The sequence below is a fragment of the Carassius gibelio genome, chromosome B11 (assembly GCF_023724105.1).
Source record: "Carassius gibelio isolate Cgi1373 ecotype wild population from Czech Republic chromosome B11, carGib1.2-hapl.c, whole genome shotgun sequence".
Taxonomy (NCBI): domain Eukaryota; kingdom Metazoa; phylum Chordata; class Actinopteri; order Cypriniformes; family Cyprinidae; genus Carassius; species Carassius gibelio.
In genome coordinates, this window is record NC_068406.1 from 4,442,343 (window position 1) to 4,679,371 (window position 237,029).

Below are 237,029 nucleotides of genomic sequence, written 5' to 3' on the forward strand. Positions count from 1 at the left end.
TTTGGAATCAGGTTTGTAGAGTGTGTCCACCTCTGTGTGTGGGTCCATGCACATGCTGAATCAGGTAAAAAGAATTTAAAACAGTTATCATTTCTTTCGTAGTTTTGTTTTCTGGATCATCTATGTGAATATTAAAATCCCATGCAATAGCAAAATAGTCAAACTCTGAGGAAATCATTGATAACATTTCTGAACTCTTCAAAACAGGCTGGAGAGTATTTTGGAGGCCTGTAAATAATGATAAACAGAATGTGTGGAGCACCTTTCGACACAATCACTAGATATTCAAAAGATAAGTACTGACCAAATGACACTTGCTTGCATTGATAGATATCTTTAAATAGAGCAGCTACACCTCCTACTGTGATTCACTAATGATGAACAACTTTACTTCCAAGATCGATACAGTTAGAGATAATATTGTAACCATGCAGCCTTCAGCTAAAGTACTGGATCAGATGGTGTGCTATAGATAACACGTGGAACAATTCCATTCATTCTCTACTATTGTTACAAACACGCCAGGTTCCACCTCCACACAATCACAGCACACACCCTCACCTGAGTATTAGATCACCTCCACCTGTTCCTCATCACCCACTCATCAACGCTGCACCACAAAAGCCACACACACCCAGTCTTTGTCTGGTCACGTTCGCGACCTAATCATTCCTGTATGCTTACTATAAGGACTAACTCCTGTTCTACTCTCTCCAGACCCAGTTCCCCAAAGTGTGCGTGTGTGTGGTTCACCGTCCCTCCTAGTGTTGCACGGTGCACAGATACTTCAAAAGTATCGTGATTCTCGGAAATTAAAAATGTCACGATTCCTAAATTTATTAGTATCGATACTTCAAAGAATGACTGCGTTCCAGATTTGTAAGAGATGTATTTCATGTTGGTGTGTGCAACGCACGCTTCCAGTGCCTCCCTAGGGACGTCTGTGTTTTTTTTTCTCCTCATGCAAGCAGCAAAAAAGCACTACAGCGATTTGTTTGGTCAGACAGTTCATATATAATATTGACATTAATCGGCGATTAAACGTGGAGTTATGTTCTGTATGTTAAATATGAAAACGAGCGTATCTGCACAGCACCTATAACTGCGCTTTGTATCTGCTGATTGCTGATCGAGATTTACATGCTTGGCTCAATGACCCTGTATACTCATTCATTTAGTTCATAAACGAGATGTATCAGTTCATTCAACTCAATAAGTTACAATATCTGAGATATTGCTGTTAAACTTTATTTGTTTCATTTTGTTTTTTACTTGAATGCCATTGCTTAAATTGAAAATCTTTTGACATTTAATCTTCTGAGTTCAGAAACATTGTGTAATATAATGGCTGTTCATATTTTTATTCAAAGTTCAGAATCAAGATAAATGTATTACTCTTATGTTTCTTATGATAACTGAGATAATGCTGCTAAATTTATTCTTTCTTTACCTTGAATGTCATTGCTTTATTTTTTATATTTTTATATTTCATATTTTGTTCAAATGTTTAATATATATGCTGTTCATATGTTCATTCATTAGTGTGTTATATGATTAGAATGTTGTCCCGGTTTTAAAATAAAGCACAGCAATGATATTTGAGTGTATTTTCCCTTTTCAGGAAAAGTATCGAAAAAGTATCGAAATTGCAATTCTTGACTAGGTATCGAATCGAAACAATAATTTTGGTATCGTGACAACACTAGTCCCTCCAAGAAGTCACTGCCTTACCTGCACGGATCCAAACTCCTTGTCACTCCTCACTACCTGCTCCTCTGCTTGTGTCTTTAATAATAAACATCTTCATCTGTTACTCCTCAGCTTCCGAGTGATCCGTAACAGATGACCGGACCATCACCGGCAGGCCGTTAAGCAAGAACTACATATGTCATTGTGTGGGTCCCATCTCCCTACAAACTGGACTTCTGCATCATGAGGAGATACATCTGCTGGTTCTGGAGGAATCCACCGCTGACGTTATTCTAGGGCGTCCATGGCTGGAGCAGCACAACCCCGTGATTTCTTGGAAAACGGGCGAGATCCTGAAGTGGGGTGAAGCCTGTTTTCAATCATGCATCTCCGGTTGTCCTATTCCAATTGAACACCCCCCTGAACCACTACCAGTCTACTCCACCTCTATCGAAAGCCCTGTCGAGAACCAATCCATCACCATTCCTCAGTGCTACACCCCCTTCAGCGACGTCTTCTGCCCTAAGCGGGCCTCCAAGCTGCTTCCACACCGGCCGTGGGACTGTGCAATCGATCTGCTGCCGGGTGAACCAGTGCCAAAGGGAAGGATATACCCCCTATCCATTCCCGAGGAGAAGGTCATGGAGGACTACATCAAGGAGGCGCTGGCCCAAGGGTATATTCATCCATCTACCTCCCCTGCTGCTTCCAGCTTCTTCTTTGTGGCTAAAAAGGATGGAGGTTTGAGACCATGCATTGATTACAGAGCACTAAATAAAATCACTCTTAAAATCGGGAATCGGGAATTGCTAGCCATTAAACTTGCCCTGGAGGAATGGAGACATTGGCTAGAGGGAGCCAAACACCCATTTCAAGTTCTCACTGACCACAAGAACCTTGAATACCTTCGAGCAACCAAGAGACTCAACCCCAGACAGGCCCGCTGGATGTTATTCTTCACCCGCTTCCAGTTTACCATCTCTTACTGCCAAGGGGTAAAAAATGTGAAGGCCGATGCTCTGTCCAGATGTTACGCTCCCGAAGAGAGATCAGAAAATCCGGAACCCATCCTCCCGGACGATATCATCGTCGTTCAATCACCTGGTCAGCTGAGACTCTTCCTCCAGCCGAACCTCCTAATAACACCCTGCCGGGTTGCCAGAGGTGGGTAGTAACGAGTTACATTTACTTCGTTACATTTACTTGAGTAATTTTTCGGGGTAACTAATACTTTTCGGAGTATATTTAAAGATGGGTACTTTATACTCTTACTTGAGTAATTTTTTTGGGAAAAATCTGTACTTTTACTTCGTTACTGTGGCCGACGCCCCTCTCGTTACTTTATCTTAAAGCAATAAATGTTATAAATGCTTCAGTTTATTCCAAACGCGCCGTCTACTTTTCTCTGGGCAATGAGCGATGCCCATTCGCGAATGATTCATTCTTTTGAGTCAATTCTGTTCAAAGGCTTGATCATACCAAATGGCAAACGAGTGAATTGGTTCATGAATCAGTTTGAATGAGTCGTTCAGCTCCCTGCCTCACGAGCTGAGCGTCTGAAGCGGTTCACTCAGAGTTATAACGTTTAAGAATATCAGCAGCGCTGAAAACGGGGCTATGGAACTGCACTGAATTGAAAGCAAATCTACAAAAGCTATTATTTGCTTGCGATGGAGATCCTTATTAGATGAACACCACGTGTGCTGTCTACTGTTTAACAGGTAATAACTTGGGCTACATTCGATTACAGTACACGATACCACTGTGACATTAGTTTGTTGTACGTGTGTGGCTTATAACAGAGGGGAGTCAAGTTGAATGCAGCTTCCAAAAGACAAAAAAATAGCCGATTAAGATTTTATTAATTTTAATACAATCACACCGGTGCGAGTACGTTCAACAAGTCATATCAGCTGCTAAATTCAGATCTGTGATCGCTTGCTGGCGCTGAGCCAGAGACAGACGCGTTTTTACAGCGCTGCGCATTATAACCAATCACACAAGATTCTGTTGAGCTTTTGAATGCAATGGCCAATCAGAGGTGTTCAGATGAGTCATCGCTAAAATGCCGGTGCTTCCTTCACTCGCTCACTGAATGGAGACCTCTTTCTGGCGAATTCTCTCGTCAGAAACAACAAAGTGCAGATGTGTGTACGAATCTATAATTAAGATATTGATTTCACAGTGTTAACAGTGTCAGCGATTTTAATGGGAGTTTCTGAGAGTGATTGAAATCTAGACATTCAGTGAAAATTATCTTTAATCATGTAGATGTTATTTGCTCTCTTTCTGAACAATGAAAGATTAGTAGCAATATTTATATCACATTAACTTTCAATGTTAAATTCACATTTAATATAAAGTCAGTCGTATTAAAAATATGTTATGGCATGACACCTATATTTGTTACTTAAGTAAACAGACAGAGTTTTATAATAAATTACATACATTGGAGTAAAGGCTGATGAAATTTATACATTTATACACACACACATACATTACATACATTTTATCTATTTATCTAAATAAAAATAGGCTCCGTATATATGACCCAAAGTAACTAGTAACTAACTACTTGAGTAGATTTTTTATCCGATACTCTTTTACTCTTACTCAAGTAACTATTCAAGACTAGCACTTTTACTTTTACTTGAGTAAATATTTCTAGAATTACTTTTACTTTTACTTGAGTAAAGTTTTTGGGTACTCTACCCACCTCTGCGGGTTGCCCACTGGGACACCTTTACATCCCCATTAACTACTGGTTCCGGAAGAGCGAGAGGGTCTGAGACGCAGCTCATCACCAACTACAGCGGGCACTTCACAAACGCAGGACGAGAGCCGACCTTCGCCGGTCCGAGGCTCCCCACTACCAACCCGGTCAGAAGGTCTGGTTGTCCACCCGGGACATCTGCCTGCGTCTACACTGCCGCAAGCTCAGTCCCAGATTCATTGGCCCGTTCACCATCACCCAGCAGATAAATCCGATCACGTATAAACTCCAGCTCCCTCCTGAGTACCGGATTCACCCCACATCCCATGTGTCACTCCTTAAACCTCACCATCCTTCTGTTTCTCCCTCCACAGAACCTGGCGAAACGGAAGCCCCCCCCTCCTCTCCTCCTAGATGACGGCGCAGCCTATACAATCAAGGACATCCTGGACTCCCGGCGGCGTGGTGGGCAGCTGGAATATCTAGTGGACTGGGAAGGATACGGTCCAGAGGAACAATCCTGGGTCCCACGCAACGACATCTTGGATCCCACCTTACTGGATACCTTCCATTCCATTCATCCCAATCGACCAGCTCCCAGGGGAAGAGGATGCCCACCACGTCGTCGAGGTCCCTCAGGAGCGGGCCGTGGGGACGGGGGTACTGTTACAAACACGCCAGGTTCCACCTCCACACAATCACAGTGCACACCCTCTCCTGAGTAATAGATCACCTCCACCTGTTTCTCATCACCCACTCATCAACGCTGCACCACAAAAGCCACACAAACGCACCCAGTCTTTGTCCGGTCACGTTCGCGACAAGATCATTCCTGTATGCTTACCATAAGGACTAACTCCTCTTCTACTCTCTCCAGAGATTCTCTCCGAAAGACCCAGTTCCCCGAAGTGTGCGTGTGTGTGGTTCACTGTCCCTCCAAGAAGCCACTGCCTTACCTGCACGGATCCAAACTCCTTGTCACTCCTCACTACCTGCTCCTCTGCTTGTGTCTTTAATAATAAACATCTTCATCTGTTACTCCTCAGCTTCCCGAGTGATCCGTAACAACTATAGGAGAGGAAGAATTGTTTAAATTCAAATCATCTAAATTAACAACATGTATGTTAGACCCTATTCCATCTAATGCCGCGTTTCCACCGAAATTACCCGGAACATTTGTACCAGGAACTTTTTTTCCCCAGGAACTGTTTCCCCCCAGACCTGTTGCTTTCTGTGTTTCCACCGCGGGGGGAAAAGTACCGGGAAGATTAGGCAAATAGACTGGTGACGTAGGTCTGCGCGCGTTTCTCAATACAAAGTACTGCTGATTAAAAAAAAAAAAAAAAAAAGTGCGCTGATTTTGGACGTGCATCCTTGGTGCATTTCCTTACTGTATATTTACAATAAAATGAAATAGGATATATCAAATACCACTGCCTCCTTTGGTTTTCATTTAAGCAGAATAACAGCTGCAGAAATGTACTTAGTTCAGGGATATGTGTATATGCAGCCATTGAAACGAAATGTTATATAAATTTGCCTTTTTTATTTTCATTTTAACATATAGATAAATTGAATACAGAACAAAGAAAACCTGTTAGGTTTACCCCGCAGGTGAATTATATTTTATGTTTAACCACTAAAGACACATCAGAGCCAGCGGCCCATATCAGAAGATCTATCCGAGATGAGGCTGCTCTCTGTGGATACATGAGGACTGAGCTCCCACTGATCGAGTGGAGCTCACCGTCTCCGAGATCGGCGAAACACTTTTTTAAATAGGCGCTGTCTTTATAAATAAACAACAGATTTGAGTTTTAAACAACTACATTCTCGCCTGAAATACTTTTAAAATAACATTTCATGACACAATAACAGTAATATTTTGAAAATGATCCGAAAAAATGGTGGTTGAACTCAACCAATCAGCATGTTTAGCGCCAAAGTCCCGCCCCCGAAAGTTCCGGAATTTTGAAAAAGTACCACCTCGCCAGCAGGGACTTTCTGAGGGGCATTTTTTTACCCGGAACTTTATTAAGTTCCTGGTTCCTGTGGTGGAAACACACCAAGTACCAGGCCAAAGTCCCTAGTTCCTGGGTAAAGTTCCTGCGGTGGAAACGCAGCTTAAGCTCCTAAAATAGGTACTTCCAGAAGTCATAGATCCTCTTCTGACTATTATTAATTACTCATTGTCATTAAGATATGTCCCCAAAACCTTCAAACTAGCTGTTATTAAGCCTCTCATCAAAAAACCACAACTTGACCCCAAAGAACTAGTTAATTACAGACTGATCTCGATCTCACTTTTCTGTCTAAGATAGTAGAAAAGGTAGTATCCTCACAATTATATTCTTTCTTAGATAAAAATTGTATTAGTTAGGATTTCCAGTGAGGATGTACGGTCAGGATTTATATCATATCATAGACTGCATTTACACTTGCCATTAACATGCGACCTATGTGTGTTAGCGTGTCCTGCTCCAGAGGTAGTCGAGGATACATCGTGATCGGATTTCAGTCTAATGTAAACACATAATCCAGCCATAGTGTCTGCATTCGCATGTCAATGTCACACAAAACCCTGCCACCTCTCTCCTGAACTGTCACTGTCACAAGAAAGATGGAGAACACACATGTGGAGCACTAGTGAGAATCCTACACATCTTTGATTTGTAAAATGCTTTTTGAAAGAAAATCCACCACTTCAGATTAACTTTGTACCAGGACATTCTCTGCAGACTTATTGAAATATTATGCTGGAAAGACCGATCCAATTGGTTATCCAGATAGAGAAGTCAGCAGATGTTGCCAAGTGTAAATGTGCCATGTTCTGATTGATCAAGTGTAAACAGCATTTTTTTTTTTTTTTAATATTTTTGTAAAAAGAAATGCATATATTTATGTAGTGTGAATTCTGATCTTTGAAAAATTAAAAGGATGAACAACTTTGTAAATTATGTAATTTTTTTTTTTTTTTTACTGAACTGTAACATAAATTTGTCCTATGTTGACATTGCAAAAATTAAGGGGAAAACAACTCTTAATAATACATAAATGGCATTAGAGAGATTTATCTTCATTGTTAGATACTTATTTTCATATTGTGGTATTTTCAATATGAAATTATACTTAACATAATTTTTTCCCCTATGATTTATTGGACAATTACAAGACAAACTTTGACAACAAAACAAACTTTTCTGTCATCTGTTCAAAACTGCTGAAAATTAAAACCATTTCAAGTTGAGTGATATTTATATCTACCCTATTGTAATACTCAACTGTTTTTTAAGATATTTTGAGATAATAACAAATATGTGGTTATTTTATGTCACACCATACATTATATGTCACACTAAAGGACACAAATGATAGTTATTAAAGTATTTTTATTTAATTTTGAACATGCCTTAGGATAAATAAAGTTGAATGTTGATACAAACAATATCAACGTTTTTTCTTTTAAATAAAAAATTATAATTTATCAACAAAATTTAGTTTCTTAGTCAATCAGTATGTTACTGAAACTCTTTTAGCCCCCTACTGCATGTGTGGCACAGCTTTATCCTTCCTCCTAGAAACTTCACCAAATTGTTCTCTCAGTGTAGTCCAGCAGGTAACGTGCCAATCCCAGACTCACCCATAAAACTATGTGATTGGTCACTCATAGAGCATGTTTCCACTGCTCCAGACTCCATTGTCTGTGTGCTTTACTCCACGCATGGAATTGTGCTTGATGATATAAGGCTTGCATGTAGCTGCTCGGCCATGGAAACCCATTCCACGAAGCTCCCGCCACACTATTTTTGTGCTGATATTAATGGAGGTAGAAGTTTGGAATTCTTCAGCTTTGGAATCAACAAAGCATTGGTGACTTTTACATACCATTCACTTCAGCACTCTGTGACCCACTCGGTTTCTCTAGGTCTAGGTTTCTCTCAATCATGAGCTCATGAATCAGTATATCATGTACACAAATTCGGGCACTGGTATAGACAGTATGGACCCTACCTCACTGCACGCTGGTGACTTCATTTCCGGTGTCAGACTGTTTTGGAAATTTTGGAATTTTGGAAACTAACTAAACTAAACTAACTAAAAAACTATTGCATGGTTTAATTGGTCTGTTTTGCAACATTTCAGCTAAATATTAATTAAAAATGTTGGTAAGAATGCTACTGTACCTTATACTGTATATATTTTTGAAATATAATTAATAAAGGTTTCATTTAATAATACTTTTTTTTCTTTCTCTATCTATGCATACTATAAGAGGGAATATAGCAATTTCATGATTTCACGCTGTCTCAGGATGGTAATGTACTTTAGTTAATGCAGTTTTGGGCACCAGACAAAAGTTCTTATAAACTGGTTTTGGATAACAGACGATGGATTTTATCTGACTTGTTCATAACCATTACCACAAACCAATGACTGTTCATCAATATTATATAGGTTCATTAGCTAAGCCATTACTGGCTAGCAGTAATTGTGGCCCACATATCAATCTTAATTTTAATTTCAAGTCAACATTTATACATTAATTGCTTTTGAGTTTTTGAGTTTGAGTTTTTTTTTACATCTCCATATATAGTCAGTACGCAACTTCATTTAATCTGGGTGTGTGGCACAGCTAAATTTATTTATCAAATGGATGAAATATATCAAGCTATGACTTCAACACATTTTATTATTGCACACACATCCATTACATTACTGTGATAATGCAGTACAATATATAGTATATATACAGTGACCTTCAAATTTTGATGAAATATTTTTTCTTCCTTCAGTAAAAAAAAAAAAAAACGTCATTAAAATAACCTTTTCAGCAATGAGAAATAAAGGGGAGTCGATACTTCTGAAGGCACTATATATTTATAGTGTGTGCAACATTTCAACCCAAAAACTGATATCTGCTCACTAAAACACCACCAGCTGCAACATGAAGCAAATCTGATAAACATCACACCTCTGTCAGCAATCCATCTATGGGTTCATCCTGTTTTCACACAGAATAACCTTACATTATGGCAAGCGAATATGAACACACAGACGGAAGATGAACATGTAAATATTTTCATCTTAACAGACTGAGCAGTCATGTTTGTGTACTGTAACAAAGAAATCACGAATTAAATGTCTAAATAAATGAACTCGTATGGCTATTATAACATACAGTTTCTGCAAGACTTTATAATTTTTGAATGTTGCAGTTGCAGACATTCATCCTGTTCAGTCTATGAGTCACAAAACATTTCCATCTTCTTGCAGTCGCTTGCTTTCTTCCTCCATTTCATGCAGACCATATAGTGTCTTTCACATCAAGTACAAAAATATATTTCTATTGACAAAAGCAAATGTCAGTAAATATTAGTTATCTGCAGACAGATCTGTGGGGTGTACAAAGTTACTAACGGTTTAGTTGAGTTAATCATATAAGCATTTAATATCACATCACACATGGGAGTAGATGCCTTACAATATCTAAACACAGAATGATGTTTAATATGCTGTTTCTGCTTTTCTCATTTAAAATCAAATACTTGAAGACAGAAGAACCATTCGTTTTTCTGCCTTACAAACATTTGAAAGAGGACTGAAAAAATACTCTCGTAACCAAGACTAGTTCATGTTCAGGCGCATACACTAGTATAGAGGTGAAGCGTGTCATTCCTACTCTTTCGTCCATCTTGAACTCTACTGGACACGTCAGAAGCTGAAACAAACAGAACCCAGTTTTGAAAGCATCACGGGGTTTCACTCTTCAGCAAGTCAGACTACCAATGTGACTCTGAACGTGAAACCGGCAGGAAAGTATCTTAGTGACAGACAAATGACACACTTCACCTCTGAAAATTGAAAGACAGAAAAAACACGCTCTGGTTAATGGACAGGCATCTCATCCATAGTTGTAGGTGAAGTTGTAAGTGCTGGGCTCTTTGGGCACAGGGGGTGGAGCCTCAGGGATGGTGATATTCTCCAGATCAAGGAGGCGGAGCTTCATTTCCATGCTCATTAATGTGTCAAGGTCACTTCGTGTGAGATCGCTTCCCAACTCCTTCCCCAAGAGTGCAGACAGCCCATCTGTCCAGATGCAATACTGATCCACACAAACAAACAGCACAGAGGTCAGTCATCTTTCCACAAATCATCAGTGACCGTCTCAGCTATAGAGTCAAAACAGGGCCAAATGTACTTGCAAGTTTTGCAACAAAAATGAAACTATTGAGAAAACATAAATGAGCTTATTGCCAACAAAAATGAAGAATTGCAAAAGAAATGAAACCGAGCAAAAGCAATGATTTTTACCTGACCATATCTACTAATTTATTTGCAACATTGCTTTTACATTTCAGTCAGGTGTGAGCTTGCGATACTGTTTGATCCCTTTGCGTTTCAAGTTTCAGTGTGTCTCACGATCTGGCATTGTTTTGACATGTTGGTGGAGTCAAGGGACTGGGGCGTGTACAACAGGCCTGGGCATCAGTGATGCGCGGGTCAGTGTATAAACAACCCGCACCCGACCGACGTTTTCTACTAACCCACCCGCAACTCAGACCACGAAAAATAAAAATAAAATATTGTACCAGACCCGATTCCTGACCCGCATTTTTTAAAAAGAAGTAAATGCGTCGCCCATTTATATTAATTTAATTACTTAAATAGGCTATAGCCTACAGGATAATAAGCGTTATGACTGCACACATAAGGCTTGTCACAAAGAATTGGTTAAAGTAATGATTATGAATGTGTCTGAATAAGCAAGGAGACATTTAATTGTTTAGTAATAAACTGGTGTTTTCTGTGTCGCTGCTATGAAGTTGTTGAAGCAGACTTTAGTTTAAAAGTAGACATTTCAAGGTTTCTGTAATATATTGCATATATTTCTTTTTAAACCCACCGCCTAAAAGATTTAAGACTATACCTGACCCAAAAGATCACCCAAAGTTTCTACAGATTTTTTCTTAGCTATTTCAGAATCTGGAAAAATTACTGGGACTAGTTACTTGTTACTGCAGTCGACCGATATGAATGTGTGTGATGTACGGCATGATAAATGCTCGTCACTTCTGCTGCCAAAACTTTGTCAGCCTGTGGGTCATTTGGTTTATTGAAAAATGATTGCACTGATCTGCATGTTCCTTGATGATGTGCTTTTTCTGTGGTTCTCACATGCACCATGTCTCTTCACGTCGTATTCTCCACCATGTCCCATAGAAAAACTGCTTTTGCATAAAATGCAAAAAAGCTCTCTCTGCTTCGCCATCTACAGGTCTTAACCAAGAGTATGTTGCGGTCCATTCGCTATTAAAAGTGCATCTACTCTTTTTCGTGGCCACACTGGCCATGACTGCTTAACCTGACCTAACAGCGCGCACGCACTCCTATTTGAGATTGTTGACAATGTTGAGGAGACATTCGTGCACCAGTCAACAGTTTGATTGACGTACGACTCAGCCTATCAACTAACGCTTTTATTGCTCTCCTCTGAACTATTTGACATAAGTTAACAGTGTGCCTATGGACGTATCCATGTATTTATTAGGCAGGGTCGAATGAAAAAGCGGGACAGATGCTCAATTTGCATGAGGCGGGACAAAGGGTAAAATTGCTGTACAGTACAACGCAAAGTGGGACAGGTGGTCACTCTATTCGCGCCAGTTATTCAGCCAATAAAGTGTAGGCCTATGCATTTCAAAATTGTGTCTAGTTCTATATAAATTACAAAGGTTTAATTGGCATCTTTATTTCAAACGACCCGACCGACCACGACCCGAATATCATAAAAAATGTTTTTGGATGACTCGTAACCGCGGGTAACCACTGGGACCTGCTCATTTTGGATCAACCCGCGCATCACTGTTGGGCATGCCTCCCTGGAAGTGTATCATCAGCCAGAGAAGCAGATCACAGCTGATTAAGGCACCATAACTGAGCAAAGGCATGCGGGTGGATCGTTTCCTATTATTCACTAACATTAAAACATGCATGGTTTTTGTTTTATAGCATTAAAATGTGTATTGTTTCATTTTGTTAACAAAATGTGTATAAACAGTGTTTAATATCTCTTCACCTATGGGAGGACGCCAGCGCACAGAAGTGTTCTTGGTATACATTTCGGGTCGTAACGATATACCGGTATGATGATATACCGCGATATAAACATGTACGATTATCATACCGTGTACATTTGCTTATCTACGGTATTGAGAGAAAATAACAAACACAGAATCTCACCTGCGCCTAGGCAACAACGTTCCACCTAAGGGGCCGTTCACATATCGCGCCTAAAACACGTGGAAAACGTTAGACAAGCTGCTTTCTGATTTTTTCCCAAAGCCTTCTGGAACTTGTGTTCTTGAGGCGTCTGCCGTTGCTAAGCAACAATGACCCGCTCTCTCCATGAAGATGCGGAAATTTCAGCAATGGATAAATGAATTTGCAGCACTAAAAATTGCTTGCAGTAGCTCTGCTACTTAATTTATTTAAAAAATGGCAATTCATATACAGCTATGATCAGCTGTTCCTTCATCTTGGCTGAGCTTTCAATGTTGTTACGGGAAAGGTGAGGAAGATACATGACCTGCAGTGCGCTTGCGGCATTATGAAAAGTTTAGATGTTTTTAACTCGATGCAGTGCAGAGGCACCTGGAAAAAATGAGTGTGTTTGCTACATATGAAATAACTAACTTGAGCGCGCAATAGACGCGATATGTGAAAGGCCTCTAACTGTTCTATTGATCCACCCACACGTACAGCGGAGACAACATCAGAGACAGAGGCCGTTATCTCTAATCTCAATCCCACGTCAAAATATTAGTTAAAATTGGCACTAGTAGGCCTATGGGAATACTTTTTGTATAGAAAAGACGAATGCTTATTTGTCCTTAAAGGTAGACACAGTTCGCAAAAACTGTGGTCGGAAAGCAGCTGCAAAATGAGGAAAACGCATCGAACATGTTTACCTATTCAGAACATCATCATCCCGTGCAATTTAAGGTTAATGCATTATGATTTCTGTGATGCACAGAGTGAAGCACAGAATCCAGTCATGACAATGAATTTACAGTAGCTAGCTAATTATTATTTTATTTTATTATTAATGATAAATATAAGTTGTATATAATTTATTTATAACTAATAAATAGTCAATGGTAACATTTTCTTGTTTTTGATTAATGAAATTTGAATAAAAACATGGTTTCAAATAATTGTCGATAAGAGATTGATCGATTAAAGCTGCAGTTGGTAACTTTTGACGCTCTAGCGGTTAATAAACCGAACTGCTTGCGTCCTGCGGAAGAACATTGTAGCCGGAACTACTTCTCTCTGTTTATGTCTATGAAGAATCACAAAGGTACTGGGTTACTCCGCCGCGGTACCCCCGAAGCAATCTAAAATAATTCGAATATAAACACTTATTATAGGTGCACCCTAGTGATTCAGGACAGGCTAAAAACACAGTTTGGAAAATGGATTCATGGTGTACTCGCTTATTATATACATTTTTCTACATTTTGAACACAAACAAAGTTACGGACCGCAGCTCTGATTGGTTATTTTTTACCGGGAGTGATGGAGCAAATGGCAATAGGACACTGGGAGGAGCCAGAGGAGCTTGATTTTTTTCACAGATTATCTGTCTCATATTCTACTGTCAGGACATAATGACAGGTTTAATAAATATGTAAAAAATATATTTTTACAAAAGTTACCTACTGCAGCTTTAAGGCTGATAAAGGTTAACTGATGTACAGTAATGTTGGGCTGCGTACGGCTCATGCGCAGAACACGTGCGAGCGGCTGTGAGTTACGTTGACCGTATCATCATTCATTCACAGTGTACTAATTAAGCTTTTAATGAGATTTAAACTTTAAAAGTACATTAAAATAGAAACAACACAAAAGTTCTTCAACATGAAAAGCAATAGAAATGTAGTAAAGTCATTTAATCAGATAACTGCACTGTGCAGACTATTAATTCCTACAACTTGTTAATTCGTTTCTACGACTTATTAATTTGTGGCAATTGTCCATGTTTTGTTAATTTTGTTCCCTAAATAACCCATGATTTAACTGAAATAAGGGAGCAAATTAATAAATTGAACGAATTATTAATTCAGGAAATCTTTAATTTCCCTTCCCATGTTTAGGCTACCACACACAGTAAGAGATGCGATTAAAAGTGAAAGATAATAAAACAAACCTGCGAAATTAGAAGATTTAAGAAAAGAAACTGGTAAACCAGAACAAATTAAGCCACATTAATGAAGGCTATATCTCGAACGGCAGAGGCATGGTCATCTAACATTTTCCTAACCCTGTGTTTTTTTCTCCGCTGTTTCGATCGCGTCGGAGCCTGGAGCACGCGTATATTCAGGCGATTCAAACTTACATTGCAGTCTGTTCATTATCAAAATAAAGTACAGTCAACTAAACATTTAAAAGGTTACACTGGTCAGTTTAAATAGACCGTATACCGGTCCTCTGTGCTGTTCCAAGGATGTTTTTGATCATATGAATAGGATCATCTTTTCTGTGTATGTGCGAATGTGTAAGTATTTTACATTATAAATAATAGTTTAAAATTCAGATGCATTGCGAATATGGAAACATTTGGATCTGTCATGACTTGATGCACTGTATGCTGGATTTTTTTAAAACAAATAGGTTAGGCCTACCGGAACGCAAAAAATCTAAATCTGACATTTTCTAGAACAGAATCCAGCAGGATCATGTGAGCAACAGTGTTTTGCTGCAGCAGCGCCGATGGATGCGGTTCACTTAATGCATAGCGCAGTCACACGCGCGCCACAGTTATATTTGGGATCATTTTATTTTAAATGCCATATTGTCAGTTGAAAACATTGCAATTGTGTTTTAAAATACAACAACGAGCACCAGAAAACCATTTAAAGAAGCGCGTTCAGCGGTCTCCGTGCGGGATAAAAAAGTCAACAAAGTAAATTGATCTCAAATGTATGGCGCTCTCTCTTCATTTTATAAAATAATCCTAATCACATCTATTCATTTTATAATCCTTCTACTAGCATTTTATTCAGACTAAAACCCCCTTTAATTCAAGTGAGAAAGCATTTTGTTTGTGTGTGTGTATGTGTGTGTGTGTGTGTGTGTGTGTGTATGTGTGTGTGTGTGGCTTTTGCACATCCTGTCATGCCAGTGAGTGCTGCCTGCAATAGATCCATTTTGCAGCATTATGGTTAACGATTAATAGATAAATTGATTGTTAATTTAAACGACAATCGATTATGGAATTAATCGATATTTTGCATCCCTACTTTCAAACATTTGTTCAACCCCCCCCCCCTTCTTAATTTAAATCCCTAATTGTTTAATACCGTATACCGTGAAACGTATAACCGCGATATTTTCTGAGACGATTATCATAACGTGAAAATCTCATACCGTTACAACCCTATTTACATTAGTTCAGAGTTACTAAGAAACTAACAGTCAGCAAAGCAGACAGGAGTGCGTGAGTGTTTGCTTAATAATTCGTTTCTGCATCTACTGTTTAAATTGTTACTTGCTGCTAAGAAGGTTTATCTCGTTCTAAAATAAATATTTCTACTGTTATTTTTTCGTTGTCATTTGTATTTTTGATCGCACTTTATTTATAATAGCCATGCTATTGATTGCTTCCACTGTCCTCATTTGTAAGTCGGTTTGGATAAAAGTGTTTGCTAAATAAATAAATGTAAATGTAATTTACTCATAAGAGTGAATAAATGACAGAATTTTCATTTTTGTCTGAACTATCAACTAATGATGAAATATCATCTAAACAATGAATGAATTAACTCAACTAGACACAAGCACAAATCAGCTGTAACCAAGGAAACACACGAACAACAGAAAGAAACATGAGAAGTGATTACAACAATGAAGCAAAATAAAACCTAAGAAACCACGGAAGTTTTCAAATTAAGAGTCCTTGGAAAACAACACAACAGATCATATGTGGTTACTACTATCTGTACGAAAAATTTGTAATATTTTTAGTTGATTTACAGCCCTAAATAACTGCATAAAGAGTTTAGTGAATAACAAACAGTCCATGAACTTCTTAATTTCTAAAAGAACTGTAATTTAAGTGCTGTTTTTGAGACTTGCCTCATATTTGTTGGGTGCCACAAAGTTGAGAGCCTCGTCAGGATCATAGAGGATGGAAAATGCCAACTCCAACACTTCCTACAAACACAGCACCATTCAAACACGTCAGTCATACATACTGTACATAACATAGAAACAGAATATAGGATGTGTGATACTCTGTATGGGTTGGGTTTTGTGCATTCTGTTTCATTGCAGTTTTGCCGACAGTACTGCTTTAAAAAGTGAACCAAACTAAACAAGTCCTTTAGAGGAGTAAAATTTTGAGAGGAACCAGACTCAGCCAAAGGAACATGTTTAAATAAATATGCATGCAATATTACAATATTAACATGTTTGGTTCATAAATGCATTATTCAATAATAATGATGAAGTCAGTGATTAATTGTTTATATGAGGGACACAGGCAGACAGGTTTCAAAAAAAGATCAGTGTCACGTCAGATCTTTGTCTCTCTATATCAGTTCTGCTCAATAGTGCGCTGGAGAAGATGAAGTAAGTGGCTTTACCTTGTTCTGCTTGAGTGCGCTCTTCTCCTTCATGTGCGGACAGTCTTTCCCCGTCAGCACTGCTTTAATGTCCGACACAGGAACTGTGGGTCGGAGACAGTAAGTCTGAATACACTGTGCAACACGTGATGTGAATAATATTCAGTGGTTTTATGTCACATAAATGCGCTCACTCTTATCGGTAAGCAGTTCAAACGGCACTTCACCCTGCGGAGACTCGTCCAGATCTCCGTAGTGCAGGACCTTGTGATTTAACGACAGGCGGCAGAACCAGAACTTCTCTGTGAGAGGAACCAAAGATCATTAGGAAACTCGCATTATAGAAGAATAGTGGGCAGATGCAAGCTTTCGGCACCTTGTCTCCGTCTGTTGCCCAGTTTACGAAAGCAGCTTCCCTCACACAGACGATTGAGTCGCTGCTGTTTGATCAGCTCCAGAATCTCTGGCTGGATCCGCTCTCGCAGCTCACTGATAATCAAGAGGAAACACATTGAGAACAGCTGATCCACAAGCTCCGATAAACTCACACGAGCTCCTCCTCAGTACTTTTGACTTGTTTTCCACTGCAGATGTCTAAAAAGATTCTTAAATCAAGATCCATTTACCTGAGAAGCAAAATGATAAGAAGATAAGTCGTGTTTTCCGTGAAACTGGTCAAAATTAAGTGGGTTTTTATTAAATCAAGAACAAATATCTACCAGTGGTCTCAGAAAAATAGCCTTAACTCAGTAAAGTCATTTTCATAACCCACTGACAGATATTTGTTCTTGTTTTAAGAATAACCTCACTTCATTTTGTTACATTTCTCAGAAAACATGACATCTCTAATATCTCGATTTAAGCAGTCTTTGAAGGTTACGTTGGAAATGTAATCGGTTACAGATTACAAGTTACCGTATTTAAAATGTATTCCATATTGTAAATATTTCAGTTACTTCATTAATGTAACTGATAACATTTGATTAATTTTGTATTTATTTTCTAACTTTCTAACAAATGTTTTCAACTGTTAATACTTTTCAAATATTTAAACCAGGCAGGGTTAACTTTGTAGTAGTAGTACTTAACACTAAACTCAAGATTATAGCATTTTAATTTTAAAGGAAAGCCACAATGATGATGATTTTAAAATTTTCAGCACTGAAACACAAACATTCATTCCTCAAGTTTTCCAGGTGATATGATCTTTTAGAAATCATTACAATTTATATACCTCACAAGAAACATTTCTGATTATTATTAATGTTGAAAACAATTTTGCTGTGGAAATGGTGATACACTATTTTTCAGGATTGTTTGATAAATATAAATTTGAATGAATAGAATTTATTTGCATTTATCAAATATATTTGTTAATGCATTTATTAAATTAAAATCATTTTAAATTTCTTTACTCACTTTTTATCAATTTCATGCACGATGAATAAAATTATTAAAGGCCATGTTGCAGGTTAACCACCACTTTCAATTAATGGGTACATAAATCACTCAAGATATGTATATCATTTTTAAAATGTCACAAAAATGGTCTTAAAGACCTATTTTTTAAGTTTTTGGTATTACAGGTTTTTTATGCAACTCGGTGATGACGTCATGTTGGGGAGAAGTGGAGGAAACTCTGTCTAGTATGATGCTGCGTTCCAGGCAACCAGTAACCCGTGTTTTTCCAACCTTAAACCCGTGAAAGTGCACTGGAACGGCAATCAAACCCGTGACTTCCCACCCGTGAACTCTTGTCTCGTACTAGATCGATGTACTACGAGTACCGAGGTCACACAGCACGCGAAACAACGATGACAGCCCCTACGAAAAATACTGCCTGCTGATGCAGTGTTTATGCAAGTGGTACATGTTGAAAAAAACGATTTTAGGTCAATGTAACGTTGCAATAAAATGAATAATCTAGTAACAATTCCTTGTGCCTGGAACGGTACAAAGTCGTTAGTAGTGGTGTGAAATAGTGATTACGAGCTCAAAAACCTGCCTGGAACGCAGCATCAGAACTAACGTTATAGAGACTGACTGTGATGAGGAAGAGGTGGCAAGAAACATGTGTGATGGCCCGCAGCCGTGTAATTTCGATCGAGCCAGCCGTGAGAGGGCAAATGAGGAATTGCCAAGAACAGCAGTGCACAATAATGACACACACACACACACATGTCTTTGTCTTTGTCATCTAGAAATAGAAGGCATCATGCTAGCTATATGGACGTTTCTAAGCGTTTATCTCTTCCCCCGGTGAAAATGTTTAAGCAAACGTAGCCGCGTGTGTGTCGCTGTGTTTGACAGAAGCTTGTGTGGCTGCCATCCCATGGAAACTGCGCTGAAAAGCTTGTGCTGTAGGGAAGTGAGTGTGTTTGGGTCACTGTTGGTTGATATCTATCTATCTATCTATCTATCTATCTATCTATCTATCTATCTATCTATCTATCTGTCTGTCTGTCTGTCTATATATGTAGTCTATCTATCTATATAAATCTATGTAGTTATCTATAATCTATCTGAATACTCCCGTCTACTCGTCTCTCTCTAGTCAATCTCAATGCTCTCAAGGCGGCTTTGGTAAATTCTCTCCCCAACGTGATGCAATGCATTGTGGGGGAAAGGAGACCGCTGCAAGATAGTACCTACTTTTTCGCATTATATTCCGTTTTGTGATACCCAACAACATAAAATACAATGGATAACAGTTTAAATGTTTATTTCCAGCAAGCAAATTGCACAAATTTGTTAAAAAATGTACCTTGCAACACGGCCTTTAACTTCTCTCTTTTAAATCTTATACAAATGTTAGAGTGGTATCATTGTTTCCACAAAAAAACAACAACAGTTTTTAACGGACAATAATGATAAATGTTTCTTGAGCAGCAAATCAGCATATTAGAATGATTTCTGAATGATTGTATGACACGGAAACTTGATTTATAAATGTTTCTTTTGATGAATGTTGCATTCCCAAATGCAAATTACCATCCCCCTGAAAAATCCTGAAAGCCGTATTTATATGGAAAAACACATCCCTGACAACTAGATGACTGACTGATTAGGAGATCCGTGATCTTGAATACAGCTTACTGATGCTTTTGCTCTTCACTCACATTATTGGAGGCGACTGGAAGTCGTCCTGACTCATTCTCTCTGACTGACGCAGACGCAGGATCTCTGAGTAGCTTAGACTGCGCAGTTTGACCCGCAGCTGCTCCAGAGATGGTGGTTTCATGGCCAGAGCTCTAGTGATTTGCTCCCGCACCACCGTCATCACCTAAAATACACACACAGAGTGATTGCTGGCACAAACACACACAAAAAACCCTCTGTCCACTAGCAGACACTCTCACGAACACACACCTTGTTGAAATCTTCTGCAGTGGCTCTCATTTCTTTCCATGTCTTATTGAGAAGCTGTATGCAGACGCAGAAAAACTCTTCCCAAGCACGCTCGTGGGTAAAAAACATGGGATGGAAGTCATTGCATCCTTCATTTGCTGCAGAGACAAGACACGTTTCTTTTCATTTCCAAAAAACATCACAATACAGTACATCACAGAAACACACACATTACAGAAACATTTGTCCCAGTGAAACTTGAAAGTCGATATTTGATGGCATTAAACCTTTTGCCTGTTTCACACAGAAAGTTTATTTCCAGTCTGCTTCATCACAGCTGCCTGTGTATTTTTAAGTGATTCTGAAAAGCTTAACTAACTTGTTCAGGCGTTTGATTAGGGTGGGAGCTGAACCCTGCAGGACAGTGGGTCTTTATGAGCGTGGTTGAAGCCCTCTGGATTAGGGGGCTACGATATAAATAGTCTTAAAACTCATCTTTTTAGCTGTGCATTTGTTGAATGAGCACTGTGCAATGTCCGAACTGATTGCACTATATTTTCACTGTTTTATTATTATTATTATTATTATTATTTATGTAAAATCATTTTCTAACTGTTTTTAAATATATTAATCATTTTAAAAGTTTTAAAATTGCTTGTTTTATTTTTGTTATCATTTTTCTTCATGATTATTTTACTTTCTTTTATGTAAAGCACTTTGAATTACCATTGTGTACGAAATGTGCTATAAATAAACTTGCCTTGCCTTGCCTTATGAAATTGTAATTGTTGTTTTAACAATGTGCAATTTTACGTTATCGAGTATATCGCAAAAACCAAACAAAACACACAGAGTACACACTTAAATTACATGATGAAGAGTAGTAAGTTAGACTAATGCGCACGAGCATTTACAATCCGTTCTTTCACTGCATGATCTAGTCTATTAAAATGCATTTAGAATGATCACAAAATTCAAGATATGAGGGCAGAAAGTGTATGTATTTATATAATTTCATATAGTTAAAGAATATCAGACGAAAAGTGGTGTTTTTTAAAAAAAAATCAGCATTATTGCAAATATAACATTGACTTTATATAACAGGGAGATAATTGGTTAGCTGAAATTTGGCAACAAGGCCACACCCCAAACGATCACCTGACTTCCTGAAACCACCATATATCGGGAACCTCATACAGTACTGTTTGTCTCTTTCTTTCAGACTGATGGACTGTACATTCCTGGACCATGAGCATCCACTCCCAGGCTTGTCTCAGGAGGTCTCTGAGCAGATCCCGGGCTCTGTGCTCTCCGTCAGTGTGATCCGCGGGTCAGAATCGCCATCATAGTTTGTGTGGTGGACGCAGAACTACACTCTATACTCACACCTGCGTGTTCTGTGATGAAGCTCATGCGAGAAACTCCTGCCCTCATAACCCTACAACACCAGCAGACTGCCTCTACACTCCTATCAAGAACCTGATATAGTTGACAGTAGGGCTGCACGATTCTGGATAAATGATTCTCCTACGATTCTTTTTTTATTATTATTACTATTATCATTATCAGAAGTATATAAGTTAAAACTTTTATTTTGTAAGGATTCTTTAAATTGATAAAGTGTCACAAAGACATTTATAACAAAATATTTCTAATTCACAGAAATTTTGTTCTTCTGAACTCTCTGTCAAAGAAACTTGAAAAATCTACTCATCTGTTTCAACATTAATAATAATAATAAATGTTTTTTGAAAAACAAATCAGAATATTAAAATAATTTCTGAAGTAATGATCATCAAAGAAATAAATTACAGTTAAAAATACATTCAAGTAGAAAGCAGTTATTTTAAATTGTAAAAAATATTTCAAAACTTTACTGTTTTTGCTGTACTTTGGATCAAATAAATGCAGGTTTGGTGAGCAGAAGAGACTTTAAAAAACATTACACATCTTGACTGGTAGTGTACAGTATAATATAATACATTTAAAACCCCTGTTTTTATTTTAGAGTGATGAAAAAGTTGTTTAAATCACTGATTCAACGACTCACTTATAAACCTACTTCACTTGTTTCATTACTGGATGAATCAGCGTTTTTGAACGTTTCTCTTGAATGAAAATTGAATTCATTGACAAATAAACTTTTAAGACACTTGTCGCCAACTAGTGGTGAAACAATGCCATCAACACGAACGTTATTTGAAGTGCAGTGCTTTCAAAAGGGGATTTGCTCTATTTTGATCGCTATAATATAGACATCAGTGTTTATATCTGAACTATAAACTTTATCCCAGTATTTCTGTGATAATATAAATGACTGTAAGACAGAAATATTACTGTGTAGTTGAAAAGACCGTTTGTGAAGATGTTTTTTTTAACCAAACATGTTAACTGCTCTCTCTGTGTCAGCGGCAGTGCGCGCACGGATTTGAATGATCTGGTAAGACTTTGTCAAAGGTTTAACAGACTCTGGGAATGGAGATTGAGAGGGTGTCTGAATCAAGATCGCGATCTTTTTACGATTAATCGTACAGCTCTAGTTGACAGGCTACTAACAGAAGCGCATCATCACAACCACAGAATACCGATACCACTAATGCCTTCAAGTCTTGCCTATCCATCAAGAATCCAGAGTCTTTTGGGAAGGTGTCATTACTTCACTGTATGCCACATTCGATTGCAAAAGCAGCCCTAGGATTTTAGACTCTCTTTCCGCAGCTACAATGGATTCTTACCAACAACCACAGACTCCTTTACTTCTTACCTTACTGTTGCACCTTCATCTGCACCACCATAATTAGGATTTTCTCACTAATCTTCTCACTAATCTCCGAACTCTGCCTTCCATTATCAGAGTAGAAACCTCAGAGCCTCACACTTCCTCTTAGCAAGACAGATGTACAAAGAGTGAGCTACACGGACTTCTTGGCCACCTTAATGTGCCTCTGACAAAAGTGAAAAAGTGAAAGTGACATGACATACAGCCAAGTATGGTGACCCATACTCGGAATTTCATGCTCTGCATTTAACTCATCCAAAGTGCACACACACAGCAGTGAACATACACAAACCATGAACACACACCTGGAGCCATTTATGCTGCGCCGCCCGGGGAGCAGTTGGGAGTTGGGTGCCTTGCTCAAGTCGTGGTATTGCCAGCCCAAGACTAGAACCCACAACCCTAGAATTAGGAGTCAAACTCTCTAACCAACAGGCCACGACTTCCCTCGTCACAACAACACCTCTCATCATGGAACAACATTTATTTTCCATAATCACTACATCTCTCATCCCGGCTGCATTCAACTATACACTGATGCTGAACACCCTCAATGGGCTTCAGGAGTTAATATGGCAAGCGCTGGGTTAAAGCCGAACAGCCTCCAGAGTTCAGTTCCCTCAGTCCACAGTCAAGAGCAGTCTCCATAGCATGATGAAATATATCCCATAGTCATAGCAGCCATCCTTTATGGGATGGTCAGAATCTACTCATCTGCTCAGACTATGCAGCAGAAGTTGAAATATAAACAAGGGATGATCATGTTTGGCAGTAATGCAATTAATGCATAGGCTCACTTAATCTCTGCTCAACCACAATTCCTTCTCCGAGCAACTCATACCAGGACTCCCCAATCTTGTAGCCGACTCTTCATCTCATTTCCCATTCCAGAAATTTAGACTTGGCTCCAGAATAAAAATTCAACCCACTCTCCACCCGGTCTCACCACAGATCAGAAACCAAACATGCATCTCAAGGAGAAATTCTTAAAGTCTCTGTCTGGAACTGTCTCAAAGCTTACCATTCCTTCTATCAGTTTCCTTTCCCATCAACCGACCCACCGTCCATTCACAACTTAATATCTTACACTCATTCCTTTCCTAAGATCCACATGTGCATTTCTAAACCTACTTGTCAGGGATCAACTTCTCTTATGAACAGCCACTGGCTATGATTACCCAGCTTTCTCTCATTCTCACACATTCATAGTAATAAAGGCTTACGAAAGCTATCCAATGCGTTGTGATTGGCCGAATAACTCAAGCTTGTGACAGAAATGTTACGCCCCTTAACATATTGTGATGCCCTGTCCAGCCAGAGCGATGAGACATAAACATAAAACCCATTATACATGTGATATAAACATGATTCCTAGTTGTGTCCTCTTTTGGAAGGCCAAACAAAGTAGATCCACTTTCACGGTGAAACACACAGTTTCTAAACGACATGGCGGTGGCGGCAACAGCAGTACTACAACAAGAATAAAAGGTAGGCCGTCTTCTTTTGGGCGGCGTTATGCAAATCTTCCCACAGAGTGACATAGAGATGTTGGGGGTGTTAGAATGAGCTGTTTTAGGGGGTGTGGACAAGTCTTAAATTTTATAAAGAATATCTCTTTGGATTTGAGACTTTACTCTTTGCAACTTTACAGATCTTCTTTATGCACCAAGAGCTTGTAACACTCCAAAGAGAAAGGAAAAAAGTAAATCTCATCACACGACCCCTTTAAGCAATATCAGTGTATTGTTTTTTTTCTACAATTTTGGAGTGAAAAAGTTGAAAGCAGACATGAGCTCTCAGATAACTTTGACCAAGGTATCAGATCTTAATTAGCCTGTTAAGGTTATAGCTTGTTTAACTAATCTTGTCCCAACAATCAGCAGCCAGACAGCAACATAGTGTTGGCCCAGATTCGGCCCACATCTGGCCCACGTGAAATCCATGCGGGCCAGATGTGGGCCGGATCTGGGCCAAAATTCCTCTAAGCAGTTGCCGCCCACAAAACAGTAGAAGGCTATAACAAGATAGCAATTTGTTAAAAGTGTTTTCAGATACCAATTTCCTCTGTTCGCAAAGTAAATAAGAAATGGCAGTTAACAGGAACAGTGGAGGTCAAGATAAGGTCAGAAGACCAATAGGATTGCAAGAAAAGCCAAAACCTCTGTTTGACTGCAAAGGACCTCCAGGGAGATTTGGCAGACTCTGGAGTTATGGTACACTGTTCAATTGTTTAGAAAAGCCTGCACAAATATTGCCTTCATGGAAGAGTCATCAGAAGAAAAACTCTCCTGTGTCCTCACCACAAAATTCAGCATTTCTGAATTTTGTAAAAGAACATTCACACGAGTATCACACGAGTATAGAATTTTGGAAAGAAGTCCTGTGGGCCGATGAGGTTAAAATAGAACTCTGTGGCCACAATGTGCAAAGGTATGGTTGCAGAGCAAAGGCACAGAATTTCATGAAAAGAACACCAGTCCAACTGTTTTGACATGGGGGTGGAGTACATGTTATCTTTAAGATATAAGCACAATCAGAAAAATATTGTCTATTTATCGTTATCAATAAAACCATAGAAAATATCGAAATACATTTCTTGTCAATATTGCATACCCTACTCTGGATTACAGCAATAATGTATGTAGGATGAGTGAATGATGAGAGAATAATAATGATCCTTTTCAGGTGTAAATCACTCTGGATCTCTTCTAAAGCTGCCCTAATTGAGCCTCCGAACAAACCCCAACACGTTCATCAGTGAACTGAGGAATCGAAGATTTTGCAGAATACTCACGCAGTTCTCCAACCTGTAGAATATCACACAGCAGACGCGTCAGCTCAATGGCAGAGCGGCCAAATGGACACTCATGTTTATCTTCTCGACTGCAGTTTTCTAGAACAATCTGCAAAACAATACCACTGTATGTATAGACCACTGACATGTGGATCATTTTTATGCTATTTTGCTTTTTTATTATTATGTTTTTTAACAATACAAAAGGTGAAAGAGGACATAGGAAACAGAAGGGAGGAGAGGAAGGGGAAAGTGAAACAAAAGACAAAGCGCATGAGCAGCACCACACCACATGTTCCACTGAAAAAAAGGATAAATAATCAATTAACTTTTGTTCCCATCATAATGTATTATTATTATTATTGTAGTGTTATTAATATAGCTGACCCTGTTTTACATAATTACTTTTACTCAACATTAATAATGAGGACACTGTAATTGACAAAATAAAAATAAAACAAAAGAGATGAGAGTGTGTGTGTTCTTACTCTGATATATGTGTCCTGATGCACTTTGGCAAGGTAAAGCATGTTGTCTAGTGCCAACATTCCCGGGGGTGTCTGAGTGAAATCCATAGCAGGATTCACAGGATTCTGTGAACAAATCACAATACACATATCAGCACATGGCTATCACAAACCATTATCAAACCATCGCATCAGCACTTCAACATCACTAATCATCATCAATCCATCGCATCACAAACACGTCATTATGTGACTGTCAGTAATCAGTAATCCTTCTCCCTGCATGTCATGTGCAGGGCTCTGTATATTACACATTTTCAGGGTTTAAATGAAGTCTAGCGACAGCTATACTCCATAATTATTGCAGGTTTGCACACAAACGTGTCATTACTTGACTGTCAGTAACCATCATCTAACCATTACATCACACATATCATCACATGACTATCACCAATCATCATCACCAATCATATCGCAATGCTGCACTCTGTACTCACACACTTGGACAATAACAACACATTGTCGCAGATGTTGTTTGTTGACTTCAGCTCAGCATTTAACACTGTCATTCCCTCCAAGCTGACCACAAAACTCAACACCTCCTCCTGCAACTGGATTATGGACTTTCTGACCAGCAGACCTCAGCATGTTCGGTCAAGCCACACCTGCTCCACCACCATCACATTCAACACCGGCGTACCCCAGGGCTGTGTGCTGAGCCCATTCCTGCAAGCCCTGTGCATGGTTCTGACTCCATCATCAAGTTTGCAGACGACACCACGGTGATTGGCCCCATCAGAGACAACGTTGAGACTGTCTACAGGGAAGAGGTACAGCACCTGGCCACATGGTGTGCTGACATCAACCTGCTAAACAAAGACACACCAGCAAGACAAAAAAGCTCATTGGTGACTTCAGGAAGAAGGAAGGAAGCATGCATGATCCCATCCACATTAATGGCATGGTTGTTGAACGTGTCTCCAGCTCCATCTCGGAGGACCTGTCCTGGACCAAACACCTCCAGCCTGGTCTCCAGCCTGGTCAAGAAGGCTCACCAGCGCCTCTTCTTCCTCAGGACACTGAAGAAGAACCAGCTGTCTTCATCCATCCTGGTGAACTTTATCCGGTGTGCGATTGAGAGCATCCTGACGAGTTGCATCACAGTCCGGTATGGGAACTGCTCAGTTGCTGAAGGCAAGGCACTGCAGAGGGTGGTAAAAACCACCCAACGTATCACAGAGACACCACTTTCTGCAATTGAGGAAATCCGGAGAAAACACTGTATACGTCGAGCTCGCAGCATTCTTAAGGACTCTTCTCACCCTGACCACGAACTGATTAACCTCCTGCCCTCCGGGAGGTGCTTCAGGAGCCTCCGGACAAGGACCACAAGATTCAGGAACACTGAACACACACTCCTCACCCCTCCTCATCACTAAATCTGGTTTACAAACAAAAAACAGATCACTTGTTATTACTTGTACTACTGTCTGCTAATCCAGAATACTGAATAATCCTTTTGCACACTGGAATATTTTTCTATGCACTTTACTTTACTGTCCATTGCACTAGTGTAAATGATGTTCATATGTTCATAGTTTCTGCTTATAGTGTACAATACACTTATTATATATTCCATCTGTATAGTATGTTCATAGTACACATATCTGTATATCATGCTGATAGTATTTTAAAATCTGTAAATTATGTCCATAGCCTCATCTGACACTGTATATTCTGTACTTACTGCTTATTGCACTTCCGGTTAGATGCTAACTGCATTTCATTGCCTTTTACCTTACATGTGCAATGGCAATAACGTTGAATCTAATCTCATCTCATCTCATCTCATCTCATCTCATCTCATCTCATCTCATCTAATATAATATATTTATCATTTAAAGAAGAAACCAATCCGATGAATAGTTGACATTTGAGGCTTAATAATAATATAGAAAATAATATAGACTGTTTTCAGATTGTTTATTTTCATAATTTCAAAATACGGCATGCAGTTGCATGAAACAATGGTATAAACATCATTCAATGTAAACTGTGATAATCATAATTAATAATCGAAGTTTCAAGGTAATAGTCGACAATTGTGATTTTTGCCATAATCGTGCAGCACTAATCAAACCATCACACACATCAGCACATCTCCATCATTGATCACCATGAAAGCATTAAACACATCATCACATCACTATCACCAAATATCAATCCATCATATCACATCAGCACATCACCACCACCGATCATCATTAAATCACACACATCAGCACATTACTATCACTGAATCATAATTTAAATTGTTTTTATCACAGATTATAACATGAGCAGACACACATCACTTACAGTAAAGCCCAGCATCTTGTAGTCTTTAGTGTAGATGGCTTTCCTCTTTTCTGTTCCACTGGGATCATTGTCTCCATCAAATGCGATTCGTCTGAGTTCAAAGATGATATCTCTTTGTGTCTAAATATTAAAGATATAGCAAGAATATTAAAGATGCAAGCAGCGATGAAAAGGCTCTCACACCCGGTGGCTTTAATGTTGGGCAAAATGTATTTAAAGTGATAAATATAAGAGGAATGTCTCAGTCATTTATATGCGCCAAACTTCCTACTGCCAGTTGGTGGCGCTATGACAGTTACTGAATGTTTGTATGTAGATGTCTTCCGACCAGGACTTAGAAAGGCTTTCGAAAGGCTTTCGAAATAAGCCAAGAGGAGACTTTTGTTAAAGTAAGTACATTTTGTTCCTGCATTTCATCCGCCTGCACAACTTCTGCATACCACAGTCAGCGGAAGTGAGAATAAGGTGCTTATTACATTTATAATATGAATATTTGTCATACAAAAATGCATGGATTCACTACAGGAGGCTTTTATTCACCCCCTGGAGCCATGTGAGGGCTTACCCCCATTGAAAGCCTTGGAGGGGCAAGGACAATTTGTAATATAACCCTGACTGGATTCTTCTGAAAGAAGAAAGTCGCATACAGTACACCTAAGATGCTTTAAGGTTGAGTAAAACACAGGGCTAATTGTAATTTTTGGGTGAACTAACCCTTTTAATGTCGTTGTTTTATCTTTGTTTTATGTGGCCGGCTGCATTGACTCCATGCAAAAAAAAAACAAAACAAAAAAAACACCAAACAAAAAAAATGATCTATTGATGTTTCACTCTGCAAATAATTTCTGTCAACACAATAAATGCATTTATTAAATTGAACCATACATTGTGTTTCTCTCTCTAAATTAAAGCAATTGTCGTTCACTTGCCTGGTCATTTGGGTCCATTTTGGTCATCATGCGTTCTTCCAGAAGGTTGAAGGTCAAAACCTGAAGCACGTACAGCTGATGTGCCATTTCAGCTTTTACCGGTCGATTCCCTCGGATGATGTGCTAGAAGGCAAGTTTAAAAAGACAGACCATCAATGTGTTTCCTAAAACAACACTCACTATCACACTGCTCCTGAAGAACTATAAAATGGAGAAAGAAAGCAGATCTGATCTGTATACCATCAAAAGGTGCTCATTGAGAAAAATAAAAATGTTACAATTTACTAAAAAGCATGCAGTGAAACAATAGCCATGAAAAGTTCAGGCCATAATTTTAGCTTCTGACCGAGTTTACGCATCACACATAACATTTACAGGAGGAGAGCATTTAAATGAATCATGCAAGGTGATTTACAAAGGCTTCCTCTGGTCAATTTACTGTTATTTGTGTCATTATTTAACAGCCAAAAAACCTGTCTTGACCTATTCTGCAACAGTATTGTTAGTGAGTCACCTGCATTTGACTATCATCAACACGTTCTTTAAATTGCTCATTGTCAGTAGATCAGTACTTTCCACTCTCATCCACACACATAATATTGGGGATTATAGCACTTTCACGCTAATATATCGCTCTGTTTAGTTAATCTTATTACATAGTCAACTATCGGGTTAGGATTAGCATTAGTGCTAGCTGCTTGTAATCATGCATTATTTACTATTACTGCTATATAAATTACAGGATATTTTAAACTAAAGTGTTTTCAATTAGTGCACTGTTCAATTGATTTTACAAAAGAATTGCAACAACTGCAAAATAAATAAATAAATAAATAAATAAATAAATATTGTGATTGGCCAAATTTTGACACTGGTGTAAGGCAAAGCAATTATCATCACTTGTGATATATATTGTGATTAATAGAGACTGTTATGATTTGTCTGTCTGTTATGGTGTTTGATCTCCATAATGACAATAACTAAACTAATAAACAATCATATTCATTGAAAGGATGAGCAGAATATGAAAAAAATGCATGCACAGAATTCCCCATTGCTTCATTAGACCTTTCCGTCTGCTGTTGGCTGGATTTGTCACAGGTGAAATCACATCTGATGTGCTCTGAATCTGCAGTTCTTTATTAGCAGAAACATTTAGCAACTCTGTCTGAAAGTGTTTAGCAAGTAATAGAATACCAGTAACAAAGGCAATCTGATGGCATTATACATGGATTTACACTTACATTGAGTATGATGCCACGGAGGTGTTTCTGAGCCAGTGTACTCGCCATCTCCTGCCATTAAATACACACACACACACACACACACACCCATCAGCTGGTCTGTGAATGTCTGAACCAGACTATCACCACAAACACACAGCACAGACAGAACCACGGCAACAAATACACAACAAACTATGGAGTTTTGAGAGCGTCCTACAAATTAATTGATGAAGAAAGTCACATTGTTTCATTCCTGAATGAACCTCATTATACATTTTCCCTCACAGATTCACTGAATGCTACACATCTTGTGTTACTTTTACATGTTAGATCTGCTACACTTGTGAACGATGGTCTGGGAACACATCGCTCAGGTTTGTGTCATTCCTGATATGACTGGACTTGGTTTGTGTGTGTGTTCACCTGGCGTCTGTCCTCTGGGGTTTTGAGGAACAGGGCGTTGATGAGGGCAATGGCATACGTCTGGATCTCCTGATTGGACCTGCAGGGATGGTTGTACACACACACACACACACACAGTTAGAGGTATCTTGCTCTTGAATTCCAACACTTCTGGACTCTAGACCATATGTCACTTTCTCACAGCTCGAGCTCAGGAGACGAGAGGGCCACGTTCAACCGGCATCACCACCACCATTGCTGGAGGTACAATACAATTTTGAGTGATGAGCTCTTAAGTGAAATTATTAAAAGGGTCATGAAATAAGAGAATATAAATATTATATTGATATTTATCCATAGGATGTTACCCTACAACTCCTCAGTTAAAATATAAATGATTGCTTTCTACCCTTCTGAAACGCCTAGATTTGAAATCAAATACTTAACAAGCGTCATTGTTGTATGTTATCAAGCAGGAGTGTTCTGAACAAACTCTTATAGGCAGGGACATGACGAAGAAAGACAGAGGCGTAATGAAAGAAACAAAAAGGCAACCAGGAATACAGAGAGCAAGAACAACAGCAACCTTTCCATACCACAACTGACAAAGCAACAAGGGAAACACAAGGGCTATAGGAGCCCGACGGATATATTGTTTTGCCGATATTATCAGCCGATATGAGCCTGTCGCCGATATATCGGTATAAAATTAATGAGTACATGAGAAAATGAGTACATGAATTAGTCCGGGATATTGGTTTGTTTGAACTCAGAGGGAGTGTAAGCCACATTAAAAAAGTGAACAGCTTAAGTCATTTGTGGATTTATGCGTATTGGAGACGCGAACCATTTAAAACGATTCAGTTCGATTTGGTGAACTGGTTCAAAAAGATCCGGTTACATCGAATGATTTGTTCTCAAACCGGATATCACTGCTTTGATTCGAACTCTCTCTCACAACAGACACAGAAGAGAAGACAATGCTGAATAAAGTCGTAATGTTTGCAATTTTTTTACCAAAATGTATTTTCGAAATATTCTAAAAATATTCTAAAATATTCTAACTGACCTTCTGATGTCACATGGACTACTTTGATGATGTTTTTCTTCTCTTTCTGGACATGGACAGTAGACCGTACACACAGCTTCAATGGAGGGACTGAGAGCTCTCGGACTAAATCTAAAATATCTTAAACTGTGTTCAGAAGATGAACGGAGGTCTCACTGGTTTGGAACAACATGAGGGTGAGTCATTAATGATATAATTTTTGGGTGAACTACCCCTTTAAGTATTATTTTTATATGCTCGCAATATCAACAAAACTTAAAAACAAAGCAAATAACAATAAAGAAGAATACAATGCGACGCAGCTTAATCCAGCGGAGGATCTCATTCTGATTTGTCTTTTATTTTTTACTTATATTAGTGCTATTGTGACATAAACTTGTACACCTTCATTTATTAAACTTTTCACCAAACTATAATGCCAGACTAAAAAATGTGAAATCAACTGCAACATTTTTAAAACAGATGCAACCTTTCATTGCATCTAAATGTTGTAGGACTCATCTGCATTTTAGCTTGCATTATCCAGTGATTTATAAATGGTCGTACTGATGAGCAAAACATTTTTTTTACTTCTTATTTTTTAATGCTACATTTGTAATTTGAGGAATGTCATTTCATTGACTTTAGTAACTTTAGATGTTTTTCTGTCAGTGGATGTAAAGAAAATGCACCTCCAAAATCTTTGCATGGCCTTCCTAGCATTATAAATGCATGGCTGAAGTTTATTTTTAATGACACTCCTGAGCAGTTTCACCACTCACTGTTTACTGAATTATCATTACACATGCTGCCACTTTTCAAACATCTGTTATTGAAAGATACAGCAGTGCCATGCATTTTGTGCTCAGAGGACATGCAGTACATCTAACACTATTAACCCTTAAGGCGCCAGGGTTTTTTGGAAAAAATGTTGTATTTTGACATCAAGATTTCAAAAGATTGTGTCTTAAAAGGGCTTAAAGATAGAGATCTACTGTCAATTAGAAAAATGTTTGGCATGATCGAAAGTTTATGAGGGGTGTAAATATACTCATCTAATTTGCATATTGTGACGTCACCAGGGGCGGCCATCTTGTATTTCATAATTTTCAGGAAATATTAGGTATTGAATTGATGTTTGAACATATCTGCATGTTTTTGTGTGTGTGTCTTTTTAATCCTCATTCCAAATTATCAGAAAAGAGGAAGCCAACAGTAAATCTGGAGAAAGTATTAAATTATTACTATATTACTACACTATATAATAGTAAAACACATTAGCCTACATATTTTCATCTACAAAATTTTATTTTATATAGTGAATGTGATGCTCTATTGAGCAAAGTGTAGAAATGATCGCATGTTTGTGCTTCGTGAACACCCTTGCCTTGCACAGCTGCACCATTGCGCTGCAAAGATGTACTGCGAGAAGAGCGATCATTAGACGGCTGATCGTCATTTCCAAAAGGCAAATATTCCCCTTCAGAGTCAGAATTGGCGAACAACATTTGTAACACATCCTTGCGGTACAACCTCATATTAGCCATCTGGCGATTTTCTCTCATAAATCTCACCATTTACACTCACGCTATGAAATGAATTGCTTCCGCATCAATGACATGAGAGCTCACTTGCTCTGCTATTTCCTCGAACACTTTGAACAGAAACATGATGTTGGTCTAGAGTCAAAGTACTAAATGTCTGCCATCTAGTGGAAGGGAATACAAATGAGATATCACATCATATGAGGAACTACAGTCTATTTTATTAAAGGGTAACTAAACCCCTGGTCAGAGCATGACTCCACCCACTGGCAATATTTGAAAAATGCTAAAAATTGGGCAGAGCACAGCAGAGATAGAGGGGACGAACCCCGAGGGTGGGGCTGAGTGCGTGGGGCGTGAACATGAGACCCACAGTGACGGATTGATTGACAGCTGCTGTCAGAGTCGCTAAAATGGAGAGTGACTGTTGTGACGCAAGTAGCTTTGCAACAGAGCATTCATTTGAAGTAGAGGACTTTTCTCCCCACCTTCACCTGAAGTGAAGGATGTCGAGGTGTCCACCTCCATTGCGTTGGAGAAACAACCCCAAGTAAAATGCAGTTTGCACACTGCAGCTCTAGGCGGGAACTCGCGGTCTTCCAGGCTAAGTGCATGCAACCACTGGCGCCTGATTGTAAAGTCTGCTGGAAAACAGCAGTGCTGTCGCAACCAGCAAAACTACACCTACGTACCATCCTGACCACTGTACAGATAAATCTACACCAACTTGAAGCTGTCTTAACTGATGCAATACTAGGCTACTAACTAACTATGCTTCTAACAATACTAACTTTACACTAATAACTAATTGACTACATAGGCTACACAAAATAATCTAAATAACTATATAAATGCTATGCTAAATAGATGCTATAATAGTCTATCATTTTCAATACTGGAAATTCCAACTCCTGACTCACTGCAGTGATTTTGACAGAACAAGATGGTTTTATACTGACAGGGGGCGTGGTGAGCTGGAAACTGCTTACATCACCTGCCACCGCAAACATCCAATAGGAAAAATCAACTGCAGTAGCCACCGTTCAACCTGAAGAGGGCAGCACTCAGACGTTTTTACACCATATATTGTAGAATTAAAACACTTTATACTCAAATGTCAAAAAAGTTACTTGAATCAATGAACAGCACTTATAAAGCCCCATTCTTACAGATCCTTGACTAAAAAAAGTTGGTTTAGTTACTCTTTAAGTATGACGTCTTGTCACAATTTTGCGACTTTGGTGCTTAGAGGGTTAAGACACCAAGAGCATTATTGTATGTGTGTTGCTAATAAAATCGGTAGATACCAACACATGAGAAGTAATAAAAGCACTTTTAAAACAATATGCTAAGAGTTCAGCAACTAAGCAAGCTGAAACATCTCGGGCTCTCACAGCGCTTGTCATCTCATGTATCAAAACACACGATACTAACATTGAGAAACTAATCTGAAAGTCTGAAACTGCATTTCATGAGCCCTTTAACGGTCCTGTGATGTTTTCCTCTAGGTGTCCAGTCGCACACGTGGCCCTGTCCTCCTGTCACTACGTGAGTGTGTGTGTGTGTGTGTGTGCGTGCAAGAGAGCATGTGACCTGCGCTGCGGTGAGTGTGTGCGTGTGTGTGTGCGTGTATGTGCTCACACTTGCAGGTGTGCGATGAGCTGTGCCACAGTGGTCTCCTGAACCACCCGCTGGTACAGGCTGTGGCTGTTCAGCACCATGCTCTCCAGGATGGCCAGTGAGCGCTGCAGAATGGACACATCCACCATGGGCTGGTTCACGTATCCTGAGATCTGTCACACACCACACCTCAATCCCATCATCATTCACAGACAATCCAACTGAACACTGACCACAAATTCATTTGATCAAAATACATAACAAAAAAATATATATTATTCATGTAAAACAGCTGTTTTCTATGCGAATATCAGCTTAATTTTAAATTGTGATTAATCTCATCCAAATTTAAGTTTCAACTGTGAACATTTGCACTCCCCTACTTTACATATTCTGCGCAAATGTAGAGATGTTTATTTTGTATTTTATAATTTTACATTCCTGTTTTTCCTCTCTCTGCTCTTATTGTATAGCTTTTATTTGTCTTATGTTAAAATGGCTTATCTCATTATTCTATTATTTATTTTAGTTTTTCTTTTGCACTAATTTACCAAGACAGATTCCTTGTGCATGTATTCATACAGTACTTGGCAATAAACGTGACTCTGATTCTGATTATATATCTGTGCGTACTGTATGTTTATTATGTATATATAAATACACACACATACAGTATATATTTTGAAAATATTTAAATATATAAATATATTTAATATCTAATCATAACATATTTATCTGAAATATAAACATGCATTTGTGTGTATTTATATATACATATTAAATATACACAGATAAATTATGTTAACAATAACATATATTTTTTTATGCTATGAATCGCAATTTATTTCTGTGATGCTCCGCTGTATTTTCAGCATCATTCCTCCAGGCTTCAGTGTCACATGATCTTCAGAAATCAGAATAATATGATGATGTACTGCTCGAGAAACATTTCTGATTATTATCAATGTAAAAAAAAATTCATGAAAACTGTGATACATTTTATTTTTCATGATTCACATATGAATAGAAAGTTTAAAAGAAGATCATTTATTTGAAATAGAAATCTAACTGTAACATTATAAATGTATTTACTGGTACATTTGATCGATTTAGTGCATCCTTGCTGAATAAAGTGTTAGTGGCTACAACAATTATTGTACTGATCCCAAATTTAAATGGCAGTGTATGTGCAAATGATTAGATGAACGGACTTATTAATTAGATTATTATTAATTCTTAATTAATCAGATACAGTGATCGTGAACTTTAACTACAGCAGCAGCACTTATCCCTGAACCCGCATTATGCATCAGACAATCATCTAGAAGATACTTTTTCCAATGCAAAAGGTCAATTAAAACGCTGGATGCATTCAGTTAAATCCTAGAATAATGCATGCATTGAAGAAACACACATAGAAGACAAGTTTACGATTTTCAGAGATGGAATTCCAGTAAAAGTCAATATTTTTTTGTTTTGTAATCAAAGCGGTTGAGAAAGGCTACTTTAGAAAGAGACAGAGCTGTTAAATGTGTTTCACACTTGCCTGTTTGATGAAGGACACAGAAATCAGATCCCAGGACACGATGCCATGATCCATGAGCTCCAGAAACGCTGTGAGAGTGAAGGCCAACATCTCCCCAAAACTGCAGATATAAATGACAGATCAGTCTGCAGCAGCATCCCAACACACGGACTGCTACAGATACGCCACGGGTCCCACATTTCCACTAATAATTACAAGCTAAATTTGAAACAATAAAGAATGTATTTATCTCTTCAAATAGATTCATAAGCAAGTAATGATGCTGAAAATTCAGCTTTGATTCACAGAAATAAATGACATTTTATAATAAATTCACACAGAAAACCCATGATTGTGGAGGACTCGTACTGTGTGCCGCTCTCCACCAGCCGTGCGAGAGTCGCCAGGCCTTCCATGTTGATGAACTCGGTGGCGAAGGTGGGGTCAGCGGAGAGTTTGGCCAGCTCTTTCAGAGCCTCCAGACGCGCGTCAATCCCATGAGACTGGATGCGCTCCAGCAGCTGTCGAGCCGCCCGCATCTAACACCACAAGACACCACACACCGGTTAGGCTACAGCGAGTCTACACACTGATCCTCGTCTCCAGACTCAGACTTACAGGAGAGATGGCCAGTCTGAGGATGGTGCCGTTTTTAATCTCACCGCGGCTCTGAAACACACAGACAAACAGCTGCAACACCTCACTAGAGCTTTGTGTGTGTGTGTACAGTATATGAACACAAGAGGAGTAACATGAGGATCTCTGTGAGCGAGCGTCTGACCTGTTCGGTGATGTAGAGCTGCGGTCCGTCAGCGTAACGCAGGGCGAACTGCTCTGAACCCGACAGAGACCATCTACAACAAACACACCATCCACACTGACAGCTTTCCAATGATGACAGAAGAATTAGGGATGTAACGATTCGATTCATGATTTTATTTTATTTTTTTACAAAATTATATTAAAGACAAATTATGAATCAAATTTGTCATTTTATTATTGCTTGGACATTTATTTGTGAAATTGAAATATAACTATAATAATATACCAATATAATAATATACCAATAACTTTTGATGGTTCTGATTTCTCTTTTGATAAAAGCATCTACTAAATAACAAAATTTTAATCGAATGTTAATGCAAATAACAAAACTAAAAAGAAAATTTGAAACAAGCCCCAAATCAAATAAATAAGACAAATAAAGTAAATCTCTTCATATAAACAAAACAAGGTTTTGTCTGTGCTCTTTCCATTTAAAATTAGCATTTTAATCACGGTCCAAACAAAGATGCTGCATGCATGAGCAGTTTTACATTTAAATTAGTTTCAAAATTCTGAAGCAAAAACGGAATGGTTTCAGTTTTGTAAAAATATCTGCATGAAACATGTTCAGTGTCAGATTCACTCTCTGCCAGCAGGTGGCGCTTAAAGCGTTTCCTTGGTTACCGCTGTAAACAAAGCAGGCTGCACTTATTAACTTTAATATGCTTCATACAAAATAAATAGCATCTAAACTTGTCTAAAGACAGTAAGTTCCCCTCAGACACACACTGATATAAACTCCTACCCTACATGAATCATGATTTGTTCAGCATCTCAACCGATCTGAATCATCACATATTTGAATCAATTTTGAACCGCCTCGCGGTTAATCAATACATCCCTAAAATAATCTTAAACCCTTGAGAGGAAATCATCTCTAAAGATGTGAAAAGTCTTAAACAGCACGTTATAGGACAGAGTTAGACGATTTATTTAAACACATTCAATCATTAAGAAATTACAGCCCTGTTAAGTATATTTATTGTTTAAATTGACATCACAATTAGCATTCATAGGCTTGGATTTATTTTTATATTAACAATTATTATTAAGCAACAAGCTTGATGATTTTGCATAAACCACATAACAGTGTTTGGAAAATCATTGGAAGCCACAGAATGAAAAAAAAAAAAAAAAGAAAACTCCTTTGTGACATTTATCTCAAAAATCGGACTTTACTGTATTCCAGTATTGGTTTATATCATTCACAACATATATGTATTTTCTTTTCTTTCTTGGAATTGTATGAATAATATGTCCTAAACGACAGTGATAACTAAATTAGCAATATTTTAATATTTTTTTTTTTTGTATCACTGATATGCCTATTATTTATAAATCTCAGATTAATTATTTATAAACTCAACTATTAACTCATAAATGTCAGAATAGTCAGTTGAAATGTCAATGACTTTTTTATTGTTTATTTTGTCAGAATTCATTGTATATCTTGCAATTCTGAGATATATCTCTGATATAAAAAAATAAAAAGGGTTAATTTCTTTTGATCTCATAATTTTATAATGAGGAAAAAAAGTCTCAAATGCCTAATTTCTTCTGGGATGAATGGGTGTTCATATCCCTGTGATTTCGGAAGTAAAATGAAGAGAACGCTTCACATACTTGCACATCTATCTAATGCTTTACTGTACCATGAACAGGACGTTTTTACACTGATTCATTCATTTGATACGAATCGTCTGATCTGATTTGTGTTCAACAAGTTACAAATAAACAGAGAAAATTATCTTTGCATAGAGTTAAGCTTCATTCATTTACTGTATTATAAACGTATTAATTACATAAAGAATAACTGACGATGGGCCGTTGAATTGTTAGAAAAATAATGCAAACCCATGTGCATTACTTCTAATAATTCAATTAGAAGTCAGAAGTCAGAATAATTCAAAGCAGAGTCAATTATTCTGCTTATACTATGGTCACCACACCTCAAGACATCGAGCAGAAGATATATTTAAAGGGATTCGTCTGGTTTTTGTACTTAAATCACTATTGTGAGTAGGGATATTTCTTCTGCATCTCATCCCCTTTTCCTTGTACCAAAACATAATTTTAAAGCTGGTCAAGGAGGCTTGAGACGTTGATAGCACTCTAATGCAGTTATTAATGAAGTTTTTAGAGAGAAAGAAAGAGAGAGAGAGAGAGAGAGAAACTGCATCACTGTTATTACTGCTTTACTGTGCGAAGTGATATGGAAGTGTAATGCGGTCAGGAGAGCTGCCTGGAACTACTTTCGCCGTGCGTTTCCCATGAAATAATTACACATGACCTCAAAACGTTCGTCAGCCAATCAGATTCAAGCATTCAAAGGCCCGTAGTATAATAAAATATATATCACACCTTAAAATGTGATAACCTGCAAAACGTTCTAGCTGATTTAACCCGAACTGACCCCAGTTGATGTTATAATATATAAAATATAAACCATTACTGAGACACACGATAATCTCATGAATATGCAAATCTAGTCCCTGAGTGATGTCACAGATGATGGAGGCAGAATGAGTGAAATAACACTAGAGTTATTATAAAGAGCTGAGGTCAGGCTTCAGGTTGTTCAGATGGATGTCAGGGTGTTTAGAGACAGACTTACCCATCACACACTTCCCTAATGATGGACGCCAGCGGCTTCTTCTGCAACAAACCACACACACACACACACATTACACACTGAATCTCCAACGGCACATAGCTTCTACATACTACAGCAACCACAGTTACTATTTTTTTTACCTATAAACTCCCACAAATAAATGTCCTTCACTATCTTCAAGTCATTTATTCTATACGAGTATCTGCGAGAGTAATAGTACATTGATGTAAAATATCACCATGACACATTTTCGGGAAATGGTTCCACAGTTCAACAGCATATGTGTGTTAGTAACCCTCGCCCATGTGTGGTGAACAGTACCTGGTCAAATTCAATGAGCTGAGCGTTTGCACCGGGCCACTCGATGGCCACCTTCACGATGTCTGATGGAGGCGGCATGACAGGCATCGGCCCTGACGGCGAAAACATATGACATTCTTCATCACAACATATTTACACGTCACGAGAGCTGCACGAGACTGAGAGGAGAGGATGATGTTTTCTAGTAGCTGCGGCTCTCTGCTCTCCCATTGGTAGTCAGCGCATCACTTCCCTGCTCATTTGCATATCTGTCACTTCTCCAGCGGTCAGACACTGAATGGCGTCCGGTGGCTTTGTGTCTGTGAATCGCTGTCAGTGTGAACGGCGCTCGTATCAGTATGCCACACACTCGCTCCAGAAGTCAATGAATGTGACGTGTTTTCTTGCAGAAATGCAAACAGATTTCCAGTTCTAGCAAGGATGAAGTCTGTCTTTATTTAAACACTTTTTGGTCATGAGTTGACAAAATGAAATGTAATTTTTTCATTGCAAGTGTAAAAATTCTGGTGAGAAAAAAAGATTATAATTACAGAAAGAGCAATTGTATTTAAGCTCAATATTGTTCTGAAACAGGGGCGGACTGGCCATCTGGACGTTCTGGAGAAGTCGGCCTGCTGGTTCATCTTAAAGGAAAAGTATTGGATAAAGTGACACTGACAGCTGACAAAAGGGGTGCCATGCAATGCAATCTATTTTTGCTTATAAGAAACCGAAACTGCCATATACAGCACACAATGTCTTTAGTACGGTCCACTGGATCATTTTAGACTCGGATGATCAATTGTAAAATATTTGAAATGTAAGTCACGTAAAGCCTGCTTTCAGTTTAATGTTTTCTCCAACCAGGAGAGGTCGCTGTATTATTTTCAATATAGGATTACGTGCACTCTAATGAAAACATACACTTACATTAGCAAATAATAAATGAAAAACTGACCATAAAAACAGCATTTTTTCAGGCAAGATGGTAAACAGATTATCTCTTAACCAAGTTCAAGGGGATATTTATATGCTGGAGTGTTCAGAAATCTGTTATTTAAATCGTCATAACACTACTACACACAAACAACAGGGACGCCAGGGTGGCACTTGCCTCAAATTTATAATGCATTGTCAACAAAAGATTTTTTGCCAAATTCATGACAGAAATGTTTGCACTGAAATATGTTCTTATGGTTTCTGCAGGTCTTTAAAAAGGTCTTAATTATAAGAGGTCTTAAATTGCAGAATGCAATGATTTGACTGAATAAACTTGAGCGCTGCATGTTTCAGAGTCAGGTGCACTGCTTTGTTCTGCCGTTCTGAAAGTGACACCTGCTGGCAGAGAACGAATTCGCTATTTCAATAAGCCCTCTGCTATTTTTGCAACATATTTTTAAATGTGAACCAGTGGTTCAACAGAAAGCCAATGCATTATAAAAATCTAAACAATTAAGACACTAAGATATATTCATGTAATTTAATATAATAATTGTCTTATAATAGCCTAATTATTTAAATTAGTATAATAATTGATACTTTTGATTGATTGCCATTTCTTAAAAATTGTTTAAAGGCTGAAATGTGAAGTGCAGGTCTTAAAAGGTCTTTAAAGCTCTTAAATTAAATATTCAATAAAAATATTGAATTTATGGTGCGATTTGAAATAACTATTTATTTATTTATTTATTTTACAATATGCCCTTTTTAACTGTCCTCTTATGTTGTTTTGAGAATGTTCTGTAATAAAAAATATGACCTCTGTACATTTGTTTGTTGCAAATTTACAGACAATGCCATTAAGACGTTTATTTGTTGGAGTGATACTGCTGTCAAATGACAACAAAGTTTTCCTTCTGAATTAGCTTAACCTGCACAAGTTTGATTGTTAATAAAATCTTTCAAAACTAATTAAACAAATTATACTTTTTAGGTTTATGCTTTTTGCCATAATATACATTTTGCATTCTGCTCTTTTTCTACAGATTTCAAGTATTTTAGTTCATACAATAATACTTTTATTTCAGTCCCCTACTGAAAAACTAAAATGAAATAAAAATAAACCCATCACATAATTTTGTAATGGTTTTACTGGTTATAATGAAATGGTATTGGTTTTAATGGAAACTGTAATGGTGTCTGTTGGTCTCTACTGGTAATTGGTCTCCTTCTGTTGGTGACTTTTGTTAAAACCATTAAATACTAATGTAATATGTCCCCAAAACACACTATATGTTAATTAATTGATCTAATAGTTAAAAGTTGATGGTTTTTAGTGGTATTTGTAATGGAAATCATTAGGATTTCTGTGATGGGTTCTATTGTTTTTGTCAGCAGGGGCACCATGGGTTTTGTGATGATATTTGCCATAAATGAGACAGAATTGCTGTAATATTATGAGATAGTAGCGTCTGTTTATAGTTGTGGTGGGCCGTTTTTCCCTCCCAGTCTGTCCCTGTTCTTAAATATGTTGATTTAATGTTTTACAGTGCTTTATCTGCCAAGGAAAGTATGCATATCAGTTTGCATATGGTTTATGAATCTCTTGAGCCAGTTTAATTGTCAGACCCTAGTGAAGTAATTGCAGGGATTCTCAGACAGTAATGTTTGACTGTCAGACAGTTTAATGCTATTATACCAAATAGTCACTAAAACAGATTCTGAGTTGGAATTTCTGTCATAAGCTGGGTTTCCATCACCCTGCTTTTATGCGAAATATTGCCTTAATTCTCAAATAAATAAATAAATAAATAAAACATTCGCTTGAGGTGGTGCGAATAATGGAAGATAGAAATGCGTTTTGCGAATAAATACCTTCAAGCACATCAAAAAAGGTGATGTGACTGCGCTATGTGATGGTAAATCCTGACTAACCATTGGACCGAGCTTGTTCCACAGCATCTGAAATGTTGTTATATGGTCATTTGGAAATGCACGAGCAAAGTCTGTCACAATTGCCTCCCAAAGACTGCGCGTTCCCGAGCAGCAGCATCCACCTCCGACAGCAATAAGCGCGTTCACTGCGTCTCGTCTGCTCGATCTAAAGATGCAAGTGATTTATTAGGTATATAGGAAAATTATTATATCCAGGAGCTTCTCCTACTTTTCTTAGTGGTGTATAGTGTCATTCTTTCAGGAAGTGACGATTTTGTTCTCTTTGGTTAATTTGTTCGTAAATGTTTTGCGCGATATTCCAATTTTGCGCACAAGTTAAATTCTTAACTTTAGATGGAACTATAGATGTCTCGCCTAACGTCACAAACAGCCTGACTAGTACAGTCAGTCAGTGTGTGTGTGTGTGTGTGTGTGTTTCTCATTTATTTCTTCTTGTAGAGCTGTATCTGAGAGCGCCGGTGTTTGTTACAGTCATGTTCTAGATTCAACACACATGCGTTTAAACGACACACAATGACACTCAAAGACACTGACGTGACATGGCATACATGAACGTTACTTTACGTGTTCAGGTCGGATAAAGGGCGTCGATACATGCCAAATAAAACCGCACCACTTTTGGTCGCGATTACACGCGTTTAACTCCGCAATCATCGCAAAATGCATCGATCACAAAACGTCAAGCTGAGAAATCCGCACAAAATCGTCTGCAGAAATGCACGCAGATGGCGCACATATAAACGAGACACCTGAGTGTGTTTATCGTGTTTATGATGTGATGTGTGGTTTCCATCAGAGCGATGTTCTTACCCCAAACCGAGCGATAAAACAGCGATGTTGTGCTCGATGTCTGTTCAGATGGAGGCTGATGGGCGGAGTTTACGCCATCACATCTTCTTCTTCATCACCAGCACCACCACACTCTTCATCACTCTGATGAGCTCATTCACCTGTTATAATAAAGCTGATTGGAGATCCGCGCTATATAATACAGTACAAGAGAATCAGAGATCTGTCAACCGTTAACTGTAAGCGAATGATTCAGCCCTCCGTCTGATCCCGCCCACACCTCACACCAGCCAATCAGCACTCGAGCTGCAGTGATCGACGCGGTCAAGCCCCGCCCTATGAGTCACTGCAGCAGCAGCATCACTCCTGGACCAGATCTAGTTAACTACTGCTTGACTGCTCGAGACAGGTGGGTGCAAACGTTTACTTACACAGAATTAAGTATCAGCTATCATGTTAATGATGAAAGTAATTCAATCATTGTATAAAGCGTTTAATCAAGTGTTTTATAATGCAGATGGGCAGTCCATCAGTGAAAGAATAAGAATCAGTTATTAACCACAGCAGAGGAGACATCTCTCTTATAGGAGGTAAAATGGCATTTTGGGTGCAGGTCTGAGGAGAAACTTTTACTTGTACGTTTAATGTAATACGTAGTCATGATACGTATACATGAAGTTTGGTTCATTTGGGTCTGTAGGATGACATCATGACAGTCCAGCAGTTTTCTGAGCGTGACAAAACATGTTCTCCTAATGCTCTCTAGATCTTCATCGTTCTTATAGCCTTTATTCCTGCAAGTGGTTGTTATGGATACAGCTTCAGCATTTCTCCGTTGTCATAGAAACCAATGAATATAACATAAGACTGGGCACCCGTGTCCTCCAGCATCCTCTCAACTCCACAGAGGATAATACATCAACGTCTGATTAGAACATTTCTATTCATGATTTCTCTTGGAGTTGAACCCATGAGCTCGGAATTGCAAGCAGCACACACTCTTAAAACACTGAACGTCAGAATTTCAGCTGCGCATTAAGATAATTTCTTATTAAACTTCAGGGTCTTTGAATTGTTATGAACATTACGTTCATTAAAAGTTGTTGAATATATTTCTGGACGTATGTTAATGCAAGCTAGCAAAACAATAAAAACAATCCAAATAAAAAACAAACTTAAAATAAATATTTTATTTGTTCACATGCATGTCATATAACCATTAATCAACTTCTGGAAACGGTGAACATGAAATTGTGTTGTTCATGTGAAATTATTAAAATGGTAGCATAAAATTTAAGGGAACTTCAAGTAAATATTTTTGATAAAATAGGTTTGGGAAAAACATTTAATAATCTTAAGAGTAAAGATGATCATTCAATCATCATTTATTCAGCATCACATCATTCCAAACCTTTGCCGATCTTCAGTGGGACACAAAACAAAAAACGTAATCAAGCTCTAAAATGATACGAGACGGATGCATTTCCATCATCACCAATGTCCTGCATTCACTAAGTGTGTAGTTCAGACTGCAAGCCAAAGCAGAAGTGAAATGCGGTTGAAATTGGTTGAAGGTTGTGGAGTGATTCAGTGGTTGTTGAAAAGCTGTGATGGTCTCAGAAGTTCAGGGAGATGTTAGAAGCTCATTCTACCAGAGCGGAGCAGAGACGGTGAAGGTTTTGGAAACACCGTGAAGGAACAAGGCGTCACTCGTTTATTGACCTTAGCTGGCTCATATACTTAAAGGAATGTATTGAGGTGGTGTTCTTGCAGTGGAAGTCCAGAAAGTCAGCATCAAAATCTAAAATCTGAAGCCAGTGGAGTGAGTTTAGTGTTTAGTCCATGTTGGCCAATTGAGGACCATACATGTTTCCACATTCTGGATCAGAGGTTCAAGTTGTATTCACGCCTCGTCATACTGTAATTACAGTAATTTCAAGATAATGTGATGCTCGACACAGAGCTGTCCGCATCCTCAGATTTGGAATTGTGTTTCTATGGTAACACTATCATCACCAAAGGCTTGCAGAACTCGTAATTGCAACTTTAAAGTTGGGAATGTTCTGACAACTTGGACCTAGACCTCGTTAACACTAGTCCATTTTCGTTTTAAAATGCATAACCTTTGCTATGGCTATGCCTATCGTTTACACCACTCTGGTGTTTTCCACGTTCAAAAACAGAGACTTTTGAAAGCTCTGGGGTTACATTTCAGTGTAAATGGACCAAAATGACTAGCAACCAACTTCTTGTTTACACTTTTACATGCATGTCCAGTGTGCACGAATGGTCACGTGACATGTATTTTCCGTAATGTAGTGTAGATGGAGATCGTTTCAGAAATGCAGCTGAAATGCCAGTGTAAACGCAGATCATTTTAATTCGAAAATGCCATTTTAAATGAAAACACACTAGTGTGAACAGGGCCCTAGTCTCACATAACCAGACCTTCAGACTGACGGCTGAAGGTCTGGATTCCATGGCAGCTTTCATTGGCCAAGGCCTACTGACATGTCAAATAACCAATCACAGTTAGTTTCATTCATGGTCACATTTCGGGGTGTGGAAATCTTGCCACAATAACAGATCAGTGTGTCAAACTCTTGGACATATTATAGAGATTCTATGCCGTGAACTTTTGAAAATCCAGCATTTAGTTGATCCTGATAAGCACTTATTGTCACGGTTGTAAACACAACGGGTTTCTTTTTTCGTGAGGGGGTTTGGCTTCATGGCATCTGTTTCCTGGCGGAACACAAAAAAAAACGCGACACACACGTCTACCGGAATTCCTGTATAATTCAAACAATCCGTTGACGACTTCAAAACTCTGTCCCTGGATGTGATGTTGGAGGTGAAGACCAACTTGGACTATGTCTCCAAGATACCACCTGTTTACAACAGATACATTTACATGCTACTTAGCCATTGATGGTGCCATAGAAATGCATAATTCAGAGTCTGAGGAGTAGAATGTCACGTCATCTCGAAATTACAGCAATTACAGCATGGTATGAACACTCTTTAGTAATGCTAGTTGGCTAACATAGCATTTCAGTAGTCCAGTCTTGAAAAGACCGACCTGTACTGCCTTATTCTGACAGGAATCCCATGTACCCTTATGATCATGCACCAGAGAAGCTGTGTTTATGGTGAACAGGAGGGGACCAAACATTGATCCTTGAGGCACCCCATGTGACTCTGACATTCGTCTTCTTCAGTTGATCTGCCAGTGAGCAGGACATCATGATAACAGCCAATGCTTCTTTTTGTTTGTCCATTTGAAAGGGTTTCAGTTACTGCAGATTTCCTCAAACCTTCACTACACGTCCACACCATGAGCCTAGCGTAATGATGTTTGCTTCCTGAACTCTGAATTTTCAAAAACTGCACAGGAAACATCTTCAGATGCAAAATCCAGCTGTCAATTCGTGACCTTCTCATCAACATCAGGTTCAAGTTACATATGAGACCAAGTCCAGAAGTGGTGGTGTTTAAAGCTTTATTAACTATACTATTTAACTAACAGAATATAGTGTAGCTCACCCATGTTCCTCAGACACAGCAGGTGTTGTTACAATTCAAACATATATAGCAGAGATGTGCTACTCCGGTACAACCATGGAGCAGTAGATGTCAATGAATTCATGAACACATGATGTATGTATAACAGCAATTTTCAGTTTCATAAGAGAGATTCGGGGTGAACTTGACAATAATACAGAAAACAATCACCTTATTACTGAGGTACTGTAAGGAGAAACATCCCGTTTAGCCGAAATCACATATGTAAGACCAAAATAAATGAAAAAACATGAATAAATAATGATGTTTGATGTCCAAGTCTTGAGTTTTACATGAAATCTTTGAGATAATTTGTTCTTTCATGTAATCCAAGAGCTCATAAACAGCACATTTTCACATCTGGAATGACAATATGGACAACACGAGAGGATATTAAAGGAGGAAACATACAAACAAAATACATAACCTGATTATAAATGCCTAACACTTAAAAAAAAGAAAAAAATATTAGCGATTTCCATAAGAAGGCCATGAGGTGGTGATGAACTGGAGGATGTTAACTAAAACGATGAAAAGCCCATGCGTCATGCTTCTACAGACAAACGTTTGGTCATGGTGATTACATTATGAACAGGAAGCCTGAACAATTTTACCAATAAAAATGCATTTTTTATTTTTTAAATAGGAATCTGATTGACAGCTCATTATATATACACATATATAATGAACACATACATATAAAATTAACCATGAACAAACAGGAGTCTGTCATGACACAGAAAAGCCACTGCGATCTGAAGCTTTATGATCTATGGACCACAAACAGCAGATGACATGCAGATTTCTGCTGGTGTCAAAATCCACTAGAATATCAAACTTTATACTGTAATATTAAACATCTCCATTATGGACAGGGACATCAAAAAGATCTTCATCAACTTATTCTCAACAGAAACGAACAACGACAGGCGAAACGAGGGACAGGTCTAGTCAGAGGTGTGTTGTACAGGACAGGCCAATGAAAGCAAACACACAAACCCTCTGCAGGTCTACCAGCCGCTGTTGTCCCAAGAGTCCTCAGCCGCTTTGGGCGTGCTCTTCTTGTCCTTGTCATCTCCAGCTTTCTCCCAGTCATTGTCCCAGGTGTCCCAGCCGTCTGCACCACTATTCTTGTTGTTGGACTGGGCTTCTGAGCTCCTCTCTACAGAGTCACCGCTGAGAGCAGAGTTACTACCAAACGTTTCCCAGAAGTCACGCTTAGGCCCCTGGTTCTGATATCCTTCCTCGTAAGCAGAACTGAAATCAAACAAGCAAAACAAACAAAAGTGACTTTTTTATTATTATATATTTTTTATTGATTGACAAGTGCATGAAATGCTTTCAGAAATCTAATCACAATCCAACAGAAACAAGATCCCCAAAAGAAACAGAAGAGCACTGACACCTCATTAAGTCTGATTGTCCTGAAGCACACACGAGACATGTTAAAGAGTGAAACAGAATATTTAACTTGGAAATTTATTTTGGGTGACCTGACTGGATGATAAATGATTCTTGACATTATTTTCAGCATCATTACTCCATTCTTCAGTGTCACATGAGCTTCAAAAATCATGAAAATATAATGATTTGCTGCTCAAGAATCAGTGTTGAAAACAGGTAAGCTGCTGAATATTTTTGTAGAAACTGTGATACATTTTATTTTTCAGGTTTCTGAATATAATCTATATCTCAAATTTCCAGTTGCATTATAAACACACACACACACACGCGACACATATATAAATAGGGCTGTCAGTTTAACACGTTTACTCTATTAATTAGTTGTGAAAAAATAACACACAATTAAAATATTTTATCTCCGAACAACACAGCAGTGTTTAGTTTCTGAATGAATCTGTGGTTTTGAACAAATCGTGTGAACCAATGATTCAAAGAGCCATTCATAAAGTCAGCCATTTACTAGGGGTGGGCGGATCGATCTAAATATCGATAGTATCAATGCCAACACTGGTATTGGTATCGGATCGATACAATTGTAATTGAATTTATATTATAATTTAAATATCTCTCATCTACGTTCATTATACTTTGCTCGTGTCTTCTACCTCTACAATCCTGAGCAAACGCTGCTTTCACATCCGGACCCCCTCCTGCTGCTCTGCTGTGATTCGTTGTTGTCGTCACGTGATTTTATTTATAGCCTATTTTATTTTAAAAGGCTGTAAAGAATTCATTCTACAGTGCCTAATAACTAATAATTTTGTTGACTTCTTTAATAAAAAATATTGCCTAAATAATTGATCATTCATTCACCTCAGAAATAATACTGACCCTATATGTATTTGGTATCAAATTTTGCAGTATCGCCTACCACTACCATTTACTTCATTTCTGAATGAATCAGCTGTTTGAACAAATCAAATGAAAGACTCAAAAGACATTTACTGCCACCTGCTGCCACTTTCAGTTTATTATTTAGAGTATTATATTTCATTTAAAAAAAGAAAAGGAAGAAACCTTTAAACGGATAGTTAGCCCAAAAAAAATGTATGTCATCATTTACTCAAACCTGAATGACTTACTTAATTTGTGGCACATAAAAGAAGGAATTTTGAAGACTGTTGTTAAAGCTGTTTTGGTTCTCAACGACTTCAATTGCATGAGTAAAAAAAACAAAAAAAAACATATTATATCGTTTATATTGGGCCATGGTAGCCTAAATTTTTATGGTGTGGCCATAATATCTAATTAATACTTTCTCATTTAACACAAAAATAGCATTAAATCTTTTTTGCAGCCAAATATAATTTGCAATTAATTAAACAATATATATTATTAATTAGATTTTAAAAAATTCATTGAATGACAGTCCTAAAAAAAAAAAAAGGTTTTCAAACTCCTCCTAGGCTGTTTGTCTGATCTCCAATCAAACACCACAGCCATACGGTCACGTTAAATATGCTTACGCCCCTTCTCTGGGGCAAATTATAGATTTCTCAGACACGCAAACAAACATGGCTGCCAACATCCAATCAAATTTCAGCAGGTTATAATGTCAAATCTGAATAGCCAACCGTTATGAAACATGGCAGACACTTACAAGTTGGCTCGATTAAGCGGTGTATTCAATTTGATAAAATCAGTCAGGAGGTGGTGCTTTAACACTTATTTGGTAATAACTTGGTAATAACTAGTTAAGATCAAATTCATGTTTATTCTGATTACTGTTGATGATAACCATTCTTGTGTGAAAACTTTGCCACCATTTCCAGGTTCTGAAAAACCTCATTTTAATAACTTACAAACCTAACAAAATGGGGTACCACCCTTCTCCTTACAAAAACCGTTTTACTGTTGCAGAGATGCAGACTGATGCGACGCGTTTGTGAGTGTGGAGCATAATTACTAACTCAAGTTTCAAGAACTTCTGATACTATATCAACAGCATTCAGAAATGAAGGTTTTAACGCCAACGTTGTACCCTGGATAACAAATCTTTATAGATCTCATAGATTTAATCTGTGTCAATTATTTCATAGATTGATCTGTAGTGAATTAATTGCAGAAATGTCATAGAAGTTTAATAGTCAAACCTTGCAAAGGAATCTGTAATATTCACAAACACCTTTCCTTTATATATCCTAATAATACTGAAAACATTTGTCAAGTTGCCAGACAGGACCAAATGTGCCCATGTCCAGTTAAAATGGAGAGACAGTATTATTTGTCTGTTATACACTGATTACATTTGAAGGAAGCTGTGACCTGAGAATCACTGCTCGCAGATGTAGTTAAAAATGGAAAATATCATGTTTTTACAGTCAGTTTGCTTGCTGAATAAAAGTTGTTGTTTTTTTTTAGATGCTAGCTGTATCTTACTTTTCCCCATCAATGTACAAAAATCATGGAAGTAATAATATCATATGATCTCACATAATGTTCTTCAAATAATTCATGTTACTGAATAAATCTGTAGTTACCCATCATCAGCGGCCTCTTGTTTCCCACCGAAGAAAGACGTCATGTCCTTCCATCCTTTAGCTCCTGCACCCTGAACCTGCACAAACACACAGCGCCTCAACACCACGGAGCCCAGCGATCAACCACAGAACCACAGAAGACCCCTTCACCCGCCTCGAGATGCAACACACCGGGAGACAGAAACTACAGAAGGACAAGTGACTTCATGGATTTAATCTCACTTGAGATCCCAGTGCTGCTGCGCTTCAGTTTAACATCACGAGCGTGTGTCATTAGTCTGGAGCAGCAGCGGATGTGTTCTCATTGGTGACTCGTGCTGCCAAAATGAGTCGGAATGTGCACGGCCTAACTTTGAGCTACAGGCAAAAGATGTCAGTTTTGATCGAATTTGAGGTTTTCACAAACCTGAGTTCCTCTTCTAGCAATCCCAAAGCTCCACATACTCATAAAACACCTCAAATGATCTTTATTTTCTGAGGAGTAGCTTTTCCTCTGCTCACTGATGCTGCTTCTCACCACAAGTTGTAGGTCTATTGTTGGAAAGCGCAGCTTTGTGAATATTCATATTGATTTCTCAATGAGATGAGTACAAACCAGTGAAATATCAAACCCATGCTGATGAAAACAAAACTGACGAAGCGCAGGAGTAAGATGCACCTTTCAAAGAGCGAGCGATCTCCCTATAAAGTACATTACTGAGAAATGCCTCGGCTAGATTCACACAAACATAATCTGTTAAGTCTTACATGAACGTTTAATTATTGGTTGGGGGAAATCTAATGTGCAACATTATAGCAGATTCATCCATTACAGTAAGTCTTAACATAGATCTGTCTCAATGTTAATCAGACATTTAAAGAAAAGACTCGCTGTTATTGAGTAAACTTCTGTTTATTTGCATCTTTGCTCGGTTTCTTTGATGATTTAACTTCAGAAAACAATGCAAACTTGATTATTCTCAAAATCTATTCTGCCGACTCCTTCGCCATTTTTCATCCGATTCCAACAAGTCATACATCACTGAAGATATTTTAATGGAGAATGTGAAAATGAATCGAAATCGTTCTTGAAGATCTGCTCATTCCGACTCATTTTGCCAGCACGGGTCACTTTTGTGTTTCGTTCAACTCATTCATTCTCAGTGTGATCAGACCAATGGATCATTTACTTTGCTTTGGTGTGAAAGGGCCTTCAAGTTATTTTGTTAAAAAGCAGTGATGTATTACTGTAAACATGACATGATTTTATTTTTAAAGACCCCATGATACAGTTTGCTTTATTTCTCGCATTTCCTATTAAACAGTACATTTGGAGAAAACACAATGTACATAACATAAAAAAATGTTTTATTCCAGAAGAGAGACTGTGTACTTCTGAAAAGTGTTTCTCTGCTAGCACTAGGAGCACAGAGAGCTGTGATCTGGATTGTTTGAGTTTAAAACCAGCCCAGCTTCTACAGCTTTTATCACGGCCAGAAATATATCATGTTTTTAATCACTTATCTTTGCTTAAAAATCCAAAGTCATCTGGATTGTCATGGGGTCCTTAATACAAGCGTCCTCGGCTACGGACTGATCTACAGAGTCTTCTCATGATCACACAAGCTCTTTTACGTCTAAATCACCGTACTCACCACCGTGATCACAATGGCAGCAGAAGAAGAGAAAGAGGAGTGAGTTGAGACACAGAAAGAGCACAAGCGTTTCTCTCTGCTCGCGATCAGCTGACGTGTGTCACTGCATCACATCAGATGATCGCGAGCAGCCGGGAGCCTCGTACCTTTGTGGCCAGACCTGTGATGCTGACGGCCATTTCATCAAACAACTTTCCCTCCTTCACCTACATGAGTCAGAGCAGTGTTAGAGGATGACATCTGTAGAGAGTTCATTCAGTGAGATCCACGGCTGGTGCGGACCCTCACACACACACACACACTTCAGATAAACCGCTGTACAACTCTTGAGAGTTTGTGACTGTAGTGCCGTGACAGAATGAGACTAACACTGCTGATTATAGGACTACTCACGGTGAGCAGTCACTGGCACATCTTACCCTCACAGCAAGCATTTTAAGAAAGATACATAATTTTTTTTAGGAATTCATAACTTTAATCTTAAGACAACATTTATTATACAGAGGCAACTCCTCACACGCATGATAGACTCTACCATCCACAGGTTTGCCATCAGTAAGATTTATTTTTAAAAGCAATTCAGCAAGACTGCATTCAGTTGATCAAAAATTATGCTACAAAAATATTTATATTCCAAGTTTTTTAAACATTCTATTAAAGGAACCACAGACAGACAGCACAACTGTAAATCATCTTATTATTCTGATTTCTGAAGATCATGTGACACTGAAGACTGGAGGAATGATGCTGGAAATACAGCTCTGAATTAAACAGATATTCACATAGAAAACATTTATGAATTATCTATGTTTCATCAACTAAATGCAGTCTTGGTGAAAAGAGACTTCTCCCCTAAACTTCTGAACGTTGGCATGCATATTTTTAAAAAGTGTACTTGTATACAAAATGAGTTTTATCTTAATGTGGAAAATGTACTTCCTGCATCTCTAGTTTACTGGCAGCGCTGACTGACTCTTAACTAGACTAGTTACACGCTAGTAACAAACACGCTGGTTACCTTCTCCTGGGTGGGCTTGATAACACTGTCGTTTAACGTCTGTCCCAGTTCAGTGGCCTGAGAGAGAAACACACGGTGAACACACACACTCACAACATGCTGTATTTCACACACAGATAACACCTGATGAAAACATGAGTCACATCACATGCATGACAGACCATCAACACTGTGTGGGGGGCGGGGCATGATCTGTCACATGACCTTCAAATGGACAGCGATCAGAGTTTTTATCAGCTGCAGTGAATGGCGGGAATCAAGAGAAGTCATGAAATGCATGCTGAAGACAAGCCGCATCTCGAGCATCTGACTCCGTGTTCTCACACACACAGAACACACACATTCGTGCAGCATGCGGTCAGGGTTACCGGCTCAGGCGGTGGTTTATAGCCCCGTAACTTCATCCACAGCAGCAGCGGCGGCAGAGACAGAATAAAGCAGCGTATATAAACTACAGACGGGACTACAGAGGTCTCACTGCTGGACTTCAGGGAACACTTCAGCCAAAAATACAAACTTGTGCTTCCCCTCGAGATTGTTTCTTCATCAGGTTTGGAGAAATGTGTCATTGCATCACCGTCTCATCAACGGATGCTGTGCGGTGAATGGGTGCCGTCAGAATGAGAGTCTGATAAAAACATCACAATAATACACAGCACTCCAGTCCATCAGTGAACATCTGGAGAAGACCAAAGATGAAACTAATCCAGCATCAAGACGTTTTTAACTTCAAACCATGACCTCTGGCTAAAATTAGCCCATTACCCATCATAACACTTCCTCCAATGCAGTGTTAATTTCGTTGACTAAATATTTTCGTCATTATTTTCGTCACAAATATATTTTTGCGGACGAAAACGAAACGAAAACTAAAATAGAAGGCACTGATGGAGACTAAAACTATGACTAAATTGATTGACATTATAGTCAACGAATAAAGGACGAGACGAAAATAGACTGTGACGAAAATCAAATCAGCAGATGGGAGAGATGCGAGGAATGAACAAAAGAACCGGCAAAACGGAACAGGCCAGACTGCATGAGAGAAGAGAACCAATCCGAGCCTGACTTATTGAGACGTGAAGCGAAGGTTTTCAGTTTTTAAATGAGCTCCCGGGAAGACGGCATTCGAAGAGGTGATGTCTAAAACAGCGACAAAATGTCCACAGCTCACTTCACGTTTGACGACGAACAAAACAAAACAAAGCGTAAAGCACGCAGAGCGCTCATTCGTGGCAACACAACCAATCTGAAAAGACATTTACAGACGAGCCACCTGGACATTTTCTCAAATGTAATTTCACAACGATGTTTTATTGAGCTAAGCAAAATTGGAAGACTGCAGTGTTGTAGCATTAAATATTACGAACTGAAAAGTACTGTAAAATAGCCCCTTCTTCGAGTTAGATGAGAGCACAATACTAATACGTAATATCATGATAAATACATTTGATTAATACTAATGTTTAGTATATTTTATAATGTTCTACTTGTTGACAATATCACAAATATTTCTATATTAGTCATGTGAAATGTGAATGTTCACATCCTATCATTATACATACAAATCTAGCAATATTTTAGTATTTAAAACATACACTATTGCTAGACAAATGAATACCTTATAAAATCTTGTTACTTTTTTATCCACCCAACTTATTAAACATTTACTTTAAATGTATGCACTTATTGTTCAGCTCAGCTGTAAGCTTTAAGGTCCTGGACCTAACGTTATTTTTCTTTTATTGATGGTCAATTGGCAGCTAGTTATCGTTTACATTATCATGACAGTGTTTGTTGCTGCATAAAAGCTTTTGAATCGAAATAAAGACACAGTTGTGTTGAAATAAAGTTGAATTTGTGTTTTATATATTTTGGTTAAGTTTGTTTCCTATACCAGCTGTAAAAAAAATTGTCTAGTAAATCTGTTATTGATTTTAGTCTTATTTTAGTCGACTAAAATACCAAGCAATTTTAGTCGACTAAAATAAGACTAAAATTAAAACAAATCAGATGACTAAAACTTGACTAAAACTAAAAAGAATTATAGTCAAAAGACGAAGACTAAAACTAAATTAAAATTTCGTGTCAAAATTAACACTGCTCCAATGACAGCATTTTATGAGCTGTTTGGACTCATTCTGACGGCACCCATTCACTGCAGAGCATCCACTGATGACCAAGTGATGGAATACTGAATTTCTCCAAATCTGAAGTGAAGAAACAAACACATCCTAATCTCGGATGACCTGAGGGTGAGCACATTTTCATTTCTGAGTGAACTGTACCTTTACCATGGTCTTCTGTGAGCAGCGTTCCTCACATCACATTATCACCACTTTTCATTCAGATTATGATGGTTTAGTTCAGTATTATTAAGAGGTGCAGCCCATGTGTGCCTGCATTCACACACACTAGTTCTTCAGCATCTCACAATCAGTGTGTGTGTGTGTGTGTGCACATGTTTATATTAATATGATTAAATAATCAGTATCAGTTTGTTAAAGTGAAGCTGGATAAAATAGCAAACCTGCCAACCTTGGAAAAAAATTATAGAGTACCATCAGACGGGACGGGGATGGGACACAAGGTTTGGGGGACTACATTATTACCTAAAGCTCCTTTATGGCTAATCTATAGTGGTGTTATGGCTAATTCTATACAATATAGAATATATAAATGTCTTTCTGTGATAAGAAGCCGATACAGATCACAAAATTTAGTCATTTCTACACTTGACTGTCGTTGTGGTATAAAAACACGTTATAATATTTTCTTTTGTTGGAGAGAAAGTTTAAAAATCTCTTGTCATTTAAAGTCATCTCAAAGGAAGATGTTTGGTGTGTGTTGCGATGTAATGTTGACAATTGTACCAGTGTACTTTGAGGTCAACATGCATATCTGCTACACAAAATGCCTACAGACTGGCAGGTCTGAAATGGGTTCATTGATATTTTAAGCCTGTCCTCGTAGAAATCAGACTCGAGTGATCAGACTTCACACTGATGAGACGTACCTTCAGAGTTGCTTGGCTGGCCAGTTTTGTGGTCTGTTAAGGACAGAAGAGGAGAAAGTGTCTTTATAATCACAATCCCTAGCAGCTGACACACATTCATCACAATCGATCATTAAACCGTTCAGCCTGAAGAGTGTGCGGTGTAGTGAACACACAGCGATGCTCCTGACTCAAAATGAGGCAGACATTGTACCCACCCTTTAACTGGCGCTAACAAACACCTCTAATAATTACATCATTGAAGAAAATTATAATTATCAAATTACATTTTACAAAAACAAACCTATTGAACATTAAATAAAGCATGCATGCCTTGATGGGGAGTAAAGCAGGGCTCCAAACAAAATAAATTGAGTAAGAAAAAAAACAAAGGAGCCAAAATATTTTTTTAGGTGCTACAGAATAAACACATTTTATTTATTTTTACACTTTAGCATTTCAATCATATTGTGATGTGTTTATGTCTCATCTTGTAGATGACCTGGGAGCTAAGGTATGGAAGCATATGGGTAGCATTATTCAATTTGGGATGTAATATGCAAAATGACAATGCAATATGTAAAATGGCAATGCATTTCTGTATTTACATTTACATTTTCCAATACATTTGTGCAACGTTTGGTGCAAAATGAAAATGAAAATTAAATTAAATAATTTTCATTTGCCATTTCCTACACCAGTTTTAATATGTAAAATGAATATTAATTTTAACGCTTTATAATTTGCAAAATTAAAATGAAAATGTATTACAGAAATGATTAGATATGTATAACATGTTCAAGCAAAAACTGTGGCAAAATGATCATTTAAATGCTATTTTTCTTAAATGCATTAACACTCACAGTCAAGACACTTACGATTGCATTTTCATTCAATGTCCCGCAATGAATGTAGCAAAATTCAATGTGCACATTGAAAATGCATTCCTAGCCGATCACATCTCCACCCCCTCCCGCCCTGTCAATCACTGCGTGAACAAGGCGGGGCTTACAGAAGGTCAAGAGACTCAAATCTCAAGAAGAGGATACAAGTGAGAGAACATGGACAAGACAGATGGTCCGTGTACGTTTTGATCATTTTGGTTTATGGCTTCAATATTTCATTCACACTTGTAGGCGGAGCTGAAACGCTGCTTTCATCTGATTGGTCGAATCGCTCCGCCTTCACCTCGGTCTTTTTATTCTTTCAGGCAGAATAAGAGTCGGTGCGAGTGAAGCACTGAAATGTCTGAAACTACACTCACTGTTAATTAGCATAATATTTGAATCAAATGTAGCTGGGCACATAATTTGTGCTGTCGAGACCTGCAAATTATTTCTAGGTTGTAGTATATGAATATTGTCCCACTGAAAAATACAGTGCAAATAGTTCTGTCCCTTTGGATAACAGTGAAGTGGAAATTAAAATCAATAATAGAGTTCCATGTCTGTAACATTTACCACTCTCATCTTTTAAGTCATAAGGCACTAGGTATGTGTGTGTGTGACATTAATAAATAATTGTAAAAATGAATATAGTTAAATTTCTAAATAAAAATTGTAAAATTAGCTCTATGCTGCTCAGTACTCATGCTGCTAAGTGCTCCTGTAGCCTACCCCAGAGCGCCCTCTCGCGGCTGTAGACGGTAATGTTTTCTCTTGGTCCTAAATAAATGCGACTTATAGTCCAGTGCAATTTATATATGTTTTTTTCCTCGTCATGACGTATTTTTGGACTGATGCAACTTATACCGAAAAATACAGTTAACTTTAATATTATTATTTATTATGAAGAGTAATTGACAGACTAGAACTTACATTTTTCACCCAATTCAGCTCAGATCTTCAGACTCATCTGACTCGTGTTGCTTGTATAACTGGCCAGACTTACCTTCCATAAAAATCCTATTTAATTTTATTTCATAAATTTAACTATATTTATTTCCACTTCACTGTTATCCAAGGAGACAGAACTATTTGCACTGTATTTATCAGTGGGACAATATTCATACAATAATTTAACGGGGTCTCTTGCAGGTCTCAGCAGCACAAATTATGTGCCCAGCTACATCTGATTCAAATATTATGCTAATTAACAGTGAGTGGTGCTTTCAGACATTACAGTGCTTCACTCGCACTGACTCTTATTCTGCCTGAAAGAATGAAAAGACATAGCTGAAAGCGGAGCGATTCGACCAATCAGATGAAAGCAGCGTTTCAGCTCCGCCCACAAGTGCGAATGAAATATTGAAGCCATAAACCGAAATCATCAAAACGTACACGGGTCAACTATCTTGTCCATTTTCTCTCACTTGAGTCTCTTGACCTTCTGTAAGCCCCGCCTTGTTCACGCAGTGATTGACATTAAATTAATATTCATTTTACATATTAAAACTGGTGTATGAAATGGCAAATTAAACTTATGTAATTTAATTTTCATTTTCATTTTGCACCAAACGTTGCACAAATGTATTGGAAAATGTAAATGTAAATACAGAAATGCATTGTCATTTTGCATATTACATCCCAAATTGAATAATGCTACCCATATGCTTCCATACTAAGGTTCCCTTAAAGTGGTACTAAATGTCTTTTCATACTTGAAATATACAGTCACGCATGGTTTATTACACAGAATCTGAACCAATGTCATGGACTATAAGCATCACTTGGCCAGTGACTAAAGTTTGTGCTCCTCCTCAATGCATTCTGGAAATCAGTCTGTTCTTCTTAATTAGTTAAATCTAATTTCATAGGAGTTGAATCATGTAGACAAATATTAAAATGCAATAGCGCATATAGTAACATGCTTCTCTTTATAGTTATTTTTCTAGCTGACTGATGAGCTTATAGACACCAAATGTTTATTCTAAGTTAAATGTAGACTATTATTACGTTGCAATAAGTAAGTTGTACTGTAGGCCCTACCTTTTGATGTTAATTTAAGTTCATTCTGTGCTACAGTAGTAAAGAGAGAGATTAAATGAGTTACTTGCCGCTTGAACTGAGGCGCGTAAGTGACTGCATCTGCCGCAAAGAGTGCCCAAACTGTGTTCATTGTTTGTATTTCATTATGAATTTTTTATAATTTTAAAGCCGATACTTTGTTTATTAAAAAGTAACAAATTTTTTTGCGATTACTGGGTGGCAAGTGTGCTTCAAATAATGAAGTTCACTCAACTTTGATGCACATTTTCTCAGTTTAATACGTTAACATAGCAAATGATGCGATCGCAAAACAATCAAGAAAAAAAGCATTACAAGAAAATTTTTAAGTTATAACGTAAACACATAGGCCTTATCGCCAGTGGTGACCTCATTAAAAACTTCTCGCAATTTAACATTTTTGGTTTCAATTTAACATTTTGGTCGTTTTAGTTGCAGTTTGGAGCCCTGTAAAAGATGGGCTTATTTTTTAAAAGAGAGATTTAAGACAAATAAAAAATGGAAAGGTGTCCTTTTATTATCGCTTGGACAAAATGCTGCACAAAACTGAAATATGTCAAATAAAATGTTTGAAATTTTATAACACAAATAGAAAATACATAGGTTTTAACTGTGCTCTTTCAGTTTAAAATTGGAGGAATCTGTGCATTGTAATCACGATCCAAACAAAGATTCTGCACACATGCAGCATGACCAGTTTTAAATCTACATTAATTTCTACAAGACTGTATGATTTCAAAATATGAAGCAAAAACAGAACGGTCAGACTGTAGTTTTACTACATAAAACATCTCTGAATGAAACCAAAACAGCAGACAGGCTGAAAGAGAAGCAGATTTACTCTCTGCCAGCAGGTGGCGCTGGTGGAGCAGCAGCAATACACTGTTTCCTTGATTACCGCTGTAAACAAAGAAGCACTTACGAACACTACTTTAATTCTGCATTATACATACACGAAGGCAACCCCCCCCCCATTTTATACATTAATGTAAACCCTTCCCCCAGTTGTTTCGCAATTTGTTTAACATCTCAACCAATTTGTGCAGGTTCTGATCACACAATATGAGTGTCATTTGAGCTTCAAAACAGAAATTATGATACTGTATAAAGAAATGTGAATGTGTGTAAAAATATCAGTATTTCTTCAAATGTGCACACTTTTGGACTAAAAGCCCTAATGGATGCTGTTCAGTGATGCTTGCACGTGACTGCCTGAGTTTCGCTACGACACAAAATTTGAGAATGCCGCCTCATAAAAACCCGTCTGTAAACCATTTGACAGACACAACACAATATTAACACCAGCTTCGGTGTCTCACTGCTCCATAAAACATATTCAGGGCACAAATATTCCTGATCTAGCAACTCAATGCGGCTGCTGTCGTCCTTTACTAGCAGGTTTAGTGGTGTGCTGAACATTAGGGGAACAGTTGTTCTGTGTGTGTTTGCAGCAATGTACTTACACTGTCTTTAGCCACCGATGCAAACTTACTGGCTCCAACGGTAAAGCTGCTCCAGCCCTGAAACACACGACACAGACAACGGTGAGGACGAATGACGGACCGACCTTAGTTATATCAACGCTGCTGCTGCTGTTTTACCGAGTAGATGGAAGACATAGCGTTGTTCATGAAGTCTTCATCTTTCTTGGGCGGGTTAGGAGTGTTTCCAAATCCCACATATCGATTCTCCTGCGCGCCGGACGCTCCGGCACTGAAACACCACAAAATCACAACAATATTCACACATACCGTATTTTCCGGACTAAAAGTCGCACTTTTTCTCATAGTTTGGCTGGTCCTGTGACTTATAGTCAGGTGCGACTTATTTATCAAAATTAATTTGACATGAACCAAGAGAAATGAACTAAGAGAAAACATTACCGTCTCCAGCCGCCAGAGGGCGCTCTATGCTGCTCACTGCTCCTGTAGTCTACACTGAAGACATAGAGCGCCCTCTCGTGGCTGGAGACGGTAATGTTTTCTCTTGGTTCTTGGTTCTAAATGAATGCAACTTATAGTCCAGTGCGACTTATAGTCCGAAAAATACGGTAATACCACAGGTTACAGCGGTTCACACACATGAAATAATATGGTCGTACAAACGTGTGATGTGGACACTAGCTGGGGTGACGGGCCATATCTATTCCCATCTAGCGCTAACTGTTTATTTGACTGTCAACATAAAAGCTTTTGAGTCATGTGACTGCAATAAAGCTGCTTGGTTATCGGTAAAAAAAAAATCATTATCACAACCATTGTAGTCACGGTTGGGATGATTGATCAGCGGTCTCTAAAAAGAACAATCTCAAAAAAAAAAAAAAGATCTCTACTGATGCTGATGCTGTGAGAGGTTTGGCTCGACATGTAGTGACACCGTCTCAGTCTCTGTCCGGCGCGGGTGAAATAATTCTAATGCTGAAAGTGAGGTACAATTCATATTTCTTCATTAAATAACATATAAAGTAATTTGAAAAAGTTTCTGTGAGATAACAGTGTGAGTGAATCAGGAATTGAAGTTTATAAACTGCATTTTTTCGTTTACGTTTTTGCCGGTGTTTAAACCATTCAAGGCTTGCACAGGATTGCTTGTAATACAGATTTAAATGCCAAAGAAAAGGCTTCTTTTAGAATGTTTGTGATAACGTAGAAAGAGTAGCTTAAATGTTTTGCTTTAGCAACTCAATATATAAATGCAGAAGTAAACGCACAAGCAAAAAAGCATTGAATAACTGATGAAAGACTATTACTTCATGGTGTAAAAAATAATTGCAATGTTGAAAAATTATTTTAAGTAACAAAAGCCGGCTCCGTGATTAACACTAAATCTCCATCACCTGCTTTCAGATGGAGGGACATTTAATAGACAGAGCCGTAGATCACGGAGAAGCTATGCAATATTGGGTTTTCTGCAACCGGCCCATGGTCTAAAGTCTGAACCACTTATGTCAGATGAATATTCAGACCATGTCTTTCCTACTTTTCTGGATCTTGACAGTGTAATTACTTGGTAGTCAATGGGACAATCACAAGCCTCCTGGTTTTCTTCCAAAATATCTTAAATTGTGATCCAAAGATGAACGAAGCTTTTACTGGTTTGGAACAGCATGGGGGTAAGCGATTCAAGACAAAGTGTAACTCTTTAAACTATCGTATGGCTTCAGAAGTAACACAGAATAATACGCACAATCTCAGACATGGATTGGCCCTCTCTGACCGATATCGATCCGACAAAAAAATGGCAGTATCAGAGCCGATACCTGATACGAATATCAAAACAGCACATCCCAATTGCTTTTATAACAATGTTTCATGGGTGAAAAATCATGCATTTGTCAATCTTTTAAAACAAGCTTTCTGTTTTAAACATGTTGGTTAGTTTGACCCACATTATATTTTTAAACCAGAATTTATTTATTGAATGTGATGCACGTGTTTCGAAAAGATTCAGGGTCGAAATGATGCCCATTAGTTTCCATGCGATTCACCAAGAATCAACACTTAGGGAGACTTTTAACCCTCAATTTCTCATGTTTTGTCTGTATTTTAATTTTTTTATGCAAAATGATGAACAGGTTTGATGACTTCTGTTATTTCCATGAGTAGAAATCTTAATATTTAAGCATATAATGATATTCTAGGCAACTGTGTGCTTCTACTTCTATAGCAATGGTTTGGACTGGACCCTAGCCTATTCTGTATAAGCGAAGGTTAAACAAGAAATGGCTGATTGAGTCAGTGTGGAAGAACTTGACTGGTCTGAAGAAACCTGTGCTGTGACTTTAAATACAGACCTTAAGCCAAAAACACTAGTACATATGGGTAAAAGTCATTTTAGACACTTTCAAAACTGTAGATGCAAATACGATTTTAAACACATTAATTATGTTTCCATCTTTGTTGCCACAGTTTTGGAAGCGTCTTTTTCTGTCCAAAAGAAGGAGATGTCCCAATACTTTTGTCCACCAGTGTATGAACTAAGTCAGTGGTGTTTGGTGACAAGTCTAGTCCTTCTTTCTTCAAACATCTGAATGTAATGACGGATGAGTGAAACACAAACTCACTTCTGATAGGAGTTGACATCATCCGTCAGCCAGTCCTCAAACGTCTTATCAGAGGAGTGAGTGTGGTTTTGTCCCGCACTGGACCTACAACGACAGCATCACACGTCAGCATCATCATCATCATCATTCATGGTGTATCTTCAGATGCAGGGACTGACGGCTGGTACCGGTGGGTGGCGCTCAGGCCGCTCTTGGCCTGTGGAGGAGTCCAGTTCCTGGCAGGAGAGTTCTCCATCGTCCACTCCTTCCCTTCGGCCAGCGTCGCCACCTTCAACACACAACACCACACTACTGCAGAATACTGTCATGTGTGCAAGCAGTCAAACAGATCTTCAACACACAACAATCACAACTTCAGTCCAGTCTTATACCCGTACAATATCTTAAAGCCTAAAGTTCATCTTGAAAAAGGAAGTTGTTATCAAGTGTCTAAAAGGTACTACAGCATTGTATGTGTTGCACGATACTTCCTGTACTAAAAAGGTTTTGTGATACTCTGCTTTTAAATAAAGTACCATTCTGCATTTTACAAGTAACGTTACTTTAAGAAAGTGTTTTAATAAGAGCTGTATTTCCTGGGTTGTATTGCTTAAACTCACTGACAATTTAAGAGTGAATAATAAACATGCATGAATGAGAAAATACAGAATGGGATGCTTTCTGTACGTGGAGTCTATCTGGAAGCGGTTTATATCCCTGACGACTGGCTTTTTTCCTCAGAATTGACTCGCTATTGCGGAGTTAAGTGAAGTTATAAAGTCCAATCTATGAACTTGCATTTGTGAGAAAAAAAAAATCATAATAGTGAAATAAATGAATGTTGCGTAAAATGTAAACAGTAAATATTTGATGGCATAAATGTAGGGCTAATACAATACTTCCCCAATGAACGGCGTATGTGATTCTTATATAGACCTATTTTTTATTTATTTAAATGTATGCTTTAAAAGTAGAGTAATCATAGCAGTTTTCATCGATGTGACGCAAGTGACGTCTAACTCCAAATTGGTTTTTCAGGAGTTATTGTGCTTCAGTGGTCAGATACAGCGGAGGATGTTCACTAGGGGTGTGCCGGTTTCAGAATTGGTGATGACGGTTATGACGTAAGTCAAATGTGACGGTTCATAACATAACCGTCGGGTGGGGGGGGGGGGTGGCGGATAACGTGTTTCATTTTGTTTCATATTGTCTCGCCCCCATGCTAGTGGATCTGCCGTAGAGTCAATTGGTTGATCTTGGAGATAGCGGGTTAACTCCGTGTCAGCACGCGCTCTGATCGGTAAAGGGGCAGAGATTTCAGACCTCCGTTTATTAAGGAGATCTGTCACAAAACTCATCATCCGCGCCAAAGTTTTTTGAGCAAATTTCAAAGCCACCCCCGCCCGCCATCCGCTGATTGTTTTGCGGTCTATGCTTTGCTGATGCGAGCCGCAAAAAAAAAAAAAAAAAAGCCATTGTCTGTTCTGGAAAGGATGCAGCAAAGATATTTAATGCTAGAGTATGAGGCATAGGCCTACGCTGAGTTTCATTTACAATGAGATGCGCTCTAGTTCACAGTGCAGTGCAAGTGAACGCGGCGCGCTGGTGCTTCCATGTCACGGTTATCATTGTCTGCTATATTTGCTTTTTATTTATTAAAATACATGCAATTGGTTGATGAAACATCTATTAAAATTAAGATAAAATTTGTTCAAAACGAAATTCGTTTTTAAGAAAGGTTTTCTACAAAGCAAAATTTAATGAAGTGGTAAATATCATGTCTGACGATTTACAAAACTTCATTAAGTGGTAAAAACCATGTCTCCCGATATATTGCGCATCTGATGATCCTATCTAAAAAATGAAAATAATTTTTAATAAAAAATTTTGTAAAAAATATTTTAGTGACACGGTTTTGGCGGTTATAGAGTTCTAATGACGGTGTTCAACTATAACCGCCGGTCTCACGGTTATATACTAACCGTCACACCCCTAATGTTCACATTCAAAACTCAGCATTTTCCGATCACATGTTTATCGTCAGTAATAACTTCAATTTAAATTAGTTAATTAAAGTTTTAAAGGGGTGCTTCTTTTTTTTTCTAGGCTTGATTGTGTTTATGGGGTGCAGTCTAAGATATGTAAAAAAAAAAAAAAAAATCACATAATTGACCTTTATTCCACTTCTATCCCTTCTTCCTATTAACAAGCTGATAATTTCCTGTTTAGGAAGCCCCTCCCTCAGAAATAGGCGATGGGCTCTGATTGGTTAGTCTACAGGCCCCACCCCTCAGCGGTTGTATTGCAGACACGGCGTTGTTAATATCTCTTATCAGTTTGAGCCGCTTGAGAAGCAGAGGATATCACTGAAGAGCATCATGCAGAAACTAATGGTAGACCTATGTTTTTAGTTTGTTGTTGTCTCATACTTTTAGATACGCTTGAGCCACTAATGTCACAAAGACTGTTTTATCAATGTCCTTACTACGTTTTTGGGTTTGGGGAAGAAATAAAAACTGGGATTAGAGTTAGTTTTTCCACTGATGACTCAAGGAAACAGTCACCAGATCAATGGATGATGGGAGTAATCAGGTCACCTCACCTTGTCTCTGAAGAGCGCAGCGGCTTTGCTGTTGTATTTGTCCTGCAGGCTCCAGTTCGGGTCAAAGTCGTCCTGCAGCTCCAGGAACATACGAAACTTGCTGTTTCCTCCCATCTTCATCTTCTCCAGCTCCAAGTCCTTCCACTTGTCCATCGAAACAGACCGTACAAAGCTATGAAGAGAACAAATGAACCACTCACAAATGAATGCATCACACTTGAGATTTTCAGATGTTCTTCAGATAAAACGGAGTCTGACCTGAGGTGGACGCCGAGGCCTCTGTGTTTGCCCGAGCACTCCAGACAGATCCAGATGCCATACGTCACGCTGACCCACTGCGGGTTAAAGGCGCCGCACTCGAAACACACCTGACACACAAACACATGCTTTAAACACACCGCACCAGAGAGAGAGAGGATGAGGAGCTGATGAAGACGCTCACATTGTTCTCGTCTTCAGACCGGACCTCCTTCAGCACACGTCTGGTTCTGGGACTCGCCATCCGCCCTGAAACACACGAGGGACAACAGCACATGCTTTTATTCAGTTAACAGATAACAACTGAGTTTGTTCTAGTAGATGAAGCTAAAGTTGGGACGTTTTGTAAAAATGCAATAAAATCAAGAGTCTGTGATTTTGTTCATTCTCTTGAAATTTTATTGAATTGACAAAAGTACTAAAAAAACATTTCCAAACTTTTGACCAATGTACTTGTACATTTTGTAAATATGAACACATTTTGATGACTGCAACACACTACAGAAGCGCATTTAACACTGTGTCACATCAGCTTTCCTTAATAATTACAATGTTTCATTGTTTGGGAATTAAGGATATTAATTGTTTAAGCTTTGCAAGCAATATTTTTGTCCAGTATCTCTTGAAAATAAAGTCTTTAGATGCTCATCAATAGTGGTCAACCGATATATTGCCAAGGCCGATATATCGGTCAATATTTTCTTTTTTGTTTTTTTCGGCTTGACCAATGTATTCAAAGCGGGACTTTTATTTTGACTGCGCTGAGAGCTCTTGTTCGTTTTTAACAGTTCTAATATGGATAGAAGTAGGGCTGTAGCTATCAAATATTTTAGTAATCGAGTATTCTACCAAAAATTCCATCGATTAATCGATTTTTTTTTTTTTAGCTTAATTAAAGTGTAATATTAATTATGCAAGAGAAAATAAGACTCCCAGGTCTCTTAAAATGAACAGCTAAGTTTCCTTTTTTTTAAATGCATAGATTGCAATGCATACATCAAAAATAAACATTTAATTATTACCCATTGTATCTGTCTGTACTTGTACTGTGAACAATGACAATAAAGTTGACAGATAAATTAAGTGCATTTAAAAGCCATTCAGTTTTAAATAAAGCATTTTCTGAGATGCACATAAAACATTAATTTAATTTATCTTTTAATTATTGAAAATTAACTTTTTGGTAAACAAAGGGGATTTACTATTAAAAATAGTAAAAGTAAAACCTTAGTAAAACCTTAAAAAAAAAAAAAGTTTGATTTTCTTTTTTTTTTTTTAGTATATACATTCTGCTGAAGAATAGTCTTTAACCGGACTTTTATTTTGACGGGTTGACGTACCTTTACAGTTTTGTGTATGTGATGTGACGCTAGTTTTTAGTGGTGGGCGATACTGCAAAAGTAGCGGTAGAAGACACGAGCAAAATATAATGAACGTAGATGAGAGATATTTAAATTTAAATATCGATTCAATTACAATTGTTTCGATCCGATACCAATACCAGTGTTGGCATCGATACTATCGATATTTAGATTGATCCGCCCACCCCTACTAGTTTTACTCAAATCAAACGGTCAAATGCTCATGAAGTGACTGTCAGAGCAGTTCTGGAGATGTTGTTCATGTGCTCACGTCTTATTTAGTGAGACAGCAGAAGCTGAAATCACCAGAGTGTCACGCGTGTTTCAGTGTGTTAATAGAGGAAGACGTGCTTCTGTTCCATTCATTAACAGAGACACGCAGAACATGCAGGATTCATATTTAAATAGAATGTTCCAGCTTAATATTTACAGATATTAGTCCATATCGTGATTTGATGTAAGTGCAATGATCTATTTTTGATTAATTAATTCAAAATTGGGCAAATTCCGTGCCATTCAGCGTTAAACTGTAAATTCCGTTTTTATGACTGGATTTTGCGATTCCCTCCGCGTTTTCTGCATCGCGGAAATCATAGGGCCCTAGCTGTGGTATGCCAGCTCTATCTTGCACTGGACACACGCCACGACGTTCTCTTTACGTTTGCCCTTGCACTCAAATCAAAACACTGCTGACTCCTTGTAGTTTGCGATTTCGGACACAGCGCTTGTGTCTCCTTCCTCTATCTGGGTGACGTAAAGGTGTTGTGTCACATTTCTAAAAATCATTGCGAAAGAATCTGACGTGAGATTTAAAATAAAATAAAAGAGGCTTTTTTTTTCATTTTTTGAAATTGAGTTACTCGATTAACTCGATATTTATATAATTTAAATAAATCTTTGAATTACAAATGAAAATGAGTTTTCATAAGTCATGCAAACGTAGTTGATTCCAGCTGGGAGATCTTGTGAAGTGTGTATCCAGCACAAAGTCCGTGTGATCGAATGCTTTAAACTTTAAACGCATGATTTTCAGAACCTGGCAGCATCGCTACATAGAATTGATGTAAAGCTTTCTCCTTGAGTAACAGATATTCAAGTCTCATTTCCTAATGCAGCAGCAGAATGTGATAAATGACAGTGGATTTCTGAATTACTCCTGAGCCCGTGTGGCGATATTTAACACTGCAGTATGATGGTTTCTTATGCAATGACATCTGAGGGCTCAAAGGTCAAACACATTCAACTGAGGTTTCCTGCCTTGCCCTACATGTACTGTGAATTCTTTGGAGTCTTTTCACAATATTATGTATGGTCCTTGGTGAAAGACATACATTTTTTGTTATTTTGCATTGCTAAATTTTTTATTTGTTTGGCAGTACTCTCATGAAATTTGGCAGAAATTGATGAGTCATGATCCAGCATTGTTTGCAAAGACTGAGATGCTCCATTTGTACCCAATAGGGCTGTGTGATTAATCACTTGTGATTGTCTTGCACATCTCATCAGTAAAGCCAGTTCTGTGATTAGTAGTAACTCTCCATCACCTGTTTTCAGATGGAGCAGCATTTACTACACAGAGCCGTAGTTCACTGAGAAGCTAGACGATACCGCGTTCATAATCGAATGGGATTCAACTGCATAATAGATTAATATTCACTAAGTAATACACTGTTTTGTAGAGGGGAGTCAAAATGGCAATTTTCACCTGAGATTTAGAGCCAAATTACAGGATGATAAAAATTACTTAAAGATTGCAGCATCATAATGTTACTTTTACACACAGTTTGTTAGGATCATTAGTGAAATCTGTTGACTTCAGCGGTCTCCGTTGCATTATGTGCTAATGGTGACCATTCAAAATTGGGGAAAGAGCACATTTCAAGTTTTTACCTTGAGAAAATTAAGACTCTTATGTTAAGTCTTACAAACAAACACAGCGCATTGGGATTGCTTGCGAGACACTGTTGACGTTATAGCTGCTCGAAGGCAGAGAGCTAGGGTGGAAACTATAGCAATGCAGCACTGTCAATCAAACCCCGAGGCCCGCCCCTGTGCAATGTGACATCACACTGCATGAGAAGAATCACAACCGCAGGCCTAGCGAGACTGACTCGGTTTAAAGAGGATTGAAAATGAAGAACGGGTGGATTATATCATTGTAGGGCAGTTGTGTTCACACACTGCCAATACACATTTAGTGAATTAAGTGAATTTTGCATAATTGGTTCCCCTTAACAAAGTTATGACATGGTACGTTATATTTAAGGTGTCTAGGATTAACATACAAATACATATAAATCCAATAACATCTATTGGTGAAGGCTACACTCAAATGTTCCACTGACAGAGTTACAGTGATTGTTGCACTAAATTCAAAGTTCAAATGTTACAAATTATGTTACAATAATCTATCTGTAATACTGGTAGCACTGATATAACAAACTATGATATAAGTTTAACCTGTTAAATGTCACCGTCCCGTATACGGGACGCCTAAATTTACTTCAATATATTACAATTATATCCTAATCTAATCATGACAAACTATATATCGTTGGAAAGGTCTAAGACTCCTAAATGGATATTTGACCACGTTTTGTTGTAAAAAATTATGAAGGAACAGTAAAAGATTAATTTATAAGAAGAGTGCACCTCAAAACATATACATCATAACATGAGTTCTAACCTTTGTCACAAAAAATCTACTCCGCTTCCTTTTTCCCTATCACATGTTTTAGTAATCATCATAAATTATATATCATTTGAAAGCTTATATACTCCAAATTCATCTTATGAAAACCATTTTGAAATGGGACACCGGGTTACCATGGAAATCTTACTTTAAAATCTTTTAGCGTGGTCCTCCCCCTTAGTGGGAGGGGTCATATTCCAAATAAATTACGGTCTTTTAGAATCAAAACTTTTCATAATCTTGACAAAATACATATCGTTGGAAAGGTCTGAGTCTCAAGATTCCATATTTGGTGGTTATTTTGTCATAGACATAATATTGAAAGAGAAATTGATACATTTGTGACAAACAAATGCATCCAAAAAATTCAATGCAGTTTCAATGGCCCCCGGTGGCTTTTTGTGGTATAACGCCTGAACAAAATTGCATATGAACCTACATTTTTTTTATATCAACTTCAAATTTGGAACACAACTTATTTAGACATATGGCTTTAATTTTATAGCAATTTTGGATTAAAACATATTTTATAAAATATTTATTTTATATAAAATATAATAAAAATAAAATAATAAATGTATTTACAGTAAATTTAAACTTCTATAACTGTTTTATGCTTTCATTTTTTTAAATGATTTCACTTCTGCAATAATCTGCAGATTGTCTTCTTTAAAAAGAGACCAACCTTTGGTATGTATTCAAAAGCGTTTATGAATTATAACAATTTAAGTGTGAATAGTGTACTTTCACGTGTATGTTCAAAAATGGGGGTGACAATTAAAAGGTTAAAAAAAAGTAAAAATTCTGAAATACGTTGATGGTTGTATTATTTATTTTCTCTTTTATCTCAGCATACTTCAAGTGTTGTACAAGGTTTATATATATATATATATATATATATATATATATATATATATATATATATATATATATATATATATATTAATAGTATTAATAGTAATCCTAGAATGTGATCATACAGATTTTAAAATAGTTGGGCCTCATGTGATATATAACTTGATGTCTGCAGAAATATGTTCATTCAGTATTATCCCACCAGTCACAACTGTGGCCGACCATAAAACTGTTTTTCCCCCACACAGTTTTACAAAATAATAATAATAATAATAATAATAATAATTCAGAAATTAATTCTATTTCAAAGAGCTACCAGTGAAATATAATTTGGATATTTTCGTGTCTATGAAAAATAAATGGGATAAAACGGGTTAATGTCCTTATAGCAGAAGAGAAACATAACCACCTTTCTCCAGAGATGATTCCTCTGAGATACTGAATGTTGTGTGTGATGTGTATATTATGAACATGTTTCTGTGTGGATCTCAGGGACTGACAGAAGCCCAGGATCACTGAAGTCCTGTGATCGTGATCATAACGTCAATCACAGAAGAAGTCATCTTAATGGAGAAATGAAACACCGCCTGCTCTCGACTGACAGCCACTGACTGATGTGTCAATAACACGATCAGATGAACGTGATCGATCATCGAGCTGTTAACGCGATGTTGACGCGTCTGTCTTACCTGCGGGGTTTGTCTTCGGCTCGTTTGATGATTATGAGGATGATGATGATGATGGTGGTCTCTCTTTACGCAGATCTCATTTACTCATGAAAAGTCACGTCAAGCGATTTCCATCCGAGTCGAAGCGTTTAGATCGATGGTTGATCTCTAACGTTTACCGCGTTAAATCACCGGTTGATCCGACTCGCCTGACCATTGATCACTGCTGCGCTGGCAGACAGCGGCATTCTGGGACATCCGCGCTGCGTCACGCCTGCGTCATCGGCGTACGTCATGCGTCGTGACGCCAGGCCCTGCCGGAAATGAAGCGGCGTAGCAAAAAAAAAAAAAAAAGAGAGAAAGAGCAAGAGAGAGAGAGAGAGAGAAGCGCAGCAGCAAACCAGAGGATCGAGCGATCATGCAGCACATCCCACAGGTAAAAACAGACATAAAAAAGAACACTATTAATTATTATATGTATTTTGTTTTCCCTTTGCCTTATAGCTACAATAGGCAAGAAAATAATAACAATATTTAATGTATTAACCAGCAGGGGTCAGGGATGTGCTGTTGTGGGCCATTTGACCCTAGGCCTGGTCCATTTACCATTTACCATTTGTTCATCTTACTCAATCCTATTCCATTATCATTTATAGCACAATTGTTTATACTCTTATTTATTTCCATTTTTTTAATCTGTCTGTTGTTGTCTCTGTGTACTGGAAGCTTATGTCACTAGAACTCAGCACTCCCACATCTGGACAAAAAGGACTCATACGTCAGAATGCTCTTCATAAATTTCAGTTCAGCATTCAACGCATTCATCCCTCAACAGCAATGGCAGCAACAGATCCAGCACCATCACACTGAACACTGGGGCCCCCCAAGGATGTGTGCTTAGCCCCCTCCTCTTCACTCTGCACACCGTCACACAACTCCAACCTCTTCATCAAGTTTGCGGATGACCAGGGGCGGTTCTAGAGCCGGGGCCACAGGGGCCCTGTCCCCTGCTGAAATCTGATTGGCCCCTGATTGGCCCCCGTTCCATCAATCGTTGATGAGAAGAGCAACCGGAGAATTCTTCACAACGATCACAGATGCAATTCCACCCCCAAACAATTGCCGGCACTCGCGGCAGTAACGTGTCGATGCAACTTGGGAGAAGAAGCAGAGGTCTTGGCTTTATATTATATTTGCCTGAAACTTTGGCTGTGAATGGCTTTGGCTTGAGCGATACCAGAACATTCTCAGACGTTATGCCAGTAGGGGGGAGAAAGAATCTATCTATCTATCCAACTTGAAGACAATTCTTGGTGAGTCACAAATCCTCCTGTTGGTTGTCATTAAAATATGAAAGGGTATTTAGCTGCTGCTTTCACTTATTTTAGGTTTGTTAACTAAATTGTGGAAGGAGCACTAGAAGTACTGTCGAAGTCAAACAATAAACTTGTTAACCCTGTGACGTGTACGATCACACAGGTGTGATTAGAGCTTTCAGTGCGTCACGTCATCAACTGCTGAATTTAAATCCGCTTTCGCGCTTTAGCTGGTGCAGAGACAGATCGGACGTGCTGAGCCCTTGTCATATTACCACAAATATTCAGAGTTTTCAAACTTATAATGCTTATTTTAGGTTTAAGACATTTAAATAAACGTAAGTACTAGCAAAATCATACATTTACAGTTTGTAAAATACAGCCTGATGTCTATGAAAATGGCAATGATGATCCTTACAAATATAATCTGACTTAATGTGTTTATTGATATCATATACAGATTGTGTAGGTAACTAAAGTTTACTCTGTCCTTCTCCGAGTTTACCGGAGACCTACTTCAACATATTTCGGGAGTTGAGGATGATTGTGTGTGTTGTAAATCCCACAGCTCAGATTCAGCGCTAACCAACATGGTGGTATAGATCAACTAACACGGTTGATATGAAAGTGTTTAAGCTACCAAATATATTGACTTGCACATATTTCAGAATCGGAATATCAGATAGCTATATCATAATATAGTGAGCATGTTTGCAAATATTTTGAATAAAACAGGAAAAACTAAATAAAAGCTTTCCATGTTTCATACAGATCTATTTTGGCTGGAGTATTCTGTCTCTAGAGACTCTTTTTTTGCTACCCTTGTCGCCACTTTTCGCTCCCAAATCCCCCAGTGTCCATATTCAGGTCAGAACCAGGGTTCTGTAATTGGGAAAAAAGCACTGTGCAGAAATGGTGGCTTTAGAGATCGTTGCAAATCAGAACATCGCTGAAGTGCTGTGTTTGCTTGAACACAGCACAAATTAGTCATTGAAAAAAAATAATCTCCATGATTAGGGTTTAGTTTCAATAAACAAAGAAGGGGGGGGGGGGGGTTAGAGAGAACCAGATATATATCAAATATCAAAACTATTGCTCAGGTGCTGCTCTTAACAGCTGTTCAAAACATTTCTCAGCCTAGACACAGGGAATCTGAAGGCTCGGATAACCCAGGCAATTTCTTAGCCATCTTGGTTGCAATTGCACAGCACGATTTATTAATTGAGAAATGCATGAATGCACATGGGAATGCAAAATACACCAGTAAGAACATTCAAAATGAAATGTTTGTGTGTGTGTGTGTGTGTGATGCATTGTGTCCTTTATGCACAGTATAAATGAAAATCATTAATAACTTTACTGGCTCATAATTCTTTATTAGAGTGTCTGAAAAAGGAATGACTGCCGAAATGTATTTGCACCGTACTGAATAAATTATTTTGTGTGCTTGAATGCACCCTGTACTTGGCCCCTGAATGTAACATGTGGCCCCTTAATGGCCCCTGTTACAGAAAAATCCTAGAACCGCCACTGCGGAGGACACGACTGTGGTGGGTCTCATTAGCAACAAAGATGAGACAAACTACAGGAGCGAGGTGAGCCGCCTGTCCGGGTGGTGCAGTGACAACACTCTCTCTCTGAATGTGGAGAAGACGAAGGAGATTGTTGTAGACTTCAGGAGAGCACATACTCAGCACGTTCCTCTGACCATCAATGGTGCGACTGTGGAGAGAGTGAGCAGCACCAAGTTCCTGGGTGTGCACATCTCAGAGGACCTCTCCTGGACTGAAAACACCGCAGCACTGGCCAAGAAATCACAACAGCGTCTCTACTTCCTCCGCAAACTGAGAAGAGCCAGAGCCCCGCCCCCCATCATGTACACCTTCTACAGAGGCACCATCGAGAGCATCCTGTCGAGCTGCATCACTGTGTGGTATGGCGCCTGCCGAAAGACTCTGCAACGCATAGTGAGAGCAGCTGAGAAGATCATTGGTGTCTCTCTCTCCTCCCTCCAGCACATTTACGGAACCCGTCTCACTCACAAAGCCCTCTGCATCACAGGTGAATCCCACCCTCCCATCACACAGCTTCTTCAGTCTGCTGCCATCAGGTCGGAGACTGCAGAGTCTCCAGGCCAGGACCAGCAGACTGAAGGACAGCTTCATCCACCAGGCTGTCAGGAAGCTGATCTCGCTCCTGACCTTTCAGGGTTGGAGCTAAACTCTGCAGGACATTGGCACTCCTGGACCGTCACTTATTACCAGTGGGATAAGTTATTTTGCACTACAATCATTTTATCTCCACTGTTTGTTAACATCACTGGTTTGCATCTGCCATGTGATGCTTTATTTAACTTTTTCTTTTCCTTCCCCTTATTTGTATTGTTGTATTTTATATTTAATCTGTATCTATCTGTAATTTTATTCTCTGTTATTAGTATGCACCATATGTTATCATATACCATATGTTATGAGAATTCAAACATGTTATCTGTATGCACCAAGGGTTTGAGAGTAATGCAATTTTAATTCTCTGTATGTATGTGCTGTACGTGTGGAAGAACTAACAATAAAGCAGACTTGACTTGATAACAAGAGCTTGCAAATAAGGCAACATTCTTATACAATTATAAATTATAAGGATATGAACTGATAATGTACATAAAAACAAACGTTTATGGAAGGAGCATAGCACCAAATGTTGGCCTCAGTCACACAACCAAGGGGGTGGGCACCTCAAAACACAATACAACACATCATCATTCATATTAATAATAATAATAATCAGTATATTATGAGTGAGACTTTCCACAATTTCAGTGTGCAAAGTTCTGTAATACAAAAAGGCTTGGTTCTACTCTGCTTTTACATTTAAAAAAAATGATGTTAAGTGAAAGTTTAATAATATTACCGTCTCAAGTCTATTGTTTCTGTGATTTAGAAAATTCCGAGATATAAAACAGCCCAAAGGGAGATTGAGCGCCCTCTTGAGGAAGAGACTATATAGCACATGACATCATCATCTATCCTCAAAGGCATGTATGGGACAGACTGGCTTGTTAGTAGTTATGAATCAAGGCCATGGCATTACAGTCCCAGAAGTATCTATGCATACAGCAATGCAGACATTTAATGGACCTTGATTTATTGCATGCATAAGGTACAAGCATGGATGGACCCAGGGGCACCGCTATGGTTTCTGGGCCCCATCAGTAAAAATCACATTCCATGGGGAAGATACATCGGACCCCTTCTCTGATCAGGATACTTTCAATGGTAGGATAGAAACTTCATTAAAAAAAATTCATTGGTTTCCAAAATTAACTGAAGTCTGGTTTTGGAATGACATGAGGGTGAGTAAATGATGACACAAGAATATCAGCGAATACAGACTGAACTAAATAGAAAGGCTGTGACTTGACTCCAAAATAACTTGGCGTCAATGCAAAAAATATTCCTTATTATATATAAAATAAAATATAAAACATATTGCAACATAAAATGACATTTTAATAAAATGTAGACTTTTACAAACAGCCAAGAACAACATACAACGCAATCGCTCGGTTAATTACAGTGAGTTAACAGTGATGGGTTTTCTGCTGGGACTATCTCCACGATTAAAGACATTATTAGAGCAGTATGGAGGGGGGGGGGGGTCTGGCCAGAAACGTTTCCTCTGCGGTAAAGACTGACTGTTTGCCGTCAGAAGCATCCTGGCACTACACTAGTAACGCCGATGACATGGGTTTGATTCTCAGGGAACACACGAATCCCTGAATACAGGTGGCTTTGAATGAAAGCATCTACAAATGAGGGATGGGAGCAGGCAGCACACATTAATCAACATGATACAGATCTGTTAAGACATACGGTTATCTCTGATGACCTGGGAGGAAGATTGGGCTTTCAGCAGCACAGCAATCCATAATAAGAAAACATGATGGTGTAAAACAGAGACTGACAGCAATATAAGACATGAAGTCAACTACATAAACTCCCCACAAACAAACATGCCGCATTACAACCTATTTCATTCAATTCAGCAGCTTTATTATATCACCATATTACATCTATACAGTTAGATGTTAATGTATGATTAAACTAAAAACAAATTATATCCACACAGATTAATAAACAAAATCATTTTATTTCAAATGAATCTGAAAAGTGGGGAATGGCTTCTCTGATTCTAATGGCAGTTTTGTTTTGTGTCATGATTCTGATCACTAATCAGTGCGTGTTAGGGGCCATTTATCGGGTTCAGCTATTTTGTCTGGTGGAAACATACTGAGGGGCAGTGAAATCAGCACACTGATGCTGGACACACACACACACACACGGACACACACACACACCAGAAATGAAATGCAGCGTCATAGCACCTGCAAATGATAATGTTCCACTGACCCTCACTCAATATACTGTTAAGGCAGAGAAATATGACACTTAATCCATGACACTCATCCTATACAACACTGAAAACACTCACTCACAGACGCACACGATTAAAAACACAGACAGGTATGGTGACTGTTCAGTCCTTAAGTATGAGGTGCAATAGAGCTGGGGGAAGAAATCGATTCTGAGATTCTTTCTTCTGAGATTGTGATTCTTTCTCGAGTCGAATCTTAGTTTTGAACAGCAGATGGCGCTGCATGATTTAGAAACAGCCGTACTCTGCTTGTTTCCAAATCCTTACACGCATTTGAAGCTAAAATAATCATTCATTAAATTTGAAAAGGTTGAAGCGGATTACAAAGGTGTTCACAATGGGCTGTTTTCATTAATCTGGCATCATAACAGCACTCCGAGACTCAGCCGAACGCACAAGCACTCTTCAGCATGAGAATTCAAGTGTGTGGACAAAAACTAGAGTAGAGCGCCATCTGCTGTTAAAAAAATAGAAGCTCAGAACCGATTCCAGAGAGAATAGCGATGCATTCGGAAAACTCAGAATCGATTCTGCATCAATTTATCACCACAGTCCTATGGTGGAAAAATACTCTTCATGGTCCAGGCTAGGTTTGTGACCTCAAACTGAATAAAGCACTCATTCGGTAAAGAATGGATGTTCCAAAGCATTCAGCGCAGAGATTCGTTTCAACGGGTCAAACGTCAGCATTTCCTGTTCAGACAGAAGAAGAGGAGAGTCAACACAACGGTGTTCATTTAGTTTGTTTAGTTATTAAGTGTAGAACCCAGTCAAAACAAACATTCAAATTATTTCTATTTAGTATCACTAGAGGTCATATTAACTGAATACTGAAGGCTGTCCATCACTTTGAGAGATTACACTGAGGGTGAGCTGTTGTGACTTGTAACTGTAATTCTCACACCTGTCCAGTTGGTGGCAGCAGGGGTCTACAGCGATCTATCACGCCACATTAAAGAGCGTCAAAACAATATTTATTGCTTGAATTTCCTAATAATATGGACATAATTTGAAATCAGAGACTGAATTTTTCGTATCAAAAGTAACAATGCACAAAGCTTAGCCTACTGTGATTAGCTGGATGGGGCGCACTATATGTACTGTGCATTCATCAACAGAAAACAGAATCGACTGGGATTTAAGAATCGACATTGGTTCATAAAAATGAGAATCTATTAAAATCGAGAAATCTAGAATTATTATATATATCTATATAGCATATTTTGTGGTTTTTAGTGGCATCTGCGGTCACTGTTCCTTTATAAATAAATGCATTAGTCTACCTTATTATTAAAAATGAAAATGTGAATAAAAATGACGGGTAATAATAGATTATGACAGATTTTTATGTCCCTGTCTGTCAAAATGATGGACAATGTTAAAGTCTAACACAACCTCTTATACTACTATAGTTTTTGACGATTATATTTTGATATTTTAATCTTAATTTCAATGTTTTAGTCATTTAGTTTTTATTATTTGTAGTTAATTAATATAGTTACAATCAAACTGGAAACTAGCTGACATATTTATATTTATATATATATATATATCGTTTTTTTTTTCCAGTTCAGTTCTACTTCATTTATTTTAAATAATAAAAAAATGTTTATGGACGATGTTAATATTATTATTAACCCAGATTCAAAAGAGATTTTAAGTAAGAATCTGAGAATATATTCGATTTCTTTGACCCATAATAATAATCTAGCTTTTAAGGGCCGTTTCATAGTCAACGCATCTGTACGCATACGTGTCCCCGAGGCTACGCATCGTTACGCTTCGGCCGCCATTATGCGTCTGTGCGTAGCCAAATGTGTCGTCCTAGTTTTTGATACGCGACGAGCCGATTCACCAAATACTATGCGTTGTCGGTGGGGGCGACATTGCAAGTATTGACTATGGAAAAAGACGTTTCTCGCGTTGACTATGAAACGGCCCTAACAGTTTTATAGATCCTTGTTTTTTTTACTCTGGTAAAATTGTAGCTGTATGTGAAGTGACAGTGAATGTAAACGCACCAATAAGAGCTCCGCCCCCTTCTCGCTGATCTCAGGAACGCAGTCTGTGATTGGCTGAGGGGTTTGAGGGCTGAAGTTCTGCCGGGACAGAGTGACATCAGTGGGCCACTCGTCCTCAGCCGGCAGGCCGATCACCCTGTCAGTCGACACCAGTGTTAATCACACAAAGAAACGAAATACACACTCACTGGACAAGAGTCTCTATGAGCTTTATGTCGACTCAGAGGTTCAGGCTCATAAAGTGCTCGGACACATCATGTAGAGATGATGATGTGCCGAGACATGTACTGTGCTGCTCTCTCAAACGTGAGCGTGTGTGTGTTTTTACGTACGCAAAGATCTTGCCCAGTTGGTCCACCTCTGAATCTCCACAGAAGAGAGGTCTGAAAGACGAGACGTCACATTACAATCATTAATGAACAGTTAATCAACAATGAGCCAATCAACAGACCTGATGGGAATATAGAGCCATTAATCAATGGTTAATAACAGCTTTCGTTCTGAGAAGATGAGACACATTGAAAGCTGCTCAGAAACATGTTATACTGCTGAGTAGTATATAATCTGCCATTGTATATTACAAATATTGTTGGCTTTCTGATGAATGTTATAGCTATGGATAAAAGCGTCTGATAAATGTAAATGTATCTGTACATACTCAAAATAAATCATGCATTTCAGATTCTTTTACTTATTTAACAGGATAACGCAAAACCCTAACTACAAGTTTTAAATATTCAAGACACGTTTTATTTAATATACTGAAATTGGTTTGCAGTACTATACTAATATACAAGAATTACAGGTCGACTCATACTGAATTTAGCTGATACAATGATAATATATTTAAATTAATCAATAACCTAATCTATATATTGAATGCTCTAAATAAGTGAATATGAATAATGAATTTGCTTCATTAATCAAGTGAATTCTTATGAAAAGGTTCATCGTTTACTGGACGCCGGTAAAGCAGCATCTCTAAGAGCTTTTAAAAAAAAAGAAAAGCCTAATTTTGATGAGCACTAATAGGACACTCAGTAGTAATTGACAGCCGCCTGGAAGATGCGTTCAGCCTCATTAACTCTAAAGTGCACACACAGTCGCTGTCGGACTCACTTGCGTCTGAACATCTCAGCGAAGATGCAGCCGGTGCTCCAGATGTCCAGCGGCGTGGCGTACGAGGTCTGGAGCAGCACCTCAGGAGAGCGATACCACAGCGTCACCACCTGAGCGGCGAGAGAGGACAGCATCAGATGTGTTTCACTGCGGCACGATCGGCGCTCAGGACTCCAGAGCAAGCATTTCATCTCACCACCGGTGTGAGCGCCATGTGGCAGCTGTAGATGCGCGCCAGCCCGAAGTCAGCCAGCTTCACCTGCCCTCTGCTGGTCACCAGGATGTTCTCCGGCTTCAGGTCCCGGTGGAGAACTCGGTTCGAGTGCAGGAACGCCAGACCACACAGCAGCTGCTGCATCAGATCCTGCAGCACACGCATACGCAATGCTTCTGTGTAATTAATATTAATCACTGCAGCATGTATGTATCAGAGGGTTAGGGTTTGGTTGAAATGTCAGTGTACTTACAGTGAACTTGGTAGCAAGGTAACGAATTGGGTTTAGGTTAGGGGTAGGTTCAAGATTAGTGTTTAGTACTATGTGCATGTTTAACAAGAACGCTGAAATAAAAGTATTCATCTTTTTATTTTTCTTAACACCCCTACAGTCCAGTGCAATGCTTAGTTCAATAATGACTTAAAAAATATGTTTTTGTGGTAAAAACACGTCTTTATGGAGTCATGTCTGAACCAAGGACAATCGAGGCCATAGTTAGCTCAAGATGCTTTTGGGAAACGCACCCCTGGACAGTAACAACATTACATCCAGTAAATATTTGACACCACAAGGCTGGAAAGAAGAGGTTTGGAGCATCTAAACTAGTGGAGGGAAGTCTTGTCTCAGTCTGAAAACTCTTTTGAAAGCGTGAACTTCCTTTACTGTGTATTTAACTAATTAAATCACTGAACCGCAAACAAACATTTGAACTATATCTATGCCAGTGTGTTACTACATGAAGCTTCAGATGAAGTCGGACACAATAAACATCTGGATCGGTATGGGATTCCTTTTTCCTCTTCACACAGTGTTCGCCGCTCTGTCAAACGACTCAGATGCACAGAGCGGTGAACATGTTGGTGATCTTACTCTGATGCGGTCGATGGGCAGTCCGGGTGCCGGCACTTTCTCCAGATACGTCCTGAGATCCTGATCCACGTGTTCAAACACCAGAGTCACTTTAGTTTCCTGGTCTGTTCTCAGTGTGGCACACACGTCCATCAGCCTGGACACACACAAATCAAACGTGCCTGTTTGTATGCAGACAATAAGAATTTATTTTATATTTAAGGTATACCCCCCCCCCCCCCCAAAAAAAACATTTAGGTTATAATATTATAAATCTGGTTGGTTTGTATTGGTGATGTAATATCCAATGACCTGTCACTCAAGCGGCCACGCCCATAATTATGCAGAACTTTAAGGTTTAATATAGTTTAAACGGATGAGTTATAAAAAAATGATGCGCCCTCAGTTGTCATGAAGGCCAAAATTTGCTATATAGACCAAAACTAACATTTAACGGGAGTCTATGGGACGGACTCCCTTTTGGAGCCAGTGGCCCGTCGATGAATTACAGTTTTAGTCGCTTCTGTGCTGGTTTCACGAGAGAGAGAGAGCATTGAGCTGGAAAGAGTCCTACTCGCCTACATGATCAAATAATGATGAAGGAATAAGGTACCATTCAGTACTCGTCTGAGGAAATAAATACAATATCATCCACTCTGGATTTATTGTTTTAAACAATTAACATCACAGTAATTTGACTGAAGCCATAGTAAAATGTGAATCCGAATGTGGTTCCTGTTAAAGTTGGTGTGTGTGTGTGTGTGTGTGTGTGTGTGTGTGTGTGTGTGTGTGTGTGTGTGTGTGTGTTTCGGTACCTGACGATGTTGGGATGGTCGAACTGCTCGAGTCGTTTGAGCAGAGCCACCTCTCGCACCGTGGACACCGGGAGGCCGTCCTGATTGGTCTGCACTCTCACACTCTTCAGAGCCACAAACTGCCCGCTGTCTCGATCTCGAGCCTTGTAGACGGTCCCGTACGCCCCACCGCCGATCTCCGCCACCGGCTCGTACTGCACCGCGCTCTCCTGCGCCATCACCTGCAGCAAACCGCCGGACCGCACATAACACCCCGTGACACGCTGCTCAACTGCTGTACGACACACTTCAACTGGACACGCTTTTCTTAAACTGGAGTCTGGGGAACCCCAACAAAGTTGATCCAATAATCAATTACATTATTGTGTTTCATTATGCTTTCTAAACACTGTTTTGAAAATGTCTGTGATTCTATAGAGAGAAAACAACAACAACAACGTGTTACACACATTACATGCACTTACTATTATAATAATAATAAATGATGCTTTATTGCATGCAAGTAACCCTTAATAGTAAGTAACCCACCTGAAGTTAATTTTACTCAGTACTAAATATATAATTACACTGTAACAAGGACACCAAAGTGTAACCAAAGTTTACACTTCATATAAAAAGTTGAAACATTTTAATGTTTATAAAGTTTTTTTTTTTTTTTTTTTTTTTTTGAGAGGGTATAGAATGAGAATAGAGCTGCCATTGTATTTGAGGAAAGAGATCAGTCAGTGGCTTTCTATAAAGTTTGCTAACAGTATAAGTGACCATTGTCCCGGACAGCTGGCTGGATACTTGTTTAACTGTCCAAAAAACATGCATTTATCATGGTGTTTTATATTAGTGAATCTTTCAAGAAAAAAACCCCGGCATACTGTCAGCACTGCTGTCTGAAGTACTGTGGTAAAGTTGAGCTGGGCCTGTAACAGTCGCAGGATGAGAGTGATGATGAGTCTCATCCGTTACAATATGACTTCTATAAGTCAATAACACGTCATCAGATCACATCCGCCGAGCTCGCGCGTCAACACTCGTGAACACGACATCAAACGAAACGCTATTGCGTGTAACAAACACTCAATGAGAGACACTCACCACGTTTCTCCTCGCGTGTAGAGCTAGTAAAACTAGTTTAGAAGAGTCAAGCGTCCATCTCCTCTACTCCCGTCAGTTTCTTCCGGTGCCGTGCTGTGTCCTGTAGTGTGTGTTGTTGAGTGGCGTGCTCAGCTGATATCTCATGAGTTTATTTCATCAAAGAGTGTGTTTGAAACTCTGGCCTGTTCTCAGTCTGTCTCCATTCACTTCCTGTCTGATCTCAGGGCGGAGCGAGTCAAGCGACAGGATCAGACCCTCACAACCAATCCCCTCACCTCTTTAAGCGTTAAACTTACCTCACTAACACACTTTAACCATTAACCTTAACTGAAGAACTATTTAACATAACTCAAACTCTAACTATTAAATAACTCCCTTTATAAACGTGCACAAAAGACTTTAGCAATAAACAGTTTATTCACATTTTAGACATAAAAATACTTGCACATACATCCAGTTCTTTATTTTTTTTCTCTACCCTGCATATGTAATATTTTTGTACTTTATCTTGGCTCGGAATTAAAATATATATTCCTTTACATTAAGATGAGTCATAAAATTAATGAAACTTTTATCATTTTAAGAGTAAGGAGTTGAATGAATGTAAATCTACTAACAGGGATACTCCATCCGACCCAAAAATATGTCATGCCATTACAAATCTAGAAGATTTTTTGTTCTTCTTGTAAACACAGATGAAGATATTTTTATGAGACCTGTCCCTTTGTTGAAAGCCTGTGTATCCAAAACACTGACATGTCAGAAAATTCATAAGGACATAGCAGCTTAACGTAATTCATATGAATCAAATGTTCAGTCCAATAATTAATGTAGGCTTTTATTCACATATAAACACTGATCAATGAACATACATACAGCTCATTGAATATAGTCAACAACATCTCAGAGAAGTCAGGAGACTTGGATTGAACTGCTTGATCCATCTCTTTAGTACTGGATCACTTTTATAAACTTTTTGGAGTATCAGGGTTTTGTTTGTATGGACTTTCAATGGAAAGACAGAAATCTCTCATATTCCATTACAAATGTTTTAATTTGTGTTTCAGAAACGAATGAAGGTCCCTTGAGTTTTGAAGGATGAGTGAACAATGACAGAATTGTCACTTTTGAGTGAGCTGTCCCTTTAAGAGGCACTTCAGTGTCACAACTACATATGCAATGTATGTCACAAGTAAAAAATGCAAAGTAAACAAAATGGTTGGCTGAATACACCAGCAATGAGCTTGAAATATAACATGTGATATACGAAATACCCTATTTATTCATTATTTAATACACTGTAATGATTAGAAAATCAGTTGTTTATTAAATAAAGGAGACCGTCTAATATAATTTTCTGTATTTTTATTCACACCTTGACCAGTGCAAAAAAAACTTGATTTGTACAATCAAAAAAAGCCTACTTTAATTAGTTTTCTCACAAAATTTAATGCAGCATTCATAATTTGGAAAATATATGCATATTAATTTATCAATAGACCAGCAACATGAATGGGTGCATGCACCCAATGACCAGGGTGCACTTAATATATTATATTAAAGAAAAAGTCATCCAACAAAATAAAAATAAATCAAATCCACCATTCCTCTTTTAAAAAGGGACCAACCCATGGTCTGATTAGCGTCAGCATCATGTCCAGACAAACCACCTGCCACCTGCAGAAAATCCCAACAGTAAAGCAAGGACTAGACTTGAACCCAAATGAATATTTCTCATAAAACCTGACGACATCTGTCCATCAAGGGTTCCCTGTTCAGCCTGACAGAGCGAGAGAGGATCTGCAAAAAAAGAATGCCAGAAAATCCCCAAATCCAGGCAGGTAATTCTTATCACATCATACCCAAAAAGACTTCAGCTGTAATCGTTGTCAAAGGTGCTTCAACAAGGTACTGAGTTTAGGGTCTGGATACAAATGCAATGTCATATTTTATTTATTTATGTATTTATTGCAAAGAAAAATCTGTTTTCTGCATTCTCGTTATGTGATCGTGTGGTAACACTATGAAGTAAGATTAGAAAACAAATCCATGTGTGTAAAATTACACATCAGGAAACAGAAACACGTTCTAAAAGAAAGAGAAATCAATGCAAATGTAGCCCATGAAACAGTGAATTATGTTAGGACTGCATACACCAGTGCAAAATATTTAAAACCTCTGTGATAAAGCCCCTGAATGAAACACATGCAAAAACTCAAATCTCTAGAGACCGTAGAGCACATATCACAGAAAAAAAAAAAACAGTGATGATTTTACATCTGGTTGAATTAAAAGAGCATATCAGTGCCTTGAGGAACTACTGGTGGGGTTTAGTTTTGACAGGCCAAATAAGGTTATGATTGCAAAGCTAAAACTTGACTTCCCCAGAGTGAAATCCACCCATTGGCTCAGGGCTGAAATCAGTTGTGTGTGACTGCAGTCATTCTGAAATACTCAAACAGCTTGTTTCATCAGTTCCACAAGAACAATCACTTACCATGACAAGAAGCAAAAAGAAAAACAGGGTAGGTCTTCACATTACATGGATCTTGGAGTATTTCACAGCTGGCTTGTAAACCACAACAATAAGGCAGGATTCAGAATAAGTAGACTGTTCGATTAAGGTTAGGGATACTAGAATAAGTTGACATGTAGTTTCAAAGTTACTTCAAAGTATACTTTCGAAATAGCATGTTACCAAAAATAGATACATCAATTAAAACAAATCTCAAAGTAACACCAGTTTAGACCGTGGAGACGGGGAGCAGAGTAACGGTCACTATCCTCTCACAGGTGAATCCAGGCAAGATTGATGAGCCAAGACCAATACCTAGAGAACCACCAGCCCACAAAACAGGCTGGTTTTGGTGCAGTAAAAGCAGTGAAAATGTTTCCCTGTGTTAACTAAATCTTTGAAAAGCAAGACTGAAGAAGCATCTTGTACATTTACACCTCATGGGTGCATGCTTTCTGTTGGCTTTTGCCTAAAGGATGTTGTACTAGAACTGCCTGCATCTTTTTAAAGTTGTTTTATGATGTTTTAGCACTTCAATGACTGGAAATGAATGATCCTTAATCTTTCAACATGGTTATTTAAAAAGTCTGTGAAAGTGATTTTGTGCATCTTCGGGTTGGCACTTTAATGCAGCTTTCACTTGCAGAAAGTGAGCTTCTAGAGGGCACATAAGTAGTTACTTTAGGTACAGGGATGCAGAGCAAGCAATGTGGTCTGAGAAAGACATCTTATCACCAATCACAACTTTTTGAAGGAGTTAGGGTTAATGTGCTGAACTATATGGTGAAATTGTGATGAAGTGATGGGTTTGTTAAAACTACAAGCAATTATCTTTTGGCAAGGTTGAGTTGAAGGTTATGGTACTTCATCCGAGATGTGAGCAACTATTGTTGGATCATCAGGATGGAATGAGAGGTAGAGTTGAGTGTCATCAGCATATGTGATATGAAAAGCCATGATTCTGAATGACAGAACCTAATGATGCCATGTAGACAGAGAAGAGAAGTGGTCCAAGTACTGAGCCCTGAGGCACCCCAGTAGTTAGATGTTGACCATGGCCAATAGATACAACATACAACACAGGATGCATGCTGTGCTTAACAAAGTAATTATTAGTGGCCAAGCAACAATATTCTTTAAGGTTTCCATAAATGTACATGACAAATAAAACCAATATAGACTGTAAAAAAAAGTTACATCTTTCTTCTATCTAGACTCATAATGAGCAACATTATTCTTTATCATGTTGTTTCTGGCCTTCAGTCACTCACCATGTCCTGTTCTGTGTGTGTGTTTTTTTTTTTTTGTGTGCAATTTATTCACCAGAATTGTGCTGATATTTATTTTAAGTTCATTTGTTAAGTAACATAGGCTATTGAAGATTCAGTGAAACAGTGAAAGCTGATTTTCTTTGTAAAGTGTAGAAAGTCTCTAAGAGTAACTTCACTTGGAGGAAGAATGTTTTATTGGCTTATCTTTGCTCAGTAGGAGCCATAAATGGAGAAGAGCTTAATCTAAATGTGAGACAGATGCAAGCTGAGTGTGAAAGTGCTGACATGTGTCATAATACATGAGCAGCAGAAGCTCTGTAAGCACCGCCTTCTCTACAGAATTGGTGTCAATGTTGATTTGGTGTCACCTTGATCTCTGAAGACTGCAGTGCTCACTGTTTCACTGAGGATCAGATCATCTGGACCGGGATCATGGCCTACCAGTTAAAACTGGCTGAAAAACTACTCATACTCAATGACCGGGGTCAAGGAGTGCTGATCAGGATGAACCACATTAAAAAGGTGGGTTGCACGTTATATTACAGTATGTGTACTTACATGTACTTATAGTGTACTTACAGTGTATTTATCTAACAAAGTTCTGGTAATACAAGGAAACTACATTGGGGTAGGGTTAGGTTTAGGGGTATTATTTATGCATTGTATTTTGTCATGTTTTGTCATGTTTTCTGAAGAAAGTATGCTCTAGCTCAGTTTTGTAGAGAAAGAGGAAGTCCACAGAGGAAATTAACAGGACCTATCATTTCTTTCTGTAAACCACATCTTCCTCATATACTGTACATGTACATTTACATTTAGTCATTTTGCAGAGACCAAGTTTTTGTGTGGGACATTCCGCCTACTTTTCTTCAGTGACTGTGAATCGTACTTAAGCTAAACTTAAGGCTAAATGTTATGCAGGCCTCTACACAAGGTTAAACATCATTTGTATCTATGCTTGATATCCACAGTAAAATTGGGCACTTCAGAATGTCTCATGTCAGGTAAAGTGCAAGCAAGGCCAGAAAATCTGTTAAAAATCATGTAATGTTTCATGATCATGTTCTGATCAAGGCATCCTTCATCATTCATCTCTGAGGGGCAAGAAGGTTTTCGGATGGTTTGGCATTCTGGGCTTTTATGTTATGTTATTCATGTGTATGTGTTTTTTATAATTTTCTTTAGTTATGCGCAGACCCAAAGCGAAGACCATCATACTTTACTGAAAAAATCATGGAATCTGCCATGAAATATATCAACAAAAAATTCCCCAACGTTGACATCAGGGGTGGCAGTGTGAGTATTCACAAATAAAAAGTCGTTCATTGATGTCTTTGTATTTGGCTCAAATCTTTTTTCAATATGTTTCTGCAGCAACATCTGAGCAGCATACAGAAGCAGAAGTCAGCCATATTGGAGAGCTTACACAGTCATTACGAGTCCTTCATAGATGTCATGGAGTTCAGGGTAAGCATGTCAACAGGTTAAACTCCTTGTAAAGTTGGCATATTCATTTGGTGGCCGTTTTAGTAATATTGTTAGGCAGGAGTTTCTAGTCATGCAAGTACACCTTAATCTACATAAAATGGGAAAAGACCAATTTTTAAAGACTCACAGAAGGATAAAAGACTACATTTTTACAGCTGTTTGCAAAGAAAAGAATCAGTAACATCATGTCAAATGAGCAACCCTAGTGAAAAAAATAAATATACCTATTTGTATTTAAAATAAAGTTATTTTAAGATAAGTATACTAAAAATAGATTTACATGTCTACACTCTAAAAACTGCTGGGTTGAAAACAACCCAATTTGGGTTATTTTGACAACCCAGCACTGGGTCAAAAAGGGACGAACCCAACGCTGGGTTATTTTTACTTTTACGTTTAACCCAATAACTACATTGCAGGGTTTCAAAAACCAGAGCGGGTATTTTTTATCACTGTGTTTTAGAAGGAAATCTACTGTATTTAGTAAATGCTCGATTTCATTTTCGCATGTAATGCTTGATGAGGAAGTGTTTGTGAGCTCAGCGCTGCTTTGCAGCCGTTACTGGAGAAACCTCTTCCTCGCTCACTCTTAAAGCGTATTTCTGGCAGAAAATGAACTTGCGGAGTGCCGCCACCGATTGAGTGTAAGGATGTGGGAAAAATGCTAAAATGAACCCAAATTGAACTAGGCATTAAACCTACAAATCTCGTTCATTTTAAATATCACTTTTACGAAAAAAATAATAACTATCATAAGGTGAATATTAAAAACAAGAGAAAAGTCAAAAAGTAACATGTAACAAGAAATGCAGAAAAGTATGGCATTAACAAAAACAGAGTTCATAAATAAAGCATTGAACATTTGTTGAATATGACTTAAGATCAAATCGGACTTTGTTCAATTTTATATACTTTATAAAAATATATGAAAACACTATTATACAATAAATGTACAATTAGTTAAGTTCTTTACCAACTATTCTGGCATGATAGTACACAAATACACAACTGTCATGTCCACTGTCTGATCACCCCGTTCTTGTGTGTGTGTGTGTGTGTGTGTTTCTGTATATGTCTGCATTTCGTGCGCACATGGTGTTTTGTTTTGGTTTTGATCGCTCGTCTTGCACCTATCTTTGGCGTTCCTCCCTCCCCCTCATTATCACAGTTTCCGTTTCTAATGGTTTGACCTCGCTCACCTGAATTCAATGTCTGTTCATCTCTTGCTCTATTTATTCCCGTCTGTCGCGCCTATCGGTGCCAGATCGTTGTTCGGCAACAATCCCCGTGTATCCACTTTGTCTGATCCTGTCAAGCCGTGTTCTGTCGTGCCTCTGTTTGCTGCTATTGGTTTGGTTTGTTTTGTTTTTCTTTTTCCCCCCTCCCTCATTTCCTAGACCGGGCACCGGCATTTCCCAGAAGAGTTTTTGCACGGTCGCTGGCTCGCTCGTGGCTTCCTCCCCTCTCCGCTATCATCGCGGCCGCGCCGTTGAGCGCCCCCTGCCGGGTGTTTTTGCAAGGACATTTGAAGTCTCTTTTTCTGTTGGACATTTTTCCTAATTTCCCGGCCTGTTTTTGTTCATTGGAGGAAGTTTTTTCTTTTGAGGTTTTTGAATAAATTGGTCCTGCACCGTAACCTGCATCTGTGTCCAGTTGTGTTCCTGACAGAACGATCTGGCCAAGATGGACACAGCAGGTACAGACTCTGTCAGAACCGCAGTCACCCAGCAGGGTGTTCTTTTGGGCCAACACGAAGCCAGACTCACGAATACCACAAGGGAGATGGAGTTCTTAGCCAACCAAGTGGCTGAGTTGACCAACCGGATCCAAGAGCTGCAACGAGAGACTCCTCAGGGTGGTGCAGTTCACCATCTTTCTCACCATGAGCCTGAGCCCCGATGCAATAACCCACCACCCTATGATGGGGACCCCAATTCCTGCCGGGCCTTCTTGTCCCAGTGTTCTGTGGTGTTTGCCTTGCAGCCACGCACATACGCACTTGAGATGTCCAAAGTGGCTTTTGTTTTGACTCTTCTGACCGGCAAGGCCAGAGACTGGGGAACCTCCGTCTGGGAGACCAAAGCTCCCTGTTGTGCTTCTTTTAAAGATTTCCGCCAGGAGATGGAGAGACTGTTCGACCGCTCTGCAAGAGGTCAGGAAGCGGCTGACCAGCTAGCACGGCTCCGTCAGGCGGGTCGCTCAGTGACGGACTATGCCATTCATTTTAAGACTCTTGCAGCGACCTGCGACTGGAATGAGGGGGCCTGTCGAGCTATGTTCCGTGCTGGGCTAGAGGATGACATCCAGGATGAGCTGGCCACTCAGGACCTGCCACGTGACTTTGACGATCTGGTTAACATGGCGTTGCGCATCGAGGGTCGCCTTCACCGCCGTCGTCAGCGCCTGGCAGTTCGTGCACCCTGGAGGACTGAGGAGTCGTCATCTGTCTCCCCCACAGAAACCACTGAGCCTGAGCCTATGCAGGTGGGGCGCCTTCGGCTCACTCCTCAACAAAAGCAGCAACGCCTCGCCCTAGGACTATGTCTGTATTGCGGCAAATCAGGTCACTTCGCAGTGGGCTGTCCACTAAAAGTCAAGGCTCACCAGTAAAGAGGGGGATCCTGGTGAGCGCTACCCCTTTATTACATCCCCCCTCCTCTCGCACTCTCCTTCCTGTCTCTATTCAGTTTGGTGGTGTCCTTAACTCCTGTACAGCACTGGTTGACTCGGGAGCTGAGGGCAACTTTATGGACCTCTCTCTAGCCACCGGTTGGGGAATTCCTTCCATTCCTCTTCCCAAACCTATTCCTGCCCGTTCATTGAATGGCACTTTAATAACCACTGTCTCATATGCCACTCCCCCTGTTAATCTTATAGTCTCGGGCAATCACCGGGAGGTGACCACGCTGTACCTTCTTGAATCCCCGAGTGCTCCCATAGTTCTGGGGCACCCGTGGTTGGTGCAACATGGCCCTCACGTGGATTGGTCCAACAACTCTGTCCTGTCTTGGAGTAAGTTTTGTCTTGCGTCTTGTCTGGGTGCTGCCTCTTTTCCTGTGTCTGTGTGTCCTGTCTTGCAGGTGGAGGCTGCTGATTTGAAGGGGGTCCCGGTGGAGTACCACGACCTGTGCCAGGTGTTTAGTAAGTCCCGGGCCACCTCCTTACCTCCACATCGCCCTTATGACTGTGCCATCGAGCTCCTCCCAGGCACTTCTCCGCCCAAGGGTCACTTGTTTTCCCTTTCAGGCCCTGAAAGAGAGGCCATGGACAAATATATTAATGAATCCCTCAAAGCCGGCCTCATCCGACCCTCTTCATCTCCTGCAGGTGCTGGGTTCTTCTTTGTCAAGAAGAAGGACGGCTCCTTGCGTCCTTGTATAGATTATCGAGGCCTGAATGACATCACTATTAAAAACAGGTACCCCTTGCCTCTAATGTCATCTGCCTTTGAGTTATTGCAGGGAGCCAAGGTCTTCACCAAGCTAGACCTTCGGAATGCCTATCACCTTATTCGCATACGTGAGGGGGATGAGTGGAAGACAGCTTTCAACACACCTACGGGACACTTTGAGTACCGGGTCCTACCATTCGGTCTGACCAATGCCCCAGCTGTCTTCCAGGCCCTGGTTAATGACGTGTTGAGAGACATGGTGAATCGCTTTGTCTTCGTGTATCTTGATGATATCTTGATATTCTCCCCATCTCTGCAGGTACACACTCAGCATGTTCGCCAGGTGTTACAACGGCTGCTGGAGAACCAGCTCTATGTTAAGGCGGAGAAGTGCGTCTTCCATGCCCAGTCGGTTCCGTTCCTGGGGTTCGTTGTTTCTGCGGGGGAGATCAAAGCCGACCCCTGTAAGGTAAGGGCCGTTGCCGAGTGGCCAGCTCCTGACTCTCGTAAAGCTCTGCAGCGGTTCCTGGGGTTTGCCAACTTCTATCGGCGGTTCATCCGGAACTTTGGTCAGATTGCTGCACCTTTAACGGCACTCACCTCTCCCAAGGTACCGTTCAAGTGGAATACTGGGGCACAGGAGGCCTTTGATAGATTAAAGTCCCGTTTTATCTCTGCTCCTGTCTTGTCTATTCCAGACCCTGAACGGCAATTCATTGTTGAGGTGGATGCCTCCGATGTCGGAGTGGGCGCGGTCCTATCTCAGCGGTCGCACGAGGATGGAAAGGTGCATCCCTGCGCCTTCTTCTCCCACCGCCTGAGTCCCCCAGAACGGAATTACGACATAGGTAATCGGGAGTTGTTGGCGGTCAGGCTGGCTTTGGGGGAGTGGCGTCACTGGTTGGAGGGCGCGGCTCAGCCCTTCCTGGTCTGGACGGATCACAAGAACCTCGAGTATGTCCGTTCGGCCAGGAGGCTGACCTCTCGACAGGCTCGCTGGGCCCTCTTCTTTGGCCGGTTCAATTTCTCACTGTCTTACAGGCCCGGGTCAAAGAATGTTAAGCCCGATGCTCTTTCTCGTCTCTTCGAGGCTCCTGGGGGAGGGGAGTCAGCAGACACTATCTTGCCCAAAGGGGTGGTGGTGGCATCCCTCTCTTGGGACATCGAGAGACGAGTAGAGGAGGCCCTACTTAATGGGCCTGTGCCGAAGGGGTGCCCAGCGGGTAATCTGTTTGTTCCCACCAAGTTGCGCTCTGAAGTCATCCAGTGGGGTCACTCATCCAGGCTAGTCTGTCATCCAGGAGTCCGGAGGTCGCTGGCTGCCATCCGTCAGCGATTCTGGTGGCCATCCATGGCCAAGGATGTCAGGCAGTTCGTGGCTGCCTGCTCGGTGTGCGCTCAGAACAAGACTTCCAACGCGCCTCCCGTTGGTCTGCTCCACCCATTGCCCATCCCTTCCCGCCCCTGGTCACATTTGGCCCTTGATTTTGTCACTGGCCTTCCGGAATCCAAGGGTAACACCGTCATTCTTACGGTGGTGGACCGTTTCTCTAAGGCGGCCCATTTCATTCCCCTTCCCAAGCTCCCCTCAGCCAAAGAGACTGCTCAGGTGATGGTTGATCATGTATTCCGGATTCATGGTCTTCCGGTCAACGTGGTCTCTGATAGGGGTCCCCAGTTTGTCTCTCGGTTTTGGAGGGAATTCTGTCGGCAGATCGGGGCCTCTACGAGTCTGTCTTCAGGATTCCATCCCCAGACCAACGGGCAGTCCGAGCGGGCAAACCAGGATTTGGAACGTTCTCTTCGCTGCCTGGCATCCCACAATCCCGGCTCCTGGTGTCAACAGCTGTCCTGGGTAGAATACGCCCATAACTCCCTTCCTGTTTCTGCCACAGGTATGTCCCCATTCCAGTGTTCTGTCGGTTATCAACCTCCCTTGTTTCCCACACAGGAACCCGAGGCTGCGGTCCCGTCTGCTTTGGCCTTTGTCCGACGGTGTCGCCGCACCTGGAAGAGGGCCAAGGCGGCCTTGGCCCAGGCTAATAGGCGGACTAAAGCAGCGGCCGACCGTCACCGAACTCCTGCTCCCCGCTATGTGTGTGGTCAAAGGGTATGGCTCTCTACCAAGGACCTGCCTCTCAGGGTAGCCTCACGCAAGTTGGCACCCAGGTTCATTGGCCCATACCGGATCACGAAGGTCCTGAGTCCGGCGGCGGTGCAGCTCAAGCTCCCTACCACGCTTGGTCGGGTGCACCCTGTTTTCAATGTTTCCAGGGTTAAACCTGTGTTCTATTCCCCTCTTGTTCCATCTGCCCCAACCCCCCCTCCCCCCCGTCTAGTGGATGGCTCCCCGGTCTATACGGTGCGGAGGTTGCTAGATGTCCGACGTAGGGGTCGGGGCTTTCAATATCTTGTGGACTGGGAGGGCTATGGCCCAGAGGAGAGGAGCTGGGTTCCGGCCCGGGACATCTTGGATCGGACACTTGTCGAGGACTTCTACCGGCGACGAGGTGAGCCCCTTCCTGCGGCGCCTGGTGGCGTCCGTCGGAGGGGGGGTACTGTCATGTCCACTGTCTGATCACCCCGTTCTTGTGTGTGTGTGTGTGTGTGTGTTTCTGTATATGTCTGCATTTCGTGCGCACATGGTGTTTTGTTTTGGTTTTGATCGCTCGTCTTGCACCTATCTTTGGCGTTCCTCCCTCCCCCTCATTATCACAGTTTCCGTTTCTAATGGTTTGACCTCGCTCACCTGAATTCAATGTCTGTTCATCTCTTGCTCTATTTATTCCCGTCTGTCGCGCCTATCGGTGCCAGATCGTTGTTCGGCAACAATCCCCGTGTATCCACTTTGTCTGATCCTGTCAAGCCGTGTTCTGTCGTGCCTCTGTTTGCTGCTATTGGTTTGGTTTGTTTTGTTTTTCTTTTTCCCCCCTCCCTCATTTCCTAGACCGGGCACCGGCATTTCCCAGAAGAGTTTTTGCACGGTCGCTGGCTCGCTCGTGGCTTCCTCCCCTCTCCGCTATCATCGCGGCCGCGCCGTTGAGCGCCCCCTGCCGGGTGTTTTTGCAAGGACATTTGAAGTCTCTTTTTCTGTTGGACATTTTTCCTAATTTCCCGGCCTGTTTTTGTTCATTGGAGGAAGTTTTTTCTTTTGAGGTTTTTGAATAAATTGGTCCTGCACCGTAACCTGCATCTGTGTCCAGTTGTGTTCCTGACACACAACATTAACCCTGATATTAAAACCTTTAATCATCCAGGGCAGCGTCCTCCTTTAAAACCACTGCTGCATCAGTTTAGAAGAAAGGGCGTTTTCTTCTTTGACCAGCATTCATCCCAATCCCAGTCACCACCTGCTCTTTATCAGTGGTCTAAGAGAAACACATTTGAAAAAAGAAAAGATTTAATTAAACTCTATCCATTTTCAGGTAGAGATGTATTCACATCTGTAAGGATAGGTAAATAGTCGGTTTTATAGTTTCCACACTTTAAGTGGTTGAACATGTTTGCTATCATATAATTTCTGATTTATTCATATATAAATATCGGAATTAATTACTTCTACAACAACTCTGTATTTATGAGGCTTGAAAATACTGATTATCTAATATAAAAATGTAACCAATAATAATAGGCTAATAATAATAATAATAATAATAATATACAAATATTATGGGAAAAGTCGATCAGTTAATGGATTTACAAGACTGTAGGATGGATAAAAATATTTTCTTGTAGGCCTATTTTATATTATGAACTTTATGTAACATTTATTCATGATAAACTTCAACTCAATAATGACTATCACAGCCAAGGGCAATGTTTAATAATTTAATAATATAATAATTTCTGTAATGAATAATATAATCATTTCTTATTTCAAAATAAAATATTAATAAATCCATCTCTGATAATCCCGTGTTGATGTGGTCACACAGGTTTGTTTATGCATTATAGAGAAATATAGAAAAATATGTTGTTCCCCCAACATAAGAAGTCATGGCCACGAAAAAAAGGATGTTATTATCGACATAAGGATGTCGTTACCTCGACAAAGTGATCTTCTGACCACGACATAATATCATGTTCTCACAAGTTAATATGTCGTGGCCACAATGTAGAAACATAAGAAGTTCTGTACGTTCACATTCTTCTACCAACAAATGGAACTGTCTGTGTTTTAGTAAAATAAAACGAATGTGTTGCCAGTTTATGCAATTGTTTCCTGCAGTGAGAATGACAGCTCATGTCAGATAAAAGGGAAACAAGATATTCTGCATGTGATATCAATATAAAAAATGTGTCTGCTGACTTTAACAGCTTCAAGTGTAATGCACTTTTGTGTTTTCAGGCCATTTCACGTGTTTTTTATTTTATTTTTTACATTTTTTTAACAAACTGCTTACTGCGTGCCTATATTAAAAGGGTCATATGATGTTGCTAAAAAGAACATTATGTAGTGTATTTGGTTTAAGGTAAAAAGAAAACAAATTATTTTTCATATAATGCACATTATATGCTTCTCCTCTATGCCCCACCTTTCAAAAATGCGTTGATTTATACAAAGCTTATTGTTCTGATAAGCGAGGTGTGCTCTGATTGGCCAGCTATCCAGTGCATTGTGATTGGCTGAATATCTCAAGCGTGTGAAGGAAATGTTCCGCCCTTAACATTCAGTGCTGTGATGGTGCATGACCAGACAAAACCATTAAAACCCATTACAAACGAGGCATTTGCTGCTTCCTGCGTTTCCACCACAGTCTAAAGTACCGTGAAGATTAGGAAATAGTCTGGTGATGTAAGTCTGCATGCATTTCTCAATACAAAGTAAGCAAATTTCAGACTTGCATCCTCTGTAGTTCGGACTCGTGAGTGTGATCTCCTCCAAGTCCGGTAATTCTGCAAACAGCAGTGTACTTGATAACATCAGTCAGCTCGCCTTGGCTACTGCTATTTTCCCCACTGTATATTTACAGTAAGACGAAATATGATATCAAACACCACAGTTTCCTTTTGTTATCATTTAAACATATTAATAGGCAGAGAAATGTAGTTCAGGGAAATGTGTAGGCCTATATAGCCTAACGTTATATTACAATGAAACAAATTATCATAACAAACAATATTGCCTCTTTTTATTAAAATGTTAACATATTAATAGATTAATTGAATAAAGACCAAAGATTGAATGTTGTATTTACCCAAATCAAATTATATTTCATGTCTAACCACTAGAGACATCAGAGCCAGCGGCACATATCAGAAGGACTAACGTTGGCTCTCGTCGGTAAACATGAGCACTGAGCTCCTGCTGATCACGTGGAGGTGATCGTCTCCGAAATAGGCAAAAAATATTTTTAAATAGAGGCTGTCTTTATAAATAAACTGCAGATTTCAGTTTTAAACAACTACATTCTCACCTGAAATACTTTTTTTTTTTTTTTTTTTTTACCTTTATTTAGTTCCTGGTTCCTGCAGTGGAAACACACAGTACCAGCCCGTGTTTTTACCCTGCGTTGCGTATCGCGCCGCGTTAACATAAAACCATGTCTGCATTTCTGATTGGAGAAATGACAAACAACAAGCACTACTCTACACTGCTCAAAACTCACGTTTGAATCATCAGTGGCAAATTCTTTAAATAAAAAACATGTAATTACAGGCTGTGAGTCAGAACCACCAGACTGTCCTTGCAAAGTTGGAACTGCCCCACTTTATATAAACAGCCTTTGAGCACAGACCCATTGTAGGCTACTGGTTCAGGAAACAGTCCTCATCATCACAGACTGCAGGTTTGATTGAGGAACGGCCAGAGGGTTAGAGAATGGCGTAGCTGGTGGATTCGACGAAGGACACATGTGACGACCCCGGGATGGACTGCGCTTCATCCATGGTGAAAGCATGTATTTCTTTTGGAAATACAAAACAAACATTTTCACTTTCACAATGAAACACAACGTTTCCACAACATGGAGGCAACAACAATACTACAGCGAGAATAAAAGTTACAACTTCTTTTTTGCATGAACATTTGGGTTGGGTTTTGCAAAGGACAGTGTGATGTCAGTTTGTTATTAGTAGTTATTAGTTATTAATATTAGAATCTGTAACAGGTAATCAGAGACGTTCGGATCCATATATGGTAGTTTATTATAGAGAATGGTAAAACAGGCAGAGATGAGAGAACTGTCAGGTATGTCAGGGGAAACTCAAAATCAGAAACAGTAACAAGCAGAGGTCGGGGCAGGCAGCAGAGAATCACAGTCGGTATAACAATCCAAAGTCAAAGACAGAAGGAACAAACACTAGGAAACCGCTTGGAAATGCCAGACAGAACTTAACAAGACTTCGCAACGTGAGTGTGGATGAGTGCAACCTTTATAGTGTCAATGAAAGGAAACAGGTGTGGTTCAATAATGAGTTCCTAGGCAGGGGTTTATGGGAAATGACCAGGGTGTACTGTGTCAGGTGAAAGTCTGTGTGGTGAATAAACGGATGTGCAATGACCGGATGCAGTGACCGGAATTTTCATTTTTGGGTGAACTAACCCTCTCTTCAACACACTTAAGAGTTTATGCTGGGTGAATCTGGCATTTCAAAAATTAAATGCAAAAAGGATATTTAAAGTCTACAAAGGTATGCTTTAAACAGTTCCACTTTAGCACAAACAAGTATATGTATTAAAACTTTAGTTGAACTTAAGTACGGCTTTGGCACAACTAAAATGCATGTAAAAGCAAAATTTGTTATTATACCAATTTATAGTGTGCCACAAATACATCTACAGGTCCTTCTCAAAGAATTAGCATATTGTGATAAAAGTTCATTATTTTCCATAATGTAATGATAAAAATTAAACTTTCATATATTTTAGATTCATTGCACACCAACTGAAATATTTCAGGTCTTTTATTGTTTTAATTATGATGATTTTGGCATACAGCTCATGAAAACCCAAAATTCCTATCTCAAAAAATTTGCATATTTCATTCGACCAAAAATAGAGTGTTTTTAATGCAAAAAAAAGTCAATCTTCAAATAATTATGTTCAGTTATGCACTCAATACTTGGTCGGGAATCCTTTTGCAGAAATGACTGCTTCAATGCGGTGTGGCATGGAGCAGAGAGCTGCACGGGTCCGATTTTGTAAATCCGCACCCGCCCGTACCCGCAGTGTTTGAAACCGCATCCGACCCGTTTTCCGACAGCAGCACAAATTAAAATCCGCAGCCGACCCGACCCGCTTAAAATAGAACCAACACCCGACCCACACCCTAAATCAAATCAGTTAAGCAAATCACATTAGACACACTTTTTTTGAATTTTATTTCCAGGTCATACAGAAGTTATTTATGGAAAACTCTTTTTAAAAGATATTCGTTTTTCATACATTGTATCTTAATTTTGATCAGTGTTTTAGCTATCAATTGCCCATATTTTAATAAATAAGGAGCAAATATATAGCAGACAATGAAATAACCTTAGTGTAATTGACAGAATTACTAAAAAATATTTTGCTACCTAAAATTTAAATATTTTTTGTATCACGCATGCATGCATAAATATAACACGCATGTGGACTAAAATTTTTCAATGTCTGGACACCTTTATTAATGGAGTAGGCTATATAAACAGACGTTTCAATATACTGGTATTAAATGCATTTTCTGAGAATTTATATTTCACTTTTTTACTGCAAATGTCGAAATATGTGCTCTTTGGTCCATCAGTCACTGATCACATTAGAATAAAATATCTCATAATAAAATACAAAATTGACTGATTTATGAATGTATATGCATAGTTCTCATCAGTCGGAAATACAGATAAACGTTTTCATTTGTTGTATTTTTGATCCTGAAAGAAAACAGGACAACAAAAGAGCGAATCATACCACCATCTGAGGTTGTGCTTCAAATCGAACGCACCCATTTATTAAAGAGCCAGTAAGATGAAAATTCTAAGCTTCCTATCACTGTTTATAAGTCCTGTACATTAGGTTTAAATCCATCCAAGGTTAAAAAACATTGTCATTTTGTCAAAATATCATTTTAAAATTACCTCAATTCTCAGAGATCCCCAAACGGTTCGCGCGAAGCTGTTCAAAAGATTCAGTTTCCTTAAACCCCACCTTTCTGTAGCATACTGTGTTCTGATTGGTCAACTAACATAGTCAGTTTTGATTGGTTGTTCCGCACACACCTCCACGGCAAACTATGCCTTAGCATCTGTTTGGGGTGAATTATGTCTTATTCCTCTCATCGCGAAGCAAACAGTAAAATAAAAAACTTGAACAGTCTCGCTGCTTTTTCTTCTGTGTGGGTGTATTCAAACCATCTGAATAGCGCGTTCAGCGCGGGGGCGTGGTCACATTGGATATAATGAAGGGAATGAACAATAGACATCGCGTTGTTTTCATATGGATTACTTTATTACAGAATATCTGTTAGCAGCATTTGTTTAGTTTTAAAGTAGACATGTCAAGCTTTCTATAGATATCTCTCTCATGTCTCTTCTTTGAGTATTCACGGAGTTATACTTCATTTTAATGACGTGTTTGTACATGACGATCAGCACAAACAAAGGCTGCAGACAGCACACATACTGATAAGACGCTCGGGAGAAAACAGACACATAACTTCATAATCATACTTCGCGTTGTGATTCGGAGATGCTCGTTGTTCTAAATAAAGTTGGTAATGAACCCTCTTTTATGGCCAAACGCTTTGAAAATCCCGCTGTACTCACCGAGATTAGAAAAGCAGTCATCAGTGAAATGTTGTGAACACAACAAAATGGATTTGTTGTACTGCTCTGGTATTGTGGTGAAAATGAATTTTAGCCATTGGTTCTTCTGATCTTCATTCTTTGGCAGTGAAAATAAAACAAACGGTCTCCTCGACATGATGCTCTCACACCAAACAGAGCGTCTGTGTGGGGGGTGGGTGGGGCAGGTCAGAGTTCCGTTTCTCCCAACACGGTAGGTGGAGATTATTATGCAAAGTGCTCCTAGTGACATACATAGAGATGGGCAAAAGATTTGAAATCTATAACGACTGGTTTCAGCGATTCAGAGTCGACTCCTTACTCTAGAAGCCAATAACTTTATAAATCGTGTACTTTTTGGTTTAATTATTTGCACATTGTTTACACAGATGGACAGCTACATCATACACTGTAATACAGGTAATTTTTGATTTCCCATCTGTGTGGCTCTTTAATCCTTCACAGCTGTGCATCGCGAGAGGCGGATCTGCGCCAGAGCGCGCATGTAAATGAGCTGCACAAAGTCAAAAAAACAACAACCCTGGATAGCCTAGATTAGGCCCATATTCAAAAATGTGTTAGCTATGGAATACAATTTTATGACACATATTCTAAAATAGGCTTAAATCAAACACTTTTTAATTCAGATTCTGTATATAGCTATATGTGTGTATATATATATATATATATATATATATATATATATATATATATATATATATATATTAGTGCTGTCAATCGATTAAAAAAAAATTAACTAATTAATCGCACAATTTTTTAAAATTAATCGCGATTAATCGCGATTAATCGCAATTAAAAGACTGAAACTTTTTGGATATGTAAATGTAAAATGTAAATAATTAATGTAAACTCAAAACAAAGAAACTATTTAAATTCAAAATATGATTGTTTATTGGAATTTTTGTTTAACTTGTAACAGATTTTCTCATGTAAACAACATACCTGCAATAAACCATCAATATCCTCCAAATTAACTGTTGGCTTGAAAGCCATATTTATTACAGAAATAAAAACACAGGCATGTAAGTACCATTTGAATTTCAAAACAATCAATGCCAATAAATAACAAAAATGATTTCCATGTTGAATTCTAAGTGGACTGCAAAAAAATTCCAAAGTATAGTCATTGCCAGTGCTTTAAGTGGGCCGGTATGCACCAGTACTCAGTACCGCCACTTCCAAATATAGCTCTTGAGCGTACCGCCACCTCTCCGTGCGCCCAGAACGTGCTTGTAGCGCACCGGTACGCTCATTTGGACATCTGTTTTAAAAGAGGTTTTAATCTTTTACCTGCACTGCCGATTTTCAGAGTGCCCTTCACAATGCAAGCTTCCTAATTCATCCCACCCAGAGCAGAAACTACATTACCCATGCACCCTTAAGTTATACAAAGTGAATAGCGCATGTGTCGCTTTTCCCACTGTTAAGTGTCAACAACTCAACGTGGCCGGAGAAGGTGTGTGAAACTCGTTGTGAGTTATACTAAAGCAAAATCTTGAGTATTTATTGTCTGATAAACATTAAAATCTGTCTGCGGAGGTTGAGTCGTCCTGCAGCCCCCGCTGGCTGCTCATTGGCTGCAGCATCTTTTTTCTAAGTTCTAAAAAAATACCATAGACGGCAAGGCACACATTTAGATATTCATTTATGTAATTAATCTATAGCCTATGCACAAAGACAATTCGATCTTTTTGTCCCCTTTTTGTTTTAAAGCTTGATGAAGAGAGAGAGAGTGCAAGTTGCTGCAGCTGAGGAGGACAGTGATGCACGCGTACAGGAGTGATTGACAGTTCGCGGCACTGTGTACAAAAAATACTCCGCTACACAATTATTTGGTTATTTTCGTTTAAGCTTATTAACGTTAGCGTTATAGAAAGGTCTGATTTACGCACTGTTACAGTCATTGTTTTTTTTTTTTTTAAACAATGACATTTGAGCTCATGATTTTAATGTTGCTGTTTCTTGTGGCAGCCTAATGTTTCTTGTGGCAGACTGAAGAGTAATCCGGCAGAGTTTTATACTGAAACTTTCCGTCTAAAAGTCCTTCCTTGGTCTTATCCATATTTCTTTGCACGTTGAACACACATAGGCCACAACTGGAAATAAAAAAAAACTGCAACCGCGTTAATTGCGTTATTTTTTTTTAACGCGTTAAATATTTCAAATGAATCGAATGCGTTAACGCGCTAATTTTGACAGCACTAATATATATATATATATATATATATATATATATATATATATATATATATGAACGGAAAACAAAAACAACGGAAAAAAAAAACAGCTGGCTGATCTTAACTGATCTTAACGTCTGTTAACTATGACTCATGCAGCCGTTCGTGCCGTGGTGATTTTTTTTTTTAAGTGGAACGTAGGCCTATTTTTACGTTTACATGTGACTGTTTTGAACCCGTGTTTAGACCCGTGTTTCCCTGTGTCCGACTCGACCCGCACCCGTATCCGACACAGTTGGATATTTTTCACCCATTTCAGCCAAATCCGTGGGTACCCGAACCCGTGCAGGACTCTAGCATGGAGGAAATCAGCCTGTGGCACGGCTGAGGTGTTATGTAGGCCCAGAATCCTTCGATAGCGGCCTTAAGCTCATCCAGAGTGTTAGGTCTTGCGTCTCTCAACTTTCTCTTCACAATATCCCACAGATTCTCTATGGGGTTCAGGTCAGGAGAGTTGGCAGGCCAATTGAGCACAGTAATACCATGGTCAGTAAACCATTTACCAGTGGTTTTGGCACTGTGAGCAGGTGCCAGGTTGTGCTGAAAAACGAAATCTTCATCTCCATAAAGCTTTTCAGCAGATGGAAGCATGAAGTGCTCCAAAATCTCCTGATAACTATCTGCATTGACCCTGCCCTTGATAAAACACAGTGGACCAACACCAGCAGCTGACATGGCACCCCAGACCCTCACTGACTGTGGGTACTTGACACTGGACTTCAGGCATTTTGGCATTTCCTTCTCCCCAGTCTTCCTCCAGACTTTGGCACATTGATTTCTGAATGACATGCAAAATTTGCTTTCATCTGAAAAAAGTACTTTGGACCACTGAGCAACAGTCCAGTGCTGCTTCTCTGTAGCCCATTTCCTGCACACGCCTGTGCACGGTGGCTCTGGATGTTTCTACTCCAGACTCAGTCCACTACTTTCGCAGGTCCCCCAAGGTCTGGAATTGGTCCTTCTCCACAATCTTCCTCAGGGTCCGGTCACCTCTTCTCGTTGTGCAGCGTTTTTTGCCACACTTTTTCCTTCCCACAGACTAGCCACTGAGGTGCCTTGATACAGCACTCTGGGAACAGCCTATTCGTTCAGAAATTTCATTCTGTGTCTTACCCTCTCGCTTGAGGGTGTCAATGATGGCCTTCTGGACAGCAGTCAAATCGGCAGTCTTACCCATGATTGCGGTTTTGAGTAATGAACCAGGCTGGGAGTTTTTAAAAGCCTCAGGAATCTTTTGCAGGTGTTTAGAGTTAATTAGTTGATTCAGATGATTAGGTTAATAGCTCGTTTAGAGAACCTTTTCATGATATGCTAATTTTTTTAGATAGGTATTTTGGGTTTTCATGAGCTGTATGCCACGCTAATTGATGTTTCCATCAGACTGGACAACCGCATTCAAGATCGTCAAAGTGAACGTTGTCATGAAACTCGACTACCCCCGATCCACACCCCCACTGGTTTTGTGGAACCTTCCTCACTGATTTGGTGTCCTGAGGAGCCAATGCAGCTGGGAAGAACAGGGTTATCTTAGGCTGAGAGGGAGAGACGAATGAGGGATAAGTGTTGCCTGTACTGTGGTGAGTCCGGTCACTTCCGGGCCACTTGTCCTGAACTGGCGGGAAAAGGCAGCTCTTGCCCCAGGAAGAGGGGGCCTGGGACGAGAGTAATTACTTACCCCCGACCAGCAGCTTTGGGCCTTTTGATTGATGTCTCAATTTCCTGGGGCAATGAACGTCACAAGCTCATGGCTTTCATAGACTCTGGTGCTGCAGGAAATTTCATGGATTCTGCATTGGCGACACAGTTAAAGATTGAGCCCATCACTCTCCATGATCATTTAACTGTTACCGCATTGGATTGAAGGCCCCTAGGTTCTGGCCAGGTAAGCCAGTGCACCACATTCCTCCATTTTCAAGTAGGTTCTCATAGAGAAGATATACAGGTTTTTTTTAATTAATTTTCCGAGTTCCATTTGATCCTTGGGTATCCTTGGCTAGCTCTGCATAATCCAAGAATTGACTGGTCTTCCAACCTGATAAGTGAGTGGGGGCCTAACTGCTGTGTGTCTACCTAGTCTCTCTGCAATTCTCTTGAGCCACAGTCAAAGAGAGCCTGACTATATCTGGACTGAGACAAGTGGCTTCCACAGATCTCTCTACCTCTCCCGAGTTATCCCGTGTCCCCCAAGAGTATGCAGACCTCTGTGAAGTGTTCAGCAAGGAACGTGCTGCCTCTCTTCCTCCCCATAGACCTTATGATTGTGCCATTGAACTTCATCCTGGCACTTGTCCACCTCGAGGGAGGCTATTCTCTTTGTCTGCCCCAGAAAGAGCCGCTATCGAGGAATATATCAACAAGGATGTTGACAGTGGATTCATCCGCCCTTCAACCTCACCGGCAGGCGCTGGGTTTTTCTTTGTGGGAAAGAAGGATGGCAGTCTCCTTCCATGTATTGAATCGTTACCCACTGTCATTGATGACCTCCGCCTTTGAACTTCTACAAGGTGCCATAATATTCACCAAACTGGATCTTAGGAATGCCTACCACCTGGTCAGGATCCGTGCCGGGGATGAGTGGAAAACGGCGTTCAACACCCCAACTGGCCATTATGAGTATCAGGTAATGCCCTTTGGTCTAGTCAATGCCCCAGTCGTCTTCCAGGAATTCATTAATGATGTTCTACGAGAGATGCTAAACAAATTTGTATTTGTTTATCTGGATGACATCTTAATCATCTCCCGTTGTTACCAAGATCATGTCCAGCATGTCCGGCAGGTTTTGTCTCAACTTTTAAGAAACAAGTTCTTTGTGAAGATTGAGAAAAGTGAGTTCCATGTATCAACTGTCTCCTTTCTTGGGTTCATTGTCTGCAATAGCAGCATTCAGATAGATCCTAACAAGACCCAAGCAGTTCTGAACAGGCCTCAGCCTTGCTCTGTCAAACAGGTACAGCGCTTTCTTGGTTTTGCTAATTTTTATTGGAGATTTATAAGAAATTTCAGCTCTATTGCAGAACCCCTTACAGCCCTTACCAAAAAGACCTCAAAGCAATTTCAATGGACTGAAGGGGCTAATCGGGCATTTGAGCTGCTCAAGCACCGCTTCACCTCTGCACCCATTCTGACTCTCCCTGATCCAGATTTGCCTTTTGTAGTAGAAGTGGATGCATCAGATGTCGGAGTGGGAGCTGTTTTGTCTCAAAAGGCCAAGAGGGAACTATAAGCTTCACCCTTGTGCCTTTTTTTTCACGTCGACTCACCCAAGCAGAAAATAACTATGATATAGGTAACCGAGAGTTGCTAGCGGTGAAGCTGGCACTGCAGGAATGGAGACACTGGCTAGAGGGGGCCAAACACCCATTTGTCATTTGGACCGATCACCGGAAACTTACATACATCCAGGAGGCTAAGAGGCTGAATCCACGCCAGGCCCGATGGGCTCTCTTTTTTTAACGGCTTCGAGTTCATTCTCTTTTATCGACCTGGCTCAAAGAACTCCAAGCCTGATTCCATTTCGAGACAGTTTGACATGCCAGATGTGGAGGACAGACCTGAGCCCATGATTGCCAGCTACAAGCTGGTGGCAGGGGTTCAGAGGGGAATAGAAGTGGCAGTAAGGAAGGCTCAACGACAACAGCCTGACCCAGGTAATGGCCCCCCAGGCCGCCTTTTTGCTCCTAATGTTGTATGCTCTGATGTGTTGCAGTGGGGACATGCATCTCTTCTTTCGGCTCACCCTGGAGTTGCAAGGACTTTGAAGCGCATCCAGACACAGTTTTGGTGGCCCAGTATGCAGGTGGATGGACTGAGACAAGTGGCTTCCGAAATGGATGTCCGAAAATTTGTGTCTGGCTGTTCTGTATGCGCCCAGAATAAGGAACCTAAAGCCCACCCTCAAGGTCTACTTCATCCTTTATCCATCCCAAGACGTCCATGGTCCCATATCTCCTTGGACTTTGTTACTGGACTTCCTAAATCACAAGGTAACACAGTCATCTTGGTGGTAGTAGACAGGTTCTCAAAAGCATGTCATCTGATACCTCTGCCTAAGATCCCCACAGCTTGTCAGACCGCAGAACTCATGATGCAGCACGTCTTCAGGATCCACGGGTTTCCTCAAGACATGGTCTCTGATCGGGGGTCACAATTTACTTCTCGATTTTGGAAAGCTTTTGGCCCTCTGATTGGAGCATCCATCAGTCTGTCTTCTGGATTCCACCCTCAGTCTAATGGTCAGACAGAATGGGTCAACCAAGAGATTGAGAAGACCCTCAGATGCCTGGTGTCCAATAATCAAAGCACCTGGAGCTCCCGTTTGATCTGGGCTGAATACGCTCAAAACACCCTACACCATTCATCCTTGGGCATGACTCTATTCGAATGTAAATTTGGGTTTCCCCCAGTTTTGTTTCCTGAGCAGGAATTGGAGGTCCAGGTACCAGCTGCAACCCAACTAGTCAAGTGGTGCCGTCAGGCCTGGCGGAAAGCATGCACAGCCTTGCTATGAGCATCACAACAGCAGCAGAAACAGGCCAACCACTGCCGCAGAATTAGGCCATCACTACGTCAAGATCAGAGGGTGTGGTTGTCAACTAAGGATCTTCCACTTCATCTAGAGTCTCGGAAACTGGCACCCCGATTCATTGGTCCTTTTAAGATCCTTAGGAAGATCAACCCTGTGTCCTACCAGCTACTCTTACCAAGGTCTATGCGCATCCACCCCACTTTTCACATTTCACGTTTGAAACCTGTTGTCTGCTCTCTGTCCACAACCAAGAAGCCCCCCCATTACCCAAAGTCATTGGTGGGCAACCAGTGTATACGGTCCGTCGACTGCTAGATTCACGTCGAGTCCATGGAAGGGTGCAATACCTAGTGGACTGGGAGGGTTATGGCCCAGAAGAGCGGTCCTGGGTGCCAGCTAAAGACATCCTAGATCCAAACCTGATCAGAGAGTTCCACCACCATGACTCCAACCATAGTCAATGGAACGTCGGGAGCCATTCCTGAGAGAGGGGCTACTGTAAGACTCCTCCTGTAATGACTCCAAACCACTAGGGAGTGCTGTCTGGTACCACATGTAATTACCCTCCCAACATTGGTGGCCACCCCACGTACCTTAATGGGAGAACTCTCCAGGCCACTAGGTGGCACTAACGGCCGTGAACTCTTTAATTAAGACTGCTTATTAAGTTAATGTGTTCCACCTGTACTTTGACCTATTTAAGTTTGGCAGTTTCATTGTGCTGTGTTCAGTCTTGAGCCTACCCAGTACGTATTACCTGTGTTGTAGACCTGTTAAGTTTCATTTTCCAGTTACCAATTGGACTACCTTCTGTTTTGTGCTGTAAAGCTGTAACTGATATTTTGTTTATATTTTACTACTGAGAACAAGTAAGTTACCTGAGCCTCTGAGTTTTCTCTTCCTTCATCACATGGGTCTTCTAAGAAACTGTTCTTCCAAGTAGACCAGAGGTAGAGGACTAGCTTTCCCTGGCTGGGAGACCTGGGTTCGAGACCCACCTCAGACACCTTATGCCAGTTCTTCCCGACATTCAGAGTCTGTTTGAATTTAACACATATGCTTTTTTTTTTTTTTACTTCCTCCTTCCACTACTGCTCAGATATGTTTATCTTCTATCACTATTTGCACCAGTGTGAATAAGAAGTTATTTTGTGGTTATAGTGGTGCAAACAGTGGCAATAGACAGACACTAAAGATAAAGTTGCAATAACCAAAAAATGTCTATTAAATGTAAATGTATGTCTTAATTTTGTCCCTGTTTATAGCTATAGTAACAATTTGCAAATCCTTGACCTTATTTTTTTTTAAAGTGGCAATGTTATATGAAATCATATAAAAATGAAAATCACCAAGTATATCTCAGATATCCCCATCCGACATTTGTGAATGTGCATAATATGACAAATGTGTCTTAATGTTACATCAGCGAAGCACATCTTTCAATATTACTGGAGCTAAACCTAAAAAGGTCCTAAAAATAACCTTTGTCTCAGCCTGATGGTGAGAAAATGCCCAGAAGTTAGCAGCAGACTTCAGCACTTTAGCTGGGGATTTTTGAGAAAAATATTTATAGATTAGTTGATTAAATATTTGTGAGGCTTATGGCAGTGTGCCTTAATATTAGAGTTTAAGGTTAAAGTTACACTACATTCCAAATTTGAACATTAACTAATGCTTTACTAAATGTATTTTTTTTTAAAAAACATAATTTGTAATTCCACTGATTTATTCTTTGATATATTTTCATTATTCTTGTTACAGTATCTTACATTTATTTTTAATCAGTATTTATTTATTAACGCATATCTTTTCTCTTTAGGACCATGTTTATGAGTTGCTCAACACAATAGATGCCAGCCAGTGCTACTTTAACATAGTAAGTATGACTCTTGAACACAAGATAGAACATCAAGGGATTGCTTTTACATGAATCTGTGGTCATAATCCATTTCAGGCTGTAAATTTTGACTTCACCAAGAACTACCTGGACCTTATCATCACCTACGCCTCAGTCATTCACATGTTGTCTCGCATTGATGACAAGAAGGCAATAGCTGGAATGTATAACTGTGCATATGAGTACTTGAATGGAAACAGGTAACACACCATGTGACCAAATTTTTAGACACAGTGATTTTGGACAGCTGTATGTACAAACATTCTCATAAAAGTTTATAAGTATTTTACAGTTTGGTGGCAAACTGTAAATGGCTTTTCTTTCAGATGATGTGATGTCAGATCTTTCGCCAGTTTGATCATTTCCAAAAATACAGGAAATGTAAACATGGCTTTTCCTGGCTACATCTCTTTTTGTATATGTCCATGTGTTTTTATGTGTTCTGACAGTCATTGTGTAAACATGAATCTACACAAACTTACATTTAAGCAACATAAACAACTGACTTGTATTCGTATTCAATATCTTATAGTGGATTCTTATAACCAGGACATTGTTTTATCACTCTTTTTTGCCTCCATTAATGTTCGGTGTAGTTAAACTCTGCATTTTATTACGTTCTAAAAATTCATTTAATTTTCACACAGCCAAATCTGAGGGTTTTACTGAGCAGATTTATGCAGCTAGAGACTGATCATTGTTTTACTTGACATTCACTATTATATTTTTATATGACTATTATTACTACAAAAAGTACATCCACATTATCAACTGGCTGGCCGGATATTTTATTGGCTTGTATTTGTCTGTTTAAGCACCCAAAAGTCCTTGGCTGAAAAGCATAATTCAAATTCAGAAATATTTACGTGAGTGTGATAGAATATGAGTATCATAGGGTTCTCCAGTGGCCAAAATAATACATTAAAAGGCAAAAACCCTGATGGAAATATATAATAATACACTATATGATTATGTGTGTGTGTGTGTGTGTGTGTGTGTTATAACTATGTGCAGTGATCCCTCATTCCCTCGACTTGGTCAGATGTTTATAGAGTATGACCATCCCTGGAAGAAGCTTTCAGAGGAGTTTGGTCCCCACACCAAGGTCAGTCACCTTTAGATACTATTTAGATACCAAACATATTTCCATATGTTTAAATGTTGCTAACAAATATATTCTAGTGCTTAGCACATACAGCCCAGTTTCTGTTGGCTGTGCAGCCATATTAAAGAGAACTGAAAACCTAGTGAATATTGGATAGAATTAACTTAAAAAAAGAAATGCTTAAATTTTGTCATTCTAGTCTTAAAGTGTTAATCTGAATAGCTGTGTTGTTGATCAGTCTGTGACAGAGGCTCTCCTCTCACTGTCCATGGTGTATCCACGGAGGAATCTTTCTGCTGACCAGTGGCGCAGCGCTCAGCTCTTGTCTTTGCTGGCGTCCCCCGCTGCCATGCTCAGCCCTGCATGCTGTGATACAGTATGTACATCTTCCACTGTGTAGATCATGCATTATCTGTTCAGCTGTGTGGTTTAGCTTGGCTTCTTACATTGATTATACAATGCTATTTCAGTCCATGGTGTCATGATCAGTAATCAGTTGTGAACTGGCTGTTTGTATAAAGGACTGACCCTGAACATTGTTTTCAGATGGCTTGTGAGTATCTGTCCTTGGAGGCGATGGAGCGCTGGATCCTTAGTGAGTATATATCAAGTACAGTACAAGGAGACATGCAATTTCAGTACAATTAGGGCTGTCACGATATTCGATTTTTCACAACATGGTTATAGTGATAACCATGAAAAATTAGACGAGTGAAAAAAACATGGTATTTCTTAAAATAATCACCCCTTTAAAACATATGAACACAGGAAAATTATGTTTACAGGTTAATGTAACGTTTCCCATTCCATGACAAGTAACATAATGGCAAATTGAATTCTCATCGTATAATATTGAACATGGTTCTTCTCGGAGGCGAGCTGCGTCTTCTTCTTGTTTGACAGGTGTCAGTGTTAATGTGCAATACTGCCACCAGGGAAGTCAACCATTTACTGGCACTGGAGTAGGCTATTTTTGTGTTTTGCTATCATAAGAGAGCAAGTAACCACAGAAGCAACAAATAAAACTTTGAACTTGGGTCTCATTCACTATCCATGTGTGAAATCTGTATACAAATGTTAACACAGATATGTGTTCTCTGCTATCTTACGATTGTCAGTTGGCTTCCTGTTGTGCCATAGCAGTCTAAACACCAATGCTAACTCTCAGAATTTATGGAAGATGGCCCTCCGTAATGGCCTGTACATCACAGTCATCAGAGACGAGGTTCTCAACATACACAAGCTCTCGGAGGACTTCTTTGACAGTCTCAAAGGGTAAAGCATGCATACAGTTCAATGCAGACAGCATGTATGCAAGCAATGCTTCTTTAAGATTTTATCATATTCACAGAATTATTTCTTACAATGTAAACAGTTTGTCTTCACATGTGTTTATTTCCAGATACAGTAAGCGTATTCCTGACATCAAAGAATGTAAAGAGTATGTCATTACTAGCTGGTGAGCATCTTAAGATTTTCAAATGTCCCAAGTGAGCATCAAGCTTTTAACAGACTCCAGACTTCAGACTAATGTTCACCCGTCTCACGGGTTTCAGCGGGGCAGCGCGGAGAGAGAAGCGCAACTACCTGAGAAACGCCCTGAAGGAACTAATCAAAGTTTTCGAGGATGAACCTGCATTGCTTGGACCTAAGGTTTCAACTGGTCTTTTACTTTATTATTATTATTAGTAGTAGATTCTGAATAGAATTAAATATTATTATTTGCTATTTTTAAATGAGAATAAATAGCAATAATGTAGTGCGGTAGGACACACATGAACCCAAATCTCTGTGGCATGAACTGAATAGTATACTGTATGTGCTCCCTTTAGGCTTTGTTTGTGTTCATGGCGCTGTCGTTCTCCCGTGATGAAGTGCTCTGGCTTGTGCGTCATGCTGAGAACATCCCCAAAACCAAAACCCCAGAGGACTACGCAGATTCGTAAGTTTCACTGAGCTACAGTATTAAAGCAGCGTTACACATTCAACACATCAACCGTATATGTGACCTTCTCCATTATTATTAATTCACTGTTCACTAATCAGTTTACTTTAATTTGCCAACACATTTTATGCAAAACATATTTCAAAAAAAACTTATCATGGAAATATCAGAAAAGAACAGTGGAGTAACAGACTGAATGTCAGACATAAATTTTAAGGTCTTTACATCATAATTCGAGTGTTATTAAATATTATTATGTGTCAGTACTGGATCAGTATTTCAGATTCATTATTTAACTAAAACACAATCAATTTATTTTTCTTATTTCATTACTGTCACACAATACCTGTGTGGCATAAATTTCATCCCACTGCTCTGGGTGTGTGTCCATGGTGTGTGTGTGTTCACGGTGTGTGTGTGCACTTTGGATGGGTTAAATGCAGAGCATGAGTTCTGAGTCTGGGTCACCTGTATGTCACGTCACTTTCACTTCACTTTTTTTCACTTCCAATAGTAAAATCTGTATCACATATAAAAGCAGTTCAAGTTGAAGAAAGCTGTGATCAGACAAAAACAAGACCTTTTTTCTTTTTTCTGCCTTTTTAAGTTTTAAAGTAGTCAAAAGTGCCTTTAACTGAAGAATCATACATGGTTGTATTATGTATTCTTTTCTAAAAATAAACGTGAAGCACTGGTGACTTTGTAAACTTGGAAAGACTTTTATTTTAATATTCACTTCCCAGATTGTTGTGTGAAATTCACCATCACATGAACCTTTCCTATGTTCATATGCAAAAGTGTTTTTTTTTTTTTTTTTTTGTACAGCCAGATGGCAGAGCTCCTCTACTACATGGAAAAGCTGCGCTCTCTCTTGGCTAAACACAGATATGTTATACAACGCTACCATCTTCAGTACTTGTCACAGTATGATGCTCTAGTGCTGAATGACATCATTCAGGTACTCCAGCACATGGCAAAAAATGTTCTGCATTTCTATAGGAAGGTTTGCAGTTTTGCTTTATTTTCTATCTTCTGGTTTCAGGGTATGTACGTCTGTCCGGAGGAAGAATCAGTTCTTATGTCATCATTTGTCTCAACCCTGTCTGGAATGAGTCTCAAGCACTGTGAGTTATTTTTCTTATTTCTTTCAATTTCTTTCAATGTTACATACAGATATATATGTATAGATATAAATAATGTTTTCTTTTTTGCTGATCTTTTTATACAGTGGATGCAGGAGAGGAGTTTGACCTGAAATCATTCAGACTGGACTGGTTAAGACTGCAGGTATGGCTTAAGCAAAACTGAATTCATTTGAAGCCTAAATAAGAAAATAAAATAGGCAAAATGTAAATGATGTAGGAAGACCTTTGGTTAGTTTTTAACCCAGCAAGAAAAATGTTCCTGATTGATTAGTTCTGTGTTTATATTATTATTATTATTATTATTATTGTTGTTGTTGTTGTTGTTGTTGTTGTTATTATAGCAATTTATTTAGCAATTTAAAGTCTTTTTTTCTTTAAAACTAAGTCTTTATTTTCATTTTGCACATAATGTATAACATAGACTACATAGATACATCCACTATGTTTGTTTTCGTGGCCTTCAATTTGCACTCTTGTAGGACAACATTGGGTAGGATGGAATAATGTGTTGTTGTCCTTTTCAGTAAAATAAAGATGATTACATCTGATTATTCAAAGAAATAATCAGCCATTAAATTAAATTAGCAAAATAATCTGTACATGCGGCCATATTTTGAATAACATGTCTGGCAAATTAACAAATGCAAGTACAGGTAAATTAGAATATCACGGAAAAGGTCTTTATTTTTTGTAATTAAAAAAAAAAAAGCTAACTTTCTTATATTCTAGATTGATTGCACACAAACTGAAATATTTCAAGAGCTTTTTGTTTTAATTCTGTTATGATTTACGGTCTAGGAATATTAAAAACTCAGTATCTCAAAAAAAAAAAGAATATTCCATTTTGAGCTTGATTACTTTGATTTATTCGGAGTATAAATACTGGGAACCTCTTGGTCTAGTTTAGAACATGCAACCACAATTATGGTAAAGACTACCGAAATGACAGTTGTCCAGAAGACCATCATCAACACCCTCCTCAAGGAGAGTAAGCCACGGAAGGTCATTGCTGAAAGGACTGGCTGTTCACAGAGTGCTGTATCAAAATATATTCATAGAAAGTTGACAGGAAGGAAAAAGTGTGGTAGGAAAAGGTGCACAAGCAACAGGGATGACCACAGCCTTGGGAAGATTGTCAGGAAAAGGTGATTCAAGAACTTTGGAGACAAGAAGTGGACTGAAAACAGAGTCAGCGCATCACCACACTCGGACGTCTTCAGTAAAAGAGCTACAGCTGACACATTCCTAGAACCAAGCCACACTTGAACCAGAAAAACTGTCAGGAGCATTTCACCTGGGGTAAGGAGGAAAAGAACCGGACTGTTGCTCAGTGGTCCACAGTTCTCTTTTCAGATGAAAATAAATGTAGCATTTCATCTGGAAATCAAAGTCTGGAGTCCGGAGGAAGACTCGAGAGGCACAGAATCAAAGCTGCTTGAAGTCCAGTGTGAAGTTTCTGAAGTCAGCTGTTGGTTGATTGTGTTTTATCAAATCCAAAGTCAATTCAGCCATCTACCAGGGGATTTTGGAGCACTTTATGCTTCCATCTTCTGACAAGCTTTATGGAGATGCTGATTTAATTTTGCTGCAGGACTTTATCCCCTGCACACAGTGCCAAAACCACTTCCAAGTGGTTTGCTGACCATAATATCACTGTGCTGGAATGGCCAGCCAACTCACCTGACCTGAACCTCACAGAGAATTGTCAGAATATTGTGAAGATGAGGATAAGTAACATCTGAAAAACAATACAGAGGAGTTGAAGGCCACTATCAAAGCAACCTGGGCTTCAATAACACCTCAGCAGTGCCACAGAGAGATCACCTCTATGCCACGCTGCACTGAAGCAGTAATTCATGAAAAAGGATCCCTAACCAAGAAATGAGTGCATAATTAAACCTGCTTTGAAGATCTTGAAAAGTTATGTTTTGTAAATCTTTTTTTGATCGATCTTTGAGAAAAGTTTGAGGTTTTTTTTATGTTCCTAAGCTGTAAGTCATAACAATCAAAATTATAACAAAAAGCTCTTTAAATTTTAAAGTTTGTGGGCAATTAATCTAGAATATAAGAAAGTTAGTTTTATTTTTTTTTTCAGATAAATTACCAAAAATAAAGCACTTTTCTATGATATTCAAATGGTTTGAGATGCACCTGTAGTACACACTCAACTAGACTAAAGTATCCATAATATCTCTAAGATGTAATCAAAATAAACCATCACAAGTTATGCCAATCTGATGACCCAACGTGTTTGCATTCTTCAGGCTTACACCAGTATTGGTAAAGCTCCTCTGGCACTCAAGGACTACCCTGAGCTTGCCAAGGTCATGAACATGGCCCAGTTTCACACTAGGATGATGGACAATGTGAATGAACTCCTCTGTGAGACGGCTGACCTCTCTATCCTCTGGTGAGTCACATCTGAGAATCTGAATCAGTGTCCAAAATAAAATAAAAAAACATCTAATTATCATAACAGATTCCATATGACCCACACTCTACAGTACATTTCAAGGGCCAGATTTACAAAACATTGCAAATTAGCATTAGAGCACAATTCCATAAAAGCTTAGATGGGAAGAGGAAATTCAGCATGTGACAATGCACGCATTAAAGAACAGACGCAGCCAGATCATTTCCATAACGAAGAGCAAAATCTACCAAGAACAACGCAAATTAACACCTGCATTATGACATGCTGTTTTGTTCATTAAATAATGGTGCAAATAACAGTAATTTGACGAGCGCAATCATTAGTAAATTGCATTGTGTGATTAATTTTAATACTCCCGCAGGGACATGCACAGACATTTTTAGGTACAGGGGCTCAAGTAGAAAAAAGGGCACCTATAATATTTATTTTTTATCTTTTATAAACAAAATACTAAATATATTGGGTGTGTGCAATATTGACAATTAATATATCTCACTATTTTCTGGGATTTTATCAAAACGATAATAATAATAATATTTTGCTGAGTATGTTATTGTCCTGGTATCTTAAGGACTATGACTGTTTTTGATAGTCTGCATATTCTGGGAGGTTATCAGTTCACAGCAGTGATATAAATGAATATTTTTTTTCAATAAGTTTAAAATTTTTACCTTTTATGGGCATTTTTACCTTCATAAACCCATTTTTTTTAAACGTGTGTATCATCTTTTCAGTCACATTCTTAAATTGAATCAGTCAATTAGAATAATAAGTCAATTGGGCTGTTACCAAGCCAACTAAATTAGTATTGACAAAATTTATATTTGCAATGCAGAGAAAACACAGAAACTGCATTAGAATTGGCATTTAGATGAATTTACCCACTGTTTAATGCACAACATGAATGCATTTAACCTGCAGTTACAAATGCATTAATATTATTATGTAAAGATTTTTTAAATGTGAAATTAAAACTTCCAGTATGTGGCAGGAAGTCACTGCTAATTAGTGAGACATTGTGGTTTAACCTAATCATTTAAACAGTTGATTCATTGTTGCATTTGCAACAAACAACTCTAAGAAAATTTGCAATTATATTTGTTGGCGAAATATAAACAGGCAATATTGTGTCTAAAAGTGTCTTAATATTAAATTCTTGTTTATTGAACTGAAGTATAAAATCAATATCACTTTTTAATCATGCTGCATTTTGGTGGGAATTGTTTTTTTTTTTTTTTAGTTTTCACGTGATACTGATTAACTACATGAAATTATATAAACATAAATTTCGGCCCCCATATCTAAAATTTTGTGATCATTCTAATGCATTTTAATAGTCAAGTCAAGTCAAGTCACCTTTATTTATATAGCACTTTAAACAAAAAAAGATTGTCAAAGCAACTGAACAACATTAATTAGGGAAACAGTGTGTGTCAATAATGCAAAATGACAGTTAAAGTCAGTTCATCATTGAATTCAGTGATGTCATCATCTCAGTTCAGTTTAAATAGTATCTGTGCAATAAAGTCAACGATATTGGTGTAAATGAAGTGTCCCCACCTAAGCCAGAGGCGACAGCGGCAAGGAAACAAAACCCATCTGTGACAGAATGGAGAAAAAACCTTGGGAGAAACCAGGCTCAGTTGGGGGGTGGGCAGTTCTCCTCTGACCAGACGAAACCAGTAGTTCTATTCCAGGCTGCAGTAAAGTCAGATTGTGCAGAAGAATCATCTGTTTCCTGTGGTCTTGTCCTGGTGGTCCTCTGAGACAAGGTCTTTACAGTGGATCTGTATCTGGGGCTCTAGTTGTCCTGGTCTCCTCTGTCTTTCAGGGCTGTAGAGGTCCTTTCTAGGTGCTGATCCACCATCTGGTCTGGATACGTACTGGATCTGGGTGACTGCAGTGACCCTCTGATCTGGATACAGACTGGATCTGGTGGCTATGGTGACCTCGGAATAAGAGAGAAACAGACTAATATTAGCATAGATGCCATTCATCTAATGATGTAGCAAGTACATCAGGTGTTATTGGAAGTGTTCCGAGTTTACCTAATTAATGGAGCCTAAAAATCCTTAAAAATCCGGATTTGGATATTAGAAGCATATTAGTATGTTCTGGGTAAGCCAGGTTAAAGAGGTGGGTCTTTAATATAGATTTAAACTGCAAAAGTGTGTCTTCCTTCCAAACAAACTTTGCCTCTAGGGGTCGCTATGGGGAACACCTTGTCGTGACCTGTGTCTGAAGCTTTGAAAAAACATTGAAAAAACACCAACAAGTTGGCCAGCGACAGCCCCTGATATCACTACCGGCATTGACTATGGAAAAATAGGCATAGGGAGAACACGTAATTCTCTCCTTTGTCTTCAATGATTGTTCTGTTTGAAGCGTGCATCTGAAAGAACTTGTAATTGTGATCTTTCTCTCTCTATCATGGCGACTACTAGCAAAGGGTTTAGACCAGGGGTGCCCAACCCTGTTCCTGGCGATCGACTGTCCTGCAAAGTTTGGCTCCAACCCTAATCAAACACACCTGCCTTTAATTTTCAAGTGAGCCTGAAGACCTTAATTAGTTGCTTCAGGTGTGTTTGATTAGGATTGGAGCTAAACTTTACAGGACAGTCGATCACTAGGAGCAGGGTTGGGCACCCCTGGTTTAGACAGTGTGTGCATCAGTGTCAGCATTATTTGACATTTGATGACACACACAATCTATGTGTAATTTTTTTGGGTGAAGAACACGCACGCAATGTCTTTGAGGGGTTTTTTTTCAGTGAAAAAATTCATTCTCATTCATCTCAGCCATCTACTTTCCGTGGTTTGGGACCCGCCGCTGCTGGGGCACGGAGGAGAATGAGCTTGTGGGGATCACAGGTGGATCTGAGTGAGGAGTTTAGAGAGGGACTTTTCCTTTCGAGCTCGTCAGCGGTGGATGAGAGAGCCTCGGGAAGATGATGCTATATCTGATACATTATATCTCAGTATCTTTCTGATACTGAGGTTAGTGCTCTCCTGGGTTCTACCCAGGAAGAGCAGGAGATGTCAGAGGATGGCAAAGAAGCTGAGGCTGAGCCTTCTTAATCCTCCTGCCCTGCGTATCTAGAGCTGTTGGAGGTTATAGATCATTGGACTTAACATTGAAGAGCGCTAGCAAGGTGACGCCGTGAGGACGCCTCGACGAGTGTTATCTTTCTGACCAGTTTTCCAGCTCAGGTGAGCCTTCCATTTCTGCCTGATCTCCATGCAGAGATTGAAAAGGAATGGAAGAGGCCATTTTCTTCTCACATCCATCGGTTTCAGCATAAGAGTTATGCTAACATTAGAGGCTATGCGCGAAAGTGGCTATTAGAGGATGCCCCCTGTAAGAAGAGCTATCTTTCTGTGGGGGAGACATCCTCTCTTAATCTCCCTCCTTGTCATCTAAGCCCCTTCACGATACATCTCGCTTAAATGGCAAGGCATATGCAGCAGCAGGTCAGGCTGCACGATGGCGGTGCTTCAAGTATATCAGGCTGATCTGCTAAAAGACCTGGATAAAGGCGAGGGCCTTTCTCCTGATCAGGTATCTGAGGCTGTGCCGCACCACAGATCCCTCTCTCTTGCTACAAAGCAGGCCGCCTTCGTCATGGGAAGGTCTATGGTGGTAACGGAGAGACATCTGTGGGTGAACCTGGCAGACATCGGGAAGAAAGGAAAGGCTTTCTTCTCGATGCTCAGGTTTCACCTTCCTAACTTTTTGGTACCTCCGTTGAGATGATAGTCAAAAATTTCAGGGAGGTGAAGGCGCGCTAAGTGGCCTTCCGTTCCTTCATTGCACAAAGGTCCAGATCTGAGCCCAAACAACACAGGGGTCCTGGTCCGTCTTGATCTGAGGATCATAGATGGGCACAGAAGGCTAGTGTCGCAACTCACGCTCCTCTCCCACCTGCGGGTAGGGGTAAAAGGAATCGTGGGTCATGGGGAGGTAGGGAAGACCTAAGGGATGTGATCCAGACAAGGCATCAGCATTCTCATCTGAATCAGAGTGATACTTAAGTATCTACACATTCCCTTTAGGGGTTTTTACATCTGCCCTTATCTTCCCCTTCCTAATTCCCCTATAACCACCAGCTCTCCACCTGAGCAAGTTTAGGTGGGAAATTCTTGCATAACAAGTCTCCCATGCTAGACCTACTATGTTTTGGTTGGTTCTTTGTTTATATTAACCACCATACTGATGGTCTGGACTAAAGGTATTCGCCCCTTGAGCAGGGCTACAGCGCAGGAACCAGGGTGGGTCAGTATGATCCATTCTGTATATACTTATATATGTATCAAATTGCTGGTGGTTTTGTGTGTTCCAAACTCTGTGAGTTTCTTTGCAGTTCTTAATTACAGTGTTTACTAAACACTCGTCTGCATTATGTCCAGTCGGTATCATAGCCCTGATTATGGCTTCATGTTTCTGGAATCAGGCGGCCAGATCACAGGTTTCTGCAGGAGCCTTCTTGATCATCAGGCCCGGCATGGCACTGCAAGGAATTTCATGGATGACCGGCCATGTCACCCTGAGGGGCTCCCTGGTCGCTTGGATATCCCTTGTTGCTGACACATCAAGCGGGAAGTGGAGGTGGCAGTTGCTGAAATCTTTTGTATATGGTGCCTCAAGAGATGCTCTCCTTGCCAAAGGTTTGTAAATTGTCCCATGCGGTTCGGCACCACTGAAATGCTTAGGAAGCTTTAAGTATACATGCTAAGCTCTTTGTACTTTCTGAAAACCATATGGTGGTGAGTGTGTACGCTGAACACTTTGCGCACTTTCTAAAATCCACGTAGGTGGTAAGTGTTCACGCAAGACTGAAATCCTGTATGGTAAGGGTTAAGCACTCAGCTTCGCACCCTTTCTTGAGCTGGTTAGACCTTGGTTCCTTGGGCTCCACTTAGCCATTGTGTCTTTATTTATACACTTCAAGCATCGCTTCCCTCAACATGAGGGGCTATTTGGGCTGTTCTTGTGGTAGTTTAGCAGCGCTCCCCTTAACCAAAAATGGTCACCTATGTCAAGTCAAGTCTTTATTTTGCCAGAACGACCCACATTGCCTGGAATTCATTTTGGTGAATGAATGAGTGTGCTACTCTCTTTCTGAATTCGGAGTTCTCCTCTCAAGTGAAATTGAGTTCTCCGGTTTTTCCCCAGATCACTCCAGCATTATTTCCACAGATCGAGTTGATGACTCTCAAACATATTGTTTTGGGATGCACCGTTCCATCTATGAGCTGCTCTATCAGAGTGCCACAAGAGCCCCTCCTTAGAACAGTATTAAAATCCGTGTTATGATAAGTGTGCATGTGAAGTCTTTGTGCACTTTCTGAAATCCACACTGTGGTTAGTTTGCACGCAAGTGCTCTGCATTCTTTATAAAATCCTACATGGTGAGGGCTTCGCGCGGTGGATTCCTGCCCTTTTTTGAGTCGATAAAAGCCCAGTTCATCTTGGGCGCCACTCCACCTATGTATCCTCGGATACCTGTCTAAACAGGGTGTTGCTACTAGGGATCTGTTGAGACAGCTCCTTCAGCAAGCTTATGCAAGAGCAAGCGGTAGCCCCTGTGACACAGGCAAGACTTAGTATAAAATGCTTGGTTCTTTGCCGTATCCCTTTAAAGGAATCTTTCTTGATTCCAAGCATTCAACTCTACCCCGGGCCGAGGCCCTAACAAGTAATGTTATTGATGTAGCCTAGGCCTTTGGACATAAGGGGTAATGTCATTGGACAGCCATCTAACGTCCCAGGGGAAACTCCTATGAAAATGGTAGAGTTGGTATTTAGTGTTCGCCATGATTCTGGCCTGCATGGGTATACTGTTCCCCATAGTGACCACTAGATGGTGCAGTTCAAAGTTCCCTTGAAAGGGAACATCTCAGGTTACGAATATAACCATGGTTCCCTGAGTAGGGAACGAGACACTGTGTCATCTAGCTCCCTGCCATGCTTCGGACGCAAGCTTCAGACGAAGAAGTGAATGACGTGTTCTCCCTGTGCCTATTTATCTATAGTCTTGCCGGTAGTGATGTTGGAGGCTCGTTGGTGTTTTCAATGTATGCTTCAAAAGATGGTTTGCGCTGGCACAAGCTGTTAGTAGATCTGGCCCCAATCTTCTAAAATCATGTGATAGGCTTGTGTGACATCTGTTTTGTTATTCACAGATAATCTTCCCCTCTGCAGATTCTTTGAAATAGAGTTCAAACTACATTGATACCATTTGACATCAATGACCCCAAACTGTGTTGGTTCTTGCATGTTTCCATTGATGTTAATACCATTTCAGAGCCATACTGTAGGTTTCAAATACTAATCAGAGGAGAAGATTTTAATGAATGATTTTTCACACAGAAGATCATATTGAGAATACAGAGTGTGATCCACAGAAGAATGCTTTTCTTTAAGGACTCATTCAACCACAAATACATACAGTACTGTACACTGTTAAAAAAATCATATGGTTAAAGTTACCATGACCAAGTCAAGCAAGTGATATTTTTTATATTATCGCATTGAAATTTTGTATCATCTGTAGGTCTTAAAAAATGCATACAGCTCAGAGATACAGACATTATTTTGAGTTGACATGCCTGTAATGTTTCAGTTTCCACGAACGTGTGTTTGAGAAGCTGTTCTCTCAGAGCAGTGAGGATGTGTCCATGCAGCGCCACATCACGGCTTTCCCGGTCATCTGTTCACACTTCAGTCAGTGTCTCCATCCTCTTTGCCCAGAAGAGGTCAGTACTGTTAACATGACTCGCCAATGTATTAGACTACTCTTATATGTATATAAGTAAGCTTGACCAGCTTGATCATGCAAGACACTCTTTAGATGTTCTCATGGTCTGGGCCATAAGAGCCAACTGAGTCACACCTTTATAAACAAAGTCAGTTGCATCTGAGGGACTGTCACAATGTAAATGAACCTAATTGATAGATAACAAGCAGTATAATATATCAGTACTGATCCTCACATAATTTGACAGCATATCATTCATGATGCCAGTACTGGGTCCATTTCCTTGTTATTGTGACCACTATTTAAGGATATATTTATTATTCCCCTCAGACTGTCCAGGTACCCATCAATTATCTTTTATTATGGACTTTGTGTTAAAAGCATTACAAATTGCTATCTTGTATCTCACAGCCCATTTGTTTCAATCAAGAGTATTTTTGTTATTATCATCTATCATCATTATCATCTACAGCAGATGATATATGCTACATTAAGCCGTAATGGCCAAAATTGTAGGGATTCAATATTTCTTTTTTTACTGCAGATCATTTTCAAAGAAAAATATGTAACAATGTTTGCACTACTACTAAATGCTATTCTGTCATGTGTTTCTTGTTAAATGCATGCATGTGCATGGATTAGAATGAAGATATCGAGAATCAAAGCTTGAAGCTGTGTGTGACCTTTCTAGAGGAGATTTCCCGTCAGACGTGTACGGTTGTGCTGGGGATATGTGCTGAACAGTGTAACCTACATGAGAAGGTACATTGCGAGGTTGCTTAAAACATAGTCATGATTCAGTGTGACTTAAAGACACAGGGATCTACCAACATAAAACATAATTAAAGTCATAATTAAAGGGGTCTGGATATAGGCTTAAGATATAATATCACATATCAATATCTCTTTACGAATATTATAGACTGGATAGGCATTCTGCAGAAGAAAACGAAGAGAAAATGTTTTTTAAAAGACAACAATCAAAAACCATTGTAGAATACTGTAACATCAGTTATAAGCATGCAGTGCTTTTCAGCTGTGTTGTGCTGTGTTTTAGTTATTGCCCAAACACAGTGCTGAGACCATCAGTACCGCACGCAATAAAAAACTGAATAAGTCGTTACCAAAGAAAGGAGATGTGCCTAAAGAGAAACCAGGGACAGAAAGCATCAGGAAGGACAGAGTCATCGTCACAAAGTATGTATCATCTTGCAGTATCATTATAATAACAGTTAGCTGTACTGTAGATATGAACACTCACTGGCTTTCTTCTCTTGTAGTTTGGATAAGATGCACCAGGCACTAACAGACCTGTGCGCTTCCTACAGTATCTGTGCTAATTTCACCGTGTTCAAACACATCATTGTACCTGCTGAATTCCTGCTCTCACAGCTGGAGATCAGACTCAACAAGTATGGCTCATTATTAAGTATTTATAATGAAACTGCACTGTTGACAAGATGAGTTTGTTAAAAATCCTCTCAGGTACACATTGTGTTTTAAAGGCATACCCCAAGTTCCCCGCTTTTTTTGTGATTACAATGAAGCACTTAAAGTGGAAGTAAAAGCAGAATGAAGAAGTTTATATTGTAAGGTGTTATATTATCATGCACAGAAAATGTTTTCACACTAAAATAATGTTAACACAGATATTGTTCACACCTGAAGCTGTCTATTTGAACTTTTACAGATTGGCCCCATTCCCTTCCATTGTCCGTGCCTCACTCTAATCTAGACTTTAGCTTTTCTGTGCTAATAAGCATTATGCCTCAAGATCAACTGTCAATTGAGCTTGTTTTGAACACAGAATATTCCTATAAAGTTTGTTTGAGAGAGAGTCAGCCTTCACAACTGTAAAATGTAAATCGAAAAGCATTCGCTAAAAACACAAGTCTGACAAATCATTAATCATTCATTGTTTTGTTCGTTCAGCATTACTGTGACCTAATGAATAGAGGTTTACAGGGTTATTGTGCAGATGGCCAATTATAACCAGAGCACTCATGAAATTGCCCGACCCACTGACCTGCTGGCTGGGATTCAAGCATATATTACAAGTCTGCACAGCCTCAGCTGCTACATCAACATTGATGTCACACGACTGGTAAAGAGCGTCTTGTTGCAGCAGACGCAACCGCTGGACTCATATGGAGCACAGACCATCACAGCACTCTATACAAATTGGTAAGTCCTCATGAAAATGTAATAGCTTACAGGGCCATTCCTTCTAAGCTGAGACTTTCCCTCACTACCAATAGGCTGTGGATCAGTGACCAACTTTCATGAAATCAAACCAAACTGGTTCCACTCTGACCAAAGTGTGCATGTGCCCAGTGTACATAGATGCCATGTGTTGTTCAACAAATGCATGAATTGACTCAATGACACTCAAAGGTTTTTCCTGTACTCTTTTTACACTACTTGCTGCCACCAGTCTCTGCTCCTGACCTTCATCCAGAGATGGATTGAAGAAGGCAATGGCACTTTAGAAAGATTTTAGCCCTTCACCCGCGCGAACATGAAAAACAGTCTGTGACAACAGTAAAAAAGAAGCCCAATTCCATGGGAAGACCGCAGACTTAAGAAACACTACTGTGATGCATAGTAATGTCTACAATGTCTGCTTGAAGAGGTGGTCTCAGTACGCTTTCAAACGAACTCTGGAGCGGTCCGTTTGTGGTGAGAAGGTGATCCGACCTCGAACAGACCCAACTGCAAAAAGTACTGATCATTTTTGGACTGAACCAGCTGCCGTAGTCAGCTGCGCTGTGCATTATGGGATGAGGAAGTGTTTGTTGACAGTTTGCACTTTAGCATGGCAGCTCGTGGACAAACTTGGAGTAGTGAGGAGGTGCGGAGCCTCATAGAAATTTGGTCTGATGACCATGAGCATGTCAGAGTTAAGAAGAATTAATGCACGCTTCTGCTTGAAGTTACGAGCAATTCCCGCTCGCCGTTTGCAGTGCATTAGAACGTTGTTTTCAAGCCGCATTCGCGCTTCATTATAGAAATGTATTGTTTGCATATTGTGGTGTATATAAACAATGTACTAGATTATGGCCAGGGACAAAACCAGCCCGCGCTGTCGTCTCTCCATAGTGTTGTCTCCGTGTTGTTTGCTGGCTTTCCCTCTTACGGTGAATTTTCCCACGTGTAAATTCTGACCAATCGAAAAGTAGTTTAGGAAATACGTCATGGCCAATGAGTGATGTGGATGCTGTCATGTGACTGCATTTTGGGTTGTTTCAACTGTTTCGGACCGAGGCAATCAGTGTGGTGTGAAAAGGAACCAAAAAAGCTGAAAAATGCTACAATGTATAATTTTTTGCCCTTGGTTCGGACCAAATGAACCGAACTAGAGATGTGAAAGCACCCTGAGAAGTCCTGAAAAGTGACACCAAAATTTTTCCCCTGGTGGCTGGCTGCAGTATAGTTAAAAAACTCTGCGCTCTCCATCCCAAATTGGACATAAGCCAAACTAAAAGTCAAATTGCACTTCAAATAGATTTGAAGAAGACCTGGACTCCAAATGATATCATCGGCCAGCCCCTATACCTGGGACACTTTTCTAAAGTGGAAGGAAGTAGAGACGAGTCATTCATCTTTTTTTTTTACAGTCTATGGTTCACATACGATGACAACAAGTGAAAATAATGCGGGCAGACAAAAAAACACTTTCAGTTTGAATGGCTGCTTCATGTCTCCGCTGAATTTTCTTTTTCAGTTGTTTCTTGATGTGTGGCCCCTTGATCCAGTGCTGTTTGTTCACTCTGTTCTTAAATATCTTTTTGCTGTCTGTTTTACTGACTGAGAAACTGCATCAGATGAATCAGAATGAGATTGATCTGAACAAATATGAATCAATTCAGACTGGTTTGACAAGCTGTATGGCTAATTCACTCAGACTGATAAAAAGGATTAAATCACAAATGAGTTTGGCAATTTTTTTTTTTTTTTTTTGCTGGTTCATTCAACAGAAACAGGTACACATTATAACTTGTGAAATATTGGCAGGCAAAGCATTTTTCCGGTCAGTCAGAATGCTGATGATGAATACAGCTGCTGGTGCTGTCTGCATTTTTAGATTGGTTACATATCAATAATGGAGTCCTGAATAACTGAAACACTGATTCATTCCGGAACTGCCTTTATGAGAGTGTCACTGATATACATTTGTGCTGTCGTTCTAAATATCAGATGTGTGGTCTCTAATTTAAATGTGGTTAATGTATTTAAATGTGTTCCTGGTTCAAATGGTTTCTGTTGTCAGGTTTCTGGAGGGTCTCTTGCGTCAGGCCAGCAATGCTCTCATAGTCCACTGTCCCACCAAACAGTGTTTTGTAAACCAGAATACTGAGAATGAGCAGAGCTTTCATGCTGAGGAATACTCTGACATTTGTGGTAAGCTGAAAATTAAGATAATATTTCAGCTACATTATAGCTATTGAATATTTTATTTCACATTTTTAATGGCCTACTGGATATGTATACCGATTCAATTTATTTTTGATACATGTAATCTAAAGCATTTGTTTCATATAATATTAGTCCTCACTTCCTCCTTTTGTATTTACTTAAAATTGTATTATTATATTAAATAGATACATGGCAAAATCCTTGTGATTTTTTGGTGACATTTCTGTGTAGGTTTGCGATCGTTAGCTGAACTGATTGGCCCTTTTGGACTGAAGTTTTTAAATGAGAACCTCATGTGGCACATCGTATCCCAAGTTGGAGAAATGAAGGTATGAGGCCTTTCAAAATGAAGACAAAATGTTTCTTTTGACATAATTTACAAACATGGCTAATTAAATAGATAATTAAAGTATATAAATGATTTAAATAAATCATGTTATCATTGTCAGAAACTCGTAAATGAAAACATGGATGTCCTGGTGCAAATGAGAGATAACTATGAGAATCCTGAAACAATGATAGACCTTCAAAAGAAACTGACAGGTACAATTATTAAACCTAAACTTACAAAATTTGTTACTCAATCTTAAATCTCATCTGTCAAGACTTAGAAACTTATATCCTACAACCCCAATTCCAGAGAAGTTGGGACATTTTGTAAAATGCAATAAAAACAAGAATCTGTGATTTTGTTCATTCTCTTTCATTGACAAAAGTACAAAGAAAACATTTCCAAAGTTTATACTGACCAACTTACATGTATTTTGTAAATATGAACACATTTTTATTTTGATGGCTGCAACACACTCCAAAAAAGTTGGGACAGAGGCAAAATCAAAGTAAAACGGTTATAGAAAATATTCACATTAAGCAGTTTTGAAACAGTTCACATTAAGCAGGTGAACTGGTAATAGGACAAGGTTTTATTGATCATGTTTGGGTATAAAAGGAGCATCTCAGTCTTTGCAAACAAGGCTTGATCATGACTCGTCACTTTGTGCCAAATTTCATGAGAGCACGTCATACAAATCAAAAAATCGCATTTCACAATGCAAAATCCCAAAGAATTTAGGTCTTACACCAAGTACCATGCTACATACCATACATATTGTGAAAAGACTCAGGGAATCTAAAGAAATCACATTACATGTAGGGCAAGGCAGGAAACCTCAGTTGAATGTGTTTGACCTTTGAGCCCTCAGATGTCATTACATAAGAAACCATCATACTGCAGTGTGAAATATCGCCACACGGGCTCAGGAGTAATTCAGAAATCCACTGTCATTTATCACAGTCTGCTGCTGCATTAGGAAATGAGACTTGAATATCTGTTACTCAAGGAGAAAGCTTTACATCAATTCTATGCAGTGATGCTGCAGGTTATCTGGGCCAGAGCTCATCTCAGATAGTCAAAAAGACAATGGAAAGGTGTCCAGATTTCAACTTGTTTCCTTGGAAAATGGATTTCGAGTTCTTAGTCCCAAAGACCAAAGCAACTATCCAGATTTTCATTAGCAACAGAAGCAAAAGCAAACATCTGTCATGGAATGGGGTTGCACTGGTGCTAACAGCATGGGTGACTTGCATATTTAGCAAGGTAATGTTGACATGGAGCCATATATTGGGATTATACAGATGTACATTGCCGTCAAGATGATGTCTTTCATGGGAAGTCCATGGTTCTTAGATCAAGACAGGTATCATTCCGCATGTGCTACAACAGTGTGGTTTCGTAGACTCAGAGTGAATGTGTTAGACTGGCCAGCCTGCAGTCCAGATCTGACTCCAATTGAAAATGTATGAGCAGTCATGAAAAAAAGAATCAGACAATGACAATCAAAGACTGATGAGCATGTGCAGCCTTGTTTCGAGAGAGACTGGACAAAATTTTGCTTCTAAAACTTTAGCTATTAGTATTCTTAATTCAATGAAACATTGTAATCAAAAGGAAGGTTAATGTTAAACGTGCCTCTGTCCCAAGTTTCAAAATCTAAATTTGTTCAAATTTACAAAATACATTTATGTTGGTCAGTGAAAACTTTGGAAATCGTTTCTTTGTACTTTTGTCAATTAAATAAAAGTTAAAGAGAATGAACAGAATTAGATGAATAAACTTCACTTTAGAACAACGTTCAATGTAGCGTAAAATATTATATTTCCCTGATTAAATTAGCATTTATTATGGCCACTGCTTAGCATACCTCTGTATACAAATTGATTATGGACCAGCCACCAGACATGCTTACTTTATAAGCGCTTTGCAAGTGCCAGTGAAAAAATCTGCGTAAATATAAGAAGCATTATGTATATTTATCAGTAGTGGTAAGGACAGAAAAGAACAATGGAACGCTCCCTGATCTAGACTGTTTAGCAAGAGCAGCTTCAGTTTCTTGAGCATAATCAGGAGGGGAACTCTCTTTCCAAGACCAGTTGTCACTATCTGTAAATTATTATTTTTTTAATTTAATGTTGCTAGTAGTAGTAGAAGCCCTTTATTGTCACTAGTCACAAGTACCAGAGAAATTAGCCACCAACCTGTCCATACATACACAACATACATACAATGGGGTATACAGAATAGGAAGACAGGGAATTGAGGAAGAAATACAGCATAACATTGGGAAAGTGAGGAGAAAAAAAACAACACTCATACTATGCTCAGTCATGACGGGCAGCCTTGTGAGGCTTTGGACAGCTGTTCCCGTCTTCTGAATTTTCCAATAACCCAGGGCAAAGCCTAATCCAATCAGCAGAAGACCTGTTATCATGGATCCTAATAGGTAGATGTCTTCAATGTCCTCCACAGAAAGAGGCGGCAGACACACGACTCGCTATTTCTCCCACGCGTCCATCGTGTAGCCAGCTGCAAACGTTCGGACATGGCAGTCAGGTTCCCCCGAACCCAAGCTCCTCGTCCAGAAGATGGTGTCAATTGCATTGAGAGACCAATTTATCAAATCCATGTTTTTAGTTTAGGAAAGCAGTGCAGAGAGAGTCTCTCAAAGTAGACGAGACAAGAGACAGTCGAAGCAGGCAAAGCAGGGGAGGAGAGGAAAGAAATGTGACCACCTCCATTGAGAGCTGAAAAGAAAGCAAAATTGCTTTAAACACTCCCGACAATCAGCATTAGAATTTGCTGCTCCTTTTCCACTATCTACAGCACTATTCTCTCACACACACAAATTTCCTCCGTATTAAAGGTGCAGTGTGTAATATTTTTCAGAATCTGTTGACAGAAATGCAGTGTAATTTACAAACCCGATTCCAAAAAAGTTGGGACACTGTACAAATTGTAAATAAAAACAGAATGCAATGAAGTGGAAGTGTCAAATTTCAATATTTTATTCAGAATACAACATAGATGACATATCATATGTTTAAACTGAGGAATTGTATCATTTTAAGGGGGGGGGGAGTTGATTTAAAATTTCATGCCATCAACAGACATAAAAAAAACGCCATGTTTATCACTGTGTGGCATTCACTCTTCTTTTTATAACAGCCTGCAAACATCTGGGGACTGAGGAGACAAGTGTCTCAAGTTTAGGAATAGGAATGTTGTCCCATTCTTGTCTAATACAGGCTTCTAGTTGCTCAACTGCCTTAAGCTTGGCTCACACTACAGGATTTTTAGCCCTATTTAGCCCAGATTTCCCCATCCTGAGAATCGGAGCAAAAATCTTGTCGAGCACCTCGATCTGTCCCGATGTTCAGCGTGGATTATCTGTTAATGTGATGCATTCACCGATCGAATCTCGCACCAAGCGATCTGCTCGCACACAAATCGGGGCAGCCCCGATTATTATCAAACATGTTGATGATGATGACACGGGATGATGATGGCTATCACAGCCAATGCGCAAAACTGCAAAACAGCTGATGTGTGGCTTCGTTGGATAGTTGAGATGGAAGATATAACTGTTTCTTGACATTTTGTAGTAACACAACTGCCTGTATAATATGGCAAAAACGCATCAAAACTATAAGGAGAAAGAGAAGTGCTGGAGTTGAAGTATGAATGCACCAGGTGAATGCACAAAGCTAGCACCCTTAAAAAAAAAAAAATCAGTGACGATCTGCTGCGTGAGATCACGTGAGGCGCTCCCTCCGGCATGATAATCTTTATAATATCTTGCAGTGTGTGATGTGCCACGATGTTCAAATCTTGTAGTGTGTGCATGTTTAATATGTGTAAGCTGCCACATGCACTCATTCAACCCCATACCATCAGAGATGCAGGCTTCTGAACTGAGCGCTGATAACAACTTGGGTTGTCCTTGTCCTCTTTAGTCCCGATGACATGGCATCCCAATTTTCCGAAAAGAACTCAAATTTTGATTCGTCCGACCAGAGAAGAGTTTTCCACTTTGCCGCAGTTCATTTTAAATGAGCCTTGGCCCCGAGAAAATGCCTGCGCTTCTGGATCTTGTTTAGATATGGTTTCTTTTTTGACCTATAATCAGAATAAGAATAAACTTTATTGGCAGGCATTTTTACAGATACAAGGAATTTTTTTTTTTGTGACAAAAGCTTCACAGTGCAACAGAATGACAGCGCCAAAACAAAAAACACATAATAAAAGAATAAAAAATACAAATAAGCTGGTAAGGAATGACAATATACAAATTGAGAATGTACGGCAGATATATTACAAAAAGCAGTTATGTATGTACAGGTATATTATGTGCAAAATTTAAGTGTACACTAAGTATATGTGTTAGATAAATAAGTGTATGTGTATATAAATATAAATAGTGTAGTGTGTTCCACAGATATTATCAAGTGTTCATTAGATGGATTGCCTGAGGGAAGAAACTGTTCTTGTGTCTGGTCGTTCTAGTGCTCAGTGCTCTGTAGCGTCGACCAGATGGCAACAGTTCAAAGAGGGAGTGTGCTGGATGTGAGGGGTCCAGAGTGATTTTGCCAGTCAGTCAAATTAACAGATAAACGCAAGACAGAGAAGATGTGAAAACTGTTGAAAAGGAACTGAATGTCTTTTGCCAGTTTGAAGAGTTGAATGTTGAAATGTCACTCATGCTGTCTGATGAAGATGAGCAATTAGATCAGATTAACTGGTTTTAACCCAAGATTGTACATTTTCAGCAGTTTACGTTTGATGTGGGAAAAAAAGGATTTCAACCACACATAAAGGAAATGAGTCTGATGAGCATGATGAGGACAATGATGGTGTTAACCCAAGTGATAGTGTGTCAGAAGTGACGGCTCCTCATGATAGAAGGGAAAGTGGATCTGTGACAAGCAGTTCTGTGGCATCTTCAAACAGTTCTGCTCTTGTCCAGGCAGTGGCTAAGCATGCGGCACTTTTAGTCCAGGTATCTGCTTTAAGAAAGAGGCAAGAATTAGAGGCTGGAGGGCTGAACGAGAACAGCTTGAACTGGATGCAGAAATTACTGCATCAAACGCTGAATTCAAAGTGTTAAAAGAGTGCGAAGAAGGTCAATATGGCATGAATGATTATTACAGGTCACAGTCACAAGCTGGTGATTTATTCAAAAGCCAAAAGGAATGTCAAGTTCAGCCAGTGTAGAAAGTCTGAGCCTATGTCAACCATGCCAAGATTGCTGCTCTATCCAGAGACCATTTTAACAAACCACATATCATGGTAACACTCAACAGTCAACGGATGATGGCAGATATCTGTGCCAAGTGACTCCACAATGAGATAACTGAATTGTTGGTAAAGCAGCAGAGCTTATCCCAGTTACCTCAAAGAGATGTATTCAAATTCTCTGGAGATCCTCTTGCCTATATTTCTTTCATAAGGACATGTGATTGAGAACAAGACTAATAATCCACAAGACAGGTTATACTACGAACAGTTCACAAATGATGAAGCCCAACTTCTTGTTCGCAGCTGTGAACATATGAGTCCTTCTAAGGGATATAAAGAAGCCAAACTTCTCCTTCAGCAGCATTATGGCAATGAGCTGAAGATAGCTACAGCTTACCTCGAGAAAGCTCTAAAATGGCCACAAATCAGAGCAGAGGACAGTAACGGAATGAAAATCTATGTCTTATTCCTTATTGGATATAGAAATACCATATACCAGATATAAACATCTAGGTGTCCTACATATTGTCAAACATGAAGATAACCGAAGTCCAAAGTCTGATGACCATGACTTAGCAGTTTCAAATGGTCTTCTTTCACTAGGTCAGGAAACTTGTGGATATACTGGGGCTAGCGATGATGAATGCATTTCCATTTCCATTTCCATTTAATCATTTAGTGGATGTTTTTATCCAAAGCAACTTACAAAAGAGAACAATAGAAGCAATCAGACCAACGAGAGAACAACAACATATACAAGTGCCATGACAAGTCTCAGTTAGTCTAGTATAGAACCTCTAGCTAGGTTTTTTTCTTTGTTGTTGTTTTTTTTTAGAATAGGATAGACAAGAAAAGTAAACTTATTCTAAATTTTAGAATGAAAAACTATAGTGTCTTGCACCCACTAGTAAAAAAAAAATATAAAAATTATATCTGGTCTCTGAATAATTTTTGGTTTGACTGTATATCCTTTATTTATTTTCACACTTAATTATGCCCATTAAAATATATTTTAAGTTTTTTTTTTGCTTCATGGTTCATCATCTGTTATTTAATAGCATTAGAGCTGCTCCATTGCAGTGATTTAGTAATGTAATGTCGTGCGTTGCAGTAATGAAGGGAACCACTCGTTATAAATCTCCTGTGATATGTTTGCAGTGTTTGTGTTCATATGAAGAGCAGCACATTTAATTGACCCATCTCCAAAATATGTCTTCTACAGGAAGCTGTTTGACTTAAGTTTGAATGGAAGTTCAAGTTGTGACATTTGGTAAATGTATAGTTTACATTCCCATACAATTAGCCATAATTTGAATAATTATATTTAACATTAAAGTTAGAAGTGCATAAGTAGGTATAATTTTCCTGTGTTTTGATTTATATGTTTATTTGAATAACCCCCCTCATGTTCATTCTGTGATGGTTTGCTCCGTTTTATTATTGGACTGTCTGTAGGCACCTTTTTTAGAGCTCCTTTTGTCAGAAGGAAAGATGGAGCTACACAGTATTATGATCGGTGTTTATTTTGTTTCTGTTTATTGAGCAAGAACATCCGGTAAACAGTTGAAATTTAAATTAAAACCTTTTGAAAAAAAGTAAATTCTTTGCCCGCGAGAACAAGAAGAAAAATAATTGCTACTACAAAGAAACAGCATTGCTTTTCTCAGACGATGACATCTCAGTCCTGTGTTGGCCACCACAGCTTATGTAGCTTATTAACAACCTCACCACTAGATGCCATTAAAATTTACATACTGCACCTTTAAAGCTCCCTTTAAAATATAATGCAATAACCAGAAATGGCAAAAATGTGCCAGAAATACAAATATAAGATGATTGCTTTAACCAATACCCTGCAAAATTAAAGTGAAATACAAATTTTATTTAAAATAGCTCAATATAAACATTTTATTGAATAAACACAATCAAATGGCAGTGAATTATAATATTTCAACAAATTAAATCTTTTCTTTTTTTCATGAAAATGAATGTTTGTTTGATGATGTTTTACTCATTCATAATTCTCATCTTCTCTTATTCCTCTGTGACCTTGTACTCTAATTAACCCTCTGGAGTACACTTGTTTTGAAGAATCTTCTCCTGATAACCCCATAAAGAACTAAAATTACACTTTCACTTTTGATAAGAGCAATACATCAATTGAATCTGGAAAGAGTCTACTTTTATTTTTTATACAGTTGTGTATCATATTTTAATTTTTTTATCAGGCAGTGAGAACGTTTTGAAGAGAATGACTATTGTTGGTGTGATTCTGTCATTTCGCTCCATGATCCAAGATGCTCTTAAAGAGGTGAATGTCTTTATTTATGTCTCATAATTAAGGTTTTAAGGTTGAATTGGAACACATTCGATCAAGTGTTTTCTACTTTTTATATATTACAATAATACTGTATGCAATCTAATACTTTTAATAAATGTTTATATATATATATATATATATATATATATATATATATATATATATATATATATATATATATATATATATATATATTTGCATTTATCATTGCATGTGTAGCTTCTTATAGTATATAAATCATTATTAAGGCATGTTATAATGTACTGCCTGGTTTATGAGTGAGCACAGGATGTAAGTCTACTGATTGTTTCCATCTGTAGATCATGGACAGACACTGCCCATATCTAATGAGACCCATCAGATGTCTGAAGGACTTTATCTACTCTGATGTTGACATCAAGGTAAATCAAGTCACTGCTACTGGAATAACATTTCTCCATTTAGCTTGTTTCTGTCTGTAGGGAAGAGAGAAAGAGTCAACGCAAAACTTTGATCTTTGCAACATTAACATTGTTATTCATCTTAATGGAATCAACACTGAACTAAAATGAGCTGAATGAAGACACTATTGTCTTCCACAGAGCAGTTAAGTGTTTGACTGATTAATTTTACAACATTAATATTGGTGTTTCCTGTTTATTGTGAAGATGCTTTGAAACTATGAGAATTGTATAAAGCGCTTCAGAAATAAATATGATTTGTCAAATATGTGTGACAAAATAAGTCCTTTTATTTAACATTTACATGTTGCTTTTTTCATCATCACAAGAAATACCTAATCTCAAGACTTTTCTCTTTTTGGATGATTTTCTTTTATTTTTTATTTTTTTCATGTAGGTTTCACTCAGTGTGTATGAAATGGCTTCGGCAGCTGGTTTGCCATGTGAGATCGACCCTGCACTGGTTTCAGCCATAGCAAACATGCAAACAGGTGAAGTCCTGATATAGAAGTTTGCCTATCTGGAACGACGTCTCTAGTTAATCTAATTTTTCCAATTTATTATTCATTATTCTCCTTGCCAGACAACTCATCCATTGAGGAGGAGTTCAAAATCACCTGCCTGCTGCTGGTTTTTATAGCAGTGTCTTTACCCACCCTGTGCCTGGATCCAAACTCATTCTACACCCGAGAACATGGAGGTAACATTGGGCAGAAGAGCAGGGGGTATTCCAAAAAGCATGTTATGTGACATACCCAGGTATGTTTAAGGATAAGCAAACGGATAACCTCAACATTCGGTTACAAAATCTGAGGTTATTTTCAGGGTATGTACTGTAAGCAACCATGGTAATTTGCTCTCTAAAGATAACACCTGTGCGACGGATAGCACACAGCATTATATAATATTACAATATGTAATATAGCCTATAAATATATATATATATATATATATATATATATATATATATATATATATATATATATATATATATATATATATATATATATATATATATATTGCAATGCTCTCTTGGCAGGTCTTCCAGACAAACCTTGAGATTCACTAAAGCATCTATAAAGACAGCCTTCATGCTTTTAATGTGAAACTAGCCACAGCTAGACAGAATTTCTTCTCAAACCTTATAAACAGTAACTTAAATAACACTCATACTCTTTTTGCCACTGTTGAGAGACTGAAAAACCCCCCAAGTCAGATTCCCAGTGAAATGCTCTCAGACAGCAAATGCAATGAGTTTGCTTCCTTCTTTTCTGAGAAGATCATCAATATCAGGAAGGCGATTAGCACATCCTCAAGTAATACAGAGTTCAGACAGATTCAGCCACAATATCAAAAAAATACTATGTCTATTTTTGAAGCAATTGATTGCAAAATTCTGGAAGACATAGTGCAGCACCTAAAATCGTCAACCTGTTGTCTTGACACACTTCCCACATCTTTTTTCAAAATTGTGCTTTACTGCTTAGAAGCAGATCTTTTAGAAGTGGTGAATGCCTCACTTCTTTCTGGGACATTTCCAAACTCCTTAAAAACTGCAGTTGTAAAGCCCCTCCTGAAAAAGAGCAATCTTGATAACACAATTTTGAGCAATTTCAGACCAATATCTAATCTTCCTTTTATAGACAAAATTATAGAAAAGGTAGTTTTTAATCAGCTGAACAAATACTTCAACTCAAATGGATACCTGGACAATTTCCAATCTGGTTTTCGACCGCATCACAGCACAGAGACAGCACTCATTAAGATAATAAATGATATTCGCTTAAATTGTGACTCTGGCAAAATATCGTTGCTGGTATTGCTAGATCTCAGTGCTGCATTTGACACTGTCAAATGTTATGACATTTTATGTTATGTGTATGTAAATTCATGTTTACTTCAGATGTTATCTGCAGTGTTTACGGTCTTTTGGGGCAGTATAAGCGATATATTCAAATCATTAAGGTGGGTGTGTCTGCTGCGCACTGATGACACAGGTAACTGATCCAACACAAAATATAGCCTATTTCTTTATAATTTTTCAAGAATTGTTAAACATGAACGTATTAGTATCAGAAATGGATTTGAATATATCACAATGGATAATACAATTATGTTGTTAATTGTTCATGATGCCCACTACTGTAATGAACGTAGCTTTTTAAAAAGGAGGGGAAATTTGCGACCTTTAAAAAAATAACCGTTTACATGCCTAGGGTGTTTGCATTGTAATAATGTACAGAAATACTTCAGATTTATAAACGCTGACTTGTTAGGTGATGTTTTCTAATTAAAATCATACAATTTCCTATTAATTCAATAGAACGTTTACGCACCCTAGGCATTACCAATATGACGGCGCAGCTGCTTCACTTTCATGACATCATGAGCAATCCAGTTCTATATTATAGATCAGTGATTGCATTATATTTTCACTGTTATTTTAAAAAAAAAAATTAATCATTTTCTAACTGTTTTAAATTCATTTTAAATACTGTATTTTTCGGACTATAAGTCGCACCTGAGTATAAGTCGCATCAGTCCAAAAATACGTCATGACTAGGAAAAAAAACATATATAAGTCGCATTTATTTAGAACCAAGAACCAAGAGAAAACATTACCTTCTACAGCCGCGAGAGGGTGCTCTATGTCTTCAGTGTAGACTAGTTAATTTCTCTTGGTTCATGTCAAATTAATTTTGATAAATAAGTCGCACCTGACTATAAGTCTCAGGACCAGCCAAACTATGAAAAAAAAGTGTGACTTATAGTCCGGAAAATACGGTACACTCTAAAAATTGCTGGGTTGAAAACAACTCAATTTGGGTTATTTTGACAACCCAGCGCTGGGTCAAAAAGGGACGAACCCAGCGCTGGGTTATTTTAACCCAACCAGTTGGGTTATCATATTTAACCCAGCCTGCTGGGTTGCCTTTTTTATGGTTTAAAATGACTGCATTGCAGGGTTTCAAAAACCAGAGCGGGTGTTTTTATCACTGTATTTCAGAAGGAAAACTACTGTATTTAGAAAATGTTCAATATCATTTTGCATGTAATGCTTGATGAGGCGGCGTTTGTGAGCTCAGCACCGCTTTGCAGCCGTTACCGGAGAAACCTACCTCTCCCGCTCTTAGCGCCTCCTGCTGGAAGAAAATGAACTTGCGGAGTGCCGCCACCAATTGAGTGTAAGGATGTGGGGAAACACTGCATTTCTACGTTAAAATTAACCCAAATTGAGCTAGGCATTAAACCTAAAAATGTTGTTCATTTTAAATATCACTTTTACACACAAATAATAATTATCAAAAGGAAAATATTTATTAAAAACAAGAGAAAAGTCAAAAAGTAACATGTTAGAAGAAATGCAGAAAAGGATGGCATTAACATCTATAGAGTTCACTAATAAAGCATTATACATTAGTTGATTATAACTTAAGATCAAATTGGACTTTGTTCAATTGTATATATATTGTATAAAAATATACGAAAACACTTATAAAATAAATTTACAATTAGTTAGGTTCTTTACCAACTATTCTGGCATGACAGTACACAAATAAATCACAACATTTGTACAGCTATATAATATAGATATAATTTATAATTTCACATAAATTATTTATACATTTTTATATACATAATTTGATTTAATAACAACCCAATTTGTATCAAAACAATGTTCTGACTAGCTTTGTGAAATTATATTACATGTCTGAATGAAGCAAACGGCAGATGCACTGAATGAGATGCAGATTCACTCTCTTACAGCAGGAAACGTTGATGGTACAGCACATACAGCATTTCCTCGGGTTACTGCTGCAAACACAGCAGCTATGCTGAAACACTGCTTTAATAAGAATTATACAGAGATGAGATGAAAAGAAAATACCATCTAAACTTTTCTGAAGACAGTTCCCCCCAGAAACACATTCATATACAGGTGCTGGTCATATAATTAGAGTATCATCAAAAGGTTGATTTATTTCAGTAATTCCATTCAAAAAGTGAAACTTTGGTATTATATTCATTCATTACACACAGACTGATATATTTCAAATGTTTATTTCTTTTAATTTTGATGATTATAACTGACAACTATGGAAAATCCCAAATTCAGTATCTCAGAAAATTTGAATATTGTGAAAAGGTTCAATACTGAAGACACGTGGTACCACACTCTAATCAGCTAATTAACTCAAAACACCTGCAAAGCCTTTAAATGGTTTCAAGACATGGGTTTCAGCTTCGCATTCCTTGTGTCAAGACACTCTTGAACAACAGACAGCGTCAGAAGCGTCTCGCTTCAGAAAGGACTGGACTGCTGCTGAGGGGTCCAAAGTTATGTTCTCTGATGAAAGTCAATTTTGCATTTCCTTTGGAAATCAGGGTCCCAGAGTCTGGAGGAAGAGAGGAGAGGCACACAATCCACGTTGCTTGAGGTCCAGTGTAAAGTTTCCACAGTCAGTGATGGTTTGGGGTGCCCCTGACATCTGCTGGTGTTGGTCCACTGTGTTTTCTGAGGTCAAGGTCAACGCAGCCGTATACCAGGAAGTTTTAGAGCACTTCATGCTTCATGCTTCCTGCTGCTGACCAATTTTATGGAGATGCAGATTTAATTTTCCAACAGGACTTGGTACCTGCACACAGTGCTAAAGCTACCAGTACCTGGTTTAAGGACCATGGTATTCCTGTTCTTAATTGGCCACCAAACTCGCCTGACCTTGACCCCATAGAAAATCTATGTGGTATTGTGAAGAGGAAGATGCGATATGTCAGACCCAAGAATGCAGAAGAGCTGAAGGCTACTATCAGAGTAACCTGTGCTCTCATAACACCTGAGCAGTGCCACAGACTGATCCACTCCATGCCACGCCGCATTGCTGCAGTCATTCAGACAAAAGAGACACAACTAAGTATTGAGTGCTGTACATGCTCAAACTTTTCATGTTCATACTTTTCAGTTAGCCAAGATTTCTAAAGATCTTTTTTTTTTATTGGTCTTAAACAATATTCTAATTTTCTGAGATACTGAATTTGGGATTTTCCTTAGTTGTCAGTTATAATCATCAAAATTAAAATAAATAAACATTTGGAATATACAGTATTAGTCTGTGTGTAATGAAAGAATATAATATAAAAGTTATATTATATCACTTTTTGAATAGAATTAGTTAAATAAATCAACTTTTTGATTATATTCTAATTATATGACCAGCACCTGTATGTCCCCAAATCAGTATCTAGGATTTTCTTCCAACATTTTGTGCATCAACAACAGTGAGTGATCTGCCCGCTACAGTATTTTTCTCTTTGTGTCCATCTTCAGCATCTCTGGCTCCTATTAATGACCACTACAGACTTAATATATTTACACATAAATTATATTTTGAAAAATTATTGTGTTGTAACACATTTTGTGCAAGTCCAGAACAGAGACAAGCTGCAATTGTCAAACGCGGTTGCCCATCATGTAAGTTCCTGGTAAGCGTAAGGGATTCCTACACTTTCGGTTCTTGAGGAGACATGAAAAACAGTGCATAGCACAGGAACGGTATAATGGAAAATATTAGTGGTTTTGAAACATCTTCAAATCGCGATATACCTTGAAACTGGTAATCGGCACATCCTTAGTCTTTTTGTGTGCATTCTTCCTGCTTGTATCTTTAGTCTTGTTAGAACTCGCTATTCAGCATATTGCATCTAGTCTAGTTTCCCTCTTGTTAATTCACATGTTTAGTCTATAGTCTAGTTCCAGTCTTTATGGTTTAGTTCTTTATTTTAGTTCTTGAACCTTTTGATTTTTCCCCTTTATTTTCTTTCTAGTTTTCTAGTCTTTATTTATTTTGTTTGTATTTCTAGTTAATTATTTATTCCTAGCTTGTTTCTATTGTTATCCTTTTTTTAATAAAAAAAATTCTAGTTAATAATTTCTAGTATTTTTTATTACTTTGTTTTTCCTTTTCTGTTTTATTTCTTGTTTTATCTCCCTAGTCATAGTTTCAAAAGTTTTACTTTTGATCTGTGTCTATCTCTCGTCTCTCCAGTTCTCTTGTCTTTATGTTTGTCTGTCATGTTGGTTCCTTCCCTGCTTCCTGGGTCCTCCCTGGTTGCTGATTCTTCTGACCTGACAGACATTTTGGGGTTCAAGAGTTACCTTCCCCAAGGCCAAGCCTGTGGTTTCTTCAGCGTCTACCTAGTCTCCTTTTGCCACAGAGTCTGGAGCTACCCCCAACTCTCCGGTTCTCCTGTCATGTACCCTGCTCTGTTATGTGGACTGTCTTCCTCCCTCATCATTTTGTGTTCTCGTTTTTGTTAATAAACTCCGTTACTCCGTTCATTCTGCATTTGTGTCCTCCCTCATTTAAGATGTACTGTGCTGAACTATTTCTGAAACTCAAATGAACTTGTCTTGTTTTTCAACAGGTCACCAAAACAACATTCATTGCTTGGCTACTGCAGTTAACCATCTCGCTGCAGCTATGTTCACTGTCCAGAGTCAAAATATCCAGACTCAGCTTCAAGAATTCCTGAAGGTGAATGATACACCATTAAATGCACAGCAAAAATTCAGTATTTTTCATTCCATACACTGACATTGAACATACATAGCAAACATGTACTGAAAATCATGGTAAAAATTCACAATAAGGTTCCATTTGGTAATGTTAGTTAACTATATTTGTCATCATGAACTTACAATGAAAACATTTTTTAAAGCATGTGTTAATCTCAGTTAATGTTAATTTCATAATTCACTAATACATTATTAAAAATATTTTTTTGGTAATATTAGTATTCTTAATATTACACCCTGGGCTGACATGAAACAACAGTAAATACATTTGTACTTTTAAATAATGTTAAGAAAGATTATTAAATACTGTAACAAATATATTGCTTATTGTTAGTTAATGCACTAATTATTAATCTGACCTTATTGTAAAGTCTTACCAAAATTTTTGTATTTTATTTGATCTAATATATATGATAACACTCATCTTGTAGGTGGCATCATCTGTCTTACTGCAGTTAGGTCAGAATGTGGAGCGAGCAGAAATAAAGAACAGAGATTCAATTTATCTCCTTCTAGACATGGTAATAAACCTTTGGAGAGTAATATAATTATTCAAATGTAAAAAAAAAAAAAAAAGGAAAAAAAAAAGGTTTATTATACAAATCTTTTTTGTATTCTTTGTGTTGTAGATAGTGGAGCAGTCACCGTTCTTGAGTCAAGACATGCTGGAAAAGTGTTTTCCGTATGTACTCCTCAGAAACTCTTACAGAGAGGTGCACAAGACCTTCGTCCACACTATGGGCTGAACTAATGAGGATGTGAAATCATGACTTGTTTTTATATATCATAGTTAAATAGTTTAAAATGATATTCAGCTGGTTTGATTTTGGTTGTGGAGACCTGTCTTTAAATAGATTCCAGTGGACTCTGGTGATATTAAACACTGGAAATATTAAACATTTAACCTTGTTTTCATGATGCTTTATAACTGAAAGCTGGATTTCCAAGTAGATAATTCTCACAAGCTGATGCATTATACAAATTCAATGAGAACTAGTGATAGGAAATCGAGGCTTTCTGAACCATTTGAGGCTTTCATGAAATTGTGCCAAAAACTTTTCATTAAGGCTGATTTATACTTGTAACTATGTAGCCTGACGTGCACCTCTTTAAAAATGTCATAGCACATCAAATCTGCGTGGATCACAAGGGCTGTTATTGGTCTTCCAGTACCCCTCCCTCTATATGTATTGAGTTTTGTGTGTGTTTTTTGGACTTTAATATTTTAATGTTACATCTTCTTATTTAAAATAAAACAAAGCAAATAATAAGTGTCTTGTCATTTCTTATAATTCTTAGCATTATATCTGTGACACACAGTTGTTCTGCCACGGTATGTTACAAGTCCTTGAGGAGATTGAAAAAAATGCCATCTTCTTCTGTTCCGTTGTCATCTCTTTTTTGTAGTTTTTAATAAAGTATCTGTTCTTTGATATTTATTTGCCACAGTCGCCGCTGATGTTTCTCTGACAAGTTGATGCCAAAATTGATGCGAGTAGTTGCAAAAATATTTTGGGTGAGCTGTTCAGGGTCTCAGAGACCCCAGCTATAGAATATGCCGGTGTGACATATTCTAAAATATTTTACTGAATCCTAAATAAGTGTACACAGACACAGAAACACACACACACAACCAGGTCAATGTAATTCAAACACAAAAGTCATGCGAAGTGCTGATTTTTTTTTTTACCAACCTTCCCGTACTGCATGGCATTCAAAGCTGTTTTGTCATTTCGATACAAGCATCGGCACAGTGTGCGACACAACATTGCTTTGAAAATTGCGTCGGAGACTTGGTATCAATTGTCCCATCACTAATGATAACCAGAATTTTGTTTTATATCCTTTACTGCCTCAGAATATAAGCAGAAAACCATCTATGATGCTAAAATAATTTCTAGACAATGACCGTGTTGTACAATGAGACTGAGCAGTACATTGCACATTTGTATTTGTTTAAATGCATTTAAATTAAAGCTTTTTCTAGAAATGATCAAAAATGTGATTTCAGATAAAAGGGCAAATGTCACGGAATAAGGTTAACAAAAAAAACATTAGAGATATGCTTTTGTCTGTGTTATGTACACACATAGTAGTGTGGTAGTTTGCATGAACAGATTTTTTAAAGGATATTTGTAAAGAATAAAATCGATTCAAAAGATATTTGGTAGAACACAATGAGCATGATCTTGAAGGTAAACATTTCCTTGAAAATTCCTTTAGTGCAGGGGTGTCAAAGTCAATTTCTGGAAGTCCAGAGCCCTTCAGAATTTTGTTCCAACTCTGCTCCAACACGCATAGCATACATTTTTTTTATTAGCCTGAAGAACTTGATCAGTTGGATCAGGGGCATGTACAATGAAACTAGATTAGCTGGCTGGACAGATACGTTTCAGGTTAGTTTGCACCAATCCTGGGTTTTAGGTACCACATAAGTAGCTTGGCTTTTAGCAGCATTCATTGACATTAACTTACACTCCACGGCTAACCTGCTCCAGGGCAGGTTATGTTCCGGGTTAGAGATCTCAAACTGAAGCTGGACCAATCAGATGTGAGAGAAGTGACACATGTCTGATACAAAGTCACTCCAGTTTATCTTGCGTCAAATTAAAGGTCACTAATGCTAAAAAAAAAAAAAAAAAACAATTAGAAGAAGTCTGGCTTTAATGATATTTTTTTTATGATTTATATTGATTTGATTTTAATTTAATGACCACACTGCCAAGCTGGTGGAATTTGTTTTCAGTACAGCTCTTTGGTACAGGTTCCAGCATTACATTAAACAAACAATAAACATATAAAATAAAATAACATACATATACATACATACAGATAATGTATAAGGAGTCATGCTTAATCCACAGTCCTCAGCGTTCAGAGTTCAAAATGTTTATTGCTATTGGGATGAAACTGTTTTGAAGCGAGTTGTTCTGGAGGCGATTGTCCTGTAACGCCTCCCAGAGGGCAGTAGCTGGAAGGCGTAGTGTGCAGGGTGGGTGATATCAGAAATTATTTTGTGGGCTCTGCGTAGTGTCCGTTTGTGGTAGAGTGATTCAAGGGATGGTAGGGATGAACCAATGACTTTGGATGCTCTGTCGATGATGCACTGTAATTTCTTCCGGGAAAGTGTGTCAAGACTTCCAAGCCAAACTGTGATGGATGTGGTGAGGATGCTTTCAACGAAGGCCGTATAGAAGCGGAGCAGGAGATGAAACCTTACTCTGAACTTCTTGAGCTGTCGGAGATCTTTGCTGGGCTTTTTTGTAGATATGATCTGAGTTGATTTTCCATTTGAGGTTGTTGCTGATATGGGTCCCAAGGAATTTGTATGTGTCAATGATGGAGATGGGTTCACCTTCAATGAGCACTGGAGTTTTGGGGGATGGCTGACGTCTCAGGTCGATGATGAGTTCTTTTGTTTTTGATGTATTGAGTAGGAGATCATGGTCTGTACACCAGGTCACTACTTGGTTGATCTGTGCAGGGTATTCGGTTTCTTGATTGTTGGTGATGAATCCTATGATGGTTGTATTGTCTGCATATTTGTATAGGCAGACAGAGCTATGGTGTGATGTGAGCTGGTTTGTGTAGAGAGAGAATAGCCAGGGTGAGAGAACACAACCTTGAGGTGCGCCTGTACTGTGGAACAGAGGGGAGGATGTATAATTGTTAATCTTTACCTTCTGTTGCCTGTTCCAGAGAAAACTGTGAATCCAGTGACAGATGCATGGGTCAATATTCATGTCCAGTAATATATTAAAAAGTTTGGCCGGGTTTATTGTATTGAATGCAGAACTGAAATCCATAAACAGGATGCGGGCATATGTATTTGCGGACTCAAGGTGGTTCAGTATGTGATGAATTGCTAAGTTGACGGTGTCCTCAACTGACCTGTTGGCTCTGTATGCAAATTGGAATGGGTCCATGAGGGGGGGTGGTGACAGTTTTTAGTTGATTGAGTATGATGCGCTCGAATGATTTCATGACTGCTGATGTCAAGGCAATAGGTCTGTAATCATTGAGGCAGAAGATGGTCTTGGTCTTAGGAACCGGAATGATAATGGATTCTTTGAAGCACTTGGGTACTAAGTTTTGACAGAGGGAGGTATTGAAAATGTGGGCGAAGACCCCCAGCCAGTTCTGCAGTGCAGTGGTGGAGAACAGTGGGGCTGATGTTGCCTGGACCGGGGGCTTTATTCCTCTTAAGTCCCCTGAAGATGCTCCTCACCTCCTCCTTGTGAATGGTAAAAGGGGGGGAGGGGAGGGGGGAGGGAGGAGATGGTGGTGTAGCCGCTACCTGCTCAAACCTCCCAAAAAAGAAGTTGAGTTTATCAGAGAGCTGATCATCGCCGTCAGGTATGGGGGTGGGTTTCTTTTTATAATTTGTTATGTTTTGAAGTTTTTTCCAGATAAAACATGTATCATTAGTGGTGATTTGTTCTTCTAGTTTAGTAGCATAATTGGATTTGGCTCTTCTTATTGCAGATAACAGTTTGTATTTGGAAGCCATATATTGTTCTTTGTTTCCTGATAGATGAGCTGCATTTTTATCCTTTCTTAACTGTTTAATATCTTTGTTAAACCACGGTTTGTTGTTATTGTAGTATTTGATTTTTTTGGTCGGTATGCAAAGGTCCACACAGTAATTTACATATGACGTTATTACGTCGGTGACGTCATGGAGATCACCTGGAGCATGGAAAACTTCCCAGTCTGTGCACACGAAACAACCACAAAGTTTGTCGATGGCCTCTGGGGACCAGCACCGGACGAATTTTGATGGTGACTTAATGTACGTTTTTTCTGTATTGTGGAATTAGCAGCAGCATTGCGTGGTCGGACCTGCCCAGCGGAGCCCTTGGGAAAGCACGATAAGCCTAATATAATTATTTTAATACATATTATTATTATTATTAATATTATTTATCTTTTACACACAAGCAATTTTAGTTTAACAGTTATTATAAATTATTTATTTTAAATAAATATGAATGTATACAGATCATGTAATATAAATAAGCTATTTATAAATAAATAAATAATGTATACAGATCACAAAATATAAATAGTGCACTATTTTAATAATAAAACATCTGACCTTACATGTTCGAGTCTCTTTCACTATATTTTCATATGGCGTTTAAATTTGTCATATTCTTCAATCTCTTAACCTTTAGCAAAACCTTTAACCTAAGTTTTGAATCTCACTGGGTCTCTCGTGAGAAGTAAAGGCTTGTGATTAGCTGTTCACCAGTGATGTCACACATTCATGTGCATGTGCTCCATAAACTCAAGATCAAAGCCTGAGTTGACAAAGAAAGTTGATGATCAGCATCACAGTACCAACAAAGCTGGATTGGAGAGGTTTGGTTTTGTCAACTCAAAACTAATCCTGTAACTCTGAATTTGTTCAGCTACCATCATGGTACAGGCCCCAGGTGTTGTTAATTAGAATTTAATCTAAACCTCCAGGAATTGAGTTTGACACCCCTGCTTTAGCGGCATTGTTCCTCTCATGACTCTATTACAGTGATCCTCAAATCTTGCTCATGAGATCCACTTTCCTGCCGAGTTTAGTTCCAACCCTGATAAAACAAACCTACCTTTGATTTTCTAATGACCATGAAAACACTGATTAGCAAACTTGATTAGGGTTAGAGCTAAACCTTGAAGGAAAGTAGATCATGTGAGCCAGATTTGAGGTTCTCTGCTCTATTAAAATCTCAGCCTCCTCCTTTTTCTGCTAAAGTTAAGAACAGGGGTGTCAAACTCAATTCCTGGAGGGCTGGAGGACTGCAGAGTTTAGATTCAATCCTAATTAAAAACACCTGATCCAACTGATCAAGTCCTTAAGGCTAATTAACAATTTCATGGCATACATGCTGCAGCAGGATTGGAACAAAACTCTGCAGAGCTCCGGCCCTCCAGGAATTGAGTTTGACACCCTTGGTCTAGTGGTTTACTAAAGATCTAAAGCAGGGATCCTCAAATCACAGACCTTTTCCATTAGCAAAAACAGCATGATGTGCATGGCAGTGCCGTCATTTAATTCAGCTCATGTATTTTGTTGTTGACATTTTAAAGAGCCACACAGATGGGAAATCAAAAATTACCTGTATTACAGTGTATGATGTAGCTGTCCATCAGTGTAAACAATGTGCAAAGCAATTAAACCAAAAAGTACACTATTTATAAAGTTATTGGCTTCTAAAGTAAGGAGTCGACTCTGAATCGCTGAAACGAGTCGTTATAGATTTAAAATCTTTTGCCCATCTCTTTGTACGTCACTAGAACACTTTGCATAATAATCTCCGCCTACCGTCTTGGGAGAAAAAAAACTCTGACCTGCTCCACCCCCCACACAGACGCTCTGGTTGGTGTGAGAGCATCATGTCGAGGAGACAGTGTGTTTTTAATTGTAAAGGCAAGTTTGTTTTATTTTCACTGCCAAAGAATGAAAATCAGAAGAACCAATGGCTAAAATTCATTTTTACCACAATAGCAGAGCAGAACAACAAATCCCTTTTGTTGTGTTCACAACATTTCACTGATGACTGCTTTTCTAATCTCGGTGAGTACAAGGCGGGATTTTCAAAGCGTTTGGCCATAAAAGAGGGTTCATTACCAACTTTATTAAGACCAAAGAGCATCTACGAATCACAACCTGTAAGTATGATTATGAAGTTATGTGTTTGTTTTCTCCTGAGCATCTTATCAGTATGTGTGCTGTCTGCAGCCTTTGTCTGCGCTGATCTTCATTTACAAACATGTCATTAAAATAAAGTGTAACTCCGTGAATACTCAACGAAGAGACATGAGAGAGATATCTATCGAAAGCTTGACATGTCTACTTTAAAACTAAACAAGTGCTGCCGAAAATATCACAGACATTCTGTGATAAAGTAATCCATATGGAAACAACGCGATGTCCGTTCTTCACGTCTCCCTTCGATATATCTAATGTGACCACGCCCCCATGCTGAACGTGCTATTCAGATTCAAACTGAAGCGCGCGGCTTGAATACGCCCACACAGAAGAAAAAGCATCGAGGCTGTTCAAGTTTTTTATTTTACTGTTTGCTTCGCAATGAGAGGAATAAGACATAATTCACCCCAAAAAGATGCTAAAGCATTGTTTACCATGAAGTTGTGTGCGGAACAACCAATCAAAACTGACTATGTCAGTTGACCTATCAGAACACAGTATTCTACCGAAAGGTGGGGTTTAAGGAAACTGAATCTTTTGAACAGCTTTGCGTGAACCGTTTGGGGATCTCTGAGAATTGAGGTAATTTTAAAATGATATTTTGACAAAATGACAATGTTTTTTAAACCTTGGATGGATTTAAACCTGTTGTACAGGACTCATAAACAGTGATAGGAAGCTTAGAATTTTCATCTTACTGGCTCTTTAATCAACATTATACTGCGAAGTGCAGGTAAGCTAATGCATGTACTGCAAAATCGAGTTTCGTACTTGTTGTATGAGCCCTCTCTCCGCTCTTGCTAGCAACAGAGGCAGGATGTCTGAGTGACTGTAGCATCGAGCAGAGTGAATTACATGCCCAAGCGGCCTCCATTAGAAAAGGCCCAGTGGCTCGTTGGTATGATTTTCGCTTAGAGAGAGTTCCCGGGTTCAAATTAAGGATGAGCCCGCTTAAGAACGTATTTTTGTTCACCAGTGTCCATAAAGCAAGTGCGGTCAAATAAATGGCTGAGGGGTCTCCAGAATCTTCCACTCAGTTGCTCATTGGTCTAGGGGTATGATTCTTGCATAGGGTTTGAGAGTTCCTGGGTTTAAATCCTGGACTAACCTACCTCTGGCTTTGGAGCCACTTTTCTTGAGCAGTTTCCATCCATATTACCTTTTCAGGGGCCAAACGCACGCTGACATCAAATACATTTACATTAAGTCATTTTGCAAACACTTTTATCCAAAGCGACTTTTGGGAAATACATAAAGCGATTATTCTTAAAGGGGCAAACAGACACAGGAAGTGCTTGTAATAAAGTTTTTATGAACTGCTAAAACCCCAATCTCTAAACCAAATTCTCACTGTGATGCAGTTCTGCAAAATGTTGAACACAAGCTGCAAAAGTTCAACACAACTAAAGCAGATTTGTCATAGTTTAACCACAAATATTTAAAATTGTTCACACTTGTTTCTAATGACGTGATCAAACTAACTGTACAAATTATGAGCCAGTTCAGAGTGCACAAGTGGCACAGGTGACTAAATGATAATATGAACAAAAGATGGAAACAATCTGAGCAGGAGAGGAGGAAGAGTACATGTAAGAAGTTGAGGATGAGTAGGAAGATAATGAAGAGAGAAAGAGTAAGGTTTAGATAGTGTTATCAAGGCTGGATCTGTTAGACCAGAGGTCTCTCTTAGTGTAGCAAAAAAAAAAACAATACTTGTGATGTGGAGAAAGTCCTCAGGCCGAACTCAAGCACAAATACATGATGCTGAGACAGAATGAATCTCTCATTGATCCTGATTTTTCAATTACACAACTCACAGTATCTGAGTGTACTGTGACATGCTATTCATTTAGAGTTTTACAGGTTTTTCTGTTTTAATTTTATTTTGCTCAAAATTTATTTTTCTGTAAATGTAGAAGTTCTCTTTGCAATAGTCTTATCCCTCAAAATATCTAGTCATTAGTTCATCGTACAAGTAATAAAATGCAAAATGTTAGAAAACGTAACATATAAAGCATGAAGAGTAGCGGCCCTAGTACTGAGCCTTGAGGTACTCCATACTGCACTTGTGATCGATATGATACATCTTCATTCAATGCTACGAACTGATGGCGGTCATATAAGTACGATTTAAACCATGCTAATGCACTTCCATTAATGCCAACAAAGTCTATGCAAAAGAATGTTGTCGTCAATAGTGTCGAACGCAGCACTAAGATCCAATAAAACTAATAGAGAGATACAAGCACGATCAGATGATAAGAGCAGGTCATTTGTAACGCTAAGGAGAGCAGTCTCAGTACTATGATATGGTCTAAATCCTTACTGGAAATCCTCACATATACCATTTTTCTCTAAAAAGGAATATAATTGTCAGGATACAACCTTTTCAAGTATCTTGGACAGAAAAGGGAGATTCGAGATTGGTCTATAATTAACTAGTTCTTTGGGGTCAAGGTTTTTTGATGAGAGGCTTAATAACAGCCAGTTTTAAGGTTTTGGGGACATATCCTAATGATAATGAGGAACTAATAATAGTCAGAAGAGGATCTATGACTTCTGGAATCACCTCTTTTAATAGCTTAGATGGTATAGGGTCTAACATACATGTTTTTGGTTTAGATGATTTAACAAGTTTATAAAATTCTTCCTCTCCTGTAGTAGAGAATGAGTGGAACTGTTCCTCAGGGGGTCCATAGTGCACTGTCTGATGCGATACTGTAGCTGACGGCTGAATGGTTACAATTTTATCTCTAATAGTATCGATTTTAGAAGTAAAGTAGTTCATAAAGTCAATATTGCTGTGAAGTTGGGAAATGTCAACACTTGTTGAAACTTTATTTTTCATTAATTTAGCCACTGTATTGAATAAATACCTGGGGTTATGTTTGTTTTCATCTAAAAGAGAAGAAAAGTTATGGGATCTAGCAGTTTTCAATGCTTTTCTGTAGGATAGGTAACTTTCCCGCCAAGCAATACGAAATACCTCTAGTTTTGTATTCCTCCAGCTGGGCTCCATTTTTCGGGCTGCTCTCTTTAGGGTGTGAGTATTCTCATAATACCATGGTGTCATACTGGTTTCCTTAACCTTCCTTAAGCGTAAAGGAGCAACTGTATTTAAAGTACTAGAAAAGAGAGAGTCCATAGTTTATGTTACATCATCAAGTTGTTCTGAGGTTTTGGATATGCTAAGGAAAAAATCAGTCTTTTTTGGTAGAAGTGATGGTTCTTCCATACTTGTAACAAGAAGTAGAATTTAAAATTTTGGCTATATGAAGTTTGCACAAAACTAAATAATGATCTGAGATATCATCACTTGGCTGTGTAATTTCAACACTATCAACATCAATTCCATGTGACAGTATTAAATCTAGAGTATGATTTCGACAATGAGTAGGTCCTGAAACTTGTTGTCTAACCCCAATAGAGTTCAGAATGTCTATAAATGCTGATCGCAATGCATCTTTTTCATTATCAACATCGATATTAAAATCACCAACTATTAAAACTTTATCTGCAGCCAGAACTAACTCAGATGTAAAATCACCAAACTCTTTAATAAAGTCTGTATGGTGGCCTGGTGGAATGTATACAGTAGCCAGTACAAACATAACAGGGGATTTATCATTAACATTTGTTTCTCTGGAAAATGTTATATGAAGCACCATTACTTCAAACGAGTTATACTTGAAGCCTGTCCTCTGAGAAATCAGAGGGCATTTATAAGTTGTTATAAATTGAAGCAACACCTCCCCCTTTGCCTTTTAGACGCGTCTCATGTTTATAACAGTAATCTTGGGGGGTGGACTCATTTAAAATATGTTATCATCAGGTTTTAGCCAGGTTTCTGTCAAACAGAGCACATCTAGATGATGATCAGTGATCAAATTATTTACAAAAAGTGTTTTCGTAGAAAGGGATCTGATATTCAATAAGCCAAGCTTTATCATTTGTTTATCCGTATTGCATCTGTTTTTTATTTGTTGAACCTCAATTAAATTGATAATCTTAACTTGGTTTGGATGTTTTTTGTATTTTCTAGTTCAGGGAACAGACACACTCTCTATAGTGTGATATCTAGGTGAAAGAGTCTCTATGTGCTGAGAATTAACTGACCTCTGTGACGTGAGGCAGCTATGAAGACCATCTCTTTTTAAAAGGTCAGGTCTGCCCCAAAAGCTCGACCAATTGTCTATGAAACCTATGTTATTCTGTGGGCACCACTTAGACATCCAGCCATTGAGTTATGATAATCTGCTATGCATCTCGTCACCACGGTAAGCAGGGAGGGGACCAGAGCATATTACAGTGTCTGACATCGTGCTTCAAAGTTCACACACCTCTTTAATGTTATTTTTAGTGAACTCCGACTGGCGAAGTCGAACATCATTAGCGCCGGCATGAATAACAATCTTACTGTATTTACGTTTAGCATTAGCCAGCACTTTTAAATTTGCCAAGATGTCAGGCACTCTGGATCCTGGTAAACATTTGACTATGGTGGCTGGTGTCTCTATATTCACGTTCCGTACAATAGAATCACCAATATCTAGAGCACTTTCTCATCAGGTTTCTCAGTGGGTGCACTGAGTGGGGAGAACCTGTTTAATGTTTTCATCAGAACAGAAGAGCGGTGTTGTGACCCACGACTATGCTGCCTCACTGTCACCCAGTTAACTTGCTGCAGGGGCTTTGTTGCCGGAACCAAACAATGTACAGGAATCCCTGAGCTAGACGCATCCAAAGCCGTATCTAGAGCCCTAACATTCTTACTGTCCTCAATTAAAGTTTGGATGCGTGTCTCTAATTCTGAAATCTTCTCTGTCAGCCTAACTATTTCACTGCATTTATCACATGTGAATCCCTCATCTGCGACTGAGATAGATAAACTGTACATGTGACAAGAGGTACAAATAACAATAGCAGGAGAAGCCATTACTCACCGTGCTTGATGAAACATTCTTACTGCAGTTCTTTGATGAACTTTGAAAACTGGAGCGAGAGAGAGGAGAAAAGAAAACAGCGATAGGTTTGAATGAAAACGCTAATGACAAGCTAATGAGTGCTAACGCAATGCAGGTGTACTGCACTCACGGCTATAAAATAAAAGTGAAAGATCAAAATACATCTGATAAGATTGATAGATAATATCAGAAATATAGTGTGAATTAAGTTATATTTTATCACTTTAAAAAACAGAGAAAAAAAACGCTACACAGAGCTACAATTTGTTACAGCAAGGCCAGCAGCCCAACAGGAAGTAGAGAAAACACTGTCCAACAGCGAAACCCACAGTCAGGGACTCCTTTAGTGTGTAGTCCTGTGTGTAGCCCGTGTTTGCTCATTTGGCCCCAAAAGACTCCAATGATCGCAAACCACCTGTGAAGTTTCTATTGAAAACAATTGCCACTGGTACGTCTGTAATAAAGGGGTCGAAAGGTCGCAGGGCCCAGAAATTCCGGTACAACGGTATTCCAGGGGCCCCCGATCCAGGATCCAGAATTTCAGAGTTCTAGACACTTTCTAAGCACGCATTTCTGCAGTTTGGCCAACTTTTGACATTTGAGCACTCCATATCTTTTGAGAGGAAGAGGCCTGTGTGAGAGATTCTTGTAAAAAGTGCACACACAACTTTGCATATGAGCTAAATGCTTGTCCTCTCAACATGTCGTCCAGGTAGGCCCCCCACTACCACCTCATGAAGTTTTGGGATCCTCCGACCCCCAGGGGCCGAAGGGTGGCCATGGACATGTGCAACATATACCTTACGTGAAAAGCGTTTCATGAAAACCGGACGGGAAGGTCCAATCGTCCCGAAACCGACATATATATTATGTCACGGTCCCCCAGGGCGGCCCCCAGAGTCCTGTGTCCGTGTAGACCCCTATGACTGCAAACTTCCGGTGAATTTTCTATTGAACATGTTGCACGTGGGAAGGGCAACAACACAGGTGTCAAAAGGTTGCAGGGCCCTGAAATTCATCTCAGAGTACCATCATGGGCCCCCAAATTGGGCCCCAGAGGTTCGTGGCTCTAGTCACTTCCCAAACCCGTCAGGCCTGAGAACATAACTGCCATTCAAGCCCCTTTTCACATAGGCCTCTATTTAAGGCAGAGAGATGCATGGACGACCAAATAAAATATTATCCGGCATCTCCTGACCTAGTCCCCTGGTTATGTCATTGAAGACCTAGTGATGCAACTCCCTGTGCGATTTGAGGGCCCTCGGGCTCCTGGGGGCCAAACGGGAGCCGCTAACACTTGCAACTTATCCCATTGATTTTCAAGAGTCTCTCTGACAGTCCTTGGCAAGGAGGAGTTTGGGGTATGTCACAGCTTTCTCTGTGGCAACATGTCTTAAAAGATATAGCTACTGTGGCCTCCTTTAACCATGAATCTGACATGGTGAGTGTTTCCAAATATTCTAGAACTCACATTAAACTGAGTAGGAACAATATTGAACTAAATTGAGAAGACTGATGTCACCTGACCTTCTGTAGAGAAGCATTACAGACCTCAGACAGCTCCTCTCCATTTGTGCCAAAATCTAGCTTTCTGTTGGTAAATTCAGCTCACATATTTTGTTGTTGATATTTTAATCAACATTATACTACAAAGGCAGGGCAAGCTAGTGCTGGTACATAACAATTGAGTTTCTCAGAAATCTGGTCAGTTGCATGAGCCCTCTTTCTGCACTTGCCAGCTACAGAGGCACGATGTCAGAGCGACTGTAGCATTGATCAGAGTGAAATACGTGGGAAAGTGGTCTCCACTGCGCAAGGACCTGTGACTTGTTGGTCTAGGGGTATGATTCTTGTTTTGAGTGTGAGACATCCTGGGTACGAATCCCAGGCGACCCTGATTTGGAGCTTCTTATTGAGAAGTATCAGTCAATTCTGCCATCTTTCGGGCCTATCATACTCAAGTAATACTGAGGCTGCGTTTTCATGCCCACTTCTCGCTTTTCTTCTTACTTCCTCATCTACAATTTAAACTTTGTAAAACACTTAGATCGGTGCATTCGCACACTTGCACTGAAGGAGGTGTCGTGTCTAAGATGGCTCAGGTTGGCTGAGTAGCCTTAGTAGCCTTTTGCGTTGACCATGTCCTTTGCCTTGACATTTTTCTCAGTATTGGTTTATAAAGTTGGGAGAGCATTACTCTGAAGATTTAAAGGTTCGATCCCGGGTTTCACCAGAGGGAAGCCGGGAATGGTTTTCGGACACCATTCTGATGCTTTCTGGTTGGTTGTCTTTTGCAAGAGTCTCCTACTGAGTCATTTCTAAACTGCAAACAAAAAATGCTGTATACATTCGCAAAAAATTACGTTTTTCAAAAGAAAATAATGCAAAAGTTAAAGTATTGAGGTAAATAATCTTGCTTTTTTCAAACAAAAATGTAACAACGCGAAAGTAATGATTTTGCAATACATATTTTCCATGGTCATATCTACTAATTTATTTGTAATGCTGCTTTTATTTTGCGTGTCAGTTTAGTTTGAGCTTGCAATACTGTTTCCCCCATTTTAATGCTATAAAAGATGTTCATGGTAACAACTTCTTTAACTTGCAAACTAGCAAACACTGCTAATACACATATATAAATAAATAATGCACATTAATGAAGTAAATAAAATGAACACATTAATGTTTTAATGTTATTGAATAAAAAGAACCAATCCATTCGCAAGCCTCTGCTCATCATGACAGTACCTGGATCAGTGAGCTGCGTCTCGGGCCGATGACGTCACTTCCAGGGAGGCATGTTGTACACGCCCCCGTCCCTTGGCTCCAACCCCACGTCAAATCAGTGCCACAAAGCCAGACTTGCAGAAAAATGAAGCACAAAGGGAAAACGGTATCGCAAGCTCAAACTAGACTGACACGCAAAATAAAGGCAGCATTGCAAATAAATTAGTAGATATGACCATGGAAAATATGTATTGCAAAATCATTGCTTCGGTGCTGTTTCATTTATGTTTTGCAATTCTTTATTTTTGTTTGCAACACTTCAGTTTTTTCACCCGATTCTTTATTTTCTTTTGCAATTCTTTATTTTTGTTAGCAAAAAGCTATATTATTTTTGTCAATACTTTAATTTTCATTTGCAAAACTTTATTTTATTTAGCAAAACTTTGTTTTTTTTGCTTATATATACAGCATTATTTTGACTCCATACAGAAGGGCAATTGCCGTTCGTTCCATGGTGTAATGCTTAGCACTCTGGACTCTGAATCCAGTGATCTGAGTTCAAATCTTGGTGGAACCTTCAAGAGTCTGTCTGGCACTGATCGGCAAAGAGGAGCTTATGTCACAACTTTCTCTCTGTGGTGTGTTTCAGTGTTGTTGCTGATGAGTCCTACCACTGTTGTGTCACCAGAAAACTTGAAGATCTTGTTGGAGCTGAACTTGGCAGTGCAGTAATAGGTCAGCAGCATGAAGATGTGGTAGGAGCCAATAAAAGCTCATGTTACTCCTCTCCTCATCACTGGCTACCAGTAGCCGCTCGCATCAAATTCAAGGTACTGATGCTTGCCTACAAGACAACCACTGGCACGGCACCAACATACCTAAACTCACTGGTTAAATCTTATGTGCCCTCCAGAAGTTTGCGCTCTGCAAGTGAATGACGCCTTGTGGTACCATCCCAAAGAAGTTCAAAATCACTCTCACGGACCTTTTCCTGGACTGTGCCCAGCTGGTGGAATGACCTCCCAATCTTAATTCGTACAGCTGAGTCTTTACTCATTTTCAAGAAACATACTCATCTTTTTCGCCTACACTTAAGAGGGGGGCTGAAATGCTCGTTTTCACCCAATTTCACTTTATTTATGATCCAGAATCAGATCTCAAGGCTGAAACTGAACGAGAGCAGCAGCAGCAATGACTCGCTCCGAGCAGGGCTCGAACCCGGGTCTCCGGCATGGGAGGCGGATGCACTAACAAGGAGGCAGAGATATTTTAAGCAGTTCTACTCACTGCCTGCGGTTCCAACACACGATCGTGACCCTTTTTCGTTGGGATTGCATCATCCTTAAGAAATAAACGATACGCAAATCCGTCGTCAAACTGGGCCTTGTTTGTAAAACAAGCATCTTCGAAATGCAGGGAACAAACACAAACACTTGCACAACTCCGTTCATGCTCTGTAAAAATAAACTCCATCCACTGGTCCCTTAATGCTGTTTTTTCTTTGGTAATCTGTGCAGGGTTGTCTTGCCCTGGCAATCAAAAACACACTTCTTTTGTGACATTTCGCGACGCTCTCGCTCTGATCAGTGAATGCCTCTGCTCTCAGTGCTGTGCTATACGGGAGCGCGCGCTCTTCCGGCAGAAGTGCCTCAGGACCCATATAAGGAAATTCCGCTCCATCTAATGTCACACAGAGCCATACTCGAAAAAAACTTTCCGAAACTTGTGACAACAAGTTTTTGGAACAGAAATACTCCTTCAAAATTACAACTTATTTTTGGAACTTTGTCCATATTTAGCATGGGAATCCAACTCTTTAACAGTGTAAACAACTCAGTATGCATGAAATAGCATTTCACCCCCCCTTTTAACCAACTAATACCAGCACTTTTCCTTTTCTTGTCTTTTCATTTATTAAAAAAAAAAAAAAACCTGACTATGCGTTCTATACTAGACTAACTGATACTTGTCATGGCACTTGTATACTGTTATTGTTCTCTTGTTGACCTGACTGCTTCTGTTGTTCTCATTTGTAAGTCGCTTTGGATAAAAACGTCTGATAAATGATTAAATGTAAATGTAAATGTAAATGAAGACCAGTTGGCTGATCACACTGACAGAAGCATCCAGCTAGAAAGTCCAGGATCAAATTACAGAGTGAATTGTTTAGGCCCAGCAGGTTTGGTTTATTAATGAGATGTTGTGGCATTATTGTGTTGAATGCTGAGCTGAAGTTGATGGAAATTGCATCGTCGGTAGATTGGTTTAGATGGTATGCAAACTGGAGTGGATCGAGTCTGTTGGGAAGGCTGATTTTGATGTTGTGCATGACTTCCCTCTCAAAGCGCTTCATTGTGATTGGAGTCAGTGCTTTGGGATGGTAGTCTTTTAGACAGGACATAGGTTAATTTTTTTGGTACCTGTTTGATTGTTGTGTATTTGAGATATGTGGGGACGACTGCCTGACTCAGCGAGGTGCTATCTGTTAGGACATATGTCAGCTGTGCAGTACAGTCTCTCAGTACACAGCCAGGAATGTCATCAGGAACCGCAGTCTTGAATGGGTTAATCCTAGTTAGGGTTTTCCTTAAGTTGCCTGGAGACAAAGTGCCTGGATGTTGGGAGGTATGGTCAGTTTTTGTGCAGGTGTGTCATTTTGCATTTCAAACCATAAATAAATGTGATTGAGTGCATCCGGGAGGACTGTGTCATTATCACAGGCCTGTGGTGAGCGCTTGTAGTCAGTGATGGTCTGAATGGCTTGCCTCAGGGTCCGTGTGTCTCTGCTGTCTGTGAAGTGATTGTTGAGCATATGACTGCTTTGCATTTTTGATGCCACAGGACAGATGGGCTCTTGCTGTTGAGAGTTGCTTTATCTCCTGATCTGAATGATTCATCACTGGTCTTTAGCAACCCACAAACCTCTGCTGTGATCCATTGCTTTTGGTTTGCACATGTGGTGATGGACTTGGTTACTGTCACATCATCAATACACTTTTTAATATAGGCACTCACAGTTTCAGTGTACCCCTTCAGGTCAGTGAGATTGTTGCAGGTGGCTGCCTCTATAAATATGTTCCAGTCTATGCACTGAAAGCAGTCCTGAAGTGTTGAGGTAGCATCATCGGCTCAAACTGTGATGAGTTTTTGAAACAGTTTGAAAGTGACATGACATACAGCCAAGAATGGTGACCCATACTCGGAATTTTTGCTCTGCTTTTAACCCATACAAAGTGCACACACACACACACTATGCAGTGGGCAGCCATTTATGCTGCGGCGCCCGGGGAGCAGGTGGGGGGTTCGGCGCCTTGCTCAAGGGCACCTCAGTCGTGGTATTGAAGATGGGGAGAGCGCTGTACATTCACTTCCCCCACCTAAAATTTCTGCCAGCCCAAGGCTCGAACTTGCAACCTTTGGATTGCATGTCCAACACTCTAACCGTTAGGCCACGACTGCCTTTGGTGAGTTTTATAAATTGTCTCTATGCTGGAATTAGCATAATCTTAACCTGCACAAAGACGCCCTCATCCTGAAAGCACCTCAACTTGCACGTGTCAGTGTTTATGAATAGATTAAACGAAACGGACAAATTTAATCTTGACAAACTATGTATCATTATAAAGATCTAAGCCTCAAGCATCGACGACAGATCGCTGTTTTTCAATGGAAAGCTTATAAAGACTGTATTTGCTACATTTTTGTAAGCAGTACACATAAAAAACATGAACAATAGAAACGCTGTACATACCAGATCGTCGTAATAACGAGTCATAAACACATCCACAGCTGTAAAACCCAGTTTAGTTAGAAAGGTAAGGGTCTACTGAATGACATCTCATTAAGAACGTTTAGTCCAATGAAGCAATAACTTTGTATTATGGATCATAATTCCTTTGTTTACGTTTCAGTTCTTCAGCGACAGAATTGTTTGCGTCTGTTATGGAATAACTCACAGTCGCAAACTGCGTCTTGGTAGTAAAAACACGGCAAGGTTTTGCAGCGTACAGTTTCACAAACAGAATGAGGCGATCCACTGGATAAAAGAATGAATGAAAGATAGGCGGAAGATAGTTTATTTGAATTAGGCGCTCCCTCGTGACGCACTCTGACGCACCTGTCAGCTGATGGAGGCGGAACTTACAGCGATCAACTTTGTCTTTGTTTCTTTTATTTTTCGACAGATTTTATATATGTGAGAGTGTGTTTTATGTTGAATGTGAATGTATCTACGTGATTACCATCTGTTTGAGTGCAAATCAGCCCAAATCAGCTCGCTATTATTGTATGATCATGGCTATCAAAGTGAACGCGTCTATATGAATAGAGTGAGTGGATTATTTACTATATGGCGCATTTGTGTTATTACCATCTGTATAAGTGGCCATCAGCACATCAGCACTTATTTGCATCGTAATTCATTATAAATTATGCATTTCTAACAATCTCAGGATTTTCTGTAATTGGCAAACAAAGATCTTTTTTTATTTTTCTTATTCTTATTTTTCTTACTCAAATTATTCTTATTGTATTTTTCTAGTGATAAAATAAATCACTTATATGATGTCTACGTTTCTGTCTAGTGTTTTATAATTGAAAAAAAAAAACTATGCAGTAGCATGTTTACTGAATAAATAGTTTGTAGAAGCCTTCAATACTATTGGGAAATATATTTTCTTATATTTGGGGGGTTGGGGGTGTAGACATAGTCGACATGTAGACATGTGGCTTTCAACCCTTTTCTAGAAAAGTGGCTTTTTCACTTTTCTAGATTGCTTCAGGACTCATTTCATATATTTTTATATCAATATCAAATCTGGTTGATGAAAAGTAAAGCCCAACGTGTCTTCTTTCCAAAGACACCAAAATTATGTTTGTAACACACTGAAGTAGGAAACTGTTACAATTATAAGTTAGGTAGAGCATAATGTGAGTGAGTCCCATAATGGGGGGTGCTGGCTAACAGGATAACAGAGATGTGATCCGAGTACCTGAGGTGGGGACTCATTATGTTGTGTTTTCCCTCCATATCGTTCTGTGTCCCATGTTTATTGTTCCATTATGTTCAGGTGTGTCTTGTCATTAACGTTCACCTTATAAGTTGCATTCAGTTCAGTGTTTGTTTGTCCGACCTCGTCTATGTGTAAGTGTGTTTCTGCCTTCTCCTTATGGATTACCCCTAGGTGGCTTATTAAGGACTTTGTATCATCATCTTCCTCGTTACGTGTTTCTCTTCCGCACCACACCAGACTGTGAACAAGTAAAATGGCGTGTTTCCATGGGTTTAGTTTTTTCCTTCTGTGGACATTGCGCACAACTGCTGCCCCAACATCTCCCCACTGCGCGGAGCTGAAGCCTGAGCCCACCGCTGACAGAAACCCAGAGCCCGCAGTGACCGACGAGCCATCTCCATTGATGATGACAGAGCTGGGGATTGCCACGGAGCATGGACTAATATGGATATATATGCAGAAATGCCCACTTTTCTTCTGCCTTCATATTAACTCTCTATCAGCCCTGAATGATCCGTCTGCCTGGAATTAGATGTCTGTCTAGATTTCCCACCCACCCTCCCTCCCTCTCCTGCCTTCTCCTGCCTTCTCCTGTCATCTATGGTTCTCCATCGCCATAGCCACAGGTCTGCCACTCACTATCGGTATCTGTAAGGATTTCCAGTCAGGATTTAGACTGTATCATAGTACTGAAACTGCTTTTTTTTTAGAGTTACAAATGACCTGCTCTTATCATCTGATCGTCTTTGTATCTCTCTATTAGTGCTATTGGATCTTAGTGCTACGTTCAAAACTATTGACCACAACATTCTTTTGCATAGACTAGAAAACTTTGTTGGCATTAATGGAAGTGCATTAGCATGGTTTAAATCGTACTTTTATGACCGCCATCAATTCGTAGCAGTGAATGAAGATGTATCATATAGATCTCAAGTACGGTATGGAGAACCTCAAGGCTCAGTAACTAGGACAATCACTCTTCATGCTTTATATGTTACCCTTGGGAGATATCATCAGGAAACGGTGTTAGCTTTCACTGTTATGCTGATGATACTCAGCTCTATATTTTTTCGCGACCCGGTGAAACACACCAATTTGAAAAACTAATGGAATGCATAGTGGATATAAAAAACAGGATGACGAGTAATTTCTTACTGCTAAATTCAGAAAAAACAGAGGTGTTAATTATAGGACCTAAAAACTCTACTTGTAGTAACCTAGAACAGTGTCTAAGACTTGATGGCTGCTCTGTCAATTCTTCGTCATCAGTTAGGAACCTAGGTGTGCTATTTGATTGCAATCTTTCCTCAGAAAGCCATGTTTCTAGCATTTGTAAAACTGCATTTTTCCATCTAAAATATATCTAAATTATGGCCTATGCTCTCATTGTCAAATGCAGAAATGCTAATCCATGCATTTATGACTTCAAGGTTAGATTATTGTAATGCTTTATTGGGTGGTTGTTCTGCACGCTTGGTAAACAAACAACAGCTAGTCCAAAATGCAGCAGCAAGAGTTCTTACTAGAACCAGGAAGTATGACCATATTAGCCCGGTCCTGTCCACACTGCACTGGCTCCCTATCAAACATCGTATAGATTTTAAAATATTGCTTATTACTTATAAAGCCCTGAATGGTTTAGCACCTCAGTATTTGAATGAGCTCTTGTTACATTATAGTCCTCCATGTCCGTTGCGTTGTTAAAACTATATTATTAGAAAATACAGAGATGATACTCAGCTATATATCTCAACAAGACCAGATGAAACTTCTCAATTATCTGAGCTAACAGAGTGTGTTAAAAATGTAAAAGATTGGATGACAAATAATTTTCTCCAATTAAATTCGGATAACTGATGTACTGTTACTTCCTCTACAGTCAGAAATCTGGGTGTTATATTAGACAGCAATTTGTCTTTTGAAAATCATATTTCCAATGTTACAAAAACTGCATTCTTCCATTTTAGAAACATTGCCAAGCTACGAAATTTGTTAACTGTTTCTGATGCAGAAAAGCTAGTTCATGCATTCATGACCTCTAGACTGGACTATTGTAATGCACTTCTAGGTGGTTGTCCTGCTTCATCAATAAAAAAGCTACAGGTAGTGCAAAATACAGCAGCTAGAGTCCTTACCAGGTCAAGAAAATGACAGAAAGTGAAAATGACGTGACATTCAGCCAAGTATGGTGACCCATACTCAGAATTTGTGCTCTGCATTTAACCCATCCGAAGTGCACACACACAGAGCAGTGAACACACACACACACACCCGGAGCAGTGGGCATTTATGCTGCGGCGCCCGGGGAGCAGTTGGGGGTTCGATGCCTTGCTCAGGGGCACCAAAGTCGTGGTATTGAAGGTGGAGAGAGAACTGTAAATGCACTCCCCCCACCTACAATTCCTGCCGGCCCGGGACTCAAACTCACAACCTTTCAATTGGGAGTCCAACTCTCTAACCATTAGGCCACGACTCCCCCTAAAAAAAATATGAAAATATGATCATATTACCCCAATTTTACAGTCTCTGCACTGGCTACCTATTAAGTTCCATATCAGTTACAAATTATCATTACTTACCTATAAGGCCCTAAATGGTTTAGCTCCTGCGTACCCAACTAGCCTTCTACCTCACTACAACCCATCACGCTCCCTAAGGTCACAAAATGCTGGACTTTTGGTAGTTCCTAGGATAGCAAAGTCCACTAAAGGAGGTAGAGCTTTCTCACATTTGGCTCCCAAACTCTGGAATAGCCTTCCTGATAATGTTCGGGGTTCAGACACACTCTCTCTGTTTAAATCTAGATTAAAAACGCATCTCTTTCGCCAAGCATTCGAATAATGCATCTCTTAAATTGTGCGTGTAGTTGCATCTGATCAAATGTGCATTTTTATTCTTTAGCTTGGGTTAAACTAATTGTACTTTGTTGGAACAGCAGCTATGCTAATGATGTCTCTATTTGTTTCTCTGTTTTGCCACGGGATTTACACAAGCTCCAGTCTGGATCCAGAACACCTGAGAAGAGATGATGCTGACCCTCAGAGGACCCCAGATGATGCTAACCTTGAATCAACAAACAGAACTAACAATTATTGCTACATGTGTGACTGCATCATATAGCAATTATTAATTAATAATATTAATAATGTTCATCATCTAGCTGACTACGTCTTGTATTAATTTTTTCAAAAAATCCTGTCAAACGTGCACAAACTGACAGTCACCACTTATAAGCTACAACTAAGTATTGTAGAAACATAATTTTCTGTAAAGTTGCTTTGTAACGATTTGTATTGTAAAAAGCGCTATACAAATAAACTTGAATTGAATTGAACTGCGGGCAGCAGATCCTTTTCCTATTTGGCACCTAAACTCTGGAATAACCTACCTAACATTGTTCGGCAGGCAGATACACTCTTACAGTTTAAATCTAGATTAAAGACCCATCTCTTTAAACCTGGCATACACATATTTATTAAATATCAAACACTAATACGCTCCTAATATCCAAATCCGTTAAAGGATTTTTAGGCTGCATTAATTATTATCACCATCATTCAGGACGGTGACGAGTCTGCTTACATCATTCAGGACGGTGACGAGTCTGCTTACAGACAGGAGGTAAAAGAGCTGGCTGTCTGGTGCAGTCTCAACAACCTGGAGCTTAACACGCTCAAAACAGTGGAGATGATCGTGGACTTCAGGAGAAACCCCCCTGCACTCCCCCCACTCACCATCATGAACAGCACTGTGACTGCAGTGGAGTCATTCAGGTTCCTGGGAACCACCATCTCTCAGGACCTGAAGTGGGACATTCACATTGACTCCATTGTGAAAAAGGCCCAGCAGAGGTTGTACTTCCTTCGCCAGCTGAGGAAGTTTAACCTGCCACAGGAGCTGCTGAAACAGTTCTACTCCACCATCATTGAATCCATCCTCTGCACTTCAGTAACTGTCTGGTTCAGCTCAGCTTCTAAATCTGACCTCAGAAGACTACAGAGGGTAGTCCGGACTGCTGAGCGAATCATCGGTTCAACCCTCCCATCTATTCAAGAACTGTACTTATCCAGAGTGAGAAAAAGGGCTGTCAAAATCACTCTGGACCCCTCACATCCAGCACACTCCCTCTTTGAACTGTTGCCATCTGGTCGACGCTACAGAGCACTGAGCACTAGAACGACCAGACACAGGACCAGTTTCTTCCCTCAGGCAATCCATCTTATGAACAGCTTATAATAACGGCGGACACACTACACTTTATATTTATATACACACACACTTTATTTATCTAACACACATACTTAGTATACACTTAAATTTTGCACACAATATATATGTACATACATAACTTCATTTTGTAATATACCTGCCTACAATTGTCATTTGTATATTGTTATTCACTATCTACTTATTTGTATTTTTTATTCTTTTATTATGTGTTTTATGTTCTGTCGCTGTCATTCTGTTGTACTGCGGAGCTTCTGTCACGAAAACAAATTCCTCGTATGTGTAAACATACATGGCAATAAAGCTCATTCTGATTCTGATTCTGATTCTGATTCTGATTAGGTAAACCGGAACCGGGAACACTTCCCATAACACCCGATATACTTACTACATTGTTAGAAGACTACTCTAACATTAGTCTGTTTCTCTCTTATTCCGAGGTCACTGTAGCCACCAGATCCAGTCTATATCCAGATCAGATGGTGGATCAGCACCTAGAAAGGACCTCTACATCCCTGAAAGACAGCGGAGACCAGGACAACTAGAGCCCCAGATACAGATCCCCTGTAAAGACCTTGTCTCAGACGACCACCAGGACAAGACCACAGGAAACAGATGATTCTTCTGCACAGTCTGACTTTGCTGCAGTCTGGAATAGAACTGCTGGTTTCATCAGAGGAGAACTGGCCCCCCAACTGAGCCTGGTTTCTCCCAAGGTTTTTTCTCCATACTGTCACCGATGGAGTTTCGGTTCCTTGCCGCTGTCGCCTCTGGCTTGCTTAGTTGGGGACACTTTATTTACAGTGATATAATTGACTTAATTGCAAAGGATTGCACAGATACTATTTAAACTGAACTGAGATGATGACATCACTGAATTCAGTGATGAACTGTCTTTAACTGTCACTTTGCATTATTGACACACTGTTTTCCTAATTAATGTTTTTCAGTTGATTTGACACATCTTTTTTGTTTAAAGTGCTATATAAATAAAGGTGTCTTAACTTGACCAAAGGCATCATGGCTGTATGATCCCTTGTCTCCACCTCCAGCCACTGAGTCCCAGTCTCCTCCTCGGCCCTTCAACCCTGCGGCTCCATTATGGCTCCTAGTTCCCCCCTCTTCACCATGGCCCGTCAGTCCACCAGCTCTGCCGGGCTCCCTTGTTCCTCTGACTTGGCCTTGGTCTGTCATCGACCATCCGGTTGCCTTGGGACTCCACTCCTCTGGCTTCACCTCATCCCTCTGTCCCTCTAGCTCTGTCAGGCTCCTCCGGCCCTCTGGCTCCACCTCAGTCCTCTGTCACTCCAGCTCCACTGTGTAAACTGCGACAATAACAACGTTTGAGAACATGAGTGATGGAATCGCTGTTCTACTAGGGTTATCCCTTACCCTAGCTCGTGTGCCTCCACACTTGCAGCCCTTCTGTCCCCTCTCACACCGGAAGGCGAGGCTGTGGTCTCAGGGTTTGGCTTCAACAGCAGACAGGCCTCTCAGCTTCTCCGTAGTCACCGGCGAAAGCTGTTGTTTGTACACACTGCCAATTCCAAAAAGGCTCTGTCGATCATAGATGTGTTTATTTGATGATTTTGCGATAAGGTGAGACTATTTAGGGACGAGGAATCATGACTAACAGACATAAAAAAACACAGTTTGTGGGACGCAGAGTAGCTGCTGTGTCCGACCATGCTACCATTTCGGATTTCAGATTTCAAAGTGAGACCAAAAAAAAAAAAAACAAAAAAAAAAATTCAACGAAGGAAATGCATTCACCAAAAAAACTGTCATATTCAGTTGTTAGACAAGATTGGAATTTCAAATGGGACTGGCTTCTATCGTCATTTGTAACTAAAAATGTAGCTTTTTAGCAGCAAACACTCAAGATGGGTTTGGTGACCACAGGGATAAAATGTACCCCATGTATACCATGAAATATACAGCTGTTTTTTTATGTTTTGGGCCTATATTTCTGCTGGAGGTCCTGGACATCTTGTTTCGACACATGGCATCACTGATTCTTTCAAGTACTAACAGACAAAAAAAAAAAAAAAAGTGACTGACAATAATCCAAAAACAAACCTTAAAAAACAACACAAAAATGGTTTTTCACTGAGCACAAAACCAAGCTTCTGCCATAGCCATTATTCCCATTTTGAATTCTTATTCTTAGATGAAAGGTTATATTTTTGTAATTGTTTTTAAAATAATAGATCAAAAGTATTAACAATGCATATCTATTTCCACAGCCTTCTTTGATCATTTTTACCAAGGATACCAACAATTCTGACCATGTGTGTATATTAACATTTATATGGGAACATGTTTGTTCATATATATGTAACCAAATCTGACAAATATATTTTGTAATATATATCCATATATGAATGTATATATCCCATAATGTATGACTATACATGTGAGTGTATATATATAATAATATAGTAAATATTATATTGTTAATATCTACTAAATGTATGTGAAAATACATGTGTACTATATATATATATATGTAAAATGAGCCATCCATTGCTCTGCTGTAGTTTAAAGCACAGATGGTAGCTAATGTACTCTCTGATCATTGGGTGCCAGACAAAAGCCACTTTTGATGAGTAGCTGCTAACATGTCTTAGAAAATAAATAAATAAAACCATGCACCATCAAATGTTACATTGCCACAAATAATGTTACACTTCTCCTCCTTTGTGTGTGGGTGACTGGAGGAGTGAGAAAAGCCAGAAACAGAAGTCAGGTACATGCAGCAAACACAGCGTGTGTGCACTTGTGGGTGAAATGATCTTTTTGAGGTGGGTCTCCATGATCATAGTACTTCCTCTTCTGAACAGTTTTTTTTTTTTTCTTTTTTTTTTTCAGTTCAGTTGTGTTGTTATGTGCCGCACTCTGCCTCTGTCTTACTAGCTCACTCTCACTTTCTCTCTCTCTTTCTCTCCCTCCCTCCATCTGCTCTCTTCCCTATCTGTGTCCATCTCAGTCTTTCTTTCTGGATCTTCATGTTGCGGTATGATCTTTACTTTGGTTTGGGTTCATTTCTTTCAAAGTGTTTGCGCCCTGAACTTTGTTTTTGATGGTATTGTCAGTGACTTCTCTGTTCCTCTTTCACTCTCTCTCACATACAGTACTTTTTACATTGTGCTGTCACCGTCATCCAGTCACATTTGCATGAATGACGTTTGTATTTCCTCCATCAGCAGCAGAAATGGCTGTAAGAAAACTAAATAAGGAAGAGGAACCAAGGGCCTTTGTGGTGAGATAGGGTGCCACGGTCACATGCTCTCTGTGACTCTCTTGTTCGTTTTACCTCGCACTGTTCCAAAGCTGGATTTTTGTTTACACGTTGTGGATTTAATTGGGCAATCTTTTGCTGCTGCCGTGTCACCTTTAATTTCCAAGCTCTGGTGAGTGACCTGTGATTGCACTATGTTAGAGCATCCAGACTTATTTTTTCATGTCTTTTGAGTAGCTTGATAGTAATCTTTCGTAAGCGTAATGATGTGATACACAGACAACAGGGCACTGATAAAGGATGTGAACAATAACAAAAACTGTACCTATTTAAATATAACTTCTTTATTTCTGCAAGTAACTGAGGATGGAAGGTAATGATATTTTAGTTTATATAATTTAAAGTCTGGGCTTTTTTTCATAGTGATGTAATTTGTAAATGTGCATTTGTCTATTAACATCTGTCATGTGAACAAGCTAAACTGTACAACCTCAGATTTATTGAACATACAGTAGCTGTAGAGCTAGGCTTCTTTTTTTTAAGACAGTAAAAATAAATTGCAAACTTCCTGCAAACCTCCAAGTAATACTGTACGTTTTAGACAGGACAGTCTTAACTCTAGTTAAGTTCTTTAACTCTAGTGTAAAGAACCGCACGAGCCAATAATCATAATAAATCTGCAATAATGTTACAAGAGCTAAAACAGAACATTTAAGAGACAAAAACAGCAAAGATAAGTAATTTTTAAATAATAATTAAAAAAAATGTTTTCACATTTCCATAAATGTGAAAATAATCTAGTCTAGTTAGAAAGTCCTTGATGCTATACTTTTTCTAGAAATGAGTCATAACTCTACCAACACCATTTTCTGCTCATATTCTGGTGCTTCTGTAATATACTGACCATGTGTTCACATTAAATGTGAGATTCTCACTGAAATCAAATCCATCATGAAACATGTTCACAATATTTTTAGATTTCCACGATTAATTGAGCAGAGAAAAGCTATATCTGCTGCTATAGCATGTTCTTTTGAAGTCCAGATCAGTCAGACAGCTCTAATACACATTTTGTAGCTTCTACCATCTCAGTCCTTTTAAACAATCTTTAGCTTCCTATCGCCTATATTCCAATTCAGATTTGGGGGAGGAATCATTTGATACAAAGTTCAGGCCTAATGAAAATAAAATATAGGGACAAAAAAATTATATATATATATATATATATATATATATATATATATATATATATATATATATATATATATATATATATATATATATATATATTTAATTATTATATAATTATAATAATAATAATAATAATAATAATAATGAAACTGTTTCTTTTTTTAGATAATTAGTGAGCTCCATCTCCCAACATCACAAGGGTTGTGTTACCATGGCAACTAGCAAGCAGAGCTTTGTGAGAGCTGCTGAGCCTCAGTGTTCAGCGTCTGCACAGAGAGCGGAGGAGACGCATGTTAAGGCCCCTCTCACGACTATGTATGTCCACAGCATTCCTGCCCCTGGCCTGCAGCCATACCCTCAGGCCCAACCTGTAGCCTTGCAGGATGCAACGGTTGTACCACTGTTCCTTCCAAGGATGTGTGGCAACTCGACTCTACCCTCTCTGACACTGCATATTGCCAGCGGGGCTGTTTTGCAACAACAAAGGCTAGTGGCTCCAGCAACCTCGGGCAGACTTAAGTCTGTTGGGAAGCATATTTGCCCATACTGCGGTAAGGACTGTCTGAAACCCAGCGTGCTTGAGAAACATCTTCGTTGCCACACAGGAGAGCGACCATATCCCTGCACTACCTGTGGCATTTCCTTCAAGACGCAGAGTAACCTTTATAAACACAAGCGCACCCAGGCTCATGCACGCCTTTCCAGCGAATCTGACAAAGGCACTTTCAGCAGCCAGGACAGCACGGAGAGTTTAAAGGACAACTGTTCTAGTCCATCCTGTGAGATGAATGGCGGGGATTCAGCAGACATGAATAGAAGCAAAGAAGTTCTTCCTGTAGTGACAATACCCAGTCAGGTAGACTCTACAGAGAATAAGACAATGTCTATAGAATGGGGACTGCACAGTGCTGCCATGGTTGGATTAAGCACAACACCAGCGCTTCAAGACAATGTAAATTCTTTGAGAAAACCTGTGGAATTATCAGATGGTGTGAAAAATAATCCTGCTGTCCAGCAGACAAGTGCACCGAGTGAGGATGGATGTACAAAGCTGACTTTAAATCGTATGCCTCTTCAAAGGCAGGAAGCTTTATTTTCCAAACCCTGGGATTTCCCCATGTCCCGAGGAAAATCTCAAAACCACGACAGTACAGACTCTGGCTTCAGTGACAGCAGTGAGCATCATTCATCCATCAGTCCTGGAGCAAGTTTGCATTATCCCAGTATGGAATCATTGACAGAAGCCACTATGGAACGGCAGAAATCAGGCACCTCCCAGACATCCTCAGATATGACCCCTGACTCCAAATGCAAGGTGTCCAGTCAGGAGAAGCAGAAGCTGGAAAAACTTATTTCAAAGCTTATATATGAGAATAGTGTGTTGGTGGATAATAAACAACTGGAAACTGTGCGGCCAAGAAAGACAATATTGTCAAAACAAGGAAGCATTGATCTTCCTGTGCCATACACTTATAAAGACTCTTTCCATTTTGAGATAAAGAGCAGGAAGCACAACTCAAGCTCAACAAATCAAGACAGAGGAGGTGGGGCAATTCACGGCTCTGTACCTACGCAGCACTCCACTGGCTTGGAGCATTCACCATTAGCACGAAGCAGTTCTTTACCCTTCCCTACAGATGGCAAACCCACTGATGGAGCAAATAGTTTGAATCTAAGCAGACGGTGCAGTGCAGGGCATGTTTACCCATTAAGGTCATCAGACCAACAAGCACCATGTCATCGCTCACTAGTTAGGCAGGTAGCGGTAGACTGTCTGACTACTGCAGAGGGATCCCGACTTGAAAGAGGTAGTATTAGCAGCCTTAGCTCAGATGGAGACAGCACTGATTTTGGAATTGAGCCAACTATAAAAGGAAACTACAGGAAGAAAGTCAGAAAGTTTGACTACACAAAATGGCACACTTACAAAGGTGGGACATTTACAAAACTCTACAATACTGAGAAAGACTGTACACTGAAGGCGAAAAGGACTACACTGGATTTTGACCAAAGCCTAGGAATTCAAACTAGCCAACAGAAGGCCAATGGATCTGAGTCTCTGAGCTTTACGTCTTGTTCTGTTGTGACCTTACAAAATGACTTTAAGGTCTCATGTACCAGCCTTGAATATAATAAAGGGAAAGACATTGAAAGGGATGAAATAATAACACAACAAACTGACTTCCATATCCCATCAGAGAGGAAGAAACAGCGCACTGGGAATGATGTGCAAATGCTCAGTATCTCAGATCCTAGAACTGGAGAGTCAAATGGAAATCTGCATGGTTTAATTGGTCAATTACCCTTGTCAACTTGTGCAACGTACAGTTCCATCACAGTTCCGGCACAAAAGGTCAACATGCAAAATCTCCAGCCGCAAGGTAGATTTATACATCAGTTGTCAAATCCAAGCCAGTTCCTTGATAATACTCTTAGCCCTGCTTTTTGTTTTATCAATGTGAGTGGGACATCTGGCACACCGTCTGGTTCTGTCAGCAGCCCTACTGTCCCTGAAACCAAGACCAGCTTTCCTCCCAAATATCAGCTGAAGATTCCATGTTCCACAGATGAAGCATCGGCTTCTTGCTCCGACTCTGCTTTAGCACACAGCACTTGCTCAAACATTCCGGATCTCAGGCAAAGTCGCCAAGCTACAGTGCAGTGTCATCTTGAAAACAGTGTACTACCCTCAAAGCATTGTCAGGGTGATTCAGTAGTCACAACCTTTGCCCGGAAGCAAGATGTATTATGTGCAACAACTTCAATGCCTATTTTATCGCTTTCCTGTTCAGAGTTAAATCAAACAAACACTTTATCCAAATTCCTGACACAGGTTCAGTCTACCACACCTACATCAATTTCGCTGGTTTCTCCACCAGTGCAGCATCATATATCTTTGTTGCAGAGCAACTGTGCAACACATGTGGTAGAAAACCCGTCAACAGGTTTTGTATCATCAACCTCAGAAAACACACAGCCTGTTACATCACTGAACATGTCAACAGTGAGATATTGTTCAGAATCTGGTGTACAAACTTTTTCTTCAGGAGCTACAACACCTACAGTACAAACCCATCCTGCCTCCCCTGTGAATGAAACAGGAAAACCTCTTGGTCTTACAGAGGACATCATATCCACAGTGTATGAGAATACTCTGAAAAGTACGGCCTCTAAAATGGCCACTGGGGGCTTTCAAGGGCCTCAGTCTGAAGGAAACATGATACAACTAAATGGCTCAGTGCAGGTTCAGAACACATTTTATGTACAAACAGCAGACCTCCAGATAGTCATGCAGCTCATTTCTGATGAACAGCTAGCGTTGATAGAGCCTCATATTGAAACAACAACTTCAAGCACTTTAACAAACCAGACAACACTTTCACAGAAGGTGTATAGCAACGATGTGACTCATGTGTGCATGGCACAGGAAATGGTAAATTATGCTGAGATGAGCAAAGAGAACCGTTCCAGTGGTGAATCTGCCAGTCCGATAAACAAAGCAGAAATTGTTTCTAGTTTAAACTCTCAAAATGATAAAATCTTGACAAATGGAAGACCCCAATGTGTTTCATCTTGGTCACATCCACAGACAAAGGTTCATATCTCAGCCTCAGTGGATTACAACAAAAATTCAATTGCACAACTGTATGAACCACAAAAGATACCTGAGAATCCGCAGGACAGAAAATCTGCTGGGTTTGAATTTACCACAGAGACATGCCACAAACTAGTGGCTGGAGACCAACTAAGTGAACCTTGTTTAGTGGACAATAACTATTTTAGAAGAGGAAATGACAAAGAGCCCCAAAACTGTTCTCTTCATAACCAAGATTCTGAGGACCATAACTCCTCTGAGGACCAAACATTCATAGAGACATCCAGAGATAAAGAGCTGTATTGTTTAATGGAGCCAAATCACACTCAAACTATAACAAATACTAAGCCAGTTGAGCCAAACGAAACAGGCCACCTAGTGCCAGTCTCATTATCAGGAAACTGTGAAAATATTCAAACAAAGATCAGAACTTGTATTCGTGAGAAAAAGACCTCTACTGCAGAATCACATCATATGCAAAAAGAGCTAAACTCCACAATACAGACCAGTCACAACAAGACTGCATGTGGCAGCTCAGGTTTAGATACAAGAGAAATGAGAGCATATGACAACTGTAAGCTCAGCTGCAAGCACAGGACTCTGGTGACTGAAACATTTTGTCCAGGCCAAACAACTACACTGTATGATTTCAAGCAGGCCTTTGCTCTAGGCCCAGGTGACTTCGGGAATGACACCTATAGTGAAGTGAAAGCATCCTGTCCAATGCTGAACAGGACATCTGACGTTCATAGCATTCTTGAAGACAGTACCAGATGTAGAGATGTTTACACACATCATGGCAATCAGGAAATATTCACAGGTGGGACCAAACACTTACTATATAACTCTGCAAGGTAATATTGTCATGCTATTTAAAGTGTAGCACTGTGTAGTACTTGCATGTGAGAGCAACCATAGCTAGACATTATACACAATAAATACTTATAACACAGGATGCCATAACATAACATCAACACAAGATGGTGACAAGAGATCAAACATTCTGTGTCTGTTACTAGACATTGTCCTCCAGTGATGCTCATGACTTCTCTGAGAAAGTCAGCAGACATTTTATAATTTTAACACTTGAGCTGCGTTTTTATTTATTTGTTTATTTTTATTTATTTATTTATTTTGTTACCAGTATTATGAAAAGTCAAATGCTGTAGCAACATAAGAATATTACCAACATCTTTTAATTCTTTGTAAAATGTTGGCGAATTCTAAGTGGATTAATATAGAAAGCCTTGCTATTAAAGCAGTCAGACAAAAGTAGTAATAAAATGCAAATTACAGGTTAAAGAATGAACTCTTCAGATTTTTTTACATCAAATTTCAAGGACGTGAATTTTACTAATGGCCAAAGAAATTGCATAAATTGCAACCATTAATGTTTTATTAAAAATGATGTTTCCTGTGTCATCAGAGACATGCCATAGACAATATAAGGGCAAAGCTGTTGAACCATTCTGTCTCACATGTTAAAGTTATCCAGTCATATCAGTTCAAAGGCAAAACCTGTTTTGAATTCAGTAGGATCACCAAGATTTTAGTGAGAGGGTGAATCTAAGGGGAACATCATTAAGTTGTCATCACATTCTTTGTGGCATTTTTCTGTCCTAACCTTTGTAATTCCACTGTATTCTCACACTAACCTGAGTCACTTGTTAGAGGGAAACATTTGATCTTTGCAGTCTTTACGATGTAAATCACACTCTGAAGAGATTCCATTTCATTAGGTCACAGGTCACTCAAATTTGTCACAGGAACTAATGTGAAGAAGGTCAAGGGTCAGTCAGAGGGGCTGAGAATAAACAAAACACAGAGTCCCTGAAAGAAAAAGCTATGGAAAAATGCTATATGCTTCTTCAGTTAAACTGAATGGTGGTCTCTCTATTAGAGGTAAATTAGTTCAACAGAAAAGAAATATTAACCCTTCCAACTAGCCTGCACTGCTATAGTTTTGACTTATTGGATGTGTTCAGGGAATCGACAGGGTTCTCAGGATCAGAGATCACTGGAAGATGGTCCCCACAGGGACTCACCAGAGCAAAGACCCAGAGGTTAAAGGGAGATTTTGCGCCTGTCTCCATTCCAGACGGCTGACATGCAATCTGAGATCCAAATGCAGCCTCCTTTTCTGAGCAGTGCTGCACAGAGACATGCGCAAGAGTTCAGCCAAACCAGTTCCACCCCAGAGAACCTGACTGATTGTTTTTCATCAAGACTATCATTTTTATATCTCCACCGCCGTAATATATAGTAGCATATGTTGGTCCGTGTGCCTTGATATACAATGTGAATCTGTCGTAATTTTTTTCTTCATTTGGCTGACACTAGGTTTGCAATGAGGCATATGTTCCAGGAGGATGAACGGCAAAAGATCTGCACATTAATTACATACATTTTCTGGCTGAAACTTTTGCATTCAAAATAACAGTTTTATGCTCAGTTTTAAAGAGATTTCTGTGTCCAGTTTAACAGTTTTGTATAAAGAAGTTTTTGGCTGCGATAAAACCTATTTAGTTGCTTATTAAAAAGTTGACATAAAAAGTAGGGTATTTTTAACACTTCTGGTCATTTCAGTATTATACTACAATCCCATCCTCTTGTGCAGTGAATTTATGTCAATACTTAGGACATACAAACAAACTGGATATGGATTATAAATGCAGCTATAGTCATTTAGGCTTTTGCAGTGCTTTTTTGTCTGTGCTTTCTATCTCTCTCTCTCTCTCTCTCTCTCTCTCTCTCTCTTGATAAAAAAATAAATGATGTTATTATTAACAAGATTCGTGAGTCAGATACTTAGCCTAATCAACACAGGTGGACCATAATCAAGTAATCAATCCCATAGTATAAATATCGCTGACTTACCTCTATCCATTGACGGTTTATCAGCATTTTGGTCCCCACGTATAGCAGCATGCCCCAAAACCGAGATTCCTCGTCCAAAGACCCATCTAGCTGTTCTCCGGCCCCATCACCGCAGCCAGCCGGCTCCAAATCGAGCCTCAGGCTCCAACCCACGGGCGCGGTACGACGCGAGCAACCACCCGCTTCCCAAGACGCCTAGGCCTACCTTCGCCGCCTCCGGCGAGAACCGCAGCTGACTCCCTCGCATCCTCCTACCGCTCGGCAAGGCCTACGATTCTGCAAATGGAGAAATGGATGGTGTCGAGTCTGAGGCAGGCCCTGTCCAAAACCGACGTCATACTTTCAAGCAAGTTGAATAAATCAGAACTTTACGACTTGTCCGCAAACTTTCTAAATAATAACATTTCTCCTCAGTCAACCCCAATACCAAAGAAAGGAAAAAAGAAAGGAGTACCTAGAAATACGGTTCAAAGCACTCCACCATCCTCCGCTGCAAGGCCTAGCTCCCAGCGGCTATCAAGCCGCAGCAACAGGCCTTCAGCAAGCCTGGGCCGCGCCCCGATTCCGATTGCCGGGGTGCCCGCTATGTCGGCTGGAGCCCAGCCTCCCACCGCGGCTTCCATCCCAACAGCACAGGGCGCTGTAGCTCAAGGAGGCTCCTGGGTGCCTCCTCCATCCATCTCAGCCCAATCGTATGGAACTTTTAATACTGACCCCACAGCTTAGGCAAGCACTTGGCCGAAAAGTTCGCCAAATAAAGCGCTGCCTCCTGCTTCTTCCAGCTTCAGGCCCGAGGCTCAAGCTAGCACTTGGTCGAACTGGCTGTCACAAACTGCCCCACCTCCCGCTCCTCCGAGCTCCGAGCCCGCGGCTCACGCTAACGTCTGGCCGAACTGGCCGCCTAACACAGCCTGCCTCTCTCTCATCCCAGCTTCGGGCACGCTGCCCAAGCAAACGCCTGGCCATACTGGCCACCAAACACAGCCCCGCCACCCGCTCCTTTCAACTCCGGGCCCGCAGCTCAAGCAAGCGCTTAGCTGCAAGCGCTGCCAAACACAGCCCTGCCCCCAGTTGCTGCCACCACCCTCCTCCAAGCTGATAATCTGTTCAGCCTTCCCCCACAGGCGACACAAACTCAATGACTATTTGTCTATAATAGCCGAGCTCGCGTTGTCCTATGGAGGGGCACTTTTACACATACCACAAGCTTTTTTCCGCTAAGTGCGCTTTCCAAATCGCTCAGTGGAACCAGTGCCCTTATTGGGGAGCGCTCGACTCAGACTTGCACAGCCGCGTATTTCTAGGCTGTAGGAGCATTTCTTGCGGAGTCTGCAGGTCAGTGGCTCACTCCATCATAACTTGCCCAAAAATAAATCCGGACGCACCACAACACAACACACAACTATAGAATCCTGTGAATATCTTTGGCATTACCATCAAACTAGCACACCATGCCGACAAAGAATTTACAAATGATCTCTTGTCTGGCGTCAGACACGGTTTTAACCCGGGTGTCGTATGCGAGCTTTCCCAAAACACGGTCTGCCATAATCTCCAATCCGCCCTTACAAAGCCCGACATAGTAGTTAACCTTATCAAAAAAGAAGTCGAGTCAGGCTTCATGATCGGGCCCTTCAATAACCCCCCCCTTCAAAAAGTTCAGAGTCAGCCCAATCGGAGTGGCTACTAGAACATTTTCAGGTAAGAAACGCTTAATAGTAGACCTGTCATCTCCACATAAATCCACAGTCCCGAGCATCAACAGTTTGATACCTCTCGACGAATTTCACTCAAATACCAAGACATAGATCAGGCAGTAGAACTGATTAAAATTGCGGGCCGAGGAGCCGGGCTTGAAAAAAAAGACATCACTTCTGTTTTCAAAGTGATGCCTATCCATCCGGACTTTTGGCACCTGTTCGGGATAAGATGGCTCGAGAAATACTATTTCGCCATCCGGTTAACCTTCGGATGCAAAAGCAGCCCCAAAATGTTCGATATGATATCCGAAGCCGTTTGCTGGATCATTTCCAACAGTTATGCAATCCCATATATTATCCATCTTTTAGATGACTTTCTGGTTATTTCACCTCCCAAGGCAATCCCAGCCGCCCATATCCTCATTGTCCAAAAAGTTTTTTCTGAGATCGGGATTCCCATCGCTCAGGAAAAAACCATGGGTCCCGCCACTTCATCTCCCATCGACTTAAATCTATTTTCAGACCCAGCTCTCTCAATCGGTTTCGTAGGTTTCTACCAAGGACGTTGGTTTGCGTACACATGGCCCCCCCAGATGCAGGACTCGACCCAGTCCTCAGCTCTTTTCGAGCTCTACCCCCTCGTAGTAGCAGCCTTCCTGTGGGGAAACGAATGGGCATCTAAAAGCAGGGAAGTCGTGGCCTAATGGTTAGAGGGTTGGACTCCCAATCGAAGGGTTGTGAGTTCTAGACTCGGGCCAGACGGAATTGTGGGTGGGGGTAGTGCATGAACAGCTTTCTCTCCACCTTCAATACCACGACTTAGGTGCCCTTGAGCAAGGCATCGAGCTCCCCGGGCGCTGCAGCATAAATGGTTGCCCACTGCTCCGGGTGTGTGCTCACAGTGTGTGTGTGTGTGTGTTCACTGCTCTGTGTGTGTGCATTTCGGATGGGTTAAATGCAGAGCACAAATTCTGAGTATGGGTCACCATACTTGACTGAATGTCACTTCACTTTTTTTTTTTTTTTATCTTAGTGCACTGCGACAACAAAGCCGTAGTTCAGTGCATAAACAAAGGCCGTTCTCACTCCCCCACCCTCATGCCTCTCCTTAGACGTCTAATATGATTCGCAGCATGCGACCAATTTATAATTATCGCAAAGCACATTCTAGGTACAGAAAACCAAATTGCTGACTCCCTGTCTCGTTTTCTGTTACATAAATTCAGGATGCTGCCATCAAAAGCTACCTGAGCGGAGTCCAGTTTTTTCACAAACTGATGACCAGTACTCCTTCACCTGATATAAACAATTCGCAAACCTCCCTCCTAATAAAAGGGATCCAGCGATCCCAGCCCACCCATCCAGACACCAGGAAACCCATAACGCTAGATATCCTCACAAAATGTATCCACACCCTCTCCACAAATTACCAACCCCTCAGCATTGCCCACACGCTCGACGCCATGTTCATCCTACCTTTTTTCATCTTTCTTAGGTGCTCTGAGCTTACGATCTCATCCAATTTCAATCCGAAAATCAACCCTAACGTATCAGACCTAACCATACTCGATGACGAAACAATCGCTTTTTTAATCAAGCAAAGCAAAACAGACCAAGCCAAGAAAGGTCATTTTATATACATTTTCAATCCTTCCTCCCCAATCCAGCCTTACCAATCCATCCTGGCATTTCTACACCTTAGGAATTCCCAGGCAAAGTTCCTGCACGAACCACTATTCATCGACGAGTCTAAAAAACCAGTCACTCGTTTCTGGTTCCAAAAACACCTCAGATGCGTCCTGCAATTATAGGGCATCCCAGCAAACAATTTCTCCACCAATTCCTTTCGCATCGGGGCAGCAACTTCAGCAGCACAAAAAGGCCTCTCCAAGCAGCAGATCCAAACTCTTGGAAGATGATCTTCAGAAGCATACCAAAGCTACATCAGAACAAACCAGTTTCACATAAAGAAAGCCCACCAAACCCTCATTGGCCACAATAAAAAAAAAAACTCCCTGCCAGCGACACATACCTATTGAATACCAACGAATTCATTGCAGTAAAAAAAGAAGAAAAAAAAACATTTTTTTCCTCCGACGTCAAGGCGTACCCATCCAATAACGCAAATTAAGCTTTCGCCGAACACCAACGAGTGCTTTGCAGATAAATCAATCTCAATTGATTTCACACAGATAACCTTACCTCCCGGCCAGATAACCTTACCTTTTCTATCCTATGGCCGGCGAGGCTTCTCTCTTCGATGCCAGGAGCTCGAGCTCCCATCGGATGCTGACGAGAGCCTCCTGGCCAGACAACCTCACCTTTTCTATTCTGCGGCCAACAAGGCTTACCCGTTCGTTGCCAGGAGCTCACACTCCCTTCGGACATAGGTGAAAGCCCCAAGCTACCTGTTTTGCCATTCTGTCTTACGTACGGAGAGGTTTTCCATTCCATCTAATGCATGGAGTCGGGGCTCCCATTGGATGTAGATGAGAGCCTCCCGGCTAGACAACCTTACCTTTTCCGTCTTTTGGCCAGAGAGGCTTAACCGTTCAATTCTGAGAGCTAAGCTATTGTCGAACGAAGGTAAGAGCCTCCCGGCTAGACAACCTTTTCCATCCTTTAGCCAGAGAGGTTTACCCGTTCGATTTCTGTAGCTAAGCTCCTATCAGACGTCGGTCAGAGCCTCCCGGCTAGACAACCTGACATTTTCCATCCTTGGCCAGCGAGGCTTACCCGTTCGATGCAAGTGCTCCCATCAGATGCACTCGAGGGCCTCCTGGCCAGATAACCACGACCATTCCATGTGGTTTAGGTCGCAAAACCCATAAGCAGGCCGTCCGATGCCGCAAGTACCAAAAACACAAATAAACCCTCCCTCCTTACTACGGTCGTCAAGGCTTACCCGTCTCATGCCGTGAGTAGCAAACTCCCATAAGACGTCGACGAGAGCCTCACGACCACACAAACTTACCTTTTGTATCCTACGGCCTGCAAGGCTTACCCAGTTGTTTCCAGGAACAGGAAACAATGCTGGCGAGAGCCTCCTGGCCACCTAATGTTACCTTTTCTGTCCCACATCCAGAGAGGCTTACCCATGCGATGCATGTGCTCCCTTCAGACGCCAGCAAGAGCCTCCCGGTTAGACAACTTTACCTTTTCCTTTTCTATGGTCAGCCCGTTCTATGCGTGTGCTCCCTTCGGATGCTGGCGAGAGCCTCCTGGACAGACAACCTTTACCGTTCGATGCTTGCTGGCCGCAAGCGAGTCTCATCCATCTGGTGCCGTGAGTCGGGGTCTCCCTTCGGATGTCACCGGAGTCCTCCTTGTCGGCCAACCCAAAGCTTTTTATCTGCCAAACCGAGAGGACCCAGACGTCTGTCATCCTGAGTCTCAATCTCCTGTCGGAGGCTTCATGGACCCTCTCGGTCAGCATTAGGCCCTTCGCCCACTGAATAGCAGGGGCTATCAGCCAGTAGGGCCTGCACGCTGACACCGTGACCTATTCCAGTCGAGGCAACTCGGGTCCTCCCGGTTGGGCACCACAACCACGCTGCTCCTCCTCATCGGCCGGTAGGGCTCACCGTTCCAACGCCGCAAGCTCTCGTTGAGCATTGGCTCGAGCACTACCGACCGGGTTCCAACAACCATGTAGTTCATTACCTGCAGCCGGTAGGGCCTACTCTCCCAACACCCAAGTCGTTCCCACCAGAGTATGTAGGCCCTTCCAGCCTGCCAACGACACGACTTCTCAGAAAACCACATCAGCCCACGCCAGTACTCTATGCTATTTTCGGGGGAGCGTTCTTTAAACTGGCGGCTGTCCTCTTGTACATTTGCTTTTTGGGGGGTACTCTAGGTTCGGGCCATTCCCGAGCTCAGAGCCCTTCCCCAGACAGCACGACAAATACGCATACCATACCTCAGTTAATTATATGTAAGCGTGAACTAGTGCAATGACGTTCTTATTAACAAGATTCGGGAGGAGCACGTCAGATACTTAGCCTAATCAACACAGGTGGACCATAATCAAGTAATCAATCCCATAATATAAATATCGCTGGCTTACCTCTATCCATTGACGGTTTATCAGCATCTCTCCTCCACCCCATCTCCTCACTTTGAGTTCACTTTATAAATAGATGGGGAAGGGGGGGTACTCTAGGTTCGGGCCATTCCCGAGTTTGGAGCCCTTCCTTCCCTGGACAGCATGCCAAATACGCATACCATACCTCAGCTAATTATATGTAAGCATGAACTAGTGAAATACATACAATGTTTGTGTGGACATTTTTTACCTCAAAAGATGTATTATACTATCTGCCCATACTCTTTATGCAGTTAAATTATTTCAGTACTTGCAACTGCCCTCGTAGGATGTTCAAAAAAACTTTTGTGATGGACCGAAAGAATAAGCTGAGACATGGCTTCAGGGACAGACTCCAAAACATCCTACATATATTTATTCATTGTTCTGCCCTCAAGGATTTGTGGAGGATGGTACCCTCAAAAGATGGTGGTTTCAGAGGGACCCTAGGAACCAGAGCAAGGAATCAACCCCCAAAGATCCTGAGAGTGGAGGTGGAGAGGGGGAAAGCACCAGCACAGAGCTGGCTGACAAGAACAACACATGCCAAGTTTTCAAAGAAAATGGCAAAAGAGACCAAAGAAAGGTGAGAGAACAGAAATAAAGGGCTCATGAAGAATGGGAGTTCATTAGGGATCATAGTAGTGACAGGAGAAGTCCTAAAAGACCATTTAAATCCAAGAAAAATGTGGAATACACAACCAGGTGTTTAGCATTACACTGAGGGCAATGACGTAACCAACAACAAACTTTACACTGTGACAGTTTACTAGACCATATACTATTTTTTAAATGTTTTATTTTGATGAATTATTATAAGTATGATTAAGTATTAAACCAAAAGACAGCATTAGAGGGTAAAGTCTGTGGACAGTCTGAGGCGTTCCATAATGTGTACTAATGTTATGTATGTTTCCTTTGACAATAGGAAGATGCAACTTCTTGTGAGAAGCATCAAACATCTGCTCAAGCTCACCCACATTTCTCTCAGGAAATGTCAATCAACATTTCAGAATCAGTTCAGCATGAAAAATTTGGAGTGTCAAACAATCCAGAAGCATCTGTTTGCACAAACATTGTTTCACAAAATGTTCAACATCAAGGTCAAGGGGAATGTAGCAACACCAGAAAAGACAGCATAGGTGAAGGTTTGGGGAACAGTCCTTCTCAAGAGACAAGCCAAAAGGAGACATCTTCACCAAAATATACCACACAAAATGAATTCCAAGAGGAGACACAGCCAAGGATTCCTATGAGCTACTGGAGTTTTTCAAAAGACAATCAGACATCAAAGTGCATAATGAGTGGTACAAATGTATCAGCCAGCATTTTCCAACATAAAAGTGGTACTTCAAAGACTGAGATAGTTAATGCAAGCATTGCTTCATCATGCAACGCCGGACCCATTTCTTGCAATGCCTCACATCAAATGTCTAGTCAAGAACTGCACACTCATCAGATCAGTCCTCCTGCTATAAATAGCAAGCCAACATATTTAGGTATCAGTAATTATCTAGATCATGAGGACAGTAACAGCAGCAGTGATGATGAGCAAAAACTAGTCATTGAACTTGAGTAAGGTGGGTGTACACACAAAACAAGGCAAAACATATCATTCTCACTGCCAAGGTGTCCGATGCTGCTAAATGCCTCGCTATACAGATAGCGGCTTTAGTGACTTGCCATAATTAGGCTGACATGAAAAGCATTTTATTTTATAATCATTAATCTACATACTGGGGTATTACTTTGTTAACTTGACATACTGTATGTTGATGTAACAGATCAAAGCTCAGTCATATCATATTTTTCAAGGTCAAAAGATTGTTTTGCATGGGGAACAGACTGATATTTAATCACGATACAAGTCTAAATTCTAAGGCTGTAATCCTGCACACATTCATAAACTGCTGCCTGAAGAAATTTTACCACATCTTTGATGTCAAATGATATTTGTTCCTTGTCTGTCTTTGTGACCCTCTGCATCATGCTACATTTTGGATTTATCTTTTCAATGAGAAGTGACTGTGTTTATAGAGAAGGAAGCTTTTCATCTATTAAAACCTTACGATTCACTTTGTTCCTCATATACTGTAGAGTGCTGCAAATTTTCTCAGTCTAAGACAGCTATGGATTCAAAATGCAATTTGGACTTTTGTAGTGCTTTTTTTGGTCTGTGTTTTCTCTATTTTTCTTTGGATATAATAAAAAAATAATACATTTCAAGAGACAGGAACCATTTATTTTATGTACAGAATTAAGTTAATGTTGGTTAATTGATTAACTATCAATGAGCAAAATATTTGTCATATTATTTATTAATTACAATACATCTGTTAATTGTTATTTCATGTAAACTCAGGTCCAGTTACTTATATTAACATTATCAATATTACACACACACACACACACACACACACACACTAGTTATTTAGTGCCTTTATACAGAATTTGTATCTTATTATATTTTATTTTCAGAAGTGTGCTTCATGTAAAGTAACAATTTAACTAGTTTGTTTAATTTAATTGTTTGATTTGACAATATGATTTTTAGGTACCTTTAACAATAGTCAAGTCACCTTTATTTATATAACGCTTTAAACAAAATACATTGCGTCAAAGCAACTGAACAACATTCATTAGGAAAACAGTGTGTCAATAATGCAAAATGTTAGTTAAAGGCAGTTCATCATTGAATTCAGTGATGTCATCTCTGTTCAGTTTACATTTACATTACATTACATGTATTCATTTAGCAGACGCTTTTACCCAAAGTGACTTACAAATGAGGACAGTGGAAGCAATCAAAAACAACAAAAAGAGCAATGATATATAAGTGCTATAACAAGTCTCAGTTAGCTTAACACAGTACACACAGCATGGGATTTTAAATAATATAATATAAAGAAAATGGATAGAATAAAAAAAGAATAGAGCAAGCTAGTGTTAGAGGTCTTTACACATACACAAACACACACACACACACACACACACACACACACAAAAACAATTGCATAATAAACAAAAAGAAAATAGAATACAAAAAGATTAGAAAGGTAGTTAGAATTTTTTTTTTTTTTAAGAATGGAATTAGAATAGTGAATGTTAAAATTAGAGGGTCAAATAAAGATGGAAGAGATGTGTTTTCAGTCGATTCTTGAAGATGGCTAAGGACTAAACTGCTCAGATTGAGTTGGGGAGGTCATTCCTGAGGGCCGAGGACCCCGACCACGTGGTGGATGTCCTCTTCCCCTGGGAAGTGGTCAGTCAGGATGATTGGAGTGGAAGGTGTCAATTAAGTTAGGATCCAGGATGTCGTTGCGTGGGAACCATGAACGTTCCTCTGGACCATATCCTTCCCAGTCCACTAAATATTCAAGTTGTCCACCACGCCGCCACTAACTTAATAGGCCATGCCGTCTTCTAAGAGGAGTGGAGGGGGGACTTCGGTTTCACCAGGTTCTGTGGAAGGTGAGACAGAGGGATGGTGAGGTTTTAGGAGAGACACATGGAAAGTGGGGTGAATCCGGTACTCAGGGGGTAATTGGAGTTTATAGGTGACCGGATTGATCTGCTGGAGGATGGTGAATGGACCAATGAATCTGGGACTTAGCTTGCAGCAGGCGCAGTCGGATGTCCCGGGTGGACAGCCAGACCTTCTGACGGGGTCGGTAAGTTGGAGCCTCATATCGGCGAAGGTCGGCTGTCGTTCTGCGTCTGCGTAAGGCCCACTGGAGTTGATGGTGTGCCGCATCCCAGACCCTCTCGCTCTCCCGGAACCAGTAGTCGATGGCGGGGACATCCGAGGGTTCACAGGGTTCACATACGAGGGTTCACAGCTGACGTCATGTCCGGTTGCTGAGAGTGAGCGCGTGTACACACTAAGGATGCTGAACTCCTAAAAAAATTTAAAATCCGTAAGTTCCTAAGTTGCTCATGATTAAAACTACAAAGGAAAATCAGTCAAGTAAAGGTGAGGAAAGGATTACTGGATGCCGAGGAAAAAAGCACAGGAGGTTATCTCCAACCCCAAGGTTACCTTAATTGTTCCAGCTGGGAGTGAAATGGAAAGCGACGCTGCGCAGGTGAATAAAGCTGAATTAGCTGCCTTGAACCGTGCAATAATAAAAGAAGAAATAAATGAGGCAATGAATAAACTACAACCTCAGTTTGATGTACTAAAACTTGGACTGAAGGATTGTAATGAAAAGTGAGTCGAGTCGAGCTTGTCCGGTATGCACGACAGAATGGATGAAGCGGAGCGTGTTTGTAAATCTCTCCAGAAAGAAAACAAAGAACTGAGAGATAAAAATGAAAAGCTGGAGAGTTATAGCCGATGATTTAACTTACGAGTATTCGGCCTCGACAAGGATATGGAAAAAGGAAAACCAACCGAATTCATGGAGTCCTTCTTCAATGAGATATTTAAAGATAAATTGTCTTATAAACTTGAAGTGGAAATTGCGCACAGAGTGGGGCCAGTTACAAAACATGGTTCGAGACCGATGATCGTCAGGATGCAGAGGTATGCGGCGAAAGAGGCTATTTTACAAATAGCAAAGCAAGAAAAAGTTCTACATTTCAAAGGGATGAAAGTTAAAATCTTTCCGGACTTAACAGCAGAAGTGTCCAAGAGAAGAGCGCAGTTTAAAGATCTGAGAATGAAACTACATCAAGCAGGAGTAAAACACGGTTTGATTTATCCGGCGACACTGATTATAACATTTAATGGAGACACAAAATATTTTCAAGATCAGAAGTCGGGAGAAATCTATTACAGTCAAATGATTGGAACGACACTGTCTGGAAATTAAGTAGACTAATGATTGAACTTCGCACCAGAAACGAATGCATCAGATGCAGGTATGATGAATCGAACTGAATTGTGAACTGCCTGATGTGGTATATACATACAACTTGAGGAGCTGGCAATTGATTTATGGACACAAACTTGAGGATATAATTACTGATTCCATAGCATTATATATTATATTGATTTATCTACTATGAAAGGTTAAATTCAGGAATTTGAGGAAATCAATTTAGTTAAATATAAAGACAGTGAAACGAAAACAGCTGTGAATTTTATTAAGGAATGTTTGTTTTGCCTAATTTGTTTAGTATTAATTGTCAGATAAAACATTCTACAACTCATAGTAAGAAATTATACATAGTCTGTATTAATTAGGCTGAGAATTATGTTATGGAAGTCAAGTGGAGTTCAGCTCACTTACTGTAACCTTGACAACTGGTGGCAATGCAAAATAGTTTGTCTGAGTTTATGTGTATGAATGTGTATATGTGGGTTGTTGTATATAGGTGGGTTAATTTAGTTGTTTTTTGTAAATTGTTTTGCTCCAATATAGAATCTAATAGTATGAAGCCAAAGAAATATGATCTCTAACATGTTACATAAACTACCAAAGAAAGGTCTTAAACTTGCCCATATTAATATATGCAGTCTTAGAAATAAAGTGAGTGATTTAACATAAATACTACAAACAAATAATGTCCATGTACTGGCAGTATCTGAAACTCATGTAGACTCTACATTCGATGATGCAACTTTAATGATTGATGGATATAGCATTTTTAGGAATGATAGGAATACATATGGAGGAGGAGTTGCTATCTATATTCAAAATCATATACCTGTCCAAATGATGCCAGATTTAATGTATTCTGGTATTAAAATAATTTGGTTAAAAGTTAGTCTGAAACATCTTAAGCCATTACTCATAGGATGCTGTTATAGACCTCCTAATGCTAATAGTGAATATTTAGACAAAATATGTGATATGTTAGATCATGCTAATACTATGAATCTGGAAAATTACTTAATGGGTGATTTCAACATAGATTGGAATTCTTCTTGCTGTCCTAAGAAAATCAAATTAATGAGCACAGCAATAGCATGTGGATTATCACAGGTAATTAATAAACCGACTAGAATATGTTTGAAAAAGGATGGTACTCAATCTGTTTCCTGTATTGACCACGTTTATAAATAGACTACAAGTTTGTTCAAATTATGTGTCAGTGCCAGTTGGTTTTAGCGACCACAATCTTATTGCAATTGTAAGGAAAACAAAAGTTCCTAAATCGGGTCCAAAAGTAATAATGAAAAGGTCATATAGAAGATTCAATCATTTACAATATGAAAATGATGTTAGAAATACAAATTGGTCAGAGGTAATTCTACAAAAAGATCCAGAGAAGGCATTTCAGCTTTTTGATAAAACCTTAATGACTATTGTAGAAAACCATGCACCAATAAAAAAGTTTACTGTTCGGAATGTCAACACTCCGTGGTTGGATTGGACTGGCAAGTATATTGTAAACTTAGAAATTTTGTAACTAAGGTAAATAAGAAGAAAAAGAAATTGTACTATACTAATAAAATTATAGAAATAAAACATGATAGTAAACAATTATGGAATACACTAAATAATATATTAAGAGGAAATAATAAATCAACTCCATCTTATTTAGAATATGAGAGTAATTTTTTTACGAAACCAAGTGATATAGCAAATCATCTTAATGATTATTTCATAAATAAACTTAAAAATACTACACAGCCATACAAGACCGATTTATCAAATATATTGCTAAATAAAATGATGGAAGGTAAAACATGCAGCTTTAAATTTAAGAGTGTCAGTGGTTCTAAAGTGGAACGACTTCTGATGAATTGTAAAAACAAAGCACCTGGCGTTGATTTCCTTGAATTGAAGTTGCTGAAGCCAATAGTCTCAATCATTGCTCCTATTATTGCTCATATAATTAATTTGTGTTTTACTGAGAATATATGTTTACAAGCATGGAAAATATGTAAAGTTGTGCCAATACCGGAAAAAAGGGAAAATGCCTTTCACTGGGTCAAACAGTAGACCAATAAGTTTATTACCAATTCTCGGTAAAATAATGGAAAGAATTGTTTATGAATAGATTCAGTCTTATTTTATGAATAATGATTTAATCACAACATTTCAGCATGCATATAGAGAAAAACACTCAACAGCCACTGCTTTGACTCAGATGGTTGATGACTGGTACAAGGACATGGATGAGAGGAAAATAATAGGTGTTGTAATGCTTGATTTCACTGCAGCATTTGATATAATTGACCACGATTTACTGTTAAAAAAACTGGAATATTATGGTTTTTCACGAACTGCGTTATTATGGATGGAAAGTTATCTGTCAGACAGAAGACAATTAGTTTACTTTAATGGAAGCTTTTCAAAGGTAAGGGTCGTGGAACAGGGTGTGCCTCAGGGAAGTTGTCTTGGGCAGCTCCTCTACACAATCTTTACCAATGATCTTCCAACTGTTTTAGATATAGCAAGCATTTCAATGTTTGCTGATGATTCAACTGTATATTTAGCAGGAACTGATATTAGTGATTTAAATGTAAAACTACAAAGAGAACTACAGTTAGTGGTGAACTGGATAAGGAATAACAAATTGATTCTCAATGTATCTAAAACTAACTGTTTTGTGGTTGGAACTCCTTTTTCTTTACTTGCCAAGCCAAAGCTTGAACTTAGCATAGAGCAAAATTCAGTTGAACAAAAAGAAGTGGCTAAACTATTGGGAGTGATGATTGATAGTAGATTGTGTTGGGACAAACATGTTCAGAAACTGTTAACTAAAATGGGCAGCACTTTGGCTGTTATTAAAAGATGTGCAAAATATTTTACACCACAAATTGTTAAACAAGTACTTTATGCATTGTTTTTTTCACACCTTGATTACTGCTCTGTGGTTTGGTCCAATACTTCATCAACTAATATAAAAAAAACTACAAGTTATCCAGAATAAAGCTGCACGTCTGGCTCTCTCATGTGGGTTTAGATCAAATGTTGACAAAATGCATGAAAGCCTCTCATGGTTTAAAGTAAAAAATAGATTGGAGTATTCACTTATGGTATTTTTATATAATGTTATAACAAACAAAACATCTTTTACTTTATATGAAAAACTATCCTTTAGTACAGACACACATTATTATCCAACGAGGCATGCAGTAAGATGTAGTTTTATTTTACCAATAGTAAAACCAAATCAATTCAACGTTCAGTAAGGTATAGAGCAATGTGTGAATGGAACTCTCTCCATACTATTAAACAACAAAACAATTTGTATGGTTTCAAAAAATCACTTAAGAAATATTACCTTCAAAGAAACATATATAGTTAATATTAATTAATTTAAGGAGATACTGCTATAGGGTTCTTAGTTACATTATTTTTGATATCGATCTATTTGGAGCGGCGAAATTTTTATTTATTTATTTATTTATTTATTTATTTATTTTTAATAATTGTTATTTTGAGATCAATGGTATTAAATGTAGAATATGTATTTTCAATGTAGTGTAATGTCTTGTACATATGGTGTGTTATATTGTATTGTCACATGGTAGATTATAGGACCCCAGGAAGAATAGCTTTTAGCTTATGCTGAAGCTAATGGGGATCCAAATAAAACAAACAAACAAACCTGACAAGGGGAATAGAGGAGCTTGGTAGCTGAGTACGCACTGGAATGGAGTGAGTCCGGTGGTAGGTTGTCGAAGGGAGTTTTGTGCGTACTCGGCCCACCCAAGGAACTGGTTCCAGGAGTTCTGGTGGCCGTGACAGAAGGTACAGAGGAAGCGTCCAATCACCTGGACCTTCCTGGACCTTCCTCTCCGTCGGGGTCGGGATGGACCAGAAGTGGAGCTGTCGTAAAGGCCTGTTTGAGGGTGTGGAAGGCCTCTGTGGCGGCAGGAGTCCAGGAGAGAGATTTGGGTTTGTTACGGAGGAGACTGGTGAGAGGGCTGGTGATGGTACTGAAGTATTGAATGAGCCGTCTATAGAAGTTGGCAAAGCCAAGGAATCGTTGTAGTTCTTTGATGGTGTTAGGAGTGGGCCAATCTCTGACGGCATTTACCTTCCCCTCGTCCATCCATATGCCACTACTGCTGATGTTGTATCCAAGGAACTGCACTGAGGGCTGATGGAAACAGCACTTCTCGGCCTTGAGGTAGAGTTGAAAGGCCCTCAGGCATTCCAGGACCTCCGCAACGTGGCGTTGATGTTCTGCCAGGCTCCGGGAGTATACGAGGATATCCTCTATGTTGACGAGGACGAACTTGTGGAGGAACTCCCGGAGCACCTCGTGGATAAAGTCCTGGAAGACGGAGGGGGCATTAACAAGTCCATGTGGCATCACGCAGTATTCATAGTGGCCAGTAGGGGTTATGAAGGCAGTTTTCCACTCGTCCCCCTCTCGTATCTGGACGAGGTTATAGGCACTGCGGAGGTCCAATATGGTGAATACAGTGGCACCACGGAGATGTTCCAAGGCAGCTGGGATGAGGGGAAGTGGGTATCTGAACTTGATGGTGATGTTGTTGAGAGCCCGGTAATCGATACATGTTCTCAAACCTCCGTCCTTCTTTTCCACAAAGAAGAAACTCGAAGCAGCAGGGGAGGTAGATGGACGAATGTAATCCTGGACCAGCGTCTCCTTGATGTTTTCTCCATGGCCTTCTCCTCCGGAATGGATAAGTTGTATATCCTTCCTTTAGGTACTGGTTCACCGGGCAGCAGATCGATGGCACAGTCCCACGGCCGGTGTAGGGGCAACTTGTAAGCCCGTTTGGGGCAGAAGACGTCACTGAAGGGGGCATAGCAGGTAGGGATGGAAATGGATTGGTTTTCCACTGAGCTCTCTATTGAAGTAGAACAAACTGGAAGAGGTTCAGGGGAAGGTGTGACTGGGACTGGACAACCTAAGATGCAGCTCTTGAAACAGGCATCGCCCCACTTCAGGACTTCGCCCGTTTTCCAGGAGATTACAGGGTTGTGCTGCTTTAACCATGGGTGCCCTAGAATTACATCAGCGGTGGATTCCTCCAGAACCAGCAGATGGATTTCCTCATGATGGAGTAGTCCGGTTTGGAGGGAAATGGGACCCACACTATGATGTACACATCTTCTACTCAATGGCCTGCCGGTGATAGTGTGGACTTGGTAGGCTGACGGCGTTGCCATGGGAACGAGTTTGAGATGACGGCAGAGAGCGCTGGAGATGAAGTTGCCAGCTGACCCAGATTCGAGGAGGGCAGAAACTGGAAGGGAGATGTCAGCGGCAGTAAGTGTCACAACAGTGGTGAGTGGTTTCATTTGTTATTTGAAGGGGGAATGGCACTCACCATGGGACGAGGAGGACGGACGGGGCATACAGCGATGGCATGCCCCGGGGCTGCATAGTAGAGGCACAGATTCTGGGCCAGCCGTCTTTGTCTTTCAGCCATTGAGAGATTATATGAGTCCACTAGCATGGGTTCATTGGCTGGTTCTAGGGAGCTGACGGCCTCAAGGAATACGCCTGGCCCTGGTGCTCTTCTAAGCACGACTGCATACGGGTGGCGAAGTGAATGGAAAGCTGGATGAATCGTTCAAGCCTGATGGTGTCCTCGTATGCAGCATGATGCAACCGCACTCAAGGTTCCAATCCCTGATGGTAGGTAGTCAGTAAAGCCTATTGGTTCCATCCACTGGAGGCCGCTAGAGTCCTAAACTGAAGGGCATATTCATTGACAGACATTTTTCCCTATTTGAGATTATACAGCTTCTCACCAATTGATGAGTCCAAAGCTGGTCTGCCAAAAACTTTTTTGGAAATGGTCATTGAAGCTGGAATAAGACTGGATATTATTTTGAGTCCATATCGAATCTGCCCACTGTATTGCTTTTCCTTGCAATTGAGAAATTACAAAGGCGACCTTGGAGCTATCTCTCAGTGGGATATAAGTGCGGTTGCATCTCCAGGACCAGTGAGCATTGAAGGAGGAATTCGCTGCACTCATCCGCCGAACCAGAGTAGGGCGTCACACAGGAGGGAGGTGAACCACACACACGCACACTGGAGACCTTGATCTTCGGAGGATCATTGGAGAGAGGTTAGCAGAGGAAGAGTTAGTACTTAGAGTTAGCATACAGGTAAGACCTTGTCGCGAACGAGACCGGACGCTGATTGAGTGCATGTGTGTGGTATTTATTGCAGATGTGATCGGGTAATGATGAGGGTCAGGTGGATGTGCTCAGTACTCCAGTGAGGGCGTGCATTGTGAATGAGTGGAGGGGGAACCTGGCGTGTTTGTAAAAATTCCACCAGGAGGAACATTTAATTTAAAAGTTTAAATAGTGTCTGTGCTTTTATTTGCAATCAAGTCAACACTATCGCTGTAAATGAAGTGACACCAACTAAGCAAGCCAGAGGCTACAGCGGCAAAGAACCGAAACTCCATCGGTGACAGAATGGGGAAAAAAAACCTTGGGAGAAACCAGGCTCAGTTGGGGGGTCAGTTCTCCTCTGACCAGACGAAACCAGCAGTTGAATTCCAGGCTGCAGCAAAGTCAGATTGCGCAGAAGAATCATCTGTTTCCTGTGGTCTTGTCCCGGTGGTCGTCTGAGACAAGGTCTTTACAGGGGATCTGTATCTGGGGCTCTAGTTGTCCTGGTCTCCGCTGTCTTTCAGGGCAGTAGAGGTCCTTTCTAGGTGCTGATCCACCATCTGGTCTGGATACGTACTGGATCCGGGTGACTGCAGTGACCCTCTGATCTGGATACAGACTGGATCTGGTGGCTACGGTGACCTCGGAATAAGACAGAAAGAGACAAATATTAGTGCAGATGCCAGTCCTCTAAAGATGTAGCAAGTACATGGGGCGTTATGGGAAGTGTTCCCGGTTCCGGTTTACCTAATTAATGGAGCCTAAAAATCCTTTAACAGATTTGGATATTAGAAGCATATTAGTATGTTATGTGTTAGCCAGGTTAAAGAGATGGGTCTTTAATCTAGATTTAAACTGCAAGAGTTTGTCTGCCTCCCGAACAATTTTAGGTAGGATGTTCCAGAGTTTAGGCTCCAAATAGGAAAAGGACCTGCCGCCCGCAGTTGATTTTGATATTCTAGGTATTATCAAATTGCCTGAGTTTTGAGAACGTAGAGGATGTGGAGGAGTATAATGTAAAAGGAGCTCATTCAAATACTGAGGTCCTAAACCATTCAGGGCTTTATAAGTAATAAGAAATATTATAAAATCTATACGATGTTTGATAGGGAGCCAGTGCAGTGTTGACAAGACCGGGCTAATATGGTCATACTTCCTGGTTCTAGTAAGAACTCTTGCTGCTGCATTTTGGACTAGCTGTAGTTTGTTTACTAATTGTGCAGAACAACCACCCAATAAAGCATTACAATAATCTCACCTTGAGGTAATAAATTCATGGATTAACATTTCTGCATTTGACATTGAGATATATTTTTGAGATGGAAAAATGCAGTTTTACAAATGCTAGAAATGTGGCTTTCTAAGGAAAGATTGTGATCAAATAGAACATCTAGCTTCCTAACTGATGATGAAGAATTGACAGAGCAGTCTTAGACAGTATTATTACTGTACATGAAGAGTTTTAAGGTCCTACAATTCAGACCTTTTTTTTTTCAGAATCTAGCAGTAAGATATTATCCGTCATCCAGTTTTTTATATCGACTATGTTAATGTTTTTATATCGTTTTGTTAATTTGGAATTTGTTTGTTTTTTACAGTTTATAAAGCTGTTTTCATCAAAGGAACCTTCCTCAGGTCCACAAAATGTAGGTTTTGTGTGGACATTTGGACCTGAAAAAATGACAGTAAGACCTAACTCAAAATCACCCACAGACAATCTTCATTATATTGTCCATGCCCACAGGTGTATCCAGGTGCATTTTATGTACACGCAAAATACCCAGCCAGATCCTGCATCCTCACGCTACCCTCCATCAACAGGTGCACATGTGCTGTGAATCATAGCACATTTCACAGCCCTAGGAGTTTCACCTTTAATTCTGCAAATGCACCTGGAGAAAGCACGCCGGATGTGCAAATTCTTCTTGAGAATGTAATCTCTTTATCTGACTCACAATGGCTGAATAAGTATAAAGCCTTGGCCCAAGAGTAAATTCTCACAGTGGGGTTCCACAGAGATCAGTCATCAAGCCATCAGTAAATGCAGTGATGGCAATGAGTCAGCTGGTGGGAGGCCTCTGGCAGTGTGACTAAAAAGACTTCTACTCATCGCAGACTTTAACCTTCCTGCACTGTTATCAGTTCTAGTGTGTGTGTGTGTGTGTGTGAGAGAGAGAGAGAGAGAGAGAGAGAGAGAATGTTACCTCAAATGTTAAAGGGGGGGTGAAATGCTCGTTTTCACTCAATCTCCTGTTAATCTTGAGTACCTATAGAGTAGTACTGCATCCTTCATAACTCCAAAAAGTCCTTGGTTTTATTATATTCATAAGAGAAAGATAGTCTGTACCGATTTTTCCCGGAAAAACACGACCGGCTGGAGGCGTGACGTGTGGGCGGAGCTAAAGAATCACGAGCGCGAGTAGGCTTTTGAGTTGAGAGCGTTTGGAAGCTGAGAAAAAAAACAACCAAAACAAACCATGGCTAACAGTCAGATTCAGCGTATATTTATGATCCAGAATCAGATCCAGAGGCTGAAATTTAACAAGAGCAGTCTTAGCAACGACGTCTCTATGTGGTATGTACTTAAACTGTATATATTTGCTTAGCGGTTTTGGAAAATGACTAAGTTCCACATTGTCGTCTTTTTTTTTTTTTAAGCTGTACATGTGGAAAGTGCAGTTTGATGACAACATCGCATGTTGTTAACTTGATGTGCTTACGCGCCGATAGCTAAGTTAACAACACTGAGATATTTGAAGCAGTTTTACTCACCGTCTGCGGTTCCAACACACGATTGTGACCCTTTTTCGTTGGGACTGCATTATCCTTAAGAAATAAACGATGTGCAAATCCTGGGCCTTGTTTGTAAAACAAGCATCTTCGAAATGCAGGGAACAAACACAAACACTTGCACAACTCCGTTGATTCTCTGTAAAAAATAAACTCCATTCACTGGTCCCTTAATGCTGTTTCTCTTTTGGTAATCTGTGCAGGGTTGTCTTGCCCTGGCAACCAAAAACACACTTCTTTTGTGACATTTCGCGACGCGCTCGCTCTGGTCAGTGGATGTCTCGTCTCTGCTCTGCTATACGGGAGCGCGCGCTCTTCCGGCAGACGTGCCCGTAGGACCCATATAAGGAAATTCCGCTCCATCTAACGTGTTAAAAACTGCCACGCTACTAAATAATGTTGTCAGGTCAATAGGTCTTATAGAGCAAAAATAATCGGTCAATGCAAGAAACTGAACATTATTTACAACATTATTTCCTTTATTGCAAATGGTTCTAAGAACATTCACAACTGTCCTGTTACATCATTCCATGTCATCTTCTTTCTCATAAATATATATATATATATATATATATATATATATAAAAATCATCCCCATTGTAAGTTTACAATTTGTGAGCTTTTGACACTGGTAGTTCTGGTGAAGGTCTGCACACACATCCTCACTCCGATGTTAACAATCTCTGATGCGTAAGGTTATGTGTGAGTATAATGCGGTACATAATTTATATTAATGACTTATGTTAATGTTATAAAACATTAACAAAAATGTCATACTAAATAAAGTAGTATAATATTTTCTAACCTTTGCTCATTCTGGTTTACAGAGCCCAGTTTCAAACCGATGCAATTTGACACCTACCAACTATCTTCAGCTGAGTGTGTACACTGGTTGACCCAGGGGTTATGCCTATACTGAAGTGGAGGGGAACATCATTTTGATGTGTCCCATTCAACCCCCTCATCCAGCAGTGAGTTGTGTTAATACTCATAACGTTAGCCACTCACCTTTATTATTTCCTGTTAAACTCACACAAAGAAAAACAAGTAGATAGAATAGGAAATATAGGAAGTTAGTGTTTATATATATAATGTCAAATTAAAAATGGGAAAGATGTGTTTGTTAGTGTTTCTTGAAGATGGCTAAGGATTCAGCTTCTCTGATTGAGTTAGGGAGGTCATTCCAGCAGGAGGGAGCAGTAAATGAAAAATTCTGTGAAAGTCATTTTGTGCCTATTTGAGATTGCACATGTCACAGTTTACCAACCGTGATCTCTGGGTTTTGCACTTTGTGGGTGAAGTCTGTGTGTTATGCGTCTGCACTGATTAGTTTGTGGGCGTCTCCGTTAATGGTCATCAGCAGCAGCTGTCACTCATTACTGTCTCTATATAATGGCTTGTCACACGTCTTGTGTTTCTGAGAGCGTAGTTTCATGTTGTTAACCGTGCTTTGCTTTCTGTTGTGTTCTGCGTTCTGGATGTCTGTGTCTTTCCCCGGAACCTCGTCCACTCTTCGCAACCACCACAAGCATCACGACTTACCTTCGCTCACTTCCCCGCAGTTCCTGTTCCACCCTCTCTGTCGTCACAGCACAATAATGCATCGTTAACTTGCAGAACGCAAGCTTCTAGAGGCACATGACTCTGAAGTAATCAATTTAGGTAAATGGGTGCAGAGCCAGTGGTGGTTTTGTAGGCAAACATTAATGTCTTGAATTTTATGCGAGTAGCTATTGGTAGTCAGTGCAAATTGATAAACAGCAGTGTGAGATGCATTCTTTTCGGCTCATTAAAGATTAATCTTGGTGCTGCATCCTGGATTAATTGTAAAGGTTTGATAGAACTGGCTGGAAGACCTGCCGAGAGAGTTACTCACAGTTAACTCAGTGTCTGGTCACCATTAGACTTCAATTTTCCTGCATACCTACCTTATTGCCTTTCTTGTATCCTGGCAATCGTCTTAAGCAGTGGTTCTCAAACCTCTCCATGAAGTACCCCCAGCACTGCACATTTTGTTTGTGTCCGTATATCTGACACATCCACTTCAGTTCTCGCAGTCTCCACTAATGAGCTGATGAGTGGAATCAGGTGTGATAGACGAGGGAGACATACAAAATGTGCAGGGCTGGGGGTTCTCCAGGACAGGTGTGAGAACCACTGGTCTAAGGGTCTTACCTGTTTTTACATATATCAGTTCCAATGATACATTCCACTCCAAAGTCAATTTTATGACGTTTCCTGTAAAGACTGCGAGTTTCATTCTACATAGACTATTTTGGACTTTGTTAGATGTTTACCTGCCTACTCTTAATCTTTATTGCTCATCTGCTCCTTGGCAGCAGATTCAGTATTATATTAACCTGTTTCATATGCTATGCCTTCAATAAACTATTTTGGTTTCTTATGTCCACTCATCTGAGTCTCCATGTGTCTTTTTTCCCAGCAGTGTCCTATATGTGGAACAGTGTTCCATAGATTGTGAATGTGAATAATTTGAATCATTTTTTTTTTTTTTTTGAGAGAGAGAGAGAGAGAGCATGTACATTAGTATAATAAGATGAAGTGCTTGATATACTATAATAACAACAGAACAGTAGAAACTTTTGTAAAAATTGTTTTTTATAAAACAGCTTGTCAAGGCAGAGCAAGAAACATGAGACAATGAGTTTGAAAATGTGAAAACGCTGGATTTATCTAACTTTTTTTCTCACCTTCCACTGTCAGGTCAAGTACATGTGTTTTTGTTTATTTCCTAATGCTGTGGTGAAAGATAAACTGAGATGGTGAATTATTTCAGCCAGGCTATCGCTGATGAGTTTAAATAACTTTAAATAACCACCAAACCAAAATTCTGGCCGCACAGTTCCCTGTATGGCATTGCAGGAAACATCCAGGGAAATATGACCACATTCCTATGAGAAAATACAAAAGCTTATAGAGGAACAAAATCTGAACGACACTGGAGAGTTCATCACCAGCCGATCCAAAACCACAGTCTTAACGTAGAAGTAGAGAGAACTGGGCAGAAAATAGGCCAAACTATGTGCCTCTGGAACTAATTAACTATTGGTGTAACAATCCAACAATATGGATCGATGCATTGAACAAATGTTTAATAATACAATTATTAATAATACAAGTTTATTTTTATTTATTTTTTTGTTTTTTTTTCGTGAATGTTCAAACTTGGGGGCAGGATATGCAAATTTCAAATAAATGTTGTTATATATTTTGGTTGCATTTGTGGTGCATGTGTAAAATTTGATTTTTTTTTATTTATTTTTTAGGTATCTGCAAATATCACGTATCACAGGGTATGATAATTCATTCATTTATAATAATTTATCATTTTGTTATTTTCTTATTCAATTTATAATTATTTATAATAATCATTTATAATAATCATTATAGTAATTTATATACCCATTTCATTGGTTCATTAATTGATCAATAATTTACATATTATACATATATATTTTTCAAGTGGTTATTTCTCTTACCACAGAAATAAAATGTATACAAATCATGTATGTCTGAAAGATTTGTATTTATTTAAACCTCATTTATACAATGACATTAATAAAATACAGTAAAAAAAATCAAAATGAAAATTTTCACAATAAATGCTTGTATTTCAACAGCATATTGCACTAGAACAATGGCATGTTTTTGTCTCGTGTGTTGGATAGACTGAGATATACATTTGTGTTTATCCGTCTAGCAGCAAGGTAGAAATGGTACTTTAAAGGGGGGGTGAAATGCTATTTCATGCATACTGAGTTTTTTACACTGTTAAAGAGTTGGATTCCCATGCTAAACATGGACAAAGTTTCAAAAATTAAGTTGTACGTTTGAAGGAGTATTTTTGTTCCAAAAAAACCTCTTCCGGTTTGTCACAAGTTTCGGAAAGTTTTTTTCGAGTATGGCTCTGTGTTACGTTAGATGGAGTGTAATTTCCTTATATGGGTCCTAAGGAACTTCAGCCGGAAGAGCGTGCGCTCCTGTATAGCAGAGCACTGAGAGGCTGAGCACAGCCTGATCAGAGCGAGAGCGTCGCGAAAAGTCACAAAAGGAGTGTGTTTTTGGTTGCCAGGGCAAGACAACCCTGCACAGATTACCAAAAGAGAAACAGCATTAAGGGACCAGTGGATGGAGTTTATTTTTACAGAGCATCAACGGAGTTACAAGTGTTTTTGTTTGTTCCCTGCATTTCGGATTGCACATCGTTTATTTCTTAAGGATAATGCAGTCCCAACGAAAAAGGGTCACAATCGTGTGTTGGAACCGCATGCGGAGAGTAAAACTGCTTCAAATATCTCAGTGTTGTTAACTTAGCTATCGGCGCGTAAGCACATCAAGTAAACAACATGCGATGTTGTCATCAAACTGCACTTTCCACATGTACAGCTTAAAAAAAAAAAAAGACGACATAAAGTGGAACTTTCCATTTTCCAAAACCGCTAAGCAAATATATAAGGTTTCAGTACATACCACATAGAGACGTTGTTGCTGATGCTGCTCTTGTTAAATTTCAGCCTCTGGATCTGATTCTGGATCATAAATATACGCTGAATCTGACTGTAAGCCATGGTTTGTTTTGGATGTTTTTTTCCTCACGGTAATGTCACAGCTTCCAAATGCTCTCAACACAAAAGCCTACTGGCGCTCGTGATTCTTTAGCTCCGCCCACACGTCACGCCTCTAGGCGCTCGTGTTTTTCCGGGAAAAATCGGTACAGACTATGTTTCTCTTATAAATATAATAAAAATAAAGACTTTTTGGAGTTATGAAGGATGCAGTACTACTCTATAGGTACTCAAGATTAACAGGATATTGAGTGAAAACGAGCATTTCACCCCCCCTTTAAAATGGACGTTGACATGATGTTGGCGAGGTTTTCCATCTGAGTGTGCTACACTCATGTACCTCATATAATCCGGGTTCAAAAATCCCTATTTTCGTTAGCATGAACCAGCAAGGGAGACGTGCGTTTACTGTCTCATTGATACAGTATGGTACATCCGATTAGGTGCTTAGCATTCATTCAAAACTTACCTTTCTTTGTGCAACTTCAGGTGTCATACTACGGTGCCCCGCACGTCACCTGTAGGAGAAAAAAATCAATCCGTGGCGACGGTTGTGCAATCCGTCCCCACAGTTTATAAACCGTACTCACGAATTCATAAACTGTTCCCTCGGTTTAACAAACAATGCCCACGAATTCCCAATCCATGTGCTCAGATTTTGTAAACCGTACCCTCGGTTTTTGAATCCGTACCCACAAATTCATAATCCATGTGCATGCTTTCGCAGTCCGTTCCCACGGATCTGTAAACCGTACTCACGGATTCATGCAGCAAGCTCCTACGTGTTAACATACAGTTTTATTGAATATTATTATGTGGAATAGGTTTAATAGTAATAAAGGAATAATCTTATAATAACACTTGATTATTATTGTACAATAAACCTGGCATTGTGACTAACTCTGGAGTAATTTTTTTCTTTGTTGTAAATTGTTTTGGACAAAAGATTCGTATGCATAACCTGCATAATAATATATAATAATGATAAAAATAAAGTTATTTTTATAATTTTAATTTGTAGGCTAAATAAATGAGTACAAGAAAATAATTCATGAATTGCTTTATTTTTAAATAACCTTTCACAATTTTGTAAATGCTTGTGTACAATTATTTCTTAACATGCATGAAGACTTATTTTTGTGATTTTATTATACTAAGCTCCATCCACCCCACCCCACCTGCCGGAGTTAGATGCACGTTTCACTGTAATGTGATAATGTTATTATTAAATAATGAGGCCAAAAATATATAATTGTATTCAGTTAGAGACAAAATTAATGAAAACATAACCGGCATATTATTTGTTTTGTATTGCTTTTTTACCCTTATTTTCTTCTTCTTTTTAGGGTTTTTTTTTTTTGGGGGGGGGGGGGGGGGGCATAAAACACAGGCGGCTGTGTCTTATCCTTTTGGTGATTAATGTAAAATAAACATTAAAAAGAAGACCGCTGATCGTGGACTCATTGGTTACTATGTTATATAATGTTTAATAAACAAATGAATCTGCCGGTGGGGTTGGAGCTACAAATGCATGTCAGTTTACAAATCCGAGGGAAGGGATTGCGATTCGTGGGTACGGATTCAAAAACCGAGGGTACGGTTTACAAAATCTGAGCGTGCGGATTGGGAATTCGTGGGCACGGTTTGTTAATCCGTGGGTACGATTCGTGAGTACGGTTTATAAACTGAGGGGACGGATTGCAAAACCGTCGCCACGGATTGATTTTTTTTCTCCTACAGGTGATGTGCGGGGCTCTGTAATAAGTCACAAGTCATTGATGTTAAAGTCCAAGTCTTTGTACATTTAGTTGAGTCGAGTCTGAAGTCATCAAATTCATGACTCGAGTCCACACCTCTGTTGTTTAGTCTTATGACTATGTGTTTCACGGGCTGTTTCTCATGAATAAGAGATATGATGGAATGTTTAGGGAAACTCAAGGTTTATGGGATGTTGTTTTGAAGCAGTTTTGGTACAACGATACTTGTTGAATTTGTGTTTTTCAGACGAAGTCTGAGCATTGAGACATACACAACTAAGACTATTCAATAAACTCTGCTCAATAAAATCACTTTGTCTCCTGCTTCTGCTGTTTACTGGCTACTTGGCTGATAATAGTTAATAGAGTTTGGGGTAATTTTGGGTACTAGACAAGACTTCCTGTTAACAGGTTAAGGGTATTGGACTACTTTGCTGACGAGTTGTTCTGGTACCAGTCAAAACAAATATTTTCTGATGGGATCTGGCGTCTTGGGCTGAATCTTAATTATCTGGCATTGAAGCATGATCTAATAGGCCTATAATCATTGTACAACAATTTATTTAGAGCCTGGGTCAACATATTGATCTAATTCAGATGTACTTTTTTTCAGACCTTATAAGTGTTCTTTTAAACGAGTGGTTGAATATGATTTTACTTTTTTAAGTTAGTGTATAATGTTGCTGTTTGAGCATAAACGATTTCTGCAAAGCTACGATACTGAAAGTTCAATGCAAACGGAGATATCATCTTTTAAAATTATGGCAGTTTAACGACTCATATGGACTACAATGAGCTACATCCCAGGTTGGTGACATCACAAATCTAAAATTTACATAAACCCCGCCCACAGGAACATCAACCGAGACCGTGTTGCACTGCTTTAGAGAAGACAAAATGTTGCCATGCCGTCAAAATTTGAAGTGCACAAAACAATATCTTCATATAATATCTTCGCTATTATGTCTTATATTGATTCTAATGTATTCACAAGTTTCAAAATCTATGTTTTAAAGCAGATATTCTTAATCCTGTTCCTCATATCCCCTGCTTTGTACACGCTTTGCTCTGCATCTCTCACTCTCTTACCTGATTCAGATCATCAGCTCCATCAATGAACTTTTCCAATTAAACATTTTATGTGTGTAGACAAACAGATATTTTTTACATAGCTACGAGAAGCATTAGGGGCAGTTCACATGTGTTACGTTCGGGAACGCAGGAACACAGGAGATGAGAGATCCAAACACAGTGTGAGTTTAATGGGTAGTCCAATTTCAGAATCCGACAAGCTGAGGGTCAAAACCAAAAATCCATTCAAAACAAACAAACAAACAGGGAAAGGAACAGGAATAGGAAATAGAAACTAGGAACGCGAAGAACTGGGTGACGGAAAGTAAGGACTCCATGAAAACAAACAGAAACAGACCGGTTAATATAGGCAGGGTAATGACTATCAAGTGAAGACACCTGAGTGCAATTAACAGGATTGCAATTACTGTGATGAAGGGACAAGGCGTTGTGGGAATTGTAGTGCCTGCGGTGAGGTGCCTATGGGGAAGTGAGACCACTAGTGGAGACCCAGGGAAACAGAGACCAGACACCGTGACATTAACCCCTCCTCCACGGAGCAGCTACCAGATGCTCCACCTGAACACAAGAACAAACCAGGGGGAGGGACGGAGGGCCAGGTATTATAGGGAAACAGAGACAAGAAGTGCAAAAAACAGAAACAAGGAGACCAGGAGCGAGGTGGACCAGCGGAGGACCAGGGGGAGGGACGGAAGGCCAGGTAATAGAGGGTAACAGAGACAGGAAGTGCCAAAAAACAAAAACAAAACAACAGCAAAGAGACCAGGAGGGAGGTGGACCGGCGGAGGATCAGGGGGAGGGACAGAGTGCCAGGTCAATAGAGGGAAACAGAGAGAAAACAAAAAAAACTAAAACAAGACAACAACAAAACACAAGTCCAGGAGAGAACAGAATGTTAAGTGGCCCAGGGCCAAACCGACAGGTCAGGAATCCAGGGTGGAGCAAGGTGGAATTGGAGCCACGCGGTCGAGACAGAAGCCCACCAGGGCGGTGCAGAAGACCAACACAACTGTGCGGTCGAGACAGAAGCCCACCAGGGTGGCACAGAAGACAACCACAACCATGCGGTCGAGACAGAAGCCATCCAGGGAGGCACAGAAGACAACCACATCCATGCGGTGAAGAGGCTCTGATAGTTCAGAAGAGACTTGGAGAGGCTCTGATAGTTCAGCAGAGAGATGGAGAGGCTCTGGTAGTTCGGCGGAGACGTGGAGAGACTCTGGTAGTTCGGCAGAAATGTGGAGAGACTCTGGTAGTTCGGCAGAGATGTGGAGAGACTCTGGTAGTTCCGCAGAGACGTGGAGAGAGACTCTTGTAGTTCTGTGGTGTTTAGACTGGATTCAGATAGATCATTGGTGACCTGACTCTGCTAATGAAGATCAATGGTGACTTGCATTTGCTCATGAAGATCAGTTGTGACTTGCCTTTGCCCATGAAGATAGTTGGTGACTTGACTTTGCCCATGAAGAACACTGGTGACTTGCCCTTGCCCATGAAGATCAATGGTGACTTGACTTTGTCCTTGAAGATCACAGATGGCTTGACTTAACTCCTGAGGTCTAACTGTGGTAGTACATAACTCATGAGTGTCAACGGTGACTTGACCTGACTCTGGAGTGTCAACGGTAACTTGACTTGACTCTGGAGTGTCAACGGTGACTTGACCTGACTCTGGAGTGTCAACGGTGACTTGACCTGACTCTGGAGTGTCAACGGTGACTTGACCTGACTCTGGAGTGTCAACGGTGATTTGACCTGACTCTGGAGTGTCAATGGTGACTTGACCTGACTCCGGAGTGTCAACGGTAACCTGACCTGACTCCGGAGAGTCAACGGTAACCTGACTCAACTCTGGAGGGTCAACGGGAACCTGACTCGACTCTGGAGGGTCAACGGGAACCTGACTCGACTCTGGATGCTGGACAGGCGGTCATCTTGTGCCATGACTCTGGACCGGTGGCCATCTTGTGCAGTGGTGCTGGGCTGGCGACCAACTTGTGCTGTGGCGCTGGGCTGGCGGCCACCTTGTGCTGTGGCACTGGGCTTGCGGCCATCTTGTGCTGTGGCGCTGGGCTGGCGGCCATCTTGCGTTGTGGCACTGGGCTGGCGGCCATCTTGCGGCGTGGCGCTGGGCTGGCGACCAACTCTCTGGTAGTTCGGCGGAGACGTGGAGAGACTCTGGTAGTTCGGCAGAAATGTGGAGAGACTCTGGTAGTTCGGCAGAGACGTGGAGAGAGACTCTTGTAGTTCTGTGGTGTTTAGACTGGATTCAGATAGATCAATGGTGGCTTGACTCTGCTCATGAAGATCATTGGTGACTTGACTCTGCTCATGAAGATCATTGGTGACCTGACTCTGCTAATGAAGATCAATGGTGACTTGCATTTGCTCATGAAGATCAGTGGTGACTTGCCTTTGCCCATGAAGATAGTTGGTGACTTGACTTTGCCCATGAAGAACACTGGTGACTTGACTTTGCCCATGAAGATCATTGGTGGCTTGCCCTTGCCCATGAAGATCAATGGTGACTTGCATTTGCTCATGAAAATCAGTGGTGACTTGCCTTTGCCCATGAAGATAGTTGGTGACATGACTTTGCCCATGAAGAACACTGGTGACTTGACTTTGCCCATGAATATCATTGGTGACTTGCCCTTGCCCATGAAGATCAATGGTGACTTGACTTTGTCCTTGAAGATCACAGATGGCTTGACTTAACTCCTGAGGTCTAACTGTGGTAGTACTTAACTCATGAGTGTCAACAGTGACTTGACCTGACTCTGGAGTGTCAACGGTAACTTGACCTGACTCTGGAGTGTCAACGGTGACTTGACCTGACTCTGGAGTGTCAACGGTGACTTGACCTGACTCTGGAGTGTCAACGGTGACTTGACCTGACTCCGGAGTGTCAACGGTGATTTGACCTGACTCTGGAGGGTCAACGGTAACCTGACTCAACTCTGGAGGGTTAACGGGAACCTGACTCAACTCTGGAGGGTCAACGGGAACCTGACTCGACTCTGGATGCTGGACAGGTGGCCATCTTGTGCCATGACTCTGGACCGGTGGCCATCTTGTGCAGTGGCGCTGGGCCGGCGACCAACTTGTGCTGTGGTGCTGGGCTGGCGGCCACCTTGTGCTGTGGCACTGGGCTTGCGGCCATCTTGTGCTGTGGCGCTGGGCTGGCGGCCATCTTGCGTTGTGGCACTGGGCTGGCGGCCATCTTGCGCCGTGACGCTGGGCTGGCGGCCATCTTGCGTTGTGGTGATGGGCTGGCGACCATCTTGCACTGTGGCGCTGAGCTGGCGGCCATCTTGTGCAGTGGTGCTGGGCAGGTGGCCAACTTATGCTGTGGCGCTGGGCTGGCAACCACCTTGTGCTGTGGCGCTGGGCTGGCCGCCATGCTGTGCAGTGGTGCTGGGCTGGCAGTCCTCCTGTCTGTAGACCCCGGTCTAGAGTCGGCCATCCCACCGGGAAAGACAGGTGTGGCTAGGGTATCCCACGGAGGCCAATGTTGTAGGTAGAACACGAATTCCCAGAAATCAAAAGCGTCCAACAGATCCATTTCCTTTCTTGGCACCGGGTCATCCAGACCGGTGTTGAAAATGTCTTTCAGGGCCGCATCATTATATCCCATACCATCCGCCAGGGTCCAGAACACTTGTGCCATACCACCCACCTCATTCCCCTCTTGCTGGAGGGTGGTTAATTTGATGAATTTCGCCCTCCACTCCACCATACTGGCTGAGGAACGGGAATGAAGTCCCACACCGCTGGATCTCGACATGATGGAGTCCTTCTGTTACGTTCGGGAACACAGGAACACAGTAGACGAGAGATCCAAACGCAGTGTGAGTTTCATGAGTAATCCAAATTCAGAATCCAACAAGCAGAGGGTCAAAACCAAAAATCCATCCAAAACAAACAAACAAACAGTAAAAGGAACAGGAAAGGAACTAGAAACTAGGAACGCGAGGAACTGGGTGACTGAAAGTAAGGACTCCATGAAAACAGACAGAAACAGACCGGTTAATATAGGCAGGGTAATGACTATCAAGTGACTATCAAGTAGCCAATGCGTCTGTGGCACAATGACTGTTTTTATAGATTTGGGCAGTCTAAACTTTGCAAGGACAGTCTGGCGTTTCTGACTCACAGCTGTAAGTATGTTTTTTATATTTAAATAATTTGCCAATGATGATTCAAATGCGAGTTTAGAGCAGTATATATGGAAGCATATGGGTAGCATTATTCAATTTGGGATGTAATATGCAAAATGACAATGCAAATTAACAGGAGTGCAATTACTGTGATGAAGGGACAAGGCTTTGTGGGAATTGTAGTGCCTGCGGTGAGGTGCCTATGGGGAAGTGAGACCACTAGTGGAGACCCAGGGAAATAGAGACCACACACCGTGACACCATGTCTTTTGTGTGCTCAAATTCGTTATTTCAAATGTAGACGCATGCTATGCATGTTCATAATGGAAGCGACATGGTCACAATGTACACGTGGTGCAACATGCTCAATTTTTCCAGGAGCGTCCGCGCCATATTGAGATGAAAACGTCTCAACTTTTCAGAATGCTGCAAGCACACTGCAAGTCATTTGACAAGAACCAACCAATCATCCTTTCCCGTAAAAACATTAAGATATCAGTCAAGATGGAGGAATAGCTAATGATAGCTGTACAAGGATAGCCATTGTTAAAGAGTTAGTTCACCCAAAAATAAAAATTACCATGTGATTTACTCACCCTTTCAGACAAATCCAATCAGATATATAAAAAAATTGTCCTGGCTCTTCTAAGCTCCATCATTACAGTTGTTAGGTGTTTCTGTTCAACAGTCCAAAACAAATCAAATAAACTGCACGCTTTATGTAAAATCCATAATAAAATTTGCTTCACATGGCTCTGGGGGTGGGGGTAGTGAATAAAGGTCTCCTGTAGTGAATACATGAGTTTTTTTTTAAAGAGAAATATCAAAATGTAAAATGTAATAAACATTTCTCTCTCACTTCATATAACTGTGGATCATAGAAGACGTTCTGGCATATAATGTAGAACACTGGTGTTGCATGAAAATGCTGGACAAAATTAGAAGTACAAAACAAAGATTTGTAAAGAAAAATGTTGGAGAATTTCGATATAAGCCAAAAGGAGACTGGTTTTCAATATAAGCCAAGTAAGGATATTTCGATATAAGCCAAGTAAGGAAACTTTTCTTAATATACTCCTGTAAACAAACTCACAAACTTACATCAGCATATCTCACAGGTGCATGCACTACGCATATGTCCTACATCATCTGCTGGAATGATTTGCACGTATAACAGTCAGCGGAAGTACGAAAAAAGTATTTATAACATTTTAAATATGGATTTTTGTTTTGCATTGATTTGCTACAGGAGGCCTTTATTCACCGGCCAGAGCCATGTGAGGCACATTTTACTATGGATGAGTGTGCTTTACTGACTACTTTTGGACAGTTGAACAGAAAAACCTGGTTACTCACATTCAAATGCTTGGAAGAGCAAGGAGAAATTGTAAAATAACTCTGATTGGATTTTTCTGTAAGTCATATACACCTAGGATGCTTTGAGGGTGAGTAAAACATTGGCTAATTAAAATTTTGGGTGAACTAACCCTTAATAAATACATTTAGTAGCAGAGCTACTACAAATGATTCTTAGTGTTGGAAATCCATTTATCCTTTGCTGAAATTTTCACTTCTTCATGGAGAGTGCAGGGCATAGTTGATTAGCAATGGCAGACACCACAGGAGCACAACCTAGGAAAAGTGATCAATACCTGCTGGCTAACACTACTAACTACATGTAATTTACATTTTACATTTATTCATTATCCAAAGCGACTTACAATTGCTATATATGTCAGAGGTCACACGCCTCTGGAGCAACTAGAGGTTAAGTGTCTTGCTCAGGGACACATTGGTGCCTCACAGTGGATTCGAACCCAGGCGAACCCAGGTCTCCCGCACCACAGACGTGTGTCTTATCCACTGCGCTAACGCATATTACTGAATTTTTAGGCAAGTACCGGATACGGGTGCCACAAAAAAAATAAAAAATGATACAGCTGAATTTGTATTTAACTTGAAGACAACGTAATTGTTAGGACATACTCAGGACTCAGAGGTAAGGTGAATTCAGGTATTCAGATGTACAAGTGCGGTGAATCCATGCCCTTAAGTGCTCATAGAATCTCCACTGAAAATATACGTGCTCTGAGTGTTTCATGGAATGGGATATCCAGGCAGGTAAGTTCGCTAGGTTCTTGTAACATCAAAGCCACAATTAAGATCATTCACTGGCGTTCTCTCAATCCTTAGATGCCGAAGGCAGTAACTATAACAGGATAATCACAGGAGATTTCAGCGACCATAGAATCACCAGGGCAGAGTTGATGATCAGCTGTCCTGAGGGCAGCAGAGCAAAGACACAGGTTAGTGTAATACCAAAAGGTGAGTATATGTTACGTCTGGCAAGGAGAGCCTCAGGAGATGAGAGTGAAGAGACTGTTCCTGTTGGAGGCTTGACGGGGATCTGTGGTGCGGGTGAGTGCACTTATACTGTGGGTGATTGGATTACGTGATGTGTGGCAGGTGTGGCTGGTTAGTACTCAGGTGACATGGATCGTGGCTGATTGTCAGGGGCAGGATCTGCACCGATCCCTGACACTACCCCCCTCACCAGCGGACCTAACTCTCTGACGTCGTGGTGGAGAACGATGCGTCAGAGGTGGGGGTAGGCGAAGTGCTTTCTCAGCTCTCTTCTTCAGACGACAAGATGCATCCGTGCGTGTTCTTTTCTCATCGTTTGTCTCCTACCGAACGTAACTATGACATTGGTAACAGGGAGTTGCTGGCAGTCAAGTTAGCATTGGAAGAATGGCGACATTGGTTAGACGGGTCGGGGGACCTTTTATTATCTGGACTGATCACAAGAACTTAGAAAACATTCAATCTGCCAAAAGACTCAACTCCAGGCAGGCTCGGTGGGCTCTTTTTTTCGGTCGTTTTGACTCTACTCTTTCGTTCCGTCCGGGTTCTAAAAATATCAAACCAGATTCTTTATCTCGTATTTTTGATCCATCCGAATGCCCGGCTACTCCCGAGGGCATTTTACCAGAGACTCTATTCATCTCCACACTCCGATGGGAGGTCGAATCAAAGGTCAAGATGGCCTTAGAAGGGGTAATGCCTCTGTCCCGGTGCCCACCGAACCGATCGTTTGTGCAGGAGGGATTACGGTCTGACGTTATTCAGTGGGGTCATTGTTCCAATGTAGCCTGTCATCCAGGAGTAAATCGTACTAGATTTCTAGTTAAGCAACGATTCTGGTGGCCATCTATGGCTTGCGAAACTCGAGATTTTGTTTTTGCCTACTCGATCTATGCGTTTGGTAAGACTTTCAATCGACCCCCAGATGGGCTTCTTTAACCACTGTCTGTCCCTTCGAGACCCTGGTCCCACATAGCGCTAGATTTTGTTACCGCCCTCCCACCATCCCAAGGCAATACGGTTGTTTTAACCATAGTGGACCGGTTCTGGAAGGCGACTCAATTTATTCCCTTGCCCAAATTGCCTTCAGCCAAGGAAACAGCGGTGACTGTCATCGATCACGTTTTTCGGTTACATGGCATCCCGACAGACGTGGTCTCTGACAGGGGATCCCAATTTTTCTCCAAATTTTGGCAAGAATTTTTGGTTACCACCCCCAGAGCGACGGGCAGACCGCGAGAGCCAACCAAGATTAGGAGAGAACGTTCCGATGTGTTGCCACCAAGAATCCTTCCTCTTGGTGTCAACAACTCTCAATGGTGGAGTACGCTCACAACTCGCTACCTGTGTCATCCACGGGCCTATCTCCATTTGAGGGTAGCTTAGGGTACCAGCCACCTATTTTTCCTAGTCTGGAATCCGAAGTCGCGGTCGCCACCGCTCACGCTTTTGTCCAGAGGTGTCACCGTACATGGACCAGAGCCCGTGAGACTCTGCTCCAAGTAAGGGCGCGCACCAAGGTTAAGGCCAATCGCCACCGGTCAAGACCTCCCGTGTATGTTTTCGGTTCCAAAGTGTGGCTTTCTACTAAGAACATTCCACTCCGTTCCATTTCTAATAAGCTAGCTCCCAAATTCATTGGCCCATTTCCTGTCACCAAAATCATTAGTCCGGTGACATTTCGCCTCAAACTCCATCCTGCGTACAGAAGAATTCATCCCGTGTTCCATGTTTCCAAATTGAAACCCGTATTTTATTCACCCATTAATCCGCCAGCCCCGGTTCCCCCACCGCCGCGACTCGTAGATGGGGAACCCACTTATTCGGTAAATCGAATTCTGGACTCAAGACGGAAGGGATGTGGATTTCAGTATCTGGTGGACTGGGAGGGTTACGGTCCGGAGGAGAGAAGTTGGGTTCCTGCTAGGGACATTCTGGATCAGTCCCTTATTGATGAGTACTATCAACAGGTAGGTTCCTCTGGGAGCTCCAGGAGGCACTCCTAGGGGGAGGGGTACTGTCACGGTTGAGGAGTTCATTGATGCTCCCTTGCTCTGTGTGTGTGTATTTTATGAATGAATGTGTGTGGGTGGGTGTGTGTGTGTGTGTGTTTGTGTGGGCGTGGTCGCTGATTATCCTCTTATCTTCCAGCACTACTGAGAACTGTGTCTGCTTCCCTATTCACTCTGAGACTGGTGCTATTCAGTCTAATAAAGATCTGTTTTACTTGCTATTGTCCATTCGTTACAATCTGCCTGATCCCTGACAGTAATACAAATATTGTATGTTTTTACCTGAATTGAATCAGACAAATGTAAAAATGTGTAAAAAGAAAATGATGCAACATTAGCATATCTAAATTTAATGCCGAAACTTTGTCATTTAATTGGCCAGGGGAAGGCTAAGCTTAGCCCCACCTTACAATGATCAATAATCTAAATTTTCAACACCAACATTGTGCAGCTATATTTAGCGCCCACCATTTCTGATCAGATCATCTTCCAGGTAGAAATAAGGTCTAGTTGTTTCTGGAAACTGATTTGTCTCAGTCTAGGAATGCAAGACTATGATGGAACCGTACAGGAATCTAATTACATTCCAAAAGCACATGCCTTGTAATTGGATCAGACATGTCAGTTATGAATTAGCCCTTGGGCAAAGAATAGGTCGAATACATCTCTCAAAAGTGCTGTGAGGACATCTTTCATGTAGAAAATAAACACTAATGATTTATTTCCCTTATCTGTTAGTGATCTGTTCTGATGATACAGAAAATATCACAATAATCCACATGTGATCCACACCCCTCTAATCCATCAATTAATTACTATGAAGTGAAAAGCTGTGTGTTTGTAAGACATTTCGAAATTCAAATCACCACTTCTGGTTAAAATATAAGTCCACAATCGATGATAATTCTTCATCCAGAGAAGAAGTCCATCTTCTGTTGTCCTCTCACTTTAAAATCCACCTTAGAGCTGTTTTTGGTTATTTTCATCTGTAAACAGTGCTTGGTCTATGCAGATATTGTTCCTGAGATTACTGTTTCATAGAAGAATGCAATATTTTGGATAGAGGACTCCCATTTTAGCCAGAAACAATGTTTTAAAGCATCCTTTTGATGAATTTGTTTCTTACAAACCACAACTTTTCGCTTGATGAGATAACCATTTTGCATTATTTATGTCTCATAATGTGAAATGTCTCATAATTTCGCATAATGAGACATTAATGAGACATTTTGCATTATGAGACATTAATTACATGTTCAATAATTCTGATTTCATGTAAAACAATCCCATCCAGCAATGTTTACAATTTATTTAACTCGAAATATTAAATGTTACAGATATGCAGAGGTTGAGATGGTCAAAAGGTTAAACGCTTTAGGAGAAATATGGATGAACACCTGTGAAGAAAGGTTAGTGATAGAGGCTATCAGGTAATAATAAATAAATCATAACTAATAACGTGATGAATTATTAGCAAGGTAATGAAGTAGTTGTGTGATACATTGTTTCGCCCACCTGTTTAAGTAGTAGCTATGGTTAAACCGCCTGTTGGGGAAGGGAGAAATTCAGGAGTTGATTTGGTTCAACATCCACTTCGTGAAATCGTAATTATATATATTTTTTATCTTCTATTTGAAAGTGCCCTTTAATAAGGTCTCCTGAAAAATCAAAGTCAGATCCTCATAATTTTCAGCTGCATGCCACTTTTTTCTTACTTCTGCACTTTGCTTCAAGAGGAACCTCTGGGTCATGGCTAAGAGGTTAAAATTGCTCTCAGATGTTGCAGGATTACAAGGTAGACAAGAAATGATTTAGTCTTAATCTACCATCTCCAGCAAGCATCTTCAGACGAGTTTCTGATTAATGTGGGGTACGACCAGTGCTGCAGGCTGCAGACATTTTTTAATTTGATTTGAATATTTTCTGTTAATTATAGTTAAAGTTCTAGTAATTATTTGGCTTTTTTGTTTGTTTGTTTTAATGTCTACAATAAGTTTAGTTTAGTTATTTTAGAACTTCAACTTTAAATGAAAAATGTTAATAAATCTTTATGGTTTTTATTTCATTTTATTTGATCTATTTATTGCTTTCATTATAGTTAAAGATTGCCTAAATCACTGTCAAACATGTTGCTTGTGCAGTTCTTATGAGGAGTGCATGTGTGAGAGTCAGTGGCTCTTAATGGAGTCGTAGCTGTGTGTGCAGACAGATGACTGCTAATGTTCTCTGCGGAGGTGTGTTTCAGGATAATGATGTTTGTTGTCACCTAAAAGTAAGTTAAGTTATGTTGTTATCTTGTAGATTTCAAAATAATTTTGTTTATGTGTGTGTCTCACAGAACGTTCTTAGTGTCATCAGCAATCTCAAACATGCGAGTGCATATAATTATACAAACAGAAGTGTAAATCGTTAGCTACTTGTTATATAAGCCTTTTTTTCAGTGGCCCACTGTTGATACAGAGACCTTTCATTTTTTTTTATAGGAATTCTTTCCAAAATCTGTATTATGTTATTTCTGCCAAAGGATAAAATGTTAACTTTTAGGTGAAAACCTTTTCCATATAACGAATGTTACAAATGCACACACGAAATGGGAGATCCAATTGCATTGTTTTAATAGGGTAATCCAAAAATCTAAATCCAACAGGCAAAAGGTCAATAACAGAAGAGCAGTCCAAAAACAAGAAACATGAAAAACACAAGGGAACACGAGAAAGCCGGGTGACGGAAAAAAAGGACTCCATGAAACAGACCGGTTTATATAGACAGGTGAAAACGATGAAAGTGGAGGCAGCTGAGTGCAATTAACAGGTGTGCAATTAAAAGTGATGAAAGGGACAAAGGCTTTGTGGGAAATGTAGTGCCTGCAGTGGGGTGACTATCAGGAAATGAGACCACTAGTGGACACCCAGGGAAACACAAACCAGACACTGTGACAACGAAGGGAATACGGTCTGTTGAACTCTTAGGTGATAAACACAACCATAACCACAAAAAAGCATAATAAAAGTTACATTAAAACATCAGAAGACTTTTATTTATTGTTTATTATCTTTTTTATGGATTTGGACAGCCCCGTCCTCATTCATTTTCAATATACTGTAAATTATATTCGTAGCACATTTACAATCATAAATAAGGGGTTTATCGTGTTGTTTGATATTAAGATATTGCCTCTATGTGGGTAAGCTCTGGGTATCCATTCAGGTTTGGCACAGGAGGGTGATTTCACAAAGAGCTTGTAATAAACACATATGAATATATATCTCAGCGTCTAAAGACTATGGCAAGGTCTTGGTGCCCACTGTGATTTCTGCAGAATCTCTGCTCAATAGATTGTTATCGGGCTCAGACGTCAGTATTAGTTATCATCTGCTAAGTGATGCAAAGCCCAAATATCAAGGTGTGTTATCACTGGCACCCGAAACCAGGATTCAATGACTTTATGGTCAATTATGGGTGTAATGTAAGTTAAATTCAACAGGAATGTAAATAAATGAAACTGGACTGGCCACACAAGTAGCCATTGATTAAAACCCTGCAAAAGATTCTCAGTTAAAACTATAGTGAACTACAATCTAAACCACCATCAAACACCAAACCACATGAATGACTTGATATTTTCAGACTCTTTATACATTCGTAACTCTCTACAGGTCTTTTGTGTAAGCTTTTATACTGCAATATGCCTCAAACCGGCAAGCAGCAGGGCCCCAGCATGACTGTTTGTTCAAGATTAATTTCCCTGTGGGATCCATGTGGAATGAGGATTTTAATCCCATGCTGTACATTCTCATGATATGTGCAAGGTTGTCCAAGATATGTGACTTCTGACATACCTCTACTTTCAACTGACTTTATTCCTATTTGACTTCATTTATGTGTTTTCTGATTAACATGGAAGCAAAGAGAAGGAATAAACATGCTAGTTGAAATATAGATAGAGAGCCAGGGTTTACACTGTTCCATTCTTAATTGTTGAACCATTCTTTACTTATTCAATTAGCAGAAACATTTGAATAGAAAGTAGAGTGAAAAATGTCAGGATGTCGTAGTCTTTTGAATGTTACAATTATACTTAATGACAAGAGCTGACATGAACAAACCGGATGATCGTGTTCTCCAGCGTGACTTAAGAAGTAAGCAACAAAACTGTCTGTACCTTTTTTTTTTTTTACTTTCAGTTAATTTGTGACCTGGAACATAATTTTAAATAGTCATTATTCATTTTACACCATAACATTTGTCAAAATCACAAAATATAATTGTTCATAGTGGTCTCAGACGTTTCGACCCACAGTATTTTTTTATATATTTGAACTACAGTTGTAAGTGCTATAAAAAGGATAAAGAAGATTAGAATAATATTTAATTTATATTCTAGTACTGTTAATGCTTTCTACTACTATAATATTCTTAGCACCATTTTTTGAAGAAAAATGTCTCAAATGAGACTTGACCAACACACAGTAGACAAAGAAAAAAGAAAAATCTAGTTATCTGGAAACTTGCTGACAAGTAAAGACCCGAAGGCCAGATGTCAGGATCTGATTGTTACCACATGTCACACTTTAAAAAAAAATAGAAAGTAAGATAAGATGCATGGACAAACTGCTTTGTTCAGCCCCCACACTGATTATAGCATTGAAAGGTATGGTGGAGATTAAATTAATCATCTGGCATTGCAGTTTCTGGACATGAACCACTCTTGAATCATTTTACTAACAACTCATGTCTAAAGCTGCATTTTAAGCACTTTTGGAAACTCCAGTGTGGTCCTTAGATTAATGGGACTGCTGATAGAGCATATCATTTATGTCTATTGAGGTAGGGGAAAAAAACATTGTAATGAGAATAAAATGTTGAAAGAAGGATGAAGGATTTAGGATTTTTCTAAATTAAAATAAGACCTCTGTAATTACCAGACTTGTCATATATTGGAGCAAGTAGCCTATTAACCGATCTTATTTGATAAAGTGCTGAAGTGACAATAAAATAATGTTTTACCGCGTGCGTGACTTAATGACACACACAAGACTGATTCAGCCGTGACAACAACACGTCAGTGCGGGGTTCCAGCGGGTGGTGCCTCGCAGACTGAGAGGTGCTCACTATAAAACCTCCAAGAGCGATGCTGTTCCGTCAGCCCTCGAACCTGAGAGCACTACAGAGAGAGCACTGCAGACAGAGCACTACAGAGAGAGCACTGCAGAGAGAGCACTGCAGAGAGAGCACTACAGAGAAGCGCGTTCATGCCACTGACGAAGAACATGTTACTTTCCACTCCGGTTGGATCAATCAGCACTTCTGGTCGATGCTGGATTTTAAACTGACTTTGTTCACGGAGACCCTCAGGAATAACTGTGATGGCAAGGGTGTCATTATTAATACATTTGGGGATTTTGCTGTTTATTGGACTAATAGTCGCAATGGCGAACGGTGGGTTTAGATTGCATTGCCCCGCATTTCACGTGGAGAAAACATGTACAGTCATTAGTCTAAAATCACTCTCTGCATATAATTTAAAAAAAAATTACTCTTAAGCACACAACATTTTAAACATTACACAAAGGGTTTGACGCCACTGTCACATGACATTCAAAAAGTGATTTATAACATTAGGCTTGAATTGACTGATCAAAACTATATCTGAAGGTTTAAGACCTTTTGTTTCTTCGGGGGTTCAAGACCTTTATCTCATTGGGTTGTGACCCCACTGCTTTAATAGCTATGTTTCACCTTGATTAGACCTAAGGCTTGACCCTTAAGGTAGCCTAGGCTACTTTCGATTTTGTAGAATATAATGTCAACCATATTAGGGTTAATTATATTTTGAATTCAATAAATGTTTACCACATGAAGAAGGTCTAGCCCACATTTGTAAATGAATGGACGTTTATGGTAACGGAGAATTATTAATCAAAATGTGTGACAGATAGAAAGGCGTTTGTCAGCGTTTGGTGCTGTTGCAACATGATATTATTTTAATGTTTAGAATTGCCATTTGTTCTAATTAAAGCATTTCCATGTGCAGGATTTTCCTCCTTTCGTCAAGATGCGCTGATGAAGAACAGCGCGAGGGATTTAACCAAAGCATCAAGTGTGACTCCGAATCAGTTTGATGAGTCTGGATGTTATTTCTGCCAGATCCTCAAACCTCGGAGGAGAGCCAAGAGATGTACGTGTTACTCGTACAAAGACAAAGAGTGTGTTTACTACTGTCACCTGGACATCATCTGGATCAACACACCAGAGTGAGTTTCTAAGGCTGGATAATAATTATCAGCAGGTGCTGAAACCTGTGGAAGCTTGTTCTTTGCAGAGTGGGGTTTACTGTGCCTCTGACTTTTAAATTAAAGACAGGGATACGACTGCGAAAACTTTGATTTAAGCAGCCTTTATGTGATATAGCATAGCATAGCATAGCGAGCAGTGAATACATCTGACAGTTGTATTAAAGCACAGTTAGGACATGAAGACACCAAAACATTTGTAGTTAATAAAACTTAAGGTGGCAAGGGTCCCTGGATCATAATAATGCATATTACTAAGCAAATGTGTTCATTGAAAATCCATCTAACATATTTAAGTTAAATGTAATAAAAATGTATTCGTAATCTTTTTTTAAGAATACTAGATATTGTGCAGATACAATGGTAAAGATGCAAAAAAGTTATGAAATAATTAAACCACTGTCTACTTAGAAGAAAAAATGGAAGAATAAAATAATAAAGATTTGGTTGCTAAATGAAAAACAGTTAGCTGTCTATGATTTGTGTCTTAGAAGCAAAAGTGAACTATTAGATTTGGCAGTCTTCTTCTTAACAGAGACACATGGACAAACCTCCTCCTTTCTGTCAGAACTAAATTATTTCTGGCCTGCCTCCTTCTTTATTACAGATAAGATTGCAAACTCCTTGTGTAGTTTAAACAAGCCACATGCATCATGCTTACCCAAAATGTTCATAATAACAATTTATTGCTCGTGATTAGAGAAACTTATCTTAATTAAGAGGTGTTGGGGGAAATGTTTCAGCTTCTGCTACAGGCGCTAACTTAGTCAATTCCTAGAACTATATGTTACCAACTAAAGTTGCTATTTTAATGTGTGTGTGTGGGGGGGGGGGGGTAAAATATATTAAATTTTAATGAAGAGAATTTGTCATGTTTGTAAAGAAGAACTCAGACATCTTGAAATGTCAACACAGCTACGATAATTCTTTGCACTGAGAGTAATTATTATTCTCCACCACTTGTCTAGCACATAAGACTGGCTAAAGAGACGGGGCTGGAGATCAAAGAGACGCTTGCAGGACAGGATGTTTGCAGGAGTAACTCTGAGCAGATGAAGCCCATGGCTCCCGGAGTACAGCTGCTCAGATTTACTGAACAGCAGTCTGCTTTATTAGTTCCCAGACAGTATAAATAAGAGTCATTTACTGAGGTGTTACCAGAAAAACACAAAGCTTAATGAACTATTGGGTGGCCTGCAGTGAGTTATCAAGGTTACACAAAAGCAAACTATGCCTTTTGAGTATTTGAGTCCACACTTTTGAGCTGAGATTTATTGTTAATGAAATGCAAAGGTTATGTGTTTTATTGTATTTGTTATTCTTACAGTCAAGTATTTTTATTAATTAATTGATTTACTTAACACACTACTTTTTTCTAGCTAAACTTGGTTGCCCATTAATAGGATCTGTTTATGGAAGCTCTGGAGATTTCACCAGAATTGAAGCATCCTTCATCCTCAAATCCTTTGTACAATTTATTTATTTATTTTTTGCTAATTTAATAATGCTTGCTGATATCAAGTTCAGTTCTCTTAAGTGCACGTTTTAAATCCATGCGTCTGGGTATGTGTGCATTGAGGTTGGAATTCCCAGCACATCCATAGTCCAGACTCATATTTTCTGACTTCCGTATTATTGCATGGTTCAGTGTCACATTTCAGACCTCCTGGCAGATTGTAACCTGCTCTGCCGGTGCAAAAGAAAGATCAAACTGAACAGGGTGTTAACAACACTGCACAAAGACTCCCAGCACACATTAAATCCTTTTGGTTTGAACGTCCAACTTTAAGGTGAATGGAGACATGATGAACAGTATAATTTAGAGGCAAACTTTGAACTTTCCTTTAAACCTTGCTGGATTAAGTCCTTTAGTGCATCAAAGAACTGAAAGCATTTCTCACTTTCAGTGTTCGTCAGTGTTTTCTGTAACTCTAAGGTCTTAACCCTTGTGTATTGGCAGGCGTACTGTCCCATACGGCCTGTCGAGTTATAGAGGATCCCAGCGGGTGCGGCGTTCTGCCAAGGACAGCGTCGGAGGTCAGCGCTGCGTGTGTGCTGTACACAACAACCAACAGTGTAATGCTTTCTGCACTCAGAGGTAACAATACAACCTCAGGACACGAAAACACCAACACAGACTTATTGGAAAATGTGCTTTTAATCTACATTTTTGCAAAACTCTAAAAATGTGCATAATTCACTTGCAGGACTGTTATTTCCCTTTTTACACACATTGTTATTAGAGGAGCACATTATTGATTAATAAATACTTATTTCTATGTGGTTTCTCGCCCAATACTACTGTATGTTATGATCTCAAAACACTTTCTCCATAGCACATGATTTGTAAACTAATACATTTTACATTTTCATGTTTGCATCACATTACATTCTGCATATGACATAGTAAGCTTGCTCTTTAGCTCACCTGAAACAGATATGCATTTTCCAATCATTTTGCAATGTCACCACAGCCAGGTTTTTCCAATGAGCCTGGATTGTAAAATTAAAAAGTAATATACAGTAGTAAAAAATATATATTTTTGTAAATAACTTTAACAGCGTAGGCAGATGCAATGCAACTGTTTTCATCCATAGATTTTAAAGTGACAGTATTTTTGCTCTCATTCAGTAGGGGGAGGACAACATGACTGTCCATCGGAGCACAGCTAAATTGATATTCACTCATCCGTTGGACTTCTTCTTCATTCTTCTGTCTGGAGAATCACCTCAGAGAAAAGGTTCATGTCTATTCAAAAGGAAGGCTGTTGGAATTCCATTACAGAGAGGGAGAATTAAAGAGCAGAGAGATTCGGGAAGTACTTACGCTGTCACCTACAGCACCTACTGTAAGCTAACACATCTCTGAAGAAGCCATGCATTGACTGCCGCTCTCGGTGAGACACATTCAGGTGAGATGTCTGTGAGGGTCGAAATTCTGGACTGTATCCACCTGCACCTTTGAACTGACTTCCAAATCAGATGTGCACGATGGAGTTCAATAATCACCACCAGTCACCATCATGTCATATGTTTAAAGGACTTTGTTAAAATACTTCTTGAGCAATCCATTTATAAAAAGTGCTGTAAAGCAAACTCTATATTGCATTGCATAACATTGGCTTATTCTAAAAAATATGTTCATATTTAATACAGCCTTTCATAGTTTGATACAGGAGTATACGTTTCCTCAAGAGTATGAATAATTCACAAAGCAGACAATAGGTAAAGTCCTAGCTTTCCTTGAGCATAAAATAAATATTGTATTTCACAACTAACCAAAAGATGTCCATTTTAAATAACACAGTAATACACATCCTACTGAATAGTTGTGATAAAGACTATATGCAATAAAATATTTATTCCACTAACCAATTTTTTTTAATATAATATTCTCCAAACTGAAACAAAAAATACGTTTTCTTCCCATTTCAAACCATTACGAGGTAAAATATCCTTAATTTATTCATAACATCAGCAGTGAAAAAAGCACATATGGCAGAGATAAAATGAAATAAAATACATACAAACAGATTGTACCTGTTCTTACTTTTCATGGCCGACACACAGGTCATTATGTATGTGAAAGTCCTGTACATATTTTCAGTTTAATATTAAATTAAAACCTTTTTTATAACCTGTTTTTATACCCATGAGTTGTGTTGTTGTGTGCTCTTATTAAGCTCAACTGTGAGCGACAAACGTCAGAAATGTTGAGATTCTTTGAAACCTGTGGATCAAATGTAAGATGAATGCCTCCTGGCCTCTGGCTAGATTATGTTCTCTCATTACTTTGCAAAGGTACGTCTTATCCTTCCACAAAGGGGGCCGGGCAAGCATTGTTTACTGTCTTGGAATATGCCCTCAGAACACCCTGAGAAATAAGAGGTAATATCCTCAAAAACAGGTATCCTCATCTAGGAAAGAGTTTTCAAAAAGAACAGTATTGTTCATGAATAAGACTTCGGTAAATGAAAAGGCTTGCACCAGGATTGAGTGATCCAAAAAATAATAAGTGCTCTACACACAACCTTTGAAAAGATCTCATTCATAATATTTAATAATATGATTCCCTCTTTCTTTAATGAAAATATCCTTTGGCTGCATGCTGATTTTAGTTCAGAACATTTCTTACACATTTGCTGACCCGGAACTAATCATTTCTCAGCTCCTTACAAGACCCCCCAAGAGACTACCACAAGGAAGGTTAAGTCACTTAAATCTACCACCAAAAACACAAAGGTGTTGAGTAACAAAATTAAGGGTTTTTTGTAGCCCTGGCTGTCCAGTTTTTCATCTGCTCAGACTGAAGTCTGTCTGCAGAATCTCTCCATGGGACACTCCATGTTTTTCCTGGAGCCCGGCAGCACTCAGTCACTTTTTTCTTCGCAACAGGTAATAGCTTGATGTGTCCCTTTAGGATGAATTGCTGAATTTTAATGCTGACTTTGGCTCATTGGCACATTTTATCTGCACAGCGTGACAAAGCTATAGCTGACAGCTATAATTGTTTAAACAGAGCTCATTCTCATGCAAGAAAGCAAGCAATGCATTTGTTACCTAAAGCTACAGTGCATACTTAAAGAACACATCAGTCTTAGTTTAATGCTCAGTATCACGCGTCCACTATGAGACATCACTCCAGGGGAGTAATCACGGTATCTTTTCTAACTGTGTAACACGTCACATACATCATAGACGTAAAACAGTGAGTCAACACCTCTGTCTGAAACACTGTCTTTAAGACATCTGTGATACAATATAGGGTCTTAAAAATATTATTCAATTGAATTCAAGTTTATTTGTATAGCACTTTTTACAATACAAATCACTGTAAAGCAGCTTTACAGAAAATTAAGTTTCTACAATATTTAGTAGTAGCTAATAAGTGGTGAAATTTTCAGAAAAATTAATACAAGATGAACACAATTAACAGCAATTGCTATATGATGCAGTCACACTTATAGCAATAATTGTTAGTTTTGTTTGTTGATTCAGGGTCAGCATCATCTGTGGTCCTCTGAGGGTCAGCATCATCTCTTCTCAGGTGTTCTGGATCCAGACTGGAGCTTGTGTAAATCCTGTGGCAAAACATAGAAACAAATAGAGACATCATTAGCATAGCTGCTGTTCCAACAAAGTAAAATTAATTAGTTTAAGCCAAGCTAAAGAATAAGAATGTATATTTGATTAGATGCAACTACACTCACAATTTAAGAGATGCATTATTCGAATGCTTGGCGAAAGAGATGTGTTTTTAATCTAGATTTAAACAGAGAGAGTGTGTCTGAACCCTGAATATTATCAGGAAGGCTATTCCAGAGTTTGGGAGCCAAATGTGAGAAAGCTCTACCTCCTTTAGTGGACTTCGCTATCTTAGGAACTACCAAAAGTAGTACCAAAAAATGGATTGTAACGTTGTATAAGCTTGAATGGTTTTGGGACGTGACCTAAAGATAACAACGAGTTAATGATATTGAGAAGCGGTTCTTCGGCTACAGGTAACAGCTCTTTCAGTAATTTAGAGGGTACAGGATCTAATAAACATGTTGTTGGTTTAGATACAGTGATAAGTTTATTTAGCTCTTCCTGTCCTATGGTTGTAAAGCACTGCAGTTTATCTTTGGGTGCGATGGATGAAACTGAAGTGTTAGACGCTGTAGAATCTACATTTAGTATTTCTAATGTTATCTATTTTATCAGTGAAGAAATTCATAAAGTCATTACTATTTAACGTTGGTGGAATATTTGAATCAGGTGGCGTCTGGTAATTTGTTAACTTAGCCACTGTGCTTTTGGTTTGGTTATTTTCTATATGTTTGTGTATGTGATCTACCCTAGCAGTTTTTATAGCATGTCTGTAGCTGGACATACTGTTTTTCCATGCAATTCTAAAAACTTCCAAGTTAGTTTTTTTCCATTTGCGTTCAAGACTACGAGTTAGTTTCTTGAGAGAGTGAGTATTACTGTTATACCATGCCAAAACTTTAATCACGAAAATATTTTTTCTAGATCCTACATTCAATTTCAATTTTGACCTCACTATTCAGGGAACAGACACTCTCTTAACAGATTTGACAGCACAAGTACTTTTTTTTTTACCTCCAGGTAGCGAATCTGCTTCTAAACGTGTCCTCACCTGCACTCAAAGGTAGACATACATCTGCCATTAAAGCAAGTAACAGTGAGTAAAGCAATGGTAAAATGTGTGAATAGAGTAATTAGCAATGCAAGCGGGATTTGCGGCAACCACTCTGGTGATGCTAACATGCTATAAGCTAAATAGCGGACTCAGGAAATCAAAATAAAACTAACGATAACAAGGTGCTCTGATTGTTTTTGTTGCAGAATATGATAGAGGATATATTCACACGTTATAGAAACGAAAATTATGGTGTATAAAATAAGTATTGACAGGTGTATGTTTTGACAAAACTTTCCACCTTTGTTATATTATAGATAAAAAAGGGTTCATAACAGGTATTGTTTGTGTAAATAAAAACATGATCAAGCTAAGTTTAACCACTTCATTATAATCACATTCAATATTTAATTGCCAATACATCTGTCAGTTTAGCAGAATGTTTTTTTAAGCAAAATGTTAACTGAATTTAAAAAGCAATTATTTGAACAAATTTAAAATCAATTTAAAAAACTTGGTGAGCAGTGTGTTTTGATTCATGAAAGGAAAATATATTTTGAGATCACTCATTATGTTGTCAGGGATTTAATCCAAGTTCCACTTTTTTAAAGCTGAGCCTCGGCGGTAATACTTTCACAGACATAAGCCTCGTATTGTATTCCCAACAAAATTATTCACACATTTCTCTCAAAATTTGCTGGTTTGCCAGTGGTTTTTGGCTCATGAAAAGCGTTTGAGTGTGCTGTTTAGGATGGGTCTGTGGTATAAGAGTTATTACACAGAATACTGCACTCAAAAATAAAAGCTTGATGTGATATAAATAAATAATTACAGCTAAAATATGCAAGTCGCATATACAAATGAACTGTTATGTGTTTAATATATTGAAAGCTTAAAAAGACCTGGCACTTGGTACTTAATTTAGTTTTGTTTGTTCATGCGATAAAGAGTTTGTATCAAACCCAGAACAAACATGGCATAATTCACCCTGCAAATTGTAAGGCAACAAGATGTTTTTGAGTGTTACCAAAGCCATTTATTGCATTTATTCAAGCGAATGGCTTATCAATTAACTTACAGATCTCATTTATTGTCTGCATCCTGCATGATGTTTCTGAGCATCTCTCGAAACATATCGACACTGGTTTAAGGAACTGTTTTTAACTGCCACTTAGGACTTGCATTCAGGACATTCAATCAGACTAACAAACTTTGGTGAAAGCACATGCTTAATATTTCCTGGTGTTTTTGCAGTGTACTGTTGGCACTATGGCAATACTGTATGTGCATAAAAAAACGTGTTCTTTTTCAGCCAGGGAAAACAGAAGAAGATAATTAATAAACTGAGAGATAAGCATTCCAGTACTTCTGGGTCATTGTTGAAACAGGCATTGATGATACAGAGCACGTTCAGATTTGAAACCGCATCAGTGAAAGCTTAAAGTGCATGCCAAAGTAGATGTGCTGCTACCTAATCATATATATATAAAATATTTTTATTTTTAACTGGCAACCAAGGTAAGTTCCTGGCATTGGTTCATCTCATTAAAGAAAAAAAAACATCACTGCACACCGTTTTGACATCTACAGAAAGCTATCCTCTTCTTCTTGCTGGAGGGAAGTTGTGGATTTAGATTTTACATGTTTTTTTAATGTACCATATGTGACCCTGGAGCACAAAACCATACTGGGAGTATATTTCTTGCAAAAACAAAAAACACTGTATGGGTCAAATTTATAGATTTTTCCTTTATGCCAAAAATCATTCGGATATTAAGTAAAGATCATGTTCCATAAAGATATTTTGTAAATTCCCAACCGTAAATATATCAAAACCTAATTTTTGATTAGTAATATGCATTGCTAAGAACTTCATTTGAACAACTTTAAAGGTGATCTCAATTTTGTGAAATTGACCCTTATGACTGGTTTTGTGGTCCAGGGTCACACATGATTCTATGATTTTATGATTCTGACTGTTGAAGGATTCATTTGTGGTCAGTAGTTCTGTCATCGTTTGAAAAGGATTTGGCTATACTTAAAACACGAGTAACTGATCGAGACAAACAAACTTACCCAGAGCCACAAGACAATAACAAAGAAGCCAAATGAATTATTTATGCCCAAACAAATAAACAAACAAATAATACATCAGCTTCACCTGCTACAGTACATCTTAACAGAAAAGCTGACACACATACTTGTTCTAATCTGGTGAAAATGTTTCTCACTGTGATTATTGTAGGATGGCCTGAGTAAAAGATCAAAATTGTTTTAAATATATTAATTGTGTGTGTGTGTGTGTGTGTGTGTGTGTGTGTGTGTGTGTGTGTGTGTGTGTGTGTTTTGCCACCTTTCTGTACTCTTAAAGCTAAAACACTTGTAGTAAGAAATGTTTCGTTAAGTCTTGTACATATTTGGATACTTCTTTGAAGAGCTGACACCAAAAGATTCCTTCAAAACTTTCTAGAAAACCTTGAAACTCACTAACCTGCTCCAACAACAGTTCATTGTTTCCAGCATCATTCAAATCTACACTTATGTTTAAAAATAAATAAATAAATGTATAGGTTAAAATAAATAATACAACTCTCAAAAGCCTGTAAAAAGTGCAAAAACTATTGGTAATCATCTGTAGTCAAAGTGCTTAGTAAAGGCGTCTCTCTTCCCAGACTCAAGTGATCTCCAACAGAAAATTAGGAATGTTTGGCTCATGAGAATCAAAATCTACAATAATTGAGTTGGTAGTTTAAATATTAGATTCAGTACTGACATCCAAAATCCACAATGTTGTTGTTGTACCACAGCGAGGTGAAGGCATGAATGAGCCAATGTTCTCAGGTCAAGGTTTGCCATCTCTGCTTGTGAAGAATAGAATCTTCTCAAATAATGATGTATGATACATGGATTTCATATGAATTGCTTTTTATTTTTAGAATTAATTTCTTAAAGAACACCTCAATCTGTGAACATGTTTTTTATATAATTGATTGACTGATTTATTAATGAATTGGAAGAAATTGGTTTTAAGTCAGTTATTTCTATATTTTGCTGTAGTCTGCCAGTAGTAAATATCAGTTCGTTAATTTGGCCATTAGGAGTAATAATGCAGTGAGATGTGTGTGATGCAAACAGAGATGTGATCTGTCTGGAGTCAGATGAAGAAACAGAACACACTGAGACAGACTCAATCCAGAAGAACTGTGGCAACGTCTCCAAGATGCTTCAAAAAAAACCTATACCTGCAAAGCAGTACTTATAAAAGTTTTAGGCACTTTCATTAAAATTTAGTATAATGAGAATTCTGTCAAAATATTTGGTGTGAGCATCCTTTGCATCTAAAGCAGCTTTTGTCCTCAGTTTTTCTGGGAGCTTTCTATTAAAGCTGCAGTAGGTAACTTTTGTAAAAATATATTTTTTACATATTTATTAAACCTGTCATTTTGTCCTGACAGTAGAATATGAGACAGATAATCTGTGAAGAAATCAAGCTCCTCTGGCTCCTCCCAGTGTCCTATTGCCATTTGCAGAAATACATCGCTCCCGGTAAGAAACAACCAATCAGAGCTGCGGTCCGTAACTTTGTTTGTGTTCAAAATGTAGAAAAATGTATATAATAAGCGAGTACACCATGAATCCATTTTCCAAACCGTGTTTTAGCTTGTCCTGAATCACTAGGGTGCACCTATAATAAGTGTTTATATTCGGACTATTTTAGATTGCTTCGGGGATACCGCAGCGGAGTAACCCAGTACCTTTGTGATTCTTCATAGACATAAACAGAGAGAAGTAGTTCCGGCTTCGATGTTCTTCCGCAAGACGCAAGCAGTTCTCTTTATTAACCGCTAGAGCGTCAAAAGTTAACGACTGCAGCTTTAAAGCATCTTTCAAAAACATCTTACTGACCCCATTTATATATTGCTTCTTTTTATTTTCTCTCCACCTAACTATTTTTGCAGAACCATATTTGAAAATTATTATGTAAACATTTTATACAGACAGGGATCACAGGAGTGTCCTGAAAGAGCTTTAGAAAACCAAGACAGCTCAAGTGATTTATCAGTGTACACCTAAAAGCATTTATACATTGATTTATAAATGATACATACCCCAACAATGCAGATGTTAATATGATAAAATACATGGGAGGATTTTTTTTGACACGCAGCTGCAGGTAAATGGCTTTACTTTGTGACCGGGATTCTTGGAAAAATGACAGAAACACATTATATCTAAACAGATTTTTAACTCTTGAATTCATTTTATTATTTTATTTTAGTGGTGCTCAACCTGTTATTAGTGATTCAGTGTGGTAATTGGTTTTTCATTAGGTCCATCGCTGCGTAATTTGGCAGCATGACGAGGCGTTTGTAACAAAGAAGGATGATGCCCCAAAGGCAAAGGTTTAATATGGTGTTTTTGCTTGTGGGGGCTTGAGTGAAACAGGAAAAAATCCTCCCAGGTTGGTTGTTCATCACAGCAGGAGTAGTGGGAGAGAGTTACAATTTATGTTTTTGTAAAGTTAAGACATAAATAACGTGACTTGACCGTGGGTCCATTCCCAATTTCCACCGTGAGAGTTACTCTGCTTTATGAAGTAAACAGTGAAGAAAAAACGGCATAGTTCTTAACCATACAAAAGAGTTAAATTAATAATTAAAGAGCTGATCCTAGAGTCCTTTCTTTACTTACAGCAAGCCAAATTATTTTATTAGTAGTTACATAATTCATAAATGCCATTTAAAATGATCATTGTAGTGCTCTGGGCTGCTCAGAAGGACTGGGTACAGTTTCCTCAGGTCTTTCTGTGTCTCCACAAAGGCTTACAGTACAGCTCACACAATTTGTAATGAGAATGCTATTGCCAATAAGCATATCCAAGGAGATCATGCAGGTCTGGGAATTATTAAAATTGCTTGAAGAGCTACAGTCTCCATTGTGCACTTCCAGCTGTATTTTCCCTTACCACTGGGTGAGAGAGGTTAACATTATTTTCCTTAATTGTTATTTTCCAGCTTCAGTAGCTTGTCACTTTGGAATTATATATATCTTTATGATTTCTACTAATATGATCTTTCAAATAGGCATCAAAATTGTTGCTATGCTGCTCATATGGTTGATGAAAGTTCACATCTGGACTGTGAGAAATCCCCCCAAATCCCGCTGTTACACAAAAACGGTTTCTTAAAGTGTGCTCAGTTTGTTTCTGCTCTGTTAGCTTAGATCTGAGATATCAGAATCAGACCTGTTTTAATAAGAGTGGAGGAGAGGAAAATCAATTTAAAATGGTACATCAGATGTCCAAAACTCACTACAATACAGGAGCTTCCATACTAACCAACAAACTAATCTACCAGAGACAAGTAACACCAGAAAAGCTTCACATTTCATACTGTGGCCCAATTTAAAACATTACTTTCCAGGGTATGTCAGTAAATGGCTGTTCTATTAAATGCTGTTTGGACTCAACTTGCTCAACAAAACCTCAAATTGGCCAAAAAAAATATCACATTGGCCATCATGAATCATAATGATATTCTGACGTGAGCCTTATTAATCTATCATCATATACTGGAGGTGCTATTTAACTGTGTTTGAGTACTACTACAGATCTTTGTTAAAGCAAACCTGTCTTCATAATACGAGGGTTGTCAAGTGAGGATGAGGGTCAAGTAACGATTATTTTGAGAGATTGTAATAGTGAAGGTCTCTTTAGAAAGCACTTGTATTGCAAAGTAACCAAGCTGTATATTTAGTCGAAATGACTAATTGTCAGTTTGCTTCCAGAAAAAATGAGAAAATCCAGAACCACAGAAAGTTAACTTAACAATTGCCTGCATGTGTCCTTGTGTCTGTTGCTTTTGTCAGGCAAAGCCTGTTGGGTTTCAACCAATAAATCTTACAGGACACCAGACTACAGGTCAACAGAAAATGTAAAGGTTAATGGAGTTGCAAAAGAGTTGCACAGCCTTCTGAGGGCAGTTTTGTTGGGCTTCTTTGAAAAGAGTTCACACTCAAAGTATTTCTCACGGTAGGGATTAGGACAAAAAAAAAATATTTTGCACAGTGAAGTTATAGGAACTAGCCACCAGGTCCGTCATCTGAGAACTGCATTTAGCTATAGAGCAATTTTCCTGTTTGCATTCACACTGGCAGAAGAAACACTGAAGTGATGTAAGCTGGCAGACAGTGATGCAATTTAACCACAAGCATTCAACAGTGTTAACAGTTTTCTGTGTTTGTGGAGTAAGAACATGTAATCTGTGTGTGGAGTGCATCAGTGTGTCATATGGCATGCATTCAGCCAAATTAATGTATATTTTTATCACTGGTATTAGTGTTAGACCCTACACTAAAGTAAGAAGACATTTAGTCCACCCAAAAGGCATTCTTGTATCTAAAATCATTCCCAATTCCTGAGGTGTGGACATGCCAAAAATAAGTTACTTCAGCCAACAGTTGTGGGTAATATAGCTACAAGCTACAATTTAGGGGCTAAGAACAATAGAGGCAACATAAGCTAAGCACGGCAAGGAGCATCAGAACAACTGCAACAATTAATGAAAAATTAAAGCCATTTTCAGATGATGTAATAAGATGATAAGAATAGCTAAATATAGCAGCAAGCAGACATTTTCAGGGCCAGGCACTACAGAAGAAAGGCAGCAAGCATCAGACCAACTTCAGCATTGTGAAATCGAAGCCATTTTAAGAATATTTTAGTCTAAATGGCTGCCACCAGGGCACCATACAGACTTTATTAAAGAGTTTGGTGATTTAATTTCCGAGTTAGTTCTGGCTGCAGATAAAGTTTTAATAGTTGGTGATTATTATATCCATGTTGATAATGAAAAAGATGCATTGGGATCAGCATTTATAGACATTCTGATCTCTACTGGGGTTAGACAACACGTCTCAGGACCTACTCATTGTCTAAATCATACTCTAGATTTAATACTGTCACATAGAATTGATGTTGATGGTGTTGAAATTATGCAGCCAAGTGATGATATCTCAGATCATTATTTAGTTTTGTGCAAACTTCATATAGCCAAAATTGTAAATTCTACTTCTTGTTACAAGTATCGAAGAACCATCACTTCTACCACAAAAGACTGCTTTTTAAGTTATCTTCCTGATGTATCCGAATCCCTTAGCATATCCAAAACCTCAGAACAACTTGATGATGTAACAGAAACTATGGACTCTCTCTTTTCTAGCACTTTAAACACAGTTGCTCCTTTAGGCTTAAGGAAGGTTAAGGAAAAACGTTTGACACCATGGTATAATGAGCATACTCGCACCCTAAAGAGAGCAGCCCGAAAAATGGAGCGCAGCTGGAGGAAAACAAAACTAGAGGTATTTCGTATTGCTTGGCGGGAAAGTAACCTATCCTACAGAAAAGCATTAAAAACTGCTAGATCCGATTACTTTTCTTCTCTTTTAGAAGAAAACAAACATAACCCCAGGTATTTATTCAATACAGTGGCTAAATTAACGAAAATTAAAGCCTCAACAAGTGTTGAAATTTCCCAACACCACAGCAGTAATGACTTAATACTTTACTTCTAATATCGATACTATTAGAGATAAAATGGCAACCATTCAGCCGTCAGCTACAGTATCACATCAGACAGTGCACTATAGACCCCCTGAGGAACAGTTCCACTCATTCTCTACTATAGGAGAGGAAGAATTGTATTAACTTGTTAAATCATCTAAACCAACAACATGTATGTTAGACCCTATACCATCTAAGCTCCTAAAAGGGGTGGATAGATCCTCTTCTGACTATTATTAATTCCTCATTGTCATTAGGATATGTCCCCAAAACCTTCAAACTGGCTGTTATTAAGTTGAATAACATCAACTTGACCCCAAAGAACTAGTTAATTATAGAACAATCTCGAATCTCCCTTTTCTGTCCAAGATACTCGAAAATGTGGTATCCTCACAATTATATTCCTTCTTAGAGAAAAATGGTATATGTGAGGATTTACAGTCAGGATTTAGACCGTATCATAGTACTGAGACTGCTCTCCTTAGAGTTACAAATGACCTTCTCTTATCATCTGATCGTGGGTGTATCTCTCTATTAGTTTTATTGGATCTTAGTGCTGCGTTTGACACAATTGACCACGACATTATTTTGCATAGACTTGAACACTTTGTTGGCATCAGTGGAAGTGCATTAGCATGGTTTAAATCGTACTTATATGACCACCGTCAGTTCGTAGCAGTGATTGAAGATGTATCATATAGATCACAAGTGCAGAATGGAGTACCTCAAGGCTCAGTACTAGGGCCGCTACTCTTCACGCTTTATATGTTACCCTTGGGAGATAACATCAGGAAACATGGTGTTAGCTTTCACTGTTATGCTGATGATACTCAGCTCTATATTTTTTCGCGGCCCGGTGAAACACACCAATTTTTCCATCTCAAAAATATATCTAAATTACGGCCTATGCTCTCAATGTCAAATGCAGAAAATGTTAATCCATCCATTTATGACCTCAAGGTTAGATTATTGTAATGCTTTATTGGGTGGTTGTTCTGCACGCTTAGTAAACAAACTACAGCTAGTCCAAAATGCAGCAGCAAGAGTTATTACTAGAACCAGGAAGTATGACCATATTAGCCCGGTCCTGTCCACACTGCACTGGCTCCCTATCAAACATCGTATAGATTTTAAAATATTGCTTATTACTTATAAAGCCCTGAATGGTTTAGCACCTTAGTATTTGAATGAGCTCCTTTTACATTATACTCCTCTACGTCCGCTACGTTCTAAGAACTCTGGAATAATCTACCTAACATTGCTCTGGAGGCAAACACACTCTTGCAGTTTAAATCTAGATTAAAGACCCATCTCTTTAACCTGGCTTACACATAACATACTAATATGCTTTTAATATCTAAATCCATTAAAGGATGTTTAGGCTGGATTAATTAGGTAAACCGGAACCGGAAACACTTACCATAACACCCGATGTACTTGCTACATCATTAGAAGAATGGCATCTATGCTAATATTTGTCTGTTTCTCTCTTATTCCGAGGTCACTGTAGCCACCAGATCCAGTCTGTATCCAGATCAGAGGGTCACTGCAGTCACGCGGATCCAGACCAGATGGTGGATCAGCACCTAGAAAGGACCTCTACATCCCTGAAAGACAGCGGAGACCAGGACAACTAGAGCCCCAGATACAGATCCCCTGTAAAGACCTTGTCTCAGAGGACCACCAGGACAAGACCACAGGAAACAGATGATTCTTCTGCACAATCTGACTTTGCTGCAGCCTGGAATTGAACTACTGGTTTCGTCTGGTCAGAGGAGAACTGGCCCCCAACTGAGCCTGGTTTCTCCCAAGGTTTTTTTCTCCATTCTGTCACCGATGGGAGTTTCGGTTCCTTGCCGCTGTCACCTCTGGCTTGCTTAGTTGGGGTCACTTCATCTACAGCGATATCATTGACTTGATTGCAAATAAATGCACAGACACAATGGGGAAGTCATGGCCTAATGGTTAGAGAGTTGGACTCACAATTGAAAGGCTGTGAGTTTCGAGTCCCGGGCCGGCAGGAATTGTGGGTGGGGGGAGTGCATGTACAGTGCTCTCTCCACCCTCAATACCACGACTTAGGTGCCTTTGAGCAAGGCATCGAACCCCCAACTTCTCCCTGGGTGCCGCAGCATAAATGGCTGCCCACTGGTCCAGGTGTGTGTTCACAGTGTGTGTGTGTGTGTGTGTGTGTGTGTTAACTGCTCTCTGTGTGTGTGCACTTTGGATGGGTTAAATGCAGAGCACAAATTCTGAGTATGGGTCACCATACTTGGCTGAATGTCAATTCACTCACTCACTTTAAACTGAACAGAGATGACATCACTGAATTCAATGATGAACTGCCTTTAACTATAATTTTGCATTATTGACACACTGTTTTCCTAATGAATATTGTTCAGTTGCTTTGATGCAATGTATTTTGTTTAAAGCACTTGACTTGACTTAACTTCTAACGGAAGCTGCAGTGACATGCAGACTTTACCGATCAGCAATTGGTTATTTCATTCAGAAAGAGGGGCTTCCTGCGATTGAGCGGCTATATTAAGCATTGCCTTTTCTCCATTCAAAACTACACAAGTGACATGTCTTGGGTATTTAATAGTCTTTGGCTTGGTATGCCGCACTGACTGTAAAGAAACGTCTCGTGATTTTTGGTCAAATCTTTCAGAAGCCATTTTTTACACCTCCTGACCAATAGGTGGCATGACCACTGTTTTGACAGACTCTTCATTAAATTCATTTGCACGTTATTTGTTGGCATGTTTGACTAATCAAATTTAAATATATATATATATATATATATATATATATATATATATTTACCAGCTGGGTTTGAATATGATCAGAGGTCATTTTGGTTAAATCAGACAAACCATCTAGGAATAGTTAGAAAATGTATTGTTTTAGTAGCTATAAATGCCACTGAGGGGCAAGCATGGAGCAGGAGGTTTACGTGTTTTAGCCAAGTATAGCCAAGTCCTACTTCTACATATCCACAATAAGCATATCATCTTACCATTCTACTGGCCCTCACACTGAGAATGAGAGCATTAGGTTGTGTTTAATTTACTGTAACACTATAACACTTCTGTCATCCATCTCAGACCAGGGTGGCATTCTTCATGAAAGTCCCACCCATCAGTGGCTGGGCGTTATTTACTTAATTCTGTTGCTTGTTATTTTTCT

At 39.5% G+C, this 237,029-nt stretch overlaps 6 protein-coding genes across 18 annotated transcripts; 3 read left to right on the top strand and 3 right to left on the bottom strand.

The window, feature by feature from the left end:
• Positions 1-9,074: 9,074 nt before the first annotated feature.
• elmo2 (engulfment and cell motility 2) lies at positions 9,075-44,759 on the bottom strand. Of its 2 annotated transcripts, none has more exons than XM_052569326.1 (21): positions 44,513-44,759; positions 40,829-40,920; positions 40,508-40,548; positions 37,850-37,922; positions 37,687-37,737; positions 37,438-37,607; positions 37,090-37,189; positions 35,571-35,716; positions 31,353-31,431; positions 30,948-30,998; positions 29,704-29,826; positions 28,775-28,894; positions 26,438-26,542; positions 25,950-26,058; positions 20,398-20,534; positions 20,148-20,311; positions 17,405-17,517; positions 17,223-17,330; positions 17,050-17,132; positions 16,541-16,618; positions 9,075-10,505 (listed from the first exon to the last, which is right to left on the bottom strand). In XM_052569326.1, the coding sequence occupies exons 2-21, from the start codon at positions 40,913-40,915 to the stop codon at positions 10,305-10,307; spliced, it is 2,139 nt and encodes a 712-aa protein (XP_052425286.1). In that variant the 5' UTR covers positions 40,916-40,920; positions 44,513-44,759; the 3' UTR covers positions 9,075-10,304. The 2 variants fall into 2 exon arrangements, with proteins under 2 accessions (XP_052425286.1, XP_052425285.1); XM_052569325.1 differs by having other exon boundaries at positions 35,565-35,716.
• A 3,217-nt stretch (positions 44,760-47,976) lies between these two features.
• arfgap1 (ADP-ribosylation factor GTPase activating protein 1) lies at positions 47,977-73,344 on the bottom strand. Of its 6 annotated transcripts, XM_052569328.1 has the most exons (14): positions 73,091-73,344; positions 67,678-67,742; positions 67,494-67,603; positions 67,236-67,407; positions 64,822-64,922; positions 64,655-64,738; positions 62,193-62,304; positions 62,055-62,111; positions 57,668-57,700; positions 55,020-55,049; positions 54,652-54,708; positions 53,780-53,839; positions 52,000-52,076; positions 47,977-49,312 (listed from the first exon to the last, which is right to left on the bottom strand). In XM_052569328.1, exons 2-14 carry the CDS (start codon positions 67,735-67,737, stop codon positions 49,066-49,068), a joined length of 1,200 nt encoding a protein of 399 aa, XP_052425288.1. In that variant the 5' UTR covers positions 67,738-67,742; positions 73,091-73,344; the 3' UTR covers positions 47,977-49,065. The 6 variants fall into 6 exon arrangements, with proteins under 6 accessions (XP_052425288.1, XP_052425291.1, XP_052425290.1 ...); XM_052569331.1 differs by lacking the exon at positions 53,780-53,839 and having other exon boundaries at positions 52,000-52,070; XM_052569330.1 differs by lacking the exon at positions 53,780-53,839.
• Positions 73,345-73,420: 76 nt separating this feature from the next.
• On the top strand, positions 73,421-145,015 carry nckap1l (NCK associated protein 1 like). 7 transcript variants are annotated; one of them, XM_052569320.1, is made up of 33 exons: positions 73,421-73,505; positions 73,796-74,382; positions 89,096-89,235; positions 89,899-90,009; positions 90,088-90,180; positions 110,958-111,014; positions 111,093-111,235; positions 112,050-112,140; positions 112,379-112,516; positions 112,687-112,735; positions 113,259-113,415; positions 113,543-113,599; positions 113,697-113,793; positions 113,973-114,082; positions 114,911-115,043; positions 115,128-115,209; positions 115,314-115,372; positions 117,495-117,640; positions 124,288-124,420; positions 125,065-125,184; positions 125,480-125,619; positions 125,703-125,834; positions 126,388-126,606; positions 128,693-128,823; positions 129,070-129,167; positions 129,288-129,381; positions 136,639-136,721; positions 137,051-137,131; positions 137,568-137,661; positions 137,754-137,870; positions 143,594-143,703; positions 144,176-144,265; positions 144,374-145,015. In XM_052569320.1, the coding sequence occupies exons 3-33, from the start codon at positions 89,146-89,148 to the stop codon at positions 144,488-144,490; spliced, it is 3,372 nt and encodes a 1,123-aa protein (XP_052425280.1). In that variant the 5' UTR covers positions 73,421-73,505; positions 73,796-74,382; positions 89,096-89,145; the 3' UTR covers positions 144,491-145,015. The 7 variants fall into 7 exon arrangements, with proteins under 7 accessions (XP_052425280.1, XP_052425283.1, XP_052425279.1 ...); XM_052569323.1 differs by lacking the exons at positions 73,421-73,505; positions 73,796-74,382 and adding an exon at positions 89,685-89,717 and having other exon boundaries at positions 88,982-89,235; XM_052569319.1 differs by lacking the exons at positions 73,421-73,505; positions 73,796-74,382 and having other exon boundaries at positions 88,982-89,235.
• On the bottom strand, positions 77,874-85,176 carry cdk4 (cyclin-dependent kinase 4). The gene is made up of 8 exons (XM_052569334.1): positions 84,928-85,176; positions 83,839-84,059; positions 83,045-83,180; positions 82,156-82,323; positions 81,960-82,069; positions 81,173-81,223; positions 80,841-80,976; positions 77,874-79,512 (listed from the first exon to the last, which is right to left on the bottom strand). The coding sequence occupies exons 2-8, from the start codon at positions 84,054-84,056 to the stop codon at positions 79,438-79,440; spliced, it is 894 nt and encodes a 297-aa protein (XP_052425294.1). The 5' UTR covers positions 84,057-84,059; positions 84,928-85,176; the 3' UTR covers positions 77,874-79,437.
• A 25,169-nt stretch (positions 145,016-170,184) lies between the features above and the next one.
• LOC127968255 (uncharacterized) lies at positions 170,185-186,299 on the top strand. Its single transcript, XM_052569317.1, has 4 exons — positions 170,185-170,793; positions 171,978-176,227; positions 184,470-184,657; positions 185,000-186,299. Exons 2-4 carry the CDS (start codon positions 172,024-172,026, stop codon positions 185,648-185,650), a joined length of 5,043 nt encoding a protein of 1,680 aa, XP_052425277.1. The 5' UTR covers positions 170,185-170,793; positions 171,978-172,023; the 3' UTR covers positions 185,651-186,299.
• Positions 186,300-218,491: 32,192 nt separating this feature from the next.
• LOC127967909 (endothelin-3) lies at positions 218,492-223,778 on the top strand. The gene is made up of 4 exons (XM_052568668.1): positions 218,492-219,283; positions 219,879-220,098; positions 222,098-222,235; positions 222,770-223,778. The coding sequence occupies exons 1-4, from the start codon at positions 219,211-219,213 to the stop codon at positions 222,786-222,788; spliced, it is 450 nt and encodes a 149-aa protein (XP_052424628.1). The 5' UTR covers positions 218,492-219,210; the 3' UTR covers positions 222,789-223,778.
• The last annotated feature ends 13,251 nt before the right edge of the window (positions 223,779-237,029 follow it).

Coding starts and splice junctions, on each gene's coding strand:
- elmo2 (XM_052569325.1), bottom strand. CDS start 40,915: ATGCCTGTCATGCCGCCTCCATCAGACATCGTGAAGGTGGCCATCGAG. Junction 37,608..37,686: donor TCAGACTGGCCATCTCTCCT/GTAAGTCTGAGT, acceptor TTGTGGTGTTAG/ATGCGGGCGGCTCGACAGCT. Junction 20,535..25,949: donor TCTACAGGTTGGAGAACTGC/GTGAGTATTCTG, acceptor TTGTCTCTGCAG/CAAATGAAGGATGCAATGAC.
- nckap1l (XM_052569318.1), top strand. CDS start 92,742: ATGTCTGTATTGCGGCAAATCAGGTCACTTCGCAGTGGGCTGTCCACT.
- arfgap1 (XM_052569328.1), bottom strand. CDS start 67,737: ATGGCGAGTCCCAGAACCAGACGTGTGCTGAAGGAGGTCCGGTCTGAA. Junction 62,305..64,654: donor GATGTCAACTCCTATCAGAA/GTGAGTTTGTGT, acceptor GTGGTGTTTCAG/TGCCGGAGCGTCCGGCGCGC. Junction 54,709..55,019: donor ATAAACCACCGCCTGAGCCG/GTAACCCTGACC, acceptor TTTCTCTCTCAG/GCCACTGAACTGGGACAGAC.
- LOC127968255 (XM_052569317.1), top strand. CDS start 172,024: ATGGCAACTAGCAAGCAGAGCTTTGTGAGAGCTGCTGAGCCTCAGTGT. Junction 176,228..184,469: donor CAATCAGGAAATATTCACAG/GTGGGACCAAAC, acceptor TCTGCCCTCAAG/GATTTGTGGAGGATGGTACC. Junction 184,658..184,999: donor GCAAAAGAGACCAAAGAAAG/GTGAGAGAACAG, acceptor CTTTGACAATAG/GAAGATGCAACTTCTTGTGA.
- cdk4 (XM_052569334.1), bottom strand. CDS start 84,056: ATGGCGCAGGAGAGCGCGGTGCAGTACGAGCCGGTGGCGGAGATCGGC. Junction 82,324..83,044: donor TGCCCATCGACCGCATCAGA/GTAAGATCACCA, acceptor CGTGTGCTGCAG/GATCTGATGCAGCAGCTGCT. Junction 80,977..81,172: donor CAACTGGGCAAGATCTTTGC/GTACGTAAAAAC, acceptor GTCGACTGACAG/GGTGATCGGCCTGCCGGCTG.
- LOC127967909 (XM_052568668.1), top strand. CDS start 219,211: ATGGCAAGGGTGTCATTATTAATACATTTGGGGATTTTGCTGTTTATT. Junction 219,284..219,878: donor AATAGTCGCAATGGCGAACG/GTGGGTTTAGAT, acceptor TTCCATGTGCAG/GATTTTCCTCCTTTCGTCAA. Junction 220,099..222,097: donor ATCTGGATCAACACACCAGA/GTGAGTTTCTAA, acceptor GTGTATTGGCAG/GCGTACTGTCCCATACGGCC.